Consider the following 288,358-nt stretch of genomic DNA (forward strand, 5'->3'; position numbering starts at 1 on the left):
TATGGAAACAAATGACAACAACAACACTAAGCCCCAACTTCTGTGGGACAGAGCAAAAGCAGTCTTAAGAGGAAAGTATATAGCAATCCAAGCATATTTAAAAAAGGAAGAACAAGCCCAAATGAATGGTCTAATGTCACAATTATCGAAATTGGAAAAAGAAGAACAAATGAGGCCTAAGGTCAGCAGAAGGAGGGACATAATAAACATCAGAGAAGAAATAAATAAAATTGAGAAGAATAAAACAATAGCAAAAATCAATGAAACCAAGAGCTGGTTCTTTGAGAAAATAAACAAAATAACAAGCCTCTAGCCAGACTTATTAAGAGGAAAAGAGAGTCAACACAAATCAACAGTATCAGAAACGAGAAAGGAAAAATCACGACAGACCCCACAGAAATACAAAGAATTATTAGGGACTACTATGAAAACCTATATGCTAACAAGCTGGGAAACCTAGGAGAAATGGACAACTTCCTAGAAAAATACAACCTTCCAAGACTGACCCAAAAAGAAACAGAAAATCTAAACAGACCAATTACCAGCAACGAAACTGAAGCAGTAATCAAAAAACTACCAAAGAACAAAACCCCGGGCCAGATGGATTTACCTCGGAATTTTATCAGACATACAGGGAAGACATAATACCCATTCTCCTTAAAGTTTTCCAAGAGATAGAAGAGGAAGGGATACTCCCAAACTCATTCTATGAAGCTAACATCACCCTAATACCAAAACCAGGCAAAGACACCATCAAAAAAGAAAACTACAGACCAATATCCCTGATGAACGTAGACGCAAAAATACTCAACAAAATTTTAGCAAACCGAATTCAAAAATACATCAAAACGATCGTACACCATGACCAAGTGGGTTCATCCCAGGGATGCAAGGATGGTACAACATTCGAAAGTCCATCAACATCATCCACCACATCAACAAAAAGAAAGACAAAAACCACATGATCATCTCCATAGATGCTGAAAAAGCATTTGACAAAATTCAACATCCATTCATGACAAAAACTCTCAGCAAAATGGGAATAGAGGGCAAGTACCTCAACATAATAAAGGCCATCTATGAAAAACCCACAGCCAACATTATATTGAACAGCGAGAAGCTGAAAGCATTTCCGCTGAGATCGGGAACTAGACAGGGATGCCCACTCTCTCCACTGTTATTTAACATAGTACTGGAGGTCCTAGACATGGCAATCAGACAAAACAAAAAAATACAAGGAATCCAGATTGGCAAAGAAGAAGTTAAACTGTCACTATTTGCAGATGACATGATACTGTACATAAAAACCCTAAAGACTCCACCCCAGAACTACTAGAACTGATATCGGAATACAGCAAAGTTGCAGGATACAAAATCAACACACAGAAATCTGTGGCTTTCCTATATACCAACAATGAACCTACAGAAAGAAAAATCAGGAAAACAACTCCATTCACAATTGCATCAAAAAAAATAAAATAGCTAGGAATAAACCTAACCAAAGAAGTGAAAGACTTATATTCTGAAAACTACAAGTCACTCTTAAAAGTAATTAAAGGGGACACTAACAGATGGAAACGCATCCCATCCTCGTGGCTAGGAAGAATTAATATCGTCAAAATGGCGATCCTGCCCAAAGCAATATACAGATTTGATGCAATCCCTATGAAACTACCAGCAACATTCTTCAATGAACTGGAAAAAATAATTCAAAAATTCATATGGAACCACCAAAGACCCCGAATAGCCAAAGCAATCCTGAGAAAGAAGAATAAAGTAGGGGGGATCTCACTCCCCAACTTCAAGCTCTATTATAAAGCCATAGTAATCAAGACAATTTGGTACTGGCACAAGAACAGAGCCACAGACCAATGGAACAGACTAGAGAATCCAGACATTAACCCAGACATATATGGTCAATTAATATTTGATAAAGGAGCCATGGACATACAATGGCAAAATGACAGTCTCATCAACAGATGGTGCTGGTAAAACTGGACAGCTACATGTAGGAGAATGAAACTGGACCATTGTCTAACCCCATATACAAAAGTAAACTCAAAATGGATCAAAGACCTGAATGTAAGTCACGAAACCATTAAACTCTTGGAAGAAAACATAGGCAAAAACCTCTTAGACATAAACATGAGTGACCTCTTCTTGAAAATATCTCCCCGGGCAAGGAAAACAACAGCAAAAATGAAAAAGTGGGACTATATTAAACTGAAAAGCTTCTGTACAGCAAAAGACACCATCAATAGAACAAAAAGGAACCCTACAGTATGGGAGAATATATTTGAAAATGACACATCTGATAAAGGCTTGACGTCCAGAATATATAAAGAGCTCACACGCCTCAACAAACAAAAAACATATAACCCAATTAAAAAATGGGCAAAGGAACTGAACAGACGGTTCTCCAAAAAAGAAATACAGATGGCCAACAGACACATGAAAAGATGCTCCACATCGCTAATTATCAGAGAAATGCAAATTAAAACTACAATGAGGTATCACCTCACACCAGTAAGGATGGCTGCCATCCAAAAGACAAACAACAGCAAATGTTGGCGAGGCTGTGGAGAAAGGGGAACCCTCCTACACTGATGGTGGGAATGTAAACTTGTTCAACCATTGTGGAAAGCAGTATGGAGGTACATCAAAATGCTCAAAACAGACATAACATTTGACTCAGGAATTGCCCTCCTAGGAATTTACCCTAAGAATGCAGCAATCAAGTATGAGAAAGACCAATGTACCCCTATGTTTATCGCAGCACTATTTACAATAGCCAAGAATTGGAAGCAACCTAAATGTCCATCGATAGATGAATGGATAAAGAAGGTGTGGTACATATACACAATGGAATATTACTCAGCCATAAGAAAAGGGCAAATCCAACCATTTGCAGCAACATGGATGGAGCTGGAGGGTATTATGCTCAGTGAAACAAGCCAAGCAGAGAAAGAGAAATACCAAATGATTTCACTCATCTGTGGAATATAAGAACAAAGGAAAAACTGAAGGAACAAAACAGCAACAGAATCACAGAACTCAAGAATGGACTAATAGGTACCAAAGGGAAAGGGACTGGGGAGGATGGGTGGGTAGGGAGGGATAAGGGGGGGGAGAAAAAGAGGGGTATTAAGATTAGCATCTGTAGCGGGGTGGGAGAAAGGGGAGGGCTGTACAACACAGAGAAGACAAGTAGTGATTCTACAACAGGTTGCTACGCTGATGGACAGTGACTGTAAAGGAGTATATAGGGGGGACCTGGTATAGGGGAGAGCCTAGTAAACAAAGTATTCATCATGTAAGTGTAGATTAATGATAAAAAAAAAAAAAGCAGTTCCTGTGTGGTGACCTCCAATGAGTTCTACACAATGATATAAAGGGCATATAAAAGTGTAGGCAAAGGGTCTGTTTGTGTTTATACAGAGGATCAAAGCCTAATTTGGCTACCCCGAAAATGAACTAAGATACGATATGAAAAAGGGCTTCCAACATCAGCACTCTCGGGAAGACTCATGACAGAAGATGATCAGCAAAAAAAAAAAAAACCCCAACAAAGATCCACGCACTGCCACAGGTGTAGATGCACTCATCCCACCAGTTCCTGGACTTGCCATGGGAATGATGAAGGAGATATCTAAGCTGGCCTGTGCATACAGTAAAACAACAAATTGGACTGGATCTATACTGTTGGAACTCAAACAAGAATTAGGAGAAGTGCAAATTGTAGCGCTCCAAAATCTTACAACCACAGACTATTTACTGTTAAAAGAACATATGGGATGTGAACAGTCCCCAGGAATGGGTTGTTCTAATTTATCTGAATTCTCTCAGACTGTTCAAAGTTCAGTTGGACAATATCCACCATATCATAGATAAGTTTTCACAAATGCCTAAGGTGCCTAACTGGTTTTCTTGGTTTCACTGGAGATGGCTGGTAATTACAGGTATGCTTTGGTTATGTAACTATATTCCTATTATGTTAATGTGTGTGCACAATTTAATTAGTAGTTTAAAACCTATCCATGCTGAAGTTACTCTACAAGAAGATATGTCAAAGAAATAATCAATCTTCCCAGGTTTTCTTCTGCCTGCTACTTCTGTAGCTTTTCTTCTTCCTACCTAATCACAACCTTTAAATAGAACTCGTGCCACATGTCGAATTTACCGAGTATCATAATTCTTCCAAGTGGTAAAGACACCTCAAGACAAATGCTGGGCATAGAAGCCACAGGGCATAAATATGCAAAGAAGTAAAAAGCTAACCTCTTCAAACAATAAGGCTTCTCTCTCACTGATCAACTTTACATTTCCCTGTATGACCCCGGAAGATGACTGGTTAGCCAGAGACGGGTAAGATTCCTCAAGGGAGGAACAACCTAAGACAGGCACAGTCGCAGGGGGCCATCAGGTGAGAAAATGGGGAGCAGCAGAGGTGAGGCTTAGAACCTCCCCCCTCATGTTCTGGGAGAAATCTTCTGCATACATGGATGTTTATTGCCCTCGTCTAGCTCGGATTAACACATAGTTTACAGGCACACACCTGATCATCTACATTTGCTCTCTTACAACCCTAAACTCTGTTTTCTACCTTTATCTCGTATCTACCTACCACTTCAACATTTTATTAAAAATAATAATAATAGAGAAATGTGGTATCCACATATAAATCAAGTTTAAAAATCAAATGAATATTCATATTTGAACTGACTGTTTATAGTTCATAATGCATGAACAAAACCGAAAGCTTCTGTGATGACTGCCCTTGCACTGTTCACCATGTAACTTATTCACTATGTAAGAATTTGTACTCCATGTAAGAACTTGTTCGTTATGCATCAGAAGATTGGAGACTGACGAAAATTAGGCTTGGGGTGGATTAATGATTGTGCATTGAGTATTGACCCCCCTATACAGAAAATTACTGTTGTTAACATCTATTTGATCAATAAATATGAGAGATGCCCTCACACACACACACACACACAGAAATATATATATATATATATATATATATATATATATATATATATATATATATATAAACAGACTTCCAATTGTAAAATAAATAAGTAACCGGGATGTAATGTATAGCATAAGGAATATAGTCAAAATATTGTAACAACTTGGTATGGTGATAGCTGGTACCTAGAATTATCATGTATATAAATGTTGAATCACTGTGTTGTACACCTGAAACTAATGTAATGTAATACTGTGTGTCAACTACCCTTCAATAAAACAAAAAAAAAAAAAAAAAAAAAAAATAATTCCATTTTAAGATAAATTTAGAAAAAAGTCTTAACATGTAAGAGTCCTTTTGGAAATTTATCTTGCTAATTAACATATTAAGATATGGCTTAATATGGTTTTGGTAAAGAAATGTGTTGAACTTGGTATAATCTCATTCTCCATGCATTTGACGTATTTATGCAAAAAAGCCCATCTTACTAAACCTTCTCATATAACTCATTTTGGAAATGCTATACAAAATATTTTAATATTTTATGACTCTAATAGCTGTAAAGCAATATGTTAGGTCGTGTTTTAGAAGGAGTGTGAATTCAAGTTATGTGGAAAAAATAATTTCTTATTGGATCATTAGAGGGCCATGTGTGTGAATTAAGGCTAGGTACATGAGTGAAATCATAGTAGTTTTTACATAGATGGCACAGATTTACAGGGGAAGGTGTTCTAATTGTCCAGTAATGTTTTCACTTTCCTTCAATCTATGAATTAAATTTACCTCAATAACATGCCAATTGATTGCATATTCTCAACTCTTACAGAAAGTGTTATTTCTAAAAAAATATGTAGCTTGGAATGTAACTCCAAGCTAACCCACTTGGAGTTTCATTTTTGTACTTCTGTGTTTTTGCACATGCTTTTCCCTCTGTCTAATGTATAAGTAACTATGTACAACCTCCACCCTTCACAAGCCCCCACAGTAACATTGTACATATGTACATAAAACATCTGGAACATACATGTATTGCTACAGGGTTTAAATTTATTCACTATGATGGCACCATTGCTTTTATCTAGTTTATACCACAGGTTATTTCTTTATTTAGTTTTTAATTCTGTAAAGAGCATGGAGATATAAATTGTAGGAAGGATGTGAAATATAAGCCATTCCAATCATGGCTATATGGCATCCTCAATTTGCTGGAATAATTTTTGTCTGACAGTTTGTGAAAAAAAAAAGCAAAAAGGACACTTCATTGGGCCTACTGATGCAGTACATGCGTGGAAGAAATTTTATGTAGTGTCTTACTGTTTCTCCCAAGATGTAGATACTTCTGTGAGGAAGATAGGAGTTATAACCACCAAGACAGGTCTCCCATGGATTCTGTGGCTCAGGGGTAATTCACAGACGGGGCATAGCAGTTATCCCTTACTGATCATGTAGGTTATCTGAGGGGAATCATGACTCTTGTCGGCTTGTAGGTTGCCCTCACATGTATAATAACAGCTATCCTCCCTCACCAACCTCATGCCCCAGTGGGCTTGGTACAATAGGGAAAAAGGATAGGAAAATTGTGGAGTTCTTTCTGTGGCTCCTCCTTCCCATTTCCTATTTCAGTTATTTATCTCTTTCAATTATTCCTCATAACAGTCTCTCCAGCATTCCCTGGGCTTGATCCTTGGCTCTATCACTAGTTGTGTGGCTTTGGTTAGATTTCTTAACCTCCTTAGGTCACATTTCCTCACCTGTGAAATGCACATGTTGAAGATGTAAATACTAAAGGAAGTGGAATATGGTCGATGAAGAAAATTCAGTGAGATAATCCATTCCAATGATTAGTGTGGAGTTTGGCACATAGGGAGGACTTAGGAGATATTTACTCTGTTATTATTTGTATTGTTAGTTTAGGTTTCCATTATACTTTGGCTGTTAACTGGTTTCTCTCAAAATATCTTCTTTCTCTCTCCAAATTCGTCCTCCATAATACTTCTGAAAGATCTTTTAAAGCTGAAGAATAAGTTACATAAGAAGTTTGCTGTTTGAAACCCTATAATGGTTCCGAGTTCCCTTTAGGATGATATTCAGACTCTGTATATAGCACGACAGACTATGCCCTTGTACCACTTGTCAAACACCAAGCCCAAGCTAACCCACTTGGAGTTACATTTTTGTACTTCTGTGTTTTGGCACATGCTTTTTCCTCTGTCTAATGTGTAAGTAACTATGTACAACCTCTACTCTTCACAAGTGCCACACTCTGTCCTTCAAAACCCAGCTGTTGGACCACTGAGCAGCGTTCCTTCTCTGTGCCACAGCTGTTCCTCATCTACACTTCTCTCACAGTGCTCCCTACCCTCCATGTATTTCAGCTCTGCATATTCACTTCTCTCCTTCTTTCTTTCCTTCACCTCCCTGTCTCTCCCCCTTTCTCTCCCCATTCCCTCTCTCTTTCTCTCTTCTTTCCCTCTCCCTCCCTCCCATCCACCTTACACTTGGCAAATAGTAGGTACTCAAAATAAATAACTTTCAATTAACTATTTTGTTTATATACCTATTTTTGATCTGCAAAGTAAAAGAAAATTAGACTCATTTCACCAAAAGTGCCAGATATGGTAATATTACTGAGTTAAACTCAAAAAGGTTGAAAAAGAAGAAAGTCACTTTGTCCTTTCATTTGAGTTCTGTTTTCCCACATTTTATCTGATTTTTTGTTTTAGATTTCATAATTTAGGGGTCATGATTCATAATTACTTAAGTATATGAAGTGCTATATGCCATTCTTTGAAAAGGTTATTGCTATCGTAGGATGTGTAAATCTTTCTTTATGAAAAATATGACAAGCAAAATTATGATCCAAGTCAAGGTTTTATGAAACATTGACTTGGATATGCTTGCTTTTGAAGTAATTTTAGTTTAATCTCTCATTAGAGATTCAATCCTTATTTATGTACAGTGATCAAGCTGATAATATTTTTGAAGCATTGATGAATGGACCAATGGAATTAAGGTCAAATATAGAATTGTCTTCCCTTTAGAATCACTGAATATTTTACATTCCACATTACTGTTTTATAGACTTTCAATGACTAGATAAATAGGGCCCTAGATTTTACATTTATGAAGATATTAATAAATGAGCAGAGATGTACCCAAATTGCCTAGAGAAAAAGGCTGGAAATGGAGACATAACCATAGGAAATGTAGAAACAAAGTAGCCAGCCCACCCCCTGTGAGCACTGGTGGTACAAAAGAACAAAATCAGCTTTGATCAAGTCTCAGCTTTGGGCTTGGTTTGAAGGAAACCAAAACTCAAACTTAAAACAGGAAAAACAATCTGGTTATCTAGATATTTTGCCATAATTTCCCCAAACTCATGGTATTTTCCAAAATGCAGCTCTGCACTCTGTACACCCCGCCTCTAAAATCGCACTTCTCTCCTCATGCCAGTCTTTTCCATATAATCTTTTGAGTTTCTTTAAACCTGAGACTATCTATAATGGAATATTCTATTATACAACACTCTGGGGAGCCAGCTGGAGCCTCTGGGCTCTTCTGGTTAATGGAACACCGTGGTCCCTGGATGACAGGCACTGCTGGGCTTAGCAAAGGCTGGCACACCCAAAGCTAGACCATTCTCAGGAGGGGTTTGTGGGATTCATCAGTGTGTGGTTTGGTACCCTGGCTACCACTTATGGAGAATAGCGGAGAATGCTCGAGCAGCAGAAAACAGTGTGACAAACAATGAAGGCAAAAGAAAAATTGAATGAGAGTATAGTGCTCAAAAAGCTTGGACTTTGGGCTAAAATACACCTGAGTCAGGCTTGCAAGCTTTGGTCAGATCTACTCACCATACTGAATTTGTTTCCTCTCTCCTCTATAGAATTAGGGTAAGATGCCATAATGACATTCCCAAGGCTTTACATAGTATAGTCCTGCACTCATGACTGATGGGTGCAGGAATGGGGAGGACCAGCTCCTTTGCTTATGGTGGACATACACTGAAGGCGTGACTTATTTTCCACAGTTCCCCTGTGGGTCAGGATGAAACAGACTGTGAGAGACCTTGCTTGAGATCATGCCTGTGGCTGGCTTCTTTCATATCCATGTCCTGCTTCCTCTATTCCCTTACTGGTTTCCAAGAACAAGTCCCTAATAAATCATGTGCATACAAACCTTCATCTCAAGGTCTGCTTCTGGGAACCCAACCTAAAGAGATGTCTTCTTTAGACTAAAGAGACATCCCTGATGTGGATTAGAAGGACTAGGTGTAAGATACCTGCCAGAATGTAAAGGGCAAACTAAATACTAATGATTATTATTCTTTGATTTAGTCTTACTGAGGTTTTTTGTTTCTATTTATGTTTTTATTCTGTCTATCTCTATGCATATTCACCTCTTAAAGATTCATACTCTAAAATCCTCAATTATCTGTATTTTTTAGACTAAAAAGTTGATTTCATAGCAAACCATGGGGTGAGCATATTTTCCTGTGCTGAAGACTGGTAGTCTGAGCCTTTTTGCTGGTTGACATGTAGATAGCAGTTGAATCAGTTCTAGGTGTTAAGTTACTGATTCAACTCAGCAGCCATGGTCCACTGTGGCTAGTGGTTAAGAATATAGGTTTCCTTAGTTCTATATTGGATATATAATTGGATATGAATTTGTACAGTTTCTAGGTCCCTCTGCAGTATAGGACACATCTCAAAGTCATCAAATTGTAATTGAATGAGAGGTTAGGGCAATGCCTACCTTGTGTTAAGTGCTGAACAAATGGTATTTTTTTCTTTTTTTTTTCACCATTTTTACTACTGACATATTTTAGTTCCATTCTAATATACCCATAACTTCTTACATTCATAATTTGATGAGATTATCCCAGATATAACGTTATTCCATTATGGAACATTATTATCTGTCCAGTGCATTTAGTGACCTTCTACCAAAGGAAAGTTTGATTAGCTAAAAACTACTTTTCTGGGTCCCCAAGGCCTTGTTTACTGTTTTGTAGGAGAGAAAATACAATTTTATCTCTGCCATTCTGAGTTGTTGGCTGAGAACTTTGTAATGAAAGATTAAGAAGAGAAAAACAAATATCCGGGTATAATGAGCACCTTAAAGAGGTAGCTTAGAAATCCAGAATCCAGTTCGTATAAGCATCTTTAGCAAAGAAAAACACAATTGTAGAGAAAACAGTTTAGGTTTCTAAGGGTGGAAATAAAGGCTAGTTAGTATAAATTTGTTAGATAGATTTCCCTAGTGCTATCTTCAGGCTGATGGCACCTAAAGTTATCTCTAGTGATTAACTTTTTTAACTTTTTAAATTTTTTATTAAGGTATGATTGATATTACACTCTTAAGAAGGTTTCACATGAAAAAACAATGTGGTTACTACATTTACCCATATTATCAAATCCCCACCCATACCCCAATGCAGTCATTGTCCATCAGTGTAGTAAGATGCAACAGATCCACCATGTGCCTTCTCCGTGCTATACTGTTCTGTTCTTCCCGTGATTCCCCACAGCATGTGTACTAAACATAACACCCCTCAATCCCCTTCTCCCTCCCTCCCCACCCGCCCTCCCACACCCTTTCCCTTTGGTAACCACTAGTTCCTTCTTGGAGTCTCTGAGTCTGCTGCCATTTTGTTCATCAGTTTTGCTTCATTGTTATACTTCACAAATGAGGGAAATCATTTGGCATTTGTCTTTCTCTGCCTGGCTTATTTCACTGAGCATAATGTCCTCTAGCTCCATCCATGTTATTGCAAATTGTAGGATTTGTTTCCTTCTCATGGCTGAATAGTATTCCATTGTGTATATGTACCACATCTTCTTTATACATTCATCTACTGATGGACACTTAGGCTGCTTCCATATCTTGGCTATTGTAAAAAGTGCTGCAATAAACATAGGGGTGCATATGTCTTTTTAAATCTGAGAAGTTGTATTCTTTGGGTAAATTCCAAGGAGTGGGATTCTGAGGTCAAATGGTGTTTCTATTTTTAGATTTTTGAGGAACCTCCATATTGCTTTCCACAATGGTTGAACTAGCTTACATTCCCACCAGCAGTGTAGGACGGTTCCTCTTTCTCTGCATCCTCACCAGCATTTGTTGTTCTTAGTCTTTTCGATGCTGGCCATCCTTACTGGTGTGAGGTGATATCTCATTGTAGTTTTAATTTGCATTTCCATGATGATTAGTGATGTGGAGCATCTTTTCATGTGTCTGTTGGCTATCTAAATTTCTTCTTTGGAGAGCTGTCTGTTCAGCTACTCTGCCCATTTGTTAATCAGGTTATTTGCTTTTTTGGGTGTTAAGGTGTGTAAGTTCTTTACATATTTTGGATGTTAACTCCTTGTCAAATATGTCATTTACAAATATATTCTCCCATACTGTAGGATGCCTTTCTGTTTTGTTGATGATGTCCTTTGCCGTACAAAACCTTTTTAGATTGATATAGTCCCATGAGTTCATTTTTGCTTTTGTTTCCCTTGCTCAAGGAGATGTGTTCAGGAAGAAGTTGCTCATGCTTATATTCAGGAGATGTTTGCCTATGTTGTCTTCTAAGAGTTTTATGGTTTCATGCTTTACATTCAAGTCTTTAATCCATTTTGAGTTTACTTTTGTGTATGGGGTTAAACAATAATCCAGTTTCTTTCTCTTACATGTAGCTGTCCAGTTTTGCCAACACCAGCTGTTGAAGAGGCTGTCATTTCCCCATTGTATGTCCATGGCTCCTTTATCATATATTAATTGACCATAGATGGTTGGATTTATGTCAGGGCTCTCTAGTCTGTTCCATTGGTTTATGGATCTGTTCTTGTGCCAGTACCAAATTGTCTTGATTACTGAAGCTTTGTAGTAGAGCTTGAAGTTGGGGAGCATAATCACCCCCTGCTTTATTCTAACTTCTCAGGATTGCTTTGGCTATTCGGGGTCTTTTGTGGTTCCATATGAATTTTGGGATGATTTTCTCTAGTTCATTGAAGAATGTTGTTGGTATTTTGATAGGCATTGCATTGAATCTATAGATTGCTTTAGGCAGGGTGGCCATTTTGACAATATTAATTCTTCCTATCCATGAGCATGGGATATGTTTCTATTTATTGGTATCTTCTTAATTTCTCTCATGAGTTTCTTGTACTTTTCATGGTATAGGTCTTTCACTTCCTTGGTTAGTTTATTCCTAGGTATTTTATTCTTTTTGATGCAATTGTGAATGGAATTGTTTTCATGATTTCTCTCTCTGCTAGTTCATTGTTAGGGTATAGGAATGCCACATATTTCTGTGTATTAATTTTGTATCCTGCAACTTTGCTGAATTCAGATATTAGATCTAGTAGTTTCGGAGTGGAGTCTTTAGGGTTTTTTATGTATAATATCATGTCATCTGCAAACAGGGACAGTTTAACTTCTTCCTTGCCAATCTGGATGCCTTTTATTTCTTTGTGTTGTCTGATTGCCATGGGTAGGACCTCCAGTACTATGTTGAATAGAAGTGGGGAGAGTGGGCATCCTTGTCTTGTTCCTGGTCTTAAAGGAAAAGCATTCAGCTTCTCACTGATCAGTATAATGTTGGCTGTGGGTTTTTCATATATGGCCTTTATTATGTTGAGGTACTTGTCCTCTATACCCGTTTTGTTGAGATTTTTTATCATGAATGGATGTTGAATTTTGTCAAATGCTTTCTCAGCATCTATGTAGATGATTATGTGGTTTTTGTCCTTCTTCTTGTTGATGTGGTGGGTGATGTTGATGGATTTTCAAATGTCGTACCATCCTTGCATCCCTGACATAAGTCCTACTTGATCATGGTGGATGATCTTTTTGATGTATTTTTGAATTCAGTTTGCTAATATTTTGTTGAGTATTTTTGCATCTATGTTCATCAGGGATATTGGTTTGTAATTTTCTTTTCTTGTGGTGTCTGCTCGGTTTTGGTATTAGAGTGATTCTGGCCTCATGGAATGAGTTTGGAAGTATTCTCTCCTCTTCTATTTTTTGGAAAACTTTAAGGAGAATGGGTATTAGGTCATTACTAAATGTTTGATAAAATTCAGCAGTGAAGCCATCTGATTCAGTGGTTTTGTTCTTAGGTAGGTTTTTGATTACCAGTTGAATTTCGTTGCTGGTAATTGGTCTGTTCAGATTTTCTGTTTCTTCCTTGGTCAGCCTTAGAAGGTTGTATTTTTCTAGAAAGTTGTCCATTTCTTCTAGATTATGCAGTTTGTTGCCATTAATTTTTCATAGTATTCTCTAATAATTCTTTGTATTTCTGTGGTGTCTCAGTGATTTTTCCTTTCTCATTTCTGATTCTGTTTATGTGAGTAGATTCTCTTTTTTTCTTGATAAGTCTGGCTAGGGGTTTATCTATTTTGTTTATTTTCTCAAAGAACCAGCTCTTGCTTTCATTGATTCTTCGTATTGTTTTATTCTTCTCAATTTTATTTATTTATTTATGCTCTAATCTTTATTATGTCTCCCCTTCTACTGACTTTGGGCTTCATTTGTTCTTCTTTTTTCTAGTTTCATTAATTGTGAGTTTAGACTGCTTATATGGGATTGTTCTTCTTTCTTGAGGTAGGCCTGTATTGCAATATACTTTCCTCTTAGTACAGCCTTGGCTGCATCCCACAGATTTTGTGGTGTTGAATTATTGTTGTCATTTGTCTTCATATATTGCTTGATCTCTGTTTTTATTTGGTCATTGATCCAGTGGTTATTTAGGAGCATGTTGTGAAGCCTCCATGTGTTTGTGGGATTTTTCATTTTCTTTGTATAATTTATTTCTAGTTTCATAACTTTGTGGTCTGAGTAACTGGTTGGTATAATTTCAATCTTTTTGAATTTACTGAGGCTCTTTTTGTGGACTAGTATATGATCTATTCTTGACAATGTTCCATGTGCACTTGAGAAGAATGTGTATTCTGTTGCTTTTCGGTGTAGAGTTCTGTACATGTCTGTTAGGTCCATCTGTTCTAATGTGTTGTTCAGGGCCTCTGTGTCCTTACTTATTTTCTGTCTTGTTGTTCTGTCCTTCAGCATGAGTAGAGTATTGAAGTCTCCTAGAATGAATGCATTGCATTCTATTTCCCCCTTTAATTCAGTTAGTATTTGTTTCACTTATGTATGTCCTCCTGTGTTGGGAACATAGATATTTATAATTGTTATATCTTCTTGTTGGATTGATGCCTTTATCATTATGTAATGTCCTTTGTCTCTTGTGACTTTCTTTGTTTTGTCTGATACAAGTACTGCAACTCCTGCTTTTTTTCTCTCTCTATTAGTTGCATCAAATATCTTTTTCCATCCCTTCACTTTTAATCTGTATGTCTTTGGGTTTAAAGTGAGTCTCTTGTAGGCAGCATATAGATGGGTCTTGTTTTTTTATCCACTGAGTGACTCTATGTCTTTTGATTGGTGCATTCAGTCCATTTACATTTAGGTTAAGTATCAATAGGTATGTACTTATTGCCATTGCAGGCTTTAGATTTGTAGTTACCAAAGGTTCAAGGTTAACTTCCTTACTATCTAAGAGTCTAACTTAACTCACTTAAAATGCTTTTACAAACAATCTAAAGTTTCTTTTTTTTCTCCTCCTTTTTCTTCCTCCTCCATTCTTTATATATTAGGTATCATATTCTGAACTTCTGTCTATCCCTTGACTGACTTGGGGGATAGTTAATTTAATTTTGCATTTGCTTAGTAATTAACTGTTCTACTTTCTTTACTGTGGTCTTATTTCCTCTGGTGATAGCTATTAAACCTTAGGAACACTTCCATCCATAGCAGTCCCTCCAAAATAGACTGTAGAGATGGTTTGTGGGAGTAAAATTCTCTCAGCTTTTGCTTATCTGGACATTGTTTAATCCTGCCTTCAAATTTAAATGATAATCTTGCCAGGTAAAGTAATCTTGTTTCCAGGCCCTTCTGCTTCCTTGCATTAAATACATCATGCCACTGTCTTCTGACCTGTAAGTGTCTGCTGAGAAGTCTGATGCTAGCCTGATGGGCTTTCCTTTGTATGTGATCTTATTTCTCTCTCTGGCTGCTTTTAATAGTCTGTCCTTCTCCTTGATCTTTGCCAATTTTATTACTATATGTCTTGATGTTGTCTTCCTTGGGTCCCTTGTGTTGGGAGATCTGTGCATCTCCATGACCTGACAGACTATCTCTTTACCCAGATTGAGGAAGTTTTCAGCAACTACCTCCTCAAAGACACTTTCTATCCCTTTCTCTCTCTCTTCTTCTTCTGGTATCACTATAATGCAAATATTGTTCCATTTGGATTGGTCACACAGTTCTCTCAATATTCTTTCACTTGTAGAGATCCTTTTTTCTCTCTGTGCCTCAGCTTCTTTGTATTCCTCTTCTCTAGTTTCTATTTCATTTATCGTCTCCTCCACCATATCCAACCTGCTTTTAATACCCTACATTGTGCTCTTCGATTGGATCTCCAACCGGAATTCATTCCTGATTTCTTGGATATCTTTCAGTACCTCCATTAGCATGTTGATGATTTTTATTTTGAACTCCCTTTCAGGAAGAGTCATAAGGTCCATGTCATTAAATCTTTCTCCAGAGTTATATTAATTTTACTGTGAACCAGGTTCCTTTGGCATTTCATATTTGTATATGGAGCCCTCTAGTGTCCAGAAGCTCTACTCTCTGGAGCTGCTCAGCCCCTGAAGCAATGTCGGGGGTTGCAGGCAAGTGGTGTTGGTGCCTGGGGGTAGGAAAGAGCTGTTTCCTGCTTCCCGGCTGCTGTGCCTGTCTCCAATGCCTGAACCAGTGGGCCTAGCACACAGGTTTAAGCTTTTGTCCCAGAGCAGCCAGCTATGGATCTCTGCTTTCCACAAGCAGCTGGAATCTCAGTCTCTCCAGGAATTCTGCCTGTATTAGCTTTCCAACCCTGTAATCATGTGAGTGTCATGAAAGCACCATGAAATGTAGGTTTGTGCTCCCAGAGCAGATCTCTGGAGCTAGGTATTCAGCAGTCCCAGGCTTCCACTCCCTCCCTGTTCAGTTTCTCTTCCTCCCACCAGTAAGCTGGGGTGGGGGAAGGGCTTGAGTCCCGTCTGGCCACAGCTTTGGTATGTTACCCTGTTCCATGAGGTCTGCTCTTTTCTCCAGGTGTATGCAGTCTGGCACAGTCTTCTTTCCTGTTGCTTTCTCAGGATTAGTTGCACCAACTATATTTTCGAATTGTATGCAGTTTTAGGAGGAAGCCTCTGTCTCACCTCTCACGCCGCCATCTTTCGATTAACTTTTGTTTTAATTGATGGAGCGGGAAAGAGTGATGCCTTTGTAAGTTTATCTCCTGCTTTGCAGCAAAAAACGGAGGATAGGGAGGTTTTCTTGTCTCTGCTTCTTCTCACTTGCCTTCAGCTCAAAATAATCCTTATGCCAAAGTGATATATTTTGGGGTCGCATAATCTATCCTTCAGTTTTAAGAAACATATCAAGGAAACAGTTTTACTTGTCCTGGTAATTGTAATTCAATTAAAATAGAATTTTGCTTACTGCGCCTCTGGATAACTTTCTTTAAGAAAATAATTTTCTGAGCTAATTTTATTTACTTGATATTTTACAAAAAGTTTTACAATTATGGATTATACTTACAATGAATATTGATAATATTATGTGAAAATGTAAATGTTAACACAATGATAGTTTTCTGTATAGAATAGCTTAGACTAAGTCCTCCTTAAAGGCAGAGAGTTTACCTAAAATAATTTTGACTTCTTGTTCTGTTATTCTAAATTTATCAAAATGACCTTTCCAGCAAGCCCAAGGGAGGGACATTCAAATTTTCCCTTGTATTTTGATTATTTTAATATGGCCCCTAATTACTACTCTCTGCCTCTCTTAATTTAAAAACAGACCAATTAAAAAAAAGATGGAAGAGATGCAATTTTCCTAAAAATATGAGCCTGTGCTTCAAGCAAAACTTACTTATTTCTTTGGGAACATCGTTTACATAAATGTTTTTTATCTGCCTCAGGCTTCCAGCCTATTCTCTTTTCCCACTCTGCTGTGAAAGAAAGTGCCCCTTGGTCTGGACTCATGGGTATCACATGAGCATAGGTTAAAATGCTTTCAAATACACGTGTTCCCCTTGGACCTGTGGTTGAGTACACCCATTGAACTAACAGCAGGGACCTGCTCGGCTGAAATATCTCAAGACTTTTCTAGAGCATTTTCCTTACATGTTTTCTCTACAGGGCAATAACGAACACATCAGAGGCTGACAGTTGTTAGCTAGTGTGAATTTCTTTTGGCACTTGACATTTTGATGTGTCTTCCTTTCTGACACTGGGCATTATGCTCACCTTGAATAGATTGTTTGGAGATTTATGCATATATACACACATGTGTTTATATATGTGTATAAGTTTATATACAACACACATGTGCATTTATGGCTCCTTGCTCTATTATTCTAAATTTATTTAAATTTGATATATATTTATATTTAAAATTTGCTTGATAATGGCTTCAAGCTGTCAGAATACAACCTCCCAGAACTCATTTACTACTTTGAATTTTAAGAGGACATGCAGTATAAAATCAGTCAACTTAAAGATTATTTAGTATTGCTAAGCACCTTACTTGAACTTCAGTTTTAGTAATTGTAAACAGAGAATAACAATTGTGCCTACTTAATGTGGTTGTTTTGAAGATTCAAACATTAGATATTGGTAGCCTCTTTAATGTGCAAAGTTCTAGCTATTCAGGTTAGATGAATGAACAATGCAGATGAAGATCATGCTTTTATGAAATTTATATTCATGTGTGTGTGAAAAATAAATAATAAAATTACTTTGGTAATATATTGCTGTGTGTAACAAACTACCCCAAAATAATGTTGTGGCTAAAAAAAAGTGACATTCAAAAAGATAAGTGATGGTGACAGAAAAGCTTAAACACTCATGCATCACTAGTGGAAATGTAAAATGACACAGCCCCTTTGAAAAACAGTTTAGAATTTTCTTAAAATGTTAAACATAGACTATCACACAACCCAGCTGCTCTACTCCTAGAGGTTTCTACCAAAGAGAAATGAAAACACATATCCACAAAAATTACCTGAATATGAATGCTCATAGCAGTATTATTCATAAAAGCCAGAAGGGGGAAATAATGCACAGGTGCACTAACTGGTGAATGGATAAATAAAAGGTGGTATATCCATACAATGGGATTTTACTCAGCAATAAAAAGGAATGAAGAACTGATTCATGCTAAAACATAAGGGAAGCTCAGAAACATTAGGCTACATGAAAGAAGCTAATCACATAAAACCAACATATTGCATGGGAACAAGTCCTTTATTTGAAATGTTCACAAAACACAAATCTTTAGAAATAGAAAGTAGATCAGAGGTTGCCTGAGGCTGAGGGTAGGGATGGGAAAATGATCATGAAAGACCTTTTTTTTTCTCTTTAAGTGCATAACTTATTAATTAATTAATTAATTAATTAATTAATTAATTGTTTTTTGTATCATTAATCTACAATTACCTGAGGAACATTATGTTTACTAGACTCCCTGCATCACCAAGTGTCCCCCTCATACTGCATTACAGTCACTTTCTATCAGCGTAGTAAGATGCTATAGAATCACGACTTGTCTTCTCTGTGTTGTACAGCCCTTTTGTGCACCACCCATTATGTCTGCTAATCATAATGCCCCCTTTTCCCCCTTGTTCCACCCTTTCCACCCATCCTCCCCCTTCCCTTTCCCTTTGGTAACTGTTAGTCCATTCTTGGATTCTGTGAGTCTACTGCTGTTTTGTTCCTTCAGTTTTTTCTTTGTTCTTATACTCCACATACGAGTGAAATCATTTGATACTTGTCTTTCTCCGCCTGGCTATTTCACTGAGCATAATACCCTCTAGCTCCATCCATGTTGCAAATGGTAGGATTTGTTTTCTTATGGCTGAATAATATTCCATTGTGTATATGTACCAAATCTTCTTTATCCATTCATCTACTGATAGACACTTAGGTTGCTTCCACTTCTTGGGTATTGCAAATAGTGCAGTGATAAACATAGGGGTACATATGTCTTTTTGAATCTGTGATCCTGTTTTCTTAGGGTAAATTCCTTGGAGTAGAATTCCTGGGTAAAATGGTATTTCTATTTTTGTTTTTTGAGGAACCTCCATACTGCTTTCCACAATGGTTGAACTAATGTACATTCCCACCAGCAGTGTAGGAGGGTTTCCCTTTCTCTACAACCTCTCCAACATTTATTGTTCTTTGTCTTTTGGATGGTGGCGATCCTTACTGGTATGAGGTGATGTCTCGTGGTTTTAATTTGCATTTCTCCGATGATTAGTGATGTGGAGCATCTTTTCATGTGTCTGTTGGCCATCTGAATTTCTTCATTGGAGAAGTGTCTATTCAGATCCTCTGCCCATTTTTTAATTGGATTATTTGCTTTTTGTTTGTTGAGGTGCATGAGCTCTTTCTGTATTTTGGATGTCAACCCTTTATTGGATCTATCGTTTATGAATATATTCTCCCACACTGTAAGGATGCATTTTTGTTCTATTGATGGTGTCCTTTACTGTACAGAAGCTTTTTAATTTGATATAGTTCCACTTGTTCATTTTTGCTTTTGTTTCCCTTGCCCAGGGAGATATGTTCATGAAGAAGTTGCTCATGTTTATGTCCAAGAGATTTTTGCCTATGTTTTTCTCTAAGAGTTTTATGGTTTCATGACTTAAATTCAGGCCTTTGATCCATTTTGAGTTCACTTTTGTGTATGGGATTAGACAATAATCCAGTTTCATTCTCTTACACGTAGCTGTCCAGTTTTGCCAACACCAGCTGTTGAAGAGGCTGCCATTTCCCCATTGTATGTCCATGGTTCCTTTATCATATATTAATTGACCATACATGTTTGGGTTAATATCTGGACTTTCTATTCTGTTCCATTGGTCTGGAGGTCTGTTCTTGTGCCAGTACCAAATTGTCTTGACTATTGTGGCTTTATAGTAAAGCTTGAAGTTTGGAAGTGAGATCTCCTTTGCTTTATTCTTCCTTCTCAGTTTTCCTTTGACTATTCAGGGTCTTTTGTGGTTCCATATTAATTTTAGAACTATTTTTTCCAGTTCGTTGAAGAATGCTGTTGGTTTTTAATAGGGATTGCATTGAATCTGTAGATTGCTTTAGGCAGCAGCATGGCCATTTTGACAATATTAATTCCTCCTAGCCAAGAGCATGGGATGAGTTTCCATTTGTTAGTGTCCTCATGAAAGATCTTTTTTGATGTGTTGGAAAACTGGACTATGGTGATGGCTGCATGAGTCTATAAATTTACTAAAATCATTTCATTGTACACACACACACATGCACCAACACACCCAACTATATCAATTTGACCCAGGCAGGATTTGGCTGGGAGAACTCTTCTCTGGTCCACTTGACATCAGCTGGCATGGCTCTAGAGCTGTGGTGAGAGTAATGTACAGCTTCTAGGGCATCTCTCTGACTCTACTTGCACTCTCAAAGTTGTCTTCACCATGGTTATTTCAGGGTAGCTAGGCTTAGGGCTTCTAAATTGCCCATCCCAAGAAAGACAACAGGAAGCTACATTGCCTTTCATGACGTCCCTTCCAGAGCCACTTGCTATTTGTTAAAAACTCCAGTAGTCTAAACATGAAATGGAATATTATTCAGCCTTAAGAAAGAAGGAAGTTCTGCCATATGTAATGACATGGATGAAACTTGAGGACATTGTGCTAAGAGAGATGAGCCAGTCACAAGAGGAGAAATAGTTCATGATTTTGCTTATATGAGGTATATTAAAATAGTCAAACTCTAGAAGCAGAGAGTAGAATGGTTATTGCTAGGGCCTGGAGGAGAGAGATATGAGGAGTTGCTATTCAGTGGGTATAAATTTTCATTTATGCATGATGACTAAATTCTAGAAATCTATCAATGCCATGCTTATAGTTAATAATACTGCATTGTACACTTAAAAATGTATTAAGAGGGAAGATCTCATGTTTAATGTTCTTACCCTAATAAAAGACAAAAACCCAACAAACAGAACTTGAGCAGTTTTGGAGACTCTTACCAAATGTTCTTTCAGGCACTTGGTTTCCATAGTGAAATAGAACAGCTCCAAATCTTTTCTCTCCTGCAGCTCACATTTTCGTTGGAGAAACAGACAAGAAATTGTAAGCATATGGGGAAAAGACTATGGAAAAAAAGAAATAGAGTTATGAAAGCAGGATGAGTGGTGGGATAGGGAAATGTTGAAATTTCAAATATTAGTCATGGGGGGCATTTGAGGTGGCATTTGAACTAAGGTGGCATTTGAGCTAAGACTTCAAGCAGGTTAGGGAGCCAGGTTTGCAGGTGTTGCGGGAATATCCTTGTATACAGAGGGGGAAGCCCATGCAAAGTCTAACATGGGATCCTTGCTGGGGGTGTTGAGGCTTAGCAAGGGGGCAAGTGTGTTGGAGCAGTGAGAATGAGAGGCAGTTATAGGAGATGGGAGCACAGGTGAAAGGGGACTGGTTATGTAAGGTCTTGTAGGTTATTAATAAAGACTTTGGCTCTGCCTTTGAGTGAAACAGATGTCACTGAAAGGTTTTCAGCTTCTGGCTACTGTGTTGAGAATAAGAGTAAAGGAGAAAAACTATAGGAGCAACAAGACCAGTTAGGAGGCTTTGCCCCAGTCCAGGTAAGAGCTGATGGTGGATCTAACCAGGATAGACCTAGTGAATGTGATAAGACCTGGCTGGAGTCTGAAAAAATATTTTTGATTACAGAGACAGGATTTCTTGGCAAAGTGGATGTGTTAATGAAGGAGAGACAAGTCAAGAACATCTGCTTTTATTTTAGCTAATTAGACCACCAACATTTACTATTAGGGGGTAAAAGTCCTATGGAAAGAATGATCACACATAGTGGGCATTTAATAACTATTAAGTGTATCCCTTTGGAATATGAAGAGTAGGAAAAAATTTGGAAAGGAAGGAGAAAGGAATGGGAAGGATGAAAGCAGGAGTTGAAAGTCCTTCATTCAAATCCTGTCTCCACCATACATGACTGTAAGATCTCAGGGAGTTATATCAACCCCCTGAGCCTCAGCTTCTCTTTCTCATCATGTATGGGTAAGAAATTAGATGATGTAAATAGAAGGCATTTAATATAATACTTGGAATGTAGTAAGTACTCAATAAATGATAGCTATTATTATTATTATCAATAAAAATGGAAGGTTGGAGGAAAATGGGATAATTTCCTATTACTGATAAGTGAAAATTAGTACATAATTTCACAAAAGAGCATTTCATGTGACTTTTCAAGACAGAGTATGGTCCAGAGCCACTGCCTGCTTTGGTCAAGTAAATAGAAATACACTAATAGAAGAGATGGACCACTTTCTAGTAAAGTATTACCCTCCAACATTGTTCTGCCTTAAACCCTGCAGTCTTCCTCATCAACTCAGCTTTTGAATAATTTAGTTGAGTTCAAGCAAGTTCATAACATTGCTTTAATGTTCCTGGGCAGAGATCTGGCTAGTAAGAGATGGAGCCACTGGTGATGTTCCTATGTTTTTGTTTATCTTTGTGTTTTTCTGCTAATTATCCATGATAAAGGTGTCATTGGCTGGAAATACTGATATTGTGAAATTGAATCAATTAGAAATCTGGAATTATTATCATGAAAGACTCACCAATACAGTAATAACTAATAAAAATGTCCTCTGCTAAATCCATAAATAGGTCATTGTATCAATAAAGAAAGATCATAACTATCTTACCTGGTTGTTAAGTAGTTTTCCTGTATAGTCAAATCCTTAGAAATCTTTCCTTATTATGGTATATATAATTATTTTTCATCTTTCTTTAGTATGGTATATATAATTAATTTTTAAAAATATGTGTTTGATGCCATACCACTGGTTATACACCATTCCAGATGCATGTTTTATAGTGTGAAAACTTGAAATTTATGATAAGTATTAATCTCTTAAGTAAAACATTTAAAAATAAACCCATTTATTTATTTATTTATTTATATTAAGGTATCATTGATATATACTCTTATGAAGGTTTCACATGAAAAACATTGTGATTACTACATTCACCCGTATTATCAAGTCCCCCCCATATCCCACTGAAGTCACTGTCCAACAGTGTAGTAAGATGCCACAGAGTCACTATTTTTCTTCTCTGTGCTACACTGTCTTCCCTGTGACCACCCCCCACATCCTGTGTTCTAATCATAATACCCCTCAATCCCCTTTTCCCTCAATCCCTTCTTCCTCCATCCCCACCCACCTTCCCTCACTCCTTCCTTTTGGTAACTGCTAGTCCCTTCTTGGAGTCTATGAGTCTGCTGCTGTTTTAAAACCCATTTATAGTTATATAAAATCATATATTTCACATATGCAGGAAAATTTAGAAAATATTGCAACAGATACCCACATACCTAACATCCAAATTTTTTTGAATGTTAATATTTTATTATATTTGCTTCAGATATGTCTTACTTTATAAAGTAAAAAATTATTTTGGGGTACTTCTAAGGTCCCACCTACCTTATCTTAAATTCTGGAAGTGCTTTCTGGAATTTGTGTGTATCTTTCCCATTCATGTCATTGAACTCAAAACATAAAAAAAAATAATGAAATGCTAGATAAAGCATCACTTGAGCTAATGAATGTTAGAAATACCTGCTGGTTTGATGCTGATATTAAGAGAGAAGTATTATGACTGAATTTGGGGATTATAATTACCCTGGTACTCTAAAAATAACATGGTGGGATAAGACTCTAACTTTCAAGTGGAACTTTCATTATAAATCAGAAATATTAAAGTATCTAATTCTGAAATCTAGAATTGTAGCTACTGATATTAATTTCTATTAATCCAGCCAGTAAATTCTGTCATTACAAGACTGTTCTGTCAACTGCATACTCAAGAATGTTATACTCACTTCTTCCTTTGAGTCAGTGATTAAATAGGTCTTTACAAAATACAAAATGAATTAAAACCAAAATCCATATGTTATTGCTTTAAAAGAAGGTGCATTGTGGATATTACTGTAAGTTAATATTCAGAGAGCTAAAATTCTTAACAGTATTGCTAGAAAATATAAGATTCACTAGGAATTCATTGGTTTTCACTCATATACATAAGCCAAAGATAAGTACTGGAACATAGCAAGCACTTAGTAGTGCTTGAATATGTCCATTTGCAACTTGTCTTACACACTCAAGAGTATCTTCTTTTTAAGTTTCTGTATATTAACCTGTAGATCAGGTTCATTATTCTTAACCTAATGTAAAACAAATGCACACACACATATACATAACCAGGGTTTTTCTACTTTTCTGACAAGTTGCTTTCAATTTTTTCTTATTACTAACCATGCAGCAATAAACATTTAGGGACATGCCACTTTGTGTACACAGGCAGTGGTTTCTCTAGGATAGAAATCTAGCAGAATGATTGGTGTGCGAGCATACACATCTTCATTTTTACTGAGCATTGCCAAGTTGTTTTCCAAAGGGTTGTACCAATTCCCACCAGCCTTATATCTTTATCAACATTTGGTATCTTCAGACCAATCAATCAGTGATTTCGGCCAATTTGATTTATGAAAGATGTGTGATCTTTAATTTGCATTTCCTGAGTTAATAATGAATTTAAACATCTTGTCAAGTTTATTGGTTGTATTTCCTCACATACTTTTACATTTTCCTATTTTTTTTTATCTTTATTTTACTGTTTTGTGGAAAAATTTTATACTTTCTGATTTCTTTGATTTATCTGCAATACAAATTTTTAATATCTTCTTAGAGTCTATGGCTTATCTTTTCATTTCTTAGTGGCATCTTCTGTTATACAGAGGTTTTAAATTTTAATGTAGCCAGAATTATCAATTTTTTCCATTATGATTTGTGTTTTCTCCTCTATTCTAAAGTTTTACAGTTTTGCACCTGCAGTTTATTTTTGTGTATGATATGAGACAGGGTCTTTTCTTGTGCACATATGGATAGCTAATTGTTGCAGCTTCATTTAGTATACAGTCCATCCTCCTTTACTATTGGTTTTTGCAGTCACATCAACTGAGTCTCAAGAAGGGTCTCTGTTCTATTCCATAGTCAAATGGACTCTCCCTATGTTGATACAATTCTATTTTTATCACTGTAGGCTTATAGTCATTCTATTATCCTATTATTGTTGTTAAAAATTGACTTGGTTAGTTTTCACCCTTTCCTCTTCCATGTGAATTATCATTATGTTATGCAGTATCATGCTATGTTAGTGAAAATTTTAGTATGATTTTTATTAACATGATATTATACATAAAATAATTTGTTTTTCTTGCATTGTTTTTATTTTCATTTGTCTCCAGGTTTTTGATTTCTTCTTTGATTTTTCATTGGCACATTGTTTGGTTAGTCTTATACATATAATAATTTTAAGAGAACTAACATTCATCCCTGAGTCTGATATATCTCTTCATATATTTAGATGATCTTTTCTTAAATAACATTACAAATTTTTCTTCCTAAAGGTACTCTACATTTATAAGATTTATTCTTAGATATTTTATATGGTCTTTGCTCCCATAATGAGTTTCTTTTTTAAATTACACATTCTAATTGTTTGTTGCGAATCTTTGAGTTGAACAGTTAACTGATTGAGAGTTAGAGTCTAGACCTCTTTCCTCATATTTCTTTCTCTATCATATTGGGACTCTCCTTCCAAGGAAGAGCTCTTGGCCCTTTAACTTTACAGAGGAATTGTGTCTTGTATGCTTTTTAGAGGACAGAGTGGATGGTGAAGCAGATCCTGGGAGAACTGAAAGTATACTAAGGAAAAATGAAGGAAGCCCAGTAGGTTAAGTATTGAGAAGACTCCGTGGCTGAACATGTCTTTCCAAATAGTCAAGTGAAATCCATTTTGTGGCTCAGGCTATCTGCATCAAGTACAAATAGGTTCTGAGTCCCCTTCATCAATCAACAAGGAGTTAATAGAAGACACCAATTCCATTATTTACTCTGGGTTTGTGAGAAGTATTTGAAACCCGTCTAGAAGGATACTGACAGTTGCCAGGATGCTTGAATATGACCCTTGAAAGGTAAATTGTATCTGTGAAAATAATACATATTTCACCATTCACTGAGTCAACTTATGGTTAAGATATAACTTACACTTCTTCAAGGTCAAGCTCAACCATTGAGCTTTCTATGAAACTTCCAGCATCCTTCACTTTACTAAACTTTTTTCCTTTTTTCTCTGAACTCCTAAGACACTGTCTTGGCCCCTTTATTACAATTCTTACTCTTTCCATCTGTATCTCTTCACTTGATTTTAAACTCATTGGTAATGGATATTCTTTTAATGCTGATAGTAGTACATTAGACAGTCTTGGCACTCATTCATACTTGAGTATCCTTCTTTAAAGGGAAGAGAAGGAATATTTATTTTGTTGGAAAAGATTTTGGGGTTATGCCAGAGTTAACTTAGGTTTCTACAATGGTCAGTTGAGCTTTAAAGAGCTCTGGAAAAGGGAAATTGAACTGAAAAGCTATGTTCTCAGCTGCTTATGAAGTAATTTGTGCTTTTTGGGGGGAAAACAAGGTAGATGTGTCCAATCAAAAATTAAATGGGGATAATAATTTACCAAATGGTACTGATTCAGTTACTGAGAATAAGGCATTTTCACAATCTCTGGTTGTAGAATATATGATGCATCCTCATCTGCTTTCTGAGTTTTCAAAGGTTGGCTCTGTGCATTAGTAGCTACTTGCTGGAAATGTAGAGTTCACTAGATAGTTCATCTATTTTTATGTTAATTAGCTAGTCATTTTATACTTACTGAAGCCCAGGCTGAACTACCCTTCATTGTCTGTCGTGTCAAATATTTAAACTCATGGAATCCCCAAATAATTCAATCATTTGGAATTCCAAGTTGCCTACATAGCTAAACAGATTAGAAACACATAAATGTGTGCCTACCACTGTTCTCTGGATTTGAAAGTAAAATTACTTTGAGTGGGAGTATGGATCTGATCTGTGTATTTTTCCCATGATTTAGGTAAGGTAGTATACACACACACATTAACATAATTATAGATACATTCAAATTAATGTTATCTATATTACAGTGTATTTCTGGAAAGAAATTTTCACCACTGAGTATAAAGTTACTCTGATGTGAATGTAAACTTTAGTGATTAATCCTTCTATAGTCTTCTCTATAGAATTCTACACTGTATTTCCAGCATACAATAGGCTCATACAAGGTGTTTATTAACTTCTACTTCTTTTCTAAAGCATTCTGTATACCACAATTTATTTCCACTTCCACTAAGTTCCCCAGACTATGTTGCAGACTGTTAATTACCAATCCCTTAAATACTAAGAGCAACATACTTATGACAATAAATGGAAGTCATTACATAATTTATAGAGGCAAAAATTTGATTAATTTCTAACATCTTTTCTAAAAATCACCTTCAGTGGGCCAGGCATCATGCTGAATATTGGAGATACATAGATGAAATAAAGACTTGTAGTTTCTCTCCTCAAAGTGTTCATTAATTCCCTGTATGTCATATCCTTCTAGCAGGATTAGTCCATTTTGTGGGATCTGTTAACACAACATAATTCTTTTCTCATGAGCTTATGGCCAACTCCAAGCCAGCCTAGGAAGTCTTCAAATTTCTATTGAAATGACCATTGGTAAACACTATTTCACATAGACATCAGTAACTAACTAGAAGATGAGCTCAGAGCCCAGTCACCCCCAGGTGAAGCTGTCACCTTTAAATAAAAGACATGAGAGCATTAGCTCCATTTGAGCCTCCTGTCTTTCTGTCATGAACCTGCCAGTAACATTGTCTTGGAAGGGCAATCCTTAGCAGTGGAGGGATTAGTCAGGCTTATCAGGCTCTGGAGGAGAGCAATCATGGACCAGTGCTGCCTTCATTGGTTTCCTTATATTCCATGTTAAAAGGCCAACAGCTTAAAATATGGATTTTTTTCTTTGTCTTGTTGCTATGTTGAACTGGAAGCTGTGTAACTGGCATCCATGGAAACCAAAGTTATGCTCAAGCCAGAGAAATGCCAGAAATTATTTGCTGTCCTGTTAAAGGAACTGACATCTTATATTTTCAATTAATCAGATTATCAGTTTGAATAAAGAATGAAAGGAATTAGAAAAGCCTAATTACTAAAATGTAAACCATTTCTTTCTCCCAGTTCTGTATATTGCTCAGGCAAGACAAATGTCCCTTCAAATATTTCAAATATTCATGATGTTATCATTAAAATTATTTATGACTGTTACCCAGCATTGGAAGTGAGGCAAGCTTTAAATTAGGTGTCTTAATTACTAAATGGAGTTCTTTCACTAATGCATAAAATTCAGTGTAGAATACAAGGCATAAAGATATAAATGCTGAATTATTTTACAACTTCAATTAAAAGGTAAGTAAAGGCACAGTGAAATGACAAAATCATTAAGTTGAATTCACATATGATTTTAAAACCTGTGTCATAGCAGAGAAAGTTTTGTACTGTGCCCATGATTGCATATAATTGAACAGGTTATCCTTTCTTCTGAATGTCATTGCCATAATTTTCTTTAGCATGATACTTGGCATTCAAAATCCATCTTCTTTCCCACCCACCTTCAGCCTTGAGAGTACTGGGTCCTTGCTAAGAAGGGGGCATGAGAAGGGGATGTACTCTTCAAAAATAATGTTAGTTTTTATTTCCTTGATTATATTGTTGAATTGTGGTATTAGCACATTTATCTTAAATAGCTGGGTACTAATGTTTGGATGTTTGTGTTCCCCCAGGATTCACATGCTCAATGTGATTGTGTTAGAAGGTGGGGCCTTTGGGAGGTGATTAGGTCATAAGGGTGGAACCCTCATGAATGGGATTAATGTTCTTAGAAAATCCCCCAGAGCTCCCTAGCCCCTTCTGCCATGTGAGGATATGTGAGAAGCATGGATGGGGGCTCTCACCCAATCATGCTGGCATCCTGATCTCAGACTTCTAAGACCCCATAAGTATGAAAAATAAATTTCTGTTGTTTATAAGTTAGCCAGTCTATGGTATTTTGTTACAGCAACCTGAATAGACCAAGACATCAGTAAACATCAATTGTTAATTTCTTGGTATACACTACACTTTGCTCCAAAATACATTTGAGTTAAACAGTACACTTTACTCCAAAATATATTTGAGTTTGCTAGCAGTAGTCAAGTATTAAAAACAGGTAAAGTAAATGATAACTGAAAATTTAAAGGATGATTATGAAACATTTGGTGGTAAGATAAAAATACATTAGAAAACTTGTATGAATTAATGATTGTAACTTAGCCCTAAAAGTTTATTTATCAAAATTCAAAGGAAAATATGATCAGATGTATCAAAATATATCTAACAAGGTGTGGCAGGCAAATACTAAGCTTGCCTCTGCTTGCGTGTGACCTGGACTAGTAACTGCTTCTAACCAATAGTATAAATCAAAAGTGATGGGAGGTCACTTCCACAGTTAGGCTACATAAAGTTGTGACTACTGTCTAGCTGGCTGTGCCTGTTGGCTGTGGGCCTCTCTCTGTTGCTGGTTTGATGACACAAATGTTCATACTGGAGAGATCCATATAATAAGAACCTTCATGCAGCTGCTAGCTAGTATCCAGCAAGGAAATGAAGCCCTCAGTCCAACAATCCTTAGGAACCAAATCCTGCCAAACAACCAGATAAGCAAACTTTGAAGGGAACTCTTCTCTAGCTGAACCTTCAGATGAGACCTTAGACCTGACTGCACCTTATACAGCTTCATGAAAGACTCTGAAGCAGAGGATCCTGCTAAGCTGCAGCTGGATTCATGAGATGCAGACATTGACAGATAATAAATACATTATCATTTAATCTGATAATTTTATGATAATTTGTTATATAGTACTAGATAATAGATAGTTAATTTTTTTTCTGAAAGTAACATTTCCTATAGATCTCTATGTAAGGATTTCTGCACATCTTTTTCATAGTTAATAGGAGCTAGAGGAATATGATTTAGTGAATATTTCCTATGAGCTTGCTATGAAAACTTAAGTTAAAAAAACCTACTTTAATAAACAAAATATTTAAGAATTTTAGGGGGTAAAAATTCAAGATAGTAAAGGCAACAAAATTTATTGTCTCATGAGCCAATCTAATGTAGTGATGGAACTTGAAGTACCTAGAAGAATGAGCACCTACTGTGTCCTTTAGAATATGTCAAAAGAGCTCTTTGCAAATTCTTGTCTGTAGTAAATTCTTGGCTGGATCTTCTCAGTAGTGCTGCAGTGCAGATAGTCTGTGTTGTCAATTAAGGTGCTGTCCATATGCTTTGTGTATGTGGCATGCAGGCAGAAAGCCTGGCATTCTCATCAGAAAATTCAGAAACTTGGCTCATGCTCTGTCTTGATGGAGGGTCATTCAACTCCTACTTGGAGGGGGAGCTTCCAGGGTGTCAGTGGTAGAATTATTCATCCAAAAAGTAATTTTGAATTTTCTCAAGTATTTGGCTAAGGACTCTGAAATCCTAGATATCTATATCATTTTGTTAGAACAAGAGGTCTTTACCTGAATAAAATATTAAAGGTATCATTAACCAATTGGTTTCCAACACCCTTCTAGGACCTCAGTATATACTTACTGTACATGTTATCTGCTTTTGAAGAAGACTTCAGCCTGGGGCCTATGCTGGGATGTGTTAGCTGTAAATTATAACCTCAAATACTTGACAGATTAGACTTGTTGGATGAAGGTATTTAGAACTCACTATTTCTGCACTTGAAGACTGATAAACCCTTCTTATTTCAACATTTGATTTTTATATGTAATGTACTTTTATTTTCTTTCTTGGAAGCAGACCATATAGTTACTAAATTATTTAAAATATTTCTAAATCATCTCCACTGAAGCAGTACATTGTCATGGTTAAAAGGGCTGGCTCTTGAGTCAGACTGCCTGTTTGTTCCTTCTCTGTCACACATTTGCTGTGGGAACCTGAGTGAATTATTTAACTTCTCTGTGAAATGTGGGTAATAATAATACTTGTTTAAAGTCTCTTTGGGGGATTAAGTAAGTTAATATATGCAAAATCTTATATCCTGCACATGCTAAGCCTTCTAAAATTATGAACTATTAATACTTATCTTGTTGGTGCTGTTTTTCTTTTGATCACATATCTACGTTCCCTTGTTTATAAAACCTCTCCCAACTTGTAATAGAGCCATGTCACCAAAATGCAAAAGATGATTCCCCCTTTTGCAGTGGGAGTAAAATTCTCACCTTAGTGGCGAAAAGCTACAGCCAGTTAAATTAGAGTTCACCTGTAGTGGCTCTTGAGACAATTTCTGGTTGTCAGAGTGAGCAGCAGCTCTGTAATAGTTATCAGTTTTGTTCACTAAATAACCTAGACTCCCCTCTTAGGCACATGGCTGGATTTCGCCTTCCCACTCCCCTGAAGTTATGTAAAACCATGAGATTTGCCCTTAAACAGTGCAGTTCATCTGGGTCGTGTCTTCTTTCCCCTCGAATATTCCAGCAATGTTTGCAACAATGAAGCCTCCATCCACTTGTTTAACAGACTAGAGAAGACACTGAACAAGGCTAGGACTTTGTTCTTAAGAAAATAGAGCCCACTAAAATATCTAGGATAATTAGCAAAGCTCCAGTGTATAAAATGTTCTAAAAAAAATGAGGAAAGACAGGAGGATGCTTGACAGGAAGCTATTTTGATATTGTAGGGAATGCTGAAAAAGGTGTAAGTGATGATTGAGGTATTGGGATGAAACAGAAGAAAATGAATCCATAGACATTGCAGAATTGAAAATGATTGACCACAGGATTACAGATGAGGCAAAGTGTGAAAGGGATCAGTTAAATATAAAGCCAGGGTTGGAATCCCAGTGCCTAAAAACATGACATCTTCACCAGTGGAAGTAGAGAATGCAGAATTAGGAGCAGACTGTAAGGAAAAGAAAGGTCAGTTTGAGGAATACTGAGGTTTAAGATACTATTGAAACATTCAGATCAAGATGCCCTGTGGTCATATGAAAACACCAAAGAAGGAGCAATCAAAGTGACAAGATGAGAACTAGAAATACAACATATCGTGGATGTTTGAGGAAGAGAGATTTTCAAGAAGGGTTTGATCGAATATAAAAGATGGGAGAGGGAGAATGAGAGATAGAGAAGAGGAATGGTAAGGTTTAAAGTTAGGGGCCATTCAATTTGGTTGCCCGGTCTCCTAGTTTTATATGATCTCGGAGACTGAACATGCATTGATCTGAATTCTAAATTAAAACCTTTGCTGCTATCTACATTTCTAATGCAAACTTGTCTGCGTGTTTTAGCTGGTCTGAATGATTAACTCCTGAAAAATACTGGTTCTTTGAGAGTACTAGTTGTGATCTAGATTTCTGAGGTTTCACTATGTTACTAATATGCTCTGTAATTTTGTCTTTCCTCCCAGCTGTATGATAATAGCTGCAATTTATAATGCTTAGTGCTTTTCCAATTTGAATCTCTTTCCATTTCCTTATGCACAGTGAATTGAGGGGCAGCTAATGCATCTCAAAAGTAAATCCTGTTAAAATACATGTGCCTGAGAATAGCTCCATCTTCTTTCAGGGATTATTTCATTTTGGGTGAACTACCTACCTTTGGGAGAATCTGGCAGATGCGTTACCTGCTTAGTTTCTGTTGGTTGGTATGTGTAAAGGGGCAACCTGCTGACTGCTCACATTCAGAAACATTTTCTCAGTTTTAGTGGACACATTGATGCCATTTTAATCTGCTGTTTCAGGTAAAAATATATTCATAAATCACTTGATAATGATTAAGCATTTAAAGAAGATCACAGATTTTTTTGTATCAAGATTTTACAACCTGATATAATTTTTTACAGAAATACATTCCAAGGTATAGTTAAAATTACCTTATATTACATCTTATTCTGAGATTTAAGTCTGTTGAACACATTCAGTTAATTTTCTTACTAATATTATTGTTCTCTACTAACAAAAAGTCTCAAACTACTACATAGGTGCCCACCATCAGAAGCAAACCAAAGGTAGTTGTTGAACTGGAAAATTGTTTAAACAAAGCAAGAAAGGAAGGAAAGGAAGGGAGTAGAGGGAATTGTGGTTATTTGTATGAAAGTATGATTGCTGGAAGGAGATGGATAAGTAGATGACTTGTCAGCCAACCCCAGTAGATTTGTTTTGTTTGGTTGGTTTTGCTTTTAGCAGACATTGATAATCTAAATTCTTTCCATATAGGGATGTTTATTTTAACAGAGAATCTTGAATGGAAATGAGTCATGTGATACTTCATAGGAAATGGAGTTTATAAGAAAAATTTAAGACATTCATATCAACTTGATATAACTCAGTGCTTCTCAACCTCTACCCCCAGGCAACAAAACTATAGAACTAATAAAGAAATTGTGTTGATGTAGGAATGTTTGAGAGTTAATTTATTTGTGTTTTATGGCCTTGTCCATGAAAAAACGTCTTTGTAAAAGAGATTTCAGTCATCTCAGACCAAAGTTATTTATTTATGCTGCTTAAAAATGAGGAGATTTAATTAAGAATTATTAGTTCGATCATCTGAAAATCCAACATTGTAATCCCCCAAATACGCTCTACCTGACAAGGTTAAGCCACATGGTTTTTCTGAAGCTAGTGATTCTTGTAAACCCATGGGAATTTTCAGAGGGCGGTGGGAGAGGTTGGTGAAATTATGTATAATAATTTTTCAACATAGTTATATTTTTCCTCTCTGTTGTTTTGTTTGGCTCTGGGTAAGTTCCCCCATAAATAAGTTATTATGGAAATAAATAATAATGAGTGAAGAAGCAACATCTTGTCATAGGTTAAAACCAGTTAAGCTCCCAATAAGGATTGTATTCTGTTTGAGTTTAGGGAAGTTAATGGGAAGATGCCCTGGGGTTGAGATAGGAAGCAGTTCTGTTTATTAATAACTTTAATGAAGAAGGTGCTGAACTCTAACAACTTCTGCAAAGAATCGAGACCTGGGCTCTTAGAAATTCAGTCTGTGGGTTCCTGTGTGAACTTGCTGGTTCATTCATATTTTCCTCTGCTTGGAAAGAAAGAGTCCCAAGTCCTATCTGATTGCCTTAGTTTTAATCACTGCAACATTATTTATTTATGGCTGCTAAGGGATTGCTATCCACTTCTTTTTGACACAGGAAATGTAAACATCATAAAAACCTTGTATCTGTCATCAGGTGTGCAACCTTTGAATAGACACTTTTCTATAGTAGGGTTTTTGTAGGGGCTCTGTAAACAGATAATATTTTGAATGGGGAAGGGTAAGCAGAAATGAAGTATACAATTCTTTTTCATTAGTCTAACACACATACACACACATTCACACATACACAGTCCTTTACTATACTTCTGTTGTTATGCAAAATAGGTTGATGTAACTAAAATAAAATAAGACTACCATAGAAGAACTATCAATTGTGAACATCCTAGTGGAAACAAACACATGATAACCTCCAGGTTATATATGATTTCATGAGCTTTTCAAATGTTACTATGGTTCATCAGGAAATATCTATTAGTAAGTTATGTCCTTAGGGTTCCATCCACATGTAGCCTTCAAGATTAATTATCTTAATTTTTCAAATGACCAATCATAGCCATCATTTTGTTAGGTCAACCTGGTGCACGTAGAGTCGGCAGGTATGTGTGTGTGGTGGGGTGGGCAGGGGGACATGGCGGAGACAAGCAACAGCAGGTGTGGAACTTGTAGGTCTGAGGTGGGATGAGAATGGATGGAATAAAAACCAAAGGAATCATAGGTTAGTGTTTGTAGAGCTACAAATTAAGGTCCAAACGGTTCTTCAAAGAGAAAGAAGCCCACAGCTGCCATGGCTTGTGGCCTGCCATGAGCTTGGGAAAGCAGATACCGACTGTCTAGGTGGTAAGAAGCCTTGGCCAACTTCTGGGGATGCTCAGAAGGTAGCTCTGTTTAAAGGGCCATGATGGAACGACAGTAAGGAAGACATAGGTACCCTATCAGCACACTGAAAGTGTGTAGAATATCTGAAATATTGATTGTACCTCAGAATTGGGGACTTTAGCAATATTTTCATATGTTGATTTCCATATTTTAAAATGCTAGCCCAACAGATACTTTATTTTTGTGTTTTGTGATGATGGCCTGGTATCTGGTAAGTCTCCCTTATTGTCTACCCCATTTACTTTCCTTACTTTACTTCCCATTCCAAAGCAAATTGCACTCCTTTCTGCCTCTTAATGTTCCTCAGCAGGTGCTGACATGGGGCCTTTACAATGGCTGCTCTCTTTGTCCTGAAACACTCATTTTTCAGATAGTCACGTGGCTAGCTACCTACTTCATTATGATCTCTGGCTCAAATATCTTTTCTGTTGAATCTTTCAAAATAGCATCTGTTACTCTTTGTATCAGATGTTTGCTGAATGTCTACCATAATATGAGCCCTTTGAGAGTGGGGTTTTGTTTGTTTTGTTCTATACTGCATCCCCAGCACCTCAAGCAACATTTGTAGCATACCAGACATTCAGAAATACATGACCACATGAAAATTGTTACACATTATTATTAGCTGGTTTTTCTTCTGGGCTCTGGATTAAAGATAAGAGGCCTTTATTCATATTTACTCAGTGAAAGGTGGATATTTCTTTAGTGATTCTGACTGCAGAAGTAACAAGGAAAGATAAATATTTCTTTTTCATCTTTCTCTACTTGTACACCATCCTTCAAACTCTTGCTCTCTATTTCCATTTCAGATTAGTTGCAAAATCATTCTGATACACTTAGCCAAGAGAATCATTCACAAAGCAGCATTTATTCGCCACCCTGCTAATTTTACTCTCTCGAACTTACTTGAACGACTTCTAGCAGTGGCACAGTTTCAACAAATTCTTGGAATGCATCTTCTTCTTCTGCATCTTTGTATTTGCCAGTCATTTCTCCTTCAGCATTCTGCCAGTCCATGACCTTGAAAGCATTATTGCTGTAATGTTGGCAGTTGCTAGCTCATTACAGTTTCTCGGCTCCACAGGCGATCTGACTTTGTGAAGTTTTCCATGAGGAAGTTTGTAATAAACATTATTTAAATTACAAGGCACCTAATTTGGTACTGTTTGCAGAAGAAAAATGAAAGCCCTTTCTAAATTTTGTAGGGCTGACCGCAGCCGTAAACCTTTGGCCAGATTCAGAGAATACTCAGTTCCTGCATTCCAATTCCACTAGCATAACTGAGTTTCTAGAACACTTCAGTGCTGCTTGGAAGCCCACAGGCAAGAAGCAGATGGGTGAGTCCGGGGTCAGAGGAAAGTGGTGAAGGAGCCATCCCCAGCCACCAGCTTGACGACAGCCAGGGTCTGCACTGAGTGCTTGAACATGTTCTCCTACCTGTGTAGTGTTGCTAAGACTTAAAAACAATCCCCTGTCAGCTTTCTGGTCAGACTTGCATTCTGTAGAGCTAAGGAACTGCCATTGAGCCATTTATTTTCTCAACTGTGTTAACTGACTCAAAAGTAGATTTGATTCTCATGATTGTGATCACAAGTCTAATCGTGTGCCCATCTGGGTGAGTTGTGATGGGAAAAGGTCTCGAAAGACAGAAGGAAAGACCCAGAGATGCCATATGAGACTTGAAGGTTTACTGGGTCTTACGCACAGAGAGTCCAGGAGCAGCTGGCTGGACAAGGTTATGCATCACTATCATGAATGGGAGGGAACTGCTTATATGGGGTGAGGGGACAAAGACTATGTGTTTTGTTAGAAGGGAACATTGTTGTGTGACCAGCACCTCCAGGAACAAAACCTTGGTCAGAGGAGTCTGTCGCCCAGTAAGATGTTTCCATAGATAAGGCAGGCCTGGGTTTGGCCAGCCCCAGCCCATCAACATACCTTATACTTAGCACATCACCTTGAGGAAGGGGCCCTGTGGACCCATGGTTATTCTGGGACAAAGGTTACTAGTGAGCAGTGCTTGTCCCCACACCATGGCTACCATCTTATGAGAATTATAACTACTTTACATTATATCTGCACTGAAAACGAATGCTTAGCTTTGAATAATATCAATAATATTAGAAATGGTCTCTTTTAATTAGGATGGCCAGAGAACTTGTTTTCTAAACTAGGAGGCTTCTGAAAATAAAGGGGACACTGAAAATAATCACAATTTTATATACATACCTCCCCACTCGAATATACATATATATAGGCTTGAATATTATATTTATTATATATATGAATTTAGTGCCCCCTTTGTTTTATACATATTTGAATAGTTATGAACTAAAAAATTGGTTTTATTATATTAGTAGACATAAAAAGCTTATTTAAAATTATTTTATGAAACAAAATTCTTTATAAAAATTAAAGTACTGTTGCTAATGGACAGTAATTATAATGGGGTAGGGAGACTTTATAATATGGGTGAATGTTAAAACTACAATATTGCTCTTGTGAAACCTTCATAAGATTATCTATCAATGATACTTTAATCAAAAAAATTAAAGTAACATTGAAATACATCGAAGCAAAATAAAGTTTTTTATTAATGTAAATATTAAAATAACAGAATAATTATTTATGATATGTTCTCATGCACCTTAATCAGATTTTGGGTTTTGTCTATTTCTAATATATAATAATATTTTTCTGAAAAATGAATTTCCTATTATATGATCTTATTTCTAAATTAAATTGACTGTACTCATCTTTATAGTTGCATTTTAATCACTAATTATTTAATATTTATATCTTTTTAATTGATTTTTAATAATGTACCTTAGTTGAAGAAATATTTTCTCTATAGGTGCCAATATACTTGGTAAAATAAAATAAAATCCCACTCAATAAATAACATTCTCACTAAATTTTAGGTTTTTCTTGAAATGTAATAATGCATCTACATATTTTTTTATAGATGCTGCCTTCCTTTACTCCATTATGAGTATCTTGCTTGGAAAATTATTTTTAAAGACACAGTATTTTTTTAAAGTAAAATATAGACTTGTCTATTTTAATTCCATGCTGATGCAGAACATAAATGCTTTCTACCAAAACAGAATGTCTTTCAAATATTTTCCTAAATTTCCATATATGCAAAAAAAAGCATTTCACAAAATTCAACACACTTTCATGATAAGAACTCTAAAAATATTTAGAAAAATTTAACTCAATATAATAGGCCATTTATGCAATTCCACAGCTAAAGTAGTACTCATCAGTGAAAAACAGTTTTTCCACTGAGATGAGGAACAACACAAGGAAACTCACTCTTACCAATTATGTTCAACTTAGTGCTAAAGTCCTAGCCAGAAGCAATTAGGCAATAAAAGAAATAAAAGCCATCCAGATCAGAAAGGAGGAAGTAAAATGATCTCTGTTTGTAGATGACATGATCTTATATAGAGAAAATCCTAAGGACTCTACAGAAACAAACAAAACAAAACTGTTAGAAGTGAACAAATTCAGTGAAGTTGTAGGATACAGAATCAACATACCAAAATCTGTTATGATTCTATACACTACTAATGAACTATCCAAAAAAAGGAACTTAAGAAAATCTCATTTACACGAGGATCAAAAAGAGTAAAATACATAGGAATGAATTTAATCAAAGAAACAAAAGACTTGTACATTGAAAACTACATATATCAATAAAAGAAAGTAAAGAAGACATAAAGTGAAAGACATTCATGGATTGAAATATTTAATATTGCAAAAAATATCCATATTACCTCAAGCAGTCTAGAGATTCAATGTAACCCCTATCAAAATCCCAATGACATTTTTTCACAGAACTAGAAAAGCAATGCTAAAATTTACCTGCAACCATAATAGACCCTGAATAAACAAAATAATCTTGAAAAGGAACAAAGTTGGGGACATTACACTTCCCAATTTCAAAAAATATTACAAAGCCACAGTAATGAAAACAGTATAGAACTCACATAAAAACACAAATAGACCAAGGGAATGGAGTATAGAACCTGGAAGTAAATCCATGAATGTTAAGATCACCTGATCTTTGATAAAGGTGCAAAGAATACACAGCAGGGAAAGGTAATGTCCTCAACAAATGGTTTGGAAACCTGGATATCCACATGCAAAACAATGAAATTGGACTCTCTACCATACACAAAAATCAACTCAAAATATATTAAACATTTAAAAGTAAGCCTTGAAACTGTAAAACTCCCACAAGAAAACTGGAAAAAGTGTTCATCACATTGATCTAAGCAATTGTTTCTTGGCTATAACACCAAAAATATAGGCAGCAAAAGCAAAAATAAACACTTGGAATTACATCAGATGAAAAAGTTTCTTCACAACAAGGAAAAAAGCAACCTATGAAGTGGAAGAAAATATTTGCAAACCATATTTCTGATAAGGGATTAATATCAAAACTATATAAGGAGCTCCTACAACAAATAGCAATAATAACATAATTTGATTAAAAAATGGGCAAAAGACTTGGAACAGACATTTCTCTGAAGAAGACACAGAAATGGTACATGAAAAGATGCTCAGTCACTAAGCAGCAGAGAAATGCAAATCACATGTAATGAGATATCACCTCATCTCTGTTAGGATGGCTAGTATAGAAAAAAAGATAAGTATTGGTGAGGATGTGGAGAAATTAGAACCCTTATACACTGTTGGCAGGAATGTATAATGGTGCAGCCACTATAAAAAAACAGAACAGAGATTACTCAAAAAAATTAAAAATGGAATTATCATTTGATCGAGCAATACCAGTTTTGAGTGTATCTCCAAAAGAATTGAAATCAGTATCTTCAAGCGATATTAGCACTCCCATGTTTATTCAGCAGTATTTACAATAGCCAAGATTTGAAAACAATCTACGAGTCCATCAATGGATAAATGGATAAAGAAAATGTGGAATATATCTACAATAGAATACTAATTAGTCTTTAAAAATACTATTTAGCTTGGTACTGGTGGGAGGGAGAAATGGAAAGTTGCTGTTCAATGGTATGAAGTTTCAGTTATACAAAATGAGTAAGTTCTAGAGATTTGTACAACATTTGCACCTTTAGTTTGGAATACTATATATGTGCACTTAAAAATCTGTCATGAATGTAAATGTTACATTAAGTGTTCTTACCCAAAAAAAGTCAATTAAAAAAATTTGGTGCTGAGCAGTCAAGAGAGGCAGTGCATACTACTATACTAAGCTGTTATTATATTAAATTTCAGTTCCCTCACAAAATTTTGTGTAATTTATTCTAAGAGCTTGTACATAAAATATTTGTAAATTTTGGACAAATATAGCTTTTCTTTAAACATGTAGAATATCATGTTTGTTCAAAATCTATTTTGAATTATATGTGCATCATCATCAATTACAAATACATTTCTTTTTCATTGGTTTCTTTAAGATGGCCTTTGCTGCTGCTGCATAGGAAATCACCCAAACATCTCATAGCACAAAGCAGCAACATTATTATGCTTGTAGACTCTCTGTGTCAAGAATTCTTTATGTCAGTAGGGCACAGCAGGGAGAATTATCTCAGCTCCACAATGTCTAGGGTCTTAGCCAGGAACACTTGAAAGTTTGAAGTAACTCAATAGCTGGTGGCTAGACTCATCTGGAAGAGTCTTCACTCACATATTGAGTGGATAAATCTGTCAACGAGAGCTTCACTGAGCTGTTGCCTTGAACGTCTACATGTCATCTCATCAAATGGTCTCCTTGAATGAGCTTATTTGGATTTCCTTACTGCATGGTAGGTAGGTAACAAGGGCAGGTATCTCAAGGGATCAAAGCAGAAATGCATGGCATTTTAATAGTCAGGATTTGGAAGTCACATGATGGCACCTGTCATACTCTAATAGAGCTTTAAGAAATTTTTGCCCAAATTTATGACAGGGAACAAAGACTCCAGCCACTTCATGAAAGGGGTATCAAGAGCACATAAGCAGAGTGTGGGAGATGGAAGATTTTTTTGCAGATAGTCTTCTGTAGGAATTATAATTGGCCACACTTAAATTAGTAAAAATATTGTTTTTGTCATGACACTGGTCCAGCAAAATTTGTGTTTATATTACAAAAACGGTTTTATTTTCAGTGTTAAACTTTTTAACTACATTTTAAAAATCAACAATGTCAGATCTTTCAGCTTCAACAGACTGAATTGTAAAAAGTGTTATGTTGGATTAATACACTGGGTTTAAAAAACCCATTATCAGAATTAACTGATTTTCATTTGAAGCATCTAAGGCACTGAAATAAAATTTACATAATTGAACTATTTTAAAGTGCATTTATTGCTAATTGAGCTAAGCATTTAGAGCAACTAATTCGCTTTTCATTTATGTATAAGAAATCTTGTAATTGAAAATTAGTAAAATGAAGTTAAACAAAGAGTTATTTGATTTAAATGAAAGGCCATGTATTACAAGGTGATAGGTAGCACCTTCTGCAGCTGCATTTTTAAGTTGTTGTCTTGGGGCACATTTTTCTTAAAATTATATAAACTTTTGAGTAGATGGTGATGTTTCTTCTGCAGATTTTGTTTTCATGTTTATATATGGTCACTGATATCACTATCCTTCCTGTGATGGAGAGTAGATGTGACACATTGTGTGCAAGCTAGGCATATCATCATCAACTTACTGAAAAATGAAATTTAGCCTTTTGCATTTAAAAAGTATTTTCTTAATTTTTTGAACTAATTGCTTCCAGAAAGGCTTATTATAAACTCAGAAAGTATTGTCAAACAGTAAGGTAGTTTTTTATTTATATGACTTAATAGAGGGCGGAACAACTGCATCAAGAGTGTTGGACTGATCAGCCTGTATTTCCAGCTCTACATCTAACCTATAATTCCTCATATTTACCCTTTTGTCTTGTCCATAGCAAGACCCACAGAAAAACTGTCTAGTGCACCAAGTTCCTGGCAGGAACATTAAGTACTTTTTCTACCACCATCTGAAATCAGAAATCATAAGCCGACCTTGACTGCTTGTACCTGAGCACACTTTTTTTTTATCAGCGAGTGCTCAGGGTGTTTTTTTTAAAAGGAATGTTAAGTTCTGCTAGGAAAGATTTGAGTAAAGAAGAGTACTGTTAGCTGTGGCGTCTTTTCATAGTTAACTATGTGTTAAAGTGAGAACCGTGTTCACTGTACATGTGATTCATATACTATGGATGGCTGCAAGTACAAAACTGAAGTTTACTGTAATCATCCTGGCTTATTTTAATGCAGTCATTAATCATAATTCACCAAAATTGAAAAATCCTACCCAAAGGTTAATCTGGACAGTATGCTATGGCCATATGAATGTATCAAGAATGAACTCCAAGAAAACTTAGTGTTCATCATATTTCCTATCCAGGTTGGACTCCTCCAGGGCATCCCTGGAGTTCTGCTCTCCATATATTGTTGCATTGAGCAATAGTAGCATCGAGTTGTTTTGAAATTTATTAGCTATGCTATCTCTGAAACATATTTGCCCTCCAAATCTGTTTTTTTCTCATTTAAAATGAAGTTAATAATACCTAACTCTCAGGAACGCTGTGAAGATCAAATCAGGAAAACCTTAAAATGCCTGGCACAAAATAAATTGCCTAAGTAGTATTTTTATTAGCTATGATGTTATTAATATCAACAACATTGATTATAATGTACAATAATGTGCAATTATAGTTTCTGTACCTTTGAAGAATTTGATATTATTTTACTACCAAGAACTGTATCATGATGGGGTGTTAAAATGAGCACTGTTACACATTTTTTGAGGGGGGAATTGCATCTCTAAGGGCAAGTTGGCAATGCAAATCAAAATCCTCAGACTTATGCATAGTATTTGACCCTAAACTTGTCAAATTTTTAGTATTTATAAAGTAATAAGCCTGGATATTACAGGGAAAACAGCTGTAAACTTGTTCATTATACTGCTGTTTAAACAGCAAGAAATTGGAAGCAACCTGTATCCAAATATAAAGTCAAGATTTAATAAATTATGACACACACATGTAATGTGATAGTGTGAAGTCATTAAAGATAATGATGAAAATATATCTGTGACATCTTCATTAAAATAACAACCTACAAAACTATAGGTGTTATTTATTATCAACATTGTTTTAAAATATTATAACACAAATACACACACACAAGACTGAGAGTCTCCAAAACAAAGCGCTAACAATGATTATCTCTGAATAGTAAAAGAATAAGTTGTGTCACTTCAAGTGTCTTTGGTTACACTGGAAATGAGGCAGAACTACAAAACCAATCCAAATTGGCCTAAAAATAAAAATAAATCTGTCCCCCCACCTGAGATGCTTGCAGCTCTGCCTCCTCTTCTGTATGATGTCCTCATCCTCAGGATGGCTCACTTCATGCAGCACAGGGGCAGCTGGGCCTCTAGGCTGCACATCTGCACACCAAACAAGGACCATCAGAAAGAGCTGTGTTCTTCATCTGATTTGACCAGCCAGAGCCCAACACTGGTCAGAGGAACACCCAGAACTGAATGGTTGGATTTGATTGGATGTTGCTGCCCAGCTCTGAGCATCACACTAGCCTATTCTCTTCAGAGGTAGGTCCCATGCAAATTCTGTGGTTGCTACACAGAGAGAAAGAGATGAAACAGAAGCTGGTTGAGTCAACACAGCATTTCTTTCCGTGTATACATTTTCTACAAATGAATATCCATTCTATTAGTGGTAATAAAAAACTTCTTTTTCACATGGCAATTATAAAATCTTCATTTGATAGACCTAACTTAACATAAGCCTCAATGACTAAATTATTATTGTCATGATTGTTAGTACTTAAGTTTTAGGAGAAAGTGGTATATAGTAAGAAAACCATCGAAAAGTGCAACTAACAGGTTACAGCTTTGGATAAGAACTGATTTGGCAGATTGTTCTGTACCTTCTTCATCTATGGTAATAAATAATGACCAAATTATTTACTTTGGCCGAAAAGAAGTACTAACCTTTTTAAGACACAATCTCATTAGGAAGTGTTGAAACTAAAGATGTGTTTTTGAAAGCCACCCCAAGTCAATCACCTGGAAAAACTCATTCTAAAAGACTTCAGGTTAGTTGAGATGTAATTTTATGTGGATCTTTTGAGTGTTTTGTTGCCGTAGTTTGCAGGCTCCTGATATCTAATAGGTTTTGAAGGGGGCCATGAGCACAGTGGGGCAAAATGAAGGAACTTCATGGACTCTGGCCAGAGGAAGGGGTTCTAGCTGCAATTATTTTACTCAGCTCCTATATATCTTAGGCCAGTCACTTAAGAACTATGGCCCACTTCCAGAGTTTTAAACTGAGATGATTGAACTAAATGGCCCCGAGTTCCTTTCCAGTTCTAAATTAGGGAATTTTATATAGGCTTGCTCTGGACAAATGACAGAATTATGTTTCTCTTCACATTGTGACCCTGCCCCAGAAATCAAAGTGGAAGTAAAACAGAGCTTTATATTTATAACACGGCATTTTATTCATAGTACCTCATTTCATTTTTCACTGTTGGATCTCTCAGCCTGACTGCAAAGAGATGTTAAAAAAATGAAACAAAACACACTGCTTTGTGCATCTGATGTTCACAGGGCTGTTTCTTTCTTTCTTTCTTTCTTTCTTTCTTTCTTTCTTTCTTTCTTTCTTCCTTCCTTCCTTCCTTCCTTCCTTCCTTCCTTCCTTCCTTCCTTCCTTCCTTCCTTCCTTCCTTCCTTCCTTCCTTCCTTCCTTCCTTCCTTCCTTCCTTCCTTCCTTCCTTCCTTCCTTCCTTCCTTCCTTTTCTGGACATCAGGTGGGGAATATTAAATTAATCATACACCCCAGTTCAAGGCATGTTATCATCACTTGTCCATGCAAAGCCTTTTTCTTTGCTATTTCCAATGATTCATGTTTAATACCTTAGATCTGCCCTGTTCCCCTCCCCTCAAACATTCTTACATGTTTGATACATATTTTATTCATATGTGTTCTGGTAAAATACATTATTGTTTTACTGCATATAATTTACAGAAAAGGAATTGTGTTATTGACCTCATTCTGTTTCATACTTTTAAATTCAACTTCTGTTTTTAATATTTGTTCATTTTGCTCTGTGTATGCTAATCTATTATACTTTATGATTGCACAGTACATCCACAAAATTTGACCTACCCCCAATCCCTTGAGGAAACTCAGGCCTCCTCCTGCTCCTTGCTACATTTGATGCTGCAGTAAATATCCTCAGACTTGGTCCCTTATGACCCTGTAAGAATGTTAGTGGAACAGATCGCCAGGGGCAGAACTGCTGAGTCCTATGCTACATGTAGACTTGATTTGTCTAAGACATTCTGGATTGCTTTTCACTATGGCTGTGCAGAAGAGTAGCCTCTGGATTTTTGTTGGTGTTCTGCATTATGCCTGTGAGATTTATTTACTGTTGTATGTAGCAGGAATGTGCTCCATTTCATTGATGTATAATATTCTCATGTTTGGAAAGACCACATGCCCTTTACCTGTCCTTGAGTTGATAACGTTTATGTTGTTGCCAGACTGGGCTATTATGATTAAAACTGCTATGTAGATTCTTACAAATATATTTCAATTTCTTTTGATTATATAACCAGAGTTAGAATTGCCAAGGTCCTAAGGCATGGGTAAAATAAGCTTTAGTAGATATTTGCAAACAGTTTCCCATAATTTTTTTGAATTCATTTTGTTATCATTAATCTACAATTACATGAAGAACATTATGTTTACTAGGCTCCCCCTTCACCAATTCCCCCCACAAACCCCATTACAGTCACTGTCCATCAGCGTAGTAAGATGCTGTAGAATCACTACTTGTCTTCTCTGTGTTACACAACCCTCCCTATGCCCCCACACACATTATACATGCTAATCCTAAGGCCCCCTTTCTTTTTCCCCGCCCTTATCCCTCCCTTCCCACCCATCCTCCCCAGTCCCTTTCCCTTTGGTAACTGTTAGTCCATTCTTGGGTTCTGTGATTCTGCTGCTGTTTTGTTCCTTCAGTATTTCTTTGTTCTTATACTCCACATATGAGTGAAATCATTTGATACTTGTCTTTCTCCACCTGGCTTATTTCACTGAGCATAATACCCTCTAGCTCCATCCATGTTGTTGCAAATGGTAGGACTTTTTAACTTCTTATGGCTGAATAATATTCCATTGTGTATATGTACCACATCTTCTTTATCCATTCATCTACTGATGGGCACTTAGGTTGCTTCCATTTCTTGGCTACTGTAAATAGTGCTGCGATAAACTTAGGGGTGCATCTGTCTTTTTCAAACTGGGCTGCTGCATTCTTAGGGTAAATTCCTAGAAGTGAAATTCCTGGGTCAAATGGTATTTCTATTTTGAGCTTTTTGAGGAACCTCCATACTGCTTTCCACAATGGTTGAACTAATTTACATTCCCACCAGCAGTGTAGGAGGATTCCCCTTTCTCCACAACCTCGCCAACATTTGTTGTTGTTGGTCTTTTGGATGGTGGTGATCCTTGCTGGTGTGAGGTGATATCTCATTGTGGTTTTAATTTGGATTTCTCTGATGACTAGCGATGTGGAGCATCTTTTCATGTGTCTGTTGGCTATCTGAATTTCTTCTTTGGAGAACTGTCTGTTCAGCTCCTCTGCCCATATTTTAATTGGATTATTTGCTTTTTGTTTGTTGGGGTGCATGAGCTCTTTATATATTTTGGATGTGAACTCTTTATCAGATATGTCATCTATGAATATATTCTCCCATACTGTAGGGTACCTTTTGTTCTATTGGTGGTGTCCTTTGCTGTACAGAAGATTTCAGCTTGATATAATCCCACTTGTTCATTTTTTCTTTTGTTTCCCTTGCCCAGGGAGATATGTTCATGAAGAAGTCACTCATGTTTATGTCCATGAGATTTTTGCCTATGTTTTTTTCTAAGAGTTTTATGGTTTCATGACTTAAATTCAGGTCTTTGATCCATGTCGAATACACTTTTGTGTATGGGGTTAGACAGTGATCCAGTTTCATTCTCTACATGTAGTGTCCAGTTTTGCAAGCACCATCTGTTGAAGAGACTGTCTTCTCCCCATTGGATGTCCATGGCTCCTTTATCATATATTAATTGACCATATATGTTTGGGATAATGTTTGGACTCTCTATTCTGTTCCACTGGTCTGTGGCTCTGTTCTTGTGCCAGTACCAAATTGTCTTGATTACTGTGGCTTTGTAGGAGAGCTTGAAGTTGGGGAGCGAGATCCCCCCCACTTTATTCTTCCTTCTCAGGGTTGCTTTGGCTATTCGGGGTCTTTAGTGTTTTCATATGAATTTTTGAACTATTTGCTCCAGTTTGTTGAAGAATGCTGTTGGTAATTTGATAGGGATTGCATCAAATCTGTATATTGCTTTGGGCAGGATGGGCATTTTGACAATATTAATTCTTCCTAGCCAAGAGTATGGGGTGACTTAACATTTGTAAGTGTCCTCTTTATTTTCTCTTAAGAGTGTCTTATAGATTTCAGAGTATAGGTCTTACACTTCCTTGGTTAGGTTTATTCCTAAATATTTTATTCTTTTTGATGCAATTGTGAATGAATTGTTTTCCTTATTTCTCTTTCTATTGGTTCATTGTTAGTGTATAGGAAAGCCACAGATTTCTGTGTGTTAATTTTGTATCCTGCAACTTTGCTGTTTTCCGACATCATTTCTAGTAGTTTTTGAGTGGAATCTTTAGGGTTTTTTATGCACAATATCATGTCATCGGCAAATAGTGACAGTTTAACTTCTTCTTTAGCAATCTGGATTCCTTGTATTTCTTTGTTTTGTCTAATTGCCATGGCTAGGACCTCCAGTACTATGTTGAATAACAGTGGGGAGAGTGAGCATCTCTGTCTTGTTCCTGATCTCAGAGGAAAAGCTTTCAGCTTCTCATTGTTCGGTATGATGCTGGCTGTGGGTTTATCATATATGGCCTTTATTATGTTGAGGTACTTGCCCTCTATACCCATTTTGTTGAGAATTTTTATCATGAATGGATGTTGAATTTTGTTGAATGCATTTTCAGCATCTATGGAGATGATCATGTGTTTTTTGTCCTTCTTTTTGTTTATGTGGTGGATGATGTTGATGGATTTTAGGATGTTGTACCATCCTTGCATTCCTGGGATGAATCCCACTTGGTCATGGCGTATGATCCTTTTGATGTATTTTTGAATTTGATTTGCTTATATTTTGTTGAGTATTTTTGCATCTATGTTCATCAGGGATATTGTTCTGTATTTTTATTTTTTGGTGGGGTCTTTGACTGGTTTGGGTATTAGGGTGATGTTGACTTCATAGTATGAGTTTGGGAGTATTCCCTCCTCTTCTATTTTTGGGAAAACTTTAAGGAAAATGGGTATTATATCTTCTCTGTATGTCTGATAAAATTCCAAGGTAAATCCATCTGGCCTGGGTTTTTTTTTTCTTGGGTAGTTTTTTGATTACTGCTTCAATTTCTTTGCTGGTAATTCATTTGTTTAGATTTTGTGTTTCTTTGCTGGTCAGTTTTGGAAGGTTGTATTTTTCTAGGAAGTTGTCCATTTCTTCTAGGTTTTCCTGCTTGTTAGCATATAGGTTTTCATAGTAGTCTCTAATAATTCTTTGTATTTCTGTGGTTATCCGTCGTGATGTTTCCATTCTCGTTTCTGATTCTGTTGATGTGTGTTGATTCTCTTGTTCTCTTAATAAGTCTGGCTAGAGGCTTATCTATTTTGTTTACTTTCTCAAAGAACTATCTCTTTGTTTCATTGATTTTTTTCTATTGTTTTATTCTTCTCAATTTTATTTATTTCCTCTCTGATCTTTATGATGTCCCTTCTTCTGCTGACTTTAGGCCTCATTTGTTCTTCTTTTTCCAATTTCGATAATTGTGATGTTAGACTATTCATTTGGGTTTGTTCTTCCTTCTTTAAATATGCCTGGATTGCTGTATACTTTCCCCTTAAGTCTGCTTTTGCTGCATCCCACAGAAGTTGGGGCTTGTGTTGTTGTCATTTGTTTCCATATATTGCTTGACCTCTATTTTAATTTGGTCATTGATCCATTGATTATTTAGGAGCATGTTGTTAAGCCTCCATGTGTTTGTGGGCCTTTTTGTTTTCTTTGTACAATTTAGTTCTAGTTTTATACCTTTGCCATCTGAAAAGTTGGTTGGTAGGATTTCAATCTTTTTGAATTTACTGAGGCTCTTTTTGTGGCCTAGTATGTGGTCTATTCTGGAGAATGTTCCATGTGCACTTGAGAAGAATGTGTATCCTGTTGCTTTTGGATATAGAGTTCTATAGATGTCTGTTAGGTCCATCTGTTCTTGTGTGTTGTTCCGTGCCTCTGTGTCCTTACTTATTTTCTGTCTGGTGGATCTGTCCTTTGGAGTGAATGGTGTGTTGAAGTCTCCTAAAATGAATGCATTGCATTCTATTTCTTCCTTTAGTTCTGTTAGTATTTGTTTCACATATGCTGGTGTTCATGTGTTGGGTGCATATATATTTAGAATGGTTATATCCTCTTGTTGGACTGAGCCCTTTATCATTATGTAAAGTCCTTCCTTATCTCTTGTTACTTTCTTTGTTTTGAAGTCTATTTTGTCTGATACTAGTACTGCACCACCTGCTTTTTTCTCCCTGTTGTTTGCATGAAATATCTTTTTCCATCCCTTGACTTTTAGTCTGTGCATGTCTTTGGGTTTGAGGTGAGTCTCTTGTAAGCAGCATATAGGTGGGTCTTGTTTATTTTATCCATTCAGTGACTCTATGTCTTTCAATTTGTGCATCCAGTCCATTTACATTTAGGGTGATTATCAATAGGTATGTATGTATTGCCATTGCAGGCCTTTGACTCATGGTTACCAAAGGTTCAAGGTTAATTTCCTTACTAAGAGCCTAACTTAACTCGCTTAGTATGCTGTTACAAACACAATCTAAAGGTTCTTTTCTTTCTCTCCACCTTTTTCTTCCTCCTCCATTCTTTATATATTAGGTATCAAATTCTGTACTTTTTGTCTATTCCTTGATTGACTTTGGGTATAGTTAATTTAATTTTGCATTTATTTGGTAATTAGCTGTTGTACTTTCTTTACTGTGGTTTAATTACCTCTGGTGACAGCTATTCAATCTTAGGAACACTTCCATCTATAGCAGTCCCTCCAAAATAGACTGTAGAGATGGTTTGGGGAGGTTAATTCTCTCAGCATTTGCTTATCTGGAAATTGTTTAATCCCTCCTTCAAATTTAAATGATAATCTTGCCAGATAAAGTAGTCTTGTTTCCACGCCCTTCTGCTTCATGGCATTAAATACATCATGCCACTCCCTTCTGGCCTGTAAGGTTTCTGCTGAGAAGTCTGATGTTAGCCTGATGGGCTTTCCTTTGTATGTGATCTTATTTCTGTCTCTGGCTGCTTTTAACAGTCTGTCCTTATCCTTGATCTTTTCCATTTTAATTACTATGTGTCTTGGTGTTGTCTTCCTTGGGTCCCTTGTGTTGGGAAATGTGTGGATCTCCATGGCCTGAGAGACTATCTCCTTCCCCAGATTGGGAAGTTTTCAGCAACTACTTCCTCAAAGACACCTTCTATCCCTTTCTCTCTCTCTCTTCTTCTTCTGGTATTCCTATAATGTGAATATTGTTGCTTTTGGATTGGTCACAGATTTCTCTCAATATTCTTTCATTCTCAGAGATCATTTTTACTCTCTGTACCTCAGCTTTTTTGTGTTACTCTTCTCTGGATTCTATTACCTTTATCGTCTCCTCCACCGTGTCCAACCTGCTTTTAATATCCTCCATCGTGCTCTTCAATGATTGGATCTCCAACTGAATTTATTCTTGAGTTCTTGAATGTCTTTCCATACCTCCATTTGCACGTTGATGATTTTTATTTTGAACTCCCTTTCAGGAAGAGTGACGAGGTCCATATCATTTAAATCTTTCTTGGGAATTGTATTAAGAATTTTACTCTGCACTAGGTTTCTTTGGTGTTTCATATCTGTATATGGCGCCCTCTAGTGTCCAGAAGCTCTATTCTGGAGCTGCTCAGCCCCTGAAGCAATGTCGGGGGTTGCAGGGGAGCGGTACTGGTACCTGGGGGTAGGAAAGAGCTGTTCCCCGTCTCCGGGCTGCTGTGCCTGTCTCCACTGCCTGAACCAGTGGGCCCAGCACACAGGTTTAAGCTTTTGTCCCAGAGCAGCCGGATATGGATCCCTGCTTTCCACAAGTGGCCAGAATCCCAGTCTCCCCAGGTACTCTGCCTGTCCCAGCTTTCAAACCCTGTAATCAGAAGAGTATGAAGAAATCACCATGAAATGTAGGTTTGTGCTCCCAGCACAGATCTCCGGAGCTAGGTGTTCAGCAGTCCCAGGCCTTCCACTCCCTCCCTGCTCCATTTGTCTTCCCCCCACTGGTGAGCTGGGGTGGGGGAGGGGCTCAGGTCCTGCGGAGCCACAGCTCTGGTATGTTACCCCGTTCGCTGAGGTCTGCTCTTTTCTCCAGGTGTGTACAGTCTGGTGCCATCCTCTTTCCTGTTGCTCTCTCAGGATTAGTTGCACCAACTGTATTTTCTAATTGTATCCAGTTTTAGGAGGAAGCCTCTGTCTCTCCTCTCATGCCGCCATCTTTAATCCATCTGGTTTCCTATAATTTTGTACCAATTTACACTGATGTATAATATTGGTATATTACATTGATGTATAATATTTTAATGTTTGGAAAGACCACATGCCCTTAACCTGTTCTTGACTTGACAACATTTGTATTGTTGCCATCCTGGGCTTTTATGATTAAAACTGCTACATAGAGTTCCTATAAATAGATTTTAACTTCTTTTGATTATATAACCAGAAAGAGAATTGCTAAGGTCCTGAGGTATAGTTAGTAGATACTTGCAAAGTTAAGGTAAGAAAGGTTTGGTTGTTCCAGATCCTTGTGAGTCCTTTCAATTTTAGACATTCTGTTAGGTGTATAGATGCTTCTCATTGTGGCTTTCTTAGATTTGTCTTTCTTAGATTAGTAATGATGCCAAGCACCTTTTCATATACTGATCAGCCACTTGGATATTCGCTTTGTACAGTGCCTGCTCTGGTCTTTTCCCGTTATTTTTTTTAAAATTTGTAGTATACATTATGTGTTCTGAATATAGGTCCTTTATCAGAAATGTGTTCTAAATATAGTTTTTAAGTATGTGGTTTGCATTGTTTATGATGCTAATTGTGTCTTTTGATAAACGGAAATTCTTTATTTTCACTAAAGCCAATTTATCAACTTTTAAAAATAGTGCTTCTTAAGTCCTTTTCAAGAAATCCTTGCCTTTTCCAAGGCCATAATAATATTCTCTTATGTTTTTTTTATCCCTAGAAGTGTTATTGTTTTACTGTCCATATGTAGGTGTCTGATTCATCTTAACTAATTTTTGAGTATGTGTGAAGTATGGTCAGGGTTTTTTATTTGTTTGTGCAAATATTCAACAACATTGAATAATCCTTGTAAAGTAGAGACCATGAGAAGAGAAAATTGTTTGTTTCAGAAAGAACTCAGCTCTGGCTTTATTTCTGTTATTATCTAACTGATTTTAATTACTAGCTCTGTGATCCCTTTTCTTCTTATATAAACCTAGGGAAGAGGATGAGATAATCTTTATGGATTTTTTGATCACTAAATTCCTATACAATACAACACAACAATATTTGAAACTAGAAAGTAAAACCACGAGCTACCATTTTTATCTTCTCCTAATCTCACTCATTAGTCCCCAAACATGTTTTCTCTCCCTCCTTTATAATCTCCCTCACCTTGCCAAATATGTACAAGGAAGGAAAAATAATTTTCCCTCTGCCCTTCTGAGTTCTTTGCTGAGATCCCTGTAATGAAAGACAGATTAAGAAGAAAAAAAGTAACAGAAGTTTATTAATGTGTATATTCCATGTACACATGGCAGATACCCAGGGATAAAATAAATAACTCAAAGTGGTTGTATAGCATCTTTAATAAGGAACAACACATTTGTGGAGAAATGACAGGACAAAGGAAAGCAGTTTTAGGTTTCCAAAGAGCTGAGATAAAGGCTGTTTGGTGGAGTTACGTAGTTTCCTCTGGTAGCTTCTCCAGTCTGATAGAATCTAAAGTAGTCTGCAGGAATAACCTTTGTCCTTCCTAGTAGGAAGAGGGGGAGGGATACCTTGTAAATTTATGACATTTAAGCAAATAGGCAAGGGCAGGGAGCTTTTCTTTTATCTAATTCTCAGCTGTCTTCAGCTCAAAATAATCCTTATGCCAAAGTGGTAAATTTTTCAGTGGCATAATCTTCTACCCTTCATGTGCTTCAAGAACTCTTATTTATTCATTTGGAAATCAAAAGACAAATGTGATTATTACTCTAATTCTTCTCATAAGTAGTCAAGAGTCATGGTTTTTATAAAAGTTGTTTTATTTTCCCTTACTTTTATTTCTAGATGCTTTAAAGCTTTTCTCTTTATCACTGGTTTTTAGCAATTTGGTTTGGTTGTCCCTTGGCATGTTCTTCTTTATGTTTTTGCTTTAGGTTTTATTGATGTTCTTAGAAGTATTTGGTTCTTTCTTTCTTTTTTTTTTTCTTTCTTTTCTCTCCTCCTCTCTTTCCTTTGTGACATTCCAATTGCACATATGTTGGAATGCTTAATACTGTCCCTCAGGTGCTGATGTGCTTCCAGTCTATTTTCTCTTTGTGTTTAATTTTGAATAGTTTCTATTGTTATATATTCAAGTCCACTGCCTTTTCTCTTTGGCAGCATATAATCTGTTGTTAATCTCATCTAGTATGTTTTTCGTTTCATATATTGCATTTAGAAATCCCTAGATGTTGCAGGTGGGTCTTTGAAAAATATTTCCTAATTCTGTCATCATATTTATGTTTTCCTCTACCATCTAAAACATAAGTAGCCCATTTTTAATAGAAGTTTTAACAACCTTATCCAATAATCCCATTTTCTCTGTCACTTCTGGTTCTGTGTCTGTTGACTCATATTCTCCTGGTAATGGGTCATAACATTCTGCCTTTCTACCTGCCTCCTAATTTTTTCATTAGATGCTGGGCATTGTGAATTTTACATTGTTGAATGTTGGATTGTGTTTTTTCTTTTCAATAGTATATGACTTTTGTCCTGTCAGACAATAAAGTTACTTGGGTTCAGTTTGATCCTTTTGAAGCTTGCTTTTACATCCTTTTAGAGTACTTCCAGACTAGTTTTTCATCTAAGACTAATTGAGCTCCCCAATTAAGTTACTACCTTTGAAGACTCTACCTGATGCCCCCTATAATAGGAAGCATTTCTCCTTTTGTCTTGGAAGAAGCACAAATTATTTACACAGGGAACTTTGGAAATTGTTCTTTCCAGTGGCTCTTTTCCTGGCCTCAGCTCGTTTCCTCTCAACACGTACATAGACCAGTACTCAGCTAACGACTTGTGGGGACCTCCTGATGTATCTACAGAGTCCTCTGGGAAGTTCTTTCTTTTCTAGGGCTTTGCCCTGTTTATTACAGTTGCTTCAACTTCTGTGAACCCTCATCTGTCTCTTCTGTACAGCGAGATGGCTGAGCTCCATTGGGGCTCCATCTCTATGCCCCATATCCTGGAAACTGCTTTTAGGCAAAATAATGCCCTGAAACAGTTGTAGAACTTATCATATTTCCCTTCTTTCAGGTGTCATAGTCACTAATGCCATTGCCCAATTAATATCAGAGATCAGTTGATGAATATATTTTCTCATTTTCTAGTTTCCTAAGGCTGTAAGGCAACTACATTATGGCTATTAATGGAATTTGCTCCTTTCCTTTTATAGAAGAAATACATTTTGTTGTTTTTGTTGGGGGAGAGAGGTTACTTCTTTCCTGTTTTCTCTTTCAGGATTGTTTTAGTATCTTTTTTTAAGGTTATGCCAAAACTTTTGCCATCACATTTTCTCCAGAATCACACTTTTTAATATGCTCACCATGGTAAAGACCTTGGCATTTTATCAACAAATTAGATTTGGTTGACTATCTGAAACGTGCTCTTCTTGGGAACCCAGAAGATAAATTCAATATTACTAGATTTCTGTTTTCATTGTGTCAGAGAAGTATAGCATGGTTTTATATCTAAAAGGGAGAAAACAGATAATGACAGCAAAGCTTGAAGAAATGTGAGCTATTTTTATGTTTTGCAGTAAATCTCACAGGTTAAAAAAGTCACGAAACAGAAAGCATTCCCCTTTGTCTAATCTTTAGCAGTATGACGAGTATTTAAACTTATTCACATCCAGGCACCACCAACTGTAAACCTACTATTTTCTTTGTTTACAGAAAAAACAAACCCAGTCCCCATCTGAACAGTATCCGTTTTCAAGTGAACCAAACTACAAGTACTATCTGAACTATTCCATTTAGTAATTTAGAGGAAAAAATATTTTGGGTATTAAATATTTCATGATACACTGAACAGGGAAATAATTAGTTAATAACTGTAGTGGTTTATTTTATATTCAATCCAAGTGTCCAAGGCATTTAAAGTAGAAATATTTTGCTAAAGTTAAGTACCATCTGAAAAATTTATAATATGAAATTCAGCCTCAAAAAAGACTGCTGTATGTTTTTGGCAATTTTGAGTTTAAAAAGGACATCACAGAATTATTTACTTTTGTTGTTTCCCTTTTGTTTCCTGGGCATTCAGGTTTGCCTCCAGAGTCTTGGAAAAAATTCATATCAATATTATTTTGGGCAAGATATTTCTAATATCAAAATAACATATGAATTTAGAAGAATAGTTAGCTCAGTCAGACATATATAAATTTGTGTGACCATTCTGTCAAATATCTGCATATTTATCTGTATAAATTAACCCATGTCTTTATAGCATTTATAGTTATTTTAAAAGAAGTGAGAGGTGGGAGGTAGGATTAGTGTTTCTAAGATATGTGAAAGATTTAGTTTCTGCTTGATTTGAAATAACAACAGCAAACTTCAAAGTAGATAATTTTGACAGTTTAAGACAATTACTTTTGAATTCAGTATTCTCCATCTAGACTTACCTCTTTTACTATGAGATGTGATAATCACGAAAGTAGTTTAACAGATATTTCAGAAAAATCTTTGTACTGAAATTTAGAATATGTAAATATAATTTGAATTATAAGTAATTAGGCATAAATCCCTCAGGTGTATCCATAAGGAACTCAGAGCCCAAGGAAAAAGGGCTTTGAGAGTTAGCTAGTGTTCTGTAAAGTGTTATATAAAACAAAACAAAAAAGCCTTAGGTATATTAAAATTCCACTGAGTCAATGTTGCAAGGGATAGAAGGGTTGGACAATAGAATTTGCCCTGGATATTTGAGTAAGTATATTTTTGTAAAATATTGGAGGTTAATAAATACTTATCAAGCATCTCTTATGAGAACAGTGGTGAACAAAACAGAATCTCTATCTTCATGAAGGTACGTTCTAGAGAAGGAATATAGACAATTAAATAAAATAGGGATTTCAGTTATTTCTGTTTCCTAAAAAGAAAATAAAAGAACATAGTATTATAGAGTAATTGAGATGGCACGGCAAGTCCTGCTTAGTATGGCTGGGGTTGACCTCTCTGAGGTGCCCATTGAGTTGGGATCCAAATGATGAGAAGGTGGTCATGTAGAAATTTGGACGGAGAGAATTTTAAGTGAAAGAACAGCAAGCATAAAGGCCTGGATGCAGCATCATAAAGAACAGTAGGTATGAAATTGGAGATGTAAGCAAGGCCCAGGTTAGATAAAACCATTTAGGCTGTAGCAAGTAAGAAGTTCAATTTTTAATCTAAATAAAATAAGGTATTACTAGCAAGGTTTAGGCATGGAAATCACATGATCTACTGTACTTCCTTAAAAGGTTATTCTGGCTGCTCTTGGAGGATGGGCAAGAGGAACCAGGGAGAACTGCAGGGGACTTGTTGGAGGTAATGGAAAATGGTCATTAAACTAAGCAATGTGTCAGTAAACTGTAGTCAGATTTGAGGTGTTTCAGTTGTAAATAGAAACTAAAGAAATCTGATAACTGAAAATGAAGAATTTAGGAAAGAAATAGTTTTTATCTGAACATATGGTAATTAATCTCAATGAAAAAAGCTTGGGAAAGATTTTATTTTATTATTTATTGATTTATTTATTCATGTACAAATAATCAGTTCTGTAGAGTTCGGTAAGTTTGAGTTGGTAATGGAAATATGGAATAGGCCATCACTTATAAATCTGGTTTTAGAGGAAAGCTCTGGATATTTGTAATATTTAAGGTGACAGGAGAGATCTAGTTTGAAAATACATAGAGAAAAAAGAAAAATTCCAATGACAGAATCCTATGGCATCCCAGCATTTATTTGTAGGGCTAGTGGAGAAAGGAAAACCAGTAAATCAGACTGAGAATGGCTGTGATTAGATGTGGGAAGGAAAAGTCTCACACATACTTACTTTCATTAATATAGTTCCAATTTGTTAGTTTTCATTTCCATTCACAATCAGTAGTATTGCTAATTTTTTAAAATCATTTTTTCCCCAAAATGATTTTCCCAAGTCTGTTTTTCTCCCCTCAAGTATACATTTAAGTACAGTAACCGTATTATTACAATATTTAGATTAATATAAACTGAAAACACTGGCTTCAAATTTCCAGTCCAGCATCTGATAAAGATAGAGGAGGGGAATGACTCTGGCTTCAACTGTACTTTTGGAGTGTGATAACTTGACAAAACCCTTGGGATCTCACTAGATTATATTCTGATATTCATGTAAATTGCCAATGAGTAGAGTTGTATCCTGTTATGAGCCTTGGGCTGAAAGCAAAGAAACTTAGTTCTAGCCTTGTCTTGGATATTCAGTTCAGTAAGACCCTTTGAACAGATCACTCCCACTGCTTCTTTTCTTTACATACTTAAAATGAGGAGTTAATATGAGATTCTGCATATTCCCATTTAACTTTATTGTGGAACTCTCCATGGTTCTGACACAGACAACTCAAGAACTTTGTAGATTGATACAATGGACATATAGACTTTATTCTATTATTAAGCTTTAGGGATCCTGTCATGAGCCTGACAAGAACACATGCTTTCTTCCAAATTTTTAGTTCAATTTAACCAATCACTCAATCCATGCCTATATCATTAGCCACTTACACACAGAGCCATTTGACTATATAAGTTACAGAGACAAGCTATGTGTCATTAAAGAGGTTTCTATACTATATAAACAAGACCAGTGTTTGATTTCGATAATGCTAAAATCTCAACTGACAAAAAAAAAAAAGCATCTTCTAACGTACAAGTTAGTAGTAACCTTAGAGAGGTTAGCACTTCCAGAGCTTTCACACAGGCTTCCTTCTGTTCGGAGGATTAGATTTGCTGAGATTATTCATCCCCTCTGTCCTTAGGGCAGGCAGGCTGAGCCTGAGCATCTACAAATCCCCAGGAAATCACTTCCAACCACTTCCTCATTTATTTAAACAGTGTGGTACACAAATGCCATTTTCTGTGCACTTCATGAAACAGAAACGTTGGAAACACACTATGTTGGCATATTAGAGTCTTTGGAATTATATTCTATCATAAGACTCCTTCCTCTCACCCCAAACTTTGCTTTCAACTTTCCAGATTTGGACCCAACTCTCCGTAGCTACCACTCCCTTCCTACTCCCTGGCAGAATGTCTAAAATCTATAAGGGTAGTGTTTTTGATGCCTCTACTTGCACTCTTCCTTTGACCAGACATGGCCCTCCCTTTCTTCCTTTAAATTTCACTCATTTTTCAGAGCTTTCTCAAGTCCTAATTCTTCCATGAAAGTTTCCCAATTATTTTATCCTACACTGCATTATCCTGTCTCTTAACCTGAAATCTGAGCTGCTTTTAGGGCTGTTCCATTTGCCTAATACAATGTCAATTATTCAGTGAGAGAAATCACCATGTCTTCAACTCATACAGAACTATGCAAATTTAGTGTTCCCCATAGTGTATATCACTAGTCACTTAGTAACATCTTAATTAAATACTTATTTACTAGCTAATAAGGCATAGAATTTTTCCCTGATGAAATAGACAACTGGATTAAAAAGTTTCGATGGATAAATGGAGGAAAGAAATTTCTCAAGTGAGGTATGATGCTTTAGAACTCAGCTTTGAATGAGACACACTGAGATGAACACCAAGGTGTAAATTGCATATACCAGGAAATCAGTGTTAGTGACCAGACACAGAAGATTAAGCACATCAAAGAAACCAAGTCATTATTAAATGTCAACTAGGCCTAAGTATTGCCAGTGAGGATTTATAGTTCTTTGAGTGTCTGTGGTCATTGCACCAAATATGACACAGGTAGTTCTAAGAAACAGAAGTAAAAAATTTTGGCAACTTGCAAGAGAACATTTTTCCTCATTCAGAGTATTTTTACCCTTTTAAAAATCCATTACAAGGCAATGAATTTTTCAAGATGAATACTTTGTCAGATGTTAATCTGTTTATATGTGTATGTGTTAGAACAAGTAACATCTAGGGGTACGTTTCTGTAAGGAAGTGATGCCCAGTCATAAAATTATAAGCAATATTAACAGATCATTATACTCTGTCATCTGTAGATGACCTTTAAAGGGAATTGTAGTTGTTATTTCACGATTTTCCTTCATTTATTAGCTGCTCTTTCCTAAGTTCCCTTGCTATTATATAGCAGAAATATAGATACATGGCATGAAAAATAGAGAAATATGATTTAGCCATTATAATGGCCCAAGGGTCTCAAGTTTGATTCAGTTTTTTTCTCATTATATGAAGGAGGTAGAAGCTGATGGTAGCCAATAGACCAGTTTAGGAGAGAAATCTGCACATCTTCATCTCTGACCACTAAATTGGTCATTTTATTTTTCAGACTTGGTGGAAGTTCATTAAACTGATTTGAATAGGCTTGTAGGATTTCATTATGAGGTCTTACTGTTGGAGAAAGTCATCTAGGTCTTAAGTAAAATGACTCATTTAGTCAGTAACAAATGATAAAACAATCTCATTTTTTCTCCTACTCATCTAATCTCCACTACCAAATATAAAAGGAAAAGAAAAATAAGACTATTAGGATGGCTGATGAATGGACTTTCAAAAAAGAAGAAAAAAGTCTTGTCATGTGATCATAAGTCTAGAAATAAGCCAGTCTAAATCTCTAGATGGAAGAAGAATGTAATTTGCTTTTATTCTTTCCTATTGAATATTGATTGAGAATTTATATGCAACTTCTCAGCACTCTAGAGGATGCAGTAATAAGATTTTAACTTCCCATTTACTTTGATCCTTTCTTCATTAGGATTAAAGAAGTTTCAAATCACTGGCTGATATAACATTATTAGTGACATTTTCAGGGTTTCCTATTTTTTTTTTTTTTTACTTTTCTCCCCTTCTGTCCCTAATTACTTTAAAATACCCCATATATATATATATATATATATATATATATATATAAATATATATATATATATACACACACATTTTTTTTTTTCCTGAAGAAGAGTTATTTTCAGGAAAGTATAGGTACTGGAAAGGCACTTACTGCTAAAGAAATGGAAGAATGCAATTTTATGTTCATCTCAGCTGGAGTTTCAAAAATTACCTTATATTTAGGTTAAATATACAAAATTTGATCTGAATGCTGTTGGAAAGAACCTGTAGTGAACCTCTGGGCGTTTTTTTTTCCATTATTACATCCCAAAAGTTAGCTTAGTCATACCAGAGTTTTGAGAACATTAAGAAGTAAGGGAAAAGTTTGGATCATTATTATGTGCTCATTAAGTTATTGCAAGTTTTCTATAAATCACTGTGATGATGAGTAAGTTGACTCAGAGAGTCAATCATGTGTTTTACTTACACAGTTAATAAAATGGGAACTGGAGTTTGAACTCAAGTCTATAGAGTAACATATTATCTCCATAACATAAGCCTTGAATCCTTATGAAGCATTTATCTTTATCTTCTATTATCTTTTTTAGTTTTAATCAACTTAGAGATTTTGATTTATTTTCTATTTTATTGAGGAGCTTCTCTCCTCAGACAAAGGTAGGCCTACCTATGCCGTTGAGGTAACACCCTAGCTTCAATCAGTGTGATATGTCAGTTTAGAAGTAAACCATTCATAAAGGAAAGGACTATCTAGGATCATATAAAATAAATTTTAACTGTTGATTTTATATTAATTATTTAAAGAAATTCAAAATGTCATCAGTTTGGATCTAACCTTATCATAACTTTGCAGGGAATGAATCTTGTTGTTATTGGTTTCTTTTTTTCCTTGTCATGAAGATTTTCTTCTTGAATGTAGTAAAGGTTCAATAAATTACATAAATATTTTCTCAAGAGTTGCTTTCCTGTACCAAGGATTCTGGAATACAGAAAAACAACAACAAATTTCTTCTTAGTTAGTTTAATAGTGGAGCCAATCCTGATGTACAGATTCCAAATGAAACAGAGAAACTCTCATTACATACAAGTTGGCCATATAACTGTAGGGACCAAGGGCAAGCTGCCCCAAGATGTGCCATTGTGACATACAGATTATTTCAGAGTTGAGAACAAAGGCCGAAAAGACTCAGAAACTTTGACCTCACCTCCCCACGACTGCATAAAAAGAATTTAGATAGAGGTCTACTCCAGGAAGAGAACTATGACCATAGATAGCTATATTATAATGTAAACTAGGTACGGTAGACAGGAGGGGATACAGCTAAGTCTGTTTAAATTCCTCTCTGTGCTTTCTGTATTATTTCTGTTTAGCCCACCAAACATTTGTTTATCAAATACTTACTCTTTTCATTTTCCTGTGAACTGCTTCCCTTTTCCTGTGAAGTCTCAGACCCCCATTCCCTTCTGCTTAGTTCAGGATGACGTATATACCTCATTGGCCCTAACTCTCCCGTATGTACCTAATTAAACTTTCTTTCCTCCTGTTAATTTATCCCATGTCAATTTGATTCTTAAACCAGCTAGAAGAACCTAAAGAGGTAGAGGAAACTTCTTCCTCCCCAATACAACCTTTAAAAATCCATCTGTCCAAGTACCTTGCCCTGGAAAACAGAGAGGCCTTGCTTAATTCGCTGAAAGACCTCTCAGTTTTTCAGGACCTTGCATAGTTCTCTAAAGCCACATTTAGCTCCTATAAGATAGTGGAGTCATCAGCTTTGAATATTGGCAGAAATATTTGACCTGCTTATACTAGTAGCCACAGAGGCAACCTTTCTGCTGCTCTTAAGAGACATTACTTCATTTAATAGCCCTCCTTGCTTCTGAGATGATGTTGAAATTTAAACCCAATAGTGGAGTTTTCTCTTCTTCCTTCATCCTCTGAAAAAAAAAACCATGTCGTATTTACATGACACATTGAGACTGGCTTCATGAATAATCTCTGAGCCTCTCTCCTTTCTTGACTGCTCAAATTGATTACTAGTTTGGAAAGCCATTCTTGGAATATTGTTCTGCTGGATGCATCCAAAAGTAAAAGCTGAAATACATGCCCAATTATTCAACATGAATCTTCCATAAGAGAAGGGAAGTGAGATTTATTTTCACTTACTATATGCCATGTAGTATGCCAAGATCTCTATCAGATTATTTTCTTGAATATTTGTAATCATTCCACATGGCAGATATTTTTCTCTGTATTTTTTATCTGAAAAACTGAGCCAGAATAAGGCAAATAGATTTTTCCTAGATCCTTGGTCTCTTAAAGGGCAGAAAAACTTTCCAAAGCAATGTCTAATAACTGCAAGCCATTCTGCTGGGCTGCACAAGAGATGTATTTTCCTTGTTCCTCAGTGGAGCATTGCCATAATTCCAGCCCACTGAGCAGACCATGAAGAGCAGTCATCCCTGTCATTTTGCAAAGACAGTTTCTTTGAGAATGTAAATCCCTCAGATTCAGTTTAGTTGTTCTCACAGCGTCTCTACCTGTGAACTGTCTAATACAGTTGTTTCTCAAAGTGTATAACTGGGCCACCAACATTGCCATCTCCTGAGAACTTCCCAGAGATGCAAATTCCTGGGCCTCATCCCAGATATGCTGAATCAGAAACTCTGGGTAAGGAGTCCAACAGTCTGTGTTTTAACAGGCTCTCCAGCTGATTCTGATGCACATGAAAATTTGAGAACCACTAACCTAATTATTAACTACAAAACAGGAAATCATTCAGCTGCTTAAAGTTCTGAATCTCTTATTTTAGATATTTTTTTTCTTTGTGCTGAAGTCAGTCAATATTCCACAGGGCTTGGAATTGAGTTTTTCTACTATCCATATGAAACAGTTCAGAAATCAGAGCATTTCTTCTGGAAAAGTGGAAAGGGAACTTGTAAAAACATCTGTCTTATAAGCTTGTAAATCTAAAAAGGAGCCCCATTTATGGCATGTGCACTTGCGTTCTCTCTCACTCATTCTCTCTCTCTATATATATATATTATATGTGTACATATATATATATGTATACACACATATGTGTGTGTATGTGTATATATGTACATATTTATGTAAGTATATGTGTGTGTATATACGTGTGTCTACACTTATATCTGGGTTTCTTGACTGAGTGAACACAGATTCAGTGTCTGTACTGAGATAGTAAAAGGCAGACAAACCGTCCTGTCAATAGAAATCATGTTATTCTCGTGACAACAATGGCACAGCAGTAAGAAGGAAAAAGGCGAAAGGCAACAGACCAGGAATGCCATAGAACAAAACATACTCTGGATGGAGTTTGACACATTAGCTCATTTTCCTCTCCTTTTCATTTAGAAAATGCATTGAAAAGTTTATTTTTATTTGAAAGGCATCTTGGGCATCATGCAATAATGAATCCAAAGAGAGGTAGGAGGGGAATGGTGAGGAACAGTGAATTTTCAGAACACTTTTTTTCACAGAAGCTTCATCTAGTATCATAAAAAGTGTTCAGTTGGTTTGTTTTCATGCACTACATCTCATGTAACTTTCCACTATATTCAATATAAGACCAGCATTTTGAAGGCAGTTTCCTTCATTGATTCAAGAGAATAACATGATTTCTATTGACAGGACGGTTGTCACGAGAATAACATGATTTCTATTGACAGAAACTCTATTGAGTTTCTTTTGTATGTCAAGTCTCATTCTGGGCAGAGTGGAAAAGAAACACATAGCTCAGAATCACTTAGGAAATAAAGGTATCAACTAAACTATTCCACTGAAACTATTTAGTGAAAATTACACTAAGTGCTGCTGAAGAATGTAGGATGCTTTGAAGTTATATGGCTGAGGCTCCTCACCTTGTTTGTGTTTTTAAGATAAAATTTGAAAGATGAGTAGGAATTGACCAAATCAAAAAAAGAGGAAACGTGTTCTGTGCTGAGAATCCCACAAGCAAAGCCATTCGCTTAGAAAGGAGCTTGGAGTATTGAAATACCAAACAAGCCAGTGCTAAAAGGAGAAAAAAATGATGACAGTGCACAGATACCTTGAGGCTGCAGAAGAGATGAGGCATATCACACAGACATGCAGGGAAGGTGTCAGAGCAAAGAATATTTTATTACAGTGGTGCAACCTTTCCCTATAGTGCTATCAGACTCCTAGTTCTCCATTTTGCCACTAAGACTTTTCTGAACATTCCCAGGGAAAGATAAATGCAGATCTCTGGTGAGCTGATGGGAGAAAAGACATTGGTATTGTGGCGTGCTTCTTTTCTGTAGCGGTCACCCTTCATCTCATGTCTCTCCACCTGTGCATGATACAGGCAGGCTGGCTGTATTCATAGTTAAGGGTAAATAACAGCAACCCTAGCAAGCTTTGCTTTCTAGCCCTAAATGGGGCCAAGGAATCCTATATAAAAGTGCTATTCCTTTTCATTCATCTCTGCTTTATTGGTTCTGAAGCCTTCTGTCCACCAACCCAGGAAGATGATGTATGAAATGAAGGGAAATGTGGCTGTTCTGGATGTTGTAGCTTTCTTCCCCAATGCTCAAAATTCCCCCCCCCCACCCCGCACCCAGTTTATTTTGCAGAGGAGAACACTGACATCCAGAGTGGAACATGACAAATCTATGTTCATGTAAATGGTTACAGGTAAATCTGGGACTTGATTATCCTCCTTCTAGTTTCTAGTTAGTAGGTGTCTGTGAGCATACGATATTTTCAGTGATGAATGGCATTTGGAGATAAAGTTCCCACCTCAGTTAGAATAATAACAATGAAAAGGAACATCTTGACTAAAAAAATCACACTGATTAGTAATATGCATCACTATGGTAATAGACTTTTTGTTCTGTAAGCCCACAGGGTGGAATACTATACAGCAGATAAAATGCAAATCAGATCCAAATTTATCAACATGAATATATATCAAAATAAGGCATTTAATGGGAAAAACAAGCTGTAAAATGACACTTTCCTAGGTTCATTTTAAGTAAGATATAAAAACAGACATAATTGCTGCATTTATATGCAGATAGAAAAATGCATAGAAAAAGAGAGGAGGGATGCACATGAACTTCAGCATGGTGATGCTTCTAGAGAAGGAAGAAGGGAATTGTATATGAAGAGCTTTGAGGGAGACTTCCACTGGACCTATATTTTATTTCCCTAAAAGTATCTTAAGCCAACATAATAGAATGTGAACCTTTGTTAAATTTTATTGGTGGGTAAAATTACATATGCTATATTTATATCTGTAACTTTCATTTGGCGTGTAAGAATTTCTCATGTTTGAAAAGGAAAGTAAAGTGTAGAATGGGTTCCAAAACAAGGAATCTGAAGGAAGTTGTCCCTGTGGTAGAGGCTCTGCATTAAGGGCTAGTGCTCTCCAGACATGAGCACCTCTTGATTTCATGTGGAACAAATGGAAATGGTGTGGAGCCCATGGGCTTGCCTCGCATCTGTCTTGTTTAAGTGAATGCTTAGGTTACGTTGTAGTTCATCTTTTCCTTCATATTTGAGGGCTGTTAAGACTGACTAGAATCTCTGAAGGATTTAGATGCATACCTGTAGTTGGAGTTATTAAATCAGAATTTCATAGAAAAGGGCACAGATTTCTAGACAGAGTCTTTTATCATAGTCAGCAGGTTCATGGCCTCCTTTGTTTAGCAGAGACCAAGTAATCTCTTAGATAATTCTATGACTTTTGAATGGATAAGAGAGTCAACAGTTGCTCTGGGTAACTTTAATTTATGCTTCAAATTCCATTAAGAACATGAAATCACTTTGCACCCAATGCCCACACCCACCTCCAGGGACATGTCTTTTAATATCTTGCTCACTGCTGTGCCCACCACACCTAGGCTATTCCTGTCTCAGTGTAAATAATAGCTGTTATTTACAATAGCCAAGAAATGGAAGCAACTGAAGCGTCCACCAGTAGATGAATGGATAAAGAAGATGTGGTACATATACACAATGGAATATTATTCAACCATAAGAAGAAAACAAATCCTACCATTTGCAACAACATGGATGGAGCTAGAGGGTATTATGCTCAGTGAAATAAGCCAGGTGGAGAAAAACAAATACCAAATGATTTCACTCACCTGTGGAGTATAAGAACAAAGCAAAAACTGAAGGAACAAAACAGCAGCAGACTCACAGAACCCAAGAATGGATTAACAGTTACCAAAGGGAAAGGGACTGAGGAAAGGGGATGGGAAAGGAGAGATAAGGGGATTAAGGGACATTATGATTAGCACACATAATGTAGGGCGGGGGTCACGGGGAAGACAGTATAGCACAGAGAAGACAGCTAGTGACTTTATAGCATCTTACTATGCTGATGGACAGTGACTATAATGGGGTATGTGGTGGGGACTTGATAATGGGGAGAATCTAGTAACCACAATGTTGCTCATATGATTGTATATTAATGATACCATAAAAAAAAAGAACAGACTATTGTTACACACACATACACACACACACACACACAAATCCCCACACTGTTATTGGAATAGACTTGGTAGTTTCCCTACATTTTCTCACTTGGGAGTCCTCAAAGCAACTCAGTAACATAGATATTATTATACCCACTTAATAGATGAGAAAACTGAGGACTCACAATTGACTGAGAGCTGCTTTCACACACTAGCTTCCATAGCCTGCAAATAACTGCCATTTCACTAGCTGGGAATAAAGCAAGTTGGCATCTAAAATAATGCAATATACAATGTTTTCCAACATGGGTCTATAGGAATCTCTTGAAAGCATTTTAAGGATAAATAATTTCAGTCTCTTAATTTTAAATGTGATGAAACTAAGGCCCAGAGATTTGTCTCAAATCACAAGATTGTAGCTGAAATGAGACTCAGATCTCCATACTCCTAGTTCAGAATGTTATCTACTAAACTGTGCTTCCTGAGTGTGGTCCCTGGGTTCCACAGGAAACTAATAGATGCTCTCTGAGAAAGGTGAGATACACTAAACCACCTCTGGGTGAAACAAATTAAATACTGTCTTTGACCTCAGGACCTCTCAGCCTTCACTGGGCTCATAAGGGTTTTATATAATCTGAATCTCTGAGAGTTTTATATAATATATGGTATTTTTTCAATTTATTTGACTATGGAACCATTTTTTAAATCCTCACACTGATATTGGAATAGACTTGGTAGTTTCCCTATAGGTATCTTGAAGTAGTCCATCCCAATGATCAGAAAAAATAACAAATAAAAATAAAAATAATAGATAACTGTTGTTTGTGGATAGAAGTCCTCAGCCAGTGCAACAAGGTATTATTGTCATTAGCCTCACCTTGAGGAAATTGCCCCATTTCAGTGAGAAATGATTATTTTGTAGATTTCAATACATTTAAGATTTAAAGACCTGCTATAGTTCTAAAACTCTTCATTACTGAATTATCACAAGCTTGAATCAGTATGTTCTTCCAGTATCTAAGCCTGAAAGAGACTGGCAGAAAGTACTTACTTTGTCTCCAACTTTCCTAAGAATGAGAGCAGTTCTAAATAGGCCAAACGCAGTAATGAATAACCTAATCTTCATTCACTCCATGACTGCTCATTGCAAAGTAGGGTTTATTCTAGCAGTGATTCCAAGAGGGTCATTATGCAAATAAACCATGATGTACTAATAGACCAGATTATTCTCTTTAAGATGGAATCCCTAGAATAGTTGAGCCCTTTGCAGTAACTCCTAGAAAAGGAGTCACAGAAGGACTGCAGAGAATTTTATAATCCTGTCATCTCACCTTTTCACACCTCATTACTTTTGTACCTCATGTGTGGTTCTTAACTATTATCTCTTTCATGATATTTATGTCCAGATTAGCCTCTGGATCTGTACATAGCTTCCTAAGAGGAGTCTTTATGAGATGCTAGTATATGGCATAGAATCATCTAAAAGGTTGGTAGTACCGACTAACACACTTTTTGAGTGTTGTGCTGGGGACTCGGAGCAGTGTCATGGAAGCTCACAGGATTTCAGCACGAATATCCTTGACATAATCTGTCCACAAAGGAAATTTGTGGAGGACCAGAAGGGCTTCATTTTAGAGAGGTCTAATTTGAGGGAGTGGTGCTATAGCCAAAGAGGGAAGACTGGAGACTGTGATTTGGGGGTCACCCACCAACGGTGATTGCTCAGTGTGTGAAAATGAATGGGGCCTGCATGGGTGTGAGAATTGGGAGGAAGGCAGCACTGCGGTAATCCAGCACATGGGCTGTGTAGGCAAATCTATTGTATGGCTCTGAGAATATTTTCTAACCACTCTCATCCTTTTTTCTCCTCTATTATATGGTGATAAGGGGAAAAATGAAGATCAAATGAAATAATATATCAATAATGTATCTACTACATCCCTTATCACAGTGCCTGGTTCTTAATAAATGAAAAATAAATGCTATATATTATAAAGTAAATGAGAATACCTATTAAATGCCTACTATGTCCTGGGAGCTTGGGATCAATCAGTAACCAGACATTATGATTGTTGTACATATGGAATTAAGAGAAGTCAAATTGAAGGGAGGAGAACTGAATCTTGGCAAATTCCTGGAAAGGGTCGTATTTAAAAATATTTTTCTATATATCCCTCTAGTAGATGTGATTGCTGATCTGCACATACTCTTGGCTCATGTCAGCAGCTCTAAAGGAGTTTACCTCTGAACACCTGCTAGTCTCTGTGCCTCAGAAGTGTTCTCTCTGGCCAACAGAAGCATGGTAGGGGAGCATATATTACCAGCCAGAAATGCCAGACAGTTAATAGCCAAGTGAGCATCCTTTACCCCCAACAGATGGGGAGCAGTGGGTAAGTGTGAGAGCTTCTCTCATCTTGGATAATTGTAAGGCAGCTGTACTTTGACTCCCAGATTTCTTCAGGGGGATTGAGTTCCATTTACCCAAAGCCTGGTAGTTTGATATCATAATCTTCATTGGCCTCATTCCCTACCTTTCTCCCCTCCTCTCCCAAATTACTACACCTAAATTCTTGTTTGAAGGGTCTGCTTCTCAGGGATCCTGTACAAGGCAACTATAGACAATGCCCTTGGACTTAATATTCCTTGACTACCCTCTATGGCAGACACTGATAACAGTCACTTCATTTGTTTTATTATTATTTATAAGAACCCTGTAACCTAGTAGTTGCATTTCATTTTGTAGGTTATAACATTTTGGGTGAGACACTGAGTAACTTCCTAAAGTTGCTGTTATTTGTAAGTGGTAAGTGGTTGTTGAAATCCTGTGTAGACTCCAGTGGAACTTTTTTCAGTAAGTTGCTTAATGTTCAACTTTGAAGGCAAACATCACATAGAGAGTTAATAAATAAGTAAATAATCTTACTGTCTGTTCGACTCTAGCAGCCTTTTGCTTAAGATTCTGTGGTTATATTTGTCTTGGCTGAAATTAAGTAGTATATGCATTTAAAATAATCATTCTGTAAGACATTTTTGCAGCCAAATCAGCAGCAACTGACTGTGTGTGTGTATGTGTGTGTACATGTGCTTGCACATGTGTGTGCACGTGTGTATGTATATAGACATAGATATTGTGGGTGAGGAGAATTAATTTTCCCTCTACCCTTAGTTCTTAGCTGAAAACTAAGCTAAGGCAGATTAACATTAATATAATTATATTTTATTAATAAAAGACAGATTAACTTGACAAAAGCAGAGGTTAACCTGTGAGCTTATGTAAGATGGGAGATACCAGGGAAAAAAGAGTAACTCCCTAAAGTTGTTTAGAAATCAGGCTTATATACCCATCTTAATAGGTAGGGAAAGGGAAGGGAGATGAGGTCTCATAGGGGAGAGTAAATGATTCTGGGGGAAGATGAACAGGTGCTTAGGAGAATGGATGGGAGGTATAATAGTTTGTATGTAACAAACTTTTTCTGGTGTGCTGTAAACTAGTCTCTTCTCCTGCGGTAAGAATCAGTTTTCTTTGGTTGATGAAACTCTGCGGAAGGGCTTTTTGACAACTGAGTGCCTGTTGAAGGGCTATTTTTAGCAGATAAGGGGAGTTCAGAGAAGGTTTCTTGTCATTTGCTTCTTTTTCAGGTGCCTACAGCTCAATAATCAATACACCAAAGTGACATGTTTTGCGATGGCATATTCTACTACCCTTCAATATCTATATCAATGTCTCTAAATTTACCTGCCTACCTATCTATCATCTACGTCTGTCTTTCTATATTTCTATCTATCTATCAAGACATGCCATTTTTTTGGTAGGAAGTTTTAGGCATGTCTATTCTCTGGTCTAATTTTATCACTAGCTTGAAGGTCTTTATAATTGTCACTACAAGCATGTATCCAGTTAATTTAAATCTCATTTAAGCCCACTACAGTTTTCTGCAGATAGCTCTGAGAGGACATTATATGCTTTTGGTAGCCCCACTAGCACGCGTGTGTCGCAGCTCAGGTTTGTGCCCTGTGGAGTCTGAGCCACCCTGCACATGAGGAGCTAAGACAGCATGTCTTTGCTGCTTTCTAATGATTTCAGCTCAATTGCAAAGCACTGGCTTATGGCCCTATTTATAATTCCAATTTTAGAAACTGCTTTTTATGAGTAAGAAATACTTTTTTAAAGGATGTAATAAGAGCGATGACTGTATTAACAAAAAGCTGGAAAATATGTGTTAGGCAACTTGGGGGTATGAAACCTGTGTGAACTTAAAATTTCAACCATGCCCCTTGCCACTCACTTATGCAAAACCCTGTGCTGGGCCTCAGGTTGCCAGAAGGATGAGGCAACGTGGGGTCGTGAGAGCACAGGGTCTTCCAAGTGAAATACACTTACATTCAAACACTGAATTATATCAATATTAGTATCATAATATGTAGCAATATATTAATATATATGTTATATATTATTTATTATATATGTAATAACTTTGGCACTTTGGACACAGTGGAGATTCAGAAATGTTTACCGAAGTCCTGTTTTATAACTTAAGCTTTATAACCCTCAGTTTCTGCATCTGTAGGTTGGGGATAATATGTACTTCATAGAGTTGTTATGAGTAATAAGCAACACACATCTGAAAATATTAGAGCAATGACTGGCATTAAGTAGGTAATATCAATCTATTATTCCGTTTGGACCTCTAATTAGACCTTCTTTACTTATTTACTCTTCTCTTAACCCCTGAATAGATTCTTCAGCTACTAACTCATTATGCTTAGTGTCCCAAGCACATGCTACACTCACTCATACCTCCACACTTTTGCTTATGATGTGTCTACATCAAAAAAGTCTTATTTTCTATTCCTTTTTGGCCATTTACATTTTACTCATCATTCTAGAACAAACTCAAAAGTCACTTCCTTCATGAAACCTTCTCTAATAACCCCTGTGTTCTCTTTCTCTGATCTGTTTCTCTTATTATGCACACCACTTAATCAAGGACATTCCTATATTATATATATATATATATATATATATATATATTTTTTTTTTTTTTTAATAATTATTTTTTTATTGAAGGGTAGTTGACGCACAGTATTACATTACATTAGTTTTAAGTGTAAAACACAGTGGTAGAACATTTATATACATAATTCGAGGTTCCAGCTATCACCCTACCAAGCTGTTACAATATCTTGACTATATTCCTTATGCTATACATTACATCCCGGTTACTTATTTATTTTACCATTGGAAGTCTGTCCTTTTTTTTTTTTTTTTTGTGAGGGCATCTCTCATATTTATTGATCAAATGATTGTTAATGACAATAAAATTCTGTATAGGGGAGTCAATGCTCAATGCACAATCATTAATCCACCCCAAGCCTAATTTTCTTCAGTCTCCAATCTTCTGAGGCATAACAAACAAGTTCTTACATGGAGAACAAATTCTTACATAATGAATAAGTTACATAGTGAACAGTACAAGGGCAGTCATCACAGAAACTTTCGGTTTTGCTCATGCATTATGAACTCTAAACAGTAGTTCAAATATGAATACTCATTTGGTTTTTATACTTGATTTATATGTGGATACCACATTTCTCTCTTTATTATTACTATTTTTAATAAAATGCTGAAGTGGTAGGTAGATACAAGATAAAGGTAGAAAACATAGTTAAGTGTTGTAAGAGAGCAAATGTAGATGATCAGGTGTGTGCCTGTAGACTATGTGTTAATCCAAGCTAGACCAGGGCAATAAAACGTCCACGTATGCAGAAGATTTCTCTCAGAACAGGGGGGGTGAGGTTCTAAGCCTCACCTCTGTTGATCCCCAATTTCTCACCTGATGGCCCCCCTGCGACTGTGCCTGTCTTAGGTTGTTCCTCCCTTGAGGAATCTTACCCGTCTCTGGCTAACCAGTCATCTTCCGGGGCCATACAGGGAAATGTGAAGTTGGTAAGTGAGAGGGAAGCCTTATTGTTTGAAAAGGTTAGCTTTTTACTTCTTTGCATATTTATGCCCTGTGGCTTCTATGCCCAGCATTTGTCTTGAGGTATCTTTACCACTTGGAGGAGTTATGATACTCGGTAAATTTGATATGAGGCACGAATTCTATTTAAGGGTTGTAATTAGGAAGGAAGAAGAAAAGCTATAGAAGTAGCAGGCGGAAGAAAACATGGGAAGATTATTTCTTTGGCATATCTTCTTGTAGAGTAACTTCAGCATGAATAGGTTTTAAGCTACTACTTAAATTGCGCACACACATTAACATAATAGGAGTATAGTTACATAACCAAAGCATACCTGTAATTACCAGCCATCTCCAGTGAAACCAAGAAAACCAGTTAGGCACCTTAGGCATTTGTGAAAACTTATCTATGACATGGTGGATATTGTCCAACTGAACTTGAACAGTCTGAGAGAAATCAGACAAATTAAAACAACCCATTCCTGGGGACTGTTCACATGCCATATGTTCTTTTAACAGTAAATAGTCTGCAGTTGTAAGACTTTGGAGCGCTACAATTTGCACTTCTCCAAATTCTTGGTTGAGTTCCAACAGTATAGATCCAGTCAAATTTGTTGTTTTACTGTATGCACAGGCCAGCTTAGATATCTCCTTCCTCATTCCCACGGCAAGTCCAGGAGCTGGTGGGATGAGTGCATCTACAGCTGTAGCAGTGCATGGATCTTTGTTGGGGTTTTTTGATGATCATCTTCTGGCATGAGTCTTCCAGAGAGTGCTGATGTTGGAAGTTCTTTTTCATATCGTATCTTAGTTCATTTTTGGGGTAGCCCAATTAGGCTTTGATCCTCTGTATAAACACAAACAGACCCTTTGCCTACACTTTTATATGCCCTTTATACCCTTGTGTAGAACTCGTTGGAGGTTACCACACAGGAACTGCCCTTTTTTTTTTTTTTCTTTGTTTTTGGTATCACTAATCTACACTTACATGACGAATATTATGCTTACTAGGCTCTCCCCTATACCAGGTCTCCCCTATTAACCCCTGTACAGTCATTGTCCATCAGCATAGCAAAATGTTGTAGAATCACTACTTGCCTTCTCTGTGTTGTACAGCCCTCCCTTTTCTCCTACCCCCCCTTGCATGTTAATCTTAATACCCCCCTACTTCTCCCCCCCTTATCCCTCCCTACCCACCCATCCTCCCCAGTCCCTTTCCCTTTGGTACCTGTTAGTCCATTCTTGAGTTCTGTGATTCTGCTGCTGTTTTGTTCCTTCAGTTTTTCCTTTGTTCTTATATTCCACAGATAAGTGAAATCATTTGGTATTTCTCTTTCTCCGCTTGGCTTGTTTCACTGAGCATAATACCCTCCAGCTCCATCCATGTTGCTGCAAATGATTGGATTTGCCCTTTTCTTATGGCTGAGTAGTATTCCATTGTGTATATGTACCACATCTTCTTTATCCATTCATCTATTGATGGACATTTAGGTTGCTTCCAATTCTTGGCTATTGTAAATAGTGCTGCAATAAACATAGGGGTGCATCTGTCTTTCTCAAACTTGATTGCTGCGTTCTTAGGGTAAATTCCTAGGAGTGCAATTCCTGGGTCAAATGGTAAGTCTGTTTTGAGCATTTTGATGTACCTCCATACTGCTTTCCACAATGGTTGAACTAACTTACATTCCCACCAGCAGTGTAGGAGGGTTCCCCTTTCTCCACAGCCTCGCCAACATTTGTTGTTGTTTGTCTTTTGGATGGCAGCCATCCTTACTGGTGTGAGGTGATACCTCATTGTAGTTTTAATTTGCATTTCTCTGATAATTAGCGATGTGGAGCATCTTTTCATGTGTCTGTTGGCCATCTGTATTTCTTTTTTGGAGAACTGTGTGTTCAGTTCCTCTGCCCATTTTTTAATTGGGTTATTTGTTTTTTGTTTGTTGAGGCGTGTGAGCTCCTTATATATTCTGGACGTCAAGCCTTTATCGGATGTGTCATTTTCAAATATATTCTCCCATACTGTAGGGATCCTTCTTGTTCTATTGATGGTGTCTTTTGCTGTACAGAAGCTTTTCAGCTTAATATAGTCCCACTTACTCATTTTTGCTGTTGTTTTCCTTGCCCGGGGAGATATGTTCAAGAAGAGGTCACTCATGTTTATGTCTAAGAGGTTTTTGCCTATGTTTTCTTCCAAGAGTTTAATGGTTTCATGGCTTACATTCAGGTCTTTGATCCATTTTGAGTTTACTTTTTTATATGGGGTTAGACAATGGTCCAGTTTCATTCTCCTACATGTAGCTGTCCAGTTTTGCCAGCACCACCAGGTGAAGAGACTGTCATTTCGCCATTGTATGTCCATGGCTCCTTTATCAAATATTAATTGACCATATATGTCTGGGTTAATGTCTGGATTCTCTAGTCTGTTCCATTGGTCTGTGGCTCTGCTCTTGTGCCAGTACCAAATTGTCTTGATTACTATGGCTTTATAGTAGAGCTTGAAGTTGGGGAGTGAGATCCCCCCTACTTTATTCTTCTTTCTCAGGATTGCTTTGGCTATTCGGGGTCTTTTGTGTTTCCATATGAATATTTGAATTATTTGTTCCAGTTCATTGAAGAATGTTGCTGGTAGTTTCATAGGGATTGCATCAAATCTGTATATTGCTTTGGGCAGGATGGCCATTTTGACGATATTAATTCTTCCTAGCCACGAGCATGGGATGAGTTTCCATCTGTTAGTGTCCCCTTTAATTTCTCTTAAGAGTGACTTGTAGTTTTCAGAGTATAAGTCTTTCACTTCTTTGGTTAGGTTTATTCCTAGGTATTTTATTTTTTTTGATGCAATTGTGAATGGAGTTGTTTTCCTGATTTCTCTTTCTGTTGATTCATTGTTAGTATACAGGAAAGCCACAGATTTCTGTGTATTGATTTTGTATCCTGCAACTTTGCTGTATTCCGATATCAGTTCTAGTAGTTTTGGGGTGGAGTCTTTAGGGTTTTTTATGTACAGTATCATGTCATCTGCAAATAGTGACAGTTTAACTTCTTCTTTACCAATCTGGATTCCTTGTATTTCTTTATTTTGTCTGATTGCCGTGGCTAGGACCTCCAGTACTATGTTAAATAACAGTGGAGAGAGTGGGCATCCCTGTCTAGTTCCTGATCTCAGAGGAAATGCTTTCAGCTTCTCGCTGTTCAATATAATGTTGGCTGTGGGTTTATCATAGATGGCCTTTATTATGTTGAGGTACTTGCCCTCTATTCCCATTTTGCTGAGAGTTTTTAACATGAATGGATGTTGAATTTTGTCAAATGCTTTTTCAGCATCTATGGAGATGATCATGTGGTTTTTGTCTTTCTTTTTGTTGATGTGGTGGATGATGTTGATGGACTTTCGAATGTTGTACCATCCTTGCATCCCTGGGATGAATCCCACTTGGTCATGGTGTATGATCCTTTTGATGTATTTTTGAATTCGGTTTGCTAATATTTTGTTGAGTATTTTTGCATCTACGTTCATCAGGGATATTGGTCTGTAGTTTTCTTTTTTGGTGGGGTCTTTGCCTGGTTTTCGTATTAGGGTGATGTTAGCTTCATAGAATGAGTTTGGGAGTATCCCCTCCTCCTCTATTTTTTGGAAAACTCTAAGGAGAATGGGTATTATATCTTCCCTGTATGTCTGATAAAATTCCGAGGTAAATCCATCTGGCCCGGGAGTTTTGTTCTTTGGTAGTTTTTTGATTACCGCTTCAATTTCGTTGCTGGTAATTGGTCTGTTTAGATTTTCTGTTTCTTCCTGGGTCAATCTTGGAAGGTTATATTTTTCTAGGAAGTTGTCCATTTCTCCTAGGTTTCCCAGCTTATTAGCATATAGGTTTTCATAGTATTCTCCAATAATTCTTTGCATTTCTGTGGGGTCCGTCGTGATTTTTCCTTTCTCGTTTCTGATACTGTTGATTTGTGTTGACTCTCTTTTCTTCTTAATAAGTCTGGCTAGAGGCTTATCTTTTTTGTTTATTTTCTCAAAGAACCAGCTCTTGGTTTCATTGATTTTTGCTATTGTTTTATTCTTCTCAATTTTATTTATTTCTTCTCTGATCTTTATTATGTCCCTCCTTCTGCTGACCTTAGGCCTCATCTGTTCTTCTTTTTCCAATTTCGATAATTGTGACATTAGACCATTCATTTGGGATTGCTCTTCCTTTTTTAAATATGCTTGGATTGCTATATACTTTCCTCTTAAGACTGCTTTTGCTGCGTCCCACAGAAGTTGGGGCTTACTGTTGTTGTTGTCATTTGTTTCCATATATTGCTGGATCTCCATTTTGATTTGGTCATTGATCCATTGATTATTTAGGAGCGTGTTGTTAAACCTCCATGTGTTTGTGAGCCTCTTTGCTTTCTTTGTACAGTTTATTTCTAGATTTATGCCTTTGTGGTCTGAAAAGTTGGTTGGTAGGATTTCAATCTTTTGGAATTTTCTGAGGCTCTTTTTGTGGCCTAGTATGTGGTCTATTCTGGAGAATGTTCCATGTGCACTTGAGAAGAATGTATATCCCGCTGCTTTTGGATGTAGAGTTCTATAGATGTCTATTAGGTCCATCTGCTCTACTGTGTTGTTCAGTGCTTCCGTGTCCTTACTTATTTTCTGCCCAGTGGATCTATCCTTTGGGGTGAGTGGTGTGTTGAAGTCTCCTAGAATGAACGCATTGCAGTCTATATCCCCCTTTAGTTCTGTTAGTATTTGTTTCACATATGCTGGGGCTCCTGTGTTGGGTGCATATATATTTAGAATGGTTATATCCTCTTGTTTGACTGAGCCCTTTATCATTATGTAGTGTCCTTCTTTATCTCTTGTTACTTTCTTTGTTTTGAAGTCTATTTTGTCTGATATTAGTACTGCAACCCCTGCTTTCTTCTCACTGTTGTTTGCTTGAAATATGTTTTTCCATCCCTTGACTTTTAGTCTGTACATGTCTTTGGGTTTGAGGTGAGTTTCTTGTAAGCAGCATATAGATGGGTCTTGCTTTTTTATCCATTCTGTTACTCTGTGTCTTTTGATTGGTGCATTCAACCCATTAACATTTAGGGTGACTATTGAAAGATATGTACTTATTGCCATTGCAGGCTTTAAATTCGTGGTTACCAAAGGTTCAAGGTTAGCCTCTTTAGTATCTTACTGCCTAACTTAGCTCGCTTATTGAGCTGTTATATACACTGTCTGGAGAGTCTTTTCTTCTCTCCCTTCTTGTTCCTCCTCCTCAATTCTTCATATGTTGGGTGTTTTGTGCTGTGCTCTTTCTGGAGTGCTCCCATCTAGAGCAGTCCCTGTAAGATATTCTGTATTGGTGGTTTGTGGAAAGCAAATTCCCTCAGCTTTTGTTTGTCTGGGAATTGTTTAATCCCACCGTCATATTTGAATGATAGTCGTGCTGGATACAGTATCCTTGGTTCAAGGCCCTTCTGTTTCATTGTATTAAATATATCATGCCATTCTCTTCTGGCCTGTAGGGTTTCTGTTGAGAAATCTGACGTTAGCCTGATGGGTTTCCCTTTATAGGTGACCTTTTTCTCTCTAGCTGCCTTTAACACTCTGTCCTTGTCCTTGATCTTTGCCATTTTAATTATTATGTGTCTTGGTGTTGCCCTTCTTGGATCCTTTCTGTTGGGGGTTCTGTGTATTTCCGTGGTCTGTTCGATTACTTCCTCCCCCAGTGTGGGGAAGTTTTCAGCAATTATTTCTTCTAAGATACTTTCCATCTCTTTTCCTCTCTCTTCTTCTTCTGGGACCCCTATAATACGGATATTGTTCCTTTTGGATTGGTCACACAGTTCTCTTAATATTGTTTCATTCTTGGAGATCCTTTTGTCTCTCTCTATGTCAGCTTCTATGCGTTCCTGTTCTCTGATTTCAATTCCATCAATGGCCTCTTGCATTCTATCCATCCTGCTTATAAACCCTTCCAGAGTTTGTTTCATTTCTGCGATCTCCTTTCTGGCATCTGTGATCTCCTTCCGGACTTCATCCCATTTCTCTTGCGTATTTCTCTGCATCTCTGTCAGCATGTTTATGATTCTTATTTTGAATTCTTTGTCAGGAAGACTGGTTAGGTCTGTCTCCTTCTCTGGTGTTGTCTCTGTGATCTTTGTCTGCCTGTAGCTTTGCCTTTTCATGGTGATAGGAATAGTCTGCAGAACTGGGACGAGTGACGGCTGGAAGGACTTCCTTTCTTGTTGGTTTGTGGCCCTCCTCTCCTGGGAGAACAGCGACCTCTAGTGGCTTGTGCTGCGCAGCTGCGTGCAGACAGGGTTTCTGCTTCCTGCCCGGCTGCTATGGAGTTAATCTCCGCTGTTGCCGTGGGCGTGGCCTGGCTCGGGCAGCTACTCCAAAATGGTGGAGTCGCGTTGGAGCGGGAGCGGCTGGGAGGCTATTTATCTCCGTAAGGGGCCTGCCTGCTCCCTGCAGCCCAGGGGTTAGGGTGCCCAGAGATCCCGGATTCCCTACCTCTGGATTAAGTGACCCGCCCTGCCCCTTTGAGACTTCCAAAAAGCACCTGCCAAAACAAAACAACGACCACCAAAAAAAAAAATAAGAAAAAAAAATTTTTTAATAAAAAAAAAAAAAAAAAAAAGGAGTGGTCGTTCGTTTTTCTTTATTCTCCGGTGCCAGCCTCAGGCCTCTGCTCACCTGTCTTTCTGCCCTGTTTCCCTAGTATTGGGGTCCCTATCCCTTTAAGACTTCCAAAAAGCGCTCGCCAAAACAAAACAGCAAAAAAGCAAAAAAAAAAAAAATGGTCGTGCGCTTTTCTTATGTCCTCTGTCGCCCAGCCTCCAGTGCCCGCTCACTCTTCTTGCTGCCCTGTTTCCCTAGTATTGGGGTCCCTATCCCTTTAAGACTTCCAAAAAGCGCTCGCCAAAACAAAACAGCAAAAATAGCAAAAAAAAAATGGTCGCGCGCTTTTCTTATGTCCTCTGTCGCCCAGCCTCCAGTGCCTGCTCACTATTCTTGCTGCCCTGTTTTCCTAGTATCGAGCGCCCTGCACTCTGGCCCGGATGGCTGGGGCTGTGAGTTCGGCAGCCCTGGGCTCCGTCTCCCTCCCGCTCTGCCTGCTCTTCTCCCGCCGGGAGCTGGGGGGAGGGGCGCTCGGCTCCCGCGGGGCCGGGACTTGTATCTTACCCCCTTCGCGAGGCGCTGGGTTCTCTCAGGTGCGGATGTGGTCTGGATATTGTCCTGTGTCCTCTGGTCTTTATTCTAGGAAGGGTTGTCTTTGTTATATTTTCATAGATATATGTGGTTTTGGGAGGAGATTTCCGCTGCTCTACTCACGCCGCCATCTTCCGCCCCTCCAGCCCTATATTATATTTTATCTTAATTTCTCAATCTGTTTCTTGTATTTTTAATCTCTCACCTCAGAAAGAGTACAGACTCCTTTGGGAAAGTGACCATATGTTAACATTTTTCTTTCTCTAGAGTGATTTACAATATTTGTAATAGTTGCCTGGTTCTGCTGTCCTTCCATCTCACACCTTTCCCCTGGTGGCACTGCAAGGATCATTCTAAACACTACTTTTGTCAATAGTATCCTTCCCCTTCATAAACTTCTGATGATTCTAAATAACATTCAGAGTAAACATCAAGGTTTGAAGTCAAACATTTACAGTGTACTACAACTTTGACCTATCTTTCTCTCGGTATCTTTTTTCAAGTACTGCTTTCTTAGGCAATGGCTCTTTCTTGCCCAACTAGTACAAATGTATTTTCTTACCTATGTGCCTTTGGTCATATACCTAGTACCTGCCCACAATTTCTTCTCCCCATTTTCCAATTATCTAATTACTATCTTTCTTACTATTAAGGCTTGCCATACTGCTCCTGCCCACATGATCTTTCTTTCTTAATGACTGTAAGCATTTTAATATCTTTACAACTCATTTGATGCTTAGAATCATTACCACCATCATCTTTATTATCAAGATAGTATTCATTGAACACTAATACATGCCAGAAACTGATAAACACTTTGGGTTGTCTCATTTAATTGTATTTCCCATCTGTGTCTACTTTGTATTTAAAGTTGAATAAAGCCTTAAAGTCAGGAGTCATATTTTATGCTCTCAGAACTACCAGTGGTTGAACATGTATATTATTTGTATATCACTGTTGTAGTTTAGGATCATATATTCATATTTATTTAATGGTTATTTGTTAAATGAAAGCATTTCTGATCCTCCACCCCCAAATTAATGAGGTCATTCATAAGTAGTGAATTTATAAAATACCTTAAGGAAAATCAAATCATGGTCATCAGAATGGTTATTTTCTTGTCATAAAATAAATTCCTTCATATATGTATGTTTTAAGCAAACAGTATGTTTGGTGTCTACTAAGTATGATAGTTACATGCTTAGGATACAACAATGAATAAGATCAGTGAAGAATATATGCATAGTTACAAATAGTTATAACACTAGTTTGTGAGGATTGTCAAATGAGTGAGGTTAAAAATTCAAAGAAAGTATGACCTAGTACATTTGAAGGGAAATAGAAGGGTTAGCTTTGGAAGACTTTCTGAAACTAAGGATGTATGAGTGGAAACATGGAATCCAAAACTGTTTTAGGACAAGAAGATAGTTTAGATAAAAAGATGTATAAAGGCGGGAAATCTTGATAGGACAATTGGTGATGAAGGAAATCATAATGTCACCCCAAAATATGCCACTCACAAAAAGAAATATTTTGCACTGAAGGCACTAAAAAAAAAACAGCACACGCAAGAAAGGTGCTCTGTATCAGTAATCATCGGGGAAATGCAAATAAAAACCACAATGAGATATCACATCACATCAGTTAGAATGGTAACTATCCAAAAGACAAGAAATAACCAGTACTGGTGAGGATGTGAAGAAAACTGAACCCTTCCACATTGTTGGTCGGAATGTAAATTGGTTCTGTCACTATGGAAAGCAGTATGAAAGGTCCTCAAAAACCTAAAAATAGAAATACATACAACCCAGCAACTTCACTTATAGGAATTTATCCAAGGAAAACAAAATTTCTGATTCAAGAAGATATATGCACCCCTGTGCTTATTGCTGCATTATTTACAGTAGCCAAGGTATGGAAGCAACCAAAGTGTCCATCAGTAGATGAATGGATAAAGAAGATGTGTTACATATACACAATGGAATACTATTCAGCCTTAAAAGAGAAATAAATCCTGCCATTTGCAACAACATGGATGGAGCTAGAGGGTATTCTGCTAAATGAAATATCCAGGCAGAGAAAGATAAATACCATATGATTTTATTTATTTGTGGAATCTTAAAACAAAACAAAATAAAATGAACAAAGGAGCAGTAGACTCATAGACACTGAGAAGTTACCATGGGGGAGGATTGGGGTGGGTGGTGGGTTGGGTGAAGGGAACAAGGGGCACAAAAATTTCAATCATAGTATAAGTTGGTCGTAGGGTCTTTAGTACAGCATGGAGAATATAGCCAGTGATTCTGTAACATCCTTCTATGTTGACAGATAGTAACAGTAATAGTGGGGGTGAGGATTTAACAATGCAGGCAACTGTTGAATCACAGTGTTGTATTCTTGAATCAATATAATATTGTATATCAACTATACTTCAATAAAAATGATATAAAATAAAAAATAAAGGTGCTCTGGCTCTTCTCTCATTCTTCGTGGAATTATGAGCTACAACTCCCTTATGGCAGGTATTCTTCTTATAGTAGTAAAGAACATTCTTATCAATGTCGGGAAGTTGAAGCCCAGATAAAGCTGCACAAACAGACCTTGTTAAAATAGTTCTTAACTTCCTTAGCCTCCCAACATGGTTTATCTACTTTTCCTCAATTGCCTCTCTTTGTCCAACCTAATATAAAGCATTTAGGTTTTGCCATTTCTTTGGGTCTTCATTTTCTTATGAAGGCTCCTGTATCATATAACATTTGTATTAAATAAATAAGTATTCTTTTCTCTTGTTAATTTGTCTATGTCAATTTAATTCTGTCTTGCTGATGACTCTGGGAGGATAGAAGTAAAGTTTTGCCTCTCCTACACTGAAGAACTGAAGAGCCAAAAACATTTGAGTTTAGATCATAGATAAGTGAAGAGAGAGGTTTAAGTCTGGAGAGCTTATATGAGACTATTTTGTAAAGGGTCTTTTAGGCAGGGAGATAGTATAGATTTTTATATTAGAGGAATAACATTTTTATATTTGTATTTTAGAAAGATAATACCTTATAGTTTTCCTTATGAAAGTGATTGTACCAATTATAAAATTTTACTTGGGCAGAGGTATTGTTCAACTAATTCCCTTGTTAGACAAACTAATGCCAGTTTGTTTAGACCTCCATTCTTTGTCTTCTTGAAGGAAATAATTCACTCAAGAGACAGATTTAAGACAGTCTTAAGTGGAGGAGTTTATTAAGCAAAGCAAAAGGACAGTCTCATGAAGGTGGATAGCAAGCTGTCTGGAAACCAGAAGCAGCCCTGCTGTTAGGACTAGGGTTGGTTTTTCAAGTGGTGGAAAGTCATTCCCCTCGTTCTTATATCATTCAGTTGGCATGTTTATTGACAGGTTCAGATCATGTAACCTTCTTCCTAGCGCACAGGCACTTACTCATAAGTACCCAAGGAAGAGGATAGAAAACCACGGTGTAAATTCATTATAATTATTGTATAATGAACCTCGAGGTAGCTCTGGGTCACCTTCTGGCTCTTAGCATGCTTGCAGCCAGCCTGTGTTGTGGTCCAGATGTCCTTTGGGTTTTCTACATCTTGTTTGGCCCTGATAAGACAGGAGACTGAACCAAAAACAGGGGTTTGGGTGTGTTCGGCCATCTGGTAACAAGGGGTAGGTGGAGAAGGGGAGGACCTCATCCAGCACAGGGTAGAAACTGCTCATGTCTGCCTACCTACTTGACACCCTGAACTGTTTATGTATTCATTCGGATATATGACTTGAGAATATTCATAACTATAATCATCATTTATTGTGTGCCTCTTTGGTATAAATTTGATACAGTTAGCTTTGTTTCTCTCTTGAAGAATAGTTTTGCTACATATAGATATAAACTATGTATCATCAACAATGCTTTTACCAAGTTTGCTTATTATGATTAAGATTCCAGCTTTAATTATTTTCTTTTTATCACATATGGGTGGTCTATAATTTATATTACTGGCTGGAGAGCAGTAGACCATTTGGCTTAACATGTAGATGAACTCAAGTATCCTGAAACCATATGGTTAATCCCAAAAGATTTTATTTTTTAAACAACCCCCCAAAATGCATCTCAAATCCCTCATAACTTAAATCTGTCAGAATACATCCTTTGGTAGAGTTCAAAACAGCATGAATTTTGTGTGGGTTTGTACAGACCAACCCTTATGTTCTCAAGGTATTACTTGGTTTCTCAACCTGTGATATGACTTTTAAGCAAGGTATTCTTTGTTATTGGAGGTGGTCCTGTTGTCAGGCAGCTGCATCTTGGGAGGTCTTTCCCTGCACACCAGGTGAAACCTCACGCTGGATAGGGGAGCACTCTTGGCTCGGAACAAGAAAGAATTCTTGAGCAGGTCAGAAGAGTGTGGGTAAGGGAGGAATTCATTAAGTGAGAGTAGCAGGGAATGGCAGCTGTCTTGCAGGTAGCAGAGAGCAGGAAAGATCAGGGGGAGGGAAGTTCATTAACCTCCTGCTCTGCATAGGGCAGATCCCGTGCCAGCTCCTAAAACCATGGCATCCAGTGTCTGGTTGGATCTGCAGGGTATGGGAACTAAGTTACCACCCCAGGATTTGGGGAAGTGTGGGTAAAAGTGCAATATTTTCAGAATCTCTCACCTGGATTTAGTGCATCTCCATATCAATAGGCGTTTCCAAGGGGTGGAGAGAAGTAGTCCATCTCCATATCAGTAGGTAGTTACATGGGCAAACTAGGGCTTATCTGAACCAGAGATGTTGGGTGGAGTTCTCTCTTCTGCAGCAGCTGGGTTGAGAGAGATGGGACAACTGCTTGTAAGAACTAAACGAGTTTCTCAAACTTTATTTCTCTCTTTGACTGATTTTGGGCTCAAAGGTATTTTGTCCCAGCATTTTCCCCCAAGAGTTACATCTGGTGGTAGTTGGCAGGACCTCTGAACATGAAATCTGTCTACATGGGTGTGACCCTTGGGCACACTGCCTCTACAGATGGTGGGGAGGCTTCAATGGCTGCAGTGATAGAGGGTGCAGCTTCCCTCAGGAACCCCCTATATGTGGGGCTTCCAATGGAGGAGCCCCTAGTGGGGAATTGGACTAGGGCAAAGCACCTCCTAGAGGGGTGGGGCCTTTCCCAGAATTGTGGATAGGTGGAGACACTGGAAGCTATAGAATTAGCCCTCCATCAGATAGAAGAGTGCTTAGCGCTCTGAAAGGCTGTGTAGCAGCTGGCATTGTAGGAACTCTTTTTGTTGAGCTAGTGAAAAATATTATCGAGGAGAGAGAGAGAGAGAGGGTTATCTAGGAAAGAGAGAGACTTTGGCAGGAGAGAGACACACTTCAGTATCTCTTGGAGGGGCTCAGTGATGACCTATGGGAAGCATTAAGAAAGAAAGACAGTTATTGAGAAGATGGGCTCTGCTTCTGGAAGATTCCTTAGCAGCAGTGAGGGGGGCAGGCAGCAGGAGAGTCTGTATTGCAGAAGGTCGTGGGGGAGGGGGAGGAAAGAGAGGTGCCTTCAGCCCCAGAGATAGGGAAGGAGGTGCCAGGAGAGGATGAGGGGTCAGGGCCAGGGACTGATCTGTTGCCGAGGCCACCACCCAAGGCAGCAGGTTCTCCTGTGTTAAAGGCTTGTCTGGTTGTAACTAAGAAAGTAAAAATGCAACAACCACAAGCTCCTAAGGGGGAGAAGCAATCCTCTTCCCAGATTGTGGAGCACTCCATGCTCCAGCAATACCCAGGAAGAGCTGGTGGACATGAGAGTCTGGTATTGGCAGAAGCCATCTGAACCTCTACCTACAAGGCTTTTGTGTCTCTGGGATATGGGGTGGAAAACATTGTTATGTTGAATTCTGAAGTGAGTCGACTGGATTCCCTGATGACTCACCATTCTCTCCAGCAGCGGTTGCAAAGTGCCCATCACATCTTAGGGAATCGGGCACCTCTGGATTGGCAGACAGCAGCCATCAGGGAAGTTTGGCCTAATCAGGGTGATCTACCATACTTACCCACTAGCTGGAAAATGTATGCAAAGCTCCTTCAGGTGTTGCAGGAACTGGGTTTGAAAAATATCATCTATAATATGGACCTCCAGGGCCCTGATGAGGAATTGTTCACTATAAGAATGAAAAATCTGGTGATCTATGCAGTTCCTCCATCTCTAGTGAGTCCCTAGTGAGTATTCTTGCCCCCAACATACAGCAACCCATAAGTGAGACTACTGGTACTTTAGCATATCTAGAGGAGGTTGAAACAATAGGAGCACAGAAGGAAGTACAGGCTATGACTGAAAGAAGTGCAAAAGGCCCCGTGAAGGTCTTAAGGACCCAGATGTGGGTTGATTTGATAAAGGCCGGGGTAGTGAATGAAAAACTTGATGGGCATCCCAAAAGGATCTTATTAGAACTGTGGTACCAATTAAAGCCAGAGAAGCAGTTCCAGCTGCTGATGTCCAGGACACGGAAGCCAGAGGCAAAGCCCCATTTCCAGCCTGTGTCTCTACAAGATTTCCTGGGGGGCAGTACTCAGGCTCTGCCTGGACCTTCAACTCCACAGGATGATGATTGGGCATCACAGTTCTACTGAGGGGAGGATCAAGGCTCCCACCTTGGGGGATGTGGTGGGGACCAGAGCCCACATGTAGAATTAGCAATTCATTGGTTCCCTGTGAATGTACAATGTGTCCTAGAGATGGTGGGCACAGGAGCTGATGTTACCTGACTTGCGGCAACCCTGAGTGTTTTTCTGGGACCCCTGCTCTGATAGATGGCTCTGGGGGTAAGGCAATTAGAGTGAAGAGAGCCCAAATCCCATTGGGGATAGGGCATTTAACCCCAAAGAAGTACACTGTATACATTTCTCCCATCCCATATATTTTGGGGGTGTCTGTCCTGTCGGGCCTGTGGTTACAGACCACTGCAGGTGAGTTCAGACTAAAGGTACATGTGGTAAAGGCAGTAGTGAGGGGATATGCTAAGAACCCACCTGTAGCTCTGCCTGTACCTAGGTGAGTGGCAAATACTATTAATTGCCCTGGGGGGCACAAAAGAATTGGAGAAACTCTACAGGTGTTGGAGAAGGTGGGCATCATAAAGCCCACTCATAGTCCTTTTAATTCCCTGGTGTGGCCAGTGAAAAAGCCAGACAGCTCCTGGCATTTGACTGTGGACTACAGGGAACTGAATAGTCACCCACTTTGCATGTGGCTCTCCCTCTATAATGGCCCTTATGGATACACTGAGTCATGAACTAGGGATCTATTATTATGTTGTGGACCTTGATAATGCTTCCTTCTCTATTGACCTAGCACAGGAAAGTTAGAACAGTTTGCCTTCATGTGGGAAGGCCGACTGTGGACATTCACTGTCCTTCCACAGGGATACCAACACTGTCCCACCATTTGTCATGGATTAGTAGGCCAGAACTTGGCCACATGGAAGAAACCACAAACAGTGCCGGTGTATCACTACATTGAGGATATTATGCTCATGTCTGATTCTCTTGCAGATTTAGAATGGGCAGTTCTAGGCTGCTGCAACATCTACAGGAGAAAGAATGGGCCGTGAACAGCACCAAGGTTCAGGGACCTGGTTTGTCTGTAAAATTCTTGGGGGTTGTCTGGTTGGGTAAAACTAAAGTTATTCCTGAAGCAGTCATAGACAAGGTCCAGACCTTCTGTATTCCTACCACTGTGGCATTCTTACAAAAGGTTTTGGGTCTTTTGGGCTAGTGGAGAGTGTTTATTCTGCACTTGGCGCAAATTCTGAAGCCCTTATACTGGTTGGTACAAAAGACCATCAGGTAGGACTGGGATGAGACATGTGCAGCTGCTTTTACTGCTGCTAAGTGAGCAGTCAAGGCCATACAGGCCTTGAGTGCAATGGACTCATCAAGGCCCTGTGAGCTGGATGTTCATGTAATGAAAGATGGTTGTGGATGAGATCTTTGGCAGCAGCTTTAATAAGCCAACCCATTGTATTCTGGTCACAACTATGGAAAGGAGCAGAGGTCCAGTACACCTTGATAGAGAAGCATGCCATGTACCATGCCTTGTTGGCTATGGAACCCATCACTGGAACAGTTCCAACCAAGGTAATAACCACCTATTCCATCATGGGGTGGGCACAAGACTCAACCCAAAGGCCATAGAGTAGCGTGGCACAGATGCCTACACTGGCCAAATGGGGTCAGATTTGCAGCAGCCTAGTGCCCTCTCTACTAGCCCCCTAAGTAGAGAACCCTAACCCTTATTGGGACCAGTGAGGTATACCAGTGGAAAGCAGAAAGAACTTGCTTTTTAGCCATTGGTAGCCAACAGCCCTTAGGAAAAGCTCCATCCTAAAGATGGAGAGGGGAAGAGCAGCCAATGGACTGAGCTGTGGACAGTATGGCTCATAATCACCCATACCCCCTCCCATATAGTTGTCTGCACTAACAGTTGGGCCATCTATTGGGGCTTAACTCTGTGGTTACTGACATGGTACCATGCCAACTGAATGACTGGTCACTGGCCCCTTTGGGACCAAGAGCTGTGGTAAGACCTATGGGCCTTTGGTCAGATTATTGCCATATATCATGTGACTGGCCATTTGCCATTGGAATCCCCAGGAAAAGGTGAAACAGACACATTGTCCCAGATGCACTGGCTAGAAAGAATGCCTGCCTCTGATGTAGCCCAATGGTTACATCAGCGTTTGTTGCATGGGGAGCAAAAGACATTGTGGGCTGTAGCCCATTGGTGGTGCTTGCTGTTGACCTCTGAAGCAGTCAGCAGAGCCCAGAAGGAGTGCCTTGTGTGTTCTAAGAGGGACTTACACCGAGTCCCACAGCTACATGGGATAATAGTAAAGGGGCCTATACCCTTTGTCAGGTGGTAGATAGACTATATTGGGCCTCTGCCCAAAGCAGAAGGATATCAATATGCCATGAGTTGTGTGGACACAGCTACTTGCCTGTTGCTTTTCCTGCATGTCATGCAGATCAGCAAACCATCAAGAGGGACCTAGAGTGTCTCTTTGCAGCCTGTGGCTGGCTGCAGGTGATTGAGAGTGATCAAGGCACCCACTTAACTGGACATGCGTTATAAGGATGGGTGCAGCAATTAAAAATAAAGTGGAAGTTTCATGTACCATATAACCCTACCAGGGGAGGCATGATAGAGAGGTACAATCGTTTGTTGAAATCTGGTCTGAAGTTGGACACCAATAGTCTATGGGGCTGGTCAGTTCATTTATGGACAGTGCTATGGGGTTTGAATGAGGAGCCCCAAAAAGGAGCCTTGAGCCCTGTGGATATGCTAACACACATTGCTGTTTCTCCTATACAACTGTATGTGCAAACCAAAGACAGGTTATTGAAGCCAGATTATGGGCAGCAGAGCAACATCCTGTTGCCAGCCCCAACTGCATTAAACCCTGGAGACACTGTTGAATGGACATGACCCTGGACATTTTGACACATGGACTAATGATGGCTGGCCCTTCTTGCACCTTGGGGAAAAGGCCTAGAAGGTGGCCTCATGTTTATTACTAGAGTAACAGCAGAGTGGCCCACAAAGTTCATGCATGGTAGTGCACCCAAATCGTCCAGGAGGTAAGAGCATCTTATGGGGAAGTTTTGTTTAATCTTTATGCCTAGTGCATGTACCTCCCATAACCCTATATGTTGACCCATCTGTAACTCACACAGGGAGGGGGTTAAAGTTTGGTATACTAGACCAGGACAAGATTTTGTTCCTTCCACTGTCCTATCACAGGACCACTCTCTTGCATGCATCCTACCTGATGAACAAGATTTGCCTATTGCTGGTGTCATTAAAACATGTACCTTATTCCCCTAAAGGTTATTTTCTTCCACAATTCTTGTGGCCTGTATGTGCCCCCTGACTGCAGCTGCCTTGTGATGATTGCTCTGAACTCCCTACCTGTTCAGTTACAACTGCCGGTGGAATGGGCGAGCTATGGACTTAATCTGCATAAGACTTTGAGAGTAAGTGAATCATCCTGGCTTGAGGACTATCATGATATTATGTTATTAGTTTGGTTAAAAGTTTTCTTGCACAGGGGCCATTGTGGAAGGTGGGGAATATGTACATTGTGAGGCAAGATTTCTGGAGCATTGGGCTGTGGTTAAAATTGTAATATTTCTAGAATCTCTCACCTGGATTTAGTGCATCTCCATATCATATAGGTGTTTCCCAGGGGTGGAGAGAAGTAGTCCATCTCTGTATCAATAGGTAATTACATGGGCAAGCGAGGGCTTTTCTGGACCAGAGGTTGGGTAGAGCTCTCTTTTTTGCTGCAGCCAGGTCTAGAGAGTCACAGGGTGACTGCTTGTAAGAAATAAATGGGTTTCTTAAACTTTATTCCTCCCATTGACTGATTCCAGTTTCAAATGTATTTTCCCCCAGGATTTTCCCCCCAGAGTTACAGGAAGCCACAGACCACTGGTTGGAATGAGATTATGTTCTGAGAACTTCCCAAAGGCAAAGAAAGGAGATTTTCAGGAAGGCTACTAAAGAACATGATTGTACAGCCATAGTCCTGTCTGTGTTACCCAGATGATGGGAACTGGCAAGCCCCAATCAGAGCTCTCAGTAGCTCCTCCATATTTATCTGGAGTAGAGCAGAGACAGAGTGAAAACTTGTGCTGAAGTCTGGAAAATAGAATGAAATAGCAAAGTGACAAAGACAGGTACCAGTGGAAGAGTGCAGAGACAAAACACAGTAAGTTGAGCAGTGATAAGGCTTTATTTAAAAAGTACACACTCGAAGAAAAGGGAGTGTGGGCAACCTCAAAGAGGAGGAGTGCTTAAGGGTTTGGGATTTGGAGTTTTATAGGGCCTTTTGGGTAGGGGTCAGCTTAAGGCATGATGTATAGAGGTGATTCATAATTCCTTTGAAGTTTTGTCTTAAGAATAGGGTTATTTGTGTGACTGTGTTGGTCCAGATTTTGGCATTCTTTATCCACATTGGTTCATTTACACTTCAGAAATCTGTCTCCTGTCCTGGTTACAAAGTTACTTAACTGATTAAGGGGAGGGAAGAAGAGGAATAACAGCCTATAGATTAAGTTAAAGAATAAGCTGGGCCTTTTTCTCAGCTAAATAGATTTTACAGTGACATGACCTTATCACATTTCCCTGCCCTACCTCACCTCTACCCCTCTAGGTTTGTGGCTGTAACAAAAGATAGATTAAACAAATGTAAGTTTAATAACATGTATACCTCATATATACATATTACCAGAAAATTTAGTAAAACTGGAGATCAACACAAGTCAACTGCTTTAAATGACATCTTCAAAAGGGGGCTAGTTTGGGGAAGTTACCAGGAAGAGTACTGTAAGCAAGGGTAAAAGACTATTTTTCAGATTTAAGCCTTGCCTTATCCCTTGGTAAGAGTTTCTTGTGATTTAGAGTCATTCTTTTCTTCCTAGTTCTGAGAGGAAGAAACCCTTAAAAAGGGAGTTATAGTTTCTATATGTGAATAACCCTTGTAAAAGAGTGACATTTACTGCTTTCAGAGCTTCTCCTGGGTCTGCAGTTTCTTAAGAATAATCAATTCAAAATAGTCCTTATGTAGATGAAGCATATTTTGGATAGGCATACTCTTCTGCCCTTCAGGCCTTAATCAGCCCTTCAACTTGATTTCAGGAAAAATTTAAGTGCCAGTGTTAATTTAAGGTCTAAATTCCTAGAAGTTAAGAATCTCATCATTTTCATCTGCTTTTTTGTATTATGTCCTGAGGTAACACCTAAATATTACCTGTCAATTTTTCTGATTCTTTCAGCATTGCAAAATGGCTTCATCCATCAACTATTTGATTAAAAAGATAGTAATGACTTTGATCAGTATAAAAACAAATGAGCTATTTATTAAAGGTCATGGAAACTTCATCTATGACTTAGAAGAATGGAAGGTGAAATGGAAAAAAGGGTTTTGATGTTTAATTTTACAGTAATCTAGGAATAAACCTAAATTGGCAAAATCGCCAGACTTGCAAACAAAGGGATGAAACCTAAAATATTACTAAGAAAAATGAACTTGGCTCAACTTAAATATTAGGGTAGAATCCACTTATAGATATATTTAAAATTTTTACTAGACAAATAATTACATAATGACTACAGAACTTTTAATAAGAAAATTATACCTGTTTCTTTTTTGAAAAGTGACTTAAGTTCTTCAAACTTAATGTAGCCACATGCTATGTAATTATCTTCAAATCAGTACTCAGCCCAGTTGGTCTTTGTTTAAATGCAAATAGAAGTCCTAAGCAAAGGCTTTTTTTTTCCTTTCCTTCCAGCAGTAGACCATGTTTATGGTCAGCGTCTTTTTGGAAAAAGAAAGACAAAATTGGGTTCTAGGAATCTGCAGAAAGAGAGCTGTACAGATACACTCAGACCCTCAGAGTTCATATAAAGATTCTTATTTTTTTTTTTACAAATTAAAAATATTTTATTGCCACATTAAAAAATGAATAATGTGTTTTTTTTGAGAGGGCATCTATCATATTTATTGATCATATGGTTGTTAACAACAATAAAATTCTGTATAGGGGACTCAATGCACAATCATTAATCAACCCCAAGCCTAATTCTCAACAGTCTCCAATCTTCTGAAGCATAATGAACAAGTTTTTACATGGTGAACAAGTTCTTACATACTGAATAAGTTCTTACATCTTGAACAGTGCAAGGGCAGTCATTACAGAAACTTTCGGTTTTGATCACGCATTATGAATTATAAACAATCAGGTCAAATATGAATATTTGTTTGATTTTTGTACTTGATTTATATGTGGATCCCACATTTCTCCCTTTATTATTATTATTATTATTATTTTTTAATAAAATGCTGAAGTGGTAGGTAGATGTGAGATAAAGGTAGAAAACTTAGTTTAGTGTTGTAAGAGAGCAAATGTAGATGATCAGGTGTGTGCCTGTAGACTGTGTTAATCCAAGCTAGACAAGGGCAATAAAACATCCACGGATGCAGAAGATTTCTCTCAAAACAGGGGGGGAGAGGTTCTAAGCCTCACCTCTGCTGATCCCCAATTTCTCACCTGATGGCCCCCCTGCACCTGTGCCTGTCTTAGGTTGTTCCTCCCTTGAGGAATCTTACCCATCTCTGGCTAACCAGTCATCTTCCGGGGCCATACAGGGAGATGTAAAGTTGGTAAGTGAGAGAGAAGCAATATTATTTGAAAAGGTTAGCTTTTTACTTCTTTGCAGATTTATGTCCTGTGGCTTCTATGCCCAGCATTTGTCTTGAGGTATCTTTACCACTTGGAAGAATTATGATACTCGGTAATTTTGATATGAGGCACGAATTCTACTTGGGGGTTGTAATTATGAAGGAAGAAGAGAAGCTATAGAAGTAGCAGATGGAAGAAAACTTGGGAAGTTTGATTATTTCTTTGACATATCTTCTTGTAGTGTAACATAAGCGTGTATAGGTTTTAAATTACTAATTAAATTGCGTGCACACATTAACATAATAGGAATACAGCTACATAACCAAAGCAGACCTACAATTACTAGCCATATCCCGTGAAACCAAGTAAACCAGTTAGGCACCCTAGGCATTTGTGAAAACTTGTCAATGATATGATGGATATTGTCTAACTGAATTTGAATAGTTTGAGAAAAATCAGACAAATTAAAACAACACATTCCTGGGAACTGTTCACATACCATATGTTCTTTTAACAGTAGATAGTCTGTAGTCGCAAGATTTTGGAACGCTGCAACTTGCACTTCTCCTAATTCTTGGTTTAGTTCCAACAGTATAGCTCCAGTCAAATTTGTTATTTTACTGTATGCACAGGCCGGCTTAGATATCTCCTTCTTCATTCCAATGGCAAGTCCAGGAACTGATGGGATGAATGCAACTACAACTGCAGTATCGCCTGGATCTTTGTTGAAGTTTTTGTATGATCATCTTCTGGAATGACTCTTCTAGAGAATGTTGATGTTGGAAGTTCTTCTTCAGATTGTATCTTAATTCATTTTCTGGGTAGCCAAATTAGGCTTTGATCCTCTGTATAAACACAAACAAATCCTCTGCCCACACTTTGATATGCCCTTTATACCACTGTGAAGAACTTATTGGAGATCACCACACAGGAACTGCTTTTTTTTTTTTTAAGAGAAAGGAATATTATCAGAATGTACTTCCATAGCTGGTCATCTGACACCCTTTAAAGGATCAAAATTAAGGATATTTAAAGCATGCATTAATTGGTGATTTGCAGTTATTTTTATCCTATCAGGGAGTAATCCCCCTTTTCTTTTTTTCTTTCTTCTTTTTTTTTGTTATCATGAATGAACAATTACATAAAGAATATTATGTTTACTAGGCTCTCCCCTATACCAGGTCCCCCCAACAAACCCTCTTACAGTCACTGTCCATCAGCATAACAAAATGTTGTATAATCACTACTTGTCTTCTCTGTATAGTATAGCCCTCCCCTTTCTCCCACCCCCCCATTATGCATGCTAACGATAATACCGCATTCTTCATCCCCCCCTTATCCCTCAATACCCACCCATCCTCCCCAGTCCCTTTCCCTTTGGTACCTGTTAGTCCATTCTTGGGTTCTGTGATTATGCTGCTGTTTTGTTACTTCAGTTTTTCCTTTGTTCTTATACTCCACAGATGAGTGAAATCATTTGATACTTGTCTTTCTCCACCTGGCTTATTTCACTGAGCATAATACCCTCCAGCTCCATCCATGTTGTTGCAAATGGTAGGATTTGTTTTCTTCTTATGGCTGAATAATGTTCCATTGTGTATATGTACCACATCTTCTTTATCCATTCATCTACTGATGGGCACTTAGGTTGCTTCCAAATCTTGGCTATTGTAAATAGTGCTGCGATAAACATAAGGGTGCATCTGTCTTTTTCAAACTTGAGTGCTGCATTCTTAGGGTAAATTCCTAGGAGTGGAATTCCTGGGTCAAATGCTAAGTCTATTTTGAGCATTTGGAGGAACCTCCATACTGCTTTCCACAATGGTTGAACTAATATACATTCTCACCAGAAGTGTAGGAGGGTTCCCCTTTCTTCACAACCTCACCAACATTTGTTGTTGTTTGTCTTTTGGATGGTAGCCATCCTTACTGGTGTGAGGTGATACCTCATTGTGGTTTTAATATGCATTTCCCTGATAATTAGTGATGTGGAGCATATTTTCATGTGTCTGTTGGCCATCTGTATTTCCTTTTTGGAGAACTGTTCAGTTCCTCTGCCTATTTTTTAATTGGATTACTTGTTTTTTGTTTGTTGAGGTGGGTGAGCTCTTTATATATTTTGGATGTCAAGCCTTTATCAGATCTGTCATTTACAAATATATTCTCCAATACTGTAGGGTTCCTTTTTGTTCTATTGATGGTGTCTTTCGCTGTACAGAAGCTTTCAGCTTAATAGTCCCACTTGTTCATTTTTGCTGTTGTATTCCTTGCCTGAGGAGATATGTTCAAGAAGAGGTCACTCATGTTTATGTCTAAGATGTTTTTGCCTATGTTTTTTTTCCAAGAGTTTTATGGTTTCTTGACTTACATTCAGGTCTTTGATCTATTTTGAGTTTACTTTTGTATATGGGGTTAGACAATGGTCCAGTTTCATTCTCCTACATGTAGCTGTCCAGTTTTGCCAGTACCATCTGTTGAAGAGGCTGTCATTTTGCCATTGTAGGTTCATGGCTCCTTTATCAAATATTAATTAACCATATATGTTTGGGTTAATGTCTGGAGTCTCTAATCTGTTCCACTGGTTTGTGGCTCTGTTCTTGTGCCAGTACCAAATTGTCTTGATTGCTATGGCTTTGTAGTAGAGCTTGAAGTTGTGGAGTGAGATCCCCCCCTACTTTATTCTTCTTTCTCAGGATTGCTTTGGCTATTCGGGGTCTTTGGTGTTTCCATATGAATTTTTGTACTATTTGTTCCAGTTCGTTGAAGAATGTTGCTGGTAATTTGATAGGGATTGCATCAAATCTGTATATTGCTTTGGGAAGGATGGCCATTTTGATGATATTAATTCTTCCTAGCCACGAGCATGGGATGAGTTTCCATTTGTTAGTGTCCCCTTTAATTTCTCTTAAGTGTGACTTGCAATTTTCAGGGTATAGGTCTTTAACTTCTTTGGTTAGGTTTATTCCTAGGTATTTTATTCTTTTTGATGCAATTGTGAATGGAGTTGTTTTCCTGATTTCTCTTTCTATTGGTTCATTGTTTAGTGTATAGGTAAGCCACAGATATCTGTGTGTTAATTTTGTACCCTGCAACTTTGCTGTATCCTGATATCAGTTCTAGTAGTTTTGGACTGGAGTCTTTAGTGTTTTTATGTACAATATTATGTCATCTGCAAATAGTGACAGTTTAACTTCTTCTTTACCAGTCTGGATTCCTTGTATTTCTTTGTTTTGTCTGATTGCCATTGCTACGACCTCCAGTACTATGTTAAATAACAGTGGGTAGAGTGGGCATCCCTGTCTTGTTCCCGATCTCAGAGGAAAAGCTTTCAGTTTCTCGCTGTTCAGTATAATGTTGGCTGTGGGTTTATCATATATGGCCTTTATTATGGTGAGGTCCTTTCCCTCTATTCCCATTTTGCTGAGAGTTTTTATCATGAATGGATGTTTAATTTTGTCAAATGCTCTTTCAGCATCTATGGAGATGATCTTGTGGTTTTTGTCTTTCTTTTTTTTTTGATGTTGATGATGTTGATGAATTTTCGAATGTCGTACCATCCCTGCATCCCTGGGATGAATCCCACTTGGTCATGGTGTATGATCCTTTTGAATTCGGTTTGCTAATATTTTATTAAGTATTTCAGCATCTACATTCACCAGGGATATTGGCCTGTAATTTTCTTTTTTGGTGGGGTCTTTGCCTGGTTTTGGTATTAGGGTGATGTTGGCTTCATAGAATGAGTTTGGGAGTATTCCCTCCTCTTCTATTTTTTTGGAAAACTTTAAGGAGAATGGGTATTATGTCTTCTCTTTGTGTCTGATAAAATTCCGAGGTAAATCCTTCCAGCCAGAGGATTTTGTTCTTGGGTAGTTTTTTGATTACCGTTTCAATTTCTTTGCTCGTAATTGGTTTGTTTAACTTTTGTGTTTCTTCCTTGGTCAGTCTTGAAAGGTTGTATTTTTCCAGGAAGTTGTCCAATTCTTCTAGGTTCTCCAGCTTGTTGGCATATAGGTTTTCATAGTAGTCTTTAATAACTCTTTGTATTTCTGTGGAGTCTGTTGTGATTTTTCCGTTCTTATTTCTGATTCTGTTGATTTGTATTGATTCTCTTTTTCTCTTAATAAGTTTGGCTAGAGGCTTATCTATTTTGTTTATTTTCTCAAAGAACTAGCTCTTGGTTTCATTGATTTTTGCTATAGTTTTATTTTTCTCAAAGTTTTTAAATTTATTCTCTGATCTTTATTATGTCCCTCCTTCTGCTGACTTTAGGCCTCATTTGTTCTTCTTTTTCCAGTTTTGATAATTGTGATGTTAGACTATTCATTTGGGATTGTTCTTCCTTCTTCAAGTGTGCCTGGATCGCTATATACTTTCCTCTTAAGTCTGCTTTTGCTGTGTCCCACAGAAGTTGGGGCTTTGTGTTGTTGTTGTCATTTGTTTCCATATATTCCTTAATCTCTATTTTGATTTGTTCGTTGATCCATTGATTATTTAGGAGCATGTTGTTAAGCCTCCATGTGTTTGTGAGCCTTTTTGTGTTCTTTGTAGAATTTATTTCTAGTTTTATACATTTGTGGTCTGAAAAGTTGGTTGGTAGAATTTCACCATTTTGGAATTTACTGAGGCTCTTTTTTTGAGTTAGTATGTGTTCTTTTCTGGAGAATGCTCCATGTGCACTTGGGAAGAATGTATATCCTTTTGCTTTTGGATGTAGAGTTCTATAGATGTCTATTAGGTCCATCTGTTGTAGTGTGTTGTTCAGTGCCTCCATGTCCGTACTTATTTTTCTGCCCGGTGGATCTATAATTTGGGGTGAGTGGCATGTTGAAGTCTCCTAAAATGAATGCCTTGCAGTCTATTTCCTCCTTTAGTTCTGTTAGTATTTGTTTCACATATGCTGGTGCTCCTGTGTTGGGTGCATATATATTTAGAATGGTTATATACTCTTGTTGGACTGAGCCCTTTATCATTATGTAGTGTCCTTATTTATCTCTTGTTACATCCTCTTGTTGGACTGAGCCCTTTATCATTATGTAATGTCCTTCTTTGTCTTTTGTTACTTTCTTTATTTTGAAGTCTGTTTTGTCTGATACCAGAATTGCAATACCTGCTTTCTTCTCTTTGTTGTTTGCATGAAATGTCTTTTTCCATCCCTTGACTTTAAGTCTGTGCATGTCTTTGGGTTTGAGGTGAGTCTCTTGTAAGCAGCATATGGATGGATCTTGCTTTTTTATCCATTCTATTACTCTGTGTCTTTTGATTGGTGCATTCAGTCCATTTTCATTTAGGGTGATTATTGAAAGGTATGAACTTATTGCCATTACAGGCTTTAAGTTTGTGTTTACCAAAGGTTCAGGGTTAGCTTCTTTACTATCTTACTGTCTAACTTAACTCGCTTGTTGAGCTATTATAAACGTGGTCTGAAGATTCTTTATTTCTCTCCCTTCTTCATATGTTGGGTGTTTTGTTCTGTGCTCTTTTTAGGAGTGCTCCAGTCTAGAACAGTCCCTCTAAAATATCCTGTAGAGGTGGTTTGTGGGAGGCAAATTCCCTCAACTTTTGCTTGTCTGGGAATTGTTTAATCCTTCCTTCATATTTAAATGACATTCATGCTGGATACAGTAGTCTTGGTTCAAGGCCCTTCTGTTTCATTGCATTAAGTATATCATTCCATTCTCTTCTGGCCTGTAGGGTTTCTGTTGAGAAGTCTGATGATAGCCTGATGGGTTTTCCTTTGTAGGTAACCTTTTCTTTCTCTCTGGCTGCCTTTAATACTTTGTCCTTGTCTTTGATCTTTGCCATTTTAATTATTATGTGTCTTGGTGTTGTCCTCCTTGTATCCCTTGTCATGGGAGTTCTGTGTACCTCTGTGGTCTGAGAGTCAATTTCTTCCCATAGTTTGGGGAAGTTTTCGGCAATTATTTCCTCATAGACACTTTCTATCCCTTTTTCTCTCTCTTCTTCTTCTGGTTCCCCTATATTGTGGATATTGTTCCTTTTTGATTGGTCACTCAGCTCTCTTAAAATTCTTTCTTTCCTGGAGATCCTTTTATCTCTCTCTGCATCAGCCTCTCTGTGTTCCTATTCTCTGTTTTCTAGTCCATTAATGGTCTCTTGCATCTTGTCCATTCTGTTTAGAAGTCTTTCCAGAGCTTGTTTTATTTCTGTATTCTCCTTCCTTAGTTCTTGCATATTTCTCTGCAAGTCCATCAGCATGGTTAGGACTTTTGTTTTGAATTCTTTTTCAGGAACACTGGTTAAATCTTTCTCCCCATGTTCCTTCTCAGGGGAAGATGTAGCAGATTCCGAGGCTTTCTGGGTTAGTCTTGTCTGGATCATATTTTTTTGCCTTTTCATGTTGGCAGGTGCTATGGACTGTCAGCTGGGAGGGCCAAACTTTTCACTTGCTACTGGCCTTTCTTTACTGGGACAACTGCGACCCCTAGTGGCTTGTGTTTGGTAATTGTGTATAGGCTGGGTCTTTGTGTCTTGCCCGGCCGATATGGATGGATCTCCCTTTCTGTGGGCATGGTTTGCCTTAGGCTGTTTCTCTGCTTTCGCAGCGCCTGGTGGGGTAATGGACGTGGGTGTGGCTGTTTGGCTGTTTACCTCCTTTAAGGGTCTCAGAGCTGTTGCCCATGGGGTTAGTGCACCCAGTTTTCCCTGTAATTTCCAGCCACTGGGCTGTGACCTGTGTTGTTTCTGTCTAGCTGTTAAGTCCCTGTCCCTTTAAGACTTTCAAAAAGCACTCTCTTTTCTTTGTCACAGGGTCATCAGCTTCGGCACCTGCTCAGAGGTCTTGCTGCCTTATTTCCCTAGTTTCCAGCCCTCCACGCATGCACTGTGTCTGTGCTCTGGTGCGGGTGGCTGGGGCTGGGTGTTTAGCAGTCCTGGGCTCCCTCTCCCTCTTGCCGGGAGCTGGGAGGAGGTGTGCTCGTGTCCCGCCGGGCCGGGGGTTGTATCTTACCCCTTTCACCAGGCACTGGGCTCTCGCACGTGTGGATGTAGTCAGGCTGTTGTCCTGTGTCTTCTGGTCTCTCTTTTAGGATTAGTTGTATTTGTTGAATTTTCAAAAATATGTATGTTCTTGGGAGGTGATTCCCACTGTCCTACTCATGCCGCCATGTTGGCTCCACCTCTATCTCTTGTTACTTTCCTTGTTTTGAAGTCTATTTTGCCTGATATTAGTACTGCAACCCCTACTTTCTTCTCTCTGATGTTTGCCTGAAATATGTTTTTCCATCCCTTGACTTTTAGTCTGTGCATGTCTTTGGGTTTGAGGTGAATTTCTTGTAAGCAGCATATACATGGGTGTTGCTTTTTTATCCATTCTATTACTCTGTGTCTTTTGATTGGTGCATTCAGTCCATTTACATTTAGGGTGACTATTGAAAGATATGTACTTATTGCCATTGCAGTCTTTAGATTCGTGGTTACCAAAGGTTCAAAGTTAGCCTCTTTAGTATCTTTCTGCCTAACTTAGCTCACTTGTTGAGCTCTTATATACACTGTCTGGAGATTATTTTCTTCTCTCCCTTCTTATTCCTCCTTCTCCATTCTTTATATGTTGGTTGTTGTATTCTGTGCTCTTTCATGTTTTCTTTAACTGCTTTTAGTGGTTAGTTGATTTTATATTTTTGCCTTTAGTTAGTATTTGGTTGGTCTGGTTTCTTTGCTGTGATTTTTTTTTCTCTCCTGACATTTGTTTAGTTTTAGGAGTGCTCCAGTCTAGAACAATCTCTCTAAAATATCCTGTAGAGGTGGTTTGTGGGGGGCAAATTCCCTCAACTTTTGCTTGTCTGGGAATTGTTTAATCCCTCCATCATACTTAAATGATAATCGTGCTGGATACAGTATCCTTGGTTCAAGGCCCTTCTGTTTCATTGCATTAAATATATCATGCCATTCTCTTCTGGCCTGTAAGGTTTCTGTCGAGAAGTCTGATGATAGCCTGATGAGTTTTCCTTTATAGGTGACCTTTTTCTCTCTAGCTGCCTTTAAAACTCTTTCCTTGTCCTTGATCTTTGCAATTTTAATTATTATGTTTCTTGGTGTTGTCCTCCTTGTGTCCTTTCTGTTGGGAGTTCTGTGTATTTCCGTGGTCTGTTCGATTATTTCCTCCCCCCGTTTGGGGAAGTTTTCAGCAATTATTTCTTCAAAGACACTTTCTATCCCTTTTTCTCTCTTCTTCTTCTTCTTCTGGTACCCCTATAATACCGATATTGTTCCTTTTGGATTGGTCACACAGTTCTCTTAATATTGTTTCATTCCTGGAGATCCTTTTATCTCTCTCTATGTCAGCTTCAATGCGTTCCTGTTCTCTGGTTTCTATTCTATCAATGGCCTCTTGTATCTTATCCATTCTGCTCATAAATCTTTCCAGATTTTGTTTCATTTCTGTAATCTCTTTCCGGGCATCTGTAATCTCCCTCCGGACTTCATCCCTTAGCTCTTGTATATTTCTCTGCATCTCTGTCAGCATGTTTATGATTTTTATTTTGAATTCTTTTTCAGGAAGACTGGTTAGGTCTGTCTCCTTCTCTGGTGTTGTCTCTGTGATCTTTGCCTGTAATTTTGCCTTTTCATGGTGATAGAGATAGTTTGCAGAGCTGGGACGAGTGATGGCTGGACGAAATTCCCTTCTTGTTGGTTTGTGGCCTTCCTTTCCTGGGAGAACAGCGACCTCTCATGGCTTGTGCTGGGCAGCTGTGTGCAGAAAGGGTTTCTGATCCTTGCCCGGTTGCTATGGAGTTTATCTCTGCTGTTGCTGTGGGCGTGGCCTGCCTCGGGCCACTACTCTGACATGGTGGAGCCGCGTTGGAGGGGGAACCGCCGGGAGGCTATTTATCTCTATGAGGGGCCTCCGTGCCCCCTGCTGCCCAGGGGGTTAGAGTGCCCAGAGATCTCCAGATTCCCTGCTGCTGTACTAAGTGTCCTGGGACGTTTCCGTCCGGTTTTGGAGTCCCTGTCCCTTTAAGAGTTCCAAAAAGCACACGCAAAAAAAAAAAAAAAAAAAAAGAAAAAAGCCTCTCACTTTTCTTTGTCCCCAGGCACCAGCCTCAGGGACCCGCTCACAGGTCTTCCTGTCCTGTTTCCCTAGTTTCCAGCACCCCACGCATGCACTGTGTCTCCGCTCTGGTGTGAATGGCTGGGGCTGGGTGTTCAGCAGTCCTGGGCTCCCTCTCCCTCCCTGCTCCGACTCCTCTCCTCCCGCCGGGACCTGGGGGGAGGGGCGCTCGGTTCCCACCTGGCTGGGGTTTGTATTTTACCCCCTTAGCAAGGCGCTGGGTTCTCACAGGTGTGGATGTGGTCTGGATGTTGTCCTGTGTCCTATGGTCTCTATTCTAGGAAGAGTTGTCTTTGTTATATTTTCATAAATATATGTGATTTTGGGAGGAGATTTCAACTGCTCCACTCATGCCGCCATCTTGGCTCCCCAAGTAAAGATTATTTTAAATGGGAACATTGGAACTATATTAGATGCAGAAAGAAATCTGACTGCAGGAGAGCCTCCACAATATACAGCTGCCATTAGCCCACTCCAAATGAGTTTCCTGCAAATTCAACTGCCTTGGAAACAGATTGCCCATTCACATTAGTATCCAAAAAGCCCAATAGGATCTTCCCCAGTTTCCCTTTGAAGCCCAAGAAATCCTCTTTCCTTAAGTTGATATATATATATGTGATTACTTAGGGCTATTCTACAAGTTACTCATTACAAAGCAACTCCCCTGTGCTTGTGTACATAAACCTTCTCTAACCTCCTGTTAATCTGTCCATTGTCAGTTAATTTCCAGACCCCAGCTACTGGACCCCAGGTGAAAGAGGAAAAGGTTTTTCCTCCTAACAGAGTTGTCTATATCAACAGTGGGAAGCTTCAATAGATTGTAATTCTACCTTCATTAAATTATCTTAATTATGTCTGCAGAAATACCTAAATTTTATTTACAGTATTAATTACAGATCATCAGGGTTGAAGGATACCATGCTTCTCCCTGTGCAAAAAATGTGAGCCCCTGATAGTTTTAAGTGATTTACTTGATGATATGTGACTGGATTAGAAGAGTCAGAATGTACATTGAGTTCTTCAAAATCTTAGAGAAGCATCAGTAGGGTTTCAGTCCAGCCAATCAAATCAGATTTGGACTGGGGGAAGGGAACAACAAGGGGTGTGCTCTGTTGTCAGGAAATCCAATCTTGGGAGGTCTCCCAGAACACTAGGTGAGACCTCACCCCAAGAGAGTGTTCTTGACTCTGATTAAGAATCAATTCATGAGCAGATACAGCAGATGTAAGCAAAGAATAGTTTAATAAAGTGGAAGTATGCACTCAAGGAAGAGCATGCAGGTTGCCTGAGAAGTGAGCAGCATGGTGAGGGTCCGGTTAGGTGGTTTAGTAGCTGGAGTTTAAGCAGGGGGTGAAATATTTGTTGGGGTAGGTGGGGTTTTCTTAGAATAGGGAGGGAATTTCTGGGAAATATGGTGACGCCCTCATTTTGTCCCTACATGGTCTGCATTGAAACTGTCATGGCTCCAAGGGTCTGATTTTTAATATGCTAATGAGTGTATATGAGTTTTTGGAGTAACTAGGTTATTCTTGTTTCTCATCCTGAATCTAGCTGATCTGAACCAATTAGAAACTGCATTCTGTTTTGCCATCAATTATTTTCCTAAAATCCAGCTGATTTGTTTTTGCTTAACCTGTTCTGCCATCTGGCTATATAAATTGGCCTCAAGCTTTTCTTGACTCGCCCAGGGCCTGGCTCTTTCCCTGGACTACACAGCCTGTGTCACTGGGAACAGGAAGCTACCTCAGTAGAACACTACTTCCATTTTAACCATGAAGGCATAAAATAAGAATTCCCACTCCATTGATGATAACGTTTTGAAACCAAAAGGAATGTATGCCCTTCATTAATAGAAATATTACTGTATTATTAATAGAAATAGCTCATTATTAATTACTTTCAGAGCCCAGAATGCCTGATGTGGTTCCCAAATACAGGCTTTTGTGGGCAATAGGAGGTATTGTGGGGAAAAAAATTACACCCAATTTAAACTGAAATTCGTACCAATTTAAAAAATATTTTGCATAAATTATTTATGATGGCTTCTGGGGATAATTTTTATTTACGTATTCCTTTCCACTTTATTAGAGCAACACATTCTAAATAAGCCCATGAAGCTAATCTAGCCAGCTTCCCTGTGATAGAATGCTTGTAATTCATCACACTATCCATGTTTATGATGTTTGTTGGCATGATGAGCCATGTAAAAATAATTACCATATCAATTTTATTTATCCAGTCCCAGTTTTTTTACCCTTTCCAAATAAATTCTTGTATTTACAGCCAGTTCGAAAGAGACAACTAGAGTGCACTTCTGGACGATGTGAAACTAATGGCCTCTCACATGTCTCAGTAATCCTTGGCCAATCTCTTTTCCTCTAGCAATGTATTAGGATATTATTTCAAGTTCTTCAACTTTCCCCCCACTGAAACATTGTATTTAAATTTCCCCAAGATAGAGCTGGCGTGTTTGTGAAGAAGAATAGACCAGATGCCAAGCAGAATTCTGATGTGGGTTTTATGGAGTGAGGCTGTGTAGAAATCTGTGTGTGAACAGATTGGCTACAAAATGTACCAAGGAACCCATTGACACTCCTTATCAGTGCTGTCACTGTTTCATGTTTGCAGAATCAATGATTTTTGGCATCTTAATGTTCCCTCCAGGGGTTTAGTTTGACAGTGTTATCAGTCCAACCATCAAGAGTATCAAAATTGCTGCATCAAATGCTTTTCTAATTTTTCCCCCTCCTTTGAGTTTTATAAGTGAAACTCATATTGCTCTTTACTACTCAACCAATTTGCTTTCTGAAGGAAGCCCATTGCTGTAAGTTCTCTCCACATCACCAAAACAAAAGGACACTAAGGAAGTAGTACATTATTTTTTTATGTTAAAAGCAGGTGAATGTAATTGTTTTATTCTATTGCAAAAAAGTTACCAAAAATAGAACAGAGATATTTCTCTTTTCTACTTTCCCTCAGATGTTCAAATATAATAGAATGTTAAGGAATAAGATGATCACCTTTTCTGTCATATACTGATAATGCACTGAAAAGGACAACCTTTTAACCATCTGTAATCATCAACTTCTCACCATTAGAAAAGTCCTGGAAGTCCTGGAAGAAGTGCTAAATGGGTTGTCAGCCTGGGTTTGATAATTCAGCAGTTTTCTGTATGCCTTACTGATGGTATCATTTCAACCAATAAACAGTTGCTGCTGTGCTTTACCAAACAATGGGCAGAGGAAGAGTTTCCTGAATCCTTCAGGATGTCTTTCCTGTCAGGGCAGATACTCCCTGCTAGACAATAGGACCCCGCCAAACTCAAACCTTTGTGCCTATATATCTCTCTTCCATTGACTGTGTTGGGGAGGAAAAATAATTTACCCTCTACCTTTCTGAGCTCTTGGCTGAGCATTCTGCAATAAAAGACAGATAAACAAGAGAAAACAACATAAGTTTATTAACATACATAACTCTTTTGTGTTTGTGAAATATCCAGGGAAAAAATGAGCAACTCAGAGCAGTGGCTTAGAATTCCAGTTCATAGAACGTCTTAAACAGAGGATGATAAATTTGCAGAGAAATGACAGAACACAGGAAAGCAACTTTAGATTTCCAGGGGTGACAGACTAATGGTAGAAAAAGATTTAGTAAAGTTTGTTATGTAAATTTCTCTAGTGCTCTGTCCAAGCTGATAGGGTCTAAAGTTGTTTCTAGTGATTAACTTTTATTCTTTCTTGTAAAGAGGGGAGGAGGGACACCTTTGAAAATTTATCTTTTACTTGTAAACAAGTTTTTAGGGGGAGGGCATGGAACTTCCATCTGTTTTCTCAATTGCTTTCACCTCAAAATAATCCTCAAGCTAGTGCCATTATTTTAGGGTGACATATTCTGCTACTCTTCAATTGATCTTAGGGAAAATATGTCCTACCACCTAGGACAGGTATGATAATGCTTGTCACAGATCACTGATGAATTTTTATCAGATCTGTAATCTATGTCTTCCCTTAAAACATATTCTTTGTTGAGTCTTTTAAATTCATTTCAGATTAGTAATATATACACATGGACTTCCAACAATATCTCTGATTTTTAAGAATTCAACTTCCCATTTGGTAATATTTGTGGAGTAGACAAGATTATTATTACAAAACGTGCTACCTTTTCCTGGGGAAGGAATATGCTGTCCTACCCCACTCACGTCAGGCTTAATTAACAAAATGTGAGTGGCAGTTTTATTACCAGTGTGTATTATCAATTTCTGCCACAATTACCAGCAATGTTTCAGCAAGAGGCTGCTCTTTTATTGTCAGTGCCAGAATTAAGACACCCCAAAAAGGACATACAGTTTTGATGGGGAATAAAACTTGTTATTGTAAGAGATTGAGATTCAGGAATATTTGTTACCACAGCATAACCCAGTTTATGCTGTTATACTGTATGTACTTTATAGAGATTTGAGAAATAAAAGCAAACAGTTATTTGACAATGCTACTAGATGTGAGGCAATTTGCATATGCAAATTCAATACATTGTCCTTAGGGAGATTGCTTAAAGTAATATGCATAATCAGATTTGGGGTGAAGTTTATTTGGGACCCAGAACAAATATTTTCCCTTGTTCAGGTCTCTCTCTAAATATAACCAAAGTTTAGTTCTTTTCCTGGATTTAAGTGACTGTTTGCCTGATGGTTTTCTAGTTATTCCTTTTTGTTCTCTGCCAAAGCTTGTGGACACCTTAGTTTAAATCATTAACAGTTATTAGAATAAAGTAGAAGGAAAAAAAGCAAAATATATTTCCTCAGCATAGTGTATATAGTGTTCTTAGGTAAGGTGAGGAGCACAAGTACCAAGATTTCTGTATGAATATTAAAAAAAAACAGGTTATCAAAGGAGCCAGCCATCCAGCATACATATCCATAAACTATGGATAAAGCTCTCAGTGGCAAGACGTGAGAAGAAGTTGCCCTTTTCATAATAACAGGGGCATATTCATTAGATTCTCAATTGGTACTAAAGCCCAAGAACCTTCAGGCATAATTAAAGCCAGGCCAAAACTGGCAGAAACACTGGGGTGTGCTCAGAGAATAGCTTGCTTTAGCTTTATGACCCAGGGCACATGTATAAAAGCCAAGGCCTGGGGTTACACATTTGTCTTGGAGGAACAAATCCCTTAGCATGCTTTTTCTTTCCATCACAGAGGGAACTTAGATTACAAATGTCAGAAAATGAACTGAAATAATTTGTTGACCATTTAACAGGGATGTTAAAAGGTGAAGTCATTTCACAGAAATATTCCATTCAAGGGTGATGTTGCAGTAATGGCTAGAATCAGGAGTTTACAAGTCATCAGAGATCATGTCTCTTTTTTCCCTTGGGTCTTCTTATCTTTGTGCTGATTCCTTTCTCAAACAAGTTCTCACCAAATGGTAGGAAGGATGGTCACTGGAAACTCTAAACTTCAGTCAGACATGTAATTTGAGAGTCCAAAGAAGACAATATTTCTTTTCCAAAATAAATACAGTCATGGGAGAGCCACTGATCATATCGTCTTGGATCATGTGCTAATTATTGTGGCTTCAGGATACAGTCATCTTATCATCCAGGTGGGATGGCATCATGTACCACACATGTAGTAGTGGGAGAGAGGAGAGTCTCAGCCTAACTATTTGGAATGTGTTTCCCATGAGAAAAAGTGTCCTATTATAAGAAGGGACAAAGAAAAATACATTGGTAAGACAAAACCATTGACTAGACCAGAACACTGCTTATGTCTCCTGTGGCTGGGCAGTGTGGTGGAGATTTTGCAGTGTTGAATTATTGTTGTCATTTGTCTCCATTTATTGCTTGATCTCTGTTTTTATTTGGTCATTGATCCATTCATTATTTAGGAGCATGTCGTGAAGCCTCCATGTGTTTGGGGGATTTTTCATTTTCTTTGTGTAATTTATTTCTAGTTTCATACCTTTGTGGTCTGAGAAACTGGTTGAACTAATTTACATTCCCACCAGCAGTGTAGGAGGGTTCCCCTTTCTCCACAACCTCGCCAACATTTGTTGTTGTTTGTCTTTTGGATGGTAGCCATCCTTACTGGTGTGAGGCGATACCTCATTGTGGTTTTAATTTGCATTTCTCTGATAATTAGGGATGTGAAGCATCTTTTCGTGTATCTGTTGGCTATCTGAATTTCTTCTTTGAAGAGCTGTCTGTTCAGCTTCTCTGACCATTTTTTAATTGGATTGTTTGCTTTTTGTTTGTTGAGGTGTGTGAGCTCTTTATATATTTGGGATGTCAACCTTTTATTGGATCTGTCATTTATGAATATATTCTCCCATACTGTAGGATGCCTTTTTGTTCTATTGGTGGTGTCCTTTGCTCTACAGAAGCTTTTCAGCTTGATATAGTCCCAGTTGTTCATTTTTGCTTTTGTTTCCCTTGCCCAGGGAGATATGTTCATGAAGAAGTTGTTCATGTTTATTTCCAAGAGACTTTTGCCTATGTTTTCTTCTAAGAGTTTTATGGTTTCATGAGTTACATTCAGGTCTTTGATCAATTTCAAATTTACTTTTCTTTATGGGTTTAGACAATGATCCAGTTTCATTCTCTTACATGTAGCTGTCCAGTTTTGCCAATACCAACTGTTGAAGAGGCTGTCATTTCCCCATTATATGTCCATGGCTCCTTTATCATATATTAATTGACCACATATGTTTGGGTTAATATCTGGACTCTCTATCCTGTTCCACTGGTATGTGGCTCTGTTCTTGTGCCAGTACCAAATTATCTTGATTACTGTGGCTTTGTAGTAGAGTTTGAAGTTGGGAAGTGAGATCCCCCCCACTTTATTCTTCCTTCTCAGGATTGCTTTGGCTATTTGGGGTCTTTTGTGGTTCCATATGAATTTTAAAACTATTTGTTCCAGTTCATTGAAGAATGCTGTTGGTATTTTGATAGGCATTGCATTGAATCTGCAGATTGCTTTAGGCAGGATGGCCAATTTGACAATATTAATTCTTCCTAGTCAAGAACATGGGATGATTTTCCATTCGCTAGTGTCCTCTTTAATTTCTCTTAAGAACGTCTTGTAGTTTTCAGGGTACACATCTTTCACTTCCTTGGTTAAGTTTATTCCTAGCTATTTTATTCTTTTTGATGCAATTGGGAATGGAATTTTTTTCCTGATTTCTCTTTCTACTAGTTCATCAGTAGTTTATAGGAAAACAACAGATTTCTGTGTATTAATTTTGTATCCTGCAACTTTGCTGAATTCATATATTTGTTCTGGTAGTTTTGGCATGGAGTCTTAAGGGTTTTTTATGTACAATATCATGTCATCTGCAAATAGTGACAGTTTGACTTCTTCTTTTCCAATCTGGATACCTTGTATTTCTTTGTTTTGTCTGATTGCCATGGCTAGAAGCTCCAGTACTATGTTGAATAACAGTGGGGAGAGTGGGCATCCTTGTCTTATTCATGATCTTAGAGGAAAGGCTTTCAGCTTCTCACTGTTAAGTATGAGATTGGCTGTGGGTTTATCATATATGGCCTTTATTATGTTGAGGTACTTGCCCTCTATGCCCATTTTGTTGAAAGTTTTTATCATGAATGGATGATGAATTTTGTCGAATGCTTTTTCAGCATCTATGGAGATGATCATGTGGTTTTGTCCTTCTTTTTGTTGATGTGGTGGATGATGTTAATGGATTTTCTAATGCTATACCATCCTTGCATCCCTGGGATGAATCCCACTTGATCATGATGTATGACCTTCATGACGTATTTTTGAATTCAGTTTGATAATATTTTGTTGACTATTTTTGCATCTGTGTTTATCAGGGATATTAGTCTGTAATTTTCTTTTTTGGTGAGGTCTTTGCCTGGTTTTAGTATTAGAGTGATGCTGGCTTCATAGAATGAATTTGGAAGTATTCCCTCCTCTTCTATTTTTTGGAAAACTTTAAGGTGAATGGTATTATGTTTTCTCTATATGTCTGATAAAATTCAGCGGTGTATCCATCTGGCTCAGCGGTTTTGTTCTTGGGTAGTTTTTTGATTACTGATTCAATTTTGTTGCTGGTAAATGGTCTGTTTAGAATTTCTGTTTCTTCCTTGGTCTGTCTTGGAAGGTTGTATTTTTCTTGGAAGTTATCCATTTTTTTCTAGGTTTTCCAGCTTGTTAGCATATAGATTCTCATAGTATTCTCTAATAATTCTTTGTATTTCTGTGGGGTCCTTTGTGATTTTTCCTTTCTCATTTCTGATTCTGTTTATGTGTGTAGATTCTTTGTTTCTCTTAATAAGTCTGGCTAGAGGCTTATCTATTTTGTTTATTTTCTCAAAGAACCAGCTCTTGGTTTCATTGATTTTTTTCTGTTGTTTTATTCTTCTCAATTTTATTTATTTCTTCTCTGATTTTTATTATGTCCCTCCTTCTGCTGACTTTGGGCCTCATTTTTTCTTTCTTTTCCAATCTCAATAATTGTGACTTTAGATCATTCATTTGGGGTTGTTCTTCCTTCTTTAAATAGGCCTGGATTGCTATATACTTTCCTCTTAAGACTGCTTTTGCTGCATCCCACAGTAGTTGGGGCTTTGTGTTGTTGTTGTCATTTGTTTCCATATATTGCTGGATCTCCATTTTAATTTGGTCATTGATCCATTGATTATTTAGGAGCATGTTATTAAGCCTCCATGTGTTTGTGAGCCTTTTTGCTTTCTTTGTACAATTTATTTCTAGTTTTATACCTTTGTGGTCTGAAAAGTTGGTTGGTAGAATTTCAATCTTTTTGAATTTACTGAGGCTCTTTTGTGGCCTAGTATATAGTCTATTCTGGAGAATGTTCCATATACACTTGTAAAGAATGTGTATCCTACTGTTTTTGGGTGTAGAGTTCTGTAGATATCTATTAGGTCTTTTTGTTCTAGTGTGTTGTTCAGTGCCTCTGTGTCCTTACTTATTTTCTGTCTGGTGGACCTGTCCTTTGAAGTAAGTGTTGTGTTGAAGTCTCCTAGAATGAATGCATTGCATTCTATTTCCTCCTTTAATTCTGTTAGTATTTCTTTCACATATATTGGTGCTTTTTTATTAGGTGCACATTTTTTTATAATAGTTATATCCTCTTTTTGGACTGACCCCTTTATTATTATGTAATGTCTTTCTTTACCTCTTGTTACTTTCTTTGTTTTGAAGTGTATTTTGTCTGATACAAGTACTGCAACACCTGATTTTTTCTCCCTGTTGCTTGCATGAAATATCTTTTTCCATCCCTTGACTTTTAGTCTGTGTGTGTCTTTGGGTTTGAGGTGTGTCTCTTGTAAGCAGCATATAGATCGGTCTTGCCTTTTTATCTATTCTATTACTCTGTGTCTTTTGATTGGTGCATTCATTCCATTTACATTTAGGGTGATTATTGAAAGATATGTACTTATTGCCATTACAGGCTTTAGATTAGTGGTTACCAAAGATTCAAGGGTAGCTTCTGTACTATCTAATCATCTAGCTTAACTCTCTTATTAAGTTTTTATAAACACAGTCTGATGATTCTTTATTTCTCTCCCTTCTTATTTCTCTTCCTCCATTCTTTATATGTTAGTTGTTTTAATCTTTACTGTTTTATGCTTCCTTTGACTGGTTTTGTGCATAGTTGATTTTATTTTTTGCCATTAGTTAGTATTTGGTTCGTCTGATTTCTTTGTTGTGATTTTATTGTCTCTGGTGACATCTATGTAGCCTTAGGAGTGCTTCCATCTAGAGCAATCCATTTAAAATATCCTGTAGTGTTGGTTTGTAAGAGGGAAATTCCCTCAACTTTTGCTTGTCTGGGAATTGTTTAATCCCTCCTTCTTATTTAAATGATATTCGTGCTGGATACAGTAGTCTTGGTTCAAGGCCCTTCTTTTTCATTGCATTAAATATATCATGCCATTCTCTTCTGTCCTGTGAGGTTTCTGTTGAGAAGTCTGATGACAGCCTGTTGGGTTTTCCTTTGTAAGTGACCTTTTTTCTCTCACTAGCTGCCTTTAACACTCTGTCTTTATCTTTGATCATTGCCATTTTAATTATTATATGTCTTGGTGTTGTCCTCCTTGGGTCCCTTGTGTTGGGAGATCTCTGTGCTTCCATTGTCTGAGAGACTATTTCCGTCCTCAGTTTGGGGAAGTTTCCAGCAATTATATCTTCAAAGACATTTTCTATTCCTTTCCCTCTCTCTTCTTCTGGTACCCCTATAATGCAAATATTGTTCCATTTGGATTGGTCACACAGTTCTCTTACTATTCTTTCATTCCTGGAGATCCTTTTATCTCTCCCTGCCTCAGCTTCCCTGTATTCCTATTCTCTGATTTCTATTCCATTAATGGCATCTTACACCTCATTGAGTCTGCTCTTAAGTCCTTCCATAGATTGTTTTATTTCTGTATTCTCCCTCCCTACTCAATCCTTTAGCTATTGCATATTTCTCTGCAGGTCCATCATCATGGTTATGACCTTTATTTTGAATTCTTTTTCAGGAAGATTGGTTAAATCTATCTCCCCAGGGCCTCTTTCAGGGGTTTTCTGGTTGATTCTGAATTGGACCAAATTCTTCTGCGTTTTCATGGCTATATAGGTAGTTATAGGTAAGTAGCATGTGTTTTAGCTGGAGAACAAAGTCCCTTCCTGCTTGCTGGTCACCCTGCTCTTCTCAGCTGCCTCTGCCAGTTACCCACACACTGGGAGCAGCCCTCGGGGTAGCCCAGAGCGTTGAGGGGAGAGGCAGGCACACCATGTGTGCTCTTCTGTGAGAATGGTGTCCTTTCATGCCCTCCTTCAGCCTGCTGCACGCTGGCGGCAGCCCCAGGTCTGGTCTGGGTGGCTGCGTGTTGGGAGGAGGCTCTGAGCAGCTGCTGTGGGCACAGCTGCTCCCAGGGTGCTCTTCTGGGGTGGTACAGGAGGGGTGAATGAATGGCAGTATGTTTATTGCCATGAGGGGCTTCAGATCTGTGTTGCCTCCCAGGGGGCTGGGGCTCCTGGAGTTCCCCAGGATTCCCAGCTGCTGGGCTGAGTGTGCCAGGACAATTCCATCCAGCTGTGAGGCCCCTCTCCCTTTAAGACTTTCAAAAAGCATCTGCTTTTCTTTTGTCCTGGGGGAGCCAGCTGTGGGGACCCACTCGCAGATTTTACTTTTCCATTTCCCTAATATCCAGCACACCTTGCAATGTGTGTCTGCACTCCCAGTGAGGTTTACGAGGGCTGGGTATTTAGCAGTCCTGTGCTTCCACTCCCTCCCTGCTCCAACTCCTCTCCTCCCACTGGTGGGCTGGGGTGGAGGGAGCCCTCGGGTCCCACCGGGTCATGGTTTGTATCTTATCCCCTTTGTGAGAAGCTGCATTCTCTCAGATGTAGATGTAGCTTGGCTATTGTACTGTATCCTCTGGTCTGTCTGTTAGACGTAGTTTTATTTGTTTTATTTTCAAAAATATATGTGGTTTTGGGAGGAGATTTCTGCTGCCCTACTCACACCACCATCTTCCCAAAATCCTAAAGGTTCTTTTTTGTTCTCCTCCTTTTTCTTACTCCTCCATTCTTTATATATTAGGTATCATCTTCCATACTCTTTGTCTATGCCTTGATTGACTTTGGGGATAATTTATGTAACTTTGCTTTGCTTCATAATTAGCTGTTCTACTTAGTTTACTGTGGTTTTACTACCTCTGATGATAGCTATTAAACCTTAGGAACACTTCCATCTATAGCAGTCCCTCTGAAATGTACTGTAGAGACCATTTGTGGGAGGCAAATTCTCTCAGCTTTGGGTTATCTGAAAATTGTTTAATCCCTCCTTCAAATTTAAATGATAATCTTACCAGATAAAGTAATCTTGGTTCTAGGCCCTTCTGTTTCATTGCATTGAATACATCATGCCACTCCCTTCTGGCCTGTAAGGTTTCTGCCAAGAAGTCTGATGATAGCCTGATGGGCTTTCCTTTGTATGTGATCTTATTTCTCTCTCTGGCTGCTTTTAATAGTCTGTCCTTATCCTTGATCTTTGCAATTTTAAGTACTATATGTCTTGGTGTTGTCTTCCTTGGGTCCCCTGTGTTGGGAGATCTGTGCATCTCCATGGCCTCAGAGAGTATCTCCTTCCCCAGATTGGGTAAGTTTTCAGCAATTATCTCATCAGAGACACTTTTTATCCCTTTTTCTCTCTCTTCTTCTTCTGGTTCCCCTATAAGGTGAATATTGTTCCATTTGGATTGGTCACACAGTTCTCTCAATATTCTTTCATTCTTAGAGACCCTTTTTTCTCTCTGTACCTCAGCTTCTTTGTATTCCTCTTCTCTAGTTTCTATTTCATTTATCATCTCCTCTACCATATCTAATCTTCTTTTAATATCCTCCATTGTGCTCTTCAACTACTGGATCTCCGTCCATAATTAATTCTTGATTTCTTGAATACTTTTCTGTACCTGCATGAGCATGTTGATGATTTTTATTTTGAAATCTTTCACGAAGATTCATGAGTTCAACATCATTTAAATCTTTCTCAGGAGTTGTATTCATAATTTTACTTGAAACCAGGTTCATTTGGTGTTTCATATTTGTATATGGCACCCTCTAGTGCCCAGAAGCTCTACTCTCTGAAACTGCTCAGCCCCTGGAGCAATGTCAGTGGTCACAGGGGGTGGTATTGGTGCCTGGGGGTAGTAAAGAGCTGTTTCCTGCTTCCCAGCTATTATGCCTGTCTCCACTGCCTGAACCAGTGAGCTGAGAACACAGGTATGAGCCTCTATGCTTTGCATTTGTAGTTGCTGTAGACAGGTCTTCCCTCTGGCTGGCCTAACACAAGGGTAGAGTTTGCCCTTTTGTGAGCCACGTGGGGCTGATCGGGGGAAAGGCGCAGTAGGCTGCCTATCATGGAGGGGGTCCTTGGAGCTGTGTAACCAGCCAGGGAGCTGGAGGCCTGAAGATCGTGAAGGCTTCCAACCTGCTGGGCAGAGTGCACCCAGACAATTTTGTCTACCTGTCCTTTCTCCTGAGTAGTAAGCTCTATGCAGTCCTTGCCCCTTTAACAGCCCTCTTGCTGTTAACAAGTCTCTCAGACTGCCTGACTTTCTTTTGTCCCAGAGCAGCTGTATATGGATCCCTGATTTCCACAAGCAGCTGGAATATCAGTCTCTCCCGGAATTCTGCCTCTCTTAGCTTTCCAACCCCAGTCACAAGAGTACCATTCAAGCACCATAAAATGTAGGTTTGTGCTCCCAGAGTAGACCTTTGGAGTTAGGTATTCAGCAGTCCCATGCCTCTACTCCCTCCCCACTCCATTTCTCTTCCTCCCTCCAGTGAGCTGGGCTGGGGGAGGGGCTTGGGTCCTGCCCTTGGTACTTTACCCTGTTCCGTGAGGTTTATTCTTTTCTCCAGGTGTATGCAGTTTGGTAGAGTCCTGTTTCCTGTTGCTCTTTCAGGATTAGTTGTATTAATTATATTTTTGTATTATATGTGGTTTTAGGAGGGAGCCTCTGTCTCACCTCTCACGCCACCACCTTTAATCCTTTTTTCTATATAATACTGATTTTAAAGTCACTTAAATTGGTAAACATTCATTTAGATGATGGTAATCAATGAACTGCTCTAACATATATTAAAATGTAAATAAAATAAAAAATTGAAAGAGAAACGTTAAGTTAAAATGTCTTTTAAAAACTTGAATAAGTAAATGTTGTCTCTCACTGTTCTCCCAGCTATTTTAAATGAAAATGATTTTAATATTCAAGTTAGTATTGTAATTTGTATGTCCTTTATTATTGAGAAGACATGTTTTGAACTCAGATTTTCTCCTTGTATTTGGAGATTCCTCTCTGCTTATTGCTTTATCTTTCTGGAGCAGATTCTACCCTGGAGCTCTATTGTTTGGTATTATTGATATACCCACCTCTACTTTTTCTGTCTGGTATAACTCTGCTCTTTGGGGCAGAGGATCTTCAAAGGCAGAATAGCTTAGGGCCACGACTGATTCTGATATTGCTCATTAATCTCCTATAGTTATGCTATACTTTGAAACTCCAAAAATAGGATTCAGTTGATGAGTAGATGAAAAATTATCTGTAAACGTACATTGCAGCAAAGATTTTCAGAGACTAGAAGTGTAACTATTGTGTAAAATGCACACAAAACCATAGTGTAAATCAGATAACTTTGTTGGGAACAAATTGCTTTTTAAGATAATTTGATTGTCTTTGTATAGTGAGCCACCTGTTATCCTCATTATTATCTCACTATATTTTTTCCTTCCCTCTGCCATGCATTTCCCAGGTTCTGGTTCCTTCTAGCTAGGCTTACCTGTTTGCATCTCCACACTGCCATGACAGTAGCAAATCAAAATAAACAAGGAATGGGGTGCTTTCTCCCTGGGCCCTATTGTCCCTAATTAGAATAAGCATTTGAATTCAGTGAGCCACTCAGGAAGGTTCTGGTTCTTTCCTTTGTCTAGAGAGTGCTGTCATCCATTCTCCCAGAGGAGTTAGCTACACTTAGAACACAACACTCTGCTCTTCACAATGAAGTAAATAACACTGCAACTTCTGACCCATAAGATGGAAAACTTTTTATCTACCATGTGAGAGTCTCATGCAGGTAGTCACTGAAGAAAGCTTGAGCAATGTATACCCAAGGATCATTCAGAGTGTATTTTTTGCCAAATGGTGTTTCCCTTTCCTAGGTAAATGCACAAGCATACACATGTGCCCACAGACACTGAGAGAGAGAGAGAGAGAGAGAGAAAAGAATGGAAAACCTTCCAGCTCCTGCATGAAATTATTTTCCTCCAAGTAAATACAATGGCAAGATTCAACCTACTAGGAAAGTGCCTGTTAAAGCAAAAAGCAAAACAAGAGTTAAACCGGAATACTATTCAAGACTATTGCAACAGGAGAGAGAGGGCAGGACCAATATAAGCTCAACGCTGCTGAAACAAAGTACTGGAGAGTTTTTAAGACCTGAGATGGAGGGGATCATAAGCCATCTGTGTTTGCTAATTGGCCTTACCCACAGGAAAACTAGACTTTTCTCTTATTGTCATGATAGGTGGTAGTTTTACAACTTGGAAGAAGAGGCTCACCCTCATATGGAAACTGGGAGATAGGAGAACTGTCTTCATTGATTATTATATTTCAAAGAGGTGTTACCCACATCCTTAAGAAAGGCATTTCCAGGGTTGTAAAACTTGCAAGAAGCTTGGAGAAGATTTACATACATTTGGAAGGAACAGAGAAGATTTAAAAAAAAAAATTTAAAAGTTTTTGTAAGTAAATGTCCTAAGGAAAGGGAGACTAGGGACTTAGAGGCAGAAAGCAGTATGTCTAAAGTTTTGTCAAGCAGAGGAAAAGATTAAGACCACTGTAACTCTGGGTGAAAATCCCAGGGAAAAATACCTTTGAAACCAAAATCAGTCAAAGGGAGAAATAAAGTGAGAGAAATCCTTTTATTGCTTATAAGCAGTAATCCATGTCTGCTCGCCAGTGTCTCTCACAACTGGGCTGCCGAAAAAAAAAGTAGCCCCACACAACCTCTGTAGTCCAGAGATGCTCTCACTACCCCCTTGTAATCACCTATTGATATGGAGATGGACTACTTCTCTCCACCTCTTAGAAACACCTGCTGATATGAAGATGCACTAACCCAGGTGAGAGATTCTGGACATGTTGCAATTTTATCCACAGCCACCTTGATCACATTCTTGGAGGATACCTCCTACATCCATCTGTAAGCTTCTTCACAAAAAGAAGATATCTGCCTTGCCATCATTCTGGATGTGATGTGGTATACTTGAATATGTGGAGTAGGCTGATGGCTGTGGGGGTTGAGTGGAAGCTACAGCCACCAACTTGTCCTTGTGGCCTTTTGCTAATGGTTTAAATTCCCCTTTTAGATATTCATTCTTTTGGGTAAATGCTTACTTTTTCCTTGGGGTTCTCTTCTTATAATCACACATACATTTGATTATACATAGAATATTTATTTATTGTATTTCTTTATGAATGAATGAATTTTTTTACTCTGTTAAAGAAGACCAAGAATGACCTCCTAGACTCTAACACCTGGGGCATGAAGAGGTAAAGGGGCATAGGAGGAAAGGGATGTAATAGTTTATGTTTTTACTGTTAATCTCCTGTTACTTATTCAATCATGACTCGGTCCTCTGAGTAAGTACGATGGTCCTCATTTAAAGCATAAGTGAACCCAGGGCCTTGATGTCACTGAACAAAACTATGCAGCTAGTAAGTGGTGGAGGGGAATTCTAACAATAGGCTGTAGTAAAGGGCGTGCTGCCTACATTTTGATGTTTGACCATTGACAGCTTTGAGGCACCACCCTCCCCCTTTCCCTGTGGCTCCACCCATGAGTAAATCAATATAAAGGGAATCAAATCACAAAACCCCCTGGCCACAGTCAGAGCACCCTTGGTCCTGCCATCCAAACACAATAAATAAAATCCCTACTCCCTTCTCCCTTCTCTCAAGCTGCTTCCAACAAAGTAAGGTGCTGGCACGGCTCCACTCAAAAAGAAAAATTATAATAATATCCCATTATGTGAGTAATAAACATTTTTATATCCTATTGCTGATGTTTGATGTCTTAAGTCTTGATGTTTGAATTAGTTTTGGGTGTGGGATTGATCCTTCCTTCTGCAGGCAGGGCAACCATGGAAATAATTTGTGTTGATTCCATGTGTTTAAATTTTGGTTCATCTTCCTTTCCATGTGCTTTTGGTTCTTACAATTATAAATTATAGTCATGTGGGATAGTGCAAACCAAGGTATTCTTTATTGTAATAGAGGATTGTTTTACCAGTTTAAAGGCTTGTTTTCTCCCTTTTCTGTTCTGTTGTTATGAATATAATGAATTTTCTAAAATAGAAGGCCTATTGCTGAGCTAGAAGACAAATGCTATGTTGCAATAGTAAAGGCAGAACATCTCATGCATCTTCTGAGAGATTTAGTCAAAGAATTGTTCCCTTGGGTGGTGAACATTTGTTTTATTTAGCTTCCCTTTCTCCAGTTCTCTGATAACAGGACTGATTTTCCTCTATGGAACTATTTCATAAGTTTCAACAGCACCAGTTCTTTTAGCTCATAAAACCTGCCTAAGACATGAGGGTGGACATAGAGCCCAGGCTTGGACTATAAAAATACTTCATCCTCCTGAACCTGATGATGGGTTTATAAATGCATGCACAGTTCAGGTCGGGCCAACCAGGATCCTTTCTGGGAATCTTCTGCTAGAATCTTTAAAACGATGGTGTCTTTCACTGGAGTTGCCAGCTTGGCAGGGTGTGACTTAAGGGCTGTCATGGATAATAGTTTTTACTACCTGAAGGTAGATTCATTGAGAAAGAGAAAAAGACACAGGGCTCTAAGATAGAATTCCCAAAGCCAGTTTTCCTTGCATGTTTCAGTTAACACAAGCCAATTAATTTCCTTTTTATTCCTCAACTAGTTTGAGCTGAGTTTCTATTACTTGTGATCAAAGTCTGTACTAAGTGTATGTAAATTCACTGTGCTATGAGAAAAATTCTAGGCAGAGTGATCAAATAATTTTATTGTCCAAATAAAGATAATTTTAAAGTGAACGTGGACACTATTCATACTTACACAGGGCAACAGGTTACACTGAAGTGCCCCCAGGCCAACCAGGACCTATGTTAATGTCAGTAGTCAAGGTTTTACCATACCACATCGCATGTCGTCTAGACCTTCCTCCATGTCCATAGATTTCTGCATATATACTTCATGTGTAAGAAAACAACTTGCAAAAATCACTGCCACTGAAGATTGTGTACTTAGGCCTTACATCTCTCCTTGCCATATGTGTATGACCTTTAAAAGATTTATAAGCTGGGGAAGAGGCCAGTTGACAGAAAAATTACTTGGATCCATGTAGGGAGCCCACAGTGAAGAGGAAGCCGGGAGGCAGCCTGCGTGGGATGGAAATGGATGTGCTGGCAGGTGATTTGTTTCAGCCTAATCAACAATACTTCTCTTTCTTTCTAATTATAGAACCCCTCTTGGTTCTTTATGGAGCAATGTGCTTAGCCACATGGATGATGGATAATTGTTTTAGGCAATCATAGCCATGTAGTTCACCTTTATTAGGGAATGATCTTTAGAAAGCTTCTCACCCATTTAAGGCTAGCAGGATGTCAAGAGATGTCTATTGGTGACTCCCAGCAAAGTTTTTATTTCCTGAGATGAGAGAAGCACAAGAAAAGATGTTGTTTTGCATCAGGATCCTTTTTCAATAGCATGCCTATTCTTGGTGCCCTTGTGTTTGACTCAGGGATTGGACCTGTGGCTGCGATCCATGAGGCATTAAGGCTGAGGAGAAGAACCAGCACATTGAGTGTGGTGGTGTGGAAGCATGCAGAGTTCCTGGGTCCTTACTGGCATCGCTATGTCATGGAATCAACCCTGGGATTCCCGCCTGCAGACTCTCGTGACAAAAGCAAGTCGCATTCTGTGGGCTGAGCTGTTATCAGGGAGGATCTCCTACTTCACCTGCATGCATCCTGATGAATACGAGAGGCATAAATACAACATCAGGCTATCCGTGTCCCATATGAGGGTCATACTCTCCTGATGGCCGGATTCTATAGACAATTTCCACAAGTCCCACAAATGCTGCCACCATATTTTTCAAGAAAAAGGAAGAGGTATCCAGACAGGCCTCCTCTGGCTCACCTAAGGAAACCTCTCTCTGTCTCCCTCACGCTCTCGCTTTTTTTGTGCTATAGCAAATCATTCTTCAATTGTAGGTATGGAAAAAACACACCAATATAAGTTTATGAGAATGCCACAAATATCTACATTTTGTGACTTTAGGACCATTTCCTGACTAAACTTAGAATAGTAACTACTACTGCAACTACAGAATCTAGGCTTTTCTAAAATCCTGTGTAAACCCTTATCCATTCCATAACACCATAATTTTCAGTAAGGCCTGGAGCAAGCAGCAACGTGTTTCCTCTCTCAGAGCTTGGCAGAGAGCAAAGCTATCTCAGCAAACTTCTACATATACTGCCTTCTAAGTACCAGTTACTAGGCCATTGGATGGTGATGGACTGAGCGTTGATGTAGGCATGAGGACACATGGGCTCAGTCACAGTTTTGCCACAGTAACATCTGCCACCCAAGACCCCTGTGTCAGCATCCCCTAGGAGATCTCAGTTTTACTACGTGTCAAGTGAAGAGTCTGGATGAGAGAATTTAGAGTTCTAAAATTGCATACTCAGAATTCAAAGAAAGAGACTTCATCTTAGGCAATTTAGTTTCATAGCACAGGCCAGCCTCCACCTGGTGTCAGTGGTTACTTGGAAAGTTGTGTTAAGTGCAACAGGCTAACTAGACATCCACGGTATATGTCTATCCCTATATATCAAAGACATGGAACCTGTGAATGTTATCTTATATGACAAAAGAGACTTTGCATATGTGATTAAGTTATCCATCTTCAGATAGGGAGATGATCCTGAATCATCTGGATGGGCACTAAATATACTGTATTCTTATAAGAGACAGGCTGATTGGCAACAGAAGAGTAAAAGGGTATGAGACCACACTGCTGGCTTCAGGGTGGAGGTAGGGGCCAGAAGCCAAGCGATGCAAGGAAAGCAGCTCTTGAATTTTGAAAAGGCAATGAAACAGATTCCCTTCTGAAGCTTTAGAAGGAATGCAGTCAGTCCTGCCAACATTTTGATTTTAGACATCTGACCAGAACTATAAGAGAATAAATTTGTACTGTTTTAAGGCACTTTCTGTGGTAGTTGGTCACATCAGCATAGGTAATTCACTCAAAAGAGATTCTGGGGTTTGTGGACCTCAGCAGGGACATGGACCAGGATGTATTTGAGGTAGTCTATTCTGAAGGGGAGTGATGGTGACTGGCTTACTGTCCCGTAGCTGCAGTTTCTGGCTTAGAAAACCAAAGGTTCTATTACTTAGACTTAGAAAAAGACAGGTTGCTCTTCAGCTTTCCTCATAGGTTATTGTTACAGAGAGTAACAGGCTTGGAGTGCCCATGTGAATGAGTTACTTGCAACATTTATCTCATTCAACTAGTGTTTATTACAGTGGCTTCTAATCTATAGCACATATCAGAATAAATTAAGAAGGTTGTAAAAGTCCACACCTAGATCGCAATCAGAATTTCCTTAAGTGTTCACTTAATAGTCCTTTAAAGAGATGGTAAACTATACAAAATATTGAGAACTGATTTCCCAAATCACTGCCATTGACTGACATAACCTGAAACACTTCCCAAACATTGCTTCTTTTGTAACATCTGACACGCTTGTGGTATGCTCTCTGTCATGATACCCCTGTTCCTGTGATGGTAAATACAGGTAAAGCTGTGCTAAAGGGGCTCAGAAATTTTATTGAGAGTGCATTAAATAATGCTAAATCTGAGATGCATTTCTAACATGCTATTTCTAAAAAATGCCAATCTGCTTTTAGGCTGTTTGTCATCTCATCAAATTTGATGTCATCTGCTTGCTGACTGAAGAGACAGAAAATATTGCTTCTCTATCCCAGTTTACACAAACATTGAATTGAATCCTATGAAATTACTGTTTTTCTTGGTCAAAATAATTGAATGCTGGCAATTCCATATGGTTTAACCTCTTAAATGAATCTATTAGTCAATAAATTCAAGTCAAACAAACAAAATTACTCCAGTAAATTTTGTAATGAAATTTAATAAGTAGATAAATAGTAGTATAGCTTCCAGGCTTTTGAAAATAATCAAACAGGTAAGAAATGAGTTTTAAGTTAGAATTTTGTGTGTGATTGTCTTTGTTGATTTTCTTCAGCCTTCCTCAGGCAAGAATTTGTTTCATTCTCTACAGTGATTTTGTATGTGCTTATTGAATGTGTGAATGTTACTGTTTTGTATGAATGGATAACAATAACAAATGATGACTTTCATTTACTTAAAATTCTGTATGATAATATATACTATAAATGAGATTTTTGTACATATATATTATGGTTGGGTTAGGTACAGCTGCAGCATAATGGAAATATTATTGGAACTAGGGTTAGAAGTCTTGGGTTAGATGCTAGATCTTCCACTTGCTTTAATTCCTTCATCTCCAAAATGGGAAGAATATTATTACTGACCACTTAGAATTGCTGTGAGGCTTAAATAGAAGAATGAATATGTAGGTATTTATAAATCATTAAAACACTATAAGGCATCATGATGCTTATAAAGTAAGTACATGCTGGAGATTCACCATCTGTGCATGAATAGACTAAAGTTATTTCAGGATACTAACTGGGTACACTTCTTAACTTGACAAACAGAATTATTCTATCATTAAGGAAGGTTTACTCTATCCTAAAGAATATGTAGCTAACAAGTATGAGTGATTTGTGTGAAAAAACAAAAGTTTATTAGTAAAATAAATAGTAAGGTTAGTCCAACAATTATTAGTCCAATTATTAGTCCAACAATGACACTTCAAAAGACTAGTTGCTTTTTAATTTAAGGATGATTTTAAATCTTCACTCTAAACTTTGACCCAGACATCTTTGTTTTGGGGAGTATAAAATTTATTTCATTCAACTACTCTTATAAGAATGTTTTGTTGTTTCTAAATGAGTGAATCAGTCAGATGATGTCAGGAGGCACACACACTGATGTTATGGCTTTGATATCAAGGATATTACAAACAGTATATCCATAATACACAATCGTTATTACTTTATTTGCATTATACTTTCATAGCATATTAATTTCATTAACATGTATTTCATGAGTGTAATTAATGAGATGGAAAGTGATAAACTTTCATATTTTTACTTTATTTACTTCTATATTCTTTTATTCATTAGCATTTCTCCTTTAAGAGAGGGACAGACATCAGAAGAAATATTTTCAATACTTGTAATAATTGCCTGGAAATAGAACAGCCCCGAGAACTATGAGAATGTTTTGAGAACACAATTGTGGGAGGGCTAAGGATGCTTCTTAGAAAGGAGCACATACAAACTGAGCTTTGAATAATGAACAGATTTTCCTATGAATGAGTGAAGGGTGTGGGCCTGTGGGTGTTGGGATGGTGGACCGGAGGGTGGCAGAGAGACACGCAAGGAAGAGGAAACAGCACAGACAAGGACACAAAGGCATGAAATGCTGTAGTGTGTGGAATCAGAGTTATAATCAGTTTAGTATTCCTAGAATATGAAATCTTAAGAGGATAAATGTAAGAACACTTCTAATATGGAACAATCCTACAGCCGTGGTCCCTTTCGGGTGGTGGAGCTTCCATTAGTGGAACACACTTCAGCCTGTCACCACCTCCTATTCCTCTTGGGATATGAAGGGGTGATTTTCTTAGGCTTGAAAGGAGAAACCAGAAATTTATAGGTTTACTCCCTTCTCTCTCTTCTTGGATTGGAGCCAGGTCAATGGGAGGACATTCTCTGCTCCTGCTTGTTTTGCCTTCATGTCTTGTTTACACAGGCATATCTTATCCCTAAGTCAAGGGTGGGACTGAGTGGCAGGGATGTTGGACACAGCTTTAGGGGAGTTCACCTAATTTATAGTAATTAGAATGTATATTAGGGCATGCATTTTAAGAAATAACTGGGCAGAAGAATTTTGGGGAGCAAAGTATATACTATAGTGGTTTAAGGTGGGGCCAAGTCTCCTAGATTTAGGCCTTAGGCTTTATTATTCAGGACTCTGGCCTTTGTGGAAGCTTGCATCAGTCTGCAAGACTTGTCTTGAGTTGTACAATTGGCTTTTAATTCTTGCAGGCTGTGAAGGGGATTTTGGTTTTAATTCTAAGATATTTTGACTTTGACAGCTGATCAGACTGAAACTGACAGAGGCTTTGTCCACTGCAAATGTTTTTTTGTGTAGAGTCAGTACTACATATGTCTGGTCAGAATTAAGCAAATGGAAGGCAGCCCTCAGCAATCTTGAGAAGTAACTCATGCTTCAGAGAAGGGATGAGGCAACTCAGGGCTCAAGAAACATTCAGGGCCACTTAAAGATCAACAAAAACAGGACTCAGAGACACTTAGGAGATTCTGGCTATGCTAACTCAGCAAAACACAGCCCTGGGGGACAAAAATCTCCATTTTCTATAAGGATACCCAAAGCAGAAGTGATTGTTATCCTGACAAGCATTCTCTGGAAAGTGGGACCAAGTCCATCTCAATAGGCTGATGATCTCCCCTCCAGAGAGGAAGAACTGTGCCCTAAACAGGCTAAATCATTGAGTCCAATAATACAGCAGAATGAAATTTGAAAAATCACTTTCTTTCTAACTTAGTCTATTCTTGAGGTGTTTGGAATGACTTTTGCAATAGGTAAATTTGGAAAGAACCCTCCATCTCTCTTTTCTTGGGAGCAATTACATTTTCTACTTTGTTATGGAAATAGTCCTGCCATGATCCAGGACTACCTGTAAGTCTGACTAAATCCAGGCTTTATACAATGAGGAGCTATCTTTTCTAAATAAAAGTCACATGCTTCAGTCTAATTATTACAGTGATAGGATATTTAGTCCACAAATGGTGGCTCTTTTCACTGAAATGTCACATGAATCAGAATCCAGGCTGAGAAAGCTTACTATCTGTGGCTCCCCCTATAGGTACACCAGGTCAATGGGCTCTTGTCTGTACCTTGCTCATTAAATACCCATTTTCTGATTTGAGAAACCTCAGTAGTTACTGTCATCAAATAAAGCAACAGTTTTCCAGAGACACTAAATCATACATTTTCAATGGATTTCCCCCTCTTTCCAAAGGACTTGACTCCACCTAATTAGTCAATAAATAAATGGATAACTTTATTTTTCTGTTCAAAATGTCAGGGATGCTCATGTCCCCCTCAAGAAGGCATAAGCTTTGCCTAAGCATCACTTGGTAAAAGGCGTTGCTTAGCTGAGCCATTCACATTAGCTACCATACCAAATGCATAAAAACTCCCAATAAATTATAGTAGTTATGGTAGTTGTACTTATTTAATAACTGAATCTCCTATGAAACTGAGACTTGTCACGTAATAAATTTCTACAACTAATTCATGACTACTTCATGACTGCTGGACAGTAGGTTGGGCATAATGATGAAAATATAGTAGTACTATTAAATACAGAATGCTGAGACCAGACTCTAAGAATTAGAATATATTACAAAATTATTAAAACAATACAGATTGTGTTTAATTTCAGACCAGAAGAAGAACAGATTTATCAGTATCTCTAACTTTCTATATGATATTTATAGGTCTTTTTTAAGAGTTAAAATTTTAAATTAAAAGTAGAAATGTGAAAAAAATAAACATAACCTGATATTTCATTGTATTTTTCACTCTAGAATATCCTTTAAAAAATGAGATTTTTTAAATTTATAAAATCTTTTGTATTTATTTGGTTCATGAAATAAAACTTTAACATTACCTTTAAAATACTAGTGAGTCCCTAAATTTTGTGTATAATATATTTCTTTTGTTAAAATTTTATCATGTGACAAGAGAGATTCAAGATGGCAGCATGAGAGGTAAGACAGAGAAGTCCTCCCAAAACCACATATAATATGAAAATATAGTTAATACAACTAATTGTAAAAGAGCAAAATGAAAGAAGGCTGCGCAAGACTGCATAAACCTGGAGAACAGAGCAGACCTCACCAAACAGGGTAATGTACCAAAGCCTAGATCTGGTTGGACCCAAGCCCTTCCCCTACCCCAGCTCACCTGTGGGAGGAAGAGAAACAGAGTGAAGAGGGGGTGGAAGTCTAGGACTGCTGAACACCGAGCCCTGGAGATCTACTCTGGGAGAACACACGTATATTGCATGGTGCTCTGGAGATTAGTGAGGTTGGAAAGATAAGACGGGCAGAATACTAGAAGAGACTGAGAGTCCAGCCATTTGTGGAGGACAGGGATACATATCTGGTTGCTCTGGGACAAAGGATAGGCAGGCAGTCTGAGAGCCTTCCTATCAGCAAGAGGGGCAGGATTTGTAGGGAGCTTGCTGTTCGGGCAAAGGGATAGGTGGACAAGTTTGTCTGGGTGCACTCTTCCCAACAGGTTGGGAACATTCAGGAGCTACAGGTGCTCCATCCCCCTGGCTGATGACTCAGCTCCAAGGCCCCCCACTGTGATATGCAGCCTGCTGCACCTTCCACCTGGCCTGTTGGAACTGGCTTGTAAACTGGCAGTCCCTGCCATGGCATCAGGCCAGCAAGAAGGAGGCCCCACCTAAAGCAGCCACAAATGCAAAGCATAGAGGCTTACATCTGTGTGCTCAGCCAGTGAAGACAGGCACTGCAGCCGGGAAGCAGGAAACAGCTCTTTCCTACCCCCGGGTACAAGTGCCCCTCCCCTGAAACCCCCGACATCACTCCAGCAGCTGAGCAGCTCCAGAGATGAGAGCTTCTGGGCCCTAGAAAGTGCCACACACAAATATGAAATGTCAAAGGAACCTGGTTTGACCAAAATCTCACAAAAACCAGAAAAAGGCTGAAATGAAACTGAATTCACCAATTTTCCTGAAAGAGAGTACAAAATAAAAATCATAGACATTCTTATGAAGGTACAGAAAAATATGCAAGAACTCAGCGGTGAATTTAGGACAGAGATTCAATCATTAAGAAATTCCATACTTGAAAAGAAACATACAATGGAGGGTGTTTTAGAGAAGAGGAATACACAGAAGCTGAGGTACAGAGAGAAAAAAGGTTCTCTAAGAATGAAAGAATATTGAGAGAACTGTGTGACCAATTCAAATGGAATAATATTTGCATTACAGGGGTACCAGAAGAAAGAGAGAGAGAAAAAGGGATAGGAAATGTCTTTGAGCAGGTAATTGCTGAAAAATTCTCCAATCTGGGGAAGAAGATAGTCTCTCAGGTCATGGAGGTGCACAGATCTCCCAACACAAGAGAACAAATGAAGAGAACACCAAGACATATAATAACTAAAATGGCAAAGATCAAGGATAAGAACAGACTTTTAAAATCAGATAGAGAGGAAAGAAAGATCACATATGAAGGAAAACCCATCAGGCTATCATCAGACTTCTCAACAGAAACTTTACAGAACAGAAGGGAGTGGCATGATATATTTAATGTGATGAAACAGAAGGGCCTCGAAACAAGAATACTGTACCCGGCAATATTATTATTTAGATTTGAAGGCGGGATTAAACAACTTTCAGATAAGCAAAAGCTGAGACAATTTACCTCCTACAAACCACCTCTACAGTGCATTTAGGAGGGACTGATATAAATGGAAGTATTCCTAAGGCTACATAGCTGTCACCAGGGGAAATAAAACCACAGCAAAGTAAAACAATTAATTACTAAGCAGATGCAAAATCAAATAAATTACCCCCAAAGTCAATAAAGCTATAGACAAAGAGTACAGAATATAATACCTAATATATAAAGAATGGAGGAAGAAGAAAAAGGAGGTATAAAGAAAGAAACTTTAGGTTGTGTTTGTAATAGATACTAAGTGACTTAAATTAGACTGTTACATAGTAAGGGAATTACCCTTGAACCTTTGATCACCACGAATCTAAAACCAGCAATGGCAATAAGTACACACCTATTGATAAACATCCTAAATGTAAAGGGTCTGAATGCATTAATCAAAAGACATAGAGACACAGAATGGATAAAAAAGCAATACCCGTCCATATGCTGCCTACAAGATACACACTTCAAAACCAAAGACATACACAGACAAACAAATACTAACAGAATTAAAGGGGGAAAAAGAATGCAATGCATTCATTTTAGGAGATTTCAACACACCACTCACTCCAAAGGACAGATCAACCAGCCAGAAAATAAGGAGACAGAGGCACTGAGCAACACATTAGAACAGATGGAACTAACAGACATCTACAGAACTCTATACCCAAAGCAGCACAATACACATTCTTCTCAAGTGCACATGGAACAGTTTCAAGAATAGATCATAAACTAGGCCACAAAAAGAGCCTCAGTAAATTAAAGAAGATTGAAACTGTATCAACCAGCTTCTCAGACCACAAAAATATGAAACTAGAAATAAATTACACAAAGAAAATGAAAAATCCCACAAACACATGGAGGCTTAATAACATGCTCCTAGATAATGAATGGATCAATGACCAAATAAAAACAGAGATCAAGCAATATACGGAGACAAAATAAAACAATAATTCAACACCACGCAATCTGTGGGACACAGCAAAGGCTGTGCTAAGAGGGAAGTATATTGCAATATAGGTCTATCTCAGGAAAGAAGAACAATCCCATATGAACAGTCTAAACACACAATTAGCAAAATTAGGAAAAGAAGAACAAATGAGGCCCAAAGTCAGAAGAAGGAGGGACACAATAAAGAGTCAAGCATAAATAAATAAAATTGAGAAAAATAAAACAATAGAAAGAATCAATGAAAGCAGGAGCTGGTTCTTTGAAAAAAATAAACAAAAATAGATAAACCCCTAGCCAGACTTATCAAGAAAAAAACAGAAACTACACACATAAATAGGATCAGAAATGAGAAAGGAAAAATCACTAGGGACAGCAAATAAATTCAAAGAATTATTAGGGAATACTATAAAAATATATGCTAACAAACTGGATAACCTAGAAGAAATGGAAAACTTTCTGGAAAAATACAACCTTCCAAGGCTGACCCAGGAAGAAACAAAAAATCTGAATAGACCAATTACCAGCAAGGAAATTTAACTGGTAATCAAAAAACTACCTAAGAACAAAACCTCTGGACCAGATGGTTTCACTGCTGAATTTTATCAAACATATAGTGAAGACCAGATACCCACCTTCCTTAAAGTTTTCCAAAAAGTAGAAGGGGAAGGAATACTCCCAAACTCATTCTACAAGGCCAGCATCACTCTAATACAAAAACCAGGTGAAGAAACCACACACACAAAAAGATAATTAGAGATGAATATCCCTGATGAACGTAGATGCAAAAATATTCAACAAAATATTAGCAAACTGAATTCAAAAATACATCAAAATATCATCCATCATGATGAAGAAGGATTTATTCCAGGGATGCAAGGATGGTATAACATTTTAAAATCCACCATCATCATACACCACATCAACAAAAAGAGGGACAAAAATCACATGATCATCTTCATAGATGCTGAAAAACCATTCAACAAAATTCAACATCCATTCATGATAAAAATTCTCAACAAAATGGGTATAGAGGACAAGTACCTCAACATAATAAAGGCCATATATATGACAAACCCACAGCCAACATCATACTTAACAATGAGAAGCTGAAAGCTTTTCCTTTAAGATTGGGAACAAGACAAGGATGCCCACTCTCCCTACTTTTATTCAACATAGTTCTGGTGGCCCTAGCCATGGCAATCAGACAACACCAAGAAATAAAAGACATCCAGATTGGCAAGGAAGAGTTTAACTGTCCCTGTTTGCAGATGACATGATATTGTATATAAAAAACAATTAAGAATCTACTCCAAAACTACAAGATATAGTATCTAAATTCAGCAAAGTTGCAGGACACAAAATTAATACACAGAAATCTGTTGCATTCCTACACACTAATGATGAACTAGCAGAAAAACAGGAAAACAATTCCATTCACAAATGCATCAAAAAGAATAAAATATACCCAGGAATAAACCTAATGAAGGAAGTCTGAAAACTATAAGACACTCATGAGAAAAATTAAAGAAGGCACCAATAAATGGAAACACATTCCATGCTCATAGATAGGAAGAATTAATATTGTCAAAATGGCCATCCTACCTAAAGCAATCTACAGATTCAGTGCAATCCCTATCAAAATAGCAACAGCATTCTTCCACGAACTAGAGCAAATAGTTCTAAAATTCATATGCAAAGACCCTAAATAGCCAAAGCAATCCTGAGAAGGAAGAATAAAGGTGGGGGAATTACACTCACTGACTTCAAGCTCTACTACAAAGCCACAGTAATCAGGACAATTTGGTACTGGCACAAGTACAGACCCATAAACCAATGGAACAGAGTAGAGAGTCCATATATAAACCCAAGCATATGTGGTCAATTAATATACGATAAAGAATGGGGAAATGGCAGCCTCTTCAACAACTGGTGTAGGCAAAACTGGACAGCTACATACAAGAGAATGAAACTAGATCATTGTCTCACCCCGTACACAAAAGTAAACTCAAAATGGATCAAAGACCTGAATGGAAGTCATGAAACCATAAAACTCTTAGAAGAAAACATAGGTAAAAAGTCTCTTGAATATAAAACATGAGAAATTTTTTCCTGAACACATCTCCTTGGGCAAGGGAAACAAAATTAAAAATGAACAAATGGGACTACATCATGCTAAGAAGCTTCTGTATAGCAAAGGACAGCAACAGCAGAACAAAAAGGCATCCTGCAGTATGGGAGAATATATTTGTAAATGACATATCCAACAAGGGGTTAACATCCAATATATATAAAGAACTCACATGCTTCAACACCCAAAAAGCAAATAACCCTATTAAAAAATGGACAGAAGATATGAACAGACACTTCTCCAAAGAAGATATTCAGATGGCCAACAGGCACATGTAAAGATGCTCCACATCACTAATTATCAGGGAAATATGATAATTAAAACCACAATGAGATATCACCTCACACCAGTCAGGATGGTCAACTTAGAAAAACCTAGGAACAACAAATGCTGGCGAGGATGCAGAGAAAGGGTAACCCTCCTACACTGCTGGTGGGAATGTAAACTAGTTCAGCCATTGTGGAAAGCAATATGGAGGTTCCTCAGAAAACTAAAAATAGAAATACTATTTGACCTGGGAACTCCACTCCTAGGAATTTACCCAATGAAAACACCTTCCTAGATTCAAAAAGACATATGCACCCCTTTGTTTATCACAGCACTATTTACAATAGCCAAGATATGGAAGCAACCTAAGTGTCCGTCAGTAGATGAATGGATGAAGAAGTGGTACATATACACAATGGAATACTATCCAGCCATAAGAAAGAAACAAATCTTACCATTTGCAACAAGATGCATGGAGCTAGCGGGTATTATGCTCAGTGAAATAAGTCAGGCAGTGTAAGACAAATACCAAATTATTTCCCTCATTTGTGGAGTATAACAATGAACCAAAACCGAAGGAGCAAAATAGCAGCAGATTCACAGACTCCAAGAAGGGACTTGTTACCAAAGGGGAGTGGTGGGAGATGATGGGTTAGGAGGGAGGGAGAAGAGGATTGTGCGGTATCATGATTGGTGCACATGGTATGTGTGGGTTCATGGGGAAGACAGTGTAGCTCAGAGAAGACAAATATGGACTCTGTGGTTTCTTACTACACTGATGGACAGTGACTGCAATGGGGTATCGGGGGGGACTTGATAATAAGGGTGAATGTAATAACCACATTGTTTTTCTTGTAAAATCTTCATAAGGGTATATATCAATGACAAGTTAATAAAAAAACACTTTATCACAAGTATTAAAGCACATGCTCTGAAAGTCTCAATAAAGGCTTTGAATTTTCAAAAGAAAAAAGAAATTTATCATGTATTTAGCCTTAAATAAACATGAAATATTTAATATTTATCCACTGGTTACTAAAGCCAGCTTTGTCAAAGTTCAAGTATTTATTTGTGTGTTGTGAAGAGTTGGAATGGGTAGTCTTGACCCTCTACTGTGTGCTTTTGGCCATTTTGTCCTTCCCTATTCTATTTTTTTAGTTTTAGTTATCATGGCTTAGGAATTTTTACATAAATTCTTGATGTTCTAATATTTTTAAAAAATTGGTTCTTTTCCTCTGCATCCTGATAGAATGTCTGTTTGCCTTTGTTTTCACAGAATCTGTTTTCTAAATGTCAGTTCTGCTCTACTCAGCATCCAATACATAGTTTAATTAAGCTATTGAAATTTTAGTTCCCTTTTCTTTAGTCTTCCCTTGCCATCTTATCCTATAATTTCTCTGTAAGAAAAGGTTTCCACGACATATTAACACAAATACCTACTAAGAAAAATAGTGATTTTAGTATAGAGGAAATAAAACATCACTTCTCCCCAGTAAACAAACAAGTGGATGGATGTATTCTATTTATAATGCCCTGCCAAACATCTGCTAACATTATGTTCTGATTCCAGTAATAAATCCTTATTAGAGGTCTGTATCCTTGTTAAGGGTCTTTGGGATTATGTATCAAATAGGCTGCGAAACAAACCTCTGCAAAATTTAGGAGCTTAAAACCATGCCTTTGTTGGGCTTGCTGTTCTGCAGGTCTGAAATCTGAGTCGAGCTCAAGTCATGATCTTCCCGGCTGGCTGAGCTCACTCACTACTTTGCAGTCAGTACCAGGTCAGCCTGGGGCTGGCTGCCCTAGCACAGTCTTCCATGGGACAGCTCCTCTCTTCTCCACCTGGTCCCTTTCTACCCTCAGGCTTGCTTGGAGTTACTCAGAGGGCAGCACAGCAACTCTTCAGAAGAGAGCAGACGTGTGCAAGGACTCACGTCTCAAGAGTTGAAACTGTCTTGGCATTGCTTCCACAACATCTCATGGACCATAACAAGTCACAAGGGCTGCCTAGCTTCAAGGAGACGCCACCACTTCAAAGTCACACTGCCAAGAGTATGGATATGCAGAGGAGTCCAGAGTCCAGGGTTGTGGCATTTTTTTTTTTTTTTTTGGCATTCTATCAAAGGCAATGTTGTGTTTCTTAGATATCGGTGTACATTTTAAACAGGTTCCATGTTGTGGTTTATTTCCCTATGTCTATCATCAAACCAGAAAAGGTCTAGGCAGAGGTGTTGGGTGTGCTATAAAAGGGTGTTTAAATTGTCCCTTCTCTGCTCACAACCTAACTGGACCTAAATTTCTTCATAGTATTTTTTTTTCTTGAGAAGCCTGGTTTTCTTGTGCTGTGAATTTTTTCTTATGCTTTTACTAATGTTTTGCTAAGAAGTTGAGAGCGCCTGCATCAGGGATTTCTAGCCACTTGAAACTAGAGGACTTAGGTTGATAAGACTGTTATTTCTTATTCCAGGTCAAAAGGTTATAGGCTATATTCATGTGCTCTTACACCAACTACTATAACACCGTGTTTTGATGACTGCTTACTGGAACTTAATTTTCTAATGGTTACCTTCCATGCAAAATCAGTATTTTTTTAGTTAAATTTCTTCCAAGACAATTCATTTCTGTTCCATGCTCCTTGCTACCTGCACTGAGACCCTCTATTGTTTCTGAGCTGGCAAGTTTGAATTGGTTCTTGTTTACCCTTTTGAACCTACATCAATCAGGCTGTTAGTGTAGACATCCACATTTACATAACTAATAGCAATCCTGGTTGGTGTCATTTCAGTTTGTGCTATGACTAGAGATCTCATTTACACACTGGTAACCTTCCAAAGTTCACTTCTGTTAATTTGATCTGTAGGTCCTTCAAGTTCAAACTGTGAGATTCCTGCCTATTCAGAAAAATGCTTTCAAGACTCTTGTCCAGACCAGTTTCTGCTATCTGCTTTTTTTTTGCTTTTATTCATTACCTCAGCTGTTCATTTACTATCCTATTGATTTAACAATTTTTGCTATGATATTTTAGCATCCTTTTGGCCTCAGTTCTTTTTACCATGGAAGCAATGAAAACCCATGGTGTCTGTATCAGACTACTCTGCTGTGTTCCCAAGAGGGTGCTAGTGTCCATGCTGAGACACCAAATTGTCTGCTTTGATGTAATTGATTAATCATTCAGAGTAAACTTCCATTCCTTTTAGGGAATTAATAGATATAGCTTATTTTTTTTTTAAAGTGAATTAATTAAATTAACCAGTTGGTTAACTGGATTCACTGAATATTCTGTTTTTGGTTTAGGATTTTAAAAGCCTCTGGTTTCCCATTTTATCAACAATAATCAGAAGAGCCTAGGTTTCTGCCATTAGGAACAAGCTGGGTTTTACCTACCATTTAAGAGTTCATTGCTTTCTTGGATTAGCTTTCATTCACTCCCATGAAACATGCCTGCCATTTAAGCACAGGGTGTTGAACATGGACTAATTCTGTCACATACTACCTGAGTGTGAAGTCTCAGTTTCTTCATCTGTAAATCATATTATCCACTTCCATGGGGGATGTAACATACATAAAGCAACAAGAACTGTGTTTGGTTGAGAAGATACAGCAAATTCTAGCTACCATTCCCATTTTCATCCTATAACTGGTTTAAAATATATTGAAACTCAGGAAAGATGTCCATTTTGATCTTATCAAAACTGTGTCTCTCTGGGATTCCTGTGCATCTCCTTGGCCAATGTGGCTTTGCTCCAGGTTCTGCGTTTCACTCTTCTGGCTCTTTCTGGGTTTTGCTGTTGTTGGTAGTAACACTGCAGAGCCTTCCCCTGCTGTTTGGAAAGTATGAGCAGCAGGGTTTGTAGCAAGGGCATGGAAAGGTGAAAACAACTGCCGGTCTAGGTAGAGATGCCAGGCTCAGAGCTGTGCTGTGAGGACTGCAGCTTTTCTGCCTCCTACATCAGGGAAAAGAGTGTTTCTACTCATCTTAATAAAACTGATAAACAGGAGGCACTGGTCTTCTCTGAGATCACTCAGAGAAGGTGGCTCACAGCATCCTTAAACACAAGAAAATTATGATTTCTTAGGGAAAGGTCCCAGAAAAACTAATAAAGGAATACACAAGACAAAAATCTCCAGTCTTGATCGAATTATTATTGCCAGAACTATGAATGTGCTGGCAAGCACCCCTTAATAGAAGAAGCATGGCACAGTAGAAATAACACAAAACCAAACATTTACAGTAAAATAGACCATGTAAGGAGCCATTTGGTGCTATATCTGTAAAATTAGGTTACTAATTTGTGATCTAAATTGTTTTGCTCCCCTGACATTCCTTGAGTAACTTTTAAAGCATAGGAGTGTGTTTGTTACCACAGGAGGCATGTCTGGAAAGACTGGGGCAATTGTGGAGCCCATTCAGTATGACTGTTGGCAGAAATCATGACGAGCATGATTTAGCGTGCTTGCTGGGGCTACTGCAGAAGATGTTGAGCCAAATTCCTGGGGCATCTGAACCACTGCCTGGCAGTAAGTTGGGCCTCCTTCCAGAAATGCTAAGTGGTACCTCTATGACCTGACTGTGTTAATCATGAGTTGGGCACTTTGGGAGGTGTATGAGCTCACTGATACTTCTGGACTGAAAACCAGGTTTGTTTTGTGGGAATAAATGGACATGGGAAAAAAATATGTTCTTTTCATAACAAGTATGTGAATCATTATCTGCCACATAAGTATAGGAGATATCAACATCAAATATAAACATCGTATGCATGAGGAATTTTAAGCACATAATTAGACAGTGTGGTAGATATTAGAGTAGCTCTGTGTCAGCAGCATGCTGAAGGAATTAGATAGTAAACCCTACTCTGTGGGATATAAACCAAAATAACCTGACTCTTATTCTGGGCATGTCCTCTAAATCTCTCTTTTTTTTTTCCATCAGCCTTAGAGTGACTTAGAATTTGTCTCCAGATCTAAGAAGACAGGACTCTCTTATAAGGAATAGAGCTTCTGATAATGCTTATATTAACTTAAAGCACATAGAGCAACCATTTAAGAAATGTCACAGGGAAAATCTGATTGTTTCTAATGGGAGTTTACACTATAAATGTGCAGAGGAAAATAGTATTCATAAGATGCTCTGTGACTATCACCCTCCAAGCACGCACACACACACACACACACACACACAGAAGCTCAAACACATTTAAATACATATGCACATGTACACATATGTTCACATACATATCTAAGCTGCATCATAGTATAGCAGCCAAAGCTTAGACTTTGGAGGTAGACAGACTTATATTGAAACGTCATGACCTTGATTTGGTAAGTCTCTTGGTAAATTCAGAATGTCAGCAGTATTTACCTTACAGAGTTGTTGGAGTACTGTGTAAGATAGCATATCGTATTAGTTAGGGTTCTGCAGAGAAACAGAACCAGTAGGGTGTGTATTTATGTAGAGTGAGGAGAGGGAGATTAATTTTAAGGAATTGGCTCATGTGATTGTGGACGCTTGGCAAGAGTAAAATCTGTAGGGTAGGCTGCGAGGCTGGAGACCCAGGGAAGATTGTATTTCAAATCCAAAGGCACTTTACTGGCAGAACTCCTTCTTGCTCTGGGAAGGGTCACTCTTGGTTCTATTAAGGTCTTCAACAATGTGGATAAAACCCACTCACATTATGGAGAGTAATCTGCTTTACCTGAAGTCTACTGGTTTAAAGGTTACATCTCAACTAAAAAATACCTTCACAAATATATCCAGAATAACGTTTGACCAACTATTTGGGTCACTGTGGCCCAGCCAAGTTGACACATAAATTAACCGTCGTAAACATGTAAAAAAACAATGATACGGTATGTCTGATGTACAATAAATACTCATATGGTGTCAGCCATTGTCATTTTAGGTAGTCACAAAAGAGCTTCATTTGAAGGCAGTTTTGTCTCAGACTCTCTCTTACAGGGATACCTGAAGAATCAGAACCAAAAGATATAACTTTAATTAAATCATTAAACTCCTTGAGTTCATAGATTAGAGATAATTCAGACTTGTATGGAAAGATCCTGCAGAATTGCAGCACTGACCAGGAGGATAAACTGGAGTTTGAGGTTCCCATCCTGCCTTTTTGTTACTAATTATTCTCTGTACAGGTTTTTAGAAGCAATTTGATTTTAGCTCTTTCTTACTTGCCATACTCTGGCAGTCTTGGACTTGGACAGTTCTCCAAACAAGTTAAAAGGCTTGTTTTTTAAAAAATATGATTGTACTCAATTGAACATATTAAAGAGGATGTAAATTAGGCAATGTGATGATTAAGTTTTAGCACTCTTGAAAATTACCTTGACAGTATGTAGATAACAACAATATCCCCGTATTTCTCACTTAAATAGAATGAGACCAACAGCAGCAAAAACAGTCACTGAAAATTATTGATCCTGTAACGTGCTGCTAATATGCAGGTAATATTGTTGGTGGAGGTTTCCACCCTCTCTCAGATTATTACGATGGGGCTACTTCACCCCTTGGTTTTGATATAGATTTTCCTATGGATTTTTGGTTTTGTTTTCCTAGTTGCTTTGATTTTGCGATGAGATTCAAGGAGATTAAAAAACAAATCAACTGATTTTATCAATGTCTTGTGCAAATCGTGCTCCACAGAACACACATTGGGGAATGTTAATGTAAGATAGTTCACATTTATTTTTCTAAGCCATGTCTTATAACACTCTTCATTTTCTTGGTGAAACTTCCCACCTACCTTAATTGCTTCCTGAGTCAGGAAGTTGTTACAGGATATAGTTTAGAAAATAGATCTACCTTTGGATCTTGGTTCTACGTCTTTAGGCAATGTGTGACCCTGGCCACTGTCTGAGCATTATCTCATTGGATATTAAGATGAGATAATTTCTCTCAAGTTTCTAATACAAGGTATGAAACGTATTAGATATTAAACATATTTTATATTGTCTCCATGTTGTACACTTTTCTTTGAACATTACTATGATTTTCTTCATACCTGAGTTAGATTGGATGCCTTATGAGGGAAGATAAAGTGTCTGTCTTATTCTTTATTATATTCTCAGGGACCTGCATAGACTGGAACATAGTGAGCCCTCAGAATATACTGAACAAACTGAACAAATGAATAGAACTAGTAATTATTTTTGTAATCTTCCTTTTAATATTGTTAGTATTAGCTATAATAAAAATACAGCTAATGAACACATATTAGGTTGCCAGAGCTGTTCTTCCCATGTGTATATTCTCTTATTTCAGTGTCACAGTAGGCATACAACTATTTTCTTCACTAGGCACATGAAGAAATTGAGACACAGAGAGATTGAGAATCTCACCTAAGTTAACAAATTACCTAAGCGCGTAGACAACTAGTGGACTCTATTTAGAGGCAAGGTTTGTGTCTTAAAACATTTTGTATATACAGTGCCTAATTTGATTGTGCGTGGATGCTTTCATGCATGAATGAATGAATGGATAAATAAGTGAAATACAGTTCCATTGCAATATGATAAATTGACTGGCTCCTAATGTTTCCTCATAACTGCATCAACTGATGATTTATTATAATATTGGTATGAATATCTAGAATTTTACTTGAAGGTTGTAAAGTGATGCATATTTGAAATAACTTTGGGTAAATTGAGCAGATACTAAACCACTTTTAAAATTGCAATATTGAAAACTACATAATCTTCATTATGAATTACTAAGCCCTACTTCATTAAAACTACTAAAGTATACTGATGATAATGAGAATGATATCCTGCATTTCTATGTTGTTTGCTACACTGCATTGTTGAAAGAGTAGAAAGCTTACAATAAGATGAATGACATAACAATAACATAGTGGTTATCTTATATAGGAAACAATGTACAATTAGGTAAAAATTATATAACGTGGTGCTTAATGGGGCATAGCAGAATACACTGTGCAAGAATTTAATATGAGAAGAAAGTTTATTATGTGGAAATTGTGGTCATTAAAAACTAGTATTTATGTTTAAAATTCCCTCTACTTTTTTTACCACTATCCAACTAATAATTAGCCAAATAGAGGTATTGGAGAGACACAAAGAGGGATGGGGCAGATTTGTGTACAAGATTTAATCACAGATAAGATTATATTTAAACTTTCTTTGAAATTTCATTGTGGGTTATTTTCTTCATGTTTTCAAAATTAAACAAGTGGGAGGGGGAGCCAAGATGATGGCGTGAGTAGAGCAGCAGAAATCTCCTCCCAAAACCACATATATTTTTGAAAATACAACAAATACAAACTCTTCCTAAAACAGAGACCAGAAGACACAGGACAAAAGCCAGACTACATCCACACCTGTGAAAACCCAGCGACTCGCGAAGGGGGTAAGATACAAGCCGTGGCACGGAGGGACCCGAGCGCCCCTTATCCCAGCTCTGGGCGGGAGGAGAGGAGTTGGAGCAGGGAGGGAGAGGGAGCCCAGGACTGCTAAACACCCAGCCCCAGCCATCCACACTGGAGCACAGACACAGTGCGTGTGTGGGGTGCTGGAAACTAGGGAAACAGGACAATAAGACCTGTGAGTGGGTCACTGCAGCCGGTGTCCCTGGAACAAAGAAAAGCGAGTTGTTGAAAGTCTTAAAGGGACAGGGACCCCACTGCTGGATGGAAGCGTCCTGGGACACATATCCCAGCAGCTGAGAATCCCAGGGAACTCTGGGCACCCTAAGTTTCCCCTCCAATGTGGCTCAGCCATATCAGAGCAGTAGCCTGAGGCAGGCCACGCCCACAGCAAACATGGAGCTAAACTCCACAGTGGCAGGGCAAGAATCAGAAGCCCTGTCTGCACGCAGCTGCCCAGCACAAGCTGCTAGAGGTTGTTGTTCTCCCAGGAGAGGAAGGCCACAAACCAACAAGAAGGGATGTTCTCCCAGCCATCACTTGTGCCAGCTCCGCAGACTATCTCTATCACCATGAAAAGGCAAAAGAATTTGATACAGACCAAAATCAAAACTCTTAAGAAGGTGATAGACCTAACCAGACTTCCTGAAAAATAATTCAAAATAAAAATCATAAACATGCTGACAGAGTTGCAGAAAAATATACAAGAGCTAAGGGATGACGTCCGGAGGGAGATGACAGAAGTGAAACAATCTCTGGAAGTATTTATAAGCAGAATGGATAAGATGCAAGAGACCATTGATGGAATGGAAACCAGAGAACAGGAACACATAGAAGCTGATGCAGAGAGAGATAAAAGGATCTCCAGGAATGAAACAATAATAAGAGAACTGTGTGACCAATCTGAAAGGAACAATATCCATATTATAGGGGTACCAGAAGAAGAAGAGAGAGAAAAAAGGATAGAAAGTGTCTTTGAAGAAACAATTGCTGAGAACAGCCCCAAACTGTGGGAGGAAATAGTTGCTCAGACTACGGAAGCACACAGAAATCCCAACAGAAGGGACCCAAAGAGGACAACACCAAGACACATAATAATTAAAATGGCAAAGATCAAGGACAAGGACAGAGTATTAAAGGCAGCCAGAGAGAGAAAAAAGGTCACCTACAAAGGAAAACCCATCAGGCTATCATCAGACTTCTCAACAGAAACCTTACAGGCCAGAAGTGAATGGCATGATATATTTAATGCAATGAAACAGAAGGGCCTTGAACCAAGGATACTTTATACAGCATGATTATCATTTAAATATGAAGAACAGATTAAACAATTCCCAGACAAGCAAAAGTTGAGGGAATTTGCATCCCACAAACCACCTCTATAGGGTATCTCAGAGGGACTGCTCTAGATGGGAGTACTCCTAAAAAGAGCACAGAAAAAAACACCCAACATATGAAGAATGGAGGAGGAGGAATAAGAAGGGAGAGAAATAATCATCAGACTGTGTTTATAATAACTCAATAAGCGAGTTAAGTTAGACAGTAAGGTAGAAAACAAGCTAACCTTGAACCTTTGGTAACCACGAATCTAAAGCCTACAATGGCAAAAAGTACATATCTTTCAATAATCACCCTTAATGTAAATGGAATGAATGCACCAATCAAAATACACAGAGTAATAGAATGGATAAAAAAGCAAGACCCATCTATATGCTGCTTACAAGAGACTCACCTCAAACCCAAAGACATGCACAGATTAAAAGTCAAGGGATGGAAAAAGATATTTCATGCAAACAACAGGGAGAAAAAAAGCAGGTGTTGCAATACTAGTATCAGACAAAATAGACTTCAAAATAAAGAAAGTAACAAGAGATGAACAAGGACACTACATAATGATAAAGGGCTCAGTTCAACAAGAGGATATAACCATTATAAACATATATGCACCCAATACAGGAGCAGCAACATATGTGAAACAAATACTAACAGAATTAAAGGAGGAAATAGAATGCAATGCATTCATTTTGGGAGACTTTAACACACCACTCACTCCAAAGGACAGATCCACCCAACAAAAAATAAGTAAGGACACAGAGGCACTGAACCACACACTAGAACAGATGGACCTAATAGATATCTATAGAACTCTACATCCAAAGGCAACAGGATACACATTATTCTCAAGTGCACATGGAACATTCTCCAGAATAGACCACATATTGGCCACAGAAAGAGCCTCAGTAAATTCCAAAAGATTGAAATCCTACCAACCAACTTTTCAGACCACAAAGGTATAAAACTAGAAATAAATGTTACAAAGAAAGCAAACAGGACCACAAACACAAGGAGGCTTAACAACATGCTCCTAAATAATCAATGGATTAATGACCAAATTAAAATAGAGATCCAGCAATATATGGAAACAAATGACAACAACAACACAAAGCCCCATCTTCTGTGGGATGCAGCAAAAGCAGTCTTAAGAGGAAGGTATATAGCAATCCAGGCATATTTAAAGAATGAAGAACAATCCCAAATGAAGAGTCTAATGTCACAATTATCAAAATTGGAAAAAGAAGAACAAATGAGGCCTAAGGTCAGCAGACAGAGGGACATAATAAAGATAAGAGAAAAAATAATTAAAATTCAGAAGAATAAAACAATAGAAAAAATCAATGAAACCAAGAACTGGTTCTTTGAGAAAATAAACAAAATAGATAAGCCTTTAGCCAGACTTATTAAGAGAAAAAGAGAGTCAACATACATCAACAGATCAGAAACAAGAAAGGAAAAATCACAACAGACCCCACAGACATACAAAGAATTATTAGAGAATAATATGAAAACCTATATGCTAACAAGCTTGAAAACCTAGGAGAAATGGACAACTTCCTAGAAAAATACAACCTTCCAAGACTGATCCAGAAAGAAACAAGAAATCTAAACAGACCAATTACAAGCAACAAAATTGAAGTGTTAATCAAAAAACTACCCAAGAACAAAACCCCAGTGCCAGATGGATTCACCTCGGAATTTTATCAGACATACAGGGAAGACATAATACCCATTCTCCTTAAAGTTTTCCAAAAAAATTGAAGAGGAGGGAATACTCCCAAACTCATTCTATGAAGTCAACATCACCCTGGTCATATACCATGACCAAGTGAGATTCATCCCATGTATGCAAGGATGGTACAACATTTGAAAATCCATCAACATCATCCACCACATCAACAAAAAGAAGGACAAAAACCACATGATCATCTCCATAGATGCTATAAAAGCATTCGACAATGCTTTTGTCGAATCGAATAAAAAATATTCGACAAAAAAAAATTCAACATCCATTCATGATAAAAATTCTCAACAAAATGGGCATAGAGGGCAAGTACCTCAACATAATAAGGGCCATATATGATAAACCCACAGCTAACATCATATTGAACAGCGAGAGGCTGAAAGCTTTTCTTCTGAGATAGGGAACAAGACAGAGATGCCCACTCTCCCCACTGTTATTCAACATAGTACTGGAGGTCGTAGCCAAGGCAATTAGACAAAACAAAGAAAGACAAGGAATCCAGATTGGAAAAGAAGTCAAACTGTCACTATTTGCAGATGACACGATATTGTACATAAAAAACTCTAAAGACTCCATTGCAAAACTAGTAGATCTAATCTCCAAATTCAGCAAAGTTGCAGGATACAAAATTAACACACAGAAATCTGTGTCTTTCCTATACACAAACAATGAACTAATAGAGAAATCAGGAAAACAATTCCATTCACAATAGTATCAAAAAGAATAAAATACCTATGAATAAACCCAACCAAGGAAATGAAAGACCTATACCCTGAAAACTACAAGACACTCTTAAGAGACATTAAAGAGGACACTAACAAATGGAAACTCATCCCATGCTCCTGGTTAGTAAGAGTTAATATCGTCAAAATGGCCATCCTGCCCAAAGCAATATACAGATTCGATGCAATCCCTATCAAATTACCAACAGCATTCTTCAATGAACTGGAACAAATAGTTCAAAAATTCACATGGAAACACCAAAGACCCCGAATTGGCAAAGCAATCCTGAGAAGGAAGAATAAAGTGGGTGGGGGGTCTTGCTCCCAAACTTCAAGCTCTACTGCAAAGCCAAAGTAATCAAGACAATTTGGTACTGGCACAAGAACAGAGCCACAGACCAGTGGAACAGAATAGAGACTCCAAACATTAACCCAAACATATATGGCCAATTAATATACGCTAAAGGAGCCATGGACATAAAATGGGAAAATGACAGTCTGTTCACCAGATGGTGCTGGCAAAACTGGACAGCTACATGTCAGAGAATGCAACTGGATCACTGTCTAACCCCATACACAAAAGTAAATTCAAAATGGATCAAAGACCTGAATGTAAGTCATGAAATCATAAAACTCTTAGAAAAAACATGGCCAAAAATCTCATGGGCATAAACATGAATGACTTCTTCATGAACATATCTCCCCAGGCATGGGAAGCAAAAGCAAAAATGAACAAGTGGGACTATATCAACCTGAAAAGCTTCTGTACAGCAAAGGACACCATCAATAGAACAAAAGGTATCCTACATTATGGGAGAATATATTTGAAAATGACACATCCAATAAACGGTTGACATACAAAATATATAAAGAGCTCCCACACCTCAACAATCAAAAAGCGAACAATCCAATTAAAAAATTGGCAGAGGACCTGAACAGACAGTTCTCCAAAGAAGAAATTCAGATGGCCAACAGACACAAGAAAAGATGCTCCACATCGCTAGTCATTAAAGAAATGAAAATTAAAACCACAATGAGATATCACCTCACACCAGTAAGGATGGCTACCATCCAAAAGACAAACAACAACAAATGTTGGTGAGGTTGTGGAGAAAGGGGAACCCTCCTACACTGCTGGTGGGAATGTAAATTAGTTCAACCATTGTGGAAAGCGGTATGGAGGTTCCTCAAAAAGCTCAAAATAGACATACCATTTGACCCAGGAATTCCACTTCTAGGAATTTACCTTAAGAATGCAGCAGCCCAGGTTGAAAAAGACATATGCATCCCTATGTTTATCACAGCACTATTTACAATAGCCAAAAAATGGAAGCAACCTAAATGTCCATCAGTAGATGAATGGATAAAGAAGATGTGGTACATATACAGAATGAAATATTACTCAGCCATAAGAAAAACAGATCTTACCATTCGCAACAACATGGATGGAGCTAGAGGGTGTTATGCTCAGTGAAATAAGCCAAGTGGAGAAAGAAAAGTACCAAATGATTTCACTCATATGTGGAGTATAAGAACAAAGGAAAACTGAAGTAACAAAACAGCAGCAGAATCACAGAACCCAAGAATGGACTAATAGTTACCAAAGAGAAAGGGACTGGGGAGGATGGGTGGGGAAAAAGAAAGAGGGCATTACGATTAGCATGTATAGTGTGGTGGGGGGCATGGGGAGGGCTGTGAACACAGAGAAGACAAGTAGTGATTTTACAGCATCTTACTACACTGATGGACAGTGACTGTGAAGTGGTATGTGGGGGGGACTTGGTGAAGGGGGGAGCCTAGTAAACGTAATGTTCTTCATGTAATTGTAGATTAATGATACCAAAATTAAAACAAACAATCAAATAAACAAATTAATAAATTGATTTGAAAAAAGTAAACAAGTGACTTGTACTGTGGGAGTAGTGGAGATGATTGTTATTTAATGTTACACAGGAAAAAAAATGCAATGAATAATCAACCTGCCAAATACAAGTTGTGGAACTCAAGAGTTGTACAGTAGTGTATGTGATTTTTCTATTTTTTAAAAGTTTATTAAAGTATCATTGATAAACAGTCTTATGATGGTTTCATATAAACAACACAGTGGCTTCAACATTCACCCATATTATCAAGTCCTCATCTTCCATCATAGTCACTGTATATCAGCATAGTAAGAAGTTATAGAGTCATTACCTGTCCTCTCCGTGCTGTACTGCCTTCCCCGTGACTTACCTATATTGTGATTGTCAATTATAATGCCCCTTTATATCTATCACCCTTCCAACCCACTCGCCCCAGCCCCTCCCCTTTGGTAATCACTAGTCTCTTCTTGGTCTCTGCAAGTCCACTTCTGTTTCGTTCCTTGAATTTTGCTTTTCTGTTTATACACCACAAATTAGTGAAATCGTTTGGTATTTGTCTTCCTCCACCTGGCTTATTTCATTGAGCAAGATACTCTCTATATCCATCCATGTTGTTGCAAATGGGAGGATTTCTTTTCTTTTTATGGCTGAATAATATTCCATTGTGTATATATACCACATCTTCCTTATCCATTCATCTACTGATGGATGCTTAGGTTGCTTCCATATTTTTGCTATTGTAAGTAGTGTAGCGATAAACATAGGGGTGCATATGTCTTTTCAAATCATGGGACTTCTTTTCTTAGGGTAAATTCCTAGAAGTGGAATTACTGGGTCAACTGGTATTTTTATTTTTAGGTTTTTGAGGAACCTCCATACTGCTTCCCACAGAGGTTGTACCAATTTACATCCCAAACAGCAGTGTAGGAAAGTTCCCCTTTCTCTGCATCTTCACCAGCATTTGTTGTTTATTATCTTTTTGATGTTTTCCATCCTCACTGGTGTAAGGTGATATCTCATTGTGGGTTTAATTTGCATTTCCCTGATGGTTAGCAATGTGCAGCATCTTTTCATGTGTCTGTTGGCCATCTGATTATCTTCTTTGGAGGGTTGTCTGTTCAGGTCCTCCAACCATTTTTTAATCAGGTTATTTGATTTTTGGGTGTTGAGGTATGTGAGCTCTTTATATATTTTTTATGTTAATCTCTGATCTGATAAATCGTTTATGAATATATTCTCCCATACTGTAGGATGCCTTTTTGTTCTGCTGATGGTGTGCTTTGCTGTACAGAAGATCTTTAGTTTGATGTAGTTCCATTTGTTCACTTTTCATTTTGTTTCCCTTGCCTGAGATATGTTCAGGAAAAAGTTGCTCATGTTATATATTTCAAGAGATTTTTGCCTGTGTTTTATTCTAAGAGTTTTATACTTTCATGACTTACATTCAGGTCTTTGATCCTCTTCAAGTTTACTTTTGTGTATTGAGTTTGACAATAATCCAGTTTCATTCTTTTACATGTAGCTGTCCAGTTTTGCCAACACCAGTTGTTGAACAGGCTGTCATTTCCCCATTGCATATCCATGGCTCCTTTATCATATAGTAATTGACAATATATGGTGTAGGTTTATATCTGGACTCTTTATTCTGTTCCATTGATCTATGGGTCTATTTTTTGTGCCAGTACCAAATTGTTTTGATTACTGTGTCTTTGTAGTAGAGATTGAAGTTAGGGAGTATAATACACTCAGATTTTTTTTAAATTTTGGTAACATTAATATACAATTACATGAGCAACATTGTAGTTACTAGATTTCCCCTATTATCAAGTCCCCACCACATACCCCATTACAGTCACTGTGCATCAGTGTAGTAAGGTGCTATAGCATCACTACTTGTCTTCTCTGTCCTATACTAACTTCCCTGTGCCCCATCCCGCTAATCATAATGCACCTTTACCCCCTTATCCCTACCTTCCCACCCATCCTCCCAAGTCCTTTTCCCTTTGGTAACTGTTAGTCCATTCTTGGGTTCTGTGAGTCTGCTGCTGTTTTGTTCCTTCAGTTTTTGTTTTGTTCTTATATTCCACAGATGAGTGAAATCATTTGGTACTTGTCTTTCTCTGACTGGCTTATTTCACTGAGCATAATACTCTCTAGCTTCATCCACGTTGTTACAAATGGTAGGATTTGTTTTCTTCTTATGGCTGAATAATATTCCATTGTGTATATGTACCACATCTTCTTAACCATTCATCTACTGATGGACACTTGGTTCCTGCATTCTTAGGGTAAATTCCTAGGAGTGGAATTTCTAGGTCAAATGGTATTTCTATTTTTAGTTTATTAAGGAACCTCCATATGGCTTTCCACAATGGTTGAACTAATTTACATTCCCACCAGCAGTGTAGGAGTGTTCCCCTTTCTGCACATCCTCGCCCATATTTGTTGTTGTTTGTCTTTTGGATGGTGACCATCCTAGCTGGTGTGAGGTGATACCTCATTGTGGTTTTAATTTGCATTCTCTGAGGCTTAGCAATGTGGAGCATCTTTTCATGTGTCTGTTGGCCATCTGAATTTCTTCTTTGTAGAAGTGTTTCTTCAGATTCTCTGCCCATTTTTTAATTGGATTATTTGCTTTTTGTTTGTTGAGGTGCATGAGCTCTTTGTATATTTTGGATGTCAACCCTTTATTGGATATGTCAGTTATGAATATATTCTCCCATACTGTAGGATGCCTTTTTGTTCTATTGATAGTGTTGTTTGCTATACAGTAGCTTTTCAGCTTGATATAGTCCCACTTCTTCATTTTTGCTTTTGTTTCCTTTGCCTGGGGATATATGTTCATGAAGAAGTCACTCATGTTTATGTCCAAGAGATTTTTGCCTATGTTCTCTTCTAAGAGTTTTATGGTTTCATGACTTACATTCAGTTCTTTGTTCCATTTTGAGTTTGCTTTTGTGTTTAGTGTTAGACAGTAATCCAGTTTCATTCTCTTACATGTAGCCATCCAGTTTTGCCAGCACCAGCTGTTGAAGATGCTATCATTTCCCCATTGTATATTCATGGCTTCTTTATCATATATTAGTAGACCATATATATTTGGGTTAAAATCTGGACTCGCTGTCCTGTTCCACTGGTCTATGGGTCTGTTCTTGTGCCAGTACCAAATTGTCTTGATTACTGTGGCTTTGTAGTAGAGTTTGAAGTTGGGAAGCGAGATCCCCCTGCTTTATTCTTCCTTCTCAGGATTGCTCTGGCTATTCAGGTTCTTTTGTGGTTCCATATGAATTTTAGAAGTATTTATTCCAGTTCATTGACAAATGCTGTCAGTATTTTGATAAGGATTGCATTGAAGCTGTAGATTGCTTTAGGCAAGATGGCCATTTTGACAATATTAATTCTTTCTACATGAAAGCATGGGATGAATTTCCATTTATTAGTGTCCTCTTTAATTTCTCTTAAGAGTGTCTTGTAGTTTTCAGGGTATAGGTCTTTCACTTCCCTGGTTAGGCTTATTCCTTGGTGTTTTATTCTTTTTGATGCAATCTTGAATTGTTTTCATGAAATCTATTTCTGCTAGTTTATCATTAGTGTATAGGAATGCAACAGATCTGTGTGTAATATTGTGTATCCTTCAACTTTGCTGAATTCAGATATTAGTTGTAGTAGTTTTGGAGTGGATTCTTTAGGGTTTTCTACATATGATATCATGTCAACTGCAAACAGTGACAGTTTGGCTTCTTTCTTACCAATCTGGATGCCTTTTATTTCTTTGTGTTGTCTGATTGCTGTAGCTAGGATCTCCAGTACTATGTTGAATAAAAGCAGGGAGAGAGGGCATCCTTGCATTGTTCCTGGTCTTAGAGGAAAATCTTTGAGCTTCTCACTGTTAAGTATGATGTTGGCTTTGGGTTTGTCATATATGGCCTTCATTATGTTGAGGAACTTGCCTTCTATACCCATTTTGTTGAGAGTTTTTACCATGAATGGATGTTGAATTTTGTCGATTCTTTTTCAGCATCTATGGAGTAGATCATGTAGTTTTTGTCCTTCTTTTGTTGATGTGGTGGATAATGTTGATGGATTTTCAAATGTTGTACCATATGTGCATCCCTGAGTTGAATCCACTTGATCATGTTATGATCCTCTTGATTTTTGAATTCAGTCTACTAATATTTTGTTGAGTATTTTTGCATCTATGTTCATCAGGGATATTGGGCTGTAGTTTTCTTTTTGGTGGGGTCTTTGCCTGGTTTTGGTATTAGGGTGATGTTGGCTTCATAGAATGAGTTTGGGAGTATTCTCTCCTCTTCTATTTTTTGAAAAACTTTAAGGAGAGTGGGTATTATATCTTCTCCTTATGTCTGAGAAAATTCAGCAGTGAATTCATCTGGCCCAGGAATTTTGTTCTTGGATAATTTTTTGATTACTGATTCAGTTTCATTGCTGGTAATTGGTCTGTTCAGATTTTCTGTTTCTTCCTGGGTCAGTCTTGGAAGGTTTTATTTTTCTAGAAAGTTGTCCATTTCTTCTAGGTTATCCAGTTTGTTAACATATAGATTTTCATAGTATTCTCTAAGAATTCTTTTTATTTCTGTGGTATCCATCATGATTTTTCCTTTCTCATTTCTGATTCTGTTTATGTGTGTAGATTCTCTTTTTTCTTAATAAGTCTGGCTAAGGTTTCATCTGTTTTGTCGATTTTCTCAAAGAACCAGTTCTTGGTTTCATTAATTTTTTCTATTGTTTTATTCTCATTTTTATTCATTTCTTCTCCGATGTGTATTATGTCCTTTCTTTTGCTGACTTTGGGCCTCATTTGTTCTTCTTTTTTCCAGTTTCAATAATTGTGAATTTAGACTATTCATTTGGGATTGTTCTTCCTTCTTTAAATAGGCCCATATAGTTATATACATTCCTCTTAGAACTGCCTTTGCTGTGTCCCACAGAAGTTGGGGCATTGTGCTGCTGTTTTCATTGTTCTCCATATATTGCTTGATCTCTGTTTTAATTTGGTTATTGATCCATTGATTATTTAGGAGCATGTTATTAAGCCTCCATATGTTTGTGAGCCTTTTTGTTTTCTTTGTTCAGTTTATTTCTCATTTTATTCCTTTGTGATCTGATAAGTTGGTTGGTACAATTTCAATCTTTTGAATTTACTCAGGATCATGTTTTGGCTAGTATGTGGTCTATTCTGGAAAATATTCCATTTGCACTTGTGAAAAATGTGTATCCTACTGCTTTTGAGTGTAGAGTTCTGTAGATGTCTATTAGGTCCATCTGTTCTACCGAGTTGTGCAGTACTTCTGTGTCCTTACTTATTTTCTGTCTAGTTGATCTGTCCTTTGAAGTGAGTGGTGTGTTGAAGTCTCCTAAAATGAGTTCATTGCATTCTATTTCTTCCTTTAATTCTGTTAGTATTTATTTCACATATGTAGGTGCTCCTGTGTTGAATGCATAAATATTTATAATGGTTATATCCTCTTTTTGGAATGAGACCTTTATCATTATGTAATGTCCTTCTTTATCTCTTTTTACTTTCTGTGTTTTGAAGTATGTTTTTTCTGATACAAGTACTGGAACACCTGTTTTTTTCTATGTATTAGTTGCATGAAATATCTTTTTCCATCCCTTCACTTTTAGTCTGTGTATGTCTTTGGGTTTGAGGTGAGTCTCTTTTAAGCAGCATATAAATGGGTCTTACTTTCTTATCTATTCTATTACTGTGACTTTTGATTGGTGCATTCAGTCCATTTAACTGTGATTATAGATAGATATGTACTTATTGCAATTGAAGGCTTTGGATTTGTGGTTACCAAAGGTTCAAGGGAAGCTTCTTTTCTATCTAACCATCTAACTTAATTGACTTATTACACTATTATAAACATAGTCTGACAATTCTTTATTTCTCTCCCTTCTTTTTCTTCCTCCTCCACTCTTTATATGTTAGGTGTCTTATTCTGCAGTCCTTGTGTTTCCCCTGACTTTTTTTTTGGATAGATGCTTTTATTTTGCATTTAGTTAGCATTTGTTTGGTGCACTTTCTTTCTGTGGTTTTATTTTCTCTAGTGATAGCTATATAGTCTTAGGCATACTTCCATTTAGAGCAGTCCCTTTAAAATACACTCTAGAAGAGGAGGGGCGGAAGATGGCGGCGTGAGTAGAGCAGCGGAAATCTCCTCCCAAAACAACATATATCTATGAAAATATAACAAAGACAAACCTTCCTAGAATAAAGGCCAGAGGACACAGGACAATATCCAGACAACATCCGCACCTGAGAGAACCCAGCACCTCGCGAAGGGGGTAAGATACAAGCCCCGGCCCGCCCGGTGGGAGCTGAGCGCCCCTCCCCCTAGCTCCCAGCGGGAGAAGAATAGGCAGAGCGGGAGGGAGACGGAGCACAGGGCTGCCAAACACCCAGCCCCAGCCATCCGGGACAGAGTGCAGGGCCCTTGATACTAGGAAAACAGGGCAGCAAGAACAGTGAGCAGGCACTGGAGGCCGGGTGACGGAGGACATAAGAAAAGCGCGAGAGCATTTTTTTTTTTTCTTTATTGCTGTTTTGTTTTGGCGAGCGCTTTTTGGAAGACTTAAAGGGATAGGGACCCCAATACTAGGGAAACAGGGCAGCAAGACCGGTGAGCAGAGGCCTGAGGCTGGCACCAGAGAATAAAGAAAAACGAGCGACCACCTTTTTTTTTTAATTAAAAAATTTTTTTTTTTTTTAATTTGAAAAATTTTTTTTTTTTTTGTGGTCGTTGTTTTGTTTTGGCGGGTGCTTTTTGGAAGTCTTAAAGGGGCAGGGCGGGACACTTAATCCAGAGGTAGGGAATCTGGGGATCTCTGGGCACCCTAACCCCTGGGCTGCAGGGAGCAGGGAGGCCCCTTACAGAGATAAATAGCCTCCCAGCAGCTCCTGCTCCAACGCGACTCCACCACTTTGGAGTAGCTGCCCGAGCCAGGCCACGCCCACAGCAACAGCGGAGATTAACTCCATAGCAGCCGGGCAGGAAGCAGAAACCCTGTCTGCGCGCAGCTGCGCAGCACAAGCCACTAGAGGTCGCTGTTCTCCCAGGAGAGGAGGACCACAAAACAACAAGAAAGGAAGTCCTTCCAGCCGTCACTCGTCCCAGCTCTGCAAACTATTCCTAACACCATGAAAAGGCAAAGCTACAGGCAGACAAAGATCACAGAGACAACACCAGAGAAGGAGACAGACCTAACCAATCTTCCTGAAAAAGAATTCAAAATAAGAATCATAAACATGCTGACAGAGATGCAGAGAAATACACAAGAGATATGGGATGAAGTCCGGAGGGAGATCACAGATGCCAGAAAGGAGATCACAGAAATGAAACAAACTCTGGAAGGGTTTATAAACAGAATGGATAGAATGCAAGAGGCCATTGATGGAATTGAAATCAGAGAACAGGAACGCATAGAAGCTGACATAGAGAGAGACAAAAGGATCTCCAGGAATGAAACAATATTAAGAGAACAGTGTGACCAATCCAAAAGGAACAATATCCGTATTATAGGGGTCCCAGAAGAAGAAGAGAGAGGAAAAGAGATGGAAAGTATCTTAGAAGAAATAATTGCTGAAAACTTCCCCAAACTGGGGGAGGAAATAATCGAACAGACCATGGAAATACACAGAACCCCCAACAGAAAGGATCTAAGGAGGACAACACCAAGACACATAGTAATTAAAATGGCAAAGATCAAGGACAAGGAAAGAGTTTTAAGGCAGCTAGAGAGAAAAAGGTCACCTATAAAGGAAAACCCATCAGGCTAACATCAGATTTCTCAACAGAAACCCTACAGGCCAGAAGAATGGCATGATATATTTAATACAATGAAACAGAAGGGCCTTGAACCAAGGATACTGTATCCAGCACGACTATCATTCAAATATGACGGTGGGATTAAACAATTCCCAGACAAACAAAAGCTGAGGGAATTTGCTTTCCACAAACCACCTCTACAGAACATCTTACAGGGATTGCTCTAGATGGGAGCACTCCTAGAAAGAGAACAGCACAAAACACACAACGTAAGAAGAATCGAGGAGGAGGAATAAGAAGGGAGAGAAGAAAAGACTCTCCAGACAGTGTATATAACAGGTCAATAAGCGAGCTAAGTTAGGCAGTAAGGTACTAAAGAGGCTAACTATGAACCTTTGGTAACCATGAATTTAAAGCCTGCAATGGCAATAAGTACATATCTTTCAATAGTCACCCTAAATGTTAATGGGTTGAATGCACCAACCAAAAGACACAGAGTAACAGAATGGATAAAAAAGCAAGACCCATCTATATGCTGCTTACAAGAAACTCACCTCAAACCCAAAGACATGTACAGACTAAAAGTCAAGGGATGGAAAAACATATTTCAAGCAAAGAACAGTGAGAAGAAAGCAGGGGTTGCAGTACTAATATCAGACAAAATAGACTTCAAAACAAAGAAAGTAACAAGAGATAAAGAAGGACACTACATAATGATAAAGGGCTCAAACAAGAGTATATAACCATTCTAAATAAATATGCACCCAACACAGGAGCCCCAGCATATGTGAAACAAATACTAACAGAAATAAAGGGGGATATAGACTGCAATGCATTCATTCTAGGAGATTTCAACACACCACTCACCCCAAAGGATAAATCCACTGAGCAGAAAATAAGTAAGGACACGGAAGCACTGAACAACACAGTAGAGCAGATGGACCTAATAGACATCTATAGAACTCTACATCCAAAAGCAACAGGATATACATTCTTCTCAAGTGCACATGGAACATTCTCCAGAATAGACCACATACTAGGCCACATGAAGAGCCTCAGAAAATTCCAAAAGATTGAAATCCTACCAACCAACTTTTCAGAGCACAAAGGCATAAAACTAGAAATAAACTGTACAAAGAAAGCAAAGAGGCTCACAAACACATGGAGGCTTAACAACACGCTCCTAAATAATCAATGGATCAATGACCAAATCAAAATGGAAATCCAGCAATATATGGAAACAAATGACAAGAACAACACTAAGCCCCAACTTCTGTGGGACACAGCAAAAGCAGTCTTAAGAGGAAAGTATATAGTAATCCAAGCATATTTAAAAAAGGGAGAGCAATCCCAAATGAATGGTCTAATGTCACAATTATCGAAATTGGGAAAAGAAGAACAGATGAGGCCTAAGGTCAGCAGAAGGAGGGACATAATAAAGATCAGAGAAGAAATAAATAAAATTGAGAAGAATAAAACAATAGCAAAAATCAATGAAACCAAGAGCTGGTTCTTCGAGAAATTCAACAAAATTGATAAGCCTCTAGCCAGACTTATTAAGAAGAAAAGAGAGTCAACACAAATCAACAGTATCAGAAATGAGAAAGGAAAAATCAAGACGGACCCCACAGAAATACAAAGAATTATTAGAGAATACTATGAAAACCTATATGCTAACAAGCTGGGAAACCTAGGAGAAATGGACAACTTCCTAGAAAAATACAACCTTCCAAGACTGACCCAGAAAGAAACAGAAAATCTAAACAGACCAATTACCAGCAACGAAATTGAAGCGGTAATCAAAAAACTACCAAAGAACAAAATCCCCGGGCCAGAAGGAATTACCTCAGAATGTTATCAGACATACAGGGAAGACATAATACCCATTCTCCTTAAAGTTTTCCAAAAAATAGAGGAGGAGGGGATACTCCCAAACTCATTCTATGAAGCTAACATCACCCTAATACCAAAACCAGGCAAAGACACCACCAAAATAGAAAACTACAGACCAATATCCCTGATGAACGTAGATGCAAAAATACTCAACAAAATATTAGCAAACCGAATTAAAAAATACATCAAAAGGATCATACACCATGACCAAGTGGGATTCATCCCAGGGATACAAGGATGGTACAACATTCGAAAGTCCATCAACATCATCCACCACATCAACAAAAAGAAAGACAAAAACCACATGATCATCTCCATAGATGCTGAAAAAGCATTTGACAAAATTCAACATTCATTCATGATAAAAACTCTCAGCAAAATGGGAATAGAGGGCAAGTACCTCAACATAATAAAGACCATCTATGTTAAACCCGCAGCCAACATTATATTGAACAGCGAGAAGCTGAAAGCATTTCCTCTGAGATCGGGAACTAGACAGGGATGCCCACTCTCTCCACTGTTATTTAACATAGTACTGGAGGTCCTAGCCACGGCAATCAGACAAAACAAAGAAATACAAGGAATCCAGATTGGTAAAGAAGAAGTTAAACTGTCACTATTTGCAGATGACATGATACTGTAAATAAAAAACCCTACAGACTCCACCCGAAAACTACTAGAACTGATATCAGAATACATCAAAGTTGCAGGATACAAAATCAACACACAGAAATCTGTGGCTTTCCTATATACTAACAATGAACCAACAGAAAGAGAAATCAGGAAAACAACTCCATTCACAATTGCATCAAAAAAAATAAAATACCTAGGAATAAACGTAACCAAAGAAGTGAAAGACTTACAGTCTGAAAACTACAAGTCACTCTTAAGAGAAATTAAAGGGGACACTAACAGATGGAAACTCATCCCATGCTCGTGGCTAGGAAGAAGTAATATCGTCAAAATGGCCAGCCTGCCCAAAGCAATATACAGATTTGATGCAACCCTATAAAACTACCAGCAACATTCTTCAATGAACTGGAACAAATAATTCAAAAATTCATATGGAAACATCAAAGACCCCTAATAGCCAAAGCAATCCTGAGAAAGAAGAATAAAGTACAGGGGATCTCACTCCCCAACTTCAAGCTCTATTATGAAGCCATAGTAATCAAGACAATTTGGTAATGGCACAAGAGCAGAGCCACAGACCAATGGAACAGACTAGAGAATCCAGACATTAACCCAGACATATATGGTCAATTAATATTTGATAAAGGAGCCATGGACATACAATGGAGAAATGATAGTCTCTTCAACAGATGGTGCTGGCAAAACTGGACAGCTACATGTAGGAGAAAGAAACTGGACCATTGTCTAACCCCATATACAAAAGTAAACTCAAAATGGATCAAAGACCTGAAGGTAAGTCAGGAAACCATTAAACTCCTGAAGGAAAAAAAAAGGCAAAAACCTCTTAGACATAAACATGAGTGACCTCTTCTTGAACATATCTCCCTGGGCAAGGAAAACAACAGCAAAAATGAGTAAGTGGGACTATATTAAGCTGAAAAGCTTCTGTATAGCCAAAGACACCATCAATAAATCAAAAAGGATCCCTACAGTATGGGAGAATATATTTGAAATGACACATCCGATAAAGGCTTGATGTCCAGAATATATAAAGAGCTCACATGCCTCAACAAACAAAAAACAAATAACCCAATTAAAAAATGGGCAGAGGAACTGAACAGACAGTTCTCCAAAACAGAAATTCAGATGGCCAACAGACACATGAAAAGATGCTCCACATCGCTAATTATCAGAGAAATGCAAATTAAAACTACAATGAGGTATCACCTCACACCAGTAAGGATGGCTGCCATCCAAAAGACAAACAACAACAAATGTTGGCGAGGCTGTGGAGAAAGGGGAACCCTCCTACACTGCTGGTGGGAATGTAAGTTAGTTCAACCATTGTGGAAAGCAGTATGGAGGTACATCAAAATGCTCAAAACAGACATACCATTTGACCCAGGAATTGCACTCCTAGGAATTTACCCTAAGAATGCAGCAATCAAGTATGAGAAAGATCAGTGCACCCCTTTGTTTATCGCAGCACTATTTACAATAGCCAAGAATTGGAAGCAACCTAAATGTCCATCGATAGATGAATGGATATAGAAGGTGTGGTACATATACACAATGGAATACTACTCAGCCATAAGGAAAGGGCAAATCCAATCATTTGCAGCAACATGGATGGAGCTTGAGGGTATTATGCTCAGTGAAACAAGCCAAGCAGAGAAAGAGAAATACCAAATGATTTCACTTATCTGTGGAATATAAGAACAAAGGAAAAACTGAAGTAACAAAACAGCAGCAGAATCACAGAACTCAAGAATGGAATAACATTTACCAAAGGGAAAGGGACTGGGGAGGATGGGTTGGTAGGGAGGGATAAGGGGGGGAAGAAGTAGGGGGGTATTAAGATTAACATGCATTGGGGGGTTAGGAGAAAAGGGAGGGCTGTACAACACAGAGAAGGCAAGTAGTGATTCTACAACATTTTGCTATGCTGATGGACAGTGACTGTAAAGGGGTTTACAGGGGAGACCTGGTATAGGGGAGAGCCTAGTAAACATAATATTTGTCATGTAAGTGTAGATTAGTGATACCAAAAACAAAACAAAACAAAACAAAACAAAAAAAAAAGGGCAGTTCCTGTGTGGTAACCTCCAATGAGTTCTACACAAGGGTATAAAGGGCATATAAAAGTGTAGGCAAAGAGCCTGTTTGCGTTCATACAGAAGATCAAAGCCTAATGGGGCTACCCCGAAAATGAACTAAGATATGATATGAAAGAGAACTTCCAACATCAGCACTCTCTGGAAGACTCATGCCAGAAGATGGTCATCAAGAAATCCCAACAAAGATCCACGCACTGCTACAGCTGTAGATGCACTCATCCCACCAGCTCCTGGACTTGCCATGGGAATGAAGGAGATATCTAAGCTGGCCTGTGCAAACAGTGAAACAACAAATTTCACTGGATCTATACTGTTGGAACTCAACCAAGAATTAGGAGAAGTGCAAATTGTAGCGCTCCAAAATCTTACAACTACAGACTATTTACTGTTAAAAGAACATAAGGGATGTGAACATTCCCCAGGAATGGGTTGTTTTAATTTGTCTGATTTCTCTCAGACTGTTCAAGTTCAGTTGGACAATAACCACCATATCATAGATAAGTTTTCACAAATGCCTAAGGTGCCTAACTGGTTTTCTTGGTTTCACTGGAGATGGCTGGTAATTACAGATATGCTTTGGTTATGTAACTATACTCCTATTATGTTAATGTGTGCGCAATTTAAGTAGTAGCTTAAAACCTATACATGCTGAAGTTACTCTACAAGAAAATATGTCAAAGAAATAATCAATCTTCCCATGTTTTCTTCGCCTGCTACTTCTATAGCTTTTCTTCTTCCTTCCTAATTACAACCCTTAAATAGAATTCGTGCCTCATATCAAATTTACCGGGTATCATAATTCTTCCAAGTGGTAAAGATACCTCAAGACAAATGCTGGGCATAGAAGCTACAGGGCATAAATATGCAAAGAAATAAAAAGCTAACCATTTCAAACAATAAGGCTTCTCTCTCACTTACCAACTTTACATTTCCCTGTATGGCCCCGGAAGATGACTGGTTAGCCAGAGACGGGTAAGATTCCTCAAGGGAGGAACAACCTAAGACAGGCACTGTCGCAGGGGGGTCATCAGGTGAGAAATTTGGGATCAACAGAGGTGAGGCTTTGAACCTCACCCCCCCTGTTCTGAGAGAAATCTTCTGCATATGTGGATGTTTTATTGCCCTTGTCTAGCTTGGATTAACACCTAGTCTTCAGGCACACACCTGTTCATCTACATTTGGTCTCTTACAACACTAAACTATGTTTTCTACCTTTATCTTGTATCTACCTGCCACTTCAGCATTTTATTAAAAATAATAATAATAAAGAGAGAAATGTGGTATCCACATATAAATCAAGTATAAAAACCAAATGAGCATTCATATTTGAACTGACTGTTTATAGTTCATAATGCATGAGCAAAACCAAAAGTTTCTGTGATGACTGCCCTTGTAATGTTCACTATGTAACTTATTCATTATGTAAGAATTTGTTCTCCATGTAAGAGCTTGTTTGTTATGCCTCAGAAGATTGGAGACTGATGAAAATTAGGCTTGGGGTGGATTAATGATTGTGCATTGAGTATTGACTCCCCTATACAGAATTTTATTGTCGTTAACAACCATTTGATCAATAAATATTAGAGATGCCCTCACAAAAAAAAAAAAAAAAGGACATTCTTCCAATGGTAAAATAAATAAGTAACCAGGATGTAATGTATAGCATAAGGAATATAGTCAAGATATTGTAACAGCTTGGTAGGGTGATAGCTGGAACCTAGAATTATGTATATAAATGTTTTATCACTGTGTTGTACACTTGAAACTAATGTAATGTAATACTGTGCGTCAACTACCCTTCAATAAAAAATAATTATCTAAAAAAAATACACTCTAGATATGGTTTGTGGGAGGTAAATTCCTTCAACTTTTGTTTCTCTGGGAATTGTTTAATTCCTCCTTCAAATTTAAATGATAATCTTGCTGGATACAGTATTCTTTATTCAAAGTCCTTCTGTTTTGTTGCATTGAATATATCATGCCATTCCCTTCTGGCCTGTAATCTTTCTGCTGAGAAATCTGATGGTAGCCTAATGGTTTTCTGTTGTAGGTTATCTTTTTTCTCTCTGGCTGCTTTTCATACTCTGTCCTTGTTTTTGATCTTTGCCATTTTCATATTATATGTGTTGTTGTTTGTCTTCTTGGGTCCCTTGTATTGGGAGAGCTGTGGACTTCCATGGTCTGAGAGACTATTTCTTTCCCCAGATTGGGGGATTATTCAGCAATTATTTCTTCAAAGACACTTTCTATCCCTTTTTCTTTCTCTTCTTCTTCTGGTACCCTTATATGCAAATAATGTTCCGTTTGGATTGGTCATACAGTTCTTTCAATATTATTTCATTCGTAGAAATCTTTTTATCGCTCTCTGTCTCAGCTTCTCTGTATTTCTGCTCTCTGCTTTCTATTCCATTAATAGTCTCTTCCACTTCATCCCGTCTGTTCTTAAATCCTTCCATTGTTTGTTTCATTTCTGTTCTCTCCCTCCTGAATTCATCCCTTATTTCTTGAATATTTCTCTGTAGCTCCATCAGCATGCTTATGACATTTATTTAGAATTCTTTTTCAGAAACATTGGTGATTTCAGTCTCTCCGAGCCCTCTCTGTAGTGTTTCAGGGATTTTTGACTGAACAAGGTTCTTCTGCCTTTACATGGCGATGGAAATGGTCACTGGGGAGTGGTACGTGTGTCAGCTGGGAGAACAAAGTCCCTTCCAGCTTGCCGGTCACCTTGCCTGTCTCCTCTGTCTATGCTGGTTAACTGAACACAGGGAGAAGCCTCAGGCCTAATCCCCTAAGCTACTGTGGGCAGGGCAGCCTTCAAGATGGCCTAGGGCATTGCTGGTGGTTGCAGGCCAGCAGTGCGTGTTCTGCTACAAGAGCAAAGCCCCTTTGTGCATCCTGATCTCCATGCCCATCTCCACCATCTGTGCTGGTCAACTACATGCAGGGAGCACACTCTGGGTTAAACTCCTGAGCTGCCATGAGCAGGGTGACTCTCGGGATGGCCTAGGGCACTGGCAGAGGTTGCAGGTGAGCAGCGTGTGTTCTGCCGCAAGAAGAAAGCCCCTTTATCTCTCCCAGACTCTGCGCAGGTCCCCGCTGTCTATGCTGGTCAATCACACGCAGGGAGCAGCTTCTGGGTCTGAACTGGTTAGCTGCGTGTAGGAAGAAGCCTTTTTGTTAAGCTGTGTCATTGCTGTAGGCGGGGCTGCACCCCAGCTTTTCCACAGCAATGGTGGGGTAGCTGGTTTGCTTTCAGTGCCAGCAGAAGGGAATGAATGGCAGGCTGCTTATTGCTGTGAGGGGTTTCAGAGCTGCATTGCCACCCAGGGCGTTAGGGTGCCTGAAGTTCCTTAAAGTTCCCAGCCTGCCAGGCTGAGTGTGCGAGGACTATTTTGTCCAACAGTTAAACCCTTGTCCCTTTAAGACTTTTAAAGTGCCTGCTTTTCTTTTGTCCCAGGGAAGCCGGCTGTGGGTACCTGTTCACAGTATTAATCTCGGATTTTGCTTTTCTGCTCCTCTAATATCCATTGCACCATGCAATGTGTGTCTATGCTCCCAGGGAAGATTACTAGGGCTGGTTATTTAGTAGTCCGGTGCTTCCACTCCCTCCCCATTCTGATTCTTTTTGTCCCACCAGTCAGCTGGGGTGGGGGGTGAGTGCTCTGGTCCCGCCAGATTCCGCCTTTTTATTTTACCCTTTTCCGTGAGATGTTGGGTTCTCGCAGATGTAGCCTGGCTCATGTACTGTAACTTCTGGTCACTCTTTTAGGAATATTTGTATTTGCTGTATTTTTAAAATATATATGGTTTTGCAAGGAGATTTCCACTACACTACTCATGCCACAATCTTGAGAATCTTAATACCCCCAGCTTCATTCTTCCTTCTCAGGACTGCTTTGGCTATTCGGGGTCTTTTGTGGTTCCATATGAATTTTAGAACTATTTGTTCTAACTCATTGAAGAGTGCTTTTGGTGTTTTGATAGGGATTGCTTTGAATCTGTAGATTGCTTTAGACAGGATGGCCATTTTGACAATATTAATTCTTCCTATCCATGAGCACAGGATAAATTTTCATTTATTGGGGTCTTCCTTAATTTCTCTCATGAGTGTCTTATAGTTTTCAGGGTATAGGTCTTTTACCTCCTTGGTTAGGTTTATTCCTAGGTATTTTATTCTTTTTGATGCAATTGTAAATGGAATTGTTTTTATGATTTCTCTCTCTGCTAATTCATTGTTAGTACATAGAAATGCAACAGATTTCTGTGTACTAATTTGTATCCTGTAACTTTGCTGAACTCAGTTATTAGTTCTAATAGCTTTTGGATGGATTCTTTAGGGATTTCTATGTATAATATCATATCACCTGCTCACAGTGACAGTTTAACTTCCTTGCCAATCTGGATGCCTTTTATTTCTTTGTGTTGTCTGATTGCCATGGCTAGCATTCCAGTACTATGTTGCATGAATGTGGGGAGAGTGGGCATCCTTGTCTTGTTCCCGATCTTAGAGGAAAAGCCTTCAACTTTTCAACGTTAAGTGTCCTGTTGCTCTGGGTTTGTCATATATGGCCTTTATTATGGTGAAGTACATACCTTCCATAGCCATTTTATTTAGTGTTTTTTATTGAATGGATGTTGAATTTTGTCAAATATTCTTTTAGCATCTATTGAGATGCCTTCTTTTTTGTTGATGTGGTGTATGATGTTGATGGATTTTCAAATATAGTACCATCCTTGCATTCCTGTAATAAATCCTCCTTTATTATGATGGATGATCTTTTCGACATATTTTTAAATTCAGTTTTCTAATATTTTGTTGAGGATTTCTACATCTGTGTTCATCAGGGATATTGGTCTATCATTTTCTTTTTTTGTGGTATCTTTGTCTGGTTTTGTATTAGCATTATGCTGGCCTCATAGATTGAGTTTGGAAGTATTCCCTCTTCTATTTTTTGTTATACTTAAAGTAGGATGGGTATTTGCTCTTCTTTAAATGAGTTTGATAAAATTCAGCCATAAAGCCATTTGGGCCAAGAGTTTTGTTCTTAAATAGCTTTTTTATTACCAATTCAATTTCATTGCTTTAACTGATTTGCTCAGATTTTCTATTTCTTCCTGGGTCAGTCTTGGAAGATTGTATTTTTCTAGAAAGCTGTCCATATCTTCTAGGTTGTCCAATTTGTTGGCATATGAATTTTTATATTTAGTAATTCTTAGTAATTCCATGAGGTCCATTGTGATTTCACCTTTTTATTTCTGATTTTGTTTATGTGTATACTCTCACATTTTTTCTTGATAAATCTGGCTAGGTTTTATTTTTTTACAGAACCATTTCCTGGTTTCACTGATTCTTTCTATTGTTTTATTCTTCTCAATTTTATTTCTGTCTGCTTTGATCTTTATTTTGTCTCTCCTTCTACTGACTTTGGACCTCATTTTTCCTTCTTTTTCTTGTTTCATTAATTGTGTGTTTAGACTATTCATTTGGGATTGTTCTTCTTTCTTAAGGTAAGCCTGTATTGCTATATACTTTCCTCTTAGAATTGCCTTCACTGTATCCCACAGGTTTTGGGCTTTTCAATTCTTTTCATTTGTCTCCAAATATTGCTTGATCACATTTGGTCACTGATCTATTGATTATTTAGGAGCAGGTTGTTAAGCCTCCACGTGTTTGTTAGCTTTTTTGTTTTCATTGCATAATTATTTATAGTTTAATACCTTTGTGGTCTGAGAAACTGGTTGGCACAATTTTGACCCTTTTCAATTTATTGAGGCTCTTTTATTGCCTATTATGTGGTCTATTCTGGAAAATGTACCATGTACACTTGTGAAGAATGTGTGTCCTACTGCTTTTGACTGAAGTGTTCTGTAGTTGTCTGTTATGTCCATCTGTTCTAATGCATTGTTCAGTGACTCTGTCTTCTTATTTATTTTCTGTCTGGCTCATCTGTCTTTTAGAGTGTGTGGTGTGTTGAAGTCCCCTAAAATGAATGTGTTGCATTCTATTTCTCCCCTTAATTCTGTCAGCATTTGTTTCACACATTGGGTGCATAGATATTTATAATGGTTATATCCTTTTGTTGGACTGACCCCTTTATCATTATGTAATGTCATTCTTTGTCTCGTTACTTTCTTTGTTTTGAAATCTATTTTTTTCTGATGTAAGTACTGAAACTCCTGTTTTTTATTCCCTGCTATTTGCATGAAATACATTTCTCCATCTGTTCACTTTCAGTCTGTGTATGTCTTTGGGTTTTAAGTCTCATGTTGGCAGTATATAGATGAGTCATAATTTATAAAAATCCATTCTGCCACTCTATGTCTTTTGATTGGTGTATTCATCCCATTTCCATTTAGCGTGATTATTTATAGATATATCCTTATTGCCATTGTAAGCTTTAGCTTTGTGGTTACCAAAGGTTCATGGAATCTTCTTTACTATATAGTAGTCTATCTTAAATTTCTCAATACTCTATTTCAAACACCATCTAAAGGTACTTTTTTTCTCCTCCTCTTTTTCTATTCTTCATCCTCCACTCTTTATATATTAGTTTTCATATGTTGTACTCTATGTGTAGCCCTTGACTAACTTTGGGAGTAGTTCATGTAATTTTGCATTTGCTTAGTAATTAATAGGTATACTACCTTTACTGTGGGTTTATTTTCTCTGGTGACAGCTATTGGGAGCATTTTCATCTAGAGCAGTGCCTTAAGAGATCCTGTAGGAATAGTTTATTTGTGGTGAATTCCCTCAACTTTTGCTTATCTGGAAATTGTTTAATCCCTGCTTTAAATTTAATTCCTAATCTTGTTGGGTAGAGTATTCTTGGTTGGAAGCCCTTCTGTTCCATTATGTTAAGTATATCATGGCACTCCCTTCTGGCTATATTTCTGCTGAGAAGTCTCCTCATAGCCTGATGGGGTTTCCTTTATAAGTGATCCTTTTTCTTTCCATGACTGCTTTCCATCCTCTTTCCTTGTCCTTGATCTTTGCCATTTTAATCATTATATGTCTTGGTGTTGTGTTCCTAGGGTTTCTTCTATTGGGTGATCTTTGTGCTTCTATGACCTGAGTGTCTATGTCCTTCCCCAGATTGGGGAAGTTTTCAGCAATCATTTCCTCAAAGAGACCTTCTATCCCTTTGTCTCTCTCTTCTTCTTCTAGTGCCTCTATAATGCAAATATTGTTCCATTTGGACTGGTCACCCAGCTCTCTTATTATTCTTTCATTTCTAGAGATTTTTGTTCTCTGTTCTTCAGCTTATTTGTTTTCCTGTTCTCTAATTTTTTATTTCATTTACCATCTTCTCTACATCATCTAGTCTACTTTTAAAGCTCTCCATTGTATGTTTCATTTAAGGTACTGTATACTTAAAAATTTCTATCTTTTTGTTGAAGTCCTCCCTGAGATCTTGAATATTTTTCTGTAGCTCATTTACATGTTTATGAGTTTTATTTTGAACTTTTTATGATGAAGATTGATGATTTCTATTTCACTAAGCTCTCTTCTGGTGTTTTTTCTTGTAATTTTATTTGAACCAAATTCTGCTGCTGCTTCAATTTTTTTGTGTTTCCTATAGAATAATAGCTTAGTGTAGGTGGTGCCTTCTAGTGTGAAGACATTCAGTTTCCTGTGCAGGAGCCCCAGCTCTTGCTGTGCTGTGGGTGTGGTGCCTTTCTGCCTTGCTTTTAGTGCCCCTCTCACTACTAGGATGTCCTTCAAACTGCCCACATTTCTTTTTTGGGCAGTCAGCTCCACAGAATACTCTCTGGAGTTGCTGTGTGTAGAGCTGCCTTCCTCCAGCCTGTCACAAAGGCAGGGGCCACAGGCGAGTGTTCCAGTGCCTGCTGGGAGTAAGGAGCTCTGCTGGGAGGGTTTCTTGCCTTCTTGGCTATAACACCTGTCTCCACTGCCAGGTCAAGTGGGCCATGCATGCAGGGCAGAGCTTCTGTGCTATGCCACTGTAGCTGTTGTGAGCAGAGCTACTCTCCAGCAGACCTTGTGTGATGGCAGGGATGGCAGGTGAGCATAACTGGTGTCTGCCCATAGGAAGGATCAGCAGGCTGTGCACCACAGTGGGGGGCCTTGGGGCTGCATTGTCAGCCAGCAGAATGGAGTGTCTGTAGCTTTTGAGAGTTTCCAACCTCCTGGGCTCTGTGTGCTCGGAAGATTTTGTCCAACTTCCCTTTCTCCTGTGCAGAGAGCTCTGGGTAATCTTTGCCCTTTTAGTGCCCCTCTCACTACTAGGATGTCCTTCAAACTGCCCACCTTTCTTTTGTCCCAGGGAGCCGGTTGTGTCTACCTGTTCTCCACAAGTGGTTGGAATCAGTCTTTCTGAGTATTCCACCTGTTTTTGGTTTCCAGTGCTACCAACCTCCAGAGCAACATATAATGTGGGTTCATGCTCCCAGAGCAGATATCCAGGGCCAGGTGTTCAGGGACCCTGGGCTTCTATTCCCTTCCTGGTCTGCTCCTTTTCCTCCCACCTGTGGGCTGGGTTGGGTGAGGCTTTGTTCCTACTGTATAGTGGCTTTGCCACTTTATCCTTTTCTCTGAGGTCTTCTCTTATTCCCCAGATGTAGGGACTTTGTTCTGTAGTCTTCAGGTCACTTTTTCCAGATTAGTTGTTTTTGCTGTTTTTTTTGTGTTTTATGTGATTTGGGGTGGAGGTTTCTGCCTCTCTTCTCACACTGCCATCTTTCTCCCATATGTGATTTTCTATAGTGTTATTTGTCTATGTCCAATGGGTCAAGTCTGTGACCTTATAATCCCTAACCTGATCAGGTAGAAGTCAGGTATAAAATTTATCAGGATTTAAGAATAATAAACTAAAATCTTGCTCATTTGCATGCATGGTATCTTTAAATAATTCACACTAATTTCTCCATGTTGTAATGGATATTTATTTTTTGCCTCCCCAGCATCCATTCCTCCCTATTTATCTCACCAAGGGGACTATGGTTTTCCTTTTGGATATATGCCTTCTTTCTTCATCAGCCAGTTTGTTTAGGTCACATTAAATCTACTGCAGTTCCAGGTGTTGGCACTGATTAATCTACATCATTTGATGTACTCCATCCTTTTAACCTAACCAAATGTTATATATAAATCAGAGCCAATGAGTTATGAGATGTTTGTTGAATCTTCTGAGAGAGATGAGCTTTCTCTCTTCCTTTAGCTACTGTTGGGTTAGGATGTGAAGTTGTAAACTGCTTCAGTCATTTTCTATTGTGAAGCAACAGTGTGGGCCACTATGTTGATTCCAGTTTAACTGAAGGGGAAGATTTGTAGAACCTGATATGAAAAGTATACTCTCAGAAGGCAGAATAGAGAATCAGATAGAAGCCAGGTTTCTAGCTGATATAATTAGAGCAACTGGATTTTGTGAGCCAATAAAATCTCTTAATTTTTCTAGCCAATTCGAGTTGACACTTTTTCTTGCAACCTACAGTCCTTTATGATAGTCATAGGCAATCTGAAGGAATATCATACACAATGAATAGGAAACCGGTTAACAGGGAGAGCCAACCTAAATACAGATCATATAGGAGGTGAAGCCATCCTGATATTTTTAATTCTAATTGATTAACTCATACATATATAAGTTGTAGTAGCATGGTGTGGGGATGCTTTCACATTATAGAAGGAAATGCTGGTGGTCTGCTCTGCCATCAAATGTAATAACATATTGCCTTAAGTTTGTAGGACATTCTTCCCTTTGCATATAGACAGTTTCTGAATAGTCAGGCATCGGTATAATGATCTGTGTGTTTCCACCTGATGTGTCTCTTTAAAAAAGAAGGGATGTGAATAACAGAATCTCTTGCTAATGTTTTTTGCTAAGGGTAAAGAAAGTGTAGCTGCAAGTTAAAGACACAAAACTCAAAATAGATTTATTATGTATATAAAACATTAAGTGATAACACGTTTGATTTATTCATCAGCTTGATTATATTGGGACCCAAGTTTTTTCATTATTTTCTCTCTGTCAACCTTAGAATGTTGGTTTGCTTTCTTGGGTTAGCTTCTTGTATGGTCCTAAGAGGGCTTGTTGTAATTCCAAGTGTCTCATGTGGTTAATTTCATCCAGAGATAGAAATAGAAGTCTCTCTGTATTTATCTCTATTTAAAAGTAAAGAAAACTATATCCTTTCAGCAGAATCACATTCATTGTTCAGAATAGTATTACATTGTTTCTTAATCAATCACTTGCAAGAGGATATAAATTATCTTGATTGGCACAGACACAGGATATTCATGCCCCAGGCTGGGGAGAATCTTCTTCCCTGATCACAGGCCATATGGGAAGGAACTACTCTGAAAGAACTGGTTCTGCCTGCAAGATACAAGAGGCAGTAGAGATGAGAGATGAGTGTTTTTATCAGATGGTTTTGGCCTACTTGGTAGAGATCATCTGGATCTAATATCTTTGATTTTGTGACAACAGCTTCATTTCAAATTCCTCTTATTAATGCCCATCATTTTCTGCTGATATTGAAAAGAAATATGCTTCTCATGAGGGTTTTGGTACACACTTGTATTGTCCCAGAGAACAATCCTTCCAAAATGTTATATTGTTTTAATTCAATCATACTTTAACTTGACCCCTTTTGCCTGGATTGACAGCAATCGGAGGAGAGGTTCAGCTGGATTAAATATCATAAATCAGTTAATCAGCACATTCTGTTTTGCAACTGACCCAACCAATTCCCCTATCTTTGCCTCCATCCCATGATAAATGGGACAGTTATTTGAATATATTGACTTAATTAACCTGCTTTTTCTGAATCATTGCACTTCCTTTTTAGGGCTCACAATTAGATATATCTAAGAAAGTTGTCAGAACTGCTTAAAAAAGACTGTGTTGATACTTTCAAACTACTGAGCAAGAACACATCTAAAAAAAAAATGAATCAATTCTACTAACCATATTGATATTTCCTGTCCTTGGTGGGAAAAATGGCACTGTTCCCCAAGGTAATTTTAATGGTATGAGATTACAAACATCATTAAATATATACCTGTCCTTGGCATTCTTATGGCTGTCATATATTACAGTAGAGATATTTCTCAAATAAATGTAGTTAAGACCAGATTTTTATCAATATATATGCACTTAAAATAAGACTCACCTGGCATTCTGGCTGCAAATTTGCTGATGGACTGGGAGTAATCACATCCACTTGTTTATACAAAGTTTAAATGTGATTAAGAAGTGCGTGATGTTCCTCTTTCAGATATGCTGGGTTACATCCCAGGTTCTTTCAGAGAAGTAATTAAGTGGTAGTAACCAGACCTTAGTTAATTCACTTACTTAGGCTTGTTGAACCTGAAGGGTCAAGGTATGTTACCTACACACATAAAGATTTTGTTCCCCCAAAAGTCATATATTGAAACCTAATTCCCAGCATGGTGGTATTTGTAGGTGGGGCATTCAGAAGGTGATTAGGTCAAGAGGGCTGAGCCCTCTGGAGTGGGGCTAGTGCCCTTATAAGAGATGACAGAGAACTCCCTCTCTCCTTCTGCCACATAAGAACACAAGGCAGCTCTCTATGTTTGGACCACCTTGGTGGCAGCGCCGAGGACAGAGAGAAGTGAGCTCTCACCACACACCTAGTCTGTCATTGCCTTCCTTTTGGACTGCCCAGCCTCCACAGCTGTGAGAAGGAAATACTTGTTGTTTAGGGCACCCATGGCACTTTTGTTAAAAAGGCCTGAACAGCCGTTCACTAGAGAAGCTCATCAGTTTGTTGGATGTAGAGCTACTTGTTACTTATAAAAATGGGTCACGGAAAAGGAAAATCTGCATTTAAAAGCCTTTACTTTGTTTTGTTTTTTCTTTCCTCTTTTTACTGACCCTGGAGGCCCATATTTACCCTTTTTAGAATCCCATTATCTGGAGCAGCTCTTCCATAATTTTAATGAATATATGATTCTCTTGTTGCAATTTGGCTAAATGGCAATTTTAGTTTATTGGGTCTGGGTGTGTCCTGAGAGTCTGAATGTCTGATAAGTTCCCTGGTGTTGCTGATCATGCTGTCCCACTGTTAGTGGCAAGATCTCGTATGCCCTTTCCTCTCCTTTGCCTTTAGTCCTAGGAGTTCCACATCCACTTCTTCGGAGACTGGCTACATGACTGATTGTTATTTAGGCATTAGAGATGGGACTGCACTTCAACTCAATTAATGCTTTGAGTCCTTGAAATTTCCTTTCTATTTGGTTGTGATTTATGATGCTGTTAGATACAGGGACTTAATTTTTTCCTAATAAAGGGTTGTTACTTAATGTTTATTCATGGCTATAGATAAAGTGAAGGTACCTGTGGCCAGAATTCTCACCTGGCCCTGGTTGGCCAGCTGACTATGCACATGTTGGCAATGCATTGTTATTGACTCTATATAAAGAGCCCTGCCCAGTGCTCTGAAAGACATGGTGGCACATCGGTAAGGCTCCAGGAGAGCAGAGCAGAGGCTGGAGTGGTGTCAGCACTGACATCAGAGGCTCAGAGGATGACTGTGTGGGTAGAGAGACCCAGTGGCAGAGACTGGCTTGCTGCATGCAGACTTCCTCTGAGTGGATGAAATTTTAGTGACTGACCTGCCACCTGGAAATAAAGTTGGATATAACCCTTTCACCGCAAGAACATTCTACTGTCATTTCTTCAGTCACATTGAATCCACAGTGAACTTGCTCTAGGCTGAAACCCATTGGCAAGGCAATAGCCTTCTATTTACTTTTGTCCCCAAAGAATAGTGAACAACACAAGGACCAAAAAATATTATAAATGGGTGTAGACACTTACTGTGGTGTAGTATCTTCAATTCTATCCCCATATTAAAATGCTCCAGAGAACTAAAAACAGAGCTGCTAGATAAAATACAGTTAAACTTGAATTTCAGATAAACAGCTTTTTTTCTCAGTATTAGGATATCCAATGCTGTAATGCGGACATACTGTATAATGTATCATGGGTAACTATTAGTTGAAATGAATTGATTGTTGTGCATAAAATGAAGGTTTCTGTGGATAGGATTCTCACCTGGCACTGGTTGGCTAGCTCACTACACATGTGTGGGCAGAACGTTGCTATTGATTCTATATAAAGAGCTCTGCCCAGTGCCCTGGGTGAAATGGTGGCATGGCTGCAAGGCTGCAGGAGAACAGAGCAGAGGCTGGAGTGGTGGTAGCGCCGAGGACAGAGGTCCAGAGGCAGAGACCTGCTTACTGCATGCAGACTTGCTCTGAGTGGACAGGATTCTAGTAATTGGCCTGCCACTGTGGAAATAAAGTTGGGTATAAACTTTTTAGCCCAAGAACATTCTACTTTCATTTCTTTGGTCACACTGAATCCATAGTGAGCTTGCTCACTATGGCAAGACAATTGGCATAGTTGGCAGTATTTATTGGTGACCAAGGAAAAAGAACAGGCTGCCCTCATAGAAGGAGTGTTTTAGCAGGCTGCACCTATGGATGGAGAGACATTCAAGTTTCCCCTCTGGACATGTAGTACTGTGAAGGGGTGGAGGACTGGGAACCACCACAAAAGAAAGCTGACTGAAATAACGTTACTATGAAGAGCTGTGGCCCAAGTGGAAGCGACATGAGAAGGAGCAGCAGCCCAAGAAGGAGCGGCATGAGAAGCAGAAGCATGGAGGCTGCCAGGTGCCGTGGGGCAAGAGAAGGATGTAGCGGAGTCATCAGCCCCAGAAATGGAGGAGTGGAGGTTTGACAAACAGGTTGGGGTGGAGGCACTTCTGGTGCCAGAGGCATTGGCCCCTCCTTGGTTAAGACCCCACCTGGATGAAAGCTGGTGGAAAGCCAGAAGGACTCAGCAACCATGGGTTCTTCCAGGAGAGGTGCAACTCCCTTCTCACGTTGTGGAGCACTACATGGTTTGCTTCTATCCTCAGGCTCAAGTACAAAAGCAAGTATTGTCTGCTTCTCTAAGGAAGAATTTAAAGGACCCTGTGAAGGTCACAAGGACCCAGATGTGGTTTGGTTTGAAAAGGCACAGACAGAAAGAAATTGGATGACTGGAGCTGTGGCAGCAATTGGAACTGGAGTGGCAGTTCCGACTGCTGAGGATGAAGCAGAAGGCAGAGATAAAGGAACAAGATCAGCCTGTGTGTCTGCAAGACTTTTTGCTGGAGAGGCTGGAGAAGGTGGGTATTGAATCAAGAAGGCCCACCCATGGCCCTTTTGGTTAACTCGTTTGAGTAGAACTGGTTTGAATACAGCCAGGAAGGCCACTTGGTGGCAATGAATCTCCTCAGGCTTGAGGGTTATTATAATTTGTTAGAACTGGTTTGAATATGCAATGAATCTCCTCAGGTTTGAGGGTTGTTATAATTTGTTGTAATATTTGTTATTTGTGTATTGTCATAACACCTGTTGTTATTGTGGAATTTAGTTACAATGCTCCAGCTTTCTCTCACAGAGAACATTGGAGAGGATTGAGGGCACATAGATTGATAGGACAGAGTCTTGGAGGGCTGGAGTGTGCATAAAATGAAGGTTCCTATAGACAGGATTCTCACCTGGCCCTGGTTGGCTATCTAACTACACATGTGTGGGCAAAACATCGCTATTGACTCTATATAAAGAGCTCTTCCCAGTGCTCTGGATGACACGATGACCTGGCTGTAAGTCTTCAGGAGAGAAGAGCAGAGGCTGGAGTGGTGGCAACACTGAGGACAGATGCCCAGAAGCCGGTAGAGAGGCCCAGAGGCAGAGATCGGCTTGCTGCATGCAGACTCACTTTGAGTGAATGGAATTCCTGTGATTGACCTGCCACCATGGAAATAAAGTTGGGTATAACTCTTTCACCACAAGAATGTTCTACTGTCACTACTTTGGTCACATTAAATCCATAGCAAACTTGCCCAGGGCTTAAACCCATTGGCAAGATAATTGTATTAGTTGGATAAACATCATTTTGTCTGACTTAATCTAAATTAGCCAATGCTAGAGTTTAGGCTGTTTAAAACATATCATCAATTGGCTGTTACATGCTAAACATGCACTTGTAAGGAACATGTTTCCACTCTCTCAAGGCAGCAAATGGATTTGACAGTAATTTCCTTTTCCCCTCTAGTTCTTTGCAAATTGATTTGTGGTTAAAACTGATTGTCAGTTGAGGCAGTGAAAAAAATATCAAATGATGCTAGGATTTGCTATATCTAAGTATCATAATCTAATCAATGGTCCATGTTTCCACAACATGGAGAATTCACATATTTATGGGAACTCATCACACCTTATAGGGTTTAGAAAAATCTTGAAAAGATCACCTGATCTCTTCCCTCTAGAAATATCCATGAGTATCAAAAATATGTGTGGAATTTTTATGTTGACTGGAAAATCTTCTCTACCAAAATAGGTGCAGTATTTGGGACCCTGTGAATTAACTGACAATAAGTTAATAGGAGAAAAGTTTTTTTTACCCCTGTGGGAGCACTCAGTAACTCAGAACAGATAGAAAGGAGGGTTTATATATTGACTTAACAAGAGGGGTGATGGTGGTTAGAACTTCAGTGGCAAAGTATCAAATAATCTCAGGCCCTTTCATCCTGGTGCTAATCCTGGCTCCTTCCAAAAGCTCCTCTGAAATGCAGGGGGATGTTGGTAGCTAAATCCATACCTCCCCTGTTAAGGATAAATTGTCCAAATAGGAAAGACCCTCAGAAGTGAGTTAAGGGCAGCTGTATTTTCAGAATGCTCTGACTTCAATACAGGAAGTTAAAGAAAGATTTATTTCTGCTGATCCTTCCAGTGACCTTCAATTATGAGCAGCTCATAAGGGCATACCCTCTTAAGATGACTATAAACAAATATTTCCAGTAATGGTTCTTACTGAATAAAAACAATCCCAGAAGTTAGGCATTATGTGGTGTCAAATAGACTGTGTGGAAGGTAACTTTGGGAAGAAGTATGGGACAAAGAAAAGGATAGCACAAAGTCATATTTTGTCCTTTAACTTTCAGGGTGGATTCATTGGTTTTTAAGGAAGTACAGCAGGTGTGAAGGACTAGATAATGAACATATTTTCAATGAAAACCAGGTGGTACTAAATAAACACTTGCAGCTGTACCCTATTTCATTTTTATCTCCATCCATGGCTTTCAGCAGGAATTCCTGAAATCAACTAGATTTAACACAGGATTATTTCATCTATAATTTAAGTTTGTGTGAAGAGTCCTCCTAATTATTACGGTTCTTAGGTATTGAGGAAGGTCTGAGGCAAGATGAGTAGGAAGAGACATTTGGATATAAAATCTAACTTGAAAGAAATATTTCTCATTTTTCAGTGTGGCTTATTATTCACTGCCTCTTACTAAACCCATAGGAGGAGATTTGGCAATAATTGCAAAACAATACATATTCTTACCCATACATTTGTATTCTCATGAAAGATTCCAGTGTAAACTAATTTCCACATAAATGATTTCTTCTCCCTAACAGCATACCTAATGTTTTAGTTTATTTTTAGAAGTACACAGACAATAAAGGAAGTACACAAATGAGCAAGGACAACTTGGTGGAATCATAGAAATTCACTTTAAACTTATTATACATCTTGGTAAAGGAGGAGGGAAAAGGAATCTCCATTTTCCCTGTTACCTGATTGCATTATCATAGGTAGTTTTGATCTTCATTTTATAGAAGTCTAATTTAAATGGGATAAATGGACTAATTGAGAAATATTTGTGAAAAGGTTAAAATTTGAATTGTAAATTATTGGAAAACTATAAAGTTACTGACAGTATTTTGGATCATATATTAAGATGTTTTCTCTGGACAGGTAGATTATGTTCTAGCCCTAAGAACTAATTATATACATCATTTATTATCTGCTTTGTGTCTAATCTTTGATGAATAATATAATCTTACAACTGTGACTTCTTTTTTTAACATGAGTAGCTAATTTGTTTTCACTAACCCATGCTCTGAATTTTATCAGTGGGGAGAAAGTGAAGGTTCCTATGGCCAGGATTCTCACTTGGCCCTGGACAACTTGCTCACTGCACAGGTGGAGGCAACACATTGTTATTGACTCTATATAAAGAGCTTCTCCCAGTGCTCTGGTTGACACAGTGGCACGGCTGCAGGAGAGCAGAGCACTGGCTGGAGTGGTGGCAGCACTGAGGACAGACTGACACGGCTGCAGGCTTAGAAAGGCCCAGAGGCAGAGACCAGCTTGCTGCATGTAGACTCACTCTGAGTGGATGGGATTCTAGTGATTGACCTGCAACTATGGGAGTAAAGTTGGGTATAAACCCTTTCAACCCTTTCACACCAAGAATGTTCCATTGTCATTTTTTCAGTGTCACTGATTCCATAGTGAACTTATCTGGAGCTGAAACCATTGGCAAGACAATCAGATACTCTCTTAATATGTTGAGGTACATTTTTTTACTTTCTATACACTTTTAGGGTATGGAATTTCTTAGATTTTGATTCTGTCTTTAATCTAGAAAAAACTCTAAGAAAGTTTTGTGAAGATATAAACTGAGGCATGTTAAAAGTCTTCAGAGTTTATTTGAGTAAAAACAGATTCTAATTGTACAGAGAAAAACAAATGATTAGGAGTGCTCTGTAGCCAGCAGCAAGGAGAAATACTTAGAGAAAGCACAGAAAAGGAAAGGAAATTGTTTAATTGGCTGAAACTTAAGCCTCTTTTGCTGTTGTGACTGTCCTTAGGTGTTGATTTCTTAACCATGAGGCATTTATAAGCTTATGTTTTGGTTTGCTTAGGTAGGCTGCTAAGGCACTAGAGGCACCTCAGTCTCATTGGCTTCCTTGTTTAATTAATTCAGCAATATCACAACAGTTGCTATATTGATGGAGATTTCAAAAAATCAAGTCTGTAGTTACTAGGCATTAGTTTTATAAAGTTTCACTTTTTGGTTAATGGTAGCTTGTATCATCTAGGGGGTTTTGGCAACTTATTGGTTACCTTTATCAATGTGAGTCTCTAAGCTTAGTGTGTAGAAATGATGATTCACAAATATTTGCTATATAAGTGAATGGAAATATAAGTGGAGAGAAATTAGTAAGTGTATTAATCAGATATCATTGTTTTCCTTTTTCCATGCTATTCATTTAAATATGTTCTACCTTAAGTTACATGTAGCTGTGAATAAAAATAACTTCTCATTTCACATGGTTTTGCCTCACATAACAAGAAATCAGGATTACAGGTTGACAGTACTATTTCCTTTTTTTTTTTTTTTTTATTGAAGGGTAGTTGACAACAGCATTGCATTACATTAGTTTCAGGTGTACAACACAGCGACTCAACATTTATATACATGATATTTCTAGGTACCAGGTATCACCATACCAAGTTGTTACAATATTTTGACTATATTCCTTATGCTATACATTACATCCCGGTTACTTATTTATTTTACAATTGGAAGTGTGTTTATATATATATTGTGAGGGCATCTCTCATATTTATTGATCAAATAGTTGTTAACCACAACCAATCTCTGTATAGGGGGGTCAATACTCAATGCACAATCATTAATCCACCCCAAGCCCAATTTTCGTCAGTCTCCAATCTTCTGATGCATAACGAACAAGTTCTTACATGGAGTACAAATTCTTACATAGTGAATAAGTTACATGGTGAACAGTGCAAGGGCAGTCATCACAGAAGCTTTCGGTTTTGTTAATGCATTATGAACTATACACAGTCAGTTCAAATATGAATATTCATTTGATTTTTAAACCTGATTTATATGTGGATACCACATTTCTCTATTATTATTATTTTTAATAAAATGCTGAAGTGGTAGGTAGATACGAGATAAAGGTAGAAAACAGAGTTTAGTGTTGTAAGAGAGCAAATGTAGATGATCAGGTGTGTGCCTGTAGACTATGTGTTAATCCGCGCTAGACGAGGGCAATAAACATCCATGTATGCAGAAGATTTCTCTCAGAACATGAGGGGGGAGGTTCTAAGCCTCACCTCTGCTGCTCCCCATTTTCTCACCAGATGGCCCCCAGCGACTGTGCCTGTCTTAGGTTGTTCCTCCCTTGAGGAATCTTACCCGTCTCTGGCTAACCAGTCATCTTCCGGGGCCATACAGGGAAATGTTAAGTTGGTAAGTGAGAGAGAAGCCTTATCGTTTGAAAAGGTTAGCTTTTTACTTCTTTGCATATTTATGCCCTGTGGCTTCTATGCCCAGCATATGTCTTGAGGTGTCTTTACCACTTGGAAGAATTATGATACTCGGTAAATTCGACCTGTGGCACGAGTTCTATTTAAAGGTTGTGATTAGGTAGGAAGAAGAAAAGCTACAGAAGTAGCAGGCAGAAGAAAACCTGGGAAGATTGATTATTTCTTTGACATATCTTCTTGTAGAGTAACTTCAGCATGGATAGGTTTTAAACTACTAATTAAATTGTGCACACACATTAACATAATAGGAATATAGTTACCTAACCAAAGCATACCTGTAATTACCAGCCATCTCCAGTGAAACCAAGAAAACCAGTTAGGCACCTTAGGCATTTGTGAAAACTTATCTATGATATGGTGGATATTGTCCGACTGAACTTAAACAGTCTGAGAGAATTCAGATAAACTAGAACAACCCATTCCTGGGGACTGTTCATATCCCATATGTTCTTTTAACGATAAATAGTCTGTGGTTGTAAGATTTTGGAGTGCTACAATTTGCACTTCTCCTAATTCTTGGTTGAGTTCCAACAGTATAGATCCAGTCCAATTTTTGTTTTACTGCATGCACAGGCCAGCTTAGATATCTCCTTCATCTTTCCCATGGCAAGTCCAGGAACTGGTGGGATGAGTGCATCTACACCTGTGACAGTGTGTGGATCTTTGTTGAAGTTTTTTTTTTTTTTTTTTTTTCTGATCATCTTCTGTCATGAGTCTTCCCGAGAGTGCTGATGTTGGAAGTTCTTTTTCATATCGTATCTTAGTTCATTTTCGGGGTAGCCAAATTAGGCTTTGATCCTCTGTATAAACACAAACAGACCCTTTGCCTACACTTTTATATGTCCTTTATATCATTGTGTAGAACTCATTAGAGGTCACCACATAGGAACTGCATTTTTTTTTTAATCATTAATCTACACTTACATGACGAATACTTTGTTTACTAGGCTCTCCCTTATACCAGGTCCCCCCTATATACTCCTTTACAGTCACTGTCTATCAGCGTAGCAACCTGTTGTAGAATCACTACTTGTCTTCTCTGTGTTGTACAGCCCTCCCCTTTCTCCCACCCCGCTATGGATGCTAATCTTAATACCCCCCTACTTCTGCCCCCCTTATCCCTCCCTACCCACCCATCCTCCCCAGTCCCTTTCCCTTTGGTACCTGTTAGTCCATTCTTGAGTTCTGTGATTCTGCTGCTGTTTTGTTCCTTCAGTTTTTCCTTTGTTCTTATATTCCACAGATGAGTGAAATCATTTGGTATTTCTCTTTCTCTGCTTGGCTTGTTTCACTGAGCAAAATACCCTACAGTTCCATCCATGTTGCTGCAAATGGTTGGATTTGCCCTTTTCTTATGGCTGAGTAGTATTCCATTGTGTATATGTACCACACCTTCTTTATCCATTCATCTATCGATGGACATTTAGGTTGCTTCCAATTCTTGGCTATTGTAAATAGTGCTGCGATAAACAAAGGGTGCACTGATCTTTCTCATACTTGATTGCTGCATTCTTAGGGTAAATTTCTAGGAGTGCAATTCCTGGGTCAAATGGTAAGTCTGTTTTGAGCATTTTGATGTACCTCCATACTGCTTTCCACAATGGTTGAACAAGTTTACATTCCCACCAGCAGTGTAGGAGGGTTCCCCTTTCTCCACAGCCTCGCCAACATTTGTTGTTGTTTGTCTTTTGGATGGTAGCCATCCTTACTGGTGTGAGGTGATACCTCATTGTAGTTTTAATTTGCATTTCTCTGATAATTAGCGATGTGGAGCATCTTTTCATGTGTCTGTTGGCCATCTGTATTTCTTTTTTGGAGAACCGTCTGTTCAGTTCCTTTGCCCATTTTTTAATTGGGTTATTTGTTTTTTGTTTGTTGAGGCGTGTGAGCTCTTTATATATTCTGGATGTCAAGCCTTTATCGGATGTGTCATTTTCAAAGATATTCTCCCATACTGTAGGGTTCCTTTTTGTTCTATTGATGGTGTCTTTTGCTGTACAGAAGCTTTTCAGCTTAATATAGTCCCACTTGTTCATATTTGCTGTTGTTTTCCTTGCCCGGGGAGATATGTTCAAGAAGAGGTCACTCATGTTTATGTCTAAGAGGTTTGTGCCTATGTTTTCTTCCAAGAGTTTAATGGTTTCATGACTTACATTCAGGTCTTTGATCCATTTTGAGTTTACTTTTGTATATGGGGTTAGACGATGGTCCAGTTTCATTCTCCTACATGTAGCTGTCCAGTTTTGCCAGCACCATCTGTTGAAGAGACTGTCATTTCGCCATTGTATGTCCATGGCTCCTTTATCAAATATTAATTGACCATATATGTCTGAGTTAATGTCTGGATTGTCTAGTCTGTTCCATTGGTCTGTGTCTCTGTTCTTGTGCCAGTACCAAATTGTCTTGATTACTATGGCTTTATAATAGAGCTTGAAGTTGGGGAGTGAGATCCCCCCTACTTTATTCTTCTTTCTCAGGATTGCTTTGGCTATTCGGAGTCTTTGGTGGTTCCATATGAATTTTTGAATTATTTGTTCCAATTCATTGAAGAATGTTGCTGGTAGTTTCATAGGGATTGCATCAAATCTGTATATTGCTTTGGGCAGGATGGCCATTTTGACGATATTAATTCTTCCTAGCCATGAGCATGGGATGCGTTTCCATCTGTTAGTGTCCCCTTTAATTTCTTTTAAGAGTGACTTGTAGTTTTCAGAATATAAGTCTTTCACTTCTTTGGTTAGGTTTATTCCTAGGTATTTTATTTTTTTTGAGGCAATTGTGAATGGAGTTGTTTTCCTGATTTCTCTTTCTGTTGGTTCATTGTTGGTATATAGGAAAGCCACAGATTTCTGTGTGTTGATTTTGTATCCTGCAACTTTGCTGTATTCCGATATCAGTTCTAGTAGTTTTGGGGTGGAGTCTTTAGGGTTTTTTATGTACAGTATCATGTCATCTGCAAATAGTGACAGTTTGACTTCTTCTTTGCCAATCTGGATTCCTTGTATTTTTTTGTTTTGTCTGATTGCCGTGGCTAGGACCTCTAGTACAATGTTAAATAACAGTGGGGAGAGTGGGCATCCCTGTCTAGTTCCCGATCTCAGCGGAAATGCTTTCAGCTTCTCGCTATTCAATATAATGTTGGCTGTGGGTTTTTCATAGATGGCCTTTATTATGTTGAGGTACTTGCCCTCTATTCCCATTTTGCTGAGAGTTTTTATCATGAATGGATGTTGAACTTTGTCAAATGCTTTTTCAGCATCTATGGAGATGATCTTGTGGTTTTTGTCTTTCTTTTTGTTGATGTGGTGGATGATATTGATGGACTTTCGAATGTTGTGCCATCCTTGCATCCCTGGGATGAATCCCACTTGGTCATGGTGTACGATGGTTTTGATGTATTTTTGAATTCGGTTTGCTAAAATTTTGTTGAGTATTTTTGCGTCTACATTCTTCAGGGATATTGGTCTGTAGTTTTCTTTTTTGGTGGTGTCTTTGCCTGGTTTTGGTATTAGGGTGATGTTAGCTTCATAGAATGAGTTTGGGAGTATCCCCTCCTCTTCTATTTCTTGGAAAACTTTAAGGAGAATGGGTATTATGTCTTCCCTGTATGTCTGATAAAATTCCGAGGTAAATCCATCTGGCCCGGGGGTTTTGTTCTTTGGTAGTTTTTTGATTACCGCTTCAATTTCGTTGCTGGTAATTGGTCTGTTTAGATTTTCTGTTTCTTTTTGGGTCAGTCTTGGAAGGTTGTATTTTTCTAGGAAGTTGTCCATTTCTCCTAGGTTTCCCAGCTTGTTAGCATATAGGTTTTCATAGTAGTCTCTAATAATTCTTTGTATTTCTGCGGGATCTGTTGTGATTTTTCCTTTCTCATTTCTGATACTCTTGATTTGTGTTGACTCTCTTTTCCTCTTAATAAGTCTGGCTAGAGGCTTATCTATTTTGTTTATGTTCTCGAAGAACCAGCTCTTGGTTTCATTGATTTTTGCTATTGTTTTATTCTTCTCAATTTTATTTATTTCTTCTCTGATCTTTATTATGTCCCTCCTTCTGCTGACCTTAGGCCTCATTTGTTCTTCTTTTTCCAATTTTGATAGTTGTGACATTAGACCGTTCATTTGGGATTGCTCTTCCTTTTTTAAATATGCTTGGAGTGCTATATACTTTCCTCTTAAGACTGCTTTTGCTGCGTCCCACAGAAGTTGGGGCTTAGTGTTGTTGTTGTCATTTGTTTCCATATATTGCTGGATCTCCATTTTGATTTGGTCATTGATCCATTGATTATTTAGGAGCATGTTGTTTAGCCTCCATGTGTTTGTGAGCCTTTTTACTTTTTTTGAACAGTTTATTTCTAGTTTAATGCCTTTGTGGTCTGAAAAGTTGGTTGGTAGGATTTCAATCTTTTGGAATTTACTGAGGCTCTTTTTGTCCTAGTATGTGGTCTATTCTGGAGAATGTTCCATGTGCACTTGAGAAGAACGTGTATCCTGTTGCTTTTGGATGTAGAGTTCTGTAGATGTCTATTAGGTCCATCTCTTCTAGTGTGTTGTTCAGTGCCTCTGTGTCCTTACTTATTTTCTGTCTGGTGGATCTGTCCTTTGGAGTGAGTGGTGTGTTGTAGTCTCCTAGAATGAATGCATTGCATTCTATTTCCTCCTTTAGTTCTGTTAATATTTGTTTCAGGTATGTTGGTGCTCCTGTATTGGGTACATATATATTTATAATGGTTATATCCTCTTGATGGACTGAGCCCTTTATCATTATGTAATGTCCTTCTTTGTCTCTTGTTACTTTCTTTATTTTGAAGTCTGTTTTGTCTGATGCCAGAATTGCAACACCTGCTTTCTTCTCTCTGTTGTTTGCTTGAAATATCTTTTTCCATCCCTTGACTTTAAGTCTGTGCGCGTCTTTGGGTTTGAGGTGAGTCTCTTGTAAGCAGCATATGGATGGGTCTTGCTTTATTATCCATTCTATTACTCTGTGTCTTTTGATTGGTGTATTCAGTCCATTTACATTTAGGGTGATTATTGAAAGGTATGAATTTATTGCCATTGCAGGCTTTAAGTTTGTGGTTACCAAAGGTTTTGGGTTAGCTTCTTTACTGTCTCACTGTCTAACTTAACTCGCTTGTTGAGCTATTATAAACACAATCTGATGATTCTTTATTTCTCTCCCTTCTTATTCCTCCTCCTCCCTTCTTCATATGTTGGGTGTTTTGTTGTGTGCTCTTTTTAGGAGTGCTCCCATCTAGAGCAGTCCCTGTAGGTTGCCCTGTAGAGGTGGTTTGTGGGAAGCAAAGTCCCTCAACTTTTGCTTGTCTGGGAATTGTTTAATCCCTCCTTCATATTTAAATGATATTCGTGCTGGATACAGTAGTCTTGGTTCAAGGCCCTTCTGTTTCATTGCATTAAGTATATCATGCCATTCTCTTCTGGCCTGTAGGGTTTCTGTTGAGAAGTCTGATGATAGCCTGATGGGTTTTCCTTTGTAGGTAACCTTTTTTTTCTCTCTGGCTGCTTGTAATTCTTTGTCCTTGTCTTTGATCTTTGCCATTTTAATTATTATGTGTCTTGGTGTTGCCCTCCTTGGATCCCTTGTCATGGGAGTTCTGTGTACCTCTGTGGTCTGAGAGGCCATTTCTTCCCCTAGTTTGGGGAAATTTTCAGCAATTATTTCTTCAAAGACATTTTCTATCCCCTTTTCTCTCTCTACTTCTTCTGGAATGCCTATGATTCTTATATTATTCCTTTTAGATTGATCACTCAGCTCTCTTAAAATTCTTTCATTCCTGGAGATCCTTTTATCTCTCTCTGCAGCAGCTTCTCTGCGTTCCTGTTCTCTGTTTTCTAGTCCATTAATGGTCTCTTGCATCTCGTCCATTCTGTTTTGAAGTCCTTCCAGAGCTCTTTTTATTTCTGAATTCTCCTTCCTTAGTTCTTGCATATTTCTCTGCAAGTCCATCAGCATGGTTATGAGTTTTGTTTTGAATTCTTTTTCAGGTAGACTGGCTACATCTATCTCCCCAGATTCCTTCTCAGGGGAAGATGTAGCAGATGCCGAAGCTGTCTGGGTTAGTCTTGTCTGGATCATATTTTTTTGCCTTTTCATGTTGACAGGTGCTATTGACTGTCAGCTGGGAGGGCCAAAATTTTCACTTGCTACTGGCCTTTCTTTACTGGGGCAAGTTCGACCCCTAGTGGCTTGTGTTGGGTAATTGCGTGTAGAGTGGGTCTTTGTGTCTTGCCTGGCCGGAAGGGTGAAATTTCCCTTTCTGTGGGCGGAATTTGTCTCAAGCTGCTTCTCTGCTTTCGCAGCGCCCGGTGGGGTAATGGATGGTGGGGCTGCTTGACTGTTTGCCTCCATGAGGGGTCTCAGAGCTGTTGCCCAGGGGGTTAGTGCACCCGGTTTTCCCTGTAATTTCCAGCTGCTGTACTGTGACCTGGGTTGTTTCCGTCAAGCTGTTAAGTCCCTGTCCCTTTAAGACTTTCAAAAAGCCCCCGCTTTTCTTTGTCACAGGGGCGTCAGCTTCGGCACCCGCTCAGAGGTCTTACTCCCTGTTTCCCCAGTATCCAGGGCCCCCTGGGCACGTACTGTGTCTGCACTCTGGCCCGGATGGCTGGGGCTGGGTGCTCGGCAGTCCTGGGCTCCATCTCCCTCCCGCTCTGCCTATTGTTCTCCCGCCGGGAGCTGGGGGGAGGGGCGCTCGGGTCTCGCCGGGCCGGGGCTTGTATCTTACCCCTTTCACCAGTCGCTGGGTTCTCGCTGGTGTAGCTGCAGTCTGGCCACTGTCCTGCGTCTTCTGGTCTCTCTTTTAGGGCTAGTTGTGTTTGTTGTATTTTCAAAAGTATATATGTTTTTGGGAGGAGATTCCCACTGTCCTACTCACGCCGCCATGTTGGCTCCGCCTCCTTCTACTATTTCCTTTTTAAAGTATATTTTTTATTGAAATACATTTGAGACACATTATTATATTGGTTTTAAGTATACAACATAGTGATTTGACAGTTATTATACCTTATTAAATTCTCACCCCAACTTGTGTAGTTACTGTCAACATAGAAAAATGCCACAGAACTAGTGACTGTATTCTCTATGCTGTACTTTCTATTCCTGTGCCTAATTTATATTATGATCGAGGTTTTGTGCCCTTCACCTATTTCATCCACCCACTCCAGCCCCTCCCCCATGGTAACCACCAGTTACTTCTTAGTGTCTGTGAGTCCACTGCTGTTCTGTTCATTTTCTTTTTACTTTACTACTTCTTAAACCCATGGTTATCATCTATAGAGCAACAGTGAACACAACACTGATTAATAGAACTGATAATTGCTCTTTCTATTGAGGCCGTTAGAACAAAGGTAAGTGTGTTATCTCCCATTGCTTTAGCAAGCAATGGCTGCTGGATCTTCATTTCACTTCGGGACACATTGGATTTTGGGGTCTAGCTATTATAGCAAGTACCTGGCATAGCTGTGAGATGAGCCTGCAGAGTATTTTCTTACTATGTGTCCTTCTGCATTTTCACTCTGCAATGCATGTGATATGCAGGACAGCCTAATGCTTTGATTTGAGGAGTTCTCCAAACTACTGACACCCATTTCTTGAGGTTGATTTAATTGGGTTAGGATATTAAAAGCTCCTCAGGTAATCCTAATGGTGCAGCCAAATTGAGAATCACTAGATGGTTAGGAACCCAGGCTCTTGGCAATCCATGTAATCCTTCTGTTCCCCAATTTCCTCTTCCATAAAGTAGGGAAAATAATTATAGACTATGAGAGGCATAAGTGGGTTAACACAGATCTGCCTTGACTTACAATGGGGTTACATCCTGATAAACCCATTGTAAATACTGAAGTCTAAAATGCATTTAATACACCTAACCTACATGACATCATAAACTTAGCTGAGCCCACCTTAAACATGCCCAGAACACTTATGTTAGCTTACAGCTGGGCAAAATCACCTAACACAAGGCTATTTTATGATAAGTGTTAACTAGTAAATGTAATTTATGGGCTATTGTACTGAAAATGAAAAACAGAATGGTTGTGTGGGTCCAGAATGTTTGTAGTTTAATTGGTTGTCTAGCATGTTGATTGTGTGGCTGACTGGGATCTGTGGCTCACTGCCCCTGCCCAGCTTTTAGTGTCATACCACACATTGCTACAGGGAGAAGAACGAAATTTAAAATTTGAAGTATGGTTTCTACTGAGTGCTTATTGCTTTCTCACCATCATAAAACTGAAAAACCGTAAGTCAAACTATCATGACTAGGGGACCATCTACATGTGTAAAGCATTTAGATCTTTTTATAGCACATAAATGCTAGATAACTATTGGCCCTTATTGTTTGGTAGATAAAGAATTAATTGTAATAACTAATATTTATTAAACATATGTGCTGAGCATCATTCTAAGTGTTACTGTTTCATTTAACCTTTACCATCATCTGAGGGTGATACTGCTATTCGCATTTTACTAAAAAAAATTTGCACGGAGCTTTAGGTAATTTTTCAAAGTCCTGGATTCCACAAAAACTAAATCTTAGGTGATCTGAATTCAAACACATAATAAATACCACAAATTGAATTGGAAATAAAATGTTTCCAAGTACTAGACAGTTAAAATTTCAAATGCAATAAAATATTTAATAAGAAAATAGTCCATAAGTGTACCGACAATTGCCAGATCTGTTTATAATTACTTATCAACAAGCATTTTTGGGTTATGGGACTGATACCTTATTAACTGACTGTATTATAGGATGTAGTGTAATATGGTAGCATGAAGTTTTTTCTTGTTTAATTCTTAAGAGAAGATTCAATTCCTAAAATTCTTGAAATAAGAGCATTTAAAACTCTATTTATTCTATCAAAGTAATTATTTTATCAAATATGTTAGTGGAGGAATGTTTGACATAAATGGGCAGTGATACATTCATGCAAAGGGCTAGAATTAGTAGTAGAAACATTTTTGATAAGAGATATAGGAGTTGAGAATAAACCAGAAGCGAGGATTGATTGAAGATGGTGGCATAAGACGTGAAATAGAGAACTCCTCCCCAAACCACATATAATACAAAGATATAGTTAAAACAACTAATCCTAAAAGAACAACAGGAAAGAACACTGCACCAGACTGCATACACCTGGAGAACAGAGCAGACCTCACAAAACAGGTTAACATAACAAAACCTTAATCTGGAGGAACCGAAGCCCTTCCCCCACCCCAGCTCACCAGAGGGAGGAAGAGAAACAGAGCAGGGAGGGGGTGTAAGCCTAAGACTGCTGAACACTCAGCCCTGAACATCTGCTTTGGGAGCACAAACATACATAGCATGGTGCTCTGGAGATTGATGAGGTTGGAAAGCTGAGATGGGCGGAATACTGGGAGAGACTAAGATTGCAGCCATTTGTGGAGGACAGGGATCCACATCTGGATGCTCTGGGACAAAGGAAAAGTGGGTGGTCTGAAAGGTTTCCTAGCAGTGAGAGGGCTGCTGAAGGGGCGGTGTTTGCACAGAGCTTGCTATGCGGGAGAAGGGATAGGTGGACAAGGTTGTCTGGGCATGCTCTGCCAAGCAGGTTGGAAACTTCCGGATCTTAAGGTACTCCATCCCTCTGCCTGGCTACTCAGCTCAGAGGCCCCCCATTATGATATGCAGCCTGCTGTGACTTCCTCCTGACCTGCCAGCACAGGCTTACATACCAGCAGTCACTGCACTGGCATCAGGCTTTCCAGAGGGAGGCCCCACCTACACCAGCTACAAAGAGGCTTACACTTGTGTGCTTGGCCCGCTGGCTCTGACAGTGGAGACAGGCACTTCAGCTGGGAAGGAGGAAACAGCTCTTTCCTCCCCCAAAGCACGAGCGCCACTCCCCTGTGACTCATGACCTCACTCCATGGGCTGAGCAGCTCCAGAGACTAGAGCTTGTGGGAACTACGGAGTGCCACATACAAATATGAAAGATCAAAGGAACCTGGTCCAGACCAAAATCTCACAAACCCCAGAAAAAGGGCCAAATGAAATTGATCCCACTAATCTTCCTGAAAGAAGTTCAAAATAAAAATCATAAACATGCTCATGGAGGTATAGAAAAATATTTTAAAAACTCAGGGATGACTTTAGGACAAAGAATCAATCATTAAGAAATTCCATATCTGAAATGAAACATACAATGGAGGGATTTAAAAACAAATTAGATGTAGTAGAAGAGGTGGTAAGTGGAATAGAAATTAGCGAAAAGGAATACAAAGAAAGTAAGGCACAGAGAGAAAAAAAGATCTCTAAGTATAAAAGAATATTGAGAGAACTCTGTGTCCAATCCAAATGGAACAATATTCATATTTTAGGGGTACTAGAAGAAGAAAAGAGAAGAGAAGGAATAGAAAGTGTCATTGAGGAAGTAATTGCTGAAAACTTCCCTGATCTGTGGAAGGAGATAGTCCCTCAGGCCATGGAGGTGCACAGATCTCCTAACACAAGAGACCCACAGAAGACAACACCAAGACATATAATCATTAAAATGGCAAAGATCAAGGATAAGGACAGACTTTTAAAAGTAGATAAAGAAAAAAAGATCACATACAAAGGAAAACCCATCAGGCTATCATCAGACTTCTCAACAGAAACCTTACAAGCCAGAAGCAGAAGAGAGTGGCATGATGTATTTAATGTAATGAAAAAGAAGAGTCTTGAACCAAGAACACTCTACCCAGCAAGATTATCATTTAAATTTGAAGGAGATATTAAACAATTTTCAGATAAGCAAAAGCTGAGACAATTTACCTCCCACAAGCCACCTCTACAGTGCATTTTGGAGGGACTGCTATAGATGGAAGTATTCCTAAGGCTAAATAGCTGTAACCAGGGGAAATAAAACCACAGCAAAGTAGAATAGTTAATTAGTAAGCAGATGCAAAATAAAATAAGCTAACCCCAAAGTCAATCAAGGGATAGACAAAGAGTACAGAACATGATACCTAATATATAAAGAATGGAGGAAGAAGGAAAAGGAGGGGAAGAAAAAGAACCTTTAAGTTATGTTTGTAATAACATATTAAGTGATTTAAATTACACTGTTAGATAGTAAGGGAATTACCCTTGAACCTTTGGTAACCAACAATCTAAAGCCTGCAATGGCAATAAGTACCTATTGATAATCACCCTAAATGTAAATGGACTGAATGCACCAATCAAAAGACATAGAGTCACTGAATGGATAAAAAACAAGACCCATCTATATGCTGCCTACAAGAGACTCACTTCAAACCCAAAGACATACACAGATTGAAAGTAAAGGGATGGAAAAAGATATTTCATGCAACTAATAGGAAGAAAAAACCAGAAGTTGCAGTACTTGTATCAGACAAAATATATTTCAAAACAAAGTCACAAGACAATGGAGGACATGACATAATGATAAAGGGGTCAGTCCAACAAGAGGATATAACCATTATAAATATCTGTGCACACAACAAAGGATCACCTACATATGTGAAACAAATACTAACAGAATTAAGGGATAGAATGCAATGCATTAATTTTAGGAGACTTCAACACACAACTCACTGCAAAGGATAGATCAACCAGACAGAAAGTAAGTAAGAAGGCAGAGGCACTAAGCAACATATTAGAATGGATGGACCTAACAGACACCTATAGACTACTCCACCCAAAAGCAGCAGGATACACATTCTTCTCAAGTTCACATGGAACATTATCCAGAATAGACCACATACTAGGACACAAAAAAAGCCTCAGCATATTCATAAAGATTTAGATTGTACCAACCAGCTTCTCATATAACAAAGGTATGAAACTAGAAATAAATTACACAAAGAAAATGAAAAAGCCCAGAAACACATGGAGGCTTAATAACATGCTCCTAATTAATCAGTGGATCAATGACCAAATAAAAACAGAGATGAAGCAATATATGGAGAAAAATGTAAACAATAACTCAACACCACAAAATCGGTGGGATGCAGCAAAGGCCGTGCTTAGAGGAAATTATACTGCAATACAGGCCTATCTCAAGAAAGAAAAACAGTCCCAAATGAACAGTCTAAACTCACAATTAATGAAACTAGTAAAATAAGAACAAATGAGGCCCAAAGTCAGAAGGAGAGACACAATAAAGATTAGCACAGAAATAAAAAAAAATTGATAAGAATAAAACAATAGAAAGAATCAATGAAAGCAGGAGCTGGTTCTTTGGGAAAACAAACAAAATAGGTAAACCCCTAGCCAGACTTCTCAAGAAAAAAAGAGAGTCTACACACATAAACAGAATCAGAAATGAGAACGGAAAAATCATGACGGACACCACAGAAATACAAAGAATTCTTAGAGAATACTATGAAGATCTATATGTTAACAAACTAGATAACCTAGAAGAAATGGACAACTTTTTAGAAAAATACAACCTTCCAATGATGGCCCAGTAAGAAAGAGAAAATCTGAATAGATCAATTACCAGCAAGGAAATTGAATGGGTAATCAAAGAACTACCTAAAAACAAACCCCTAGACCAGATGGCTTCACTGCTGAATTTTATCAAACATTTAGTGAAGATATAATACCCTTCCTCCTTAATGTTTTCAAAAAAGTATAAGAGGAGGGAATACTCCCAAACTCATTCTATGAGGCCAGCATCACTCTAATACCAAAAACAGGCAAAGATGCCACAAAAAAGAAAATTACAGACCAATATCCCTGATGAACATAGATGCAAAAATTCTCAACAAAATATTAGCAAACTGAATTCAAAAATACATAAAATTTATCATCTATCATGATCAAGTAGGTTTTATTCGAGTGATGCAAGGATGGTACAACATTTGAAAATCCTTCAACATCATCCACCACATCAATGAAAAGAAGGACAAAAACCACATGATCATCTCCATAGATGCTGAATAAGCATTCAACAAACAAATTGCACATCCATTCATTATAAAAACTCTCAACAAAATGGGTATAGAGGGCAAGTACTTCAACATAATAAAAGCCATATATGACAAACCCACAGCCAACATTATACTTAACAGCAACAAGTTGAAATTTTTCTCTAAGATCAGAAACAAGACAAGGATGCCCATTCTCCCCACTTTTATTCAACATAGTTTTGGCAGACATAGCCCCAGATATCAGACAAAACAAAGAAAAGGCATCCAGATTGGCAAGGAAGAAGTCAAACAGTCTCTGTTTGCAGATGACATGATATTGTACATAAAGAACCCTAAAGAATCCACTCCAAAACTACTAGATCTAATATCTGAATTCAGCATAGTTGTGGAATACAAAATTAATACACAGAAATCTGTTGCATTCCTATACAGTCATGATGAACTAGTAGAAAGAGAAATCAGGAAAACAATTCCATTCACAATTGCATCAAAAAGAATAAAATACCTAGGAATAAACCTAACAATGGAAGTGAAAGACCTATACTCTGAACACTACAAGATACTCAGAGAAATTAGACACCAATAAATGGGAACACATCCATGCTCATGGATAGGAAGAATTAATATGGTCAAAATGGCCATCCTGCCTAAAGCAATCTACAGATCCAGTGTAATACCTATCAAAGTACCAACAGCATTCTTCAACCAACTAGAGAAAATAATTCTAAAATTCATATGGAACCACAAAAGACCCTAAATAGCCAAATCAATCCTGAGAAAGAATAATAAAGCTGGGGTGATTATGCTCTCTGACTTTAAACACTACTACAAAGCCACAGTAATCAAGACAATTTGTTGCTGGCACAAGAATATACCTATAGATCAATGGAACAGACTAGAGAGCCCAGATATAAACCCAAGCATATATTGTCAATTAATATATGATAAACATCCATGGATATACTATGGGGAAATGACAGCCTTTTCAACAGTTGGTGTTGGTAAAACTGGACAGTACGTGCAAGAAAATGAAACTGGATTATTGTCGAACTCCATATACAAAAGTAAACTCAAAATGGTTAAAAGACCTGAATGTAAGTCATGAAACCATAAAACTCTTAGAAGAAAACATAGGCAAAATCTCTTGAATATAAACATGAGCAAGTTTTTTCTGAATGCATCTCCTCGGGCAAGGGAAACAAAATAAAAAATGAACAAAGTGGACTTACTGAGTCAAATGGTATTTCAATTTTTAGGTTTTTGAGGAACCTCCATATTGCTTTCCACAATGGTTGGACCAATTTACATTCCCACCAGCAGTGAAGAAGGGTTCCTCTTTCTCTGCATCCTTGCCAGCATTTGTTGTTTCTTATCTTTTGGTTGTTGGCCCTCCTGACTGGTGTGGAGTGATATCTTGTTGTGGTTTTAATTTCCATTTCACTGATGATTAACCAAGTGGAACATCTTTTCATGTGCCTGTTGACAATCATCTTTCTTCTTTGAAGAAATGTCTGTTCAGATCCTCTTGCCATTTTTTATTGGGTTATTTGTTTTTTGGGTGTTGAGACATGTCAGTTCCTTATATATTTTAGATGTTAACCCCATATCAGAGAAATAACTTATAAATATATTCTCCCACACTGTAGGATGCCTTTTTGTTCTACTGATGGTACCCTTTGCTGTACAGAAGCTCTTTAGTTTGATGTAGTCCATTTGTTCATTTTTCATTTTGTTTCCCTTGCCCAAGGACATGTGTTCAGAAAAGTGCTTCTCATGTTTATATTCAGGAGATTTTTGCCTGTGTTTTCTTCTAAGAGTTTTACAGTTTCATGACGTACATTAAGGTCTTTTATCCATTTTGAGTTTACTTTTGTGAATGGAGTTCAATAATAATCCAGTTTCATTTTCTTGCATGTAGCTGTCCAGTTTTGCCAATACCAGTTGTTGAAGAGGCTGTCATTTCCCCATTGTATATCCATGGCTCCTTTACCACATGTTAATTGACAATATATGTGTAGGTTTATATCTGGACTCTTTATTCTGTTTCATTGATCTATGGGTCTGTTCTTGTGCCAGTACCAAATTGTTTTCATTACTGCGGCTTTGTAGTAGAGCTTAAAGTTAGGGAGTGTAATCCCCCCAGCTTTGTTCTTTCTTCTCAGTATTGCTTTGGCTATTTGGGGTATTGTGTGGTTCCATATGAATTTTAGAACTATTTGTTCCAGTTCATTGAAGAATGTTGTTGGTATTTTGATAGGTATTGCATTCAATCTGTAGATTGTTTTAGACAGCATGGTCATTTTGACAATATTAATTCTTCCTATCCATGAGCACAGGATGTATTTCCATTTATTGGTATCTTCTTTAATTTCTCTCATGAGTGTCTTGTAGTTTTCATGGTATAGGTCTTTCACCTCCTTGGTTAGGTTTATTCCCAGGAATTTTATTATTTTTAATGCAATTGTAAATGAAGTTGTTTTGCTAATTTCTCTTTCTTCCAGTTCATCATTAGTATATAGGAATGTAACAGATTTCTATGTATTAATTTTGTACCCTGCAACTTTGCTGAATTCAGTTATTCTAGTAGTTTTGGGATGATTCTTCAGGGTTTTTTATATACATAAGTCATCTATAAACAGTGACAGTTTAATTTTCTTCCTTACCAATCTGGATGCCTTTTATTTCTTTGTGTTGTCTGATTGCCATGGGTAGGACCTCCAGTACTATGTTGAATAAAAGTAGGAAGAGTGGGCATACTTGTCTTGTTCCTGAGCTTAGAGGAAAAGCTTTCTGCTTTCACTTTTAAGTGTGATATTTATTGGCTGTTTGTTTGTCATATATGGCCTTTATTATATTGAAGTAGATACCTTCTATCCCACTTTGTTGAGAGTTTTTATCATGAATGGATTTTGAATTTTGTCAAATGCTCTTTCAGCATCTATTGAAATGATCATGTAATTTTTGTCTTTCTCTTTGTTGATGTGGTTCATGCTATTTATTGATTTTCAAATATTGTACCATCCCTGTATCCCTGTAACAAATCCTAGTTGGTCATGATGGATAATCTTTATGATGTATTTTTAATAAGAATTTGAATTCAGTTTGCTAATATTTTGTTGAGTTTTACATTTATATTCATCAGGGATATTGGTCTGTAATTTTCTTTTTTTGTGGTGTCTCTGTCTGGTGTTATTATTAAAGTGATGCTGGTCTCTTAGAAAGAGTTTGGAAGTATTTCCTCATTTTCTACTTTTTGGAATTCTTAAAGAGGCTGGGTATTAGGTCTTCTCTAAATATTTGAAAAAACAGTGGTGGAGCTATCTGTGGCAGTGATTTTGCTCTTAGGTATTTTTTTGATTACCAATTTGATTTCATTGCTGGTAATTGTACTGTTCAGATTTTCTGTTTCTTCTTTTGTCAGTCTTAGAAGGTTGTATTTTTCTAGAAAGTTGTCCGTTTGTTCTAGGTCATCCAATTTGTTGGCATACAATTTTTTTTTTTACTTTCTTTAAAATTTTGTTATCATTAATCTACAATTACACGAAGAACATTATGTTTACTAGGCTCTCCCCCTACCCCAAGTCCCCTCCACAAACCCATTACAGTCACTGTCCATCAGCATAGTAAACTGTTGTAGAATCACTACTTGTCTTCTCTGTGTTGCACAGCCCTCCCCTTTCCCCCAACCCCCACATTATACATACTAATCATAATAGCCCCTTCCTTCTTCTCTGCCCTTATCCCTCTCTACCCTCCCATTCTCCACAGTCTATTTCGCTTTGGTAACTGATAGTCCCATCTTGGGTTCTGTGATTCTACTGCTGTTTTGTTACTTCAGTTTTTCCTTTGTTCTTATACTCCACAGATGAGTGAAATCATTTGGTATTTGTCTTTCTCCACTTGGTTTATTTCACTGAGCATGATACCCACTAGCTCCATCCATGTTGTTGCAAATGGTAGGATTTGTTTTCTTCTTATGGCTGAATAATATTCCATTGTGTATATGTACCACATCTTCTTTATCCATTCATCTACTGATGGACACTTAGGTTGCTTCCATTACTTGGCTATTGTAAATAGTGCTGCGATAAACATAGGGGTGCATCTTTCTTTTTCAAACTAGAGTGCTGCATTCTTAGGGTAAATTCCTAGAAGTGGAATTCCTGGGTAAAATGGTAAGTCTATTTTGAGCATTTTGAGGAACCTCCATACTGCTTTCCACAATGGTTGAACTAATTTACATTCCCACCAGCAGTGTAGGAGGGTTCCCCTTTCTCCACAACCTCGCCAACATTTGTTGTCTGTCTTTTGGATGGTAGCCATTTTTACTGGTGTGAGGTGGTATCTCATTGTGGTTTTAATTCGCATTTCTCTGATAACTAGCGATGTGGAGCATCTTTTCATGTGTCTGTTGACCATCTGAATTTCTTCTTTGGAGAACTATCTGTTCAGCTCCTCTGCCCATTTTTTAATTTGATTATTTGCTTTTTGTTTGTTGAGGTGCATGAGCTCTTTATATATTTTGGATGTCAAGCCTTTATTGGATCTGTCATTATGAATATATTCTCCCATACTGTAGGGTACCTTTTTGTTCTATTGATGGTGTCCTTTGCTGTACAGAAGCTTTTGAGCTTGATATAGTCCCACTTGTTCATTTTTGTTTTGGTTTTCCTTGCCCGGGGAGATGTGTTCATGAAGAAGTCGCTAATGTTTATGTCCAAGAGATTTCTGCCTGTGATTTTTTCTAAGAGTTTTATGGTTTCATGAGTTACATTCAGGTCTTTGATCCATTTTGAATTTACTTTTGTGTATGGGGTTAGACAGTGATCCAGTTTCATTCTCTTACATGTAGCTGTCCAGTTTTGCCAGCACCATCTGTTGAAGAGACTATCATTTCCCCATTGTATGTCCATGGCTCCTTTATCAAATATTAATTGACCATATATGTTTGGGTTAATGTCTGGAGTCTCTATTCTGTTCCACTGGTCTGTGGCTCTCTTCTTGTGCCAGTACTAAATTGTCTTGATTACTGTGTCTTTGTAGTAGAGCTTGAAGTTGGAGAGCGAGATCCCCCCCACTTTATTCTTCCTTCTCAGGATTGCTTTGGCTATTCGGGGTCTTTGATGGTTCCATATGAATTTTTGAACTATTTGTTCCAGTTCATTGAAGAATGCTGTTGTTAATTTGATAGGAATTGCATCGAATCTGTATATTGCTTTGGGCAGGATGGCAATTTTGATGACATTAATTCTTCCTAGCCACAAGCATGGGATGAGTTTCCATTTGTTAGTGTCCCCTTTAATTTCTCTTAAGAGTTTCTTATAGTTTTCAGGGTATAGGTCATTCACTTCGTTGGTTAGGTTTATTCCTAGGTATTTTATTCTTTTTGATACAATTGTGAATGAATTGTTTTCCTGATTTCTCTTTCTATTGGTTCATTGTTAGTGTATAGGAAAGCCACAGATTTCTGTGTGTTAATTTTGTATCCTGCAACTTTGTTGTATTCCGACATCAGTTCTAGTAGTTTTGGAGTGGTGTCTTTAGGTTTTTTTGTGTACAATATCATGTCATCTGCAAATAGTGACAGTTTAACTTCTTTACCAATCTGTATTCCTTGTATTTCTTTGTTTTATCTAATTTCCATGGCTAGAACCTCCAGTACTATGTTAAATAACAGTGGGGAGAGTGGGCATCCCTGTCTTGTTCCCGATCTCAGAGGAAAAGCTTTCAGCTTCTCGCTGTTCAGTATGATGTTTGCTGTGGGTTTATCATATATGGCCTTTATTGTATTGAGGTACTTGCCCTCTATACCCATTTTGCTGAGAGTTTTTATTATGAATGGATGTTGAATTTTGTGGAATCCTTTTTCAGCATCTATGGAGATGATCTTGTGGTTTTTGTCCTTCTTTTTGTTGATGTGGTGGATTATGTTGATGAATTTCCGAATGTTGTGCCATCCTTGCATCCCTGTTATCAATTCCACTTGGTCGTGTGTATGATCCTTTTGATAAATTTTTGAATTCGGTTTGCTAATATTTTATTGAGTATTTTTGCATCTATGTTCATCAAGTATATTGGTCTGTAGTTTTCTTTTTTGGTGCGGTCTTTGCCTGGTTTTGGTATTAGGGTGATGTTGGCTTCATAGAGTGAGTTTGGGAGTATTTCCTCCTCTTCTATTTTTGGAAAACTTAAAGGAGAATGGGTATTATATCTTCTCTGTATGTCTGATAAAATTCCGAGGTAAATCCATCTGGCCCAGGTTTTTTATTCTTGGGTAGTTTTTTGATTACAGCTTCAATTTATTTGCTGGTAATTGATTTGTTTAGATTTTGTGTTTCTTCCTTGGTCAGTTTTGGATGGTTGTATTTTTCTAGGAAGTTGTCCATTTCTTCTAGGTTTTCCTGCTTGTTAGCATATAGGTTTTCATAGTATTCTCTAATAATTCTTTGTATTTCTGTGGGGTGTGTCATGATGTTTCCATTCTTGTTTCTGATTTTGTTGATGTGTGTTGATTCTCTTGTTCTCTTAATAAGTCTGGCTAGAGGCTTATCTATTTTGTTTACTTTCTCAAAGAACTATCTCTTTGTTTCATTGATTTTTTTCTATTGTTTTATTCCTTTCAATTTTATTTATTTCTTCTCTGATCTTTATGATGTCCCTCCTTCCGCTGACTTTAGGCCTCATTTGTTCTTCTGTTTCCAATTTTGATAATTGTGTTGTTAGACTATTCATATGGGTTTGTTCTTCCTTCTTTAAATATGCCTGGATTGCTATATACTTTCCCCTTAAGACTACTTTTGCTGCATCCCACAGAAGTTGGGGCTTTGTGTTGTTGTTGTCATTTGTTTCCATATATTGCTTGACCTCAATTTTAATTTGTTCATTGATCCATTGATTATTTAGGAGCTTGTTGTTAAGCCTCCATGTGTTTGTGGGCCTTTTTGTTTTCTTTGTACAATTTAGTTCTAGTTTTATACCTTTGTGGTCTGAAAAGTTGGTTGGTCAAATTTCAATCTTTTTGAATTTACTGAGGCTGTTTTTGTGGCCTAGTATGTGGTCTATTCTGTAGAATGTTCCATGTTCACTTGAGAAGAATGTGTATCCTGTTGCTTTTGGATTTAGAGTTCTATAGATGCCTATTAGGTCCATCTGTTCTAGTGTGTTGTTCCGTGCCTCTGTGTCCTTACTTATTTTCTGTCAGTGCCTCTGTGTCTTTACTTATTACTTATTTGGATCTGTCCTTTGGAGTGAGTGGTGTGTTGAAGTCTCCTGAAATGAATGCATTGCATTCTATTTCTTCCTTTAGTTCTGTTAGTATTTGTTTCACATATGCTGGTACTCCTGTGTTGGTTGCATATATATTCATAATGGTTATATCCTCTTGTTGGACTGAGCCCTTTAGCATTATGTAATGTCCTTCTTTATCTCTTGTTACTTTCTTTGTTTTGAAGTCTGTTTTGTCTGATACTAGTAGTGCAACACCTTTTTTATCCCTGTTGTTTGCATAAAATATCTTTTTCCATCCCTTGACTTTTACTCTGTGCATGTCTTTGGGTTTGAGGTGCATCTCTTGTAAGCAGCATATAGATGGGTCTTGTTCTTTTATCCATTCAGTGACTCTGTGTCTTTTGATTGGTGCATTCAGTCCATTTACATTTAGGGTGATTATTGATAGGTATGTACTTATTGCCATTTCAGGCTTTAGATTCATGGTTACCAAAGGTTCCAGGTTACTTTCCTTACTATCTAAGAGTCTAACTTAACTCACTTAGTATGATGTTATAAATACAATCTAAAGGTTCTTTTCTATTTCTCCTCCTTTTTCTTCCTCCTTCATTCTTTATATATTAGGTATCAAATTCTGTACTTTTTGCCTATCCCTTTATTGACTTTGGGGATAGTCAATTTAATTTTGCATTTGCCTCGCAATCAGCTGCTTGACCCTCCCTACCATGGTTTTACTACCTCTGGTGACAGCTATCCACCCCTAGGAATACTTCCATCTATCGCAGTCCCTCCAAAATAGACTGCAGAGATGTTTTGTGGGAGCTAAACTCTCTCAGCTTTTGCTTATCTGGAAATTGTTTAAACCCTCCTTCAAATTTAAATGATAATCTTGCCAGATAAAGTAATCTTTGTTCCAGGTCCTTCTGCTTCATGGCATTAAATACATCATGCCACTCCCTTCTGGCCTGCAAGGTTTCTGCTGAGAAGTGTGATGTTAGCCTTATGGGCTTTCCTTTGTATGTTATCTTATTTCTGCCTCTGGCTTCTTTTAACAGTCTGTCCTTATCCTTGATCTTTCCTATTTTAATTACTATGTGTCTTGGTGTTGTCTTCCTTGGGTGTCTTGTATTGGGAGATCTGTGGGTCTCCATGGCCTGAGAGACTATCTCCTTCCCCAGATTGGAGAAGTTTTCAGCAACTACCTCCTCAAAGTCACTTTCTATCCCTTTCTCTTTCTCTTATTCTTCTGGAATCCCTATAATGCGAATATTGTTCCTCTTGGATTGGTCACACAGTTCTCTAAATATTCTTTCATTTTTAGAGATCCTTTTTTATCTCTGTGCCTCAGCCTCTTTGCATTCCTCTTCTCTAGTTTCTATTTCATTTATTGTCTCCTCCATTTCCAACCTGCTTTTAATACCCTCCATTGTGCTGTTCAATGATTGGATCTCCAACCTGAGTTCATTCCTGAGTTTTTGGATGTCTTTCCGTATCTCCATTAGAATGTTGATGATTTTTATTTTGAACTCCCTTTCAGGAAGAGTCGCGAAGTCTGTATCATTTAAATCTTTCTCAGGAGTTGTATTAATAATTTTACTCTGGATCAGGTTCCTTTGGCTTTTCATGTTTGTATATGGTGCCCTCTAGTGTCCAGAAGCTCTATTCTGGAGCTGCTCAGCCCCTGAAGCAATGTTGGGGGTCGCAGGGGGGCGGTACTGGTGCCTGAGTGGAGGATAGAGGTATTCCCCGCTTCCCCGCTGCTGTGCCTGTCTCTACTGCCTGAGCCAGTGGGCTGGTCACACAGGTATGTTTTTGTCCCAGAGAAGCTGGATATGGATCCCTGATTTCCACAAGCAGCTGGAATCCCAGTCTCCCCAGTAACTCTGCCTGTATTAACTTTCCAACCCGGTAGTCATCATGTGAGTCTCATGAAAGTACCATGAAATGTAGGTTTGTGCTCCCAGAGCAGATCTCTGGAGCTAGGTATTCAGCAGTCCCAAACCTTCCACTCCCTCCCTGCTCCTTTTATCTTCCTCCCTCTGGTGCGCTGGGGTGGGGGAGGGGCTCGGGTCCCACCGGGCCATAGCTCTGGTACGTTACCCCCGTTCGCTGAGGTCTGCTCTTTTCTCCAGGTGTGTGCAGTCTGACGCTGTCCTCTTTCCTGTTGCTCTCTCAGGATTAGTTGAGCCAATTAAATTTTCTATTTGTATCCAGTTTTAGGAGGAAGCCTCTGTCTCTCCTCTCATGCTGCCATCTTTAATCCCATCCCCATATAATTTTTTATAGTATTCTCTAATAATTTTTTGTATTTCCATGGTTTCTGTAGTGATTTTTCATTTTTCATTTGTGATTGTGCTTATGTGTGTATACTCTCTCTTTTTCTTGATAAGTCTGGCTAGGAGTTTATCTATTTTGTTTATTTTCTCAAAGATTGTGCTCTTAGTTTCATTGAATTGTTCTCAATTTCATTTATTTCTGCTCTGATCTTTATTAAGTCCCTCTTTCTACTTTGGGCCTCATTTGTTCATTTTCTAGTTTCATTAATTGTGTCTTATATTGTTCATTTGGGATTGTTTTTTTTTGTTTTTTTGAGGCAGGCCTGTATTGTTATACACTTTCCGCTTAGAAGTGCTTTCATTGTATCCCACAGGTTTTGGGCTTTTGAGTTGTATTTTTAATTTGTCTCCATATATTGCTTGATATCTGTTTTTATTTGGCCATTGATCCATTGGCTATTTAGGTCCATGTTATTAAGCCTCCATATGTTTGTAGGCTTTTTTGTTTACTTTGCATAATTTATTTCTAGTTTTATACCTTTGTGGTCTGAGAAGATGGCTGATAGAATTTCAGTATTTTTGAATTTATTGAGCCTTTTTGTGGCCTAGTATATGATCAATTTTTTAAAATGTTCCATGTGCACTTGAGAAGAATGTGTATCTTGCTGCTTTTTGGTGGAGTGTTCTGTAGATGTCTGTTAGTTCCATCTGTTCTAATGTTCAGGGCCTCTGTGTCCTTACTTATTTTCTGTCTGGTTGATCTGTCCTTTGGAGTGAGTGGTGTGTTGATGTCTTCCAAAATGAATACACTGCATTCTGTTTTTCCTCTTTAATTCTGTCAGTATTTGTTTCACATATTTAGTTGCTCCTATGTTGGGTGCATAGATGTTTGTAATGGTTATATCCTCTTGTTGGACTGACCACTTTATCATTATGTAATGTCTTTCTTTGTCTCTTATTACTTTATTTGTTTTGAAATCTATCTTTTATGATACAAGTGCTGCTACTCCTGCTTTTTCCTCCCTAATATTTGCATGAAATACCTTTCTCCATCCTTTTACTTTTTGTTTGTTTATGTCTTTGGGTTTCAAATGTGTCTCTTATAGGCAGCATATAGATGGGTCTTGTTTTTTTTATCCATTCTGCCACTCTGTGTTTTTTGATTAGTGCATTCAGTCCATTTACATTAGGGTGATTATCAATAGATATGTACTTGTTGCCATTGTAAGCCTTAGCTTTGTGATTACCAAAGGATCAAGGAATCTTCTTTACTATATGTCTTAAATTGCTTATTACTCTACTTCAAACACCATCTAAAGGTAAATTTTTCCCTCTGCTTCTTTTCTTCCTCCTCCACACTTTATATATTAGGTGTCATATTCTTTACTCTTTGTGTATATCCTGACTAACTTTTTGAGTAGTTGATTTAATTTTTTATTTGCTTAGTAATTAATTTGTCTCCTACCCTTAGTGTGGGTTTATTTTCTCTGGTGACGGCTATTTAGCCTTAGGAACATTTCCATCCAGAGCAGTGCCTTTTAGGAATGTTTTAGTGGCGATGAATTCCCTCTTTTGCTTATCTGAAAATTGCTTAATACCTGCTTCAAATTTAGTTCATAATCTTGCTGAGTACAGTATTCTTGGTTAGAAAGCCTTCTGTTTCATTACATTAGTATATCATGCCACTCCTTCTGGCTATAATGTTTCTATTGGGAAGTCTGCTCATAGCCTGATGGGGTTTCCTTTATAATTGATCTTTTTTCTCTCTCTGACTGCTTTCCATACTCTTTCCTTGTCCTTGATCTTTTCCATTTTAATTATTATACATCTTAGTGTTGTGTTCCTAGGGTTCCTTCTATTGGGTGATCTTTGTGCTTCCATGACCTGAGTTTCTATGCCCTTCCCCAGATTGGGGAAGTTTTCAGCAATTATTTCCTCAGAGACTATCTATCCCTTTCTTTCTCCTTCTTCTGGTTCTCCTTTAATGCAAATTTTGTTCCATTTGGATTGGTCACACAACTCTCTTATTATTTCTTCATTCCTAGAGGACCTTTTTCCTCTCTGTGCCTCAGCTTCCTGTTTTCCTGTTCTTTAATTTCTGTTTCATTTCCCATCTCCTGTACATCATCTAATCTACTTTTAAATCCCTTCATTGTATGTATCAATTCTGATTCTGTTTTCTTCAGCTCTGATTGGCTATTATTCAGGACTTGTATCTCTTTGTTGAAGTTCTCCCTATGATCTTGAATACTTCTTGTAAATTTATGATCAAGTTTATAACTTTTATTTTGAAATATTTATCAAGAAGCTTGGTGATTTCAGTTACATTGAGCCCTCTTTTTGGTGTTTTTTCTTGTATTTTTGTTTGGACCAAATTCCTCTGCCTTTTCATTATATTTTTCATGGTTCTTATGGGATAATAGATTCATGTAGGAGGTGCCATCTGGTGCACTGAAGCTCAATTTCCTGTACATGTTTACCAGCTGTTGGTGTTCAATGTTTGTGGCACTTTCCTTCCTTGCTTGCAGTGATTTGATTTCTGCTGGACTTTGTGGGCCATCAACTGCTCATGGGAGTGGGCAGTATATTCTTTGGAGCTTCCCTGGGCAGAGTTGCCCTCTCTTCTGCCTGCCACAATGGCAGGGGTTGCAGGTGAGCTGGACTGCCACCTGCTGGGAGGAAAGAGCTTCCAGGGATGGCTCCTGTGCACATCTCCCCTGCTGGCCCAAAATAGGGCTGAGAAGACTGGCAGTTCTCCCTGTCTACCTGGAAACAAAGTTTGATTTCACTGCTGGCTGTCAGGTTGCATGCCACTGCCAGGAGCCTCTGGGCTGTGTTTCAGGCTAGGGGGATGGAGCATCTGAAGCTCCTGAGGGCTCCCAAACTGTTGACCTCAGGACAGGATGTAGAGGTATTGTCCACCTGATCTTTCTCCTAAACAGAGAGCACTGTGCAATCCTTGCACCTCTGGTGACCTCTCATACTGGGAAGTCTTTCAAACTGCCTACTCTGCTTTCTTACTTATGGAAGTCTATAGAGTGTGCCTGTTCTTTATAGGCAGCTGGGTTCTCAGCCTCCCCAAGTGTTGCTCCTGTTTGTGTTGTCCAGCCCCACCAATCACCAGCACCTCATGCAATGTTGGCTCATGTTTCCGGAGCAGATTTCCAGGACCAGCAGTCCTAGGCTTCTACTTGTTCCCTACTCTACTTGTTCCACCTATGGGCTAGGGTCGGGAGAGGGCCTGGGTCCCACCAGATCATGTTTACCACTTCACCCTTTTCTGTAGGGTCTTCTTCCCCAGAGGTAGGTAGTCAGTTCTTCAGTCTTCAGATTGCTTTCAAGCCTAGATGTATTTGCTTTATTTTAATTTTCTATGTGATTTTGGGAGGAGGTTTTCCTTGCCTTCCTACACTGCCATCTTTTTCCCAGAATCCCCCATATTCATTCTTTAATAAATAGTTAGGCAGTGTTGGTGATAGACTGTAATAGCCCATAGGGGCAGATGATGTTTGTCCTTTACAAAGTTGCATATAGTGTCATACTTTTCACTCAATTAGTGTAAAGAATGCTATGGCAAATAGAATACAGATAATTAATAAAAAGATATTAATTATGAATATACTGTTAGGAAGAACTGAACCTCTGGCAATAACTTAAAGTTTTACCCAATTACTGGGCTCTGCTACTCTAACAAACCCTTTTCTTCGGCACCACTAGATATAAATTAGATTAAGATTACATCATCTAATAGTTCGAATGCACTTATTTCTCTTACCTTTCATGCTGGGAGAAATGTAGAATAGACAGAAACTGATATGGATTATTTGATCTGAATTCAGATTGTGTAGAACTTTAGTTGTTCCAACAAAAACATTATTACTTGTTACATCATTATGATGTCCTGACCCAACATCTGATCAATATTTTGGATCAATAAGTGATGACATATTTTAATTAGTTGGTCTGGATTTTAATTATTTAGAAGTTATTTTATTCTGAGATTACTCCAGGTAAAACTGTTAGTCCATTTAAAGTATTATTAACCCTTAAATTTAGTTAGCTTGTTTGTTCTTTTGGGCTAGTTAATTAATGCTCTATAGGGTCTTCTTGTCTTATGTCATTCCCACCACTTCCTGAAAAGGTCAGTTTCATTGATTAAAAGTGAGACAGTAAAACCCTTGTGTGGCTATTCATGCCAAGTCCTTGTTGAGAGAACAAATGATTATGCTATCTTTTCATGGTCAGGTTAACCACAGCCACTAAACAGATGTCACAGAGCAGGCAGTCTAGAAATCCTAGATGTGGTGATTTTGGTAAACAGGCGGGGTTTGTGTTTACCAAGTTCCTTTACTTTTTTCATCTTAAATTCATACTTGGGTTGGTTAACAATTGATTTAAAAATTATTGGGTTGGATTTGTTAACAGTGGTAGTGTTGTAAGCTTATACAAGGAAAAAATAATTCTTATTTATTAACAGTATTGCTTTTATTAAGTAATAGACTAATTCAGTATTAGTGGTTGTTTTTTGTTGGAATTAAGATAAATATATTGTTGAACTTTAATGCTTTCTTAACTGGTGGCTGTTTTTAGGCCAACTATGGTGTTGTTTATTCTTACTGTATTCTGTAAAGAAGATCTTAAAGGCTGAACCTTATTTAGATTAGAATTTAAATTTGCATTATTTTTAGGTAAATTTAAAGTTGAACTAAAACTGTGTTCTGGATAACCAGTTGTCACCAGGTTCAATAAGTTTTTTACCTCTACCTATAAATCTTTTATTTTGCTACATAGATGAATTTGTTCTTTGAAACTCTTCATAGGTAGCTCGTCTGGTTTGGGGACATTTAACTTGGGTTCTCTTTATTAAATTGTTCTAGTTAAATCATTACACCAAAGGTAATAGGGGTAACCTACTATTTAGTACTCTTGATATTCCTTTCAACATTCCTCAGTATTTTCTGTATAGTGCCAATTAAAATTTCTATCTCTTATACTTTTCATTTTAAGTAAATGTTTTGTTTATTTATGATTATTGAGTTTGGTATGTTTGGGCCAGCTTTGGTTCAAAGTGGTCATTTAATCCTCTGAGTGTAATAAACTAAGTGCTTAATTTATGCTACACTTTGATTTGACCAAGCACTCTTTCCAGTATGCTTACCTTGTTGTGGCTTGACTCCTCCTATATATTTAATAACAGGTTTTGTAAGTTTCGATATTTGCTGAAGATGATGGGTGGCAAGCACATGCTTCAGGGTTTAATTCAATTAAGCCCTCTATTCCTATTTACTACTAAATTCTCCTGTCGTTTTTGGTTTCATAAAAGCTTTTGCATAAAATCTATGTTCTTAGAATAGGAAATTAACCCATAAGCTACACTTTGACCTAACATTTTTATGTTTTATGTTTGTGCTTGCTATAATTTCTTCTTAGGGCTTGTTAAAGATGGCGGTATATAGTGTGTGTTAGCAAGAGTTCTTAAGGTGTATGGGGGTTTATTGATTATAGAACAGGTGCCTCTAGAGGGATATACAGCCCTGCTAAGCCCTTTGAGTTTTAGGATGGTGCTAGTAGTCCTCTGGTGAATAATTTTGTTATAATCATTTGGGTTTACAGCTAAGCAAAGGGGGATCTAATCCCTATGTGGGTCTTAGTAATCAGGAATCAGAATTAGTCAGGAATATTAAAGTCACTTTTGTAGTTTATTTTTAGCTGTAGCTTTTTGCAACCTAATTAAAATTTAACTTCAAGAACACCTTTAACACACTATATGCCAAAGCTTTATTTGGGTTAATTATATGACCACGGTAGCCAGCATGAAATTTACCAACCCTAATTAATATAACTTAGTCAAACTTTTATTTATGGATTAATTTTTTATTACTGCTGTTTTCTATGGGGTTGTGGTTAAGCAAAGCTTTTTGAGCTACTTTTCAGTGTGCTTGATTCCTGCTCCTTTGAATCATTAATTTTAGAGGGCATTCTCACTGTGCTACAGATACTTGCATGTGTAATTTTATTAAAAATTAATAGAAAGGCTGGGAGCAAACCTATGTATTTATGGAGTTAGTAAACTCATCTATGCATTTCAGTGCTTTGTTTTAATTATTACGCTACATTCACAAATTGGACCTAGGGAGATATCTGTCCATGAGGAATTTATGGATGTAAGTGATATGTTGGCATTAGAATGACCCTTAAAATTGAGCAATTTTATCTAGTTTTATAAGGTTAGTAATTATGGGTATTTTTATTTTAGAGCTTAAATATACTTTAGTTTTAATTTTAATTAAATAAAATGTCAGATCTACGGAGATACCTCTCTATGGACATTTTATGAATTTAAGTTGGATGTTGGTATCAGTGGATAAAACTTAAATTGTTTTCTAATCTATTAAGGCTGAGAATATGAACACTATCTGTATATTTGGTTAGGTACGTCTTTAGTCATTAATTAAAGTGTTGATATGAGATGGTAAATCAGGCTTTGTTATATATTGATTTTTAGGTTTGGCAAAACATATGCAGTATAAGGTTTATTGGAGGACAAAGGGGTTTGTTAAGCTAATTATTTACTTGATGAGTACATGTTACATCTATAATTGTTCTACATAACCACAGATGATTGAATAACACCTTATGGTTGATGATGTTGGTAAATAATATTCAATATAAGTAAGCTTAGCTACAAATTATTTGACTGTTTAAGGTCTCTGATGACTATAGCTGAATCACAGCATGTTTTCCAGCCCAAATTAAAAAACACTATATGTATGCAACACAGTTAGGTATAAGCATGGGCCAATTAGTCATTAGTCCTTCAAGATGTCTTATTTAAGAGGGAAGAGTGGGCAATATTAGGTGAAATGGTGCTGAAGTAAGAACCATATACTAGATATAGTTCATTTCGAGAAACTTTAACATTATAGGTCCAGAACAAGAAAGGGACTATTTGTAGATGGGTTGCAGATTTCTTAAAGCTTGGTGGTTAAGTATTCTTATTGGTAATCATAAGTATGTTGCCTGGAAATTATTTGACTTAATGGGTGTGTCTGATCAATAATAAATCTTATATAATAATGTATATTCTTCACATATATTCATGATGTAAGATTTGTATGTGTGATAAGTCACATCAGGTATTATGTAATAATGGTTTAATGTACATGCTAATATGCATGAGATAAATCATTAATGCATATATGTGATAGACCACTGAATGCATGAAGTGCATAGCAATGGAATAACAAAATTTACTCTTAATACTAACAGCACATGACAATGTTTCACTGTTGATGGATTTTCAAGGAGTAGTTTAAGTAGAATTTCAGCTTTGAGTGCTGATGGTGGAGCTGGAACATCTCCCTCGAGTCCTAGGGAGAAGCATTCCTTTCCTTTTCTGGTTTACTAAAACAGAGTAGGAAATGCACTGCAAAGACCCTTCCTTATAGATTATTTTTAATAATGTTTGTGAGTGGTGTAAGTACAAGAAGAGATAATATAAAACTGATGCTATCTGACCAATAATGATGAATGGATATTCCACTGGTTGTCCTCCAATTCATATTAGCATTAGTAGATCTGCTGCTAGTAATCAGAATAAGCATTGACTAAAGGTCTGGAATTTGTCCTTTGTTATTTTGATGTATGAAGTATTGGAATGATTGCTAAAATGAGAATTGAGAAAATTAGGGTTAACACACAACCTCATATATTAGGAATGGACTGTAGACTTGTATGGGCAAATAAATATAATTCCTGCTTAATGTGTGTGGGAGTATTGAGGGGGTTGACCAGGCCATAGTTATTTGGTTTTCCTAAAAGTCCAGGTAAAAACAGGACTGAGATGGAATATTAGGAATAAGAATTTTAGGATGCCTTTAGTTGTGTACTATGGATGGAATGGAATTTTGTCCATGTCAGATGAGATTCCTAATGGGTTATTGAATCTTTTTACATGGAGAAACAATAGATGAACAATCAGTAGGGCTGATATTATGAATGGGTGGAGAAAGTAAAGGGGCGAAGATTTTGGTGAGAGTGGCTTTGTCAACTGAAAATTTGCCTCAGATTCATTATACCAGGCTTATGTCCATATGGCTGAAAGTAGATTTGTGACGACTCTTGTGCCACAGAAAGATATTTGGCTTCATGGTGGGATATAACTTATGAATGCTGTGGCTATTAACATAAATGATCTGATATTTTGTATTTCTAAGAAAGTATAAGATACATAGTATATGCCTCATCCTATAAGAATGAATAAGCAGATAAAAAATATGGATGCTCCCATGGCATTTAGATATTGGATAATTCATCCACAATTTATATCTCAGCAAATATGGGTTGTGGATGAAAAGGAAGTTATTGTGTCTGATGTATAGTGTATGTCTGGGAATAGTCCTGTTGGAATTTAAAAAATTAAGTAGATGCCTAAATGGGAAGCAAAGTTTCATCATGATGAGATATTTGATGGGACTGGTGAACCAATAAATGAATTGTTTGTAATCCTGATCAGTGGGTGAGATTTTTGGATGTTGGTCGTTAATGTCCTTATAGTTGAACTATAATGGTGATTTTTTATGTACACTGGTCATGGTTAAATTCCACATGAGAATAATTATTATATATAGTATATATTTTAAGTACTATTTTCTGATCAGTTTCATAAATTTCTCATAAACTTTCACCTATTTAAGGTGGATTAAGTTTGACTGTAAGTGGTTATCTTGCCAATGAGTTTCAGCCCCAGACAAGTTCACTATGGAGTCAGTGAGACCAAGGAAATGACAGTGGAACATTCTTGGGGTGAAAGGGTTTATACCCAACTTTATTCCCATGGTGGCAGGTAAATCACTAGAATCTTGTTCATTCAGAGCAAGTCTGCATGCAGCAAGCTGGTCTCTGCCTCTGGGCTTCTCTACCCATGCAGCTGTCTCAATCTCTGTCCTCAGCACTGCCACCACTTCAGCCTCTGCTCTCTGATTTCCTGCAACCTTGCAGCCTTGCCACCATGTCTCCCAGAACTCTTGGCTGAGTTCTTTATATACAGGCAATAGTGACATATTTCCCACATGTATGTAGTAAACAAGCTGACCAGGACCAGGTGAGAATCCTGGCCATAGGAAACTTCACTTTATCCACACTCCACCCCTCCAGGATTCTCACCTCTCAGTCTATTTGTCCTCAATTCTCTGTAATGGTCCCTGTGGAAGAACCATGGGTGAGCCTTAAAAGACAATAGCCGGGTGGAGCCAACATGGCGGCATGAGTAGGACAGTGGGAATCTCCTCCCAAAAACATATATACTTTTGAATATACAACAAATAAAACTAATCCAAAAAGAGAGACCAGAAGACACAGGACAACAGCCTGACTACAACTACACCAGCAAGAACCCAGCTCCTGGTGAAAGGGGTAAGATACAACCCCCGGCCCGGCGGGACATGAGCACACCTCCCCCCAGCTTCCGGCAGGAGGGAGAGGGAGCCTAGGACTGCTAAACACCCAGCCCCAGCCACCCGCACCAGAGCGCAGGCACAGTGCATGCGTGGAGGGCTGGTAACTAATGAAATAGGGCAGCAAGACCTCTGAGCGGGTGCTGAAGCTGATGCCCCTGTGACAAAGAAAAGCGGGGGCTTTTTGAAAGTTTTAAAGGGACAGGGATTTAACAGCTGGATGGAAACAGGACAGGTCACAGCCCAGTGGCTGGAAATTACAGGGAAAACCGGGTGCATTAACCCCCTGGGCAACAGCTCTGAGACCCCTCACGGAGGTAAACAGCCAAACAGCCCCCCGTCCATTACCCCTCTGGGCGCTGCGAAAACAGAGAAACAGCCTAAGGCAAAACACACCCAGAGAAAGGCAGAAAGGAAAATTCCTACACTTCGGCCGGGAAAGACACAAAGACCCAGCCTACACGCAATTACACAACACAAGCCACTAGGGGTCGCAGTTGTCCCAGTAAAGAAAGGCCAGTAGCAAGTGAAAAGCATGGCCCTCCCAGCTGACAGTCAATAGCACCTGTCAACATGAAAAGGCAAAAAAATATGAACCAGACAAGCCTAACCCAGACAGCTTCGGCATCTGCTACATTTTCCCCTGGGAAGGAACCTGGGGAGATAGATTTAGCCAGTCTTCTTGAAAAAGAATTCAAAACAAAAGTCATAACCATGCTGATGGACTTGCAGAGAAATATTCAAGAACTAAGGAAGGAGAATACAGAAATAAAACAAGCTCTGGAAGGGCTTCAAAACAGAATGGATGAGATGCAAGAGACCATTAATGGACTAGAAAACAGAGAACAGGAACGCAGAGAAGCTGATGCAGAGAGAGATAAAAGGATCTCCAGGAATGAAAGAATTTTAAGAGAGCTGAGTGATCAATCTAAAAGGAATAATATAAGAATCATAGGCATTCCAGAAGAAGTAGAGAGAGAAAAGGGGATAGAAAATGTCTTTGAAGAAATAATTGCTGAAAATTTCCCCAAACTAGGGGAAGAAATGGCCTCTCAGACCACAGAGGTACACAGAACTCCCATGACAAGGGATCCAAGGAGGGCAACACCAAGACACATAATAATTAAAATGGCAAAGATCAAAGACAAGGACAAAGAATTACAAGCAGCCAGAGAGAAAAAAAAGGTTACCTACAAAGGAAAACCCATCAGGCTATCATCAGACTTCTCAACAGAAACCCTACAGGCCAGAAGAGAATGGCATGATATACTTAATGCAATGAGACAGCAGGGCCTCGAACCAAGACTATTGTATCCAGCACGAATATCATTTAAATATGAAGGAGGGATTAAACAATTCCCAGACAAGCAAAAGTTGAGGGAATTTGCCTCCCACAAACCACCTCTTCAGGGCATCCTACAGGGACTGCTCTAGATGGGAGCACTGCTGAAAAGAGTACAGAACAAAATACCCAACATATGAAGAAGGGAGGAGGAGGAATAAGAAGGGAGAGAAATAAAGAATCATCAGACCGCGTTTATAATAGCTCAACAAGCGAGTTAAGTTAGACAGTAAGATAGTAAAGAAGCTAACCCTGAACCTTTGGTAACCACAAACTTAAAGCCTGCAATGGCAATAAGTTCATACCTTTCAATAATCACCCTAAATGTAAATGGACTGAAAGTACCAATCAAAAGACACAGCGTAATAGAATGGATAAAAAAGCAAGATCCATCCATATGCTGCTTACAAGAGACTCACCTAAAACCCAAATACATGCACAGATTTAAGCCAAGGGATGGAAAAAGATATTTCATGCAAACAACAAAGAGAAGAAAGCAGGTGTTGCAATTCTGGTATCAGACAAAACAGACTTCAAAATAAAGAAAGTAACAAAAGACAAGGAAGGACATTATATAACGATAAAGGGCTCAGTCCATCAAGAGGATATAACCATTATAAATATATATGCACCCAATACAGGAGCACCAACATACCTGAAACAAATATTAACAGAAATAAAGGAGGAAATAGAATGCAATGCATTCATTCTAGGAGACTTCAACACACCACTCACTCCAAAGGACAGATCCACCAGACAGAAAATAAGTAAGGACACAGAAGCACTGAACAACACACTAGAAGAGATGGACCTAATAGACATCTACAGAACTGTACATCTAAAAGCAACAGTATACACATACTACTCAAGTACACATGGAACATTCTCCAGAATAGAACACATACTAGGCCACAAAAAGAGCCTCAGTAAATTCCAAAAGATTGAAATCCTACCAACCAACTTTTGAGACCACAAGGCATAAAACTAGAAATAAACTGTACAAAGAAAGCAAAAAGGCTCACAAACACATGGAGGCTTAACAACACGCTCCTAAATAATCAATGGATAAATGACCAAATCAAAATGGAGATCCAGCAATATATGGAAACAAATGACAACAACAACACTAAGCCCCAACTTCTGTGGGACGCAGCAAAAGCAGTCTTAAGAGGAAAGTATATAGCAATCCAAGCATATTTAAAAAAGGAAGAGCAATCCCAAATGAATGGTCTAATGTCACAATTATCGAAATTGGAAAAAGAAGAACAGATGAGGCCTTAGGTAAGGAGAAGGAGGGACATAATAAAGATCAGAGAAGAAATAAATAAAATTGAGAAGAATAAAACAATAGCAAAAATCAATGAAACCAAGAGCTGGTTCTTTGAGAAAATAAGCAAAATAGATAAGCTTATAGCCAGACTTATTAAGAAGAAAAGAGAGTCAACACAAATCAAAAGTATCAGAAACGAGAAAGGAAAAATCAGGACGGACCCCACAGAAATACAAAGAATTATTAGAGAATACTATGAAAACCTATATGCTAACAAGCTGGGAAACATAGGAGAAATGGACAACTTCCTAGGAAAGTACAAGCTTCCAAGACTGACCCAGAAAGAAACAGAAAATCTAAACAGACCAATTACCAGCAACGAAATTGAAGCGGTAATCAAAAAACTACCAAAGAACAAAACCCCCGGGCCAGATGGATTTACCTTGGAATTTTATCAGGCATACAGGGAAGACATAATACCCATTCTCCTTAAAGTTTTCCAAAAAATAGAAGACTAGGGGATACTCCCAAACTCATTCTATGAAGCCAACATCACCCTAATACCAAAACCAGGCAAAGAACCCACCAAAAAAGAAAACTACAGACCAATATCCCTGATGAACGTAGAGGCAAAAATACTCAACAAAGTATTAGCAAACCGAATTCAAAAATACATCAAAAGGATCATACACCATGATCAAGTGGGATTCATCCCAGGGATGCAAGAATGGCACAACATTCGAAAGTCCATCAACATCATCCACCACATCAACAAAAAGAAAGACAAAAACCACATGATCATCTTCATAGATGCTGAAAAAGCATTCGACAATGTTCAACATCCATTCATGATAAAAACTCTCAGCAAAATGGGAATGAAGGGCAAGTACCTCAACATAATAAAGGCCATCCTTGAAAAACCCACAGCCAACATTATATTGAACAGCGAGAAGCTGAAAGCATTTCCGCTGAGATCGGGAACTAGACAGGGATGCCCACTCTCCCCACTGTTATTTAACATAGTACTGGAGGTCCTAGCCACAGCAATTAGACAAAACAAAGAAATACAAGGAATCCAGATTGGTAAAGATGAAGTTAAACTGTCACTATTTGCAGATGACATGATACTGTACATGAAAAACCTAAGGACTCCACCCCAGAACTATTAGAACTAATATCGGAATTCAGTAAAGTTGCAGGATACAAAATCAAAACACAGAAATCTGTGGCTTTCCTATACACTAACAATGAACCAATAGAAAGAGAAATCAGGAAAACAACTCCATTCACAATTGCATCAAAAAAAATAAAATACCTAGGAATAAACCTAACCAAAGTAGTGAAAGACTTATACTCTGAAAACTACAAGTCTTTCTTAAGAGAAATTAAAGGGGACACTAACAAATGGAAATGCATCCCATGCTCGTGGCTAGGAAGAATTAATATTGTCAAAATGGCCATCCTGCCCAAAGGAATATATAGATTTGATGCAATCCCTATGAAACTACCAGCAACATTCTTCAATGAACTGGAACAAATAATTCAAAAATTCATATGGAACCACCAAAGACCCTGAATAGCCAAAGCAATCCTGAGAAAGAAGAATAAAGTAGGGGGGATCTCACTCCCCAACTTCAAGCTCTGTTATGAAGCCATAGTAATCAAGACAATTTGGTACTGGCACAAGAACAGAGCCACAGACCAATGGAACAGACTAGACAATCCAGACATTAACCCAGACATATATGGTCAATTAATATTTGATAAAGGAGCCATGGACTTACAATGGCGAAATGGCAGTCTCTTCAACAGATGGTGCTGGCAAAACTGGACAGCTACATGTAGGAGAATGAAACTGGACCATTGTCTAACCCCATATACAATAGTAAACTCAAAATGGATCAAAGACCTGAATGTAAGTCATGAAACCATTAAACTCTTGGAAAAAAACATAGGCAAAAACCTCTTAGACATAAACATGAGTGACCTCTTCTTGAACATATCTCCCTGGGCAAGGAAAACCACAGCAGAAATGAACAAGTGGAACTATATTAAGCTGAAAAGCTTCTGTACAGCAAAAGACATCATCAGTAGAACAAAAAGGAAACCTAGAGTATGGGAGAATATATTTGAAAATGACAGATCCGATAAAGGCTTGATGCCCAGAATATATAAAGAGCTCACATGCCTCAACAAACAAAAAACAAATAACCCAATTAATAAATGGGCAGAGGAACTGAACAGATGGTTCTCCAAAAAAGAAATACAGATAGCCAACAGACATATGAAAAGATGCTCCACATCACTAATTATCAGAGAAATGCAAATTAAAACTACAATGAGGTATCACCTCACACCAGTAAGGACGGCTACCATCCAAAAGACAAACAACAACAAATGTTGGCGAGGCTGTGGAGAAAGGGGAACCCTCCTATGCTGCTGGTGGGAATGTAAATTAGTTCAACCATTGTGGAAAGCAGTATGGAGGTACATCAAAATGCTCAAAACAGACATACCATTTGACCCAGGAATTGCACTCCTAGGAATTTACCCTAAGAATGCAGCAATCAAGTATGAGAAAGACCAATGCACCCGTATGTTTATCGCAGCACTATTTACAATAGCCAAGAATTGGAAGCAACCTAAATGTCCATCGATAGATGAATGGATAAAGAAGATGTGGTACATATACACAATGGAATACTACTCAGCCATAAGAAAAGGGCAAATCCTACCATTTGCAGCAACATGGATGGAGCTAGAGGATATTATGCTCAGTGAAACAAGCCAAGCGGAGAAAGAGAAATACCAAATGATCTCACTCATCCGTGGAACATAAGAACAAAGGAAAAACTGAAGGAACAAAACAGCAGCAGAATCACAGAACTCAAGAATCTACTAACAGGTACCAAAGGGAAAGGGACTCGGGAGGATGGGTGGGTAGGGAGCGATAAGGTGGGGGAGAAAAAGGGGGGTATTAAGATTAGCATGCATACTTGGGGTGGGAGAAAGGGGAGGGCTGTACAACAGAGATAAGACAAGTAGTGATTCTACAACATTTTGCTACACTGATGGACAGTGACTGTAAAGGGTTATATAGGGGGGACCTGGTATAGGGGTGAGCCTAGTAAACAAAGTATTCATGATGTAAGTGTAGATTAATGATTAAAAAAAAAAAGCAGTTCCTATGTAGTGACCTCCAATGAGTTCTACACAATGATATAAAGGGTATATAAAAGTGTAGCAAAGGGTCTGTTTGTGTTTATACAGAGGATCAAAGCCTAATTTGGCTACTCCGAGAATGAACTAAGATACGGTATGAAAAAGAACTTACAACATCAGCACTCTTGGGAAGACTCATGACAGAAGATGATCAGCAAAAAAAACCCCAACAAAGATCCACGCACTGCTACAGCTGTAGATGCACTCATCCCACCAGTTCCTGTACTTGCCATGGGAATGAAGAAGGAGATATCTAAGCTGGCCTGTGCATACAGTAAAACAACAAATTTGACTGGATCTATACTGTTGGAACTCAACCAAGAATTAGGAGAAGTGCAAATTGTAGTACTCCAAAATCTTACAACTACAGACTATCTACTGTTAAAAGAACATATGGGTTGTGAACAGTCCCTAGGAATTGGTTGTTTTAATTTGTCTGATTTCTCTCAGACTGTTCAAGTTCAGTTGGACAATATCCACCATATCATAGATAAGTTTTCACAAATGCCTAAGGTGGCTAACTGGTTTTCTTGGTTTCACTGGAGATGGCTGGTAATTACAGGTATGCTTTGGTTACATAACTGTACTCCTATTATGTTATTGTGTGTGTGCAATTTAATTAGTAGTTTAAAACCTATCCATGCTGAAGTTACTCTACAAGAAGATATGTCAAAGAAATAATCAATCTTCCCAGGTTTTCTACCGCCTGCTACTTCTAAAGCTTTTCTTCTTCCTTCCTAATTTCAAACCTTAAATAGAATTCGTGCCACATATCGAATTTACCGAGTATCATAATTCTTCCAAGTGGTAAAGAAACCTCAAGTCAAAGGCTGGGCATAGAAGCCACAGGGCATAAATATGCAAAGAAGTAAAAAGCTAACCTTTTCAAACAATAAGGCTTCTCTCTCACTTACCAACTTTACCTTTCCCTGTATGGCCCCGGAAGTTGACTGGTTAGCCAGAGATGGGTAAGAGTCTTCAAGGGAGGAACAACCTAAGACCCGCACAGTCACAGGGGGGCCATCAGGTGAGAAAATGGGGATCAACAGAGGTGAGGCTTTGAACCTCCCCCCCCGTTCTGAGAGAAATCGTCTGCATACGTGTATGTTTTATTGCCCTTGTTCAGCTTGGATTAACACATAGTCTACAGGCACACACCTGATCATCTACATTTGTTCTCTTACAACACTAAACTATGTTTTCTACCTTTATCTTGTATCTACCTACCACTTCAGCATTTTATTAAAAATAATAATAATAAAGAGAGAAATGTATCTACATATAAATCAAGTATAAAAATCAAATGAATATTCATATTTGAACTGACTGTCTATAGTTCATAATGCATGAGCAATACCGAAAGCTTCTGTGATGACTGCCCTTGTACTGTTCACCATGTAACTTATTCACTCTGTAAGAATTTGTACTCCATGTCAGAACTTGTTCATTATGCTTCAGAAGATTGGAGACTGACGAAAATTAGGCTTGGTTTGGATTAATGATTGTTCTTTGAGCACTGAACCCCCTATACAGAATTTTATTGTTGTTAACAACCATTTGATCAATAAATATGAGAGATGCCCTCACAGAAAATATATATACATATACACATTTCCAATTGTAAAATAAATAAGTAACCGGGATGTAATGTATAGCATAAGGAATATAGTCAAAATATTGTAACAACTTGGTATGGTGATAGCTGATACCTAGAATTATCATGTATATAAATGTTGAATCACTGTGTTGTACACCTGAAACTAATGTAATACTGTATGTCAACTACCCTTCAATAAAAAAAATAATTATCTAAAAACATTAAAAAAAAAAAAAGACAATAGCCATCTTCTCCAGCCTCTCCAACACAAAGTCTTGCAGACACAGAGGCCAAACTTGTTGCTTTACCTCTGACTTCTGCTTCATTCTCAGTAGCCAGAACTCAGAACTGCTCCAGTCTCAGTTGTTGCCACAGCTTCAGTCATCCAATTTCTTTCTGTTTCTGCCTTTTCAAATCAACCCACATCTGGGTCTTTGTGACCTTCATGTGGTCCTTTAAATTCAAGAAGAAGACTGTATTTCCTTTTGTGCTTTAGCCTGTTGGTGATAGAAGCAGAGCATGGAGTGCTCCACAACCTGATGGGGTTGCTGCACCTCTCCTGTAAGAACCTGTGGTTGTTGAGTTCTTTGGGCTTTCCACCAGCTTTCAACTAGGTGGGGTTTCAACTGAGGAGGTGCTGATGCCTCTGGCATTAGCAGAGCCTCCACCCCCACCTATTCATCAAACTTCCACTCCTCCATTTCTGGGGCTGATGGGTCCACTATATCCTTCACCTTCCCCAAGGCACCTACCTGGCTGCCTGCACTCTCATGCTGCTCCTTCTCAGGCTGCTGCTCCTTCTCATGCTGCTTCCTCTCAAGCCACCACAACATCCTTTACCATTTCCACAGCACTTTACAGTGACACCATTTCAATCACCAAAAATTTTTATTTCTCTTGGGGTGGAGCCCAGTCTTCCACCCCTTCCCAGTACCATATGTCCACTGGGGGATATTTGAATGTCTCCCCATTCATAGGTGCAGCCTGCTGAAACACTCCTCCCATGAGGAAAGCCTGTTCTTTTCCTTGGTCAACAATGAATCCTGCCGACTATGCCAATTGCCTTGCCAATGGGTTTCAGCTCCAGACAAGTTCGACAAGTTCACTGTGGATTCAGTGAGACCAAAGAAATGACAGTGGAACACTCTTGTGGTGAAAGGGCTTATACCCAACTTTATTCCAATGGTGGCAGGTCAATCACTAGAATCTTGTCCATTCAGAGTGCGTCTGCATGCAGCAAGCCAGTCTCTGCGTCTGGGCCTCTCTACTCCCACAGCTGTCTAAGTCTCTGTCCTTGGTGCTGTTATCACTCCAGCCTCTGCTCTCTGCTTTCCTGCAGCCTTGCAGTCATGTGACCGTGTCACCCAGAGCACTGGGCGGAGTTCTTTATATAGAGTCAATAATGACATATTGCCCACACATGTGTAGTGAGTGAGCTGACCAGGACCAGGTGAGAATCCTGGCCATAGGAACCTTCATTTTATCCACAGTGGTAAAATTGGTTGTGGAATTATAATGAATTTTGGTGGGTCTCTTTTTGGTTTAAATTTTTTTTAATTGGGGGGAATGTTGGTGGTTTTTCATTATATAGTGGCCACTGAATGATAGTATGAGGTTCGAGTTCCTACTATAACTGTTTTGGAAATGTTTGGTAGTCTTATGTTTTAAAGTTATGGTAGTTTTATGTCTTAAAAAATAAGGTGGATGTTGTATTTAAATTCAGTGGATTAGGGGATTGAGTAATCTGTGATGGAGATTGGTATATGACTTGTTATTGGTTTTGAAATTAAATCTTTAGAGTAAAAGTCTGTGAGGAAGGGTGTTCCTGTTAATGGTAGGCTTCCAATGATGGAGAAGATGGTGGGGCAGGGTGTTGCTTTAAATAAACTGCCTCTTTTTTGGATATCTCATTCATCATTTAGATTATGAATAATGGATCTAGAACATATAAACAGCATAGCTTTGAAGAATACTTGCGTACTGATGTGGAGAAATGATCAATATGATTGATTAAAACCAATAGTTACTATTTTTAAACCTTATTGGATTAGATTTAATTAGAAAAACCAACAACTTTTTAAAATATTTTGATTGCTATGAATAATGTAGTGATAGCTCCTAGGCAGTTTAAAACACTGACAGTTTGAATAGTTTCATTTGCTCTTAGTCTATGGAAAGAGATTAGTAGGAAGACACCTGCTACAATAATTGTACTTGAACAAAGTTGGGTTGAAATGAATGTGGCTTATATGGCTGAGAAGCCCCCATGTGAATCTCAAATTGGTCAGATTTGCCAGTTGCGGCTAAAAGAAGCCAAATTAATGGAAGATTAATATGTTGAATTAAAAATTTGAAAGCCTCATGAGTTTAGGTTAAATAGGAATCATGCTATTGATATAATGAATCTATTGTCTTCAGTGCAGTTTTATAGAATTGCTCAGATGACGGCAGTTAGCATCACCCAGTTAGTAGGAATGATCTAATTCCAAATCCCTCTAATGATGAAACATTGGAAGAAGTTGTTGGTAACTTTAGTACAGTAATAAGTAGTATAAATATTTGAAAAATCAGTTTGGATCTGAGTATGTATACCATTGAGAATTCTATAATTTATCATGTGAAGAAAAGTGCTACTGGCATAGTATTGAGAAATAGTCCAATTTAAAGATAAGCAATAGGGTTTGAATCATTATTCAGTGTCAGTTTGAAACACTTATATCTCTCCCTGATGAATTAATACTGTGGGAATCATGGTGGTGATGAAGGCTTATGAGATGATAGTTTTTACATAGTATGGATATAGATCGTTTTTGTAGATGTCAAAAATAGTTATTATGATTCATAAGGTTACTATAAATAGTGAAATTAGAGGTAAATAGATTTATTTTATTTGGAGTTGTACTAATTTTTTGATTCCTAAAACCAATGGATTTTAAAAGTTTTAAAAAGTCATATATAAAGACATGCATTAGCAGCTTTTGCATACTTACTGGGTGGATTCACAGTCTAATGTTTTTTATTAAGCTATTTACAGTGGACAGGCCCTGAAATAATTTTGGGGTTAAGTGATAAAAGTAGAAGGGATAATAAATGTAGGGCTATGAGGGCATTTTCTTGTGTAGATGATGGTTTAATATTGATGTGATATGTATATTTACCTGGTTGTTATGATTAACATATAAAAGGAACAGAGGGTAGCAATGATTCTTACTGAAATAATGGTAATGTTGGACCATGAGAATGATATTCCTACAAATAGTTTTCCAATGAACTATTTGTTGGGCATGGGGCCAAGTTAATAAGGCTTGCTAAAAGTCATCATGCCACTGTTAGTGGGAGGAGTGTCTGTAGTCAGTGAGCTAGTATTGTAGCTTGGTTGTAAATTTGTTTGTAGTTTGAATTTGCTATGCAAAATAGTATTGATAATATAAGGCTATGGGCAATTTTTAAGGCTGTAGAATCCATATAACTTCATATAATATTTTACATTTTTGCCCTTATTTCTTTCCATGAAACAAGAATTTTCAGAACACTTATTGGCTTTCGACAAGTATTTTATTTTCAGACAATTGACCATGGTACTTACCATATTCCCAACATTTTCTGTTCTTCTGTTGTATTACTAGGGGTTTTCACATGAAAATAACATTTCATTTGCTCTGCATATTAATTTTATACCTTTCTCTTCTGAGGATATAGTGCTTTCTATGGCTGTGAGGCTCCAAATGGAGGACTTGTCTTCCTTCAAGTTGGTAACAATACAAGAAACACTTGTGATAAAATTTCTCTTCAAATGTTCATCCAATTATTTTAAGAAAGGATAGTTGTATGGGCTGGAGGAGGAGATATTCATCAAATTTTCTATCTCAAGTGCTATAATAACTACTGGGGGCATATTTTCCAGGATCTAAAGAATTTAAGTTTTCCTGTGTTTCAGTGATAGGAAAAGCCCTGTCATTCCTTTTCTTCCAGATTGAGTTTAAAGTGAGTGTTTTCTCAAATTACTCCACTACCTTTTAACTTTTGGCTATGTTTGTCTCTCTAGCCAGCAGTCTCCCTTTCCATAGCTATAGTGATTCAGTGGCAATTTCACTTTTCTTTTCCCTCCTGTGATAACATTTCCCAAATACCTATTTCAATAAACTTCAGGGGTGTTGAAAGCATTCTGATGCTCTTGTTTTTAGAGCTGTTCCTTGTAGTTTGACTTCAATGCATCTAGCACTTTCTAACTCTTTATTGAAACTTTTGGTTCCAGTTTGACTTTTATATATTGTCTCATGCAAGATGACACTATAGAATCAGTTGTTCAATTTCCACTGTGTTGATTAAATTGTATTAGTGTTTATTGTATCTTGCCCTTGTACTAAAGTGGGAAGAAAATAGAAAAACAAACAGCTAATGAAGTGTAACTGAAATAAAGGAGAAGGACATTTTGCATGATGAATGCACTGGATTTTAACTTCAATCTTACTCAATTATGAAGAAGAATTATAAATTTAAAAAAAACCTTTGGAATGTTGGAAACATATCATCAGAGATTGTGCCAAAAATAATAGGGATTGTATACTCCTCTTCACAGCACAGAGGCCTTTCTAACTCCTGTTAATGCCGTTTCATTGTCAGACATCTGTGGATTTGGTTTGCACACATTTTCAGGAAAAAAATAGCACTTACAATGGAATTCAGCTCTTAATGTTTATTGACTATTTAGTTGACTATAGCCCACTAACTTGTCTGTAAGGCAAAGTCTTAGAATTTATTGTGTAGAACAGCTTGATTGGTATTTATTAAGCAACAACTTTGTGCCCAAAACTATGATCTCCAGGCTCCAAAGTATGAATGGGAATATCACGAGTGGCCAAACAGGTTGTTATTGGATAATCTGGATCACGGGTCTCTTTTACAAAACTGTCACTTCCACATTATTGGTTACCATTCTACACCACCTTTCATTTATTAATTCTAATGAGGCGATCAAAACATTTCCCACAGGGAAGCAAATGCTATCATTTTCTCTCAAAATCTTTTTATAGTACTTGGGGAAAAAAAAAACTAGAAATATTTCTACCAATCTACAAATAGACTGCATAGGTCAACATAACTTTGTGTGAGTGTATTTAGTTTTGTTTTGTTTTTTGGTATCAAAATGACAGGGTCATCCAGAAGAAAAATTTAAGAATATGTAAAATTTTAAAGCAATAAATTATCCAAAATATCAAGTGTTAATAATTTTATTTCCTTCCAGACATGTCTATTTGTATGTGTGCATATAGAAACATAGGTATATAGGAATGTTTTTAAAATTGTTCTTTTACTCGAATTTGGCAGAAAAAGGAAAATATTTAAAATGTAAAAATTAATGAATCTTAGATCTTTCCTTTAAAATAATTAATTCCTTTAAGTTTCCTATATGAATAAAGACTATTAAATGCTTAGTGTCACTATGTGATTTTTTTAAGCTAATTTTTCAGTTGCAGGTAGCATCAATGTATTCTCCACTTTGCCGGAAAGGTGATTAACATCCTTAAATTTTCTCCTGCTTCTCCACCCCACATCTTCCAGTATTTGTTATAATATTTAAAACCGTTAGTTTATAAAGTCTACCATCTGTTCTGCAACCACAATTCCCCAGATGTTCAGTCACAGCAAAACATTTACTGGATTTAATGCACATCACCAGTCCCTTTATTATGCATTTTCAATTTATTTACTTTTTTAACTTGATCTCCTAGTTTGATGGATTTCAAGTTTTATTTTCTTTCTTTTTGGAAGAATTCATGGGCACTTTGTAATCTTATCATGCCATCTTTACATTTGACAAGTTGAATGGGTAGAATGTTCTTGAGTGAGACATATTTTTTCCTTTCAGAGGTTTCTGTTCATGCCTCCTTAATCTTATACCATTGAATGTGGTTCCAAAGAAGTCTGAGGCCTGATTTCTCTTCTTGTTAGTGATTTGTTTTCCTTGCCTGAGCACTTAAAGAATTTTGTATTTTATTCATGAAATTTGATACTTTATGTATTGCATATCCCAGTGTTGTTCAAATGCATACAATTTTGTTGTACAACATACTCTTTTGACGTGTTCACTAAATTGCTTATTTCAGGGAAAAATTTCCTGCAAAATAAACATAGATCTTTTTTCCCCATATATTTCATCTATTTCCTAATTTCTCTAGCTTTTGTCCTTTTGCTCTGCATACACTAATCCATCTCAGTCTTATATCCATAATGTTACTTACATTTTCAGACATGCCCATATTTAAAACTTTTTTTCTGACTTATTACTTCAGTATTCAGTAATGGGGCTACTTCAAATAGTTCCTTAGTTTTGCAATCTCACTTTTATTTAATAGTGCAATTCTGTTTTAATCAAGTAATATTTGATGGCTTTTTTTTTTTGAGAAGGCATCTCTCATATTTATTGATCAAATGGTTGTTAACAACAATAAAATTCTGTATAGGGGACTCAATGCACAATCATTAATCAACCCCAAGCCTAGTTTTCAACAGTCTCCAATCTTCTGAAGCATAACGAACAAGTTCTTACATGGTGAACAAATTCTTACATAGTGAATAAGTTCTTACATGGTGAACAGTGCAAGGGCAGTCATCACAGAAACTTTCGGTTTTGATCACGCATTATGAACTATAAACAATCAAGTCAGATATGAATATTCGTTTGATTTTTATACTTGATTTATATGTGAATCCCACATTTCTCCCTTATTATTATTATGGTTATTATTATTATTATTGTTTTCAATAAAATGCTGAACTGGTAGGTAGATGCAAGATAAAGGTAAAAAACATAGTTTAGTGCTGTAAGAGGGCAAATGTAGATGATCAGGTGTGTGCCTGTAGACTATGTGTTAATCCAAGCTAGACAAGGGCAATAAAACATCCACGTATGCAGAAGGTTTCTCTCAGAACACGGGGGGTGAGGTTCTAAGCCTCACCTCTGTTGATCCCCAATTTCTCACCTGATGGCCCCCCTGCGACTGTGCCTGTCTTAGGTTGTTCCTCCCTTGAGGAATCTTACCCGTCTCTGGCTAACCAGTCATCTTCCGGGGACATACAGGGAAATGTAAAGTTGGTAAGTGAGAGAGAAGCCTTATTGTTTGAAAAGGTTAGCTTTTGACTTCTTTGCAGATTTATGCCCTGTGGCTTTTATGCCCAGCATTTGTCTTGAGGTATCTTTACCACTTGGAAGAATTATGATACTTGGTAATTTCGTTATGAGGCACGAATTCTACTTAAGTGTTGTAATTAGGAAGGAAGAAGAAAAGCTATAGAAGTAGCAGATGGAAGTAAACATGGGAAGATTGATTATTTCTTTGACATATCTTCTTGTAGTGTAACATAAGCGTGTATAGGTTTTAAACTGCTAATTAAATTGCACACACACATTAACATAACAGGAATACAGCTACATAACCAAAGGCAGACCTACAATTACCAGCTATATCCAGTGAAACCAAGAAAACCAGTTAGGCACCCTAGGCATTTGTGAAAACTTATCAATGATATGATGGATATTGTCTAACTGAATTTGAATAGTTTGAGAAAAATCAGACAAATTAAAACAACACATTCCTGGGAACTGTTCACATCTGTATGTTCTTTTAACAGTAGATAGTTCGTAGTCGCAAGATTTTGGAGCACTGCAACTTACACTTCTCCTAATTCTTGGTTGAGTTCCGACAGTATAGCTCCAGTCAAATTTGTTGTTTTACTATATGCACAGGCCAGCTTAGATATCTCCTTCTTCATTCCCATGGCAAGTCCAGGAACTGGTGGGATGAATGCAGCAACAACTGCAACAGTGCCAGGAATTTTGTTGAAGTTTTTTGATATTCATCTTCTGGAATGACTCTTCCAGAGAATGTTGATGTTGGAAGTACTTCTTCATATCGTACCTTAAATCGTTTTCTGGGTAGCCAAATTAGGCTTTGATTCTCTGTATAAGCACAAACAAACCCTTTGCCCACACTTTGATATGCCCTTTATATCATTGTGAAGAACTTATTGGAGATCACCACACAGGAACTGCTTTTTTTTTTTTTTAAGAGAAAGGAGTATTATCAGAAAAATGTACTTCCATAGCTGATCATCTGACAACCTGTAAATGATCAAAATTAAGGTTATTTAAAGCATGCATTAATCGTTGATTTACAGTTAGTTTTATCCTATCAGGGAGTAATCCCCCTTTGCATTCTCTCTCTTTTTTTTTGTTATTATTAATCTACAATTACATGAAGAATATTAAGTTTACTACGCTCTCCCCTGTACCAGATCCCCCCCACAAACCCCTTTACAGTCACTGACCATCAGCATAGCAAAATGTTGTAGAATCACTACTTGTCTTCTCTGTGTTGTAGAGCCTTCCCCTTTCTCCCACCCACCCCCATTATGCATGCTCATCATAATACCCCCTTTCTTCTTCCCCCACCCTTATCCCTCCCTACCCACCAATCCTCCCCAGTCCCTTTCCCTTTGGTACCTGTTAGTCCATTCTTGGGTTCTGTGATTCTGCTGCTGTTTTGTTACTTCAGTTTTTCCTTTGTTCTTATACTCCACAGATGAGTGAAATCATTTGGTATTTCTCTTTCTCTGTTTGCCTTATTTCACTGAGCATAATACCCACTAGCTCCATCCATGTTGTTGCAAATGGTAGGATTTGTTTTCTTCTTATGGCTGAGTAATATTCCATTGTGTATATGTACCACTTCTTCTTTATCCATTCATCTACTGATAGACACTTAGGTTGCTTAAAATTCTTGGCTATTGTAAATAGTGCTGCGATAAACATAGAGGTGTATTTGTCTTTCTCATACTTGATTGCTGCATTCTTAGGGTAAATTCCTAGGAGTGGAATTCCTGGGTCAAATGGTATGTCTGTTTTGAGCATTTTGATGTACCTCCATACTGCTTTCCACAATGGTTGAACTAATTTACATTCCCACCAGCAGTGTAGGAGGGTTCCCCTTTCTCCACAGCCTCGCCAACATTTGTTGTTGTTTGTCTTTTGGATGGCAGCCATCCTTACTGGTGTGAGGTGATACCTCATTGTAGTTTTAATTTGCATTTCTCTGATAATTAGCGATGTGGAGCATCTTTTCATGTGTCTGTTGGCCATCTGTATTTCTTTTATGAAGAACCGTCTGTTCAGTTCCTCTGCCCATTTTTTAATTGGGTTATTTGTTTTTTGTTTGTTGAGGCATGTGAGCTCTTTATATATTCTGGACGTCAAGCCTTTATCGGATGTGTCATTTTCGAATATATTCTCCCATACTGTAGGGTTCCTTTTTGTTCTACTGATGGTGTCTTTTGCTGTACAGAAGGTTTTCAGCTTAATATAGTCCCACTTGTTCATTTTTGCTGTTGTTTTCCTTACCCGGGCAGATATGTTCAAGAAGACGTCACTCATGTTTATGTCTAAGAGTTTTTGCCTATGTTTTTTTCCAAGAGTTTAAGGGTTTCGTGTCTTACATTCAGGTCTTTGATCCATTTTGAATTTACTATTGTATATGGGGTTAGACGATGGTCCAGTTTCATTCTCCTACATGTAGCTGTCCAGTTTTGCCAGCACCATCTGTTGAAGAGACTGTCATTTCGCCATTGTATATCCATGGCTCCTTTATCAAATATTAATTGACCATATATGTCTGGGTTAATGTCTGGATTGTCTAGTCTGTTCCATTGGTCTGTGGCTCTGTTCTTGTGTCAGTACCAAATTGTCTTGATTACTATGGCTTCATAACAGAGCTTGAAGTTGGGGAGTGAGATCCCCCCTACTTTATTCTTCTTTCTCAGAATTGCTTTGGCTATTCGGGGTCTTTGGTGTTTCCATATGAATTTTTGATTTATTTGTTCCAGTTCATTGAAGAATGTTGCTGGTAGTTTCATAGGGATTGCATCAAATCTGTATATTGCTTTGGGCAGGATGTCCATTTTGACGATATTAATTCTTCCTAGCCATGAGCATGGGATGAGTTTCCATCTGTTAGTGTCCCCTTTAATTTCTCTTAAGAGTGACTTGTAGTTTTCAGAATATAAGTCTTTCACTTCTTTAGTTAGGTTTATTCCTAGGTATTTTATTTTTTTTGATGCAATTGTGAATGGAGTTGTTTTCCTGATTTCTCTTTATGTTGGTTCATTGTTAGTGTATAGGAAAGCCACAGATTTCTGTGTGTTGATTTTGTATCCTGCAACTTTGCTGTATTCTGATATCAGTTCTAGTAGTTTTGGGGTGGAGTCTTTAGGGTTTTTTATGTACAGTATCATGTCATCTGCAAATAGTGACAGTTTAACTTCTTCTTTACCAATCTGGATTCCTTGTATTTTTTTGTTTTGTCTGATTGCCATGGCTAGGACCTCCAGTACTATGTTAAATAACAGTGGGGAGAGTGGGCATCCCTGTCTAGTTCCCGATCTCATAGGAAATGCTTTCAGCTTCTCGCTGTTCAATATAATGTTGGCTGTGGTTTTATCATAGATGGCCTTTATTATGTTGAGGTACTTGCCCTCTATTCCCATTTTGCTGAGAGTTTTTATCATGAATGGATGTTGAACTTTGTCAAATGCTTTTTCAGCATCTATGGAGATGATCATGTGGTTTTTGTCTTTCTTTTTGCTGATGTGGTGGATGATGTTGATGGACTTTCGAATGTTGTGCCATCCTTGCATCCCTGGGATGAATCCCACTTGGTCATGGTGTATGATCCTTTTGATGTAATTTTGAATTCGGTTTGCTAATATTTTGTTGAGTATTTTTGCATCTACGTTCATCAGGGATATTGGTCTGTAGTTTTCTTTTTTGGTGGTGTCTTTTCCTGGTTTTGGTATTAGGGTGATGTTGGCTTCATAGAATGAGTTTGGGAGTTTTCCCTCCTCTTCTATTTTTTCGGAAACTTTAAGGAGAATGGGTATTATGTCTTCTCTCTGTGTCTGATGAAATTCCGAGGTAAATCCGTCTGGACTGGGGGTTTTGTTCTTGTGTAGTTTTTTGATTACCATTTCAATTTCTTTGCTCGTAACTGGTTTGTTTAACTTTTGTGTTTCTTCCTTGGTCAGTCTTGGAAGGTTGTATTTTTCTAGGAAGTTGTCCATTTCTTCCAGGTTTTCCAGCTTGTTGGCATATAGGTTTTCATAGTAGTCTTTAATAATTCTTTGTATTTCTGTGGAGTGTGTCGTGATTTTTCTGTTCACATTTCTGATTCTGTTGATTTGTGTTGATTCTCTTTTTCTCTTAATAAGTTTAGCTAGAGGCTTATCTATTTTGTTTATTTTCTCAAAGAACCAGCTCTTGGTTTCATTGATTTTTGCTAATGTTTTATTCTTCTCAATTTTGTTTATTCTCTGATCTTTATTATGTCCCTCCTTCTGCTTACTTTAGGCCTCATTTGTTCTTCTTTTTCCAGTTTCAATAATTGTGATGTTACACTATTTTCATTTGGGATTGTTCTTCCTTCTTCAAGTGTGCCTGGATCGCTATATACTTTCCTCTTAAGACTGCTTTCTCTGTGTCCCACAGAAGTTTGGGCTTTGTGTTTTTGTCATTTGTTTACATATCTCTATTTTAATTGATCTCTAATTTAATTTGTTCATTGATCCATTGATTATTTAGGAGCATGTTTTTAAGCCTCCATGTGTTTGTGAGCCTTTTTGTTTTCTTTGTAGAATTTATTTCTAGTTTTATACCTTTGTGGTCTGAAAAGTTGGTTGGTAGGATTTCAATCTTTTGGAATTTACTGAGGTTCTTTTTGTGAGCTAGTATGTGGTCTTTTCTGGAGAATGTTCCATGTGCCCTTTAGAAGAATGTATATCTCGTTGCTTTTGGATGTAGAGCTCTATAGATGTCTATTAGGTCCATCTGTTCTACTGTGTTGTTTAGTGCCTCCGTGTCCTTACTTATTTTCTGCCCAGTGGATCTATCCTTTGGAGTGAGTGGCGTGTTGATGTCTCCTAAAATGAATGCATTGCAGTCCATTTCCCCCTTTAGTTCTGTTAGTATTTGTTTCACATATGCTGGTGCTCCTGTGTTTGGTGCATATATATTTAGAATGGTTATATCCTCTTGTTTTACTGAGACCTTTATCATTATGTAGTGTCATTCTTTAACTCCTGTTACTTTCTTTGTTTTGAAGTCTATTTTGTCTGATATTAGTACTGCAACCCGTGCTTTCTTCTCTCTGTGGTTTGCCTGAAATATTTTTTTCCATCCCTTGACTTTTAGTCTGTGCATGTCTTTGGGTTTAAGGTGAGTTTCTTGTAAGCAGCATATAGATGGGTCTTGCTTTTTTATCCATTCTATTACTTTGTGTCTTTTGATTGGTGCATTCAGTCCATTTACATTTAGGGTGACTAATGAAAGATATGTACTTATTGCCATTGCAGGCTTTAGATTCGTGGTTACCAAAGGTTCAAGATTAGCCTCTTTATTATCTTACTGCCTAACTTAGCTTGCTTATTGAGCTGTTATACACACTGTCTGGAGATTCTTTTCTTCTCTCCCTTCTTATTCTTCCTCCTCCATTCTTCATATGTTGGGTGTTTTGTTCTGTGCTCTTTTTAGGAGTGCTCCCATCTAGAGCAGTCCCTTTAGGATGCCCTGTAGAGGTGGTTTGTGGGAGGCAAATTCCCTCAGCTTTTGCTTTTCTGGGAATTGTTTAATCCCTCCATCATATTTAAATGATAATCATGCTGGATACAGTATCCTTGGTTCAAGGCCCTTCTGTTTCATTACATTAAATATATCATGCCATTCTCTTCTGGCCTGTAATGTTTCTGTCAAGAAGTCTGATGATAGCCTGATGGGTTTTCCTTTATAGGTGACCTTTTTCTCTCTAGCTGCCTTAAAACTCTTTCCTTGTCCTTGATCTTTGCCATTTTAATTATTATGTGTCTTGGTGTTGCCCTCCTTGGGTCCTTTCTGTTGGGATTTCTGTGTATTTCCATGGTCAGTTTATTTCCTCCCCCAGTTTGGGGAAGTTTTCAGCAATTATTTCTTCAAAGACACTTTCTATCCGTTTTTCTCTCTCTTCTTCTGGTACCCCTATAATATAGATATTGTTCCTTTTGGATTGGTCACACAGTTCTCTTAATAGTGTTTCATTCCTGGAGCTCCTTTTATCTCTCCCTATGTCAGCTTCTATGCGTTCCTTTTCTCTGGTTTCTATTCCATCAATGGCCTCTTGCATCTTATCCATTCTGCTCATAAATCCTTCCAGAGTTTGTTTCATTTCTGTAATCTCCTTCCTGGCATCTGTGATCTCCCTCTGGACTTCATCCCTTAGCTCTTGCATATTTCTCTGCATTTCCATCAGCATGTTTACGATTTTTATTTTGAATTATTTTTCAGGAAGACTGATTACGTCTGTCTCCTTCTCTGGTGTTGTCTCTGTGATCTTGGTTTGCCTATAATTTTGCCTTTTCATGGTGATAGAAATAGTTTGCAGAGCTGGGACACTTGACGGCTGGAAGAACTTCCCTTCTTGTTGGTTTGTGGCCTCCTTTCCTGGGAGAACAGCAACCTCTCATGGCTTGTGCTGGGCAGCTGCACGCAGATAGGGCTTGTGATTCCTTCCCAGCTACTATGGAGTTTATCTCCGCTGTTGCTGTGGGTGTGGCCTGGCTTCAGCTGCTGCTCCAAAATGGTGGAGCCACTTTGGAGGGGGAGCGGCCAGGAGGCTATTTATCTCCGTGAGGGGCCTCCATGCTCCCTGCTGCCCAGGGGGTTAGAGTGCCCAGAGATCCCCAGATTCCCTGCCTCTGGACTGAGTGTCCCTCCCTGTCCCTTTAAGACTTCCAATAAGCACTCTCCAAAACAAAACAAAACAAAACAAAATTAAATAATTCAAAAAAAAAATGCTGCTCACTTTTCTTTGTCCTCAGGCGCGAGCCTCCGATACCCGCTCACTGGTCTTTCTGCCCTGTTTCCCTAGTATCCAGGACCCCACGCATGCACTGTGTCTGCGCTCTGGTCCAGATGGTGGGGCCTGGGTGTTCAGCAGTTCTGGGCTCCCTCTCCCTTCCCGCTCTGACTCCTCTCCTCCTTCCTGGAGCTGAGGGGAGGGGCGCTCAGGTTCCACCGGGCCGGGGCTTGTATCTTACCCCCTTTGCGAGGCGCTGGGTTCTCGCAGGTGTGGATGTGGTCTGGATGTTTTCCTGTGTCCTCTGGTCTCTATTCTAGGAAGAGTTGTCTTTGTTATATTTTCATAAATATATGTGGTTTTGGGAGGAGATTTCTGCTGCTCTACTCACGCCACCATCTTGGCTCAGCCCCCCTATTTGATGGCTTTTTAAACCTTGTAAATTTCTTTTAAAAATCTTCCCTTTTAAAGTTCTATAATTTTAAACCCTTGCTTAAATGTACTTCCTTTCTGAGGGTTATGTTTTTCTTCCAAACTGAGTCTTTCATCTGTATTTTGTGCTTTACATTTCCTTTCTGCCTCATTCTTTCTCCTATCTCCTTTTTATCTACTTCTCACTCTTGTATTTTCCTCCCTTCTTCACCAGCCCCTTCTGAATCCCATTTTTCTTCTCTATATGCAGACCTAATAGGTCTCCACCTACTGGGTTTCTGCTTTCCCCCTCAACCAAGGACCGTGATTCAAGATGGATATGTACAATAAGCTTAGGTACTAAGTATATATATTCCCCTTGTTCCCTGGGATACTTCATCTTAATATTTGGTGATGGGTTCCTTAAGGCTATGAATATTTTTTGTTTTTTAAAAAAAAAGGATGTTCCTCCTTGAAATATTTCCTTTGTTTTTATACTAGACTTTTAATTGAAAGCTGAAAGAAAAGAGTTTAAAGGAGTGCGTTGTTGTAAGAGAAACCTTTTTATTTTCTCTACCTTCAAGGAATATGTATTGTTGCCAACATTTTCATCTTGAAAGATCATTAGGAATATTTTTTTTGAAAAAGGTGAGCAATGCATTCTTCACAGAAGAAATAGCACATGTGAAATCAGAGTAGTGAAACAGGGTAGACTGTGAAAACTAGATGCCCAGAAAAAATATTTCTTAGGCAGCCTTGGCAGTCACTTGCTCCTGAATCTTCCAGGTTGCATGTTAAAAGTGCAAATGTGGGAGCCCCCATCTTGGACCTATTCAGTCATAAGAGCAGGATCTGTAGGCTATGTTTTTGCATAAAGCATCAGGTTCAGGTGAGAGTGGTTTTCATATATGTTCAGGTTGGGAACCACTGCACCAGACTTCTGAGACTGTATGCAATATCTTAGCTAGATTATAAAGAGATTAATCTGGCACGGTGAGAAATGTTTCCTTTGTCCTGGGGCAACAGAAATCTGTGGAGAGGTCTCAACAGGTAGAGGTTCTCATCCGGTTTGCCCTTTGAAAGATCACTGAACAGGATGTGCAGAGGGGGGCTGGGGGCTTCCTTAGGCTTTCAGGCCTTGGATGTTTCTGTTGCCTCTTTTCCTTTATATTTAAAATACATGCATAGAACCTAAATACATATTTTATAATAAAATATTTTGAAAAATGTGTTATTCAATTTCCAATGGCATAATAGATACGGGACAAGAAATTAATGGGCTTGAATAGCATAGGAGTATAGAGCAGAATCTCAGGCACAACAAAGAAGAATCATTTAAAATAATTCCTAAACTAGTTTAATATCACCACTGCTGCAAGCCAATCCATCTTAGGTGAAGAAATACTATGGAAGTTGTCTAAGTGAAAAAGTCAGAAGTTAGAATGGGAACAAAGGATCACCAAATTGAAGTTAAGAAATTTTCTAAAATTTAGTAGCAAACATGAGCTGAGGATTATACAAAAAGGAAAAATAAAAAGCCCCTATTGGGTGCCTAATACTTCTTTCCTAATTGGCATCTGATTCACTTCCTTCAAAGAGTAATTGTATTTGTTCCTTTCCAAGCTGAAGACAAGTTCACCAAGACAAAAACGGGAATAGTTTAAAGGGCGATCAAGCTAGAGAAGTACGACAGTGCGTTGCCAGGGAATATCAAGTTAGTGTGGCCGCTAGGTCCTAAGATGTAAAACCATGCTTTCTCATCCTCATCTAAATAAAATATGTTGCTATTACATTAATCATGAATTTGTATTCTTCAGGGATCAGGAATATTGAGAGAGAGTTATTTGGATTAGTAATAACCATTCACAATCCACTTGAACCCCTCTTCATAAAGTTAACTCTTATTTAGGTGTCAAATTCAGTTCTTTCTCTTTTTCTACAATCAAAAATTGTTAGTCTGTGTTCGTTATGCTTCAGAAGATTGGAGACTGACGAGAATTAGGCTTGGGGTGGATTAATGATTGTGCATTGAGCATTGAGTCCCCTATACAGAATTTTATTGTTGTTAACAACCATTTGATCAATCAATATGAGAGATGCACTCTCAAAAAAAAAATTGTTAGTCTGCTTCTCTGGGCTATTAGCTCTGGCAACATGAGTGCCACTGTTTTGATGTGACTGCTTTGTCTTTACCTAAGAACTCATTGATTCATTGTTGTATGATCTATTTTCTGTTTTTTATTATCTATTCTGTTTTCTATTTTCTATTATCATCTTAGAAATAGCTCTTGCCAAATATATAGGCACTGCAGAATGTACTAACTATGCAGAGTTAACTTGTCTCCCAGCAGTAAAACACGTGAATTAGCAACTCAAATACTTGAAAAATCCAATGTTTACCTATAGTCAAATTAATCTGTTGACTCCAAACATTAATGTACAAGAGGAAGTTAAAAGTAGCAGGAAAGAAGGAAATATCTGAGCATGAAGGTTGGAAGCTAAAACTAAAAATTAATGTGTGACGTTTGTGGAATCTCTTCTCTTTATCCTAGAGGAAGCGCTTGTAATTTTAAACATTTCAGTTTATACAGAATTACAATTGAACTAATGCTAAAAATTTGGGGTAGGAAGAATATGAAATGGCACAACATTATGTACATGATCACTGCTATGAGTATTAATAGTGAATTTAATGTAAAAATGACAAAATAGACTATAAGTAATAAGGCAAAGCCAAATAGAACAAAGAAACAATTTCAGCATCAGAAGCATCTTTTATAAAAAAGCTTTCTGCATTGGGAAATAGACTGGATGTGGAAAAGGCTCCCCTACATGAGGCTTTTGAAATTAAATTCATATTGAGTCCCTATCCTCCTTCAGTTTGCACTTGAAGTAGCAGAGATGTATTCCCAGTCACAGAGCTGCTTACTTTTCACACATTCCATAATTGAGTCTTTATTCATTCTTTGTAGGCTTACTTCTAATTGCAGAGGGACTCTCAGTCATTTTACGGAGACCCAAAGAAGAAACCATGCATCCAATTGAATTAAGCAAAATGTGCAAATGACAGGAAAATTAAGTAGAAGAATTAGACATAAAATTGATAGCACATTTTATTAATGCTGCATGTGTACTCAGTCTTTAGGTCACCATACAAATGACAAGCTTAATGAGCAACAGCACACAAGTTTGGGAAAATAGAATAACTGGCTGCTTGAACTGCTTCCTCTGGTATACATACACACCTTTGGACAAAAAGGTGACATTTTCTAGGGAAGGCTGGATTTTGAAGTGAAAGCAGCATCTTTATCATTCAATGTATGAGATGTTGCCATCTCTTCATGAAAATCTATGCATTGTTAAGGTCAAGACTGTGACTCTGCTGTGGCCTCAGTTTACACAATCAGTCTTAAACAGTCTCTTTGTGATTCTGCCTTCAGTGGTAAGGTGTTCTGCAGCTTCCATTCCCACAAATCTGAGAAGAAAACAAGGTTAACATTTACTGCTTTTTCTTAAAGACACAGATGGAATGAGTATTTCTTTTATTTACTCATTTAGCATATGTTTATTGCTGGGGACTAGGGACACAGACATGAAGACTTGTCCTCAAGTTGCTCACAGTCTATTTATTCCTTTTTGTTTTTGTTTGTTCCTTAAACAACTTTGTCTAACCCCACTTTTGTGAAATGACTCTTTAAGGCTAAGTTGGAGTTACTAGGGAGCTTAAGACTGCCTATGCCCTATGCCAAAGATAAAAGGCACTGGATGAAAAGTCAAACCATACAGGTCATAGGAATGCATGTAAGGATATCTGAGCCGGCCTAGTTCTGTTGGAGACATTCCATTCTTTTTCTACTTATTTAGTAGGCAATCACAATGACATATTAGCTGAATTCATATTTTCCAGTTAAAAGCATTATAGTCCTGAGCATAACTGAATAACTGCTAGATTTTCCCAATTTAAAAAAATCTATGAAACTGGACAGAATATAAGGCAATATAATGCAATATAAGCATTGCCCACTAGGCTACAAAGAATTGTGAGCACTGAGGGAAAGTGGATATTGGGTGAGAGTACCACATTTGCTTGCTCTCTGCCTGGGGACATTTTTTAGACCTTCTGTATCCAACGTGGTATCCACTAGACACACATGGTAATTAAAGTTGAAATTAATTACAATTAAAATAATAAGTTCAGTTCCTCAGTCAAACAAATCACATTTCTAGGCTCAATATCCACATTATGGCTAGGGGTTTCCATGTTGGGCAGTGGAAATATGGAATATTTTCATCATCAGAAGCGTTTGGGCAGCGTTGGTCTAGCCACTGAAGCAGGGAGTTGGAGCCTAAGCAGAGCACAGGGTTCATTTTAAAGCTCAAGGATGGTAAGTTATGAGGTAGTGAGACAGTTGATGTTTGTGGGGCAATGTACACAGAACTGCATACAGAGGGGTCTCCAGACCCCTGCATGAGGGAGAAATGCTTGAAGACTGAGCTGTGCTAAGCATCCATGAAGTAAGACTCCATGAGGAGTGGCTGCTATGTGGCTGAGGTCTGACCAGACACCCAGATTTCCTACCGTGTTGGGAGACCTGAGAATTACACCCCTGCCAGAGTCATCTTGGTGAGAATCTTAAGAATTCAACCGAGGCTATAGAAAGTCCCCACTTTGAGAATAAGGACCACAGTCTAGAGTAGGGACTGTGCTTTCAGGATGAAGGATGAAATGAACATACCTCCATACTAATAAAGAATGAAAAACATGACATACTAAACGCTTCAGGTGTGAAGGGTGTGATGTTTGCCACTCACTTTGAAAAGTGTCAACATGTAAAACGGGCGGATAAATAGATGAATTTAGTAATATATATATATATATAATCAAATGAATACAGCAAAGTGTTGACAATTATAGAACCTAGATGGTGGTTTATGGGTTTCTACTGTATAATTCTTTCAAGCCTTATGTATGTTTGAACATTTCCATAATAAAATGCTGAGAAAAACCAAGAACAAGTTCAAAAGGATGGAAAATGTTTGCTGGGAATGTAACTATCAGGCTAAAGCACAACATCCCCTAAGCGAAAAGAGTGTCATCCAGGTGCCCCCAGTGCATTTTCACATCGTCTAAGTGTACGATCAAAATGAAATGTGTGGAGAAGCAGGAAACTATGACATGAGAAAAACTGTCATCAATGTAAATTGGCCAGCCGATGGAATTAGAAAGCTAGTTTTTTTAAGTGCCTACTGTAAATATGTGTAAGGAATTCAAGGAAAAGAAACTAGGAAAAAAAATGTAATGCCATTAATGGGGAATGAATGAACAAATTGTGTTGTATTTGTATAATGCAATACTACTTCATGCAACAGAAAGGATAAACTACTGATCAGTGTAACACCATGGGAAAATTCCAACATATATATTGAGGGGAATAAATTATTCAGAAAGTACATAATGTGTGAATCCATTTGTACTAAGCCACAAACAGGCAAACTAAGCCATTGTGACAGTCATCAAAACAATGATTCTCTTCAGAGGTTGAGGGTGGAGATTGCCAGGAAAGGGCTCTGAGGAAACTTTCTGGGACAATGGAAATGTTCTGTATCTTTACTACAATATTGGTTATGTGGGTTTACACATTTGTCAACATTCATCAAATTGTGTACTTAATATCTGTGATTGCCATGGTATGTAAGTTTTATCACAATATAAGTGACATTAGTGCATGCATGCATATCTTTTTCAGTAGAAAATTGACTTGAGATTTATTTAGATAATGTTTTAACCATTCAAATTCAACTCAAAGGTATTTCTCATCTAATATCTCTACTTAAATGTGTTGCATTACAACTGGCCAAGTGATCTATGTCAGAGTCACATTGGTTGACACAATAATGATATCAATATTACTGTGCCTCTACTATGCGCCTGAGGAAAGTACTAATGTTACATGCATTCTCTCACTTAATCCCTCACAACAGCTTTATAAAATTGAGCCCCGATTTTACAGATTAAGAGACTGAGGTAGAAATAAACTATGTTGCTAAATATCACATAGCTAATAAACACGGGAGACAAAATGAAATCCCAAATTTTCTGATCTTCAAACCCATATTCTTAACCTTGTAATTACACACTTTCATTTTTTATATTTAGCCCTTTAATGAGGCTGGATTTATTTCGGTGTATGGAATGAAGTGAGAAGGATCTTATATTCTTTATGTAAGCGGCTTATATTATTCATCCAACTTTCTCATCACATTAATTTCTTCCCTGCATGAGGACTCCAGGTGACCTCCGTCTTTCTTTGATATCTATGTAGCAGGACTACAATTAGTATCTAAACTGAGAGAAGATGGTATAATAAAAATTCAAAGATTGATTATAGTAATAATATAAAACAATATCAGTAACAGGCTTTTGGATGAAAGCAAGCAAGCACATTAACTCAGGATATTTTTCTGTCGCCAAGAGCTATCTCAAGGTGATGGGATCTGCACATCTTAATTATTATGATTCAACTAGAGGAAGTTATAGTCAAATTAAATTGTATGTCTGTACTTAATTGCTAGTCCATTTTGTTTCAATATTGCAGTATTTAAGAAAAGGTCTGTACTATTGCTTTGACCATAAATATTTTTTCTTCAATTTTCTCTGAAAAAGGTTATTTTATTTGTAATTGGAATATCTTTGGGTAAAAAATTAGTCTCAAAATTTATCTTCTAAGACTCTAACAAAGTAAACACTTCCAAGGACATGCTTCAGGCTCTTTTGAGATTTAGTTCATCCAGAAAATAGCTCTAAGTTGAAAATGTAGCTGGTGCTAAATATATTCCACCTGATTTTCTTCCACTGGTCCCATAATATTGTTGTATACAAAGTAGCAAAATATTCACTTATAAGCAAATGGGTAAGCTAGAGAAGCATCTTTAAGTAGTAGGAAGATTTTGAGAATTTTTCTTAAACATATTTCTGAATCCCATAACTTCCTTTATTGATGTTACCTTGGAAAAATTATTTCATCCTTTGGGGCCTTATTTCTTTGTTTGAATGATAGGGAACCAACATTACAGGGTTTTATGAGGATTCAATCAAATAATGTGATGTAATTGATCATGAATGAATTTGTTATCATACCTCAAAATATTCTATGACATCTTATTACTACTAAGGAAGCAGAGGGAATACAATGTTAAAGAATATAAAATCAACCTGGAAACATAGGCAATAAACATCTTATTTTGTGCCTCTAAGGTTAATGACAACTGTATTTCCTCATGTGACAATCATCAAATTATTGGCTTGGATTTCAGAACTCACTGTACTTTATTCCCACTTCTCTATATATCTACCTTAATTTTCCTACACCAAAAATACTCCAGGCTACCTATCATTCTGTTCAAACCCAAAGTTTTCCCTAGATTTCTTTTATTCATTCATTTTCTCAAAATTAATCAATCGATTTATTCATCCATACACTCATCAAAGCATCTGTTTAGTCCAGATATCTCACTAAGTGCCATGGATAAAAATGGTGAAAAAAGATAAAGCCTAATTCCTGTTTTTGTAGAGCTTAAGCTATTAGTACTACAAGAGATAGCAAATACATAATTAAATACAGTCATGCTATGAAGGAGACATTCAGGCTGTTAGGAGCACAAACACTGGGGGGAATTAGCATAGTGTCAGGACTGTCTATGCAAGGTCCTGTGTGAAAATGCAGGGGTCTTGTTCAAACATTAAAAATTTGAAGCTAGTGACCCAGCGATCATAGGACTCCATGCTGGTTGCAACTGCACAGGTTGCACGTCTGTGAGACTGGCTCTGGGCCTACTGTGGAGGACAGGGAAGATTCCTTGAGGCAGTGTTATATCACCTGACATCTGAAGGATGAGTGTGTGTTAGGTGGACATTTTTAGACTCACGTTTTCATTTGGGCCCAATGTACTATTATTTCCTCAAGAACTCTCAGCCTTGTGTGTTGATACCAAGGTATGATGAGTTTTTCAGTCTCGGTTAGGATGTTGTTTGTGGAGGGATACAGTTACCTCTTGCCAGGACATTTGCCATATAAACCAAAAAGCAAAAATTAAGACCAGAGTCTTAAGACTCGGAATTTAAAAAAAATCAAAATCTGTAAATCTCAGTCATACTCTCAGGAGTACCCTGGCCTGAGATTTGGGGGACCTCAGTTATTGGATCTGCCTTTGCTGAAGTACTTGTTGGATCAAAGCTTTCTCATCTGGGGAAAAAAACACTGAAGGCTTCTTTCAGTCTGAAGTTTTAAATACTGACAATAACATTTTCTAATTGTCATTAGTAAAAAAAAAAAAATACAGTAGTTCATTTTACCTTGGTTTACTTTTTTAGAATATAAAGTCACAGTGCTGGCTGAATCGCTGACAGCATAAATACAACAATAGCTGCCAAAGGCCAGCTTCAATAGGCAATCTCTTTTCTTAAACAACCACATTAAATCCCTAAGGTGGCCAGTGCTATTCCATTCTTCTGTTAGTTAAAGGTCACCGTTACTAGCAACCAATTTTTGTACCTCCCTGGGGTAGCTGCTTAAGACTCCATTCATTGTCTATATTAACTCTCTACTGCATCTGTTAAATATCAAGTTAATTAAAGACTTACATAGATGTTGAGTCACCTTATTCTCAAGAAGAGACTTTTATTTAACACCAAGAAACTTCAGACCATGTGGTATAAATATGGTGAAACTAAAATGCTTTCAGATTTCTGAAAAACTTTCTTCCTTGTTAAATTTATTAGTGAATTTGGACAATTTAAGTACCTTTGATAATTGAAAATTAACACTTTATTAATCAGGATAATTTAGGCCATGTGGTGATAATTTAGGCCATGTGGAATCCCAAAATCCAAAACTGAAAATGATGATAAGCTTATTTCTTTTCAAAGTCCTCTGCTGATATGGGCAAATGTCCTCCATGACATTGCTCAGCAGTACAGATTAACACAATCTCTACCATCGTGTAGTTATATTAGTTAGATCATGGAAAATCCTTGACATATGGGGGAGAAAACACTTGATCACTGAAAATAAATATTTGACCCTAAAGTGACACAGATTATATTTGCTTACAAGCCATTGGCTAGAATAGTTATACAGCCCCATCTAAATAATAGGTTTAGGGAAATATAAACCTTTATGTGCTCAGGTGAATCCTAGGAATTCTGTAGCACATTTCCATACAATAAAACACCATTTGTCAAACAAAAGTCTGTCTGAAACTTTTGGTTTTCTTAGACATTTAAAGTGTTCTAACCTAGATGGAGTCTAGTAGTTGAGATGGCTAAGAACAAACAGCAGTACTATTAACTCTTAATATAGTATCTTTGAGTTGAGATCATGGCATCTGATTTGTTATTTTATTTATATGTGTGTTTCTGTTTCTCTGTTGCTGTTATTTCTGCTTTTGTTATCTAAATGTTGATTAATTTCCTACTGTTTGCCAAGAGATCATAATTAAAGCATTATCCTTTCCCCAAGGAGTTTACAATAATCTTTGAGCATCAATTAGACCCATAAATAAATACAGTTCTCAAAATCACACATCCTAGAGGAATCATATTCAGTTTCAACCATACACAAATTGGCTCTTTGATAGCATGTCTTAAAATTTTTAGCTGGGCACAAATTATACTTTCCATGCTTTATGGCATATGAATATATCATCTCAGATGAATATTTGCCAAGGTATTAGAGAAAATTCAGAGCTCTTGAGTGAGAAAATGGATATTAACATTATTCATAGGCACCTCTGCAACCTACAGCCATGAACAAGTAGCATAGTTTTATATCAGGGCAAAATTTCACAACTAGATATAATTCTGCCAATACTAAATGTGGTATATAAAGCACATGAGGTGCTTTTTGATTAGTAATATAGAATCATCTCTCTTTAGGAAATCAGAAATACAGAATACAAAGAGTTTAAGGATTGTGTACAAACCTATTTATACACATCATCTGTAGTTTATTATTGCTTGAAACCTTTCCTAACCCATCTATAATTTGAGATAGGTTTTCTATGTATTAATGCACTCTCTCTATTTTTTCATTGTGTATCTTTGAGCACCTACCATGGAGCAGGCCCTTTTAGAGGCAATCAATAGGTAATGAGGTATAAAATTCATTCCTAAATTTTGGAACTTTCTGTCTATTGGAGGAAATGAATACCTATAACACAGCTTAGTAAGTCCTATGTTAGAGGTAGTAAAGACTGCTACAGGAAGTCAGAACTTCCATCATGGAGGACAGGATGTAAGTGTGTGTAAGGGAGTGCTATGGAACGTATATGAGTCAGCCAAATTAATAAAAAGGAAGAGGAAAGTGTTCATAAGAAGAAACACATGAGAAGACCTTGATGCATGGCAGCATGTAATATCAGAAACTCAGAAAAACTAAGTGAACATTGCAGAATGTGAGAGGGAAAGACCATACAATGAGAACATAGGGGGACACTGAGGCAAGATCACAAAGTCATTTTAAAATTATTTGAAGTTAAATCCAAAAGGCAATAGCCTCAAAAGTCATCTGAAAGCATTGAAGGAGGAGGGTTATGTAATCAGTTTGTGTTTTGGAAATGCTCTACTGGATATGGAGAATTGCAAAGAAGAGAGAAAGAAAATAGATCAGTTGAAACATGTTAATCCACAAGGAGAATGATTACCTGGGACTAGAGTAGAGGCTACAGATGAGAAAAAATGAATGGATCAAGAATTCCTTCAGGAGACAGTATGGGCAGGACTTAGTGATTGACTTTATATAGGAGGTAAAGGAAAAAAAAGGTAGAAGTAAAAAGACTCCCAGATTCTTAACATGGGCACCTGGGTAGATGGTAATGCAGCTTCCCATGGGGAGACAGTAAAAGTGATATTGGAAAGGATGGGTAAATATAATCTTGGTTTTAAACAAGTTTAAGCTGAAGGTCCTTCTGATTATCCAAATGTCCAGAAGCGCAATTGAGAAGCTTTGGTATTACCTTAAGATTTGGTGATCTTCACAATGGTTCTAACTTCTTCATTTGAAAGAAGTTCTTGTTCTTGGTTGTTGTGCAATTTTTTATGTTATTTTCAATTACCATTATATATTTCAATAATAATAAATGTAAAAATTGTGTCTCTGTTTAGAAAAACAACTAGCTATCACAATCTGCAACCAGTTAACCACATAAGCTACTGATTATAGCTTATTGAGGTATTTCTGAGTCCTCAGAAAGTCCTTAAACTTATAAAGTATTTTTTCAGGGCAACATTGTCTTTTAGACTCCCTAAAATGAACTCAAAAAAAAAGGTGATAATAACATGGCCCCACTATAACTGATTTGGTAAAAAGTAACATAGTCTAAGAACCATAGGCTCTTCCTCCTTGCTAATTAAAAATGTTTTATTATTTTACTTATTTCAATGTGCTAGATACTAAATGTCTCGAATTTAAATAAAATTCTGAACAAAGCATTATAATTGTTTTTAATCCTACAGTGATATTTAAAAGTCAATCAGAAATTTTGTAGGAAAGTCACAGTATCTTCTGCTAAGTTAAAGAGAGAAATCTAAGAACAGTGCCATAATAAATACATAAAATAAGCTGATGAAAATGCTTTAAACTTCCTTAATAGACATTGTCATAATAAAATGAGAATCTCATATAATTAGAGGTAATACGGTAGAGTTGTGTGCTGTAGAGAAGATCAAAGACATTTTGGGTCAAAAAGAGGCAGCCAGAGTGGGAAAAGGGAAAAGAAAGGTATATAGATTAGTAACCTAATCCAGACATTTAAATATGCTCAAAAGGTATATTTGAACAACTGGCTTGATACAGAGGTTTATCCAGTTATGCCACTTACATTTATAGGCATATTAACTATTCCCTTGGCCTCTGCTCATTTTATTTAAGAAATGTCTTTAGCTGTACATTAATTTATGAAGGTTTTCAGCAGAGTATGGGAATGTTTTTAAAGATAGCTATATTGATTTAGGGAAGAAAAGCAAGTATATGTGTATGAAGATGGGTATACATCTATGACATGGAAAAGCACAGTAGTGAAAGGTCATCAGAATCAAGGTCAGATGGTTCCAGAATGCGGTGACATTCACTGAGAACACATCTCAGGTGATTTTGCCCTTTGATCTTGATCTTCTCAGCATGCTTAATTTGGGTAGTGAAAGCAGAACATTTTATAAAGAAACTTTTTGATTTGAATACTTTTGTGAATGGATTTATTATAATTAGATCAACATAACTTTAAAACTTGGCTTAGATGCATGGATAGGTCCTGGTTGGTTTTCAAATTCAAGGTAGAATTTATATTACATGATAAATGTAAAATCTTGATGAGTTGAATGCATTTCTTGTTCACCTTATAATGAAAAGCATAGCTCACAAATTAAGCTATTTGTTGTGTTCTTTAATATTAGGTTCTTTCCATCAGTAACTGCAAGTCAAAACTGAACATTTTATAGCATCTGAGAAGACTTGCAATACAAATGAGCTTTCAGGGCTGAATCAAGACAAATGTTTAGGGACATTTAATAGTCTTAACTTATTTTAGAGGTCATGTGATAACCACAATATTATTGGTAAAATAAGAGAGACTCATCCAAATAGCCTGTATAAATTAACCTTTCCTTTATAAATAAACTATGTCAAACATAGGAAGAATCTTCATTAACAACCATTTATTTGCTAATTGATTCTTTGAATCAGCAATTTGATGAGGACAATTCTTTTGCTAGTCTTTCTGCCCCACCTGCTCATGTGACGTAGTCAGCAGGCAGACTGGTGGGAAGTTGGTTGATCTGGGATGGATTCACTCACATCTCTGGGGTGGCTGCTGGCTGTTATTGATGCTAATATTTGTCAGTAATGATACTACTGATTGAACATCCTGCCTTTGGCTAATCTGGGCTTTATCACATGGTGGAATTGCAGAGTTTCTTAGAAGCAACGAAACGCTGCTACCCGCAGAGTGTAAGTGTTTTCAAGCCCTGCTTAATTCATCTTTTTTTTAATGTTCCATTTGACAAAGCAAATCAAGGAGTGGGGAAATAGACTCCACCTTTCAGTGGGAAGAGCTTCAAGGCAACATTGCAGAAGGGCATGCATGCTGGATGAGTCTGTGGGCATTTTTTGTACTTTGCCATTGTCCCTGTTAGGGACTTAACAACTCAGCTTTCTATGAAGAGTCCAGTTAATCCCCATCTTTGCCAACACAAGTTATTGTTAATCTTTTAATTTTATTCACTATAGTGGCTGGTTAGTGATATTTCACTGTGGTTTTAATGTGCATTTCTCTGAGTACTAATGTTGAGAATCTTCTATATGTTTACCAACTATTTGGATATTCTCTGAATTCAAAGGTTTTACCTATTTTTGTACTTAGTTGTCATGCTTTTAATTTTTGATTTGCGTACTTACATACTTCTAGCTCATTTGAAATGTATTCAGCCAGCTTGCATATTGCCTATTAACTCTCATTTTGCCTTTTAATAACAGGTTCTTAATTATAATGAAGTCAAAATTTTCCATCTTTTCCTTTATTATATCCTAATTAAGAACTCTTTGCCTACCCCAAAGTCATAAAAGCATATTCCTACTTTCCTCTTTCAGTATAAGAATTCCCTTCTTGGATGTTTGTTTCTCAGGACCTCTTTTATGGGGGTAGTGGGTGGGATGGGGTGGATTTTCTCTTTTTCTGGAATGTAAGGAAAAAAAAGAATGATTATTTCTTTCCTTATCACTAAGCTTCTTAATTTCAAGAACTCAGTGCTGCTAAGGTACCCAGCTGGGTTACACTGGATGATAAGGCTTACATTAATTCATCACAGCATCTTGATAAACAATCTTTAATGATGGGTGAAGGGAATTTAGTTTTCACCTGACAGGAGGAGCATGTCTTTGGGCTAGTAAGTGCTACACAAACTAAACTGCGGTGAGATAGAACTGTGAAAATAACATTTATTGTATGTGAAAAAGTCAACATTTTCCTGAAGGCATGAAGGAAAAAAATTCCTCTTAATTCAATCATCGGTCTGACCTATTATCTCATTAATTTGTACCAAACACACACTGAATTTGTGAAAATAAAACTAACTGGTGTGAGAGTTTAAGGAAACAATCTTGTAGTATTTCTAGTACTGCTGTCACTCAGAATAGACTAACAAAGTATTATCAAGTATGTATCTTTTAGAGTGTAAGAATAGAAATAAGTTAGCATAAGAGTAGCCATTTTAAGGGCCTAGAAACCGTTTTCTGAGGTTGTGACTTAAAAAGAAAAACTGGAGCTGGGTAAGGCCTAGAAAAACAAGTTAATCAATCATAAACACTGGAATAAGGCGGAACCGCCCTGACAATTAAAGAATGGTCTTATCCTGCCTAACCCAGAATGTATATCCGCTCTGACAATTGAATGGTCTTATCCTGCCTAACCCCAGGATGTATGAATAATGTATAGCTGTGGGGAATTACTATGAGTTATATACTATAAGTGCTTTGAAAATGCTATATAAACCCTTAGTTCTAAGTGCTCGGGGTCCTTGTTGAAACCCACTGTGTCGGGCAGACACTTGGACCCCAGCTAGCTGGAATAACAATAAACCTCTTGCTTGTTGCATCGCCGTGGCCTTCATCTCCTCACTGGGGGAAGCGCAGACCGGAATAAGGCAGTTGGGTCTTACATTTGGGGGCTCGTCCGGGATCGCGTGCCCCCGCCCAGGAGGAACGACAAGTCAAGGATCGGAGGTTTGCCCTGGCCAGGTATTACTGTGTTTGTATCCGTGTGTGTCTTTTGTCAAACCTGTAAGAACATCCTGTGTTTAATCAGAAAGTGCTTTGCCGGCTGGTGAACGCACTCACTGTTTTTGTTTGCGAACAAACCTGAAACCTGTATAAACCTGTAGGAGCTCCAATCTGTATCTGGGTTGGCATAGACTTAGGCGGATGCGCTGGCAGGTCGCCGACCAGGGGTCTTGGGAGACGTCCCTTGCCCCCGTCTGGAGGATGAAGTCCTCATCTGTGAGGAAAGTCAGCTGCTGCTGCAGTCCGACAAGCCCTCAACCTGTGGGAGCTCCAATCTGTATCTGGGTGGGCATTGACTTAGGCGGATGCGCTGGCAGGTTGCCGACCAGGGGTCTTGGGAGACATCCCTTGCCCCCATCTGGAGGATGAGGTCCACATCTGTGAGGAAAGTCGGCTGCCGCTGCAGTCCAACAGGCCCTCAACTTACTTTCAGGTTTGTCTTCGCGGCCACAGCAAATTCTTCTCTGTAGGTGCCTGTTTGTTGTTTGTCATGTTTGTCTTAGTCTTGTTGACTCAGTCTGTATGTTTGTTTGTCTAAGTGTGTAAATGAGAATATCTTTCTACCTCCGGATGGTATTAATGAAATTGATTTAAAGACAAGCGCTTGTGAAAATTGGGCATTCTAAAACTTCCAGAAAACCTGATAAAAAATGTTAAGCATTAATGCTAATTTGGGTTTGCCTGAGGTGGGCATGTCCTTGTGGTTATCAGCTGCCTAAGTTTACCTAAGGTCATTTTAAGTCATGTTATCTGCTAAATCTTTTAAGAATAAAATGCTTAAAGGCTTGGCTTTGTCAAATATTCAGTAAAGGTCTTGTAAGTAATCTAGCATAGTTGTTACAAATAAGTGAACACCTTTTTAATTGTGAGTTACAGTGTGTATACCTACCTACAGCCTGAGTATCTTTGTAGTAACCTAAAACCTTAAAGTTTTGCTAAGTTAAGAAGATATACTCTGTTTAGTGAGAGATTGTGCTGTAAAGCCCATGGTTACAGAAATTATAAAATGTGTTCATAAATTTGTCAATCTAAAGAATGTTAGTTTAACAGTTTACAATAGCCTACTTCTCAGTGTTCACTGGAAATTAAAATTTCTAATGGTTTTAAGTTCTAATTAAAACTACTTAAAGTAATAAAGAAAACATTTCTCTATGCTAAAAGATGTATGTTTTAATAAGAGAAAGTATAAAGAATGAAAACTCATCTGCATGCTAAAGAATGTGTTTTTTTGATAAAAGAAAAGGGACATTGGGCCAGAGAATGCCCAAACAGGAAAAAGAAACTTCAGCAGTGGGAAAAACCCGTTGCCCACCCCAAAATTCTAACCATGCACGGAGACAGTGATTAGGGGGGATGGGGTTCAGAGCCCCTCCCCAAACCTAGGGTAACCTTAACTGTGGAGGGGAAACCTACTCGATTCTTAGTAGACACCGGGGCACAGCACCCAGTATTGCAACAAGCTGACGGACGACTTTCAAATCGGAAATCATGGGACCAGGGAGCCACGGGAATTAAATTGTACTCTTGGACCACTGCACGGATGGTAGACCTGGGAACAGGATTAGTGTCTCACTCTTTCCTCGTGATCCCGGATTGCCCATATCCTTTATTGGGAAGAGACTTGCTCACAAAAATGAAAGCCCAGATCCATTTCTTGCCAGAGGGGCCACAGCTTAAAAGGCCCTCAGAGGACCCCATCCAGGTATTGACTGTGAGGTTAGAAGATGAGTATAGACTCTTTGAATTTAAAAGAGAGAACCCAGGCTCAGGAGATCTCAGTCTGTGGCTAAGAAAGTTCCCCCAGGCATGGGCAGAGATGGCGGGAATCGGGAAGGCTAAACATAGGCTGCCCGTCTATGTTGAACTAAAACCACAAGCCACCCCCGTAGCCGTTCGCCAGTACCCTATGCTGAGAGAAGCCAGAGAGGGAATCCAGCTCCATATCACCCGATTCCTCCAGTTGGGGATATTGCGCAGATGTCAATCCGCTTGGAACACCCCACTCCTTCCTGTCAGGAAGCCAGGCACAAATGAATACTGTCCAGTCCAGGACCTGCGAGAAGTTAACAAGCAGGTAGTAGACATTCATCCAACAGTTCCTAATCCTTATAATCTTCTAAGTTCCTTGCCACCTCTCCGAGGCTGGTATACCATTTTAGATTTAAAAGATGCCTTCTTCTGCCTCCAACTTGCGCCGAAGATTCAGGAGCTTTTCGCCTTTGAATGGAGAGACCCAGATAGAGGAGTGATGGGGCAACTCACATGGACCCGGCTCCTGCAAGGATTCAAAAATTCTCCCACCCTCTTCGATGAAGCTCTCAACCAAGACCTGGCACTATATCGAGAAACTAACCCCCAGGTAACCTTGTTGCAATATGTTGATGATCTTCTACTTGCAGCCGAAATGGAAGAATATTGCCTGAAAGGGACAGAGAAACTTCTGGCAGAATTAGGAACTCTAGGATATCGGGCATCAGCCAAGAAAGCACAAATCTGCAAATGACAGGTAAGCTACCTGGGCTATGTGTTACGAGAAGGAAAGAGGTGGCTGTCAGATGCGAGGAAAGAGACTGTTCTCCATATACCCCCGCCTGATACTCCTAAGCAAGTCAGAGAATTCCTGGGGACTGCAGGATTTTGCAGGCTATAGATCCCCGGGTTCACAGAGATGGCAGCCCCCCTTTACCATCTCACCAAAGCTGGACTGTTCTCTTGGGGAGAGAAAGAACAGAAGGCGTTTGATGCCATTAAGCTGGCATTGATGTCCGCCCCAGCTCTGGGACTCCCCGATGTGACAAAACCCTTCCACCTGTTCGTGGCGGAAAACAGGGGGATAGCCAAAGGGGTGATGACTCAGAAGCTCGGACCGTGGAAACGGCCTGTAGCATACCTGTCTAAAAAACTAGATCTAGTAGCCGCTGGCTGGCCTGCATGTTTGAAAATAATCGCAGCAGCAGCATTGTTAGTCAAAGAAGCGGACAAATTGACCCTAGGGCAAAATCTAACTGTGACTGCTCCGCATGCGCTAGAAAGCATAATCCGGCAGCCCCTGCATCGGGGGCTTACAAATGCTCAGATAACTCACTACCAAGCCCTGTTGCTCAACTCTGACCGGGTGACATTCTCCCCGCCGACCAGTCTCAATCCGGCCACTTTGCTGCCAGACCCCGATCTTGAACCCCGGTGCATGACTGTCAGCAAGTATTAGCCAAAACCCATGGGTGGCATAAAGACTTGACTGACCTGCCTTTACCAGATGCTGAAGCCACCTGGTTCACAGATGGAAGCAGCTACCTAGACCAAGGAAAGCGTAAGGCAGGGTCGGCAGTGGTAGATGGAGAAAAAAATAGTGTGGGCTCAGCCCCTCCCCGAGGGAACCTCGGCGCAGAAAGCTGAGCTCATTGCTCTTACGAGAGCGCTAGAACTGGGGTCCAGAAAGAAAATTAACATCTATACAGATAGTAGGTACACCTTTGCGATGGCACATGTGCATGGAGCCATTTACCAACAAAGAGGACTCCTCACCTCTGAAGGAAGAGAAATAAAACACAAGCTGGAAATCACAACACTCTTAGAAGCTCTGAACAAACCAGCCAAAGTAGGTATAATTCACTGCCCCGCTCACCAACACGGGAAGTCCTACATCGCTGTAGGCAATAATATGGCTGATCAGGCTGCCTGAGAAGCAGCCGCAAAGACAGTAGAAATCTTCCTCTCTGAAACCCAGCCTGAACCAAGCCTACCACCCTATCAATATAGCCCAGCAGATCTAGAACTAATCTCCAAAGACCGTACTCACTATTTTGATGAACAAAAGAGAGCCTGGTGCACCCGAGATGAAAAAATCATCCTACCCCAAGCAACTGCCAAAGCCATAATCAAACAGATGCATGAGTGGACACACTTAGGAGCACACAAACTTACTCAGACTGTCTTAAACTCTGGGTGGTATGTGCCGAACCTGCAGCAGATAGCTGAATCAGTAGTTAAGCCGTGTGTTCCTTGTCAAGAAACAAACTCGCCCGGAAAGAAGAAATGGACTAGAAAACGGGCAAGGGGGAACCGGCCTGGACAGTTTTGGGAAGTAAACTTTACTGAAATTAAACCAGGAAAGTATAAATTTAAATATCTTCTAGTGTTTGTAGATACCTTTTCAGGATGGGTCGAAGCCTTTCCAACAAAGCAGGAAACGGCTGCAGTAGTAACAAAGAAAATACTAGAAGAACTATTTCCTCGATTCGGGATACCTAAGGTAATAGGATCTGACAACAGACCCGCTTTCATTACCTGGGTAAGTCAGGGAGTCGCTAAGTATTTGGGGACCGATTGGAAATTACATTGTATGTACAGACCCCAGAGTTCAGGGCAAGTAGAAAGAATGAATCGAACCTTAAGAGAGACCTTAACTAAATTGACCATAGAGACTGGCTTAGACTGGATGGTGCTCCTTCCCCTAGCCCTGTTCCGAGCTCAAAATACTCCCACCCGTCTCAATCTAACTCACTGTGAAATCTTGTATGGCTTTCCCGCCCCGCTTACTTGCTTGCATGATCCCTTCCCCGTTACCCAGACTGACAATCACAATTTATATAATAGGTTGAAAGCTCTCCAGGCAGTCCAAAGGGAAGTGTGGACCCAACTAAACGCAGCCTACGAGCCCGGCACTTCAGAAGCAGCCCACCCGTTCCAAGTGGGAGACTTTGTGTTTGTAAGGCGACACCAAGCGCGGACCCTTGAGCCATGGTGGAAAAGACCCTACTTAGTGTTACCACCCCAACAGCAGTCAAAGTTGATGGGATTGCCACCTAGATCCACGCATCTCATGTGAAACCCGTTGTCTCAGCCAAGACAGCTGACGACCATCTTGCGTAGAGAGCCCAACCTACTGAGAATCCTCTCCAGCTTAAAATCACCAGAAGACCCCTAAAGTGACCAGATGCACGTCCAGAGACACCAACGCCGTTTAGCTGACCCACGTACCGTTCTCAAAAACTCTATTCCAAGATAACCACGTCAGCTGGAGAAAGACAACCTTCAAAAGCTAAGACTGCGCTGTTCATATTGTGCCTTTCCCCTATTGCACTACAAAACAGATGACCTCTAATTTCATGATTGAAATAGTTACAAGAAGAAGAGGGGAATGTAAGAATAGAAATAAGTTAGCATAAGAGTAGCCATTTTAAGGGCCTAGAAACCGTTTTCTGAGGTTGTGACTTAAAAAGAAAAACTGGAGCTGGGTAAGGCCTAGAAAAACAAGTTAATCAATCATAAACACTGGAATAAGGCGGAACCGCCCTGACAATTAAAGAATGGTCTTATCCTGCCTAACCCAGAATGTATATCCGCTCTGACAATTGAATGGTCTTATCCTGCCTAACCCCAGGATGTATGAATAATGTATAGCTGTGGGGAATTACTATGAGTTAAGTGCTTTGAAAATGCTATATAAACCCTTAGTTCTAAGTGCTCGGGGTCCTTGTTGAAACCCACTGTGTCGGGCAGACACTTGGACCCCAGCTAGCTGGAATAACAATAAACCTCTTGCTTGTTGCATTGATCTGCCGTGGCCCTCGTCTCCTCACTGGGGGGAAGCCCAGACAGGAATAAGGCCGTTGGGTCTTACAAGAGATCCTGCATGATCAAATGGTACATCTATAACTAGCATTTGAAAATGTTTTTAAAGGACGAACTAGTATGATAACCTTTGCTCTTTTATTCTGCTCAGTTAAAACCCTTTGTTAAGGAGAATGCAAAGGTAAACTTTATCTGAAGCAGAACCAAATTATACTTTTGAGTCTGAGGTAATAATTCTTAACTTTTTGGGTACACACTTAAAATTTAATGGCATTGACTACACCTCGACATTCCTATAAATGGTTTAAAATGGTTGACTAAAAACGGCAACCAAAGGTTTTTGCTAGCATTGAATTTTAAGTACAGAAGAAACAAATGTTGGGACTATAGGAGCCATATAATTGCTACTGATTGATTTTAAAACCTTTAGAGTTTTGGAAGTTCATGGAGATTCAGAAACTGAGTTATACATTATATGAGAACCAGAAACACAATAGTTGTCTAAGATAAATAGTTTTCTGAAGTAGGAAGTAGATTTCTAAGAAACAGCACTTGGTCTGGGGCTTATTCGTTATAACAAGGAAAATGTTTGCAGTTATACACATAGATATGAGAGGTGCAGAAATGGATAAATTTTTGGATGACTTCTGTGGATCAGGCACTCAAAACATATATTACATTCTTCCTGACATCCTACATGGAATGACTTTTGTTCTCACTTTATGGCTGAGGAAAGTGAGGTTCACAGAGGTTGACTTTTCAGTTAGAGAAGTTTGTTTTTGTTGTTTTTCAATGTCATCCAAAATCCACAGTAATCTTTGTGGGTAATTGAACCCAGGTATGGTGAAAACAAGCCCACGTTCTTTTCATCACACTGCGTGAACTTATGCCTTTCAAGAAAAGTGCATCCTTGAGTCACCAGCCATGCTCTCATAGAGATGAGGTGGCAACTGTTGGGAATCCTGTAGAGAAGGATCAGAGATTGAATGAAAAGTTTGAAAAGATAATTACAGGTGACTTCTACAGATGAGGCATTAAGAAAAAAGTCAATCAAAGAGACCTATCAGAGTAAACAGGCCATTGGGTGCCACTCAATATAAAACAGAGTAAGTTTCCTAATTTGTCAGTTTATTTATCTTAAAATTGGGTCTCATTTGAACTGGTTACACTAGTTTTGTTTCTACAAAAATGGAGAGGGTAGGAGAGAGAAGAAGGGGAATGCAGGAAGAATATGAGTGACCAATTCATTTGAGAATATTGATGGGGTAAAAAATGAGAAAAGAAATGAGGCAGCAGTTGGTGGAATTATAAGAAGGCATTTACAGTGTATCGACATACACAGCAATGTTTGGTAGATGTATGGAAGAATAAGTAGTGAATTAAGGAATGTCCCTGGTGCCAGATACTTTCAAGAATACAGAGAGGCTGTGGGGAGATCCTCATTCCTCCTGAGTCACCCCCTCCCTTATGCTCACTGAAGCTCAAGGTGGAAGTATATTAATGATCACTGAGGGATACTTGAGTGTACAGTTTTTCAGGGTTCAGAAGATGAGGGATAGAAAGGTATGGGGAATGGAGGCATGAAAACACCTTAGCTTCCTGTAAAGGTCAGAGGAGACCATTATGGATACACGTCAGTGTTAAGACAATGAGGACTGAGACCTGGTGATGTGAGAGTGTATAAATAGATGACTCAATGAGGCGGCTGTCTTTAGTAGAAAGAGCAGGTAACAAGGCATTGCTTTGAAAGCTGAAGAAGATCTATACCTGGCCAAAAGGGGCCTCCAATGCCACACTCAGGAACTCTGTTGTCTAGTCGTGGAGAACAAGGCCCTTTACCCCCAAAATCTGCACACTGGACACATCCTGCTAAGGGAAAGACTGGCCACTTCCTTTAGAGAAGTCTAGTAGTTGAAGCAGAAAAGTTCACCACATGGAAGCAAGGGGTGCAGGAAGAAAACTTGAAAATGGAGTACTTTGGCATTTATAGTCTGGCTAGGAAGGGGGATCAGAATAAGCCTTGCAGGAAGACGTGAGGATAAGCGGAATAGGTGATTTTCTCTTGTTGTTACACACTGCTGTGTTCCATCTGTTTTAGAGTAATAAAAGGGCTTGAGGACAAGGACACCCAGTTTTAGTGTTTAATCCTTAATCCTCGTGTGGCCTTGGGGAAGCCATGCAACTTCTTTGATCCTATAACAGGGGAGAGGGAGAGAGTTTTGTTTTCTTTTTTAATGAGTGAGAGAACAAAACATGCTTATTTGTTGATTGAGATGATCTCATAAAGATGAAAGTGATTGATTAAGAAGCACCCCAAGTTGATTGCCATGAGCTGGCAAGTTTAGAAAAATTTCCTTGAGCTAAACATTTTTGTTATTAAATTAGTCTGGTTAAAACTTAATTTTCCTTTTTTCCATCCTGCCTTCCTCCCTGCCTTCCTTCTAACCCTCTTTCTTTCTATAATATTTTGAGTGCATACTATGAGGCTTTATTAGGTACTAGTGAATAAAAGGATGACTATGCTATTTCCTTAAGGAGCTCCAAGTTAAGAACCATACAAATATCTGAAAAAAACGATCTGTGGTCTGAAAGCCAGAGGAGGAAAAGCAAGTCCGTTTAGAGTACAAGGACTATAGAATTTCTTCCTAGAGGTCATTACTTTTTAAACAATATTTAACATTAGATGGGAATTACTATTGATCATCTATCAAACCAGATTTCATTCTGCAGTGTTTCTGGATAAATGGAACATAACTAATATAGGTTTTGCTTCAAAGCATCTGCTGGTCTCCCATTGTAATTTGTATCCAAGCCTAATGAGATAATCTGATTTGAATGACCTCAGTTTGCCAAAGACTAATTTATCATCTTCCTGTGCAGCCTTGACTATAATGCCATGCTCTCGGGATATGAAAGAGGCACGTTACAAAGCGTAGCATTTTAAGTAAAAGTATCAAATCAAAACCAAACACCACCCAGAAAAGTCAGCCAAGAGGCTGACCAACAGTCAATTAAAGGAAGCCTCAAACCCCTAGGTGTTCTCAAAAAACTTCCCGAACAGCACTTTTGTGGAATGGGGTGATCTAAATGAACATTGTTTCACACCCCATTTGTTGCGCATAGTTTATCCTACCGTCCAGACCAATTAGATTCCAAAGAAGCTTGCGTGCAGCCTGGGAAAGATATAAACAGAGAGCAGACTTGATTGTACTATATGGTAATTGGAGCTTTTTGCCTCACATAGGCCTTATCATGTATGTGTATATTTTCTAAAAGCTCGCACTTAGGATAGACCTCTTATTCTTTTTAGAGTTGGTGTGACCATGCACTTTATTATTCTTAGATATGAAATACGTGATTTCAAAGAGCAGTAGGTTCAGGAAAAGAATGACTTTTAAAAATTCAGTTGCATATGGAGGACAGATTGGTGATCTAGAAGGCTGCGATCATGGCATAGATTCTAACTATTGAATGCTTTTCAGTTCCAACTTATAATGATGTAGCCAGGAAATCTGCATCTTGTTTTAGTTTGTGGCATATCTGCATTTTAAAAAAACAGTAATAAATCTTCTATCCAAGTGGTGCCTTAACTAAAATAACTAGGTTGTAGTACTTTTATTAAAAGTCATATTTTATTACTGATTATATCAAAGCATCTAAGCTTTTTCCAGAGAGGTTTGTTTGCTTATTTGCTCAGTACTCTTTACTGCTTTTTCACAGTACCTACTACAGTGTTGAATAGTGGAGAGAGTAGAAATATTTGCCTTATTTTCAATCTTTGGGTAAAGCTCTCAAAGCTTCACTCTTAAGTATAATGTTAGCAGTAGGTTCTTCATTAGTTTACTGACATTTTCTTCTGTTACTAGTTTTCTAACACTCATTTTCATGAACAGGTGTTGAGTTACTGCAAAAGCTTTTACTGTAGCTATTGAAGTAATCATATGGCTTTTCTGGCTCATTCTGTTAATGTAGAAATGACTTCAGTTTTCAGTTGATAGACAGACCTTGTATTGCTGGATAAGCTCTACATGATTATGATTTATTTATTCTCTGTACAAACTGCTGGATTCATTTACCACATTTTGTTAAGGGTTTTGTGTGTTTGTTATGCAAGAGATATTGGTATGTAATTTTCTTTTTTAAATAATGTATCCAAGTTTTGATATCAGAGACTTAGGGATAACCAAGCCTTTATTTTGTGAAGTTTTTGTGTGATGGGTATTATTTCCTCTTTAAACATTTGGCAAAATTCACTGCTAGAGATATTCAAGCCTGCAGATAGTTTTGTGTGAAAATTTTAATTGCAAATTCAAATTCATTAATAAATATAGAAACATTTGGATTTTCTATTTCTTCTTGTGTCAGTTTTGGTAACTTGTGTTTTTCAAAGAATTTTCACATTTCCATTTAAGTTGTCATATTTATTGGCATGTTCATAGTACTCTCTTATATTCTTTTCAATCTGTAGACACAATAAATACTTATTGAGTGTTGAATAAATGAATAAACATAGACATTTACCCAGCCCTTCCAGCTCAATCACTGATTTTTAATTTTTTGATCTGATAGAAAACTTCCTCAGTAAATTTTTAAAAAGGTTTAAAAGGAAATATGAATATAGATAAGAGGAAGATAATTCTGAGAAAACATGAACTCCTTCAATTTGCTCCTTACCCTCACCTCCATTCTTTTTCTGTGACAACCAAGAAAATGTTTCCCCATTTATGAGTTAAGAGTTCAGTTGAATACATTTTCATAAATCAACTAACTATACTCTAAACTTATTAAATGCAGAATGAAATTAATTAATCTTTGAATTTGCCATAATATTTACTACAGTGTCGTGTGTGTAGTGCTGAGTACTTGTTTCATTAATGGAGACAAATGTGTTTGACCCAAGTCAAAGAGATAAAAATAATTAACTCAAGAAATAAACCATGCTTTGAGTCTTTCATAAAACCTAAAAATCCTTAGATAACTTCCAGAGTTTAAAGAGAGCCCAGCATGGTGAGTCTACTTTGATATTTATATCTGCATGAAGAGTGGAGATGGAGTATAATATTTCTGCCTTGAAGTATGACCTACATCCATGCTAATTTCCAGACTCTGTTACCAAGCAGTAATTAGACTGGCAGGGGAGCCATTAGAAGGTAGTGTATTTCTTTTTCTTCTCATAAATTTCTGTTGTGATCAGTTTGTTTACTGAATTGGAAGCCAGGGTTTGCTGCATTATTAATATCGTGACTTATGCTTTCTATCTCAGCATGAAGTGTCTTTCCTTTAGACATATGACAATGACTGAAGAAAAGGATCCCAGTTGTAATAATAAACAAAATTTTTATGTTTACCTTTCAATGTGGTTACAAGTTTGGCTGTATTCTTTAAAAGAGATTAATAAAGATATTTCCAGCTCTAAAATATTATGACTTCATTTGCACGGGAACTAATCAGCTTTGTGTTAGTCTCTAATAATTACAAAGAATTATTCTCTTTGAGCTCTAAAACCAGAGTCAAAGATCCTCAAAAGTTATTCTTTTTTATTTTGAGTCTATTCTCAAAATAAAAGGTGCAGTGAGATTTTAAAGTGTCCTGCAAGTCACAGAAATAGGCAGTTTCAGGCTATAAAACACGTGTAGGTTTCTCAATTAATATGTAAGGGAGATGTCCTCTCCATCTGTTCTTTACCTTCCAGAATGTAGTCCTATTGCAACTGGGGTATGTTTGAAAGATCTTGCTGATACAAGTTTTAAAATTAAGCTCCAGAAAAAAAGTTGACAGATTTTCTCATCCTTTTAAAACACTTCCTTCCAGAATACTAAATGTGGCAGAAGAATTAAAAGAGCCAGACAAGGCATTTTTTTCTTGGTCATCCTGGTAACAAATCACTTTTACTAGACCAGTAAAACAAAACTTCAAAGATCCATAAGTAGTGACAGAGTGGATTCATTACAGATCTTAATCAATGTTATTAATCTCAAGATTGGCCTTATAATTAATGTAAATACGATTGCAGTGGAAATGCTATTTGCTAAATATTCTTAAAAAACTTCCCTGACCTTCTTCCTGTTCCATTCAATTCCTTCCTTGCTTTCTGTTCCTCTTGTTTCCTCTTTTTCCTACTTCCATACTCATTTTAGGGAACAGATAGTCATCACATAAAATAATCCAATTTCTTCAGAAATGCCAAGACTTTTGTCTTTGGAAACCAGAATCTTTATGTGGCTGGTAAATACCATGTTACAGGAAGCTGAGTCAAATTGGCTGTACCTCAGCTGTTTGTTGATCATGATTCTGCAGTATTTTCCCAAGTTGTATGAGTCTTTTCCAAAGAACATCTGTGGGAACAAAAGGAATGCTACCTGTACTGAGCTTGTATCAATAAATATTGTCTGCAGTATTGCCTGGATTCCGTTTTCTCTAGTTCTCTTCCCCTGAGGTACCAATCTCCTCAAAGGAGGTTTCTCACTGTGGTCTGTTTCTTCATGTGCTCAACACCATCAGAAAGAGCAGGTAAAGCTCTTCCCAAGAGTTAAGTGATGCAATGTTTCAAACAGTTAAACTAGTGAAATAACCACATTGTGTATTAAGGGTTCACATCTTATTTCTAGCCACTTTCTTGCTATAGCTCCTTGTGCAAGTTACTTAAATTTTCCAGTCCTTAATTTTTTTCAGCTGAAAAATGGAATTAAAACAACATTTCACAGGGTTAATGAGAAGGATAAATAACATGGTGCTGGTTCAAAATGAATGCCAAAAAATGTTTCCTATATTTGTCATTTTCATCATCACTGTTATAAATGACCTGCTGAGGATTCCAGAATTGATAAACTCTTCCAAGTTCCAAGTCAGTTATTCTTCTCTAAAAGCATTCCTGATGCTGACAATAAATAGTTAAGACAGAAAGTCTAGAGCTGCTGGGCATGTGAATTTCCCTTTTCCCACTAGAAATTTAGAGCAGCTGGAGTAGTGTATTTCCCTTTCCCCAGGTAGGTTAGGCTCTGGAAAAGCCCCAGCAGTTTAGGCTCTGGTAAAATAATTTCTTTTGAGGGGCAGCCTTATTAGTTAGAAAATGCACTGGAGTAGTTCAAAAAGGCCACTTGTTCCTTCTGCTGAAAGCATGAGAGGATTTTCTCCAATAATAACTTTGAGAACCTGGTCAAGCTCCTAGGTAAAACTCACCAAAATGTAAGGATCCCCCAATGCTTTGGTTTCTCTAGTTTTTAACTCTCAGGTTTGTCCACACACAGTGTCCAGGAATTTGGTTATAGTTTGCTTTTCCTGCCCTGTCACTGGTTCCCATAGAAGTTTCTGCTTATGGGGCTCTGCTCTGATAAGTTGTGACTCTGTATTCACTCATCTCTTTCCAATTTTAGGGGCAGCCCTTTGCTCTGTGACCTCACTTTTGTGATAATTCTAAGACTTGTTATTTTTCCTTTTCTGCAGCTTTTTGATTCTTGTTAGGACATTATAATGGCAACTTTCAAGCTCCTTACATGCCAGAGTAGAGAACTGAGGGAGAGTTAGTCTTCCAGGTACGTGGAGAGGAAAGGAATCTAATGACTGTCTCCAAACAGCCTCCATTCTGTGCTCTTTAAGTCAGCACCCAAACTGTTCTCACGCCCATTTCAAGGGTACCTGGTGCTGACACACATTAGACTCTTGAGAATTCTTCAATAATAGTTAATTTGCGTGTCAGCTTTCCCCACCAAAGATCTAGCGTTTGGCTCTCAGCCTGCAAAATCAGTTACTGCCATCTACTTGCTGTCTAGCTTTCATATTTTATTGATAGCATCTTCTTTATTTTTTCTAAGTCCTGTGACTTTAAAATAAAATCTCTTTCGTATAAGTTTAGTAAGGGTTCAGGAAGAAGCAGCTTAAATGGGTATGCTCAATCTGCCATTTTAACTCTGATTGCTTGAGACACCTCAGAAGAATTTCTCTAGTGTTCACCAGTGGAAATAGAACAGCTGCTCACAGTTCTTTCCACAGGCTGCCCTTATGCTTGGGAGAAATTTATGAAATTGCCCATCATGCCACCTTCTCTTGGTGAAATATAATAATAAAACACTCTTAAAAAAATGTCTAAAGGAACTAGCTACTAAAAATTTGTATAAAGTTCTTAACAGGGAAAAAGAAAAATATAAATGAAATTAAAATATTTAATGTACCAGGTAGGTAAACTTCATAAGCATGAATTTCAAATGAGGATTTTATTGTCATTGTAACTCTCTGCTCTTTCTTTAGAGTTAGGGACTTGAAGGGCAAACTTGTGAAGATGATGAAGCTAAGGGCTTCTCTTCTCTTTTTAAGAGAGTGATCCATATATCTCACCATTTCTCCTCTGTTCTAGAGTTTCCATCTCCCCTTCTGTCCGTGTCTTTGTGTCCATGTATTTCTGGGGCTGCATGTACATACACACAGATAATTAGGTAATTCTTAATTTGGAATAAATTCAAAATCTATACCCGAGATCCTTTTGTGATTGATGAATTTGAGGCTCAGATGAATGGCTGCTATGATAGAACGTTAGCTGAGGAAACAGGAGTCCCTCTGAAAACAGTGAAGGGACTGTAGTGAGTGGACTTGCTCATACGGGCTTCTGTTGTTTACTTTGGTGGAGGAGGGCCCCGTGTAGAGTTTTCCCAGTGTGGAGTTTACTCAGTACTGAAGTACAGAAAAAGTCTCAGAGCAGGAAAAATGTATGAAAGGAATCCTGGTACCAAATGCTTTTTAATAATTGCATCTGGAGATAAAGGTGATAGTGAGGAGATGAGGAGAAATCTGGGATTATAGGAAGTAACTTTAACTTTTTATTTCAAATAAATTTAAAGAATAAAGTTATACTACTTACTTTCATTATTTTTCAAATGTAGAAGAAATTCTCTAGCCCTAGAACAACCACTGTAAGGAAAATAATTGTATAGTCCTTGTGAAGATGTCCATATTCCATGAAAACAAACTGTCCATGAACCTTCTGAAAATGCTGTCAGACAAAATGTAAATGAGCAAAAATGATATAGTAACAGATGCAAGTTTTGTACAAGTCAGAGAATTGCGATGTAAGGAATTCACAGTGGTCTTCAGGGAGAGGTGAGGCCTAAGACATGTTTTGATGAGTTGATGGCCTGGGAAGAAAGACCAAATCAACAAGTAATATGAGCAAGGCACACAGATGAGAGCAAGGAAGCTGGGCTAGTGGAATAATCATTTTTAAATAATGTGTATAGGTTTATTGTCCACATTTAACAACAAATGTATGCTGGTGGGTATATTCTAAGTTCCCTGAAATGAAAAGATAAACAGACAACAAAAATGACAAACCCAACAACTTATTTAAGAGTTTGGGCTTATCCAGTATATGACTACTAACACCAGATACTGCAGGCTACTCACTCTCCAGTGACCAGCAAAATGTCTTTTTTATAGATGTTAGAAAAATACATATATTTAATAAAATAGGACTGATCCCACTCAGTATTTAGTATTGCAAGTGCTCACAAGCTATATGTCAAGTAATTAGAGTAATCAAGATGCAGTCACTGACTTTAATTAAACTTTATAGCACTGAGTGAGGAGTAATAAATTTATATGAAATAAAAGTAGAGAGGATTTAGGACCAATCTGAATTGCATATTGATTCAGATGATAGTAAAATGTATGTGTATGGACACATCAGTAATTAACAAGTGTGAATCATTTCCAATGAGTCTTCTCTCTCAAACACATATTCACAAAGAATGTAGTGAAAAGATAAAACATCTTGTCTGTTTCAATCATGACAGTAGACATCTGCATACTCCTAACTAGCTGCGGGTGTAATATTGTATGTCCATGCTCAACTTAATAAAGAATAAACATATTACTTAATTTTGACTTTGAATTAGAATCAAATCCTGGAAAAAAAAGCATCAAAAAGACCAAGGATATTTATTGCATATCCTTTTAATAAAATTCTTTGAGAAAGGCATTAAGAGCTTTATTCTAAGAAAACTGGGTTGTCTACTTACTTACTCATCAATCATTTGTCAAGTGTCTGTTATGTGCTAAGACTAGGAAACTACCAGGGAAATATGAAGTTATTATTCATTCTCATGACACAGTCTAATGGAGGAACAGAGGGAAAAACCCAGGACACAAACAGGCAATTATGGATGATGCTTAGTACTAAGATGGAGAGAAAAAAGGTCTATGTGTGTGGAGGGCAGGGGGATGATCACTTAGGGTAATGATGGAAGACATCTCTAGAAAAATAACCTTAGAAAGATACTTAAATATTAAGAACTTGGCTAATAAAAGATTAGGAGGAAGAAGAGAGAATATTCCAGGTGGAGGGAACATGTGAGAAGGCCCTGAGAAAGGACAGAATTAGCATATCTGTCATTTACCAGGAGTCCATTAGCGGGTCTGTATCCTTGATGGGTTTGCAGTGATGCAGGCAAGAGGGAGAGATAGCAAAAGGAAATGGAGAGGAACGGTACATGGCCTTGGTCTAGAGCATAGAGTTTTATTTATATGTAATGGAGGCCAATAAAATGTTTTAATCAAAGGAGTGATAGTAATTAATTCATTTAACAAATAGTATTGATATGAATATGTGCCTGGAAGGGTTCTAGGTCCTTGGCATACATTAGTGAGATGAAACACACATTCTAGCCTATTTTGTACAGAAGCTTATGTAATAGTTTGTATATAGGGGCTGGAGACAAAGAATGGTAGACATAATAATTACATTTTATGACATGTCAGTAAACGACAAGTTCTATTGGTAAAATGAAATTGTGAGCAAGATGAGGAAGGTCAGGAAGGCCAGGGGTGGGGCATGGAAATAAATCGGTCAGTGCAGGCTTTGTTGCTTTAGATTATGGTTTTAAAAGATCACTTTGATTCAGATATTTGGATTTCTTTAATCTGTGACACTGAAATATCTTGCTGTCCTTGACATAATCCAATCTCTGCCTTCATAGCAAGATTTTATGTGTGAATGTATATAATTGTGACCAATGCCATCACTCAGAGTCTTACTGGATTTCCCATTGCCGTGGTTCACTGACTGGGCCAAGGTTATGGTTCTGTGTTTGTTTGTTCTTGTCACACTGTTTGTATGTGCAATGGGTTAGAAATATTCTTTCAGTAGCTTTGTAGGGAAAAAAAAGTTTTGTTTTTATACTCAGGAGGTTACCTATGTAACCAGACAACTAAATGTCAAAAAATTGGCTAATTCAGAGAAATAGCAGCAGGAGGGAAGTCAGTTGTTTGAACATTGCAGTATCTTTTATTACCCCAGATTGGCTGCATAGTCATGAATTCAGGCTTGATTAAGAAGCAGCAAGCTTGCTCTGAAGAAATTTTTAAGCTAGAAATAATTCCTTGCATTAAAATCAATTCCTATCTTGAGGTCACTGTCTGGTTAAGAACTGAATTTTACATATCATTTGGTTCCTCCTCCTCAGTTACATGTGCTTATGATGATTTTTACTATACAACCTGATTCTATGGATCCATTTTAAATATTTATGTTGTCATGGTATTAGAAACGTTTAAAGTGAAACTGGCTGACAGGATTTATCAAGTCAAGCCTAGCTTGAATTTTAAGTCAACAAAATGGCACATACCCTTTGTTATTAATACATTTATTCATTCAATCACTTTTTGGATTTCCATTATAGGATAAGTCTGGGGCCAGGTGCTCAGTAATCAGAGATACAAAAGATAAAATCCTTACTTTGGGAGACCTACTTCGAAGAAGAAATAGGAATTCTTCTTTTCTACAGATCATTTTCAACTGATCATGTGAAATAACTCACTACAAAATTTAAAAAATGATGAAGTGATGATAAAAGAAAAGAAGTGTGATTGAGGTAGAGAGGAAGAAGGCAAGGTCAGCTTCAGGGTCAGTGCATTTGGTCAGGCAAGCTTTACTCTCTGCTCAGGCATGGTCAGCTGAGAGGGTGACTGCGGGCTGAGATCCGCTCCACCCTCCATTCATGGCAGAGGATTTCTCCTCCTGCAAGAAGAGTTGCCTTTTTCTTATTTTTATATATCTATGAATGGGTTTTTGGGGACCATGACCAGCTCTTACACTTGAAAACATTAATAGTTAATATTTATAGCCTTAACATGTGTCAGATATCATGCTTTGTGCATAATTCCTCACTTATTTTATCTGAACCACCCAATGAGTAAGACACTATTTTTTCCATTTCACAGTTGAGAAAACTGGGGCTTAGAGAGATTGTAACCTGCCTCAGGATGCCAAACTAGTAGAGCCAGGATTTGAGACTAGGCTGTTTAGCTCCAGGACTCACTGATTTTGAAGCATAATACATACGAACATACACACACACACACACACACACACACACACACACACACACACACACACACAAACTTGAATTTGATTATCATTTTCCACTAAAGAGTATTTACGCAACATCTGTAGACTAGCAAGGGGTTCAAATGGCCAGAAATATAATGTTTAGAACTCAGTAATACTGAACAGGGATAAATTGCTGTTAGGGGATTCTTGGTTACATTGCTCTATTAATTTAATCACAGACTCTGACTTTATTACAGTAAATAACATATTCATTAAAATGTTTAAACACTCATGAACGTAGAGAAGAGGCATTAGAAATGCATTCTGCTAGCATAACTAACAAAGCAGTGAAATCATTTCAGCCCATTAGGGAATTCTGGGGAGGTGATCTGCGTGCTCCTAAGTCTCTGACTCTTTCAGTCTGTTTTATGTTTGGCATTCAAGCCTGTCATACATACCACAGAGGCTGACTAAAGAGAGCTATTTATTTGGGAGAGAAAAATCAGCAGCCTCTCAGTGGAATCAAGCAATTAAGAAGTAATGTAAGCCTTCATGAAGAAAAAGTTTGCTCTGGATTGGTTTAGGCTAATCCACCACAGGGAAATATTGAGCAGTCCTTCATTCCTGGCACATGAGAAAGGCAACTGCATCCTGAGCAGGGAACTGAAATGCAAATGTTTTATGAATGTCAGGTAAGGCTGGTTGGGTTCTGCAGACAATTTTGTTTGGGATTTAATTTCATAGGCTTAAGATCATCTGCTTCAGTGAAAGCTCCTGGGTGTTCCTGATACTAGAATCTTGAGCATTTATACTGGTAAGTTAAAGTATACAACAGGGAATGATTTTAGGAAATAAAACATCACATTTAACTAATTTTTAATCACCTTTGGAGGTCCTTGAATAGGAGCTGTGATTGTTAATATGACTGTAGGCTCACAATCAATAATATGTGACAGAGAACACTGAGGTCACTGTAATAATGTGTGGTGTAAGAACCCAGGTGATAAAAGTGCAGTGGAGAAGAGAGGTGGGAGAGAAATGACATCTCATATTGATTGGGCTTGAGTATCTTAATTGAATGTAAGAGGCAGAAGAGAGGAAAGAGTTGGTCTTTTTCTGCTGCATCTATTCATTTACTTCAGAAGTAGGTATTCAGTGCCTGTTAAGTCTCAGGTACAAGGCAGTGCTGAAGACAGAATGATAAAATAAAACCTTTGCTAACATGGTAATCTAGATAGAGATACACAGAGTACTGAGGACTAGAGTCTGTTGGAGACATTTGACTGGGTCAAGGTTATAAAGAAAGACTTTCTTTGAGTAAGTAATATGTGAGCAGAGGTCTTAAATATAGGACAGAGTTAACTTGGCAAATAAAGGGGAAATTTTTTTAGGGTGGGAGAACGCCCTCTATCTGGAGAGAGTGTGACATATATGAGGAACCGAGAGGCCAGTGTGGAAAATCACAGCAGAATATAGGTATAGGTAGGAAGAAACGAGTTTAAAGAAGTAGGTAGAGGCTCATGGTAATGATTAACACTCAGATATATCCCAGTTCTCCAATGTAACATGTAATTTTTCACTTTCCTGCTTTCTTGAAATGAGGTGTGATACTTTCTTTATAAATCAAAACAGTACAAGATAAGATTGAGAAATGGTTGGGAAGAAAGTGAGATTAAAAATTAGCCTTGTGGCAGTTTGAGAAAGACCAATGCACCCCTATGTTTATCACAGCACTATTTACAATTGCCAAGAATTGGAAACAACCTAAATGTCCATTGGTAGATGAATAGATAAAGAAGATGTGGTACATATACACAATGGAATACTACTCAGCCATAAGAAGAGGGCAAATCCTACCATTTGCAGCAACATGGATGGAGCTGGAGGTATTATGCTCAGTGAAATAAGCCAAGCGGAGAAAGAGAAATATCAAATGATTTCACTCATCTGTGGAGTATAAGAACAAAGGAAAAACTGAAGGAACAAAACAGCAGCAGAATCACAGAACCCAAGAATGGACTAACAGGTACCAAAGGGAAAGGGACCGGGGAGGATGGGTGGGTAGGGAGGGATAAGGGGTGAGGAGGAAGAAGGGGGGTATTAAGATCAGCATGCATAGTGGGGGTGGGAGAAAGGGGAGGGCTGTACAACACAGAGAAGACAAGTAGTGATTCTACAACATTTAGCTATGCTGATGGACAGTGACTGTAAAGGGGTTTATAGTGGGAACCTGGTATAAGGGAGAGCCTAGTAAACATAATATTCTTTACGTAAGTGTAGATTAAAGATAACAATAAATAAATAAATAAATAAATAAAATAAAGAAAGAAAAGGGGATTACTCCATGATAGGATAAAACTAACTGTAAATCAGTGATTAATGCATGCTTTAAATATCCTTAACTTTGATCACCTAAAGGGTGTCAGGTAATCGGCTATGGAGGTACACTTTTCTGATAATATTCCTTTCTCTTAAAAAAAAAAAGCAGTTCCTGTGTGGTGACCTCCAATGAGTTCTACACAATGGTACAAAGGGCAGATCAAAGTGTGAGCAAAGGGTCTGTTTGTGTTTATACAGAGGATCAAAGCCTAATTGGGCTACCCCGAAAATGAACTAAGATACGATATGAAGAAGAACTTCCAACATCAGCACTCTCTGGAAGAGTCATACCAGAAGATGATCATCAAAAAACCTCAACAAAGATCCAGGCGATGTTGCAGTTGTAGCTGCATTCATCCCACCGGTTCCTGGACTTGCCATTGGAATGAAGAAGGAGATATCTAAGCTGGCCAGTGCATACAGTAAAACAACAAATTTGACTGGATCTACACTGTTGGAACTCAACCAAGAATTAGGAGAAGTGCAAGTTGTAGTGCTCCAAAATCCTACAACTACAGAATATCTACTGTTAAAAGAACATATGGGATGTGAGCAGTTCCCAGGAATGGGCTGTTTTAATTTGTCTGATTTCTCTCAGACTGTTCAAGTACAGTTGGACAATATCCATCATATCATAGACAAATTTTCACAAATGCCTAGGGTGCCTAACTGGTTTTCTTGGCCTCACTGGAGATGGCTGGTAATTATAGATCTGCTTTGGTTATGTAACTGTATTCCTATTATGTTAATGTGTGTGTGCAATTTAATTAGTAGTTTAAAACCTATACATGCTTAAATTACTCTACAAGAAGATATGTCAAAGAAATCATCAATCTTCCCATGTTTTCTTCCATCTGCTACCTCTATAGCTTTTCTTCTTCCTTCCTAATTACAACCCTTAAATAGAATTTGTGCCTCATATAGAATTTACCGAGTATCATAATTCCTCCAAGTGCTAAAGATACTCAAGACAAATGCTGGGCATAGAAGCCACAGGGCATAAATCTGCAAAGAAGTAAAAAGCTAACCTTTTCAAACAATATGGCTTCTCTCTCACTTACCAACTTCACATCTCCCTGTATGGCCCCCGAAGATGACTGGTTAGCCAGAGACGGGTAAGATTCCTCAAGGGAGGAACAACCTAAGACAGGCACAGTCGCAGGGGGGCCATCAGGTGAGAAATTGGGGATCAACAGAGGTGAGGCTTAGAAACTCTTCCCCCCTGTTGTGAGAGAAATCTGCATCTGTGGATGTTTTATTGCCCTTGTATAGCTTGGATTAACACATAGTCTACAGGCACACACCTGATCATCTACATTTGCTCTCTTACAACATTAAACTAAGTTTTCTACCTTTATCTTACATCTACCTACCACTTCAGCATTTTATTAAAAAAAAAAAAATAATAATAATAATAAAGGGAGAAATGTGGTATCCACATATAAATCAAGTATAAAAATCAAATAATCATATTTGACCTGATTGTTTATAGTTCATAATGCGTGATCAAAACCGAAAGTTTCTGTGATGACTGCCCTTGTACTGTTCACCATGTAAGAACTTATTCACTATGTAAGAATTTGTTCACCATGTAAGAACTTGTTCATTGTGCTTCAGAAGATCGGAGACTGATGAGAATTAGGCTTGGGGTTGATTAATGTTTGTGCATTGAGTCCCCTAGAAGAATTTTATTGTTGTTAACAACTGTTTGATCAATAAATATAAGATATGTCCTTTCAAAAAAAAAAAAAAGGTGAATAAACTGTCGGAGTAGAAAAAAAAAAATTAGCCTTGTGGCAAGGATCAAATCAAGCCATTACATCCATTGTTAAAACTTCCAAATGGATTATGCCTCTGAGTAGAGGTTCAACTGATAGTATGACCCATAGCAAATACTTTCAACTGTACAAAAGTGGTTCAGAGAAAAGGAACCAAAGTTGCTCTTCTTCTAGCTAAAGCCTGATAGTTGCAAAACAATTACAATGAAATTAAAGCAGTGTATGTGAGAAAGAAGGCATGAAAGACAAGGATGAAGGGAAGAGGAACAGGGAGAGGAAACAGAGGGTAGAGAAAAACATTTAGAAAATTTAAGAGGTTTGTGGAGAAAAGAACTATGGGATTTATGGAATCAAAGAGAGAGAAAAAGTTTTAAGAGAGTTGGATTTCCAAAGAAATCACGAGTCGTAACAACAATAGCAATGACAGCAAAACAAAAGCAAAAAGACTGTTATTGTTGGTTCTGACTTTTATGGAAAAGAACCATGCTGGAAAAATAATTCAGGGGTCAAAGTGAGTTTACACTTTAATTCTTCCAAATGTGGAACTTATTGGAAAAATACAGAGTTCCCAGAGGCAGGGTCAAGGACAACAAGGATTTATATCTTGGGTAGCTTCTCCCAATTAACACCCTTTGTGCTTAAACAAAGATAACTTTTATCACCAGGGTAAAGGTCCTTGTAGTATCTGACCAGCACATTTCAGAAATGCTATGGACCACTGATTTCTGTGTAGCTCATACTCTCTTACCTTCTGAATGGAATTACTTATCATGGTCATCCTGTCCTAGTCTTGCCTTTGTGTTTTGAGTGTGTGTGGGTCAAATAACTTATCGTTTTAGTTCATAGGTTTTTGGACCAAAAGTTTCCATATCCAAACACAGTGAAAGACTTACTGGACAAGAATCAAAGATACTGGAGTTTGAGCTGGATGCAGTGATTTTATGGGGCTCTGGAGTTGTCTTTGGGAACAAGGTTGAAACAGACACAGGAAAGAGCATAAAGTGACTATTTGGTGCTTAAAAACATGGAGTTTAGGAATTATTAGTATTGTCCATCAAATATTTCCAGTTTCCTGGTGACATAATGCAACTATATTACTTCATTTCATGAAGTTAGATATGATCATATATTTGATGCTTAGCTAATAAAATGGGACTGATTCACCATACTTTTCCTTTGAAGGAACCAGCTCAGCTTCAAGTAAGTGGTTGTTGATCTATCAGCCTGGACCCTTCAAAAAGGATTATGTGGACACTCAGGCAGCCCACAATAGATATGTACCATGAGGGAGAAAGAAAACAGTTTTTATTTTAAGACTGAGAGGAGATTGGTGGGATATTTATTATTGCAGGATTACCTAGATTATACTGATAGATACAGGGCTACATATGTAGAACTAATAAGTCAATATTAATTACTTGTATTTTAAGGGGAAGAAAATTATTTTAAAAATTTAGATAGAGTAATTAATATTATCATCCCAGGTTGTCAGCCAGTTCACCCATGGTGAGGTCAAATTTATGTGTTATCATTATACCTGATGCTCTGGACAATTCATGTATCAGTTCATTGAAAAAGCCCCAGGTGACTGAGAAAAGATATCCACACAATTGATTCAACATGTTTTCTCTGATTATTCTAATCCTCTACAGTGTGTGCCCTCAAAGAATATTCATATTGGATGTGAATACACACACACAATGCCCATTCTAAGAGGTTTATCTACATATTTCTCTGGACAACCAACTTTCTAATTTTATCTTTTTCAGATTCTTAACCTTCTAATCATACTATAACCTATTACTCTTGAGCTACCAGCATTCCCTTCCACTTGTACAGGCAATGAGATAATGACTGTGTTTAAGGGCAGTTAAATTTGAGACTCAATCTCAGATTTCTACTTTGGGGGACCAAGTACCACACAGATCATGGTGCTGTCAGGAAAGGGTAAAGCACTCTGTATTCAAAGCAGAAAGGAAGTAAATACAGGAAATGATCAGAAAGGTGTTGGAAGAACTGGAAGAGCAAGTGGGAGAAGAATATTATTACCTAAAGACCAAGAAGCTGCAACCATGCTAGATCATCTTCTTTTCTCTTTTCAGTGCCTCTAGGAAGAGTCTAACAAAATCTGACAGCTAGGGAGTCTGGTATGTAGTTTGTAGGTGTTTAGCCTTGGTGGTGCAAAAGCATATAGAAGAGAGAATGTGAAGCTGAAAGCCAGTGGGTTTACTTGGCAAAAAGGTATTATGATCACATTTCAGTTTAGTGACGATCACCACTCTTACTTTTCCTCCTACTTCCTTAACTATTCCTCCTTAGACCTCTTTGCTAGTTTCTTCTCATCATCCTGACCTCCAAACACTGTAGTGCCCTAAGGCTCAGACCTCTGATCTGTATTCTTCTTTTTGTATATTTATTCTAGAGTGTATCCTCTTTAGACTGACTGTCTATGTATCTTTGGTTCAAAACCCTTCTCCAGGTCACTTGGACATTTCTCATAGCTGACTAGTTAGTACTTAAAACTTAGCATATGCCAAGAAAGATCTCTTGATTTTTCCCTCCACCCACTGATATTACCTCTAAAAACAAGCAACAACAACACTGAAACAAAACAACTCTGACCCTCCCCCAGACTCATTATGCTCTTAATGACTGGTAGTGTCATCCTGTTGCTGAGCTTAGTCTAAATACCCTGCATTACTGCTGATCCCTTTATCTCCCTAACACTGTGCAAGTCATGTATCAGCACATCCTGTGTGCTCAACGTTCAACACAGATCCAAAGTCTTTTCCTTGACTTCTCCACCAGTGGCTAGCATCTTTTTTTCTGTATTCTTTTAATGGATCTTTAACTGATCTCTCTTCTTTTACCCTTAGTATTCCCTAGAGAATCTAGATCACACAGCAGCCAAAATGCACTTCCAAAAATTTAAAGAAGTTCAATAACTTTTCTGCTCAAATTCCTTTAAAGGATTCTCATTTCACTGAAATAATTTCCTGAGATTCTAACATGGCCTGTAAAGTCTGGCATTTTCTGTCCCTCTGTCACCTTCGCCTCTCTGATTTAACGTTTTACCACTCTATCACTCATGATATTCCAGCACACTGCTCTCTTGCTGTTCTTCAACATAATAACTATATTCAATGTTTCTGCACTTGTTCTTCCTTCTACTTGGAATGCTCTTCTCCACAAGGAAGTTTTATCTCATCAATTTTGTCAGATCTTTGCTCAAATATCACCTTATTAGAGGCACTTATCCTGACTATTCTATCAAAGAAGTTTTCCTCCATATGTTCTGTTTCTTTTCGTTGATTTTTTTCATAGCACTTACCACTCATGTTCTCTGTGTATATAACTCTTTGTTTATGTAATAACACTGTTTAAATCTTTGCTTATGGACTGTCTCCCAACACTAGAGCATTTAATTTTATGAGTGAAGATACTTTATTTTATTCATCAATATTTCCCAGTGTCTGGAATAGTGACTGATCCTGAGTAGTTGCTCATCATGTACTTGTCAAATGAATGAATTGATGGATTGATAGATGCAGTATGAAAAATGGATTGGATTGGAGGGATTCCAGAGTGGTTGCAATTTGGGATGGTCAGTTACTGATGATGATGATAGCTTGGACTAGGATGGTGTTTGTGGTGATGGTCATCGAAGGAGGGCAGCATATGCTTTCCAGAGGTATTTATAAAGTAACAGATGGCATTTGGTGGTCAACTGGATATAGGCGGCAAGGAAGAGTTATCAATGTCAAGTATGGCACCTCACTCTCTGGTTTCTGCAGCTGGAGTAATGATGGTGCTATTCTATGAGAAAAAAGAATAGAAGAGGGACTGATTTTAAGAGAAAAATCATAAATTCAGTTTTGAGTGTTTAACTACCCTCATCCAGACCCGACCTTTATATCAGAGGAACAATTACCTGAATGATTCAAATTCCTATATTAATCTCAAAGCACTCATAATGAAGTTGTTGGTCTCTAGGATTCTTGATGAAAGTATGCATAATTTTTAGAGATAGCCTCTTTATACCCACTCAAAGGAACTATTTTTCTTCTAAGTCATCCAAGTTCCCTTCCTCTCTCAAAGTCTGCTGCAAGAAAGGATCCAAAACAAATCACTTAGACCATAATGTGAATTTGAGTCCATGAAGTTATTATAAAGTTAGCCTCATTTCTGAATGTATAATAAAAGTCTCTAAACCTTTTTCCAAAGAGATTTCAAGCAAGAGTAAGCAGGTAGGCAAGATGACTGTAGGAATGAATAGTAACTCATCTGTTATATGTGATATTATATTGATTGAATGAAAATCTAAACCTATTTTTTACATATGGGATAAATTCTGGGTCCATTTTGATAATGTCAGAGAGATGAGTAGCTGAAGCATGTTTAGCTTATTTCTGTTTTCCAAATAAATGGATTCACAGCCACAAGAATTTCAAGCCAGAATAAACAGGTAAGTCTTTATTCCTACAATGATTTTACCTATCTACTATCCATGAGATTATATCAATCTGCAGGGTAATTTAAACCCACTCTTTTATACACAGGATAAACCCTCAGTTTATTTTAATAATCTCAGCTATATAAATGGCTGGTTGCCTGGGAGATATTTTATGGCTTCTTATGTAGGCATGTCAAGAAAATAAATTGCCTAGTGATAAAAATTTGAAAACGATGAGGACTGATAGAGCAAACTTTTTATGATACGTCTACCTTTGCAATGTCTTTCTGAATGAAGTGTTGTATCCCAAAAGAGATGTTTATGCTGGATATGAAAACTACCACTCTGATTAAAACAACAGAGTAGAGAAAACTGTGTTATTTAAATGTTAATTATGCCCAAACTAAAGAAGTGTTCATATGACAAAAAGCAGAGAGTTCTTTTTGTCCCCCCATTTTAAGCCAAATTATTTATTTATGTATTTGAGATATATTTAGCATTCACCTATTTGACAAGCTTGGGAATGATGCTATGGGGTATACTGAACATGAATATACCATGTTTGCTGCATTAGAGAGCCTCTTAATATATGATAATATATTTCTATAACTTCATTATAATATGTAATAGAACACACATCAAAAGAGTTACAGAGTCTGGTGGGAATTGAGAACAGAAAATACTTGTGACAGGGATGAATGGTGGGGAAAATGTAGGTGAATTCTTAGAGAAGGGGGCTCTTGGGCCGTACTTTGAAGAATAAATGATTACACAGACAAGCAGTAAAGAAAAGGCACAGAACTCCTGAAGGAAGTAATACAAACAAAGGCATAGAAGCAGAAAGTCATTGCACAGATATATAGTTATACAAGTGGTTACAATCAGGTTATGCAAGTGGTTCATTTTGGTTACACCACAGAGCATATGAAGAATATAGGAGCACAGCTACAAAGAAAACTTAAGACAGAGTAAGTTACCTTACAACGTAGTTTAGACATTTGGGTTTAATTTTTATGAAGTTTGTAATTAGATAATTTAGATGCCTGGTAATAACCTAGACTTATGTTAATTATTTGTAGGCAAGTTGCTAAGACCTCATCCTTTTGAGATGTCACATTATTTATCTACAAAATGAAGATGTTAATCTAACTCTCTAAAGGCCTTCCAGTTTTAGAATTCCTTCAAGCATTAAAACTCAGATTTGACTTTTTCCCCCACTTCTCCTAAGACATTTGTTACTAGTGTTATTTTGCAGATTTTCCTCCATTGCAGATTTTCCTGACATTGCACTGGTGTAGAAATCAGATTATTTGACCCCAACCTATCTATCCAGTATCATTGGCCATCAGGACCCATGTCCAAAATGCAATGGAAACAGAACACTGGGTGTTACTGAAACATGCTATGCATTATCTGGGCTTTTCTGGATTGCTCTTACTCTGTCTACTTCCCATGCCTTTCTGCCAGTCTCCTTCAAAGCTTGAGGAAGTCTTCGTCTACTTTCATAGATCATTTCATATACTGTTCTTTGTCTGGAATCTTCACCCCCACTCTTGCCTTTTTTTTTTTTTTGGAGGTGGGAGGAGTGATTCCCAGAACATTTTATTTAAAACTACCATGTTTAACTTTGTTTTATAAATGTCAGTGTCTTCCACTAAATTATAAATCATTCATATATTCATCCCTAAAAGCACCTAGCTCAGTAGTATGCACCAAGGATGTGGCCAAGCCAATGTGCTTGAGAGTGAGTAAAAAAGTGGCAAATAATGCAAAGAGATTGTTGATCTCATTAAAGCTTTAAACCATGACAAAGAATTAGCTTATAGTGTGTACCAGGGAAATTTTGTTTCTAATTTGTGAACAATATTCTTGCATGGGTCAATCTGCACTTACAGCCCAAGAAACAGGACTGTAAAGGGTCTCGTATCTCTACTCAAGTCACAGTGATTTAGACTGGGGATAGACAAAGAACTCAAGGCTAAGCCAATCCATTTGTACTCCTAGGCTTTGGAATGAGAATATCGAGACAAATGGATAAAGAATTAAGCCTAGAAGCATAGACTTGAGTCACATTTTTGGCAGAATTATGTACGGAAGTAGAAAATTCTGCTGAAGATACTGAAAGTACCATATATTTTGCTTTTCCTAAATCCTGTTTGCTCAGCTTCATCTTGAATTTTGTATCTGTAATAAAAACCTGTTTTAAGGAGGTTTCAATGATATTTTAGTTGAAATCAAATGTTTCATGATATAAACACTTGTTGAGCAGGAAGAAATTTCCTCTGCTCCTCAAAGTTCTAGCTGGCCTGACACAGTCAGGGAGAATGAGGTGTATATGTCGCCCTGAACTAAGAAAAATGGGGCAGGGGTCTGAGACTTCAAAGGAAAAGGGAAGTAATTCACAGGAATATGAAAAAAGTAAATATTTGATAATCAAATATGTGCTGGACCACACAGCAACAAAGAAGGGGCACAAAGAGTAATTTTAACAGACTTAGACACATCCCTCCCTGTCTATCACACCTAGGTTACATTATAAAATAGCTGTCTAAAGGTGATAGCTCTCCTCCTGGAGTATTTGCTCTATCTAAATTCTTTTTATGCAGTTGTGGGGTGGGAGGTCAAAGTTTCTTCCTGTGTCTTTTGGGCCTTGATGGTTTTCAGTTCAAAGTAATCTGCATGTCACAACAGCACATCTTGAGGCAGCCTGCTCTTTGTCCCTTCACACTGCACAATCCTCTGTCACTTCTCTGCTCTCTTCTAATCCTATAAGCATTTTTTGAAACTGGCAGTGGATGCCAAATTTCACTAAATGTAAACTATTTGAGAAAATAACCATGTCTAATTTCTTATCTCACTTGATTGGTATATTGATGGGCCCAAACTAGTGATTTCATATATACAAATAGATGAAATATATAAGGATATCAGGATGTGACTGAATATTCCCCTCATGGTGAGCATGCCCAGGAACAATTTGCCAAGAACTAGGTAAGGTTCTGGGTGACCCATAAGACAGTTATTCAGTAGGGTTTGGTTTGTGGTAGAATTGAGCTGGAATTTATGAGGTAGGACTGAGATTCTAGAGCAAAAATGACAAGATACAAATGTCAGTGTAAAAAGAAGAGAAGCAGAGTAATTAATGTTTCAGAGCATGCTGGCTGATATTAAATGGAGAGCTGTGGGTGGCACTGGTGATACTCAAGTGTGATATATATATTTTATTGTATAAAACACATAATATCAACCCTCTTAATAAATGTTTACATATACAGTACAGTATTATCTATATGCATATTTCTATACATAAGATCTTCAGAATTTTTCATCCTGCATGACTGAAATGCTGTACCCACTAACCAGCAACTCCATATTTCTTCCTTCCCTGAGCCTCTGACAACCACCATTCTGCTTTCTGCTTCTATGAGTTTAACTACTTTCAATGCCTCTTATAAGGACAATCATGGAGTATTTATCCTCTGTAAGTAGCTTTTTCTCTAGCATAATGTCAAGGTTCATCCATGTTGTAGTATATGACAGGATGTTCTTTTTTAAGGCTGAATAATAATCCATTGCATGTATCTACCACATTTTTTCTATTATCTATACATGAACATTTAAATTGTTTCTACCTCTTGACTATTGTGAATAATGCTGCAAGAACATGAGAGTGCAAAAATCTCTTCAAGGTTCTATTTTGAATTCTTTTTGATAAATACCCAGAAGTAGGATTATTGGATCATATAGTAGTTCTATTTTTAATTTTTGGGGGAATCTCCATACCATTTTCCATAGTGGCTGCACAATTTTACATTCCCACCAACAGTGTACAAGAGTTCCAATCAATACTTGTTATTTTCTGTCTTATTGATAATGCCTATCCTAGCAGGTGTGAGGTGATATCTCGTTGTGTTTTTGACTTCCATTTCCCTGATGAACAGTGATCTTGAGCACCATTTCATATATCTTTTCATCTGTTGGCCATTTGTATATCTTCTTTGGACAGATGTTATCTATTGAAGTCCTTAGGTCATTTTTAATTGTGGTATTTGTGTTTTACTGATATTGAGTTGTTAGAGTTTCTTTTATACTGCATATCAACTCCTTATCAGATATATGGTTTACAAATATTTTGGGAGAATAGGTTGCCTTTCACTTTGTTGCAGGAGCATGTTACTTTGATGTAATCCCACTTGTTTATTTTTGCTTTTATTACCTGTACTTTTGGTGTCATATCCAATAAATAATTTAAGACCAATGTTATGAAGCTCTCCCCTGTGTTCTTTTCCAGGACTTTTACAGTTTCTGGTCTTATGTATTAATCTTTAATTTTATTTTGAATTTAATTTTGTATACAGTGAAGGTAAATGTCCTATTTTATTATTTTACATGTGGGGATCCAGTTTTCCTAATATGATTTGTTGAAGAAATTATCTTTTCTGCATTATCTTTTCTTGGCACCCTTGTTGAAGATCATTTAACCATATATGTGTGTGCTTATTTGGGTGCTTTCTAGTCCATTCCACTGTTTTACAGGTCTGTCTTCATGCCAATACCATACTACTTTGAGTACTATAGCTTTGTAATAAGTTTTGAAGTTATGTCATGTGACATTTCCAGCTTTGTTCCTTCTCAAGATTGTTTTGGTTATTTGGGGTCCTTTGTGGTTCCATATAAATTTTAGAATTTTTTCTATTTCTGCAAAAAAAATTGGGATGTTGATAGCAATTATGCTTCGTGAATCTAAATAAAGCTTTGGATAGCATGGGCATTTTAACAGTTTATAACTTACAGCAGTATTATCACCCATGAACACTGTATACCTTTCCATTTTTTTGTGTCATCTTTAATTTCTTTCAGCAATGTTTTATATAGTTTTCAGTGTATATCTTCCACTTCCTTGGTTAAATTTATTCCTGTTTCTTTTTTTTTTCTTTTGGATGCTATTGTAGGTGGGTTTGTGTTAATCTCCTTTTCATATAGTTCCTTGTTAGTGTATAGAAATGCAACTGATTTTTGTATGTTGATTTTATATCCTGGAACTTTGTTCAATTTATTTAACAGTTTTTGTGTGAAATGTTTTGGGTTTTCTACATACAAGACCATGTCATCTGAACAGAGATGAATTTACTTCTTCCTTTCCTATTTGGATCCCTTATATATTTTTTCTTACCTAATTGCTCTAGCCTGGACTTCTAATACTAAATTGAATAGAAGCAGTGACAGTGAATATTCTTGTCTTCCCGACTTTAGAGGAAGAGCTTTCAGTTTTTTTACCACTGAGTATGTTAGCTATGGGCTTGTTATATATGGCCTTTATTATATTGAGGTATGTGCTTTATATACCCAAATTTGTTAAGTTTTTATCATGAAAGGATATTGAATTTTGTCAAGTGCTTTTTCTGCATCTATTGAGATGATAATACATTGTACATGCTTAAGCCCCTTGAGGATCTCCTACATATAACTAGAGAGACTTTGGAGTGGGGCAGCATGAGATAGGAGAGGTGGGGGAAATAAACAAGCAAGGTCTAGGCAATAATATCTCTAACCTTATTATAACCACAAAATGGAGTGACCTAGATTTAACTGGTTTGTATAAATATAATATGGTTCCAAGAATAAGATGAGAATTAGACCAAATCTAGAACATGTAACAAAGGAAAAGGGTCAGGTGACAATTGCTGGGATAAATTTTCATATTTATTAGGCAGTGGATATATAAACTGTAGGTTATTTTGATGACTTCAAGGCAAATATAGTCAAGTAGGAATTCCAATTGAGGGGTCTTGGTAGGAAATTGTCAGACATGTTCCTTCTGGGCATGCATCATGGGCTTAATTGTATATCCCCCCAAAATATGTTAAAGTTCTAACTGCTAGTAACTGAGAATGTGAACTCATTTGGAAATAGGGTTGTTGCAGAAGTACTTAGTTAATATCATGTTATTTGGGCAGTTGGTGGGCCCTTAATCCAGTTTGACTAATGCTCTTACAAGAAGAGGAGGAGAAGCAGACACAAAGATAGAGGCATATAAGGGCAAGATGATCTTGTCATGATGGAGACAGAGAGTGGAGTGATGCATCTGTAAGTCAAGGATGTCAAGGATTGCCAGCAACATCAGAACCTGAGCAAAGCATGGAACGGCTTCTCCCTGGACCTTCAAAGGAAACATAGTGCTGTTGACACCCTGGTTTTGGACTTGTAGCCTCCAGAAGGCTAGAAGTGAGATACTAAATTTCTGTTTTAAGCTCTTCCAGTTACTGTTTTTTTTTATTATTATTATTATTACAACAGCCTTAGGAAACTAATACAGAATAGCTGACTACATGGGGCAAACAAAATGTAAAGCAGTTTAGAGATGAGAAGTTAGATAAGAAGTGTCATGGAGAAAACTTATGGGACAACTGTTTACAACTAAATGAATTCTACACCCCTAGACTAATCACTGAAAACATTGCATTTCTCTCTGCGGGAAGCTGAACACAAGCCAGATGTTATGTCATCAGTCATTCTCAAATGTACAGTAAGGGAAGCAAAAAGACAACGTATTATTTACTCAAAAAATGCTCTCTTTAAATTGAACAATGGAAGAGTTAAATAACAGCTTTTGTGTTCTTGCTTTCCACTCTTCTGTTTGTTTTCTTATTCTTATGTGATTGTAATATTAAGAGCCTAATGGACACCACTGATGGTGGTAATATGGCTCAAGAAAAAATCCCCAACTATGAAATAGGAAGGAAAAAACTAAAAGCACTGATACAAAACCAACTCCACTGGAATTTTCTGAGTTTCAGTGATTACCAAATCTATATTCAAGACTCTGGTAACACAGTCCAAAATCAACTAGAAGATAAATGAAATATGTACAAACCACAGAAATATTGTTTCTTTGAAATACCAGGTTCCTGAGTATGAGACAGTATCTACTGCATTTTTTGGGCGCTTCATCAATTTAAATTGCCATCACTAAATCAAGGCCTAAATAGTAAATTGAAACCTGGAATTTCTAAATGTATAATGGAACTGCTTACAGAATGATGCATATATGCACATCTGTCTATCTATGATTCAATATATGTCTTAATATAATTTATATACTGTTTATACAGACTTATAACTTAATACAGTCTTCATGCTGATCACATTTTTTGTCAGATTACCAAACTTCTTCTAGACCTGTGTGGAATATGTTTAGGTTACAGCTCTTGGCTGTTCTTTTTGGTCTTGCCTGTGGTTTCTCCCTTGAATGCACAAGTAAGTATTCAGTTAAAGATTCAAAGCGACTCATGCAAATTTTGGAATTCTTTCTCAGTGGATCTCTATTTCCTCTGCAGCCCTCTTCTTTCAAATTCTAGCCATCTTATCCATCCTGAACTTTGAACTCTGTCTCAACTCAGTGAGACTACTGTACTTTGCTTGGTACCCCCTGCCTATACCTTGATCAAGAAATTGTTTTCAGGTCAAAAGCTCAGACAATCTGAAGTCTCCATTAGTTCCGTTCATGAAAGGTCATAGTTCTGTTCTACCCGATGCTTAAAAGACTGAAAATTGTCATTTCATGTATTTTATCCAGTGGTCTAGTTATTTATGGTGAGAGGTCAAATTCCCACCAGTTATACTTTTGTTCCCATTCTATTAGTTGCTTAAACAAAAAAAAGTATCCAATCTCTTTTAAATGCTTTCTTAAAATACTAATTTTATGTTCCTTTATAATCTTCAAATAAACAAATTCTTTATATGTAATAGTTCTTTTTGTTCATCTCTTTTCATTTTTATTTTAAATAGTCAGGCTCATATTAAAAACAGTAACATACTTAATGTGTGTGGCTGTCAGGGTTTATTTACTTCTGGTTCATACTGGTTTGTTCAATGGGTCTGTACTTCCCTGATGGCATCTGAGTGGGAATTTGGAAATACGACTACTTCTAAATGATACTTCTAAATGACACTCACACTATAATTAAGGAGAGTATTATTCTGTGACAAGATCCACACCAGCAGTTCTAGTTCTTCCAAGGCAGCTTTTTCCTTTTCTTTAGGGATCAGTTCTAATGTTTTGGCCTGAGGATAAACACTGTGTTGCCAACTCAAAATTTCAAAAGAGGTAGGAGGGTAATTTAAGCAGCTATCCTGTAAAAAAAAAAAAAAATTCAGTTATTCCTCTTGATTTCCACTCAACCATCACTTCTATTCTGCAAACCTCAGAGCACTGAGTTTAGAGACTCATGTTCCATCACTAGATTGAACAGCAAGCCAGCCCAATGAAAACTTCTCCTTTGTTGTAGGTTATTATTCTTCTAGCACATACCGTCTTCTAGGAATATTTTGAAATACTTTGTCTGAAGTCAAAGACCCTTTCCTTAATACTGAATCAGATAGACAAACTTTTATCTTTCTTTTCATTTTATGAGGATTTAGCAGAGATAGAAGTGAACACATACTCTCCATTGTACATGCCTGAGTTTTGAGTTTTGTTTTTTGAAATTTTCATGCATTTAAAAATTCCTTGTTTCCATATAAAAAAAAAGTTTGTCTTTCTGCCTAGCCAGAATTATTTGAGAATAAATTTAAAGATGCAATGCTTATGAAAGCGTTTATAATCATAAACAATTGAATTAAATATTTGGGTACAATGCTCATTTAGCACAATTTTTTTTTTAGAGGTAAAAATAAAACATGATCCTCTTAGGAGCTTTATAAAGTTTAACAAGACATTGTCATGTGCATTATTTTTCTTTGATTTTTGTGTATTTTTTGACTGAAATATCATTTATACACAATATTAAATTGGTTTCAAGTATACAACAAACTGATTCAACAGTTACGCACATTAATCAATCTTCACCCCAACTAGTGCAATTACTGTCAACATAGAAAGATGTTACAGAACCATGGACTATGTTCTCCAGGCTGCACTTCCATCCCCGTGACCAGCTTATATTATGATTGAGACTTTTTTTGTGCCTCTTTATCCTCCTCACATCCTCTTATCTACCCTTTCCAGCCCATCTTCCATGGTAACCATCAGTCAATTCTCAGTGTCTATGAGTCTATTGTTTTTTTGTTCATTTTGTTTTATTTTATTTTTTTAGGTTCCACCAATAATTGAAATCATATGATATTTGTCTTTCTTTACCTGGCTTATTTTACTTAGCATAATACCCTTTAGGTACATCCACGTTGTCACAAATGGCAGGATTTCTTTTTTATGGGTGAATAATACCCATTGTGTATATACACCACATCTTTATCCATTCATCTACTGATGGAAACTATGTTTTTTTCCATATCTTGGTTGTTGTAAGTAACATGGCAATAAACATAGGGATGCAAATATCTTTTTAAATCAGAGATTTTGCTTTCAGGCAAATTCCTAGAAGTAGAGTTACTGGGTTATATGGTATTTCTATTTTTAGGTTTTTGAGGAAACTATACTGCTTTCCATAGTGGTGGCACTAATTTACATTCTCTCCAATATTATAGGAGGGTTCTGTTTTCTCCACATCATCCCCAACACTTATTTCTTGTCTTCTGGATAGTGGCCATTCTGACTGGTGTAAGATGTTATCTCATTGTGGTTTTGATTTGCATTTCCCTGATGATTAGAGATGTGGAGCATCTTTTCATGTGCTGGTGGCCATCTGTATCTCTTCTCTTAGAAAAATGTCTTCTCAGGGCCTCTGTCCATTTTTTAATGAAGTAGTTTTTTGGTGTTGAGGCATATGAGTTCTTCATATATTTTTGATATTAACCCCTTATCAGATAAATCATTTACAAATATATTCTCCCATATTGTAGGTTGCCTTTTAGTTCTGCTCTTGGTGTCCTTTACTGTACAGAAGTTTTTAGTTTAATGTAGTTCTACTTATGCATTTTTTAATTTTGTTTCCCTTTCCTGGGGAGATATGTCCAGAAAAAATTTCTCATGCTCATGTTCAAGAGATTTTTTGCCTGTTTTCTTCTAAGAATTTTATGGTTTCATGTTTTATATTTAGGTCTTTAATCCACTTTGAGTTTTATTTTTCTGTATGAAGTTAGACAGTAATCTGGATTCATTCTCTTGTTTGTATCTGCCCAGTTTTCCCAACACTAGTTATTAAGACACTGTCTTTTTCCCCATTGTATATTCATGGCTCCTTTGTAATATATTAATTGACCATATGCATAGGTTTCTTTCTGGGATCTCTATTCTGTTCACTGATCTTAGGGTCTAATCTTGTGCCAGTACCATACTGTTTTGACTACTGTAGTTTTTTAGTATAGGTTGAGGTCAGCGAGTGTAGTAGCCCCAGCTTTGTTCTTCTTTTTCAGTATTGCTTTGGCCATTTGGGTCTTTTGTGGTTCAATATGAATTTTAAGATTATTTGGTCTATCTAGTTCACTGAAAAATGCCATTTTATTTTGATAGGGATGGCATTGAATCTGTAAATTGCTTTGGACAGGATGGTATTTTGACAATATTCTTCCTATCCATCCATTAATATGGAATAGATTATCATTTATTTGTGTCTTCTTTAATTTCTCTCATCAGTGTCTTACAGTTTTCAGATTATAGGCCTTTCACCTCCTTGGTTCAGTTTCTTCCTAGGTATTTTATTCTTTTTGAAGCAATTATAAATGAATTGTTTTCCTTATTTTTCTTTTTGGTGATTTGTTCTTAGTATAAAGAAAGGAAAGAAACAGATTCCTGTATATTGATTTTGTATCCTGCAACTTTGCTGAATCCAGTTATTCTAAAAATTTTGGGTGGAGTCTTTAGGTCTTTATATATATAGTATCATGTCATCTATAAATAGTGATAGCTAGACTTCTTCCTTACCAATTTGGATGTCTTTTATCTCTTTATCTAGTCTGACTGCTGTGGCTAAGACTTCCAGTACTATATTGATTAAAAGTGGTGCGAGTGGGCATGCCTGTCTTGTTTCTGATCTTAGAGGAAAAGCTTCTAGGTTTTCACTATTTAGAATGATGTTAACTGTGGGTTTGTCATATATGGTGTTTTTTATGGTGAAATATGTTCCCTTTTACCCATTTTTCTGAGAGCTTTATCATGAATGAATGTTGAATTTTGCCCCATGTTTTTTTAGCATCTATTGAGATGATCATATGGTTTTTATCGTTTTGTTAATGTGGTATACACATTGATTGATTTATGAATACTGTACTATCCTTGTTTCCCTGAATTAAATCCCACATGGTAATGATGGATGATCTTTTTGATGTATTTTTTAATTTGACTTGCTAATACTTTATTGAGGATTTTTGCATCTGTGTTCATCAGGGATAGTGTCTTTATCTGGTTTGGTATTTGAGTGATGCTGACCTCATAAAATGAGTTTGGAAATAGTTATTTTTTTCTGTTTTTTTGGAATACTTTAAGAAGGATGGGTATTAGCTCTTCTTTAAGAGTTTGGTAGAATTCAGCTGTGAAACCATCTGGTATTGGACTTTTGTCTTTTGGGAAGTTTTTGTATTACCAATTCAATTTCATTACTGGTAATGTGTCTCTTCAGGTTTTCTGTTTCTTCCTGGGTCTTGGAAGGTTGTACTTTTCTAGGAATTTGTCCATTTCTTCTAGGTTGTCCAGTTTATTGGTATATAGCTTTTCATAGTATTCTCTAATAATTCCTTGTATTTCTGTGGTATCATTGTGTCTAATCCTTTTTCATTTCTGATTTTGTTTATTTGCATATTCTCTTTTTTTTCTTGATAAGTCTGGCTAGGGGTTTGTCTATTTTGTTTATTTTCTCAAATAACCAGCTCTTGGTTTCATTAATTTTTTTCTAGTGTTTTATTTTTCTCTATTTTATTGATTTCTGCTCTGGTCTTTATTATGTCCTTTTGTCTATTAACTTAAGGTTTCATTTGTTCTTCTTTTTCTAGTTTCTTTAGCTGTGAGTTTGGATTGTTTATTTTAGATTGTTCTTGTTTCTTAAAGTAGGCCTATATTACTTTATACTTCCCTTCTAGAACAGAAACATGTTAATTAGCCTGCACGTGTTTGTGGGTTTTTTTTCTTCATGTAATTGATATGTAGTGTCATACTATTGTGATCTGAAAAAATGTTTGATACACTTTCAATCTTTTTGAATTTATTGAGGTTCTTTTTGTGTCCTTATATGTGATCTACTCTGGAGAATGTCTCATGTGCACTTGAGAAATATGTGTATCCTCCTCTTTTAAGGTGGAATGTTCTGTATATATCTGTTAAATCCTTCTGACTTAATGTGTTGTTTAGTGCCTCTGTTTCCTTATTTATTTTATGTCTGGCTGATCTGTGCATTGATCTAAATGGGATGATAAAATCCCTTAATATGATTAATTTGCAGTCTATTTCCCCCTATAGTTCTGTTAGTATTTGTTTTACATATTTAGGTGCTCCTATATTGGGTGCATAGATACTAATAATTGTTCTATCCTCTTGGGACTGATGCCTTTACCATTATGTATTATCTTTCTTTGGTATGTATCAGCTTTGTTAGGCTTGAGCTCAGTGAGTTTGGGTGGTGTTCTGTTGCAACCTTACAGTGCTAACAAATAGTACAGCCCAGTCTTTAATCCATGCCATTAAAAACAATCACTTTGGGTATCACTCATGAGTTATTGACTGTTACAATGAAAATTCTGTAAGGATTCCACACCCTCCTGCTTCCTGATTGTCTCAAATGTCACTATTTCACTTTTGGAAACATTTGTATATGGACCTGACATAGCACATAAGGTAAGTCTCCCTAGGAATAAAAGAATAGGGGAGTTCCTCTTTGTTTAAAAGTTAAGTTAGCCTAGCATATAAGAAAAAGAATTCGCAATTTAAATGAACCACTTTTTATTTGAAGAGTTAACAGCTGAGGAAAAGATTCCAGTCTCCATTTATATTTTATTACTACCATGATTTCCAGCCATCAAAAAACACTAAATAGATTTTACATGCTCTGTAATTTTTTGAGCCCATAATGTACAATCAAAAGTCATCATCAGTGAAACAAGTTCCCTTTGATTCTCCTTTTTTTTTTTCCACAACCCAGCAACATGTAGAATGTTTCAAAACTCACTGAACCTTTAGCCCAGAATCTGTGTTGGAAGGGATCATTTCTAATAATATGCCAACTTGTTATTTTCAAGCATGTATGGTTTCACTGATTTTAGCTTAGACTTAGGATAATTATTATTATTTATCTTTAGAAAGGATAATTACTATTAAGCATACATCCTACAAGTTTCATGTTCTTCCCCCGAGTATTTATTTTTTCTCCCTTTCCATATTTTATCACAAAATTTGTAAAAAGAATAATTTCAAATCAAAATTAAAATGATGTGATATATTTATCTTCTTTACAGAATGTATTGCCAGGAAATGAATGGTTTCTATTTTCTATGTCTCAAGAAAATAAAAGTTAGTACCCAAAAGGAAAATGAGCTCAATAGGTAGTCTTGCTTCACCCAGTATTAACAAAGTGTATCAGAATTTTCTCCAGGCTATGTTGAAATACTGTATGTCCTTGCTACTAAGCACATACTTCTATATACACACACATACACATATAAAAATTAAAACATGCTTCATGAAACAAAGGTATGTTCATTACACGTTGCATCCTATTTTTTGTCTTTTATATCTTTAAAAATGTTTTGATCCATCTCTTTACAGATGATCTAACATCTCAAGACCTTTCAGGAGGAATTGCCATTGTGTTATCAAGGGCTAGAAAATTCGACACTCATTTTGACCAGAGAATATAAACATTGGACTTAGTCTTATCCCATTAGATTTTTCTAAAAGGAGCACTGAAACTTTACATTTTAAAATTTGAAATGTAGTATACATAGAAGTGCAGAAAATAATGATTTATCATGACAAATACACAAGGTTAAGAATTAGTAATCTTGAGATGATATCTCAGAATCCCTCCCATGGCCTTATACTATCAATATCTCCTTCATCCTCTCCAAAGATAGGCACTATCTTGAATTTTATTTTCTTGATCTATATTTATTTGTTGCTACCTAACCATTTGTCTCTAAATACTGTAATTAAATTTTGCCTTTTATGTTTTCATTTTACTGAATATTGATATGTATTGTTTTCTTTTGCTCATCATTGTTTCTGTAAGATCTACCTATGATTCATATAGCTAGAGTTTATGAATTGTTCTTGTATTATATTTTACTGTGTGACTATATCCACAATTTATTTTTCATTAATGGTCAAAGGACATATGCTGTTTCTAGTTTTGGGCTTATGAGTAATAGTATGATGAATATTACTTTACATGTCTTTGAGTATGTATGTTACATCTCTGCAGTGTGTACACCTAGTAGTGGAATTGCTTGATCATAAGGTTAATATTCAACACTAGTAGAACACAATAGTGTTCCAAAGCCGCTATTTCAACTTACACACCCATCAAGAATGTATGACAGTTCTAGCTGACCTATATTCTCACCAGCACTTAATATTATTGAGTTCTATTAGCCAAATTGTTCAATGTGTGTATTAATTTCATTCTGGATTTAATTTCCTTTCACTGATGACTAAATGGGGTTAAACATCTTTTTCTAAATTTTAAAGCCATTTTGGAAAATCTATTTTATCAAATGCATGTTCGAACTTTCGACCTTTTTAAATTGGGTTATCTGTCTTTTTTAATTGTTTCATAGGAGTACTTCATATTCTTTGCATATGAACTGTTTTCAACTTTATCTGTCTCAATACTTTGTTCCATTCTGTGGATTGCCTTTTTTACTATTATTAGAAAACTTAATTTTAAGCAAATAAGTTTATCTTTCCCTTTTTACTCAACAATTTGGGTCCTTTCAAGACATTATACCTCTTTTTGATTTCAACCCTTTCTGCTCTTTCTCAAGGTTACAACTGGCTCTCGTAAGATTTATATCCCTGCTTTAAAAAAAAAACTTTTTCAATCTCTTTATTACCCCTACACAATTTAAAAAATTTTGTGTTTTATATATTATATATAACTAGTTCCATACCATCTATATTATTTTTTATGTATTGCTTTTGAGCAATATTTTGTTTGCTCATATATTTACATTGTTTAAGAGTCTCCCAATACATACACATAACCTTTTTTCTTAGAGCCAAAAGTGGTCTGTTTCTCATTTATTTCATTGGCCTGTTTATTTTTGTGTCAAAATCACACTTTTAATCATTTTAATTTATGTACATCTAGTAATATATGTTCTCCAAGTTTCTTCTTCTACCTCATTATTATCTTGACTTTGGGCATTGCATTTCCATGTAAGTTTTAGAATTAGCTTGGCATGTCCATGCAGAGTATGGCCACATTTCGATTGAAATTGCTTTGATTCCATTAATCGGTTTTGGGAAATTAACATCCTTAACATATTTAGTCTTTTAACTCATGTATATGGTACATTGCTCCATTTATTTCAGTCTTTTAAAATTGCTTTTGAAATATTTTGTGATTCTTTCCTTTTAGATTTTTTCCTAGGAATTTAATATTATTTGTGCATTTTAATGTCACATAGATTAGTTTGAATTCTTTAATCATTTCTAGCTAGTACACAGAAAAATGGACATTTTTGTGTTGATCTTATATTCAGTAAGCTTGCTCAAATTGTCAATTCCAGTAGGTTTTGTCTAGACATTTGTATTTGTTTTTGTTTCTATTTTTTCATGTATAGCTTGTGTCATTTATGACTGCTACAAGTTTTAGGTCTTCCTCTGAAATTCTTAAGCCTTTTATTGTTTTTGTTCTTTCTTGCAACATGGTAGCTAAAATTAATGTCCAAG

This window comes from Manis pentadactyla, chromosome 9 (genome assembly GCF_030020395.1).
Source record: "Manis pentadactyla isolate mManPen7 chromosome 9, mManPen7.hap1, whole genome shotgun sequence".
In the NCBI taxonomy this organism is placed as follows: domain Eukaryota; kingdom Metazoa; phylum Chordata; class Mammalia; order Pholidota; family Manidae; genus Manis; species Manis pentadactyla.